Source organism: Podarcis pityusensis (genome assembly GCF_964106645.2).
Source record: "Podarcis pityusensis genome assembly, chromosome: 2".
In the NCBI taxonomy this organism is placed as follows: domain Eukaryota; kingdom Metazoa; phylum Chordata; class Lepidosauria; order Squamata; family Lacertidae; genus Podarcis; species Podarcis pityusensis.
The window spans coordinates 61,307,152-61,567,140 of record NC_138029.1 but is presented as its reverse complement, the minus strand read 5'-3'; the positions used below and the strand labels follow the sequence as shown (position 1 = coordinate 61,567,140).

General features: G+C 41.5%; 8 protein-coding genes and 2 long non-coding RNA genes across 52 annotated transcripts; 5 read left to right on the top strand and 5 right to left on the bottom strand.

Moving 5' to 3' along the window:
* The first annotated feature begins 4,074 nt into the window (after nt 1–4,074).
* On the top strand, nt 4,075–15,294 carry PHYKPL (5-phosphohydroxy-L-lysine phospho-lyase). Of its 7 annotated transcripts, none has more exons than XM_080991188.1 (14): nt 4,082–4,742; nt 7,177–7,295; nt 8,023–8,182; nt 8,372–8,446; nt 8,633–8,782; nt 9,079–9,166; nt 9,263–9,379; nt 9,702–9,784; nt 10,206–10,431; nt 10,994–11,148; nt 11,325–11,414; nt 14,084–14,214; nt 14,907–14,958; nt 15,170–15,294. In XM_080991188.1, the coding sequence occupies exons 1-13, from the start codon at nt 4,684–4,686 to the stop codon at nt 14,927–14,929; spliced, it is 1,476 nt and encodes a 491-aa protein (XP_080847314.1). In that variant the 5' UTR covers nt 4,082–4,683; the 3' UTR covers nt 14,930–14,958; nt 15,170–15,294. The 7 variants fall into 7 exon arrangements, with proteins under 7 accessions (XP_080847320.1, XP_080847314.1, XP_080847318.1 ...); XM_080991190.1 differs by lacking the exon at nt 4,082–4,742 and adding an exon at nt 4,845–4,944; XM_080991191.1 differs by lacking the exon at nt 4,082–4,742 and adding an exon at nt 4,955–5,089.
* A 2,521-nt stretch (nt 15,295–17,815) lies between these two features.
* On the bottom strand, nt 17,816–25,720 carry HNRNPAB (heterogeneous nuclear ribonucleoprotein A/B). Of its 2 annotated transcripts, XM_080991222.1 has the most exons (8): nt 25,540–25,720; nt 25,064–25,402; nt 22,979–23,147; nt 22,734–22,892; nt 21,684–21,815; nt 18,782–18,869; nt 18,536–18,688; nt 17,816–18,457 (listed from the first exon to the last, which is right to left on the bottom strand). In XM_080991222.1, the coding sequence occupies exons 2-8, from the start codon at nt 25,375–25,377 to the stop codon at nt 18,390–18,392; spliced, it is 1,083 nt and encodes a 360-aa protein (XP_080847348.1). In that variant the 5' UTR covers nt 25,378–25,402; nt 25,540–25,720; the 3' UTR covers nt 17,816–18,389. The 2 variants fall into 2 exon arrangements, with proteins under 2 accessions (XP_080847348.1, XP_080847349.1); XM_080991223.1 differs by lacking the exon at nt 18,536–18,688 and having other exon boundaries at nt 25,540–25,715.
* A 7,470-nt stretch (nt 25,721–33,190) lies between these two features.
* NME5 (NME/NM23 family member 5) lies at nt 33,191–43,714 on the top strand. Of its 2 annotated transcripts, none has more exons than XM_080991251.1 (6): nt 33,191–33,351; nt 34,340–34,501; nt 38,178–38,383; nt 39,684–39,784; nt 42,795–42,913; nt 43,444–43,714. In XM_080991251.1, the coding sequence occupies exons 2-6, from the start codon at nt 34,373–34,375 to the stop codon at nt 43,522–43,524; spliced, it is 636 nt and encodes a 211-aa protein (XP_080847377.1). In that variant the 5' UTR covers nt 33,191–33,351; nt 34,340–34,372; the 3' UTR covers nt 43,525–43,714. The 2 variants fall into 2 exon arrangements, with proteins under 2 accessions (XP_080847377.1, XP_080847378.1); XM_080991252.1 differs by lacking the exon at nt 33,191–33,351 and adding an exon at nt 33,359–33,636.
* Nucleotides 43,715–56,514: 12,800 nt separating this feature from the next.
* WNT8A (Wnt family member 8A) lies at nt 56,515–73,415 on the bottom strand. 2 transcript variants are annotated; one of them, XM_080996336.1, is made up of 6 exons: nt 73,378–73,415; nt 64,657–64,690; nt 64,300–64,438; nt 62,591–62,716; nt 62,117–62,259; nt 56,515–59,214 (listed from the first exon to the last, which is right to left on the bottom strand). In XM_080996336.1, exons 2-6 carry the CDS (start codon nt 64,669–64,671, stop codon nt 58,645–58,647), a joined length of 993 nt encoding a protein of 330 aa, XP_080852462.1. In that variant the 5' UTR covers nt 64,672–64,690; nt 73,378–73,415; the 3' UTR covers nt 56,515–58,644. The 2 variants fall into 2 exon arrangements, with proteins under 2 accessions (XP_080852462.1, XP_080852461.1); XM_080996335.1 differs by lacking the exon at nt 73,378–73,415 and adding an exon at nt 64,808–65,442.
* Nucleotides 73,416–76,084: 2,669 nt separating this feature from the next.
* On the bottom strand, nt 76,085–89,168 carry LOC308471975 (uncharacterized protein). The gene is made up of 3 exons (XM_080996369.1): nt 88,800–89,168; nt 78,291–78,398; nt 76,085–76,456 (listed from the first exon to the last, which is right to left on the bottom strand). The coding sequence occupies exons 1-3, from the start codon at nt 89,041–89,043 to the stop codon at nt 76,419–76,421; spliced, it is 390 nt and encodes a 129-aa protein (XP_080852495.1). The 5' UTR covers nt 89,044–89,168; the 3' UTR covers nt 76,085–76,418.
* Nucleotides 89,169–89,632: 464 nt separating this feature from the next.
* Nucleotides 89,633–146,295, top strand: FAM13B (family with sequence similarity 13 member B). 7 transcript variants are annotated; one of them, XM_080996272.1, is made up of 25 exons: nt 89,634–89,996; nt 91,762–91,849; nt 104,382–104,487; nt 105,137–105,326; nt 107,227–107,439; nt 108,768–108,942; nt 110,036–110,177; nt 111,508–111,671; nt 118,770–118,811; nt 120,574–120,720; nt 121,428–121,554; nt 124,190–124,254; nt 125,213–125,267; nt 125,605–125,752; nt 128,256–128,321; nt 129,677–129,884; nt 134,921–135,053; nt 135,421–135,502; nt 135,912–136,141; nt 136,880–136,963; nt 139,143–139,238; nt 139,978–140,061; nt 141,145–141,317; nt 142,088–142,189; nt 143,660–146,295. In XM_080996272.1, exons 3-25 carry the CDS (start codon nt 104,470–104,472, stop codon nt 143,775–143,777), a joined length of 2,862 nt encoding a protein of 953 aa, XP_080852398.1. In that variant the 5' UTR covers nt 89,634–89,996; nt 91,762–91,849; nt 104,382–104,469; the 3' UTR covers nt 143,778–146,295. The 7 variants fall into 7 exon arrangements, with proteins under 7 accessions (XP_080852400.1, XP_080852398.1, XP_080852397.1 ...); XM_080996275.1 differs by having other exon boundaries at nt 89,635–89,996; nt 104,382–104,548; XM_080996271.1 differs by lacking the exon at nt 91,762–91,849.
* On the bottom strand, nt 143,627–174,599 carry PKD2L2 (polycystin 2 like 2, transient receptor potential cation channel). Of its 4 annotated transcripts, none has more exons than XR_013983214.1 (16): nt 174,123–174,599; nt 173,036–173,137; nt 170,280–170,413; nt 167,061–167,317; nt 164,160–164,381; nt 162,970–163,198; nt 159,445–159,615; nt 158,213–158,394; nt 157,327–157,447; nt 154,494–154,595; nt 151,738–151,814; nt 150,494–150,548; nt 150,090–150,169; nt 148,867–148,987; nt 144,484–147,160; nt 143,627–143,856 (listed from the first exon to the last, which is right to left on the bottom strand). XR_013983214.1 is itself a non-coding variant. In XM_080996313.1 (15 exons), the coding sequence occupies exons 1-14, from the start codon at nt 174,172–174,174 to the stop codon at nt 148,885–148,887; spliced, it is 1,887 nt and encodes a 628-aa protein (XP_080852439.1). In that variant the 5' UTR covers nt 174,175–174,599; the 3' UTR covers nt 143,627–143,856; nt 148,867–148,884. The 4 variants fall into 4 exon arrangements, 2 of the variants coding, with proteins under 2 accessions (XP_080852439.1, XP_080852440.1); XR_013983215.1 differs by having other exon boundaries at nt 144,484–144,522; XM_080996313.1 differs by lacking the exon at nt 144,484–147,160.
* Nucleotides 174,600–180,361: 5,762 nt separating this feature from the next.
* Nucleotides 180,362–233,734, bottom strand: MYOT (myotilin). 24 transcript variants are annotated; one of them, XM_080996285.1, is made up of 19 exons: nt 232,880–232,998; nt 230,724–230,875; nt 222,398–222,501; nt 212,236–212,308; nt 211,990–212,125; nt 210,127–210,189; nt 209,237–209,378; nt 206,940–206,963; nt 205,803–205,922; nt 204,440–204,701; nt 194,534–194,698; nt 191,578–191,734; nt 189,439–189,540; nt 185,820–185,869; nt 184,906–185,038; nt 183,170–183,377; nt 182,187–182,352; nt 181,351–181,484; nt 180,362–180,965 (listed from the first exon to the last, which is right to left on the bottom strand). In XM_080996285.1, exons 4-19 carry the CDS (start codon nt 212,241–212,243, stop codon nt 180,790–180,792), a joined length of 2,046 nt encoding a protein of 681 aa, XP_080852411.1. In that variant the 5' UTR covers nt 212,244–212,308; nt 222,398–222,501; nt 230,724–230,875; nt 232,880–232,998; the 3' UTR covers nt 180,362–180,789. The 24 variants fall into 24 exon arrangements, with proteins under 24 accessions (XP_080852411.1, XP_080852407.1, XP_080852418.1 ...); XM_080996281.1 differs by lacking the exons at nt 222,398–222,501; nt 230,724–230,875; nt 232,880–232,998 and adding exons at nt 230,948–231,056; nt 233,675–233,734; XM_080996292.1 differs by lacking the exons at nt 222,398–222,501; nt 230,724–230,875; nt 232,880–232,998 and adding exons at nt 230,948–231,056; nt 233,675–233,734 and having other exon boundaries at nt 191,578–191,731.
* Nucleotides 215,455–228,912, top strand: LOC308471978. 2 transcript variants are annotated; one of them, XR_013983217.1, is made up of 3 exons: nt 215,455–217,970; nt 220,080–221,803; nt 228,632–228,912. It is a non-coding gene; the product is annotated as an uncharacterized lncRNA (long non-coding RNA). The 2 variants fall into 2 exon arrangements; XR_013983218.1 differs by lacking the exon at nt 228,632–228,912 and having other exon boundaries at nt 220,094–220,194; nt 220,952–222,068.
* LOC308471988 lies at nt 232,542–251,691 on the top strand. The gene is made up of 2 exons (XR_013983231.1): nt 232,542–232,707; nt 250,931–251,691. It is a non-coding gene; the product is annotated as an uncharacterized lncRNA (long non-coding RNA).
* The last annotated feature ends 8,298 nt before the right edge of the window (nt 251,692–259,989 follow it).

Here is a 259,989-nt window from a genome sequence, read left to right as displayed (position 1 = left end):
CCAAATCCCCTCACTGTTTTCAATTTTGGAAGTTCAGTTAGTAATTTACTGGCTTTGGCAGGGAGGGCAAAGTTTCTGTGAGTGAACACTCAAAAAAAGGCCACATGCATCCATGCCCTTCTGGATAACTGCTTATGAAATTTAATACTGGCTATACTATTCTTTCTTTCTTTCTTTCTTTCTTTCTTTTTTGAGAAAATAGACAAATTACTTCTTCATCGTTCTCTCTTATTAACAGCTGTCAGTGGCAGCACTGGAAAAACAAAATCCAGAAGAAATATTTAAAAGTACTTTTCATTTCTGAACTCTCTTTAAAAAAAACAACTCATTAGTGCCACAATAAAATATATTTATGCAAGAAGTGGGCACACACAAGTGGAGACAGATACATTGTTCGTTAGCACATTAAACCCATTTTTATTTGTGAGTCCTTGGCAAACTGTTCCGTGATAACATATTTGTAAAGAAAGAGCAACCTTCAGCAACAGTTATTTCTTCAGTTGCAGACAGCACCAAAGTGAGACTCTTTATAAAATGGGACTCTGCATCATCTATTGTTAGCAACTGCATATTTTTCTTTCCCTTCCTCCAAGAAGGTCTAAACGATTTGGAAATATCTATAATAAGTAATTTAAAAGAACACATAGCATTATCTCATTCAGTCCACATAACAACTTTATGAGGCATAGGTGCCAACTCTCCGAGGCCTTGGGTGCCTGAGCACTCACAAAATTCCCCATAAAGGGGCTGGGAACCCACAAATTCTGGTGCCAGGGCCACATGCACATTGCATGGCACCCATGGTCAAGGGGCTAAGTTGGCACTCCTGTTATGAGGTAAGTTAAAGGATTGTGAGTTGCCCAAGACCTGCTCCTAAGCTTCATAGTTCAAACCTAAGTCTATACCACATGGAATGCATGTCAGAGTGAATTCACTGAATATATTAGCTATGGGACTCCTGTATGGGATGCTTCAGAACTGCATATTTTGTCTACATATCATTTATTTTGGTGGTGGCAGCAGGTACTGGCCTGGTTCAAAAGTCATGCTATTCCCCTCCCTCTCTTCCCTTTGTCCTCCAGCACAGCTGCAAGGAAGAATCAGAAGCTTTGCTTCTGCATTAAATTTCTACACACCAGCACCAAGATACAGTAATTTGATCCATTTCTGTTCAGTTAAAGACATACTTCAGATCAGGAGTGGGGCACCTTTGGCTCTCCAGATGTTGCTGAACTACAGCTCCCACCATCCCTAGCCACTGGCAGTGCTTACTAGGGCTGATGGGAGTTGTAGTTCCACATCTGAAAAGCCAAAGATCCTGTAACTCCTGCTTTAGATACTCATTTAAAATGCTTATCGGCATCACCTTTTGTAGCATTGGGAATTGTGGGAAATAACAGCTTTAAAGCCCTGAAAGGAATTCGGTAATTCCTTTTTAATAGAAATGCTCTATTTACAGTGCCTAAGTACCAATTAAAATCACCAAATCACTACTAGCAATCAGAATAGTAGTGATTTGGGTTTTTTAATCAGCACAGTATTTTTAAAAATTGAAGATTATCAACATGGCTTCTTTATATAAGAGGACATTGATATGCTTTCAAAAGCACCAATCTGTGTAGTATGTGAAATAAAGACAATTTTGTTTTACGCTTTAAATTGCTCTTATTTTGAATGGAAATATAAAGAATAGCCAGCATTCAATATTTTAACTACATGTTTTCAGTTTTTGATAATTTTCTAATTTTTCAACTTGATACCTTTAAAAAGTGAAGGTTTGCACTATATGGTACTAAAACCCTTCCATAATTTGATTTCAAATGGCTAGTTTTCATTTTCTAGGTGGGTTTTATTTCCAAAGATATATACAGCAAAGTGATTGATCAGTATCAGGATACAATAACTGAACATTTATTCACTATTGCCTCCTAAGCAATGTGTTTTTGCATGCTGAATAAACTGCATTCACATATAGTGTTCATTTGGCAAAGCAGACAGTTGAATTGGAAAGCATTCCTAAGAGTCAGTAGTGGACCTTGATTTTATTGTTACATTTTAGGTGGGGTGTGAAGCGCACATTTCTGCCAAGTTGAAATTATAATTGAAATCAGTGTAATCAGTAGGCAGAATCTAATCAAAATTAAATGGTAGAGTTAAGCAGAATGGACAGGCTTAAATCTCTTCCACTTAAAGAGATGGAACTTGAAAGTATTTCACTTCTGCTACTTCTGTGTTTATCTCAATAGAATGTTGTGCCACAGAACTGAAAAACAACACTGTCAACGTTTTCAGCCTACTTCTAAATTGGCATTTTGAATATATATTGCTGCAACTATAAATATAGTTTGGCTCTCCCTCTTGTTTATTTCAATGTTTTGCTGTAAAAAAAATGTGCAGTAATAGTAGTTTAAACCCACTGGTGCCCAAGTTGCTCAAGTTTTAAGACAAATAACTGCTACTCATTGCACAGGCAGAAGCTGAACTACAGTGAACAATGTAATTCACTGCTCAATATACAGTAAGATTTTGCTAACTTGCTTGTATGCCTTGCAAAAACTAGGGCATGCTTCTACAGCCCCAGTCAGCAGTTTCCCTACAGGCCACTTAACAGTGGGGAAGGAAGCAACGGCTATCAAGTTTTCTTGTCACAGATGCCACTTTCTGCATACCCCTTTCACCTCTACATTGACAACTGCAATATCTGTCAGCGGCCTGGATTTGGCCCAGGTGCCTCCACTTGCTGCCCCCTGTTTTACAGTGTGCTGAGCACCTACAGTAACTCTGTATCAGAATGAGTCCTAGTAAATCAAGTGTCCTTGACTTCAAGTGAGAGCACAGGACAATCCCCCCAAAAAGCAGTTGGACTGCGTATCTTCTACTTTTTAAGTGAGATTCTAAGCAAAGATCAACATAATACAACTTGTGTTTTATATTCAGTAAAACTCTTATTCAGGAAGTATATCTAGAAGCTGTATGAATGTGCACATGAAGGGGTTGACAGACTCATAATTACCAAGGTAGTGTCCGGTATTACAAACTGCACATAGAAGTCTCCTTTTCATGCAAGTAATCTCATTCAGTAACGAATAAGTAAAAGGGCTTTGAGAATTATGCCTCTTTCATGAAGAATTTTGTGGAATGTATTTTACATGCTTTATCATGAAAAACTCTTCTGAGCTTCAATAAAATGTACGGTATAGCTTAAAGTTGGAAGGGAATATTTATGCGACATGTTTAGTTGTCATTGATTACAACTTTATGTAAAATTTCTAACACGTACAAGCCAGAACAACTGCTATATTTAGTTGTACTATGGGGGAACAACTATTTTTAAAATGAAGGCATTAATACAGTATTATGAATTATTGAATAAAAATATAGACTTGTACTGATCTGTTTTGTAAATTTTACAACAGGCACTGCACAGTTTGGCAGTGTTCCCATTGTTTTGTGCTTTGATTTGTAGTAAGACTTGATATTTGAACCATTTTAGAATAAACTGCTTCTTGTACAGATTGTTTTTACTATGTTGTGAATTATATACCTGCAACATTCCTAACCAGAGCTATAAAACAATCAAAAGCATTTGAATTCAAATTAGCTTCATTATTTTTTGAAATTAAAGTAAGTTGTTCCATTAATCAGACCAATAGTTTTAAAAACAGTTACTTAAAAATAGTCCCATTACAAAAACAAAAACAAACTGGAATTATTCCAATTCATTTTCTTACTAATAGTCTCACCTTACTCTTACTTTCAAATACATGTCTGGAATGCCCACTGTCATAATCCAAAACAGATTTACATTGGATTGTATAAAGAACACACACACACACATATATATATATATATATGAATGAACTGGAAAGCTTTGCACAGAAAATATATTTGACATGGTCAGATAAACATTTGATGAGCGGACAAACATTAATATTCTCTGAAACTTTCGGCTCAACATGTTAAGAGCCTTCCATGTTAACTCCAGCTCCAAAATGCCAGAAAATTAACTGGAGGATGAAGCGCTGCAAGGACAAGGGCACCTGCTTCTTGGACAATGCTGGCACGCCAATGCTGGTGAGAGGAAAGCATCGCCCATTGAATCGCGCCGGGTTGGGAACCCCACCTACTAAACTGCTTCATCGCGAGGCTCTTAAGCGGCTTCGGACGCTGCCCTCGCCAGAGCCGCAGACTCTACTCTTTGGGTTTCGCCACCTGCAGCCCAGCCGAGGAAGTTCCACCGCGCGCCCACCAGGGGGCAATGCAGAATCCCGGCTGCTCAGGCCAGACGCGGGAGCGGATTTCTCGCTTCCGTTCGTGCACGGAGCGGGCCGGTGAATTCTCGGTTATCATGGACCGCCCCCCCCAAGCTGCGCCTTTTAGATAACAGGCTGCATTGGCTTGGGGGGGTCGAGGGGGGAACGCAAAAAGCTAACATTTCACACAAGAGAATAAAAAACGGAAAGTGCCTCAGCTTCCTCTCTTTGCCGGGGCGGAGAAACCGCTGCCCAGCCCTATCCCCCCCCCCCACTGTCTCCTATAGGGAGCTCTCACTTCCGCCTCCCCTAGCAGGGGAAGAGCCTCACAAGGAACCCGGAAAGCCTTCCTCCAGGAAAACCAGCTTGCCCCTAAGTGACATCTTCATCCTATCTCTACGGTTCCTTTTCCCCACACTCCTGGGAAGCCATGGGCGCGGAGCCACGCAGCCGCCAGGAGACTCTGGCTTTGCGGAAGCAGCTCATCGGGTAGGTGGTGATACTGCTGCGAGGGGAGGGTGTCCTTCCAGAGACGAGAGGGTATTTCCTCCCCCCCCCCCCGCTTCCTTCCAGGTGTGGCCCTCTTGAGGTTGCCCACGTGACTCTGAGCCCGGCGTCGGTGCCTCAGGAAAACCGGTCCCATCCGAAACATTCAGCGTCCGGGACGTGTTCCGGCTCCTGGCGCGTTTGGGTCAGATACCTTTAACCTGCTTGCCTCGCTCGGTTAATAGCTGCTACGTGGCAGGCGCGCTAGAGAGACCCGCAATATGCCCCGCTCGCTCCAGTCGCAAATCCCGCTCCGCCCCTTCCCATGGCATAGGATCCGGCTGCCTCGTGTGGGTTAGCAGCGTGTATTTCTCATTCTCGCGGATTACCACAGAAAGGCACGCGGCCTAACAATACTGCAAAACGTTTAGGATATAGACTAAAATACAGTCGCTCTTCTCCCACAGCTTTGTAAGATGCTTGCTTCAGTATACTGAATGCTGTTTTGATTTCTAATGCGCAGCGGCACATAAATGTAATGTACATGTGTTCTGATCCAGCAAATGTTTGAATTTCTAATGTGAGGATATAAAGCTCTCCCCCCTGCCCCGGTCAGGCCTTTTTATTGGTCTTTCAGAACAAAGTCCTCACACCCAGCCCAGTACTTGGTATCTCCTGACTATCCGTTCCATGCCCTCAATTCAAATTTCTGGTTTATTACTAGATGCATATCCCGCCTTGCTTTCAAGGAGCTCCAGGCAGCATACGTGGTTCTCTTTCTCTCCCCCTCTCCCATTATCTTCACAATAACCCTGTGAGGTAGGCTAGGCACTTAAATAGAGAACCAAGGTCACCCAGTCAGCTTTATGGCCAAGTGGGGCTCTGAACCCTTTCTAGATGAGCCTGTCCAGGTGATGTTGGGGGCATAGTGTCAGCCTGTGGTTGTTGTTTTGCGAACAGATCATTTGAAGATCTGCCTACACACACATTAAACTGCCTAGGCCCTAAGATCAGTTTTGGAGGCCTAATGCTGTGATCTGCCACCAGGCATGTCCAAAATCCATTTCAGGGGCTTAATCCGGCCCAGTGGTCAATTTAATCTGGCCCCCGTGGCAGTATATGTCCTGGGGTAAAATCCTTTAAAAAGCTCAGCAACTTCAGTCCCCCCAAAAATGTCAACAACTTTGGGGTAAAATTGTAAAAAAAGCTCAGCAATTTCGGTCGGCCCTCACATGTTCACTTCATCAGATCTGGCCCTCTTTGAAAAAAGTTTGGGCACCCCTGCCACTAAGGTTGTTGGGTACCAGGGGACAGGACCTTTGGTGGCACCACACCTGTGGAATTACTTCCCATGAGTTTCCTTTTGTGGTGTTTAACTGGACTTTACAGACGTTATACTTCTGCCAAGCATTTATCTTACTGCTGACACCCCCATATTTGCTTTATAATCTGATGTTTGTGTTAATTTGTTTTGAGCATTTATAGTGTAAACCGCCTTATGAGGCTTTGCCCAAAAAGTTGGGGTGGAAATATTTTAAATAAATAAAATTACCTAAGAAAAGGTAAGAGAGAAGAAAAATTGTAAGGTTCAATTTGTTTTATGATACTTGATTATTACCTCTGGCTAAACTCTTTAGCACTAACTTGGCAGAGTAAGTCTGGTAGCTAGCACAGTGGATTCCCCTACCTTGGGGGCTTTTAAGCAGAGATTGGTTGGCCATCTGTTATGGATGTTTTAGTTGATTCCTGCATTGCAGGTTGGGCTAGATGACCCTCTGGGTACTTTACAACTCTACAATTCTACAATGCTATGGCTCTCCAGTAAAGAACCACACTGAAGAAACAACCTAATCCTTATCCTGGTTGCCAAATAAATACAAATAAAGGGATTGCCGTACTTCTAAAAGGTCTCTCTACAACTGACATATTGTAGACCTTTCAAAAGGAGAAACTTCTGGGAATGTGCTACAGAGGGCTAAGGAGGCTACTTTCAGCAGAGCATAGAAACTGAAACATGGTATGAGGGGTATGCAAAAGGTAAAATTTATTCTTTAAGTCAGCCTTTGCCAACCCGCTACCATTGGACTATCATGACTGTCAGCCAGCATGGCCATAAAGGCTGGGGCTCAAGGGAAATATGTCAAAATTTGTTCAGAATGTCAATGGCACCAAATTGGCAAAGGCTTCTCTAAGCAATAACCCCTTAGATTTTATTAGTGCGGAGGCTTTAAATTACTGCTCGTATTTCTTGAAATTTAATATGATAAAAGTTTAGACTAATTTTTTAGTATTGAATTAGTAACAAGAATGGAGGGAATTAACTAAAAAGTTTATTTTAAAACATTAGTTCATTGAACATGCTAAAAAAATGCAATAAATTTAGTGACGTGGGAGTATTTGCTTCTCATTTCAATTTTACTTTGTTTTTTTAATTCAGATCCTCCTGCAAGCTTTTTTTCCCAGAAGACCCTGTGAAGATTATCAGTGCAAAGGGCCAGTATATGTATGATGAAAATGGAAACAAGTACCTTGACTGTATCAACAACGTTGCTCAAGGCAAGCGTGAAACCACATTCTTGTTAATAAGCACTCACAGGCCTAAACTACATTTATGTGTACATTCTTGTAATGGTAACCTGCTGGCCCAATTTAAACTGGACAAAACTGATTCTGGCCAGTGAAACCTGGCTTGGAAAATCAGGGGCTCAAGTGTGTGCACTTAATCATTTCCCTGCAGTTAACCTGTTCCTTATCGCATACACAGACATCCAAATTTGCCCCATGTGACAAATGTTTGATCTCTTCACAAATAACTCCAGTGCATGCCCATTAAACCTCAGCCCTACAGCTCCATGGCCAGCAGTGCCAGATCAGGCACCTGGATAGGCTGGCATGACATGGTAGGAAGGCAACTATTACGCCTATCTGTACAGCCTTTGTACAGGCATTGTTTGGCTAGCCAGTAAGCCAAGTCACCTATACCCTGACCTGATACAAGACCTCCACTGCTAGAGGGAATATGCCTTTGAATACCAGTTTAGAATCACAAGTGTGGAGAGTAGATATGCTCTCGGGTCCTGCTTGCGAGCTTCCCCATAGACATCTTGATTAGCCACTGTGAGAACAGAATGCTAGACTAGATGGGCCTTTGGCTCTTATGTTTTAAATTTTGCATGATTTTTTAAGGACATATATAAAATAAAGGAGTCAGAGCCAACATTTGTCTTAATAGCATTTATGGACACTTGGCATTCTCTCATCTTGCATCTTCCTTATTTTTCAGTTGGACACTGCCATTCAGAAGTGATCAGAGCAGCACATCAACAAAATTTGGCACTAAATACAAACTCTCGGTATTTGCATGACAATTTGGTGGACTATGCACAAAGACTCTCTAATACATTGCCTAAGAAGCTGTGCACTTTCTATTTTTTGAATTCAGGGTAAGTTTGTGACACATTGCTTAATAGGACTTCTTCATGAGCACCATTTCAAGCTGCATTTCTTCTAAGGCTGCAGTCCTGTACACGCTCCCTTGGAAGTAAATATCAACTGCTTAGTAAGAATATGTAAGATGAAGCAATTAACTTTAAATTAGTCACACTAGAAATTGACTAACTTTTTCATTGTAGGTCAGAAGCCAATGATCTTGCTCTGAGATTGGCACGGCAGTATACAAAACATGAGGACATACTTGTGGTGGACCAGTAAGTATATATATATACTTTTAACAAAGTAAAATTATAAAGCAAACCTGGGAATTTTCATTTAACTTTTGAAGAGAAAGTTAAAATGCCCAATGTAGACATGTTTTTACTAGAAAGTTGGGAGTGTCTTAGGGTTTATTCTCTTGCATAATTTTTTTTACATTTGAATCCTGCCCTTCTTCCAAGGCGTCTCAGAGCAAGGTACGTGAGCTTCCCAGGCAACTTACCACCCAGGTACTTGTCAAGCCTAGACCTGCTTCTGTTTCTGAGCCAGAAGTACATCAGGTTCCTTAAGTCCATTTTCTGGGCCCCAGGTTGCATGTTGTCAACATCAAGGTACAGTACATACAACCTTGCAGGAAATTACACTGTGCTACCAATGGAATGGGCACTGTGCTTCTTGACTAAATCGTAATTTATACTGTCATTACAAGAGCTTGAAGAAACAGAAAATTTATCTTCCAGGCAGCTGCTTGCCTTCTCCAGAAAGGGGCAACAGAATGAATATGTGAAGTGCTTAAGCACAGCAGCTTCAGTTTGGCAGTCTAAATGCTGCAAAATCTCTGGTAGTCCCAGTGAATTAATGTAGACTTCACTGTGTGGTTCTACTGATTGTTTGTTTTTATTTAAAGTGCTTATCATGGACATCTGACATCCCTGATTGACATAAGTCCATATAAATTCAGAAATCTAGAAGGCCAAAAGGAATGGGTCCATGTGGTATGCAAAAGAGAGCGTACTTTGACCATTTTCCATTAATTTCTAATTCATCTAAGCTCTGATGATGTGAATAGCAATTACACTTTCTTTGGACAGGCTCCTCTTCCTGACACATACCGAGGATTATACAGAGAAGACAATAAGGATCCAGCCACGGCATATGCCAATGAAGTGAAAAAAATAATTGACCAAGCACAGCAAAAAGGAAGAAAGGTAAAATAAAGAGTTAAGTGGAATATAACCTTTCATCCGTCATATAATGTCAACCTGACTTTAATGTATTCTGAAAATTTTTCACATGTAATGTGTATATTTCATCTCAAGGAGTAACTGCGCTGAAAAGGTTTCAGATAATAATTTATCTTCTGCGTGTACATATGCCATTTGCTCAATAAACAGAGATTTGTGTGTGTGGAAGGCAGGCAGGCAGCCTGGTACTGTATGAAGACTTCTGAATTAGGAACACAAAATGCTGATACAGCTTGAAATGTGGCAGGCATACCGCTACAGACTTCACTTCATTTTATCTTTTCAGTTTGCTGCCTTTTTTGTGGAATCTTTACCAAGTGTTGCTGGACAAATCATTCCACCACCTGGTTATTTCCAAAAGGCAGCTGAGTGAGTATTGCTTTGTAACTTTCCTTATATATTTTCCCACTCCCAACTAAACTGCTTTGTTTGAGCTTCTGGCTAAGGACTTTTGGTGCTGTTGTGAACTCTGCCAAAGTTAAGCACTTTTAAATCCCATTGATTTCATTGGGAGAAATAGCCATGTGTCACACTGAAAACAACAAGGCTTAGAAGTGTGCAACTATCTTTAATGGAAATAATTATCTTACTTGCTGTTCAATTTTGTCAGCACTGAACAATTTTTTGTTCATTGTGCTTATTGCATTTTTAATTTTAAGGAAATTTAATATTTTGAAGCACACAATCAAATATTCCAACTTTTAAAATGAGAATCAGCTACTAAACTAATTATAAATTTATTGGGTTTTATACTCCTTTATACCTGTGTGTGATTTGGCTTTTTTAATAGGCACATACACAGCGCAGGAGGTGTATTCATTGCTGATGAGATTCAAGTTGGCTTTGGAAGGGTTGGCAAACATTTTTGGGCATTTCAACTTCAAGGAGAGGATTTTATTCCCGATATTATCACCATGGGAAAACCAATTGGCAATGGGCATCCTGTTTCTTGTGTAGCAACGACAAAGGAAATTGCAGAGGCGTTTTCAGCAACAGGAGTAGAGTATTTTAACACGGTAACTTCCCAAATCCGTATTGTGTGACTGCAAACTACCTGTGAAAGACATCTTTAATTAGACATTTTTGTTTAATGTAAAGATAAAGGTACCCTGACCGTTAGGTGCAGTCGCGGACTCTGGGGTTGCGCACTCATCTCGCTCTATAGGCCAAGGGAGCCAGCCTTTGTCCGCAGACAGCTTCCGAGTCATGTGGCCAGCATGACTAAGCTGCTTCTGGCGAACCAGAGCAGCGCATGGAAACGCCGTTTACCTTCCCGTGGTACCTGTTTATCTACTTGCACTTTGTGCTTTCGAACTGCTAGGTGGGCAGGAGCTGGGACTGAACAACGGGAGCTCATTATGTCGCGGGGATTGAACTGCCAACCTTCTGATCGGCAAGCCCTAGGCTCTGTGGTTTAGACCACAGCGCCACCAGCGTCCCAGTTTTGTTTAATGTACTTTCATATAAACGGTTGTAGTGTGCTGCTTTTAGAACTCCTTTCAATTCAGATTAGTCCACTACTAAATGTAGAAAGCTTATCTCTACTTTGTGATTTTCTTCCCCCGGCCCCGGGTTCAGTTTGGAGGAAATCCTGTGTCCTGTGCAATAGGTATAGCGGTCTTGGATGTGATTGAGAAGGAACAGCTTCAACTCCATGCCCTCCAGGTGGGAAGCTTCCTCATGGAACTACTCAATCAGCAAAAAGCAAAACATCCTCTAATTGGCGATGTCAGGTATCAATTTCTTTACAATCCAATCTTTATGTGCTATAACTAGTAACTATTTCATCCTCTTTATAAAGAGAAAGTACCTGCCTTACCGCCACTTGCCATTTTTTAAAATGGAGCATTACAAAATCTATGCATTGCAGCTTGTTGCCTTCTTACTGATACCCTTTTTCTTTTAAAAGGGGTGTTGGATTGTTCATTGGAGTAGATTTGGTGCAAGATCAAGAGAAAAGAACCCCTGCTACTGAAGAAGCAGCCATCATCGTAACAAGGTATATATGGCTTCCCCATCCCTGATCAACACTAATTCATTGTGTCCCCCTCACTTTTTCCAGATTTCTTGTATGTTCAGAGTTGGTCATGTGAATATTACAAGTGGAGATATGTGGAGCCTCTAAGCCATTCCTCCCTTTGCACTTACCTTCTATCCATCACAGGTATCTGTGGGTGTTTATTCCAAGAACCGGGGGCAGAGAATATACAGCAGGGGTAGGAAACCTGTGGTCCTCTGGATGTTGTTGGGATTCCCATCAACAAGAAATAAGAGTTGTAATTGGAGCATCACAGGTTCCCCACCCTAGCCTAAAGCGTGAGTGCAGAGGGAAGAAAAGGAAAGCACACCAACTCACTCTCTCATAAACTGCATCAAAGCTAAATGATTCTTGTGTCTTTTTCCTTCCCAGTTTGAATCACAGTCCTGTCAGCAGCACCTTCCAGTTATTCTGGGTAGCAAACATACCCCAGCATAAGTCCCAATTTGCCTGCAAGGACATTGGATGTGGAGCAGGTCTAGCTCATGCCACTGATACTAGCATGGTTGAAGACTTCAGGCCTGCTGGGATCAGCTGTGCAACAGTTTCCCATTGGGAACTTGGACCACAGCCAATCCATGCAGAAAGCAGCTTTGCCAGTCCTTAGGTTGGTACTTGGGAAGTGCTTTGTGCAGCAGTTCCCAAGTGCCTTTCAATCAAGCAACTGTCTGTCAGGTACTTGGGAAGCACTGTACAAGGGAGGGAGGTGGGACAATACAGCTGTCAATCAGCAGACTTTGTCCACCTGATTCAGAACACCCCCCCACCTTGGTGTACTTTTTGAGACATGTGATAACAGAAAGTGTTCTTGGAAAATGGCTTGGGATCCACATTTTATTATTTTAATGTAAACTGTGCTCATTTAACTGACATTTTTGTAACCTGCCTGGAACCATTTGGTAAAGGGTGGACTGTAAGCACAATACATGAGAGTAAGTATGGGGGTCAGCATACACTGAGGGCAATAGTAAGGGTCTGGCCAATCAACCATCTTTATAAGTTTATTAAACAGGCTTCCTCTTTCCTTCCTTGTCTACCTCTGCTAAGTTATTCACAGCGAGATTCTGTAGATTCTCTGCTGTGAGCTCATAACCTTTCTGGAGCAGACAGGCTCCGTGCTCATTGCAGGGAACTACTGTGATCAACCTGGTGCAGAGTTCATTAGACACAAATCAAAACTGTCAGGTGCCGCCCAATTGACTTATTGGGTTCTGACATACTGTGAGTAGGCCCATTGAAATTAATAGTAATGACCAGTGCTTTTTTCTAGAAAAAGTGGCAGTATTCACCAAAGTTGTTACAGCAAGTACCACCAGGAAAAAAAGCACTGGGTAGAGGTAATAAATTATTAGTAATGTTGTATGCAGCCCATAATAAAAAACTGCATCATAGTAATAAAAAAGCCTGCTGAGCAAGGCAAAGAAAAACAAGCTTTTGCAGCGGGAGACAGCCAAGTGGAGGCACTTCCTTCCCCCCCTCGCTTCATCCATCCATCTCTGCCGCTCCCTCAAATGCTGATCAGAAAAAGGGTGGGATGTTGTGACACATACAATTTATTTTTGCAAAGACAAGAGTCTGCTTCTCTCTGTCCGCCTGCCCCATCCCCTTGATGCTGATGTTTTCCAACAGGTGCCCAGCTGCGCATGGCGGTGGCTGATGCTCCTCCAATACCTGTAGGTCTGTGGCAGGACGTAGTTTCCTCGGCCAAGAATCATGTGCGCCAGGCCCCCTCCGCAGGTTCTCCCATAAGGATGTCCAGTGGAGCCCCCCCCCCCCCCAATTCTCTCCCAGAAAGGGCAGGTAGCCATAGGCAAGCTTAAAGCATCAGGGGACTGGCTAGTGGAGTGAAGAAGGTGCAGCAGCAACAATCACCAAAAGAAAAAATGTGCTTGCCAATATCCACCCTCCTGTGCAACAGTTGCCCTTGCAATGGCGGCAGCAGCATGATCACCCAGCAAAAACAGGCAAAAGTCTCTGCCGCCCCTTCACATTATGCTCCCTCTCTTCCCCACCCCACAAACTGAGCCTGGCCCATCCTGCCGGAGTAGCTCCCTCCCCCTCTCCCTCACAGCCGTGCCCAAGCTCCACCCAGTGTTGCAGCAGGGCACCCATGCGGGAAAATGCAAGGCCCCACAACAAGCAAGAAGGGAAGGGAGAGTGTGCAGTCATTTCCTAACCTTGCCCTGTGGCATGCTCAGCTTTGCCTCTCTGCCCTTGTCACCCAGGATTAGTTCCTCCTACCCAAATATCTGGCAAACACATCTATTCATAATTATATTTATTAATCTGTGTTTTTTCCTAGAAAAAATAGTGATGGTACTGTATACCAGTGTAACCCGCCAAAAAAAGCACTGGTAATGACTTACTTGGGTCTGCTCTGAGTAGTGTATTTGGATAAAACTCACAGTGTGCAAAAAGCCACTAGCTCTGGGGCCCAATTCTAGTCCACTTCATGGAGCAGGAAGAAAATCCCCTTTGCTGGTAGTGTTGATAAGCTCTTTGCAGCTACTGATAGCTTGCAGTGGTGCTTTTAGTAGAGACTGTATACTGTGGCAGTGACAGAATAGCTGACAAGAGATTTTACCAGTAGTTACTTCAATCAGCCATTTTTTCCTTTTTAAAAAATCTAGATTAAAGGAAGAATTCGTTATGTTGGCTACAGATGGTCCAGGCAGAAATGTGCTTAAGTTCAAGCCACCGCTCTGTTTCAATGCAGAAGATGCAAAACTGGTTGCGGACAAACTTGATAAAATATTAACAGGTAAGGAAGGAAAGTACGCTGAGAAACAAATCCTGCACCTACACAGAACAAGATTTACATTGCTGAATGATTTAAAGTGTGTTTTACGTGTTGATTGCCTGTTATTCTTTGCAACTCAAGCGGGAGCGGGGGGGGGGGGCTAGGCGCTGATTTTTAAAGCCCATGGAAGAAAATCAATTCTGTGCTATATGTATGTGCACTGAGGCCCCAACACCTTCCCCACTGTAATGACTTCTTTCAGTATGCCATTCATGACATGCAAGTCTTCTCATACAGCTACCTTTCTCAGAGAAGGGGATTGGGGATGAGCACATATTGAAACACTGCAGCCATGCCGCTTTTCCATGTGGAAACCCTTTGTTTTGGTTGCTATTTTGAGATGTAGCTACATTTAGTCTATATTCTGTTCTGCCCATTCCACCTGAATTCTGATGCAAAGAAGACAAAAGAACTGCCAACAGAAACACAATTGGACACTAAAAGCAAGGGCCACACTATTCTGAGTCTAGCTCAGGAGCAAACAGAGGAACAGCATACAGTGGGTGGGGGAAGATGATGTCAAAGAATCAACTTTAGCACCTTCAGGAATGAGAATAAAATTTGTATTGCTGGAAGAAGAACCAGTAATATTGGTCTTTGCCACAGGGAGATGTAGAATCATCATCTAATTAATACCGTTGAATATTCTACAGAGCTAGAGAAAAGAGAAGCTTAGAGAAAGTTCACTTCCACTACCTTCATATGGTAAGTATTCAGGTAATCTGATGATAAAAAAAGAGTCAAATACTCCATGAAGGAATCCAGTCAATTCATTAATCTAAATACACAATGAATGTACACAATTATATCCTAGCAATGTATAATCTACAATAAGCATGTTATTACAAAGTATTAAGGAAACTTTCACTGAGCTTTGAAATGAGAATATTTAATTCTTTCATTCCATCTCTTACAGGTTACAGACATGGTGCTGAATTCTACCATGTTTCTAATATATTTTACTTAAGCTACAATACCAAAAATACTACCTTTTCCCAACTACAATTATTAAATTTATTGTCTTTGTTGTAATACTGATAGTACACAAATTCAAAGCTCTACAGATGTTATTTGTTAATCCAACTCTTCATGCAGTGGAGTAAAAATCAATTGATTTATCCAGAAAACAAACTTCTTTATTGGTTACAGAACCTAAACCACAACTTACACTCATTTCTGTTTATATTATAAAATTAGCACCTTCCAGTCATTTGTGGGCATGTTTTCTTCCTTCCTAACAATAAAGCAAGCAATGGCTAAAGTTAGCAAAGCTTATACCTAAACATACCAACATTTTAATTATGCGGGAATCTTTTCTAAGTTTTGTAGGGATGCGCATTTCAGAGAAAAAATATTTTTTCCAAATGTTTTCAACAAGCAATTTTACATGGAAAGTGTTTACCTACCATCAAATCCATGTTATATTTTTCATTCAGGATCGAAGGGAGGTACTAAAGAACTATTAAACCAGATAGCAGATTTGGCTATGCTAATAAAAAATAACAGTTCATTCTTTAAAAAAAAAGTTTTACTTTTAGATGACATAGATTTAGGAACTACCCACCTACATTATTTAGAACTAATTTGCTGGTTAAAATTTTACTGTGTCCCTATCAGCAGTGACCTTATTTCATAGTATCTCTTCAGACTGCTGGCTCCTAGTGCTACAGGTATGGAAGGACAATTTTGAGCATGCTTCTTAGATTTTCTTTAGATGCAGTTACACAAATTTCCATCTTTAAAAATAATACGCTAAAAAGTGTTTTAAAATTCAACTTGCTATCGTTTAACCTGCACTAATACAATAAAATGGTGCTGACCAGAACCACAGCAGTAAACATGCCAAAGCACAGGTGCATGGCAACAAGTTCACATCCCGATGTGTCAAGACCATGTCCCCCTCTCTCAAAAAAGGCAAAAGCTACAATAAGCCACACATGGATCTGCACTACTTTTCCATTCTTTGCACATGAAAACATAGGAGAAAAAACCCACAGGATGCCAACAATTTGACATCATTTTGCCCCATAAGGACTCAGTGAATGGAAGAGTTTGGAACAATCCAGAATTGCATGATGCAGAGCAGAACTGCCCCCCACCACACTGGGGTTTTCCTCTTCCACTTAGCCTCCTGAGTAGTGCCTCATGATAGCTGAGACAACCTGCTTTTGGGTCAGTAGGGTTTGCTTATAGGAGCCTTTAGCTTTTGCATGGGACAATTTAGAAATGAATAGATTACATTTAGCGATAAAAAGGCTAAATCACAGTCTTTTCTTTCAGGCTCTGTTCACTGCAACCACTCATGCTTTGACAAGCAAACTATGGGGTCTATGAAAATGGTAAAAAAAACAAACCAAGTAACTAGAGCTATGCTACATTCAGCAGCCATGAACTTGTAATATTTAGGCCTAATTTGGGTCTCCTAAGAGCTGCACTTAGAAAATAAAATCAGCTTACAGATTGGTGCAGTTGTCACATGACCAACCACTTCCTTCTCATCTTTAATCATAGTTGGCAACATACTTTTAAACCATAGCTAATGCTAACCAAAATTTAAAGCCAATGTCAGAACCAAAGTTAACATTAAATATGCTCAATGGTGAAAGAGGAAGCATTTGTATTAAGAGGAAAACACAATCTCTCACAGCCTTCCCATTACCTTAATTATGATTCAGCAGCAGGCTACAGCAGCGCTATGTTGCTTTGCATTCAATACAGCATATTTTAAATACCATGAGAGTTGAGGCAGCTTAGCATGCTGTAAAATGTGAAAAGGTTATCCTTCTACAAAGTCCAGGTCATCCTAGTTGATCTAATTTTTGTTAAAATAATAAAAATTGAAGGCTGCTATAAGATAGAAAGTAGAAACAAAAGTAGTACTGAAAATCCAACTTTTTAGGCATCTTTAATATTATCTTAGCATTTTTAGCATTAAATGCTTAAATTCTAAACAATAGTTAATAAAGCACACAAGAGCACAAAGCCAGGCAGGTTGACAGTTTTAAGTGTGGTCTGTCATTTATCGACTAGAGCCTACTGGGTGGTTCAGACAGAATGCACATACTACATGAGATGCTGGAGGGCGGGGTTGTATATATAGTACTAAGCATGTTTCCCAATTTCTAAAAGCAGCTCAAGTGAGCTCAAATATACAACAAAATCAGACTTTGATGTGGCAAACGTGTCTAACATTTTCTTGCGTGTGTAAATACAGCCTTGAGCCTCACACTGGTTTAAATGTCTAATTTTACAAGTAGATTCCTATTCCCCTAATTCCTACTCAAGCCAATCAGATGCAGTTATCCAATAAGTCCATGCATTTGCCTGAAAGCATCTCAACACCTATTCTGATTACCATTTTTTTCTTAGCTTTGCAATACATACTACTTTGAATCCAAAACTGTTTAACCAAACTCACTGATCACTCATCAATTTTAGGGTTAGAACATGTTCCAAATCTGAACCCTGAAATTTATGCACCAGCCACCATAATTTCTACTGAAATTCTAGTAGGCATTTCCCCTGAGCTACAATAGGATAGCTGGAATAATGGCACAGGATACTAGATTATGCTTTTTTATTCAAAAGCTAAGATAGCATCAATATCCATGTCATGGTGAATCAGAACACATGTAAAATACCTTACAATACATTAGATTCCAAAAAGGTACCAAAAAGTACAGTAAAATTAACACTTCCGTTAGAGGAAATGTATGACACAAAACCAATACAAAATAAAAAGGTGGAAAGTGACACTGGTTCCCTAAAATGCATCTCATTCTGTACAACTGGAATAACGTAGTTCATAGTTAACTCCAAGAGGCAGTCCCTAGATGCAGAGCTGCAGCTTTAAGCAGACCATCAAAATCAGTTTCAATTTAACCTATCAATAAAATCATTAATCTTCAGCAAGGCTGAAATTTACACACCACACTGTCTAGACAACTATTATCTGTAAATATTAAACAAAGACATTTCCAGGGAGCTCTTCAGATACACATAACAGGCCATAGAAATGTATTGTAAAGTTAATTTTGGTACATAATTGTAATGTCCATCTACAGCATTGAGTACAAAACCTATGCAGTTGTTTTCTGCATTACAGCGTGCCACTGCATACCTGAATACCTTTTTGATCAATATGGCTTGTAGTTATTCTGATGACCACGTCTTGGAGCTTTCCCATAATTTGAACTGCCTTGACCTATAAACAAGAGATCAAATGCATTAAACTGCTATTAAGTTATGCTTACATATACCTAATACAGTTCTCTTTACTTACTGTAATCATAGCCCGGTCCATATCCAAAATACCCATATCCTGAATAATCATAGCCTCCATAGCCATCATAACCTTCCTGATAGCCGTATCCTTGACTCCCATAACCCTGGTTCCAGTAATTGCCATAACCTGGACTCCAATTTTGACTTTGAGCTATAGAAAGGAAAACCATCCACAAAATCCCATTTTAGTATAGAGGTTTGTTTTAGAATGTGTCCATACTAACGTACTGTGCATAATACGTACCTCTTCTTCCACCTCTTCCTCGGCCACCCCCAGATCCAAACTGTTGTTGCTGATACACTTCTTTCGGTTGTGCAACCTTTATCTCACACTGGGGGGGGAAAAATCAAGGTTTGTATTTCAAACACTTCCTTCCAACATTTATCTATGGTTGAAATAATGTATTTTTTAAAATTTGAATAGAATTCCCACATGTTATTAACATACATTAGGCTCAGAGTAGATTCAAGTTTTCATCTGAATCTCTAGCTACTGGATGGAAAGAGACAGGACAGCAGGACTTTTAAACACTTATCTTCAGTGTGCATCTTAAAAAGACTCAAATCACTAGAATTTATAATGATTAAAGTTGATGGCAGCCTCTCTATTTTAGTCCATTTATTCAATGCACAATTGCCCTCCAAATAACAATGCTATGCATGTCAACCTGCTGTCCTAGGATTCTAAGTCAACAGCATGCAATTTCCCTTTAAAAGTTTTCTATCAAATGCTTCCATTCAAACCAGTCCCCTCTGTGATCAGTTAGGCAACCTCCTTTGACTTGTTTGGTATGGCAAAGCACATCCTAAACAATGTAAGCTTCGCCTTACAAAGAATATGGTGGTAAGACTATGTATTTTAATCAATTTTTAAAATTAAGCCAAAAGTCTGTTTTTAACCAGTTGTCTTTGCACTTAAGGTAAGTAAAACTACAAAAAATAATAGAAGTAAAGATTACTGCCCCTTTGTCCCTGATTTCTTCCAAAAAGTCTTTCCAGAGTAATGGAAAGGGGTGTGTTTGCTACTCCTGAACAATGTGGGTACATAAAACTGGGCAGAGTGGAGATCCATTTACACAAAGTGTTGTTGCCTGAGTTGAGATTTCAAGAAGCTTTTCAGGAACAAGGGCAATTGCAAAACTATTTTGTTAACTTTCCTTGGTTCATTTATCTTAAAATCCAATACAGTGGTGCCTCGCAAGACGAAATTAATCCGTTCCGCGAGTCTCTTTGTCTTGCGGTTTTTTCGTCTTGTGAAGCACGGCTATTAGCGGCTTAGCGGCTATTAACGGCTTAGCGGCTTTAAGAAAAAGGAAACAAATTCGCAAGACGTTTCGTCTTGCGAAGCAAGCCCATAGGGAAATTCGTCTTGCGGAACAACTCAAAAAACGGAAAACTCTTTCGTCTAGCGAGTTTTTCGTCTTGCGAGGCATTCGTCTTGCGGGGCACCACTGTAGATGTTTTAAAAACATTGGTTTAATGTCTATAAAACTTGCAAAGGAAGTCCCAAACGCCATAAATTACACTGGTCTCTTAAAAGTGACCATTCTATCTTAAGGTTTGACATCTGTGGCTAAAAACTATTAATCATTTTTTTGGCTTCTACTAGACACAGGGACTAGCAAGATAGGTGCTAGATCAGGCATAGGCAAACTCGGCCCTCCAGATGTTTTGGGACTACAACTCTCCCCATCCCTGACCACTGGTCCTGTTAGCTAGGGATGATGGGAGTTGTAGTCCCAAAATATCTGGAGGGCTGAGTTTGCCTACTCCTGTGCTAGATATTGGAAATGCTATCCAGCATAACATAAATCAAAGAGCCCTGTGCTATTATATGCTCTGTCTTCCCTCCCTACAGGCTCAATTGAGTTACTTTCACACTGCATCCACACCAACAAACTATGGTTGTATGAACTCTGCAAATCAAGATAAAAAATTAATGATAGTCTAAAAGGGTCACACAACCTATAACAGCACTAAAAAAAAACAAAAAACAAACCACTATCTATATTTGTACCTACTCTTAACTACCAAAAGGAATTACTGTAAAAATATTTTTGGGGGGTGGGGAGCACCAAATATTGTCCTCACTCAGGGCACTTTATTACCAAAGTCATCCCCCCCCCCCCCCGGGTCTATATGGCAGTTTGAAATGCAACATCCAACTTGTTTCCATGGAAGCTGTTCCGGAAGGAAGGAAGGAAGGAAGGAAGGAAGGTGCTCCTTGAATTGTATAGGGATTTGCAATCGTGATTTGATGTTACATCTGATCCACCTTGCTAACAAAGATCATTTGTGGAAACCATATGGATATCCTTCCATTATTTTATGTCCTTCAACTACTCAAGCAATGTGTCATTTCCCCAATGGACACTACCAACTAAAATCAGTATTGCCATTTTATTTTCTGTAACCTAGAGAAGAATAATTAAGTAACTACCAGCTCGTTTGTGGAAACACTAGACTCTGAAAACTTTCAAATAAGCACTTGTAGTATTGCAGCCTTAAACTTTCAAGTGAGTGATCTTACGCTGGTTCCTTAAATGTGTACAAATTGCATGTAATTCTTTGGCTGTCTCTTAAGATGTAATTCTATTGTGCAGATGGCATGGGGGCTGCATGAGCAAAAGACTAAGCATTATTACGTTCCAAACCTATGGGCTCATTCAGTCCCTATGCATAGCTTCCATGCACAAAGACGCTCATAGAATAGAACAGACTTGTTTTCTTCATCCAGCTGTAACACAGGGTGTGTGCAGGGATCATCGCAGGCCTTTACACAAACTTGTGTGTGGGTGTGGGTGGGTGTGACACTTGTGTGAAAGGGAGGAGAAAAAGAAAAACAAACTTGTGTGTCTTATAATGAGCCTACATATACAAGTAGATTAGATCAACCACAATCAGGTTTCAGTTGTTATGGGACCTAGTTAATAGGCATGGTTGTTCAGGAAATATTAACATTGAAAGCTTATATACCCAGAGATAGTATTTTAGAACAAGGGTGTCTTCAGCTCTGAACAAACTATAAATGCTATGCAGCAGTAAATCTTTTCCAACTGTATTTTCACATAAACACAAATTAACCACTGTATGAACAACCCCTAAAAAAAATCTTATAGTTAGTTCATTAAAACATGAATACCCACCTTGCTACCACTGACATTGTGGAATTTTTTCTCCAAAATCTTTTTCACTGGATCTTCTTCTTTAAAGGTGATGAACACAAACCCCCTTCTTTTATTGGTCTTTGGATCCATTGGTAGTTCAATTGCCTCAATCTAATGAAACATAATTTCCATTCAAAGTTTCATAAATTTCACTGCATTACTGTACCTTATAACCCCATCCTGCAAGTCTCAGATTTCAGTGTACAATTGCCCAGTGTTAAAGTAAGTTGAATTCAATGGTTAAGTTCTAAGATTTTCTTGGAAGAAAGCAACAACTGGGTTTCATAAGCAAATGGTTAGTGCTTTATGAAACTATAATGGGGTGAGGCCTTTGGTCTACTGACTTGTCAAATTATTACCTCCAAGGCTCAATCCCTCAGACTGAACAGTGTTTATCAGGAAAAGTTTTAAGATCCTAAAAAGCAGTATCATTTAAGACTGTATCAGTCAGTGTCAGATCTAGCTACTACAGTATGCAGTGATACATGGTTTTATGTAGGACTATCAGGGCATTTCCAATTCCCATATTTTTCCCAACTATGGGTTGGTTGAAAGACTGACATATCAGGTGCATGAATGTGTACATATCATGTAGCAGTCAATATGACTCTAGAGCCCAAAGTATACCCTATATTTCCAATTACTGTATTTTTTGCTCTATAAGACTCACTTTTTCCCTCCTAAAAAGTAAGGGGAAATGTGTGTGCGTCTTACAGAGCGAATGCAGGCTGCGCAGCTATCCCAGAAGCCAGAACAGCAAGATGGATTGCTGCTTTCACTGCGCAGCAATCCCTCTTGCTGTTCTGGCTTCTGAGATTCAAAATATTTTTTTTCTTGTTTCCCTCCTCCAAAACTAAGAAACTTGTGGTCTGGTGCGTCTTATAGAGCGAAAAATACGGTATGTAATTCTGAATCTGAAATTCTCATGTGAGAATAGGATGCTGGACTAGGTAGGCCTTTGGTCTGTTTCAACATAATTCTTATTTTCTTAGTTCCTATTCTATTTAAACTCTTTCCCCGATTACACACCTCTCCAAACTCTCCAAAATATTCTCTGATTTTGTCTTCAGCTGCTTCTGGGTTAAGTCCACCAACAAATATTTTCTTCACAGGATCCTTTTTCATTGCCATTGCCTTTTTAGGATCAATCACTCGGCCATCCAATTTATGTTCTTTCTGTTCCAAAACCTACAAAGTAGTTTAATAAATCAGAATGAAACTGGCAGGATATACAAAAGTATTAAAATGTTAGGGTTTGAATCCTTTCAACTCACTTTGTCAACACTTGCTGCCTCTTTGAACAGAATGAATCCAAAACCTCTTGATCTGCCTGTGTTAGGATCCATCTTTATTGTGCAGTCAGTCACTTCACCAAATTTTGTAAAGTAGTCTTTCAAGTCTTTTTTGCTTGTATCCCAACTGAGACCACCAACAAACATTTTCCTGAAATAATGTTTAAATGTTAACTTTAATGCAGCAGCAAAATGGTATAGCCTAAGGTGCTTACAATTATGAAAGTCAGTGTCTTAACATGCAACATAAACAGGCAACTGATGTCATCAATTTCCTTTAAACTGTGACATTAAATCTCACTTCCCAAATATGCATTTAGATTTAACTACCAGAAAATAAGCACAAAGTGTTATATTAGAAGTTCAATTTCCTCCCAAATCAGTCTATTTCAGGTTTCAGCTGTCTGTAACAAAAACTAAATACAAGGTTAAAATACTATGCATGCTACACATTGATATTATAAGTGGAAAAAATATTGCAACTCATATTGTCATTTCTAGTCTCATCAAAACAGGTATAAATGAGTACCTGTTTTACTTTCTATGATTATTGCTCAATACTTTTAGTAACTTATGGACATGCTGCATACTCCTCTGACATTTCAAAAATCAAGCATGTAAAAGAAGCCTACCAAATTTGCGCATCATAACCTTTTTATGTTGATTTGAATGTCTTACGTTACTGATACAACAGAAATAAGACTTAGCAGTTTCATTAAGCCACATATTGGGAATCACTACTCACAACACATTTCTTAATCGTTCCTAAGATGCGTCTCATCATAGGAGCGTCGCTCAAACAAGTTAGTCCCAAATGGTTAATAAAATGAAAATAAATAAAAAGCATAGACTTACAAAGTTTAAAAAGTATCAACTGACTGTTTACAGTCAGTGTTTATCCTACAGTTCAGGTAAGAGGCCATGTGAAATTCTATTTAGCATTTGCTAAGCAGTCTGGAATATTGTTTACTTGTATCATAAAATTTGTGTTCTATTCCTAAAGGGAGAAAGAGTGTTACCTAGCAGCAGCAAAAAGTACTATGATGATGCTTTTTTAAAGCATAAATGTTTGTAAGCAACCTATTTTTATCAAATGCATTAAAAAAAACCAAGATTAATATAGAAACTGCTTAGTTGTTTGATCAAGTTTTGTTTATACATTCACTGCTCCTGTTTCACAAAAAATGTTGCCCATTTAAGTATGAAAGCTTAAAAAGCATCTCCATTGCTGCAAAGCCAATAAAACAGCATGGAGCCAAATGAAGGGGTTTTAGTTTGTCCAATTGCTTTTTAGGAGAGTCTCTCAACTGAAATCGCTAACGAAACATTAAAAAAATGGGGGTGGGGGGACGCGGGGCAGAACTGAAGGTCAAATGTGGTCCAAGAATTGAAGGCAAACTGCTCAGTTTCACTTCAAGGAGGTTACTTTTTAAGATATCAAACTTCCTATACAAGAACGCACCTATGGAAAGTGTCCCGCGCTTCACCCAACTACCGTCGACTTCCGTCAAGCGGCAAGAGGAAGCGAGTCAGTGTATTTGAGGAAAGCACGCAAGGAGGCGGGGGAGAAGGGGGCGGGGGATATGAGATATCTCTTCAAATTTTGTAGATCTGCAACCCTATTACGCGGTCCCTACACACCGCTAAGCGATCGCGCCAAAAAAAGCGCGCAAGGAAAAACTCGCCGCAGCTCCGAAAAGCAAAAAAAAATGCGCCCAGCCCCTCCCCCACCACCACATGGCGCCAACAAAAGGCAGCTCCAGAACAAAGGAGGAGGTCCCGCCGTCGCAGCCCAGGCCCGGCTTATTGTGTGCTTCAGCCCCAAAAGCGAAGTCGCGAGGGAAGCGAAGCGCCCCCCCGCCCCGCTATAGCGCAACAGCTACCCTTTGTCCAAAAAACCCCACATTCAAACAAAAGCCCGTACCAAGCAGGAAAAGGGCGCGCAGGGCTGAGGCGAAGCGGCAGGGCCTCGGGCCTGTCATCCCGAGCATATTTCTACGGCCCGGCCCGCCCGACGCCGCCAGAAAAATAAAGGTGATGATAAGATTAGGAAGCAGCTCGGCTCACCCCGCATCCTCCTCGTTCTTGCTGGCGTTGATCTGGTCGCCTTCGGCTCCGTTCTGGCTCCCAGCGGCCTCCGCCGAAGCCTCCGACTGCCCCGCCGCTGCCTCTTCCTCCGTCGCCGCCGCCGCCGCCTCCTCCTCCTCCTCTTCTTCTTCCTCGGCTACGGCCACCGCCGCCAGCTCCTCTTCCTCCTCCTCCTCCAGCTGCTGGTCCGGCTGCTGCTCCTCATCGCCGCCGCTGGCGGAACCCTCGGCCGCTGCTGCCGCAGCCTCGTGCCCATTTTGGGTGGCGCCGAACTGGTGCTCCACCTCGGCCATGGCTGATGCTGCCGCTGCCTCGAACCTGCGCGAGCGACAACAACGGAAGTCCCCCGCCCTCCCGTCAGTGGGGCCTAGCAAGGGGAAGGAAGGCGCCTCTCCGGGTGCCCAAGCCGCCTCTCAACCACCCGCCTTCCCCTCTCGGGGGCTCTCGGAACTCACGTTTAAAGAGCCGCTCCCCTCACGATCTCAGGCGACCCCGCGATCCGGTTCCACCAGCCTCTTGCTGCCGTAGTCGTCAGCCGCTGCTCCGCCCCTCCCGCGCAGTTCCTGACGGACGAGCAGACACGGCAGTTCGGCGCTACCCGAAGGGGGAAAAGCACGTTCCCGCGCCGCTTCCTTTTATAGACTCCTCGGGGCCGCGCGAGCACCCTCCAGCAAGCCTCCCGCTCATTGGCCGAGCGCAGCAGGCACCCGCATAGAAGGGCATTTCTCATACGTCGCGGGTAGGCCCATGCGCTCTCTTCACCTCCTACTCCTAGCTCTGCGGCCTGGCCTAGGCCTGCGGCTAACCTGCGGGAATGTCGAAATAGAAACCTAGAGGCCTCACAGTTAAAAAGGCAGAGAGCGCGAAGGCGTCCTCCCCCTTCCCCTTGAGACCACCAATTCCCGTGTGGGAGGAAGCACTATTAATCTCTCAACACAATCCCCGAATAAGCATAGCTGGTTGCTCTGAGGCACCGGCAGCAACCAGCCCCCACAGCCTCGAGCGGCGCCTCCCCACCGCACTTCCCCAGCAGGCCAAAAACCGCCCGCTTCGCCGCCCAGAGCGGAAGGCTGAGGGAATGGAGGCGCCGACTGCTCCCGCTCTCTCTTTCTCACCCCCGCCCCACGTAAGGGAGCAACGGGGATCGGAGCTGCTGCTGTCACTACGCTGTGCTCGCTCTCTGAATATGGCCCGGTGATTGGGGTGAGGCCCACTGCAGCGCCCAGAAACACGAGGTCACTGCTACATAACCCTCCAACATTTCCCCGATGAAAACAGGGACGCCGCACTCCATAATGATAATTTTACTACAGTATTTATACCCCACACATCTTACTGAGTTTGTACCAGCCACTCTGGGCAGCTTCCAACATATATAAAAACATAATAAAACATTAAACATAAAAAACCCCTTCCCTATACAGGATTGCCTTCAAACGGCTCGGGGGTCAGATAATGCCATACCCTCCAACATTTCTCCAATGAAAATAAGGGAAAGTGGGACATAGCGGGATCAAATCAGAAACCGGGACAGCTTCTCTGAATCAGGGATGTCCCTGGAAAATAAGGACACTTGGAGGGTCTGCTGCCAGGATGGGCCACTGCTGCTTCCTCCCCGCATGTGGCTGTGGGGATTGAGACTCCTGCCCTGAAAACGAGAGACGATGGGGGGCAAATGAGTGGAAGCAGCTGTCTGTGATTCTTGCAAGCCACTTGGCTGCCCAAGCAGCAGAGGTAGCTGCAACTTGGACTAGCTTTGTTTGGCCTTTCAGGTTTATATCCTGTGAAGGGATACTTCAAATAAATAGGGGTAGTGGTGTCCTGAAGTGCCTTCTTTTCCCTTTCCATGCTGACAGGGCCATTCCTTTTTACATACAGTATGTATAACTTGAGGGACGCGGGTGGCGCTGTGGGTTAAACCACAGAGCCTAGGACTTGCCAGAAGGTCGGCGGTTTGAATCCCCGCAACGGGGTGAGCTCCCATTGCTCAGACCCTGCTCCTGCCAACATAGCAGTTCGAAAGCACATCAAAGTGCAAGTAGATAAATAGGTACCGCTCTGGCGGGAAGATAAACGGTGTTTCCGTGCCCTGCTCTGGTTCGCCAGAAGCGGCCTACTCCTGCTGGCCACATGACCCGGAAGCTGTACGCCGGCTCCCTCGGCCAATAAAGCGAGATGAGCGCCGCAACACCAGAGTCGGCCACGACTGGACCTAATGGTCAGGGGTCCCTTTACCTTTATGTATAACTTGTACGCTACATTCTGTGCCACTAAGAGGACAGAATACTCCTAAAGGCACGCAGCCTTAGGTTAACACAAGCATTAATACATCCAAAGAATTGGGGAATCCAATCTCAGCACAGTTGCCTCTCTAAGGAGCAGAATAAAGCATATCTTTATTCTGGGAATTTCCTCTTTGCCAGCATTATCAGCTATGGCACTCTATTATCAAATAGTTTCTCTATGTTGGGGGATGGGGTGGCAAGACCTCCCAAATCCCTAGATTCAGTAAAAGGTGAGCAAACTGATAAATTATTTAATTTAGCAAGTTAACCTCCTCATGAGGCCAGGTTGGTGGTGGCTAGCCATGGGTGAACCATTGAAGAAACAATGGTGCTGATATCCAGTCAATAGCCCTTCAAGGGAAGATAACTGAATTTGTGAACCAGTTGCAGAGGGTGTGATGTCATCACAGGAAAAAGTGCCTTTTGCAGCAGGTTTTTGAAACTGAAGTTGCCAGAGTGACAGGTGGCAATAGGCTGCACCAGGAGACCAGGAACAGAGATGCTTGGCAAGGAACTGTATTGGCACCCCTTTCCCTGTCCCCTTGCACCCTTGGCATGGAGATGTTGACTGCCCAGAGCAGTGGAGGAACAGCCTAGGGAGTGCATGGTTGGGTAAGCAGACTTATGGCTACTCCGAACCAGAGTGGAATGGTGTGATTTTAGCGCTAACCTAGCCATTCCCTAGGTATGTCCCTGCCAGGGAGCATGGCTGGTTTCTGCCATGGACTCAAGCTTACTGAAGTTGAGGAAGCAACAAAAGACACTCTTGAGGTGTAATGTTCTGCACCCTTCCATTGAAGGATTCAGGTTGTAAATATGTGTAAATAAACCGTAATTCATAATACACTATAGCCTCGGTTGTGCCTTAATTTTCTAAAGTAAACACAAACCCTGGTTAAGTGCCAGGATCTCTGGAATCTTGTGTACCGCTTGGCTGAGACTGAGGTAGCCTGCAGCTATATATCTTGGCCCAGGATGTTGGTCTTCATCAGGCTTCGGTTTCATGCAATATTCGGCAAAATGGTTGATGAGTCTCTGTACAGCTTCCTTGGAGTGCGCTGTCAAGGCTGTGTCATCTGCAAACAACATCTCTTGGATAAGGACCTGCCACACTTTCATCTTGGCACAGAGACATGTCAGGTTGAGCAGACCCCCGTTGCTCCTTGACAGAAAGTACACCCCGTCTTCAGTCAAGCTGAAGGCATATGAGAGCACCAGGCAGAAGAATATGCCAAAGAGAGTTGAGGTGAGAACACAGCCCTGTTTCACACTGCTCTTTATAGGCAAGGCATCTGAGGATGAGCCATCATATTGGATGGTGCCACACATGTTCTCATTGAAGAAAACAATCATATTGTGAAGCTTAAGTGAGTGTTCTATCTTGTTGAGCAATGTGAAGTCCTTTTGACGTGAGTAGGTCAAATGTTACATATATAAAATGCTTGCACACATAACATGCTTATAGCCCATATAAAACATTTTGAAGAGCACTTGGGCTCCGCTTTGAAAATAAACAAATAATTATTATTCTGCCTCAGAAAAGCCATTCTTACCCCTGTTTTATTTTTCTCACACCTCATAGCTTGCCCCGCCCTGTCCTCCTTTCCTGCTCTTATTTCCTTCAGTCAGCCTAACATCTTTCTCATAACACATTGTCTCCACAAAGCCAGAAACTACGCAGGACTCCAGGTTCTATTGATTTAGCCCTAGGGGGGAGGGGGGTGTCTCTGCTGCAAACAGCATCTGCAGCCATCAACTCAGCAAGACATTCCTGTCTCCCACTTTTTCACAGGTAGGTGTCCTGCTGTGAGCAAATCTATATTTGCTGTAGAACTGGTAAGGAAGCAAAGAACAATGGACATGAAGAATGTGTGTATGCAAAGAATAGCACTTCAAAGAAATATTCCTGTAAGACTATTCTGGAATATGTGTAAGCACACAGGTACTTAGAATGTTAGTGCAAGGCAAGCTCATTCAGTTAAACTGCCTGTTAGCTTCAAGCCCTTTTTTCTAAAAACCTGTCAAATTATAACTGAGGTTAGCTGGCTAGGGAAGAGGCAACTGGTTCTTTAGTGATACCAATTTTGGGGAAAGGGACAAAATGTTTTCACCTGACTGCAGTGGCTTTACATTCTCTCCAAAAATCAATGTCTCCCTGTGACTTGTATGGCCAAAATTAAAATTGAGCTTCAGATTGTGACAAATACTTTGCCAGTAGTATGCAATATGTCAATACTTGTTTTTATGGAGAAAATCTGTGGCTGATGGGACAATAAATAACTTACTGGGAAATACGTTCCACTGAAATCAGTATCACTGCTGAGTAAACATAATTTGGAATAGTCTGTGAAACAATGGAATACATGGTATGCAGTTAACTGCTTATTAGATTAGTATAAATTAAGGCATCTGACAGATCAGTATGGAACATAGATGTCCCAACCACTTCCTGTTTCTTCTGGCTGCAAGGAGGAATTGTATAAATATCCTTGTGGGCCAAATGTTAGAGGATATGCCCTCTTGTAATGAGATGTACATTTAGATAATTTTCAATTGCTGGTAAGCAAGACTGCAATCCTATGCACATTTACTTGGAAGCAAGTTCAGTTGTATATTGAACTTGGGATTTACTTTTTGCAAAAGCAAAAAATTCTGAAGGCTACAATCCCTCATGCACAATTACTAGGGAGTAGCTCCCCTTGATCTTTATATAAGTTACTTTCAAGTAAGTATGTGTAAGTTTTGGGCTGAAACAGACGAATGACATGCTCAATATGCAGTCCTATGCCACTTACCTGGGAGTAAGCCCCATTGAACTCAGTTCTGAAGTTAGTGTGCCCAAGTGTGCAGCCTTTGGTTTGCTATTTAAACAAAAAATCAATCCATCTTTTTAGCCTCAGCACTCTTGAAATGGATCTCAAAGTAAAAAACAACAACAATCCAGTAATACCACAATGTTGTAGACAATAAACACACAGCACTTAGTTAAAATAATTGTCTCCCATAAGAGGCAGTAGTGACTATCACCTTATTTGGTTTTAAAAGAGATTTAGACAAAGGCTATCAGTGGCTACCAGCCATAATAACTATGCCCTACCTCCACCGTTAGAGACAGAGTTGTAGAATTGTGAATACCAGTTGCTAGAAACTGCAGAGAGAGAGATATTGTGCTCAGATCCTGCTTGTGGCTTCCCACAGACATGTTCAACACCTTGCTTGTTGGCCTGCAGGGACCCTCAGGGTTCTGTTCTGTCCCCATACTATTTAACATTCACATGAAAATGCTAATGACACCCAGCTCCTAAATCCAAGGAAGCTGTCTTGGTTCTAAACTGGTGTCTGACATCAGTAATGGAATGGATGAAGGTCAACAAACTGCAACTTAATCCAGATAAGACAGAAGTGCTATGGTCAGCTGGAAAGCAGAACAAGGAATCCAGCATGTGCTGGATGGTAGTAACACTCCACCTGAAGTCACAGGTTTATAGTTTGGGCATGCTCCTGGACTCAGGCCTGAGCATGGACAAAACATAGTAAACAGATAAAACATAATTCAGCTAGAACTATCAGCATCTGGTATTCACAACAGGATAACTTATACACAGCTATAAGACAGAGATGGGACTGCAGAACATCTTCATTTGCTCTACTGAAAGGCCAGCAACTTTAGGCTTCCCCTTTCCTTGAGCTCTTTACATTCCAGCTGGTCACTACAAGAACTCTACAAAAGCAACTGTCCATCTTGCTGACTTGTCTACTCTGATTGACAGCATCTCTCCAGGGTTTGGCGCAGGGGCTTTTTCTAGCCCCACCTGGAGATGCTGGGGATTGAATTGGGGACCTCCCTGCATGCAAGGGAGATGCTCTACAACTGAGCTGTGGTGTTGTATACAGCGGTCACTTATATGCAATGCCCAAAAAGAGGAAAGAATAACTAAAAGAGGAACATACATTTGCATTAAAATTGCATCTACAGTACTAATTTATAGTAACAGATGCAAATTTAGAAATGATTAATTTAACTATAAATACAGTACATCTCACCACTGTGAAGAAGGCTATGATTAGAGCTGTGTGCCAGGTGATCTGACAGCTCATTCAGCTGTCCAAGTGCTAACTGTTGAACTGTTAATTTCCCTTTTTATGGTTCATTACACTAGGCTTGGACCGAACGCCACCTCAAAAAAACAAGACACCTTCAAATAGAGGACTGCCCTCCATTTGAAGGACACATGGCCACCATAATTCTGTAACAAAAAAGTGCCTAAACTTGCTTCCCTGCTCCCAGTGTCTCCTCCCTTTTCCTTTTGCTGTCAGACTGCAAGCCTGAGAGCAGGGACTCTTATTACTAATATTATTACTAATATTATGAACAGGTAGTATTTGATGATGATATTTTAACTGCTTTATTTTCCCATTTTCCATGGATTATTTTTTTTATGTGCACCACTTAGAAATGCAAATAAATAATTAAGCCCCATATAAATGTATTGAATATTTTTTAAATGCAAACTGCTTTGGGGTCACTTGGTGATGAAAAGTGATATATAATTAATATGTTGTTCTGGCAGCCTTTTTTCAGCTGAAGAACAGGGTAAAAAAAAAACTTTAAACAGACAGAAAGAAAACAAAGCTTAGGCTGCATACACACTAGGGACAAGGATCTATGCCATGCTTCCTCAACCTCGGCCTGCCAGATGTTTTGAGACTACAATTCCCATCATCCCTGACCTGCTAGCTAGGGATCATGGGAGTTGTAGGCCAAAGGTTGAGGAAGACTGATCTATGCTCTCATTGTTTATAAAGTGCCATGTACATGGACTATTGTTGCTGCAGCTGTTAGGATCCTGAGGAACTGCCTTATACCGCATCAGACCATTGGGGCCATCTAGCTCAGTACTGTATTGTCTACGTTGAAAGGCAGCAGCTCTCCAGGGTCTGCAGGCAGGGATCTCTCCCAGCAGCCCTGCTTGGTTTGAACAGCAAGGACCTTTGCATACCGATGTTGCGGTTACCTATTTCATTATTATTTCACAAAAAGGACTTGCCGATCAGAAGGTCGGTGGTTTGAATCCCCGCGACGGGGTAAGCTCCCGTTGCTCGGTCCCTGCTCCTGCCAACCTAGCAGTTCGAAAGCACAGCAAAGTGCAAGTAGATAAATAGGTACCGCTCCAGTGGGAAGGTAAACGGTGTTTCTGTGCGCTGCTCTGGCTCACCAGAAGCGGCTTAGTCATGCTGGCCACATGACCCGGAAGCTGTACGCCGGCTCCCTCGGCCAATAAAGCAAGATGAGTGCAGCAATCCCAGAGTCGGTCACGACTGGACCTAATGGTCAGGGGTCCCTTTACCTTTGTATACCAACTGATTGTAGGGGGGGGGGAACTACCTGCAAGTGGTTTACCAAAAAATTATCACTACAACCATAATTTAAAACATGCAGAAAGCAATAGGTAAAGGTAAAGGGACCCCTGACCGTTAGGTCCAGTCGCCGACGACTCTGGGGCTCATCTCTCTTTATTGGCTGAGGGAGCAGCAGAATGGGATAAAACAAATTAAAACCCATACAAATTTTCTAAACATCTGTGCAAGCTTGTCTAAATAACGATGGCTTCAGAAAAGAACACATTGGAAAACCCTGGCAGGGAGTTTCAAAATGTCGGGGCCCCCACGCTAAACGATCGAGTTCTTACAAACGCGGCCGCACTAAGCAGATACTGATCCCACTCGCCCAGACCTTCCATCCGTTAAGGCCGGCCGGCCGCCCGTCGCTCCAACCACATTTGCCTGTCAAACGAGAACGACGCAAACTGGCCTTGTCGGCCGCCGTAGGTGCTGGCTTTAGCTTGGTTTTCTTCTGTTGCCCGGCAACCAAGCCTGGGGTTCCTTGGGCTAATCAGTCAGCGCGTAAAGGGGACTCCTCGCGGGTCGGAGTGACGTCTGCGTGGAGGAGGAGGAGGAGGGACTCTGGGACCTCATAACGGGGTGAGATCATCCAACTTGCTCATTTTGGCCCTCGGGGCAGGGTGACCAGAGGAGGGGCGGGTTGCTACCTCGTTCTCACAATAGACGGGTCCAGGCAGCTTGGAGGAGCAACGATGGGCGGGACGACCACTAGAGGAAGAGGGGACAAAGGAGAGAGAGAATAATCTTGCGCATCGTAACCGAGAAGTAGCCCCGCTCTGCCCCCAATATAGCGGGATTTATTCCCAAATGAGCATGCATAGGATTGGGTCTGGATTCACAATGGGCAGCTTGTTATGCACAGAGGCGAGTAAGATTGCATGTTAACTGCAGGTGACCCTTTTTGCAGCTCTGTAACTCGGCGAGGGGAGCCGGGTGATCTCTGGCTGTTAAGCAGCTGCTCACAAAACCATTAAAAGAGCGGCAGCATTGAGGCAGGAGCCCCAGACCTACTTCGCTGGGATTGAGCGGGGCTTGTTGTTGTTGTTGTTTAGTCGTTTAGTCGTGTCCGACTCTTCGTGACCCCATGGACCAGAGCACAGGCACTCCTGTCTTCCACTGCTTCCCGCAGTTTGGTCAAACTCATGCTGGTAGCTTCGAGAACACTATCCAACCATCTTGCCCTCTGTCGTCCCCTTCTCCTTGTGCCCTCCATCTTTCCCAACATCGGGGTCTTTTCCAGGGAGTCTTCTCTTCTCATGAGGTGGCCAAAGTATTGGAGCCTCAGCTTCAGGATCTGTCCTTCCAGTGAGCACTCTGGGCTGATTTCCTTCAGAATGGAGAGGTTTGATCTTCTTGCAGTCCATGGGACTCTCAAGAGTTTCCTCCAGCAGGGCTTACTTCCAAGTAAATGCACACGTAGGATCAGGTTGTGTGTTCAAACAGGTTGGCAGAGGAGAATGTAATTTTGGGAGTGCTGTAATTACCCTGAAGTGGCCAGATGAATATTAATTCACCCTCCTGATGAGAGAGTAAAATGTAGTGGCTGTAACATATGTTATCATTTCAGTGAGAGAAGAGGACTTGGATTTTAACTGCCAAGATGCAGGCATTAATGCCCGATCCTCAGATTTATGTTGAAAGAACCCTGGCAATCATTAAACCAGATATCATCAACAAAGAAGAAGAAATAGAAGATATAATTCTCAGATCTGGATTCACCATTGTTCAGGTAACCTGAAAAGAAAGACGTTTCATGTAGTCAAGTGTAAATCAAAGTGTATTTAAAATTAGCAAATCATATAATTACAAGGTCCTTGCCCTGATTTAAAATTATGCTTTTGATCTGCTAGTCATACCAAGCAGTCTCTATAATATCTATAATAAGCAAATATTTTTGTGTTCAAGTAGAACATTGTATACTTAGAATATGCTTTTGTTTATTTGTTTATTCATATTATGTATTAATATCTTGCCTTTTAGAATATAACTTTTGCAGGTGACTTATAAGCAACATCAGTGAAAATGTATTAATACAATAACAATGAAAATATCAAAAGTCAGGATCCTTCCTGTGTGGCAGTGAGTGGTAGGCAGTCCTGCCAGCTGAAGCCAGTACGGTGGTACCTTGGTTTAAGAACAGCTTAGTTTATGAACAACTTGGATTAAGAACGCTGCAAACCCAGAAGTTGGTGTTTTGGTTTGTGAACTTTGCCTTGGAAGCAGAACATGTTCTGCTTCCTGTTGAGTGTAAATTGAGTCCCCCACTGCTGTGAGAAAGCACGCCTTGGTTTAAGAACACTTTGGTTTAAGAACGGACTTCCGGAATGGATTAAGTCCTTAAACCAAGGTACCACGGTACCTGGTTTCTTCTAGGCAGTGACTTAAACAAATTGTTCAGATATAAAAAACAGGTTATTGGCATCAGTTCTTTTTTTTTTAACACTGGATTTTCTGTAAAAATGATGAAACCAAATTAAATGGGGGTGTGTGCAAGATATGGGCTAGGACTTTGATACCACAGACATTGTGCAGACGCAGCAAAAAACATGCATGCACCAGCAGTACCTATCCCACAATAAGCACCTGTCATGTCTAATTAACATTCTTCTGCCGCACAGTACTCAAACTCAAAATAGGTGAACACCAGTTCAGACTCATTATACACCATCATTCACACACCATCATAACAAATATTTTTGTTGTTCAAATGTGTTGGCAGATGTTTGCTGTTGGCAAAGACTGATAAAACTTAATGCTGCTTCCATAGGGAAGTACTGTATTGCAATAACAAACTAATGTTTGAAACTGGCCACTTGATGTCGCTATTGCACAGCTTAGTCTCTTTAAGAAAAAACATGCAGTTTCAGTTTTGCAAACAAGTAGTTAATCACTAAGGGACGCGGGTGGCGCTGTGGGTTAAGCCACAGAGCCTGGGACTTGCCAATCAGAAGGTCGGAGGTTCAAATCCCCGCAACGGGGTGAGCTCCCGTTGCTCGGTCCCTGCTCCTGCCAACCTAGCAGTTCAAAAGCATGTCAAAGTGCAAGTAGATAAATAGGTACCGCTCCGGCGGGAAGGTAAACGGTGTTTCCGTGCGCTGCTCTGGTTCGCCAGAAGCAGCTTAGTCATGCTGGCCACATGACCTGGAAGCTGTACGCCGGCTCCCTCGGCCAATAAAGCGAGATGAGCGCTGCAACCCCAGAGTCGGTCACGACTGGACCTAATGGTCAGGGGTCCCTTTACCTTTACCTTAGTTAATCATTGTTCTTCCCAAAATATTTCTTCTTGGTATATTTCATTTGTTATACTAGCACAAAATTTGAACAGTAATATGCTTTATTACAAAGAAAAGAAAACTTACCATGAGCCAAGAGAGCTGAGTTGAAATAATATGTTTGATTTGTAATAATGTGAATAATGTGAAATATACCAAATATAATGTGAATATTGAGAATGGATTACCTTTTCTGTAGAAAATCTGATGTTGGGAAAAGCTCCAACCACAACTGCTTACAGATCCTCCTATGATTTCAGATGAGACATAAGAAGCTGCCTTATTACAAGTTAGACCACTGGTCCACTTAGCTCAGAATTTTCAACACCGAGTGTTCTCCAGGGTTTCAGTCATGAGTGTCTTTTTTAACCCTACCTGGAGATGCCAAGGACTGAACCTTGCACTTTCACTGTGGAAAGCAGGTGCTCTACCTTTTAGAGGAAAAAGAAAGAGATCTGGGTATCATCATTCATCAACTTACTGGTGGCATCGGACTCCATATTTCCAAACAGGCTTACCAAATTGCCTCATGTTGGCCTGATTTATACCAGCACCATGTGGCTTAGCTGCTTAGAAGTGCAACTGCACAAAACTTGCTGCAGGATAGTTGTGTGAAGTAGGTCCACAAATGCTTGAAAAAGAGAATTTGTGGTGATGCGATAAAATAGGGAAATTGCCACAACCATGTAGGGAGCTGCTTCACAGAAATTCCTTTTCATGTGGAACAGCTTGTGTGGTTCAGGCCAAACATAGTAAACATGAAAGGGAACCATGCAGGGATATGGCAGGGGAGAGGTGGGAATAATCCAGTCCTGTTGCCAAGGTCACCAGCACCCCGTGATCAACATCAATAGTATTAAAGGCCCAAAACTGGATCATTGGTAATTCCTCCATCGAACTCCAGGTGGCGTCCATTGATCAAGATCTCAAGCACAGTCTTGTCTGCATTTTTCTTTCCTCCCTTCACTTTTGAGCCTAGGGCAGGTATAAGGCTGTACTGTAGAAGTATTGGGAAAGCAGGGCCGTTTGCTGCCAGGGGTAAGGACAAGAAAGCATCTGCTCCCCATTCCATGTACTGGCAACTGACTGGATTGGCAGCTGAATCTTACTTTCACAATTGTGAAAGGATAGCATCTTCCCCAGCACTTCAGGCTAGTTTAGAGGGCCATGCAACAAGTTGCATAGCATACACAACTCTGCCAGAGGGGAATGGCTTGGGGTGAGGGAGCTTAGGATGAACAGCCAGGAGGCCACTGCTTCCCCTTATGTTGCCTGAGGTGGTCTCCTTACTTGTAGGCCTGGCTCTGGAAAAGAGATTGCTGGAAAATAAAGACCAATGCTTGTCGCCATTCGTCTGTCTTGAGAGTGCTTCTCCAGGGCTGAAATCAAACTGCTGCGTTAGCAGCATCCAAGTGACCTTCCTGGGATGCCAGCCTGCGGAGCGTGTATGGAGGTCCTGGGCTGCCCAGACAAGACCCCCCTCTCAGCAATATGTTTGGTACCAGCTTGGCTGCAGGAATTGCTAGAAAAAGATATACAAGGCACCATCTCACCATCTTAGAGTCTCCACTCTGGATTTCTCCCAAAGATATAGCAAAAGGCAGCAGAGGTTTAGAATCAGAGTTTTCCTTTTCCTAGAAGGGCTACCTTACCAGGTAGACGAGCCTCATCTGCCCCTGACTTCCCTCTATAGCATGTGCAGAATCTGCCGCCTTTACTGTTGATCCCACCCGCTCAATCTGCCAAAGCCTGTCTTCACATGCAGGGGAAGTCCCTAAGTCACCAAGGGTTTTTTGACCCATCAGTTACTCTCACATGGTTTAGCCGGCCAATCAAAACCATTTTCCATGATGTGGCCGCAGTCGCATGCTGACAGTTTCTAGGAGCCACAGGTGAGAGCTGAGTGCAGGGTGGGGACCAAAGGTGGACAAACTACCCCAGAAGAAACATGATGTGTCCCCCATGAAAGGTACTACCCCTCCGCTAGCGCCCCATAAACCCAATACTTAAGTAATAAGATATGTTAATGCTAACTGTAGTGCTTTATTATCTTGGAATAATGGTTTTAAGGAGCTATTTCTCTTTCTCTCTCTCTCTCTCTCTCTCTCTCTCTCTCTCTCTCTCTTTTAACAGAAACGAAAGCTCCAACTAAGCCCAGAGCAGTGTAGCAACTTCTATGTTGAACAGTATGGAAAAATGTTCTTTCCTAACTTAACATCCTATATGAGTTCTGGACCTTTAGTTGCAATGGTTCTTGCTCGGCATAATGGTATCTCATATTGGAAGGACCTGCTTGGACCCTCAAATACCATAGTAGCCAGGGAAAATTTTCCTGACAGGTAAAGTACTACATTCATAGGACTTACAAACCACCTACCCCCAAATAGTCCAGCTGAAGTTAATAGATGTAATATTTTCAGTGTTATAACCGTTCTTTTACAAAATGAGTGTAGGGTTGTGACAGTGAAGTTTGAAATAATTCACAAGGCCAGCTTATCGCAAATTTATTTTTTAAGGTTTACAGGCAGAGCAAATCAAATTATGGGACTCCATCATGCAGTGTGACCACTGACAAACTGCCAGTGCAAACACCACTACCTCCTAACCCTGTTAGCTGCTGGGGCCATAGCCAGAGGAAAGCCCCAAAGCTCAGTAGATGCCACAAAGACGTGTCCATGGCATCCATGCAATTCCACCAGCAGCCGCCAATCTAAACACACCACCCAGCAAGCATGCCCGCCGCATCCAACACAACTGCCTCAATCAGCAACACATACACGTCTCACGTGTTTCAGGGTGACACCATAAACAAAGCACATAGCCACAACAGGATTCCAAGAGCACACTTCCTGCGGCCACCCACACACCACCATTTGTGTTTGTAGCTATGCATCTGACACATGAAGGGTTTATATATCCAAGGTTTATGTGCCACTGTGCATTGATTGGCCACGGTGCTCTGCTGCATCCAAGGGCACTCCCATCCTATTGTCAGCAAGGGTGGGGTCGGTTATTCCCAAATCAGGCCTGCCCATTGTTTCCACTTCTACCAGCCCTTTCATTGGCAAAGGATCCACCTAGTTTTGGCTTTGAGTGGGGCTTTGATGTGACCAAACATACCCCTCCCCCTGCTTGCATACCCTTTCAGGGGCATTCTGCCAGGCACTTTGGCAACAGATGTAACCTCTGCCCATTGGGATGTCTGTACCAGGCAAATGGTTTTCTACTGGCAGAGGGAGGGGGTATTCTACAGGCATAGCTCCCCTCCATAAAGAACGTTTGTTCTACCGTATCCCATCTGCCTCTCAACTTCCAGATCAAACATATTTAGCAAATTCAAGTGCAGGCATGTAAGGCCTAGATACAGTCAGCCCGACCGGTCTGTGCCACCTATACTTCTTCAATTTAGGATACATTTATAGGTTGATTGCTCTTGGAGAAAGGAGCAGAGTAATAATGGAGTGAAGTACGAGAGGCAACCTTTATGTTATATATGTGACTTACTATTTTTATGCACATTTTTTCAATTTAATAGACCAAGTTATTTTGTATATTAAAAAACCCCAATTAAACATGTTAATTAGAAGTTTATTATTATACCAGTGACTGAATATATTAACCCATCTCTATGGTTTGTAGCTTAAGAGCAATTTATGGGACAGATGATCTAAGGAATGGACTTCATGGCAGTACCAGCTTTTCCTCAGCTGAAAGAGAGATCCGGTTCATGTTTCCTGAAGGTACATAATTATTGTCATCTAGAATTAGCATTACGTAGAGGAAAACCATCTGTTCTCTCCCTCCCTCCACACCTGCCTCATTCAAATATAATCTACCTTTTAGCGCAGCTTGTTTCTCCCTCTGCACTGGTATGAGGGAAGAGTTGGGATGGCGGTTTCACTCAGCGGTACATTGCTGGTGAAACAGCCACCGATACAGCTTGTTTTCCCCTCAGGGCACTGGTGGCAGAGGGACTCAGAAGAGGCAGTGGTTTCACTCACAATATGCCAGTGAGTGAAGCCGCCATCGCATTCTGCCCCTCATACCAGTCCCAGGTGATGTATCAATACATTGCCCAGGCCTAGCCACCAGTCAGGAGTGATGGAACCTGGAGTCCCACAGGGCCACAAGTTCCCCATCACTTTGCAAAGCCATACTGCAAAATGATGTGCCTCACTGTGTATGTGTGTCTGCCTGGTTTTTTTGTAAGCAAGCAAAGGATTATATTTGACCTTTTGTGGAAGAAGTAGCCAACATGTTGCTGAACTACACCTCCCATCATTCTTGACCTTTCGTCATGCAGGCTGGGGTTGATGGGAGTTGAAGTCCAACAACATCTGGAAGCCCTATATTGGCTTTGTCAGCTTTACAGCTTCAGATGGAAGCATTTTTGTAATTTCTGAGCTTCTCAAATCTGGTACGGTTTGTGTATGTCAGACAATATTTATGATTCAAGCATTTTTAAAAGATGTCCCATAGAATAGAAGAAGTCTTTCATGTGGCTGGCGCTAGCAACTCCCCTGGAGATAAAATACGTTTTCTCTTATAAATTGGATAGATTATATGTTAATCCTTCCCTTTGATACAAGTTCCAAAGTTGATAACCCCAATCAGCTTTGTCCTGTATCAACAGTGTGCTGAAGATTCAGCCCCTATGGCTCCTTTCGCCTTAAGGTCTTTTAATAAGATAAACAAATCTAGGTTTTATCCATGTGCTGTGTTCATGCTACCTGAAGCTTTGCAGTTTTTGTTTAGATGAATGTTAACAACCAGATTTTCAGTTATTTTCACATTCAACAGGAAAACTATATTGAGGTTCTTGAAATGGCAGGATAGTGAGGAACTGCTCAGCCACCGCGCCTCTGTCTTGCCAGGATTCAAGCTCAGCTTATTTTTCCTCATCCATTTCACCACTGTAATCAGGCAATGGCCCAGGGCCTGCAAGGCCTCTCCTGATTGAGATATTATGGAGAAATAGAGTTAAATGTCATCATCATACTGATGACACCTTGCCCCCAAACTCCCAATGACCGCTCCCAACGGCTTCATGATAGCACTGGAGATAAGATAAACAGTAGAAAATGGAGCCCTCAAGGATTGGTATGGGGAACTGTGTTGTTATTTTATTCATAAACGAACTAGAGTTAGAGGTGAGCAGCAAGGTGCCAAGTTTGCTGATGATACCAAATTGTTTGGCATGGTTAAAACAGAAAGCCATCAAGAAGAGTTGCAAAAGGAATTCTGCATACTGAGTGAATGTGTGGTAAATGGCAAATGCAATTCAGCGTAAACAAGTGATGCATATAAGGGGGGGGGGGATTAATACCACATATAGCTCATGGGGTCTGAACTGGTGGTGACTGACCAGGAGTGAGACCTTGGGAGTCATAGTGGATAACTGAATTAAGATGTTGACCCAATGTGCATAGGAATATTAGAAAAGGACTGAAAATAAAACTGCCAGTATGATAAAGCCATCATACAAATCTGTGGTGTGATCACATCTGTACACTTCTAGTTGCCTTACCTCGAAAAGGATGCCATAGAACTGGAAAAGCTTCAGAAGGGGGCAGACAATTCAAGAGCCTGGAAAGCTTACAACATTTGAGGATTTAATGAGTTTAGAAAAAGGGTGGAACATGACAGAGGTGCATGGGATTATATGCGGTGTGGAGAAAGTAGACGGAGAGAAGTTTGTCCCACTCATAATACTAGAATTTGGGGTCCTCCAACAAAACAATGTTAAAAGATTCATGACAGATGAAATAAAGTCCTTCACACAGTGCATAGTTAAACTATGGAATTCTCCCACTAGATGAAGCAGTGGCCACGAACTTGGACAGCTCTCAAAAGATTAAACAAATTCACAGAGGTTAAAGCGATCAGTGTCTACTAACCAGGATGGCTATTGTCCTCCGCTGTTGAAAGCAGTATGCCTCCAGTTTCTGGGGGTCACAAGAGAAGAGAATACTCTCACACTCAGGTCCTGCTGTGAGCTCCCATGGACATCTGGCTTCCAGTTGTGAGACCAGGACGCTAGACTTTGGTCTGATCCAGCAGGGCTCTTAGGATGGGCTCTTCTAATTCAGACATTACACTCTATGAGTATGAGGTCTACTTCCAGCCTTGTCTGGGGGCAGGGGAACATAATCTGAACCATTTGAAAGAAAATACCAGGATCTCATATAGCCAGTGAGTACTAACTACACATTTATCATGTTAGAAACTGACCATCTGGAAATGCCTTTGTTCATTATCTAATGAATTAGAGGTGGCTTAGGATAGCTTTCCCCACCACTATCCCAAGGTCAGCTGTTATTATTTGTTTCTGTAGAATAATTTCATTATGTGATAAGACAATGAATTCAGTAAAGTTTCGTGCTGTATGACATTGGGAGCAACACACTGTATCTGTTCTCTGCATTGTTTGTGAGAAATAAAATAGCTTAGCTGCTAATAACTATAGAGAACAAGCCTAAATTGAAGGTAATAGATTATATAGTTTTATATCTGTGGGAGGAATTCAACATTGTGCTAAGTAGATTGCTCTGTCAGCACAAGCGTTTCTCCTTGCCTGGTGAAGTGATCTACCTCCTCGGGCTTTTCCAGAGCCACTTTGGGGAGCAGGGAAAGAAGGAAGAAGTCTTCTTGTGCTAGCAGAAGTGCTTGCCACAGGTTTCCACTAGCAGGGCTCTTTAGCTGAATCTCGTTCAATACGTTGGCAGTAAAATATGTAATTCCTTTTCCTAGTGATTATTGAACCAATCCCAGTTGGGCAAGCTGCTAAGGATTACCTGAGCCTTTATGTCACCCCCACCCTGCTGAAAGGACTTACAGAACTGTGCAAGAGGAAACCAGCAGATCCTTTTGTATGTATCACAGTGACTGTCACTGTCAAGCCTAGAACACAATCAATGGTCTTGGGTTGGTGCGGAGGGACCTAATTCCACCCCCACTGCCTATGAGGCATGCCTATGTGGTATCAAGAATGGGAATGCAAAAGAAAAATTGACAGCAGATAAGAGCACTACTTCTCTATCTGCATATTTAGTTTGGATCCATCAAGCCAGAATACCCATGATCAATTATTCTTTGCATATAAGGAGCAGTCTAGACTGCCTGCCTCCTTCCTCAACTCCTCAGACAAACAGGTTCATTAAAAAACAACAACAAAGCTGAGAATCATTGGAAGCAAAGTGTATTGGTTTTAAGAAGAGTTCCCCTTTTAAGAATCAGTTGAGGAAATGGGAATTATTTAGGGAAACTGGGTAAATTGGGTTCATTCTGAGTGAGAATCGATATGCAGAGATGCAGGACTTGAATACTTCCAATCAGCAAATATTTTGTTCATATGGAAATGAAATTGAAGATAACTTGTTTCTTCTTTTTTCTTCTATAGACATGGCTGGCTGATTGGCTAATTGAACATAATCCCAACACACCTAAATTGCGACATAACGTGATAATAGAGGAACCTTAAGGAGGAAAAGTCAATTGCAAGATGTTGAAACTCTTGAGAGTCTGTCAGTCAAAAACATAATTATTTAGATTTTGCCAACTACTGTCTTTTGCATTTCTTATTAATATTAACATGAAATAAATAGTTTGAAAATAGTATATAAATATATCTATATTTGGAACTTGAATAAAGAACCATTTGTAGCAAACAATGGATGTCAAATAATGTAAAAGTTGGGTTAAAGTAAATTATCCACAATTGCTTTTGGGTTTGTGATCAGCTGAGAGGTGACTTCTTTTCATTTATACTGCTGTTAACCAGTTGTTGTTTCAATTTGTACAGCTCTTTGCAGATGTTACACTTGACCGACAATTTGTGCAATAACATCTTGAGTCCCAGTGTTTATTCAAAGTCAAATATGTTTATTCAAAGAAATAACAGAGCAGAGCTACTGCCCACCCCCTGCCCAATTTGTTGCTTTCCTCAAGGCATATGGTTGGCCACTGTGGAAAACAGGAGACTGTCCTAGAAGGGCCCTTGATTGGACCCAGGAGAGCTCTTTCCACCCAAAGTAGTTCCTCTGTTTAATTTTAGTCTCTGATGACCTGCAAAAATCTAGAATTGTAAAACTTCGGGAATGACAACAATGGAAGATTCAATCAATTTTCTGTAACACAAAAAAAGAACTATTCTAAAGATTTGAGCACATAGCTGCTGTTTATACACTTGCTTTAAAACAAATTATGTATATATCACAATATATTCCAGCCTCCTACACTAACTGTGCAGTAGGCCTTGCACACAAACACTCTAATGACTATTTCCAACTGAAGTTTCTTATATATTTACACCAATCTAAAATATATGGGTTAAATCCAATTGTGCCCTTATTCTCCCAGATCCAGGAAGACACCTTTGCTAATGAAATGGGGAGGTTGATGATTTTTCTTCTCCTCCTCCCCAGTGAAGCCACCTGTGTCATCTTTATTGCTTTTTGGGACATCCCAATGTTTATTAATAGCCATAGATATAAGGAGGGCCCCTTACCTATTTAGAGCTTAGAGAGAGAGAGAGAGAGAGAGAGAGAATGAATGAATGAATGAACGAACCAGGAATCTGTAAAAATGGTCTTCCATCTCCCATTAGTAGAGACGTCTGCTGAATCAGCCATGTCTGTAGGTTTGGAACTCAAATAACATAATAAAAGCACCTAATTATAATGCACAAAGGAAACGACTCACAGTTTACATGAAATTTCCATCTCAGCCTAGGATAATAGGAGCACTAAGTCATGACCTTCACTGGAATCCAGTTCCTTTAAGTGATGCAACAAGAGAACATTCCTCGAGGTGTGACTTCTAATCACTATTTCATCATGATGGGAAAAGCTGCACCTGATTAAATTAAGGCTTCTATGCAACTCAGAAAGCCTAAGGGGTCATCTCAACATCTGGACCTGGGGACTGTGGCTGTTAATTTGATTGTGTTTATTTATTAAATCACCCACTCATTCTTTTATCTATGTCCCGTTCCCCAAGGAGCTCAAAGCACTGTACATTTTATTATCAACCTGTGTAAAGAAGCCAAACTCAAGAAATTAAATTCCTAGGCTATAGTTATCAATAACACTCTCCGGAAAAAAATTAAATCCATTGACTCATTTAATAGCACTTATCTCCTGAGTTCCCGTACAGTAGTCATTAATCTTGGCCACCCTTCTAGAGATTAGGATCCTAAATTGGCTAATCTTGACACACACCCCTTTAAGGATTAGAATTGCAGATTGGCCATTGCATTGTAATAAATTAATTGAGTAAAGTAGCTGACATGAAAGGGGCAGATTAAGGACACCAACTTTTCTGCTTTTCAAACCAAGGTTTGGAGAGTTGATGCTCTCTAGAGCCAAACTCAGAAGACTTTGGTTTTGTTGAACTTGCTGTTCCAGAGCAAGGAATAGAAACTGCTTTATTCTACTGATGGGTGGCAGACCTAGAGAAGTGGGGAGCATAAGCTCTAGGTAGAGATGCTTTTGGCTACAAAGAGGGCTGAAGTGTCTGCCTACTAGTCTGAACATTTAACACCTGGCATTGTGTCTATAGCATGAGAATATTTTAGAAAACCATACTGAATCATTTTTGCACTTTGATGTTGTTTATTTGCAAATGTCAGTTCAAATACATAGAACATGCAGACCCTCACATAATGTCCAGTAGCAGCTTCAAGACCAACTAAGTTTGTTCTGGGTATAAGCTGCAAGGGTACAGAGAAAAGGGGAAACCCAGAAATTGCTGTTCTGTTAACAAAAAGAGAAATCCTATTCCCTGAAACAGGATCATAGTACTACAAATCATGCCTGTATATGTGCATATGTAGAGTGGCTTCCTCCAGTGTTCTGAGCTCTCTGTTACTGCCTCTTGACCAGAAAAGTATCCAGCCCCCTGGAGTCCCAAACACATCAGAGACGTGATTGATAAGTATTGCGTCCTAGAGAATGGCTGCTGACCAAATTGCTGTGGTACTACCCCCTGCTAGCTCATGATAGAGTGACACTACCATCAACTCAGAGGGAAGTCCCTTGTTGCTCTTCTCAGCATTGTGGCAGCAGTTAATGGCAAGTGGGCGGGAAGAACAGCTTGCAGACAAATGGGGGAATGATACCTCTCATCATGAGAACATTAAAGGGTTGAAAATGTCTCCAGTTTTATGGCATGAATTTCCCCCTTGCAGAATGGCAGTGTAAAAAAGATCTCCCGGGGTAGTAATTTCATGAAGGGTTACTGCATTGGACACAGAAAAAAATAGGCTGTAATCTGGTCTTCACTTACCTGGAAGTAATCCCATTACATTCAGTGGGTCTTGCTTCTTAGTAGATTGCACTGTTAAGGATGTACTCCTGTAAACATGTGGCGTAAAACCCCAATGTACTCAGTGGAACTCTCAGTAAATATGTAGAACTTCATATGTAGTTCAGATTATGTCTTGTGTCACATAAATGTTTGGCTTGAGTAACTTCAGTTATAAACTCCTCAAATCAAAGATATTACCCAAACCATTTGAGTTTTGAGTAAGCACAGAAGCAATGAAAGAAAAGCAACATTCCTGCAAAGTGTCAATCACATCCCATTGAGGTCAGCATCAAAAATGCCATCAATCTGAATAGAAATAGGATGCATCTGCTATATAGTGAATTCAGTTGTTGACTATTAGAAAATGGTAGGAAAACTACTGGTGGATTCAAGTTACAAGAAACGAGATTCCAACTAAACATTAGGAAGAACTTTCTGGCAATAAGAGCTGCTTGACAGTGGAACAGACTCCCACGAAAGGTGATGGAATCTTCTTCCTTGGAGGTTTTTAAGCAGAGGTTGGATGGCCATCTGTCATGGATAATCTAGTTGAGATTGCAGGGGGTTGGAATAGATGACCCTCAGAATCCCTTCCAACTCTGCAAATCTATGATTCTATAGTGCATTCCTTTTTGTTTTATTTTAAATATATTTCTAGTGATGCATTTTGTGGGGAGAGAGAGTTTACTATGTTTAATATGTTTACTATTCTGTCCTTAACGGAAGGAGGGAGGAGCAATATAATTTGTATAAGTAAATGAACAGAAGCTAGAAGCTGCATTTATTTGGGCTAGTTGACATTGGTTTATGGATTGTAATAGTTTCTTCTTGCTGGGTGGCATTTGTGTTGGGAGTACAAATGACAGCAATATTTTGAATGCATCTCGTTTCTGTGCTGAGGGCTCTTTGCTCTCTATGTGAGAACATTCCAAGGAACCTTTAGCATATGTATGTGGATAAATCTCCTGCCTGCACCATAAAACATTTTACCATGTACCCAACATAAAACAGTCATTACAGGGAAATGGTAAAGCCACGGAGATTAACACATCCTCTCAATCACACCAGCTATTTTTATAATACCTAATTTAGCAAACGAACTGTGAAAAGCCATAGCCACAAACCGAGCTGCTAAAATGTGGAAGGCCTGTTTCTGCTCTTCACAGCACCTGCCTGAAAACTAGTTTTGCAATGTCTCTTTCACTATGGCCACGAATAAAACTAAGCGCAACTGTAGAACGATTTCTGCTGGCATTTTACTAATGCAGTACGGTGCACGCTTATACAGAAATAAGCTACGCTGTGTTCATTGGGGCATACCTTCAGGCAAGTATGCATAGGATTGGAGCCAGTTTATGTGCTTACGTGGACATAAGGCCAACTATAGTACCCCAAAATCCTTGCATGATGGAGAAAATGCCATCGGTTTCTACTGAAATGTAAATGAGTAAGGCCTGCATATACCAGGGCTATTCTTATATATACATCCTTATAAGAAGGAACATTTTGGCAGATAATTATTTCAAATTTATAGGCTTGCATTATGCAAAAATGTTGAGGGTCAGCTTATTCTGTTAAAAACCAATTCATTTTCTCTAAGGTGCCCTGATATCCTATGTTTTGTGTGGGAGTGTTTTATTTTTAAAATGCCATGTTCTAGAATTTCAGAATCCCCAAAGAATGTACATGGATGTTCCTTATTCTGAATTGGAATAAATCAAGACTAGGACGGGGCTTGGCTAGAATTCAAAATTTGCATAAGATTTTCGCTAATCAATTTGCCATCAAGCTATGGCTCTCACTTTTTTTTTTTTGTTATCAGATCAGATAATATTTTTGCTCTTCAGATAATATATTTGCTCTTTTTGTTTCTCAGCCAATTTTCTGTCCTCTTGTTGGATTAAGTGTCTTGTAAATATAAAATGTATTACATGTTTAGATAGCAAAGAAAAAAACACAGCATTTTATATTCTGTACGAAATAGAATAATAACTATATTCAGATTCTAATACTTGCCTATAACTGCCCTTTCCAAGCTCAGTGCCAATGGACAGTTGCATAACCAGGTCAAGTGCCCAGACCTTGGCACTTATCTTTGTGTCCCTGTTTACTTGAAAGTGAGGTCCACCAATTTCAGTTCAACTTACCAGTACTCTCCTGCAAGTATAAAATGCATCTAATCAAGTGGAATGTAAATGTGTTGCTCTTTAAGGTGCTACAGGACTTCTTGTTTTTTTGCTGTACTACTATGACTCTGAAAGTTGTTCCCATGTAAGGGTTGTTCCCATGGGATGCGGGTGGCACTGTGGGTTAAACCACAGAGCCTAGGGCTTGCCAATCAGAAGGTCGGCGGTTCAAATCCCCGCGACGGGGTGAGCTCCCATTGCTCGGTCCCTGCTCCTGCTAACTTAGCAGTGCGATAGCACGTCAAAGTGCAAGTAGATAAATAGGTACCACTCCAGCGGGAAGGTAAACGGCGTTTCCGTGCACTGCTCTGGTTCGCCAGAAGCGGCTTAGTCATGCTGGCCACATGACCCGGAAGCTGTACGCCAGCTCCCACGACCAATAAAGCGAGATGAGCGCAACAACCCCAGAGTCGGCCACGACTGGACCTAATGGTCAGGGCGTCCCTTTACCTTTAAGGGTTGTTACCATGTAAGAGTTGTATTGTTCCTGCTGCATGTCACTCTTGTCTTCTGGCGCAATAGATGCTGTTGGCCATTTGCCAGACTCATAAGACAACAGCCAGCCATTGCTCTCCTGCGGAGGAAAGGGAACCGTGGACAAAGCAATCTGATAAATGTCAGTGTGTCAGGTTGTTGTGAAAAAACACAGGAGCAAGGCCATGGAATCTTATTTTTTAATTTGTGTCTGGTAACCCTGCTAATTGGTTAGGTTATTGCAAGCTAATTCATTTCCTAACGAGTTATGCCAAACTAGGGTATCCCATGGTATATTTTCCTCTAGGGTTTTCTATGTAAATATGTGAAAATGGCCAACAGAGTTTTGACCATGCATGGCTTTGTGTTGCAAATAGTGAACAGGCACCTTACTGCTTGCCTTGAATAGTGCCATCATCTCAAATCTGAAGGAGTGCAAAGGGCTGAGGAAGCAATTTCTCATTTAATTTCCTATGGCACTATGCACATATAAAATGATAGCTCTTCATGGTCATACATTTAGAATCAGTCTGATAGTTTTCAAGTAATTTATGGTTGTTGTTGCTGCTGTTTATAAAGAAATTAATTTGAATGAAACATATTGCCCATCCTGAGAAGCCTGTTTCTGCACTGTGTGGGTATCAACCAAGCTCTGTTGAAAATAAAGTCTGCATAATGTGTTCCAAATAATGCTAACAGACTGCTAAGAAAACTGGACTCAGTAACAGCTTAGAACAGGCTTCCTTTGACCTCGGCCCTCCAGATGTTTTTTTGACCTACAACTCCCATGATCCCTAGCTAGCAGGACCAGTGGTCAGGGATGATGGGAATTGTAGTCTCAAAACATTTGGAGGGCTGAGGTTGAGGAAGCCTGGGTTAGAAGAACAATTACAAATACAGTGGTACCTCAGGTTAAGAACTTAATTTGTTCTGGAGGTCCGTTCTTAACCTGAAACTGTTCTTAACCTGAGGTAACACTTTAGCTAATGGGGCCTCCTGCTGCCGCTGCTCTCATCCTGTTCTCATCCTGAAGCAAAGTTCTTAACCTGAGGTACTATTTCTGGGTTAGCGGAGTCTGTAACCAGAGGTACCACTGTACTGGACTATTTGCTCACTGCAGAAGTAAACCATGGTTAACACATAAGCATGTGGTTGCTGGGTTTATAGAAGGGGCCACCACCATCAAAATTGCGCCCTCTCTGAACAGGGCTATTGTCTTAAAAAAAAAACAAGGAACAGAAATGCCTGGGCTTTCTGCACTCTTTAAGGCTGGCTAGGCCTAGTTCTCACTGAGGGGGTAAGCCTGTGTCCTGAATGTACTTCATGCAGAATAAAGCTTTAGATAGAAAACTAGCATGTGAGGCACTCATCTAACCTAGAGCCCTTCTTGATATTCCACTTTGCAAGGGGGGGTGATTTTCCTAATTTGAACGTGGGAGCTTCCCACAGGCAGTGAGTCTGAAGTGGTACAGCCCACCCAGATACAGACCGACTGCCTCAGTGAGAGCTATCCCTTAAAAGAGGATTCTATGGGAGCAAAGGGGAAATGAAAATTAGAGAGCGCTCAACATCAACAGGTGGAGTACTTTGTATTTTCTGAATCTATGCCAGCTCACGCAGTCTCTCTCTCTCTCTGGATTATTGCTCTATTTTAAAAACATTTTACCTCCTGATTTTAATCTTTGTCAGTTAAAGAACTTTTAACTGAGTTAAGATTAAAAAAGGATGTGTACAAAAAATGGAAAAGGGGGGAAACCACCAAAGAGGAATTCAAACAAATAGCCAGCACGTGTAGACACAAAGTCAGAAAAGCTAAAGCACAGAATGAACTCAGGCTTGCTAGAGAGGTTAAAAGCAGCAAAAAAGGCTTTTATGGGTATGTTCGTAGCAAAAGGAAGAACAAAGAAACAGTGGGGTCACTCAGAGGAGAAGATGGTGAAATGCAAACAGGGGACACAGAAAGGGCTGAACTCCTCAATGCCTTCTTTGCCTCAGTCTTCTCCGATAAAGAAAACAATGCCCGACCTGAAGAATTTGAAGCAAATGATTCAGCAAAGGAAACACAGCCCAGAATAACTAAGGAGATAGTACAAGAATACTTGGCTAGTTTAGATGTATTCAAGTCTCCAGGGCCAGATGAACTGCATCCAAGAATATTAAAAGAACTGGCAGATGTGATCTCAGAACCACTGGCAGTCATCTTTGAGAATTCCTGGAGAACAGGCGAAGTCCCGGCAGACTGGAGGAGGGCAAATGTTGTCCCTATTTTCAAAAAGGGGAAAAGAGAGGACCCAAATAATTACCGCCCAGTCAGTCTGACATCAATACCAGGGAAGATTCTGGAGCAGATCATTAAGCAAACAGTCTGTGAGCACCTAGAAAGGAATGCTGTGATCACCAATAGTCAGCATGGATTTCTGAAAAATAAGTCATGTCAGACTAACCTGATCTCGTTTTTTGACAGAGTTACAAGCCTGGTAGATGAAGGGAACGCAGTGGATGTAGCCTACCTTGATTTCAGCAAGGCATTTGACAAGGTGCCCCATGATATTCTTGTAAAGAAGCTGGTAAAATGCGGTCTTGACTATGCTACCACTCAGTGGATTTGTAACTGGCTGACTGACCGAACCCAAAGGGTGCTCATCAATGGTTCCTCTTCATCCTGGAGAAGAGTGACTAGTGGGGTGCCACAGGGTTCTGTCTTGGGCCCGGTCTTATTCAACATCTTTATCAACGACTTGGATGATGGACTCAAGGGCATCCTGATCAAATTTGCAGATGACACCAAACTGGGAGGGGTGGCTAACACCCCAGAGGACAGGATCACACTTCAAAACGACCTTGACAGATTAGAGAACTGGGCCAAAACAAACAAGATGAATTTTAACAGGGAGAAATGTAAAGTATTGCACTTGGGCAAAAAAAATGAGAGGCACAAATACAAGATGGGCGACACCTGGCTTGAGAGCAGTACATGTGAAAAGGATCTAGGAGTCTTGGTTGACCACAAACTGGACATGAGCCAACAGTGTGACGCGGCAGCTAAAAAAGCCAATGCAATTCTGGGCTGCATCAATAGGAGTATAGCATCTAGATCAAGGGAAGTAATAGTGCCACTGTATTCTGCTCTGGTCAGACCTCACCTGGAGTACTGTGTCCAGTTCTGGGCACCACAGTTCAAGAAGGACACTGACAAACTGGAACGTGTCCAGAGGAGGGCAACCAAAATGGTCAAAGGCCTGGAAACGATGCCTTATGAGGAACGGCTAAGGGAGCTGGGCATGTTTAGCCTGGAGAAGAGGAGGTTAAGGGGTGATATGATAGCCATGTTCAAATATATAAAAGGATGTCACATAGAGGAGGGAGAAAGGTTGTTTTCTGCTGCTCCAGAGAAGCGGACACGGAGCAATGGATCCAAACTACAAGAAAGAAGAATCCACCTAAACATTAGGAAGAACTTCCTGACAGTAAGAGCTGTTCGACAGTGGAATTTGCTGCCAAGCAGTGTGGTGGAGTCTCCTTCTTTGGAGGTCTTTAAGCAGAGGCTTGACAACCATATGTCAGGAGTGCTCTGATGGTGTTTCCTGCTTGGCAGGGGGTTGGACTCGATGGCCCTTGTGGTCTCTTCCAACTCTATGATTCTATGATTCTATGTCAGTGCTGCCAAAGTTGAGGGAAATTCCATAACCACCACCACCACCCTTATCTTTGGCAATCTCTCCCAGAAGGATGCTGTAAACTAGATTCCTCATTGTTAAGTGACCCTTTATTATTATTATTACTATTACAGGCCAGGAAGTCTTAAGATTTTTGTAGACCTCCTCTAGAATGATTTACACTATCTTTCTCTTTAAAGTTTCTGGCCTGTATTTGTAAGTTTAGGGAGTTCTGGATAACAGAGGCACAATTTAGTGCTTCCAACTGTCAGAGAAGGAATTATACAGTGATTTGTGATGGTTCTCTGGTGATATAATGAGATAAAGCTACAGTATCTCTCTTGGTCTCTTTCTTGCTCCTGATTAAGTACACTGAAAGGTAGCATACACCCCATCAGCTGATGGCTGCACATTTAAAAGATAGCAGGGGAGATTTACCTTGAATCTGATTTGTTCCTTCCAAACTTTGTCATGTTTGAAATCCGGATTCAAATATCGCTGGCCTGGAGTATTATGTCCATTGTAAATAGGCCCATATTCATTTGCCAGCAGTGCAAATTTCAAGTGCTTTATGTTGTTGAATTAAGCAGTAAAGAATCTTGAAAGAACCGTAGAAAAACTCCTGTATGTTAGCTGGTGATGCATAGAAGCAGAGCTTACTTGATGCAAGTTTGGTCCAAAGCCTAGACTGTCCAATAGCATGCAAGACATGTTCACCCATTTCCTCACATTACCCTGCCCCTCTGCCTTCAAGACACACCTATGAAAAGTAAGAAAGAACTAAGAACTAAGAAATTATATCTTACAACATGTGCTTGGGAGTAGGTTTTGAGGAGGGAGGGACCTGGAATTGACCTTCCTTGCTCTGATGGATGACTTTTATGAGGAGAAGGACAGGAGGACTGTGTCCCTCTTATTCTTACTTGATCTCTCAGCACCTTTTGAAATCCTTGACCAAGGTATCCTCCTGAACTTGCTCAAGCCACTGTTTTGTATTAGTTCCAGTCCAGTCCAGAGTCCATTTCAGAGAATAACATTGGGTGATTATAGTTCAGACCCCAGGCAGTTGTGCTGTGGGGAGCCAAGGGGTACTACTGTCCCCAGTGCTATTTATCATCTATATAGAATCATTAGGAGTGGTTATTGGGAGACTTGCGGCAACGTGTCTTCCTTTTGTTGATGATACCTAGCTCTGTTTATCTTTAACAAGTGATCTGGAAGGGGCAGTGCAAACCCTGGCCTGGTGCTTGGATTCATTGGTAGATTAGATTAGAACCAACAAACTGAATCTGAATCCTGACAGGACAGAAGCCTTCTGGGAGTGGGATGGTTCCCAAGCCCCATTAAGTGGTTAATTACCTGGATAGATCTCTCTCACTAAAAGTCCAGGTGCCCTCAGTGGCTAGGAGTGATTTGGCTTATATGACAGCTATGACCATTTCTTGGACTGGGATAGCCTGACCACTGCTATCCACACGCTGGTAACCTTCAGATTGGCTTACTGCAATCCATTCTATGTAGGGCTGTCTTTGAAGTTGACCCAGAAGCTAGAACTAATGCACCCAAATCCCATTCCTCCATCATCTGTTTTCACTGCATATTTTCAAATGCCTCTGAAAGGGACTCTTATATCGCTTTCTTTTAAGTTCAGCTATCTGGTCAACCCTCATCCACATCCTCATTTGAGTTTAATTCTGGGCATCATCAAACTTTTATTGGACTGCTTTGAAAATCCTGCACAGCTGATAATTACCCCCTAGCCACCATTTTGTGTTGTGCACCTGCCTCTGCTCATGCTGGAAAAGAGGCTATCAGAAATGGCAATTACAACCCTCTAACTTTGTAATGTTAAGGGAGGTTTTTCTTTGTTTTGTTTTGTTTTTTTGCAAGTTGAAAAGAGCCTCTCACTTTTGTTTTTAAGGCCTCCAGGAATTGATGTGACCCATGGCTTTTCCCAATTTAGTTGTGGTGTGACCGGCTAGTTAAGCTGCATATGAAAAGGTCACTTATTCTCCTCAAGAGAGGAGATGTCAGCTTGAGTGATGGAGAGCCTTTGCATTGGGAGCCATAATATTCACTTCATACAACTGCTAACCCCATGTGGAAATGCAGGAAATGAATGGTGTAAAAATAAATACATTCTTCTGTCTCTATTCTAAGATGGGTAAAAACAACAACGCAACAACCCATCATTAGTGTGTCATTGGCACCAAGGAACAAACCTAGAATGAATATAGCAGGATGCTTTGCTGACAGCAGAAATTAATCTTCTGGTGTTTCTTTAGTTAAATTGTGGATTGTTAATCAGGTGTACTTCTGTTTTCCCCAACCAATGGTCCATATAGATGGCTAGGGATATAAGAGAAGAGGCAGCTGCCACGGTACATTCAGCTTGCCTGCCCTTCTTAAGCAAATAGTGGCAATGGTCCCCTATGATCACTTGCAAATATCACAGATATCCTGAGGAAATATTCCTGCAATCACTTTCTCTGATATTAATATAAACCTTTAATTTGCTGTTTGCCCATCTCTGCTCACATGAGTAAGGTGAAAATTTAGGTTTAACCATTGGTTTAACCTTGAAGAGTAATGTAACCTAAACTATATTCTATGATAATTATCCATCCGTTGGTCTTTAAAATTACTTTGGGATAATAACCACCAGAGGAAACGCAGTTGCGTAACACACACATATTCCCAGTCAAACCCAGGAGAGAAGTTGTAATACTGGGGCTGTTCCTGTTCCCACAGTGGCCCTCCTGTCTCCACTTGAATAATGTGGTTACAGGCTCAGGTTGTATCCCTCTCACAATATAGTTCAATTATGACATGCAGCCATTTGGAAGTAAGCAGCATACTTTTTATCATACAGTCTCTGAAGCTTGAAGCATTAGCCATGTCAACATCTGTAACCCTTAGCGTGTACCAAGGGTGATGGTTGATGGAAATGACAACAGAATGCTGGACTCAAAATTGTCGAAAAGCATGTTCAGCTGTCAGAAAAGAAGAAGAGCCTGCTGGATCAGGCCAAAGGCCCATCTTGTCCAGCATCAGGCACCCATTAGTTATTATCCTTTGGAGCCATGTGGTCAGACCTACTTTAAAATATCTGGCATCCCAAGGGGGAAAGTAGGAATTGAGAACTAGCCAAGTTAGCTGTTCTTTGACACAGGTCATCTATCAAATATCTAACATGGCAAACGGCTAACTTTGTGGGGGGAAATAGCCTCTTGAGGCACCAAAATAATCAGCTGAATCCAGGAAGAGATCTGGAATACACATTTAATCAAGAAGCCAATTTGGCTGAAGCCAGTGTCTCCTCTTGCCCTCCCAGGCATGCATGTCTTCAGGTTGTTTATAGGAGCAAACAGCAGGGAGCCCACAGATACATTCACAACTGCCTCCAAGTTTTCACTTATACTCTCCAGTTCAAAGGGTTAATCTTGTTCCTTAGAATAAAGAATTTTGCAACAAGCCCTGATATTTACCACATCAAACACAATTGGAGCCGGCATTGTTTGAAGAACATTAGACAATAGACAAATTAAAGCACAAGGGAAATTTACTTTTACTGGGCCAATGTTTGCAATCTAGTATTCTGCCCAATTTATATCCTAAAGAAAAAGGGACTGTTGAGAGTCACTGTCTGGCTTAATTTTGTGGGCTGCTATCCAAGCCATAGCAACCTTCTTCACCCCCGCTGCTTCTTTTTAAGGTAGCATTATTGTGTGTGCATAGGTATATAGCTATCTCCACATGGTACACACAGAGACTTTAAAAGTAAGCTTTAAGCAGCTTTTTTTAAAAAATCAAAAAGAAAACATTAGGTTTATTTAAAAAAGGGTTTATTGCAAAATAATATGCAAAATAAGCCTCAGCTTCACTTGTCTTATAACAATCACTTCAAAACAGGACATGTTGATCAGCTACCAAAGAGCACCAAATTGATAGCTGCTGAATTTATTGTGATTTTAGGTGGCAAAGGACACCAAAGCACACCATTTCGTCTAGAAATAGAGATTTAAAAGTTCCTTGGTTATCCACTGCAATGACTTTGTGAAAAGTATACTTAAAATGCATAGAAGGTAAAGCATAATATTGTCCACAAAGCCACCCTTGTGGTGGTTGGGGAAAGTAGGTGTATTCTAACTGGGGGGGGGGGGGGTAATATGGCTTATTTTCAAGTGAGGTGGTAAAACTGGATCTTTGCCATACCACCTCAGACCCTGGGTAAGAGCTCCTCTGACTGAACACTTCTCCATACAGAAACACAGCTTGCATACAGAAAACTAGTATTTTGAACGAAGTCTGCATGTGAACCTTCTTCTATGAGACAGTTTTCTGTATGAAATTAATGTTTTTGGTATGAAGAGATATTCTGCCATGTGAGCCTCAGCACCACATGCAGTGTGAAGTGTTTAGCCCAGACATGTACTCCCCCCACCTCCAGCTCAGGGAGAACTAGGGACTCTAAATTCCTCACATCAAAAAGTGCATATGTTTCACATTCTAAAAATATATATATATTTACATTCGATGCACATGCAGCATTACAAAGAAGCTGCTTCTTTACACTTTCCTGTGAATTCCATTAGATACATTCAAGAATAAACATAGTGTATGTTGTAAGGATTCAGACAACCCATATTTCTCCATCAAGTGTTATTTTGGTGGAATTTGCATGCAACTGGGTTGCCTGAAGGGGTGAGATACATACATCGTATACATGCAATAACTTGCACACGCAAAAACCTACCTTGTTGAAAACACAATGGCCATTAAGTCCCTATTGCTTTAGATCCCACATAACTTAATTCCGTCATGATCTCGTCACATGGTGGGTGTGAAAATCACTGTGCAACAGTTCACACGTTCAGATTTCCATACACACAAGCAGCTGTGCTACTGCAACCACATGAGAAAATATTAATGGGAACCAAGCTGCACACACAAGAGAACCATCAGGCATTTCCATAATAATGGCAAATGATTTTCCCTGACTTTGTAAACCGGACCTGGGGAAATTTTTTCTACAAATTTAGCTTTGACAATATTGAAATCTGAACTTCATACCTTTGCATTTGGTACTTCTAAAAAGGAAGGCTTTTCAACCAGAAACAGACAATAAAGTGACTACAAGTGCACTTACAGCTAACTATGAAGCTTTAGAAGTAAACTGGAAAACCTTGGAAGTATGCAATCTAAGCTTAAGGAGCATACAGGTAACTTGCAACTTACGCTTATTTAACTTACGCGATCGCAGCTTTGTTTGGGGAGGGAGGGGGATAAATAAATAAATAAATAAATAAATGGAGAGCAGCAGAAACCCACTCTCCATTTATATATTCCCCTCACCCCACCTACGCAAAGCTGTGATCCCCAGCTTTCGGAAGGCAGCGTGAGGGCTCTCGGGCTTTAGCTCCCACTGGGCTTTGGGAAGTGGGGAAGGGCTCTAGGTCCCTGCCAGAGCCCTTGCGCCACTTTCCTCCTTGGGGGGCCTGGTTCTGGGGGTTCCTAGTTTTATTATTTTTTGCGTATGTCCGTGGATTCCTGGAAGGTATGGGATATGTGGCTATCTTATTCCAACAGCCTGTCCCCCTTACAGACCAGAGAAAAGTTAAAACACTCAAAAATCCCAGTTTCCAGCCAGGACCACAGATCCTTATAATATTGGGATGCCTTATAGGGCAGAATATTGCTCTAAATTGTGTGAGAGTAGGGAAATAGGTACCTGAAGCAGAGGTGGCGTGGAGTATATTATTGTGGGGGATGGGGAGCGGCACAAATACGTTAAATGAGTACCAGTTTTGTTCCAAATATTGGTCAAATTGAAGATGTGTCCAGAATAAAGGGGGGGAGAGACTTGGGTAAGCATGGTCCAAATCTATAAAGCTTTTCTGGATACTCCAAGTAAAAAAATACTGTATGCCTGAAATGTGATCATTTAACAGTTCGCTGGAAGGCTGTCATAGGTAGTAGTTAGACAGCTGCTGGTTTGCGTCCTTTGTTTCGCCTCCGAGTGTTATTGGAGGAAGAGCTGTCTTGTCTGGAGCAGTAATGTTTGGTGACTACTTCTTTGCACTGTTCACATTTCACGGTGCAACACCAGATGAACTTGCAGTTGCAGTTGGTGACTGTTTCTGTCTGCCTAGCCTCCGTTTTCAACCCACACTCTGAACAGAGCCTTTTACAGCTCCGCTTCTCCCACTGGGACAGGTTTGTACCGCCTTGCAGGCATTCTCGTCCTTCGGTGCCGCGGAGGCCCAAGGTCATGTTTTTGACGCAGTAGTCAGAAGAGTCCTCCAAGTAGACAAGTTCACCGGATAGCAGGGTGCTGAAGGTCTCGAGTGTGATTCCACGACTGTCTGCACTGTTTGCCGCTCTCATTCTCTTCTTGTCTGTCTCCAGCTTCTGAGCCTGGCGGTATTTGATCTTCAGGTAATTTCCTGTCTCTCGAAAATCTGAAAGCTGGAGCCAACAGGTTTGGATGCTGCAGCTCCCTGAGACCCCGTGACATTTGCAAACCTTCTTCATGGTTGCTTTTACAGCCTTGGGTGAGAGACAGGAGAACAATTAAGAACACCAAGTCTGGAATGAGCCTGAGAAATGTGCCCTCTGTGCCCACCCCCCAGTTCCACACTGATGTAAATTGCAAGGGGCAGAGAGAGGATGTGGGCCATAACATTCGGTGAGACACAGAGAAGAGAAGCACCAGGCAAGGCAGCTGTAATAGTGGCCATCTTCATTTGCCCTTAGTAGGAGAAGCCAACAGGTGCCCTTCGGATGTTGCTGGACTCTAGCTCCCATCATTCCTGACTGTGGCTGATGGGGAGTCAAAAAGCATCTGGAGGACACCTTATTGCAAGCAAAAGAGGACCCAGTGCAGGTTTTTCCCCCGGGGGTACTCAAGGGTAAAGGTAAAGGTAAAGGGACCCCTGACCATTAGGTCCAGTCATGACCGACTCTGGGGTTGCGGCGCTCATCTCGCTTTATTGGCCGAGGGAGCCGGCATACAGCTTCCGGGTCATGTGGCCAGCATGACTAAGCCACTTCTGGCAAACCAGAGCAGCGCACGGAAACGCCGTTTACCTTCCCGCAGGAGCAGTACCTATTTATCTACTTGCACTCTGACGTGCTTTTGAACTGCTAGGTTGGCAGGAGCAGGGACCAAGCAACGGGAGCTCACCCCGTGGCGGGGATTCGAACCACCAGCCTTCTGATTGGCAAGCCCTAGGCTCTGTGGTTTAACCCACAGCGCCACACGCAGTATCAAAACCTCTTTTTTGTTATTAAAAAGTGTAGCACTTACTTTAAGAACTTCATAGTGAGTACCAGTAGCTATTTTTCTAGAAAAAAAGCACTGCTCACATTTTAAAAAGTTGTGTAGGAGAGGGAATTTAGGCAGGTATAAAGTGCATGATAAACAGCAACTGTCTTCCTTCCCATCAGGGCTTAATTTACCCAGAATGCCCCTAGACCCCAATATAGTAGTAATTCTGGGGAAATTAAGTTAATAGCACCTGCAGCCTAAGCAAAATGTGCTTCCATTTATAGCCCTGGGTTTAGCACCATGCCATTAAAAGCTTTTTAATATTTATTTCTTAATAAAGGAAGCTGGTGACCGGTGATAACCATGTTGGGCTCACCATGATGCATGCCAACACCGGTCCTTGGTGATCGATATTTGGAATAATGCTGTCAGAAGCTTCACTACATCTTAAAAGTTATCAACTCTCATTCAGTATTTATTTTCCAGAAGCTAAATTTCCTAATTATGTGGAGTTGTTTTAGATGGAAGCAGCATGCCATCCAATCCAATGCATGTTTCTCAAAAATCATTCCTCTGTGTTCAGTGGGGCTTGCTCCCCAGTAGGCATAGAATTGCAGTTTGAATTTTCAGTCCAGAAGATACTCAAGACTGGCATGTTTCTATCAGGAATGTATAGGATGCTAGTCCTTTGCCTAAGAGGTTAATCTTCATTGCACCCAAAAATTTGCTTAACAGAACAAACTGTTTAAAGTCATGTTATATATAAACAGAGATTAAACCAGAAATTTGCTTCTTTCAAATTTCAGTTGCATCACACTAATCAAACAGAACTGATCACCTTTGTGTAAAAACATTCCCTTGTTTTGAAACAGAGTGAGGAGGAGTCATAATGAGACTTGTTCAAGCCACTAGGTTGAACCACGACCAGAGAGCCTAGAACAGAAAACTGATCCACCTAACAGAGAACAGGCAACAATTTTGCTCAGCTGATTACGGGTCTGGTAGCCATATGGATAGAAGCAAAGTGTATATTTTTGTTTTTTGTGTCTAGATGGGGTTGCTTGTCTCCTGAAGGAGCAGTTTCAGGGTGCTTCTGTATCCAGCTCTGTCACTGGAGGCTCAGGTAGCCTCTGTGGCTACAAGTGCCTTTTACCAACTGCAGCTGGTTCGACAGCTATGGCCATTCTTGGACCAGGAAAGCCTTGCCACAATAGTTCATGCATTGGTTACTTCAATGCACTCTACTGCATTACTGCAATGCACTCTATGTGGGGCTCCCCTCGTGCTTAATCTGGAATCTGCTGTTAGTGCAGAATGAGAGTACCCCTAAACATTTTTTTTTAGGAAAAAACCCCCACTGCTCTTGGTATATAAAACTCTTAACAACTTGGAACCAGTTTACCTATGAGATCACTTTACCATACCTATGCCATACCTCGACCGCTTCAGCCAAATTGGCACTATTACAGGCGCCACATAATACCCGTTCCACATTTGTAAGAACTTGACTGCTCGGTGTGGCAGCACCTACAGTGTGGAACTCCCTGCCTATTGAGACCTGTACTCTTTTCGGTGCTTGCTAAAAACATTCCTATTTAGACAAACCAATCGAGATGCTTAGAAAACGAGGTGATTTTAATCTGTTTTAGCATTTTAACTTTGGTATATTTTAAAGTAGGGTTGTACATTTTTCCTGATTTTACTCTCTCTAGTTTTTGTCAACTGCTCTAAGGGTGTGTGTGTTTTTTACAATCAAGCGGTCTATAAATTTTATGAAATAAATAAATACATTTTTACTGCTATTTTCTTGTTTTGTTGCAACCAAATACAAATGAATACAATTGTAAGGGGTTTTTTGTTTTGTTTTTAAAGTAACCCACTGAAGTGGTAGTTTCTCTATCCTGCTTAAAACAATTAGGTATGCCCCATCTCTATTTCAGAAAATAAGAAGCAGGTAAAATTAATCAGGAATTCACCCTGAGGGCCTGATAAGGTGACTCCGCCCGCATTCAATGTTGAGCAACCCTTATTTCCAGTCAGTCCATGAAATCAGTGAGTCAGTCAGCTTATTCAGAAAAGGACAGCCTGAAGGGGCGACTCTCAGGTCACTCTTCTCTTTGGCCATTTACACATTTTAAAAGAAGTATTTTTCAAATGAAGACTACATATTTTCTCACTTACCAGTCTCCCTGCCTCATTATTGTGCAAATTCATTGAAGCTCTGGTATCATGCGCTGTCTCCAAAGCATCCACAAATTTTTTGGCGATTCTTTCACCAAATTCTACATTGTCACTGCAGCCTCCCCAAACCCATCCTTTTCCACCTGGGGGGACAAAAATAACATAATTTGCAAACTGTTCTGGTATGAATCTTCCAACAGAAATGGGTTTGAGCACATGGAGGTATCACAGAAGAAACAGGGAAAGGGGTAGTAGCCAGGTTTGGACCGGAATGAAAGTAGGGGCTAAGAAATATAATTTAATTATAATTTAGTTTGAATTGTATCTTTCATGCTAGTGGGAAGCCAGACTTAGCAACCAAAAACAGCTGGCACAAAGCGTGGAGATGGAGATTCTGCCACCTAGAAGTGTGAAAAGCAAAGCAATACGTAATGAACTCATACCAGAATTATGCCCACCAAGATGAGGTCTCACCTGCATGTCCCTTTCTTGAGTTATCGCAGCCACAGTTTTCAAATTCTCCCATGCTGCAGTTCCTGGTAAGAGTGTACATTACGCCAGCTGAGCTAATGGCATGAACAAAAGACGTCTCCCTGGTAGCTGAAAGAAGGACCAGTCAGCATCAGGAGAAAAGAAAAGAAAAGGTCAAAATTGTCCCCTACATTTCTTCTTCTACTCTTTCCTGGTCTCTAGATCCCTTTTATAAATCCACTATAACATGAGCATTGATATATAATACTTGGAACTAAGCATTAGGTCAGGTTTTATTTTTCTGCACTAAACATGGTCTGTGTATCACTAACATCAGAGCATTATGGAATATATACAATCATTTAACACAGAAACAAAAAGTCTATGATCACAACTTTTATATCCCAGCTATTGGGCTGGTAAACTATCTTGCTTTAGAGTCATATCATACAAAGTTGGCATGCCTGTTTGGTGAAAGTACAGAGAAGGTACTGTTCTAAAAGCTCTTGGGAAATAAAGCTGCTGCTGCTAATATTTATTTATTTTGCAGGTTTATATACCGCTTTATAGTTAAAAGCTACAGAAGCAGTGTGCAATACGATAAAATACCAAAGATACAGACTCAAACTAAAAACAATAAAACTATTCTTAAACAAAAATGTAGCCACCTAAATATGAAGATACAGTACTAGGCACTTCAGCTGGTAATTATTTTCAGAAAGCTGGAGCTGAAACACCATATACTCTATTTCTTATAAAAACTAAGGGTACCTCTGGAGCATTTGGTACTCGCAGCAGTTCACTTATTTTTGTATTACTGTTGAAGCTTCAATCGTATACCTTCTTATCTTGGAGTACATCTCATTGAATTCAATGGGATGTACTTCTGAGTAGACTGGCACAGAATTGCACCCATCCATTTAATGTATTATTGAATTTATATCCCACCCACCCCCTAAAGAAGTCCAGGGCGGCAAACACATGGGCCTTAAAACAGTATTATAAAATGAAATAACAATAAATAATAAAATATCAGAAATTCTCTAAAAACACAGCAGTTTTTGTTTTGTTTGTTTAGCTCTTCTTATTCTGGAGATGGATTCCTTCCATTTGCATTTTGTAAGATAGTTTGACATTTTTTAAAAAACAAGATAAATAGGAAGAGAGATTGTAGCTTTAAAATAAATAGATATGTTCTTGGCTAAATCCAATGTTATTTTTTGAGGGGGAGAGGTCTCTCAGGGAAAAAGTACCCCCTGATCTGGAAGCACTTTCCCTGTTCTTCAGTGGTGATGGAAATGGGAGCCAGGTTGGTGGACTGTGAGGCAAGAGCTGAAGAAACTTTGCTTCCAATTTCCACTCAGCCACGAATCTCACTAGGTGACCTTTGGCCAGTTGCTCACTTTCAGCCTTACCTACCTCACAAGGTTGTTGTTGTTGTGAAAGGTAAAAGGAGTGCAAAAGAACTTTGTGCCCCAGCCTTAGCTCCTTAGAAGAAGGGTGGGACGAGATGCAATAAATGATAGCTTATTCATTAAAAAAAAAAAAACTCTGAATGTGTTCCAAAAGCATTTTCGTTTGTTCATTTCTTCACACATTCCAGGATCAAAGCCTGACATTGCCAAGAAGCCCACATTTCCTCATTAGAAGTTGCCCACCACAGAACCCAGACAGACCTGTCTGTAGGAAAGGACATGCGGAAATCCACTTACCACTTCTCAGCTTATTGTGAGTGGAGAGTTGCAGGGTACTCTCAGGACAATTCCAACGCTCCCAGGCAAACTGGTACTTACATTCTTCAATTCCACGTAGGGCACCAGCAGCCACACTGGACGAATATGTCAAATATGCCTTTAACAGACCAAAAAAGGGGTGACGTGAGGTGTTTATTTTTTCTCTCTCAACCCCCCCCCCCAACATCCTTGAAACAGCCAGTTTCTATCTAGTTCCCCTCCACTCTGCAACAGGAATTGTAGCTTTGTATCAGCAGATGTGGGTACTTCATTCAAGCAGACTAGGTTGAAAGCTATTTAAACTCACAATACTGAAAAGGGGTGGGTGGAAATTACCTGGGTTCCTGACATCAAAAAGTTGTTCACGGACCTGAAGGAGGGAAAGAGAGAAAAACAACAATAAAACAGCTCATTGAACAGAATTTTAAGGCCATCCTTTTTGAAGTGGGTGGCAACCACCAAGTAGCAGTGAGGCTTGAACTCCTACCATGCTGATATCCTGAAGATCTCTCCGTAAATTCTTATAACAGTAAGGATGGCAAAGGTGCCCCTCTTCATGGTGACTCTGTATTCCACTAGCAGATCCAAAAGCTTTCCCCCCCAGACAACATAGGCTTTTTCTAGATAGGAGCGGGGAGGAGGACACACAGCTAAGATCCTTTTCTTCTATGCCAAATGAGAGATAATCCAGAATAAAGAAAGTTACAGCAACCAAAATCCCAAGTTATTTATAAGCTGAGCTCCTGAAGGGCGTCTATTTGCTGCCCAATGATAAAAGAGCTTCTGATCCAATGGTTGAAAAGATAGCAAAGGAACCGCCTGATGGTGCACTTCAAAAGGCCGGGAGGCAGTTGCCATCTGAATCTCTGTAGTGATTCTGAAGAATGGCAAACTTGCCTAACAATAGAGAACTTTTAATTCAATTAAGGGGGCTTTTGACTTTAGCTGAAGTGCACTTGCTTTCTCTTTTAAAACAAACAAACACCTCCCCTTCCTTAGCCAAGGTCTCTCACCACCATCTCTTCTGCCATTCCCCCAAAATCAGGATCTATTATTTTATTTTTATTTTTTCTCTCTCTGGGGAGAAAATGGCTACAATGCTTGATGATTCCAATGAAGTCCCAATAGCCATTGCAGGAGCCATCCCACAGTTAATGTGCTGTGGATTTGGCCATAGACTTGAGGTTTCAGCTAGGATTAAAAAAAAAACAAAAACCCAAAAACAAGCAGCAGCAGATTCTAAGGCTTAGAACATTCAAAAGTATCAGTACCAGCTTTGGCCAGGCACTTTGGCAATCCTGCTTTTACCCAATTAGTTTCTCCTCAGCATGCAGTAGCTTAAGGCAACAGGTTCCTTCCAGAAAATAAAAGCTGGTGATTGTACTTTTTTGCACAAAAGCCCATCCGTTCTTTATAACTTGACTTTGGACAAGCAGAATAGAGACCCTGGCAATTTCAGGGAATCTTCCCTTGCATACAAACATCTAAAGCAGAAGTGACTAGGAATTGTCAATTGACTTTTCTATAGCATATGCAAAAGGAAAGTATTTATTAAGCTCATCATGCAATAGATTAGCTTTCCAGCTGCCACAGAACACTGCCTTCTGGGCCTATGGAAAGCTGTGAGTGGGAGCATCATTTGGCATTGGGGGGGGAATTCATTTTAGAGTGGAAGCCTATGCATGTTTGCTCAGAAGCAAGTGTTCCTTTGTTCAGTGGATCTAACTCCTGAAAGACTATTTAGTGAAAAGCTTAGCGACAATCTGCTTTTCTGAGTATTTTGCAGGATAAATCCTGTTTTTGGCTCCCTATGCCAGTATAACTATGATAAAGTTCACCTCTGTTCTTAAGTTTCCATCAGACATGATTTGTATGAGACGCAATGCCCATCCTATAGTTAGGGCAATATTCATTTGATTTCTAAAAACTATTAATATTTCACTCACCTGTTTATTTTCTTAATCACTCTGTGAGGCAGATGACTTTAATTCCCACTTTATGGATGAAAAAATGATACCGGTAATTATTTTTCCAAGATCACTAACTGAGCTAATGACAGCTGGGATATGAACCCAGGACTAGTACCACTTGGCTGAACTCCTAAAACAATTTACTCTGGAATAACATAACCAAACTCCATTAAATAACTCCAGAAAAAGTGGTTCAAGTATCTGCAATTAAACTTGTTCTCAAGGAATCTCTCTGCAAAAAAAAAAGTACAACTTTTGTGAAACAGAAGACACCACTTCTTATAATATGAAACCAGCCATGAAGTTCACTGGGTGACCTTGGGCCAGTCAGTATCTCTCAGTTTAACCTACCTCACAGGATTGTTGTGAGGTAAAATGGGAAGGAGGGGAACTATGTATACCACCTTGACCTTCTTGGAGGAAAGGTGGGATATAAATATGAAAACATACATATACACATACAAAGAGTGTAAAATTCCTTGCCTATGAAACGAGGCATCACTGAAACATTTCACCAGATGTTTTGGTAGCCAGTTCCATATTGCAGCATAAGCCACATGGCCAGGGCAGGCCCAGGGCTCCTTCCCTCTGAAAGACAATTTCCCCTTGACTCCAAGTTTATTAGCAAGCAATAGAAGGAACTTATCATCACCCAAGATCATGTGAAAGGGAAACCTGGAGCCAGTCTGGCAAAGCTGCAAACAAACATTTGCAACCAGAGGATTAAAACAGTGGGCTAGTGAGAATGTAATGAATGCAAAATACCTCTTAATGAGCCCAGAGCTTTCACAGAGTGAATGTATTCCTGCAGGGAAGACAAAACTCTGGCTGGAGTCACTCTCTTAATCATTAACATCCTGGGAAGATAGCTCTCCTTCCAGAGAGCCCGGGAAAGGGCCTGTTTATAATAAAGAGCTTGATGGGAACATGGCTGGCGAACCTGAAGAGGGTTTTCGCATAAAAGTCATTATTTAGCACCTTCCAAAAAAAAAAAAAAAAAATAGTTTTAAAAGTCTGAAATCCTTATCTATCTAATCTTTATGCTCTGTTTGTGTTCGTCCATTGCATTTTGCCAAAAACAATTACCTAATCACTAAGTACTTGAATAGTAAATTGTGTCAGAAATTCATAGCTGCAGGCGCATTCTGATAAGATATATCTTTATGAAGACTTAAGACTTCTAAATTAGGTGTCTAGGAAGTTTCTGTAGATAAATCCAGACCCATTGGATCATCTATCTTAGTACTCAGTCTCAGTCTACATCAAGGGTTGAGAACTTATGACCCTCAATATGTTGCTGGACTCCATTTCCCATCAGGCACATCCACCGAGGCCATTGTGGTACCCAGCATCAGAAGGGCCGCATGTTCAACTGAATATTCCTGCATTGCAGGGGGTTGGACTAGATGATCCTCGGGGTCCCTTCCAACTCTACAATTCTATGATTCTCCAGTGCTGTGTAAGAATCTGAACCCAGGAATTCAAGGAAGCTCAGCATGTTCGGGTCTCATCAGTACCTGGATGGTTGACCACCAGGAAACACCATGTATGCTGCCTAGATTTCCATTGCAGAAGAAAGGCGATATATAAACAGTAATAAACTGAGAAGACTAGCAATAATGCCGACATTCTTCATAGCCTGAAGCAAGGTAAGTTTTGCAGAGTGTCAGATTTCATTGGAAACCCATGAGTCCTGGTTGCATTTCATAGACTGTTCAACATCAGTCAGACACTTTCAGTGGAATGTAGCTGACTCCTCTGATAAAAATGTTAACTGTCTTTGGTAAATTAATCTAGTTGCAATCTGGGCTTTTCACAGCCCTGCGGTGATGAAGTGATTAGCAGCAATGGGAAGCCCTTGGAGGGAAAGGATAGTTTGTTTTTGGTAGTGAAGAGGGAGCCCACCTCTCATTCTCACAATGTTGTTGGACAATGCAATGAGTTGCTTTTCCTACCATGGAGGGAAATAGTGGAGGCTTCAACTGTTGAATTTCTTCCTGTGGTGCAGCACTGAAAAAGCAGAAGTTCTCTTCCAGGGAAAAGGTGGCAAGAGGATTATGAAATTGTCTTCTTAACAGGGCAAACCTAACCCTATATCTACTGAAGATCTACTGAAAAGCAGCCTACTGACTAGGACAGGGGTAGAGAACCCGAGGCCCTCCTGATGTAGCTGAACTACAGCTCCCATAATCCCTGACCATTGGCCATGCTGGATAGGGTTGATTGAAAGTGGAGTCCAACAACATCTGGAGGACCACAGGTTCCTCATCCTTTGACTAGGATGATAATGGTATTGTTCTAAGTCAAATGAAACCTCCACATTTGGCGGGCCACATGTTCCGCACTCCCACTTTAGAGTCCCCAACAATACAATAAAAATCAATAAAAGTCAATAAAAAGTGGTGAAAGTATAACAGCAGTCAGGAGTTGGGACATAATAAGTTTTACAAGGTAGTCCCCTGTACTGTATTGCCTAAATGCAAAAATATAACAGAGATCTTTCTCCTTACCTGCACCTTGGATTTGATGTTATAAAGAATTGTTATATGCAGCTATACTGTTTAGTTGTGTTCATGTTGTATTGTATATGCTATTTTGGAATATTAATTGTTTCCTATAATCAAACGATTTTAAAAACTATATAAAAAAAGAAAAAATGATGAAACTACATGCAGCCATGAGAAACCACATTCTATCAAGGTTTACTCATAAAATCAAAATAATTCCAATAGGAGCTACTCTCAGATAAGTGTGTCCAAGATGGCAGTCTCACTGTGTCAGGGATATACGGTTGGGATAGTTGGCAGAAACTGAATAGAATGATAGCTACAACTATTCCGCTATGGCGCAAATGTGTGAAAAGTGGAGAGGAACATTTGAAAATTATATATAGGGAGAGGGAACGCCTCCAAAAAATCCAACTTTTGCTCCCTTGCCCAGGCATCAGATCGTACACTGCAAAGCTCCACAATAACAACAACACCTGGGTAATTAGAAAGACTCTCCCCTTCCGTGAAGACATATAACAAGGCCTTTTTTTATTGTGTTCATCTGCATTGCTCTCCATGGGAGGCCAGAATACATCCCCTATGTGTGATGCCATATACTTTATTTGTACTGTATACAGAAACTCACAACTGGGTGGGGGAGGTTTCTTGGATGACTCATTTCCCTGCACTGTTTTGTTTTCAACTTAACCACTTGTAGTCACATATAATTGGAGATGGCTATCTGAAGACATTCAAGAGCAATGTGCTATCTTCCCATTTAAAGGCACTAAATATGTGTTCCCATATCTACTTACCTGAGAGGAGTCCCTGCTGAACTTCCTTGGTAGATATTATAGAATTGCACTGTAATCAACCCTACATTCAGTACTATCATTTTAACATTATCCATTGTTTGTTTTTTTGTGTTTATATATATATATATATATATATATATATATATATATATAGTTTGTTCACAAAATATAGTGGTGAGGTGTAATTAATTTTATTAATGATGTGTAATTATATGGACCCTGAAGACCACCAGCTTGAAACACATGTTGGAAACCTAATTTTACATAAATAGTGAGCATTATACCTGCTCTCCTCCCCGCCCCCCTTCCTGTAGACTTTTGCCACAGTGAACATTTCCTTCTCAATTAGTATGATGCTTCTTTGGACTGAGAGACTCCCGCTGGATGTTTATAGATGAAATTGCTTTGTTGAATAGGGCATTTAAACACAACTTGTTAGTAGACAATCTCATGAATGGAATCCCTCCACACCCAAGCCTCAGAGGATGCAAGACAGGGGCAAGGTGGTCCTCCAGATATTCTTAGATTCTATCACACTTGCCAGCATGACCAATTACTGGGGATAATAGGAACTGTAGTTCAATATTGAAGGAGGGCCACAGGCCCTCCACCCCGATCTAGAAGTAAGGTGTGCAAATATGTGGCATGAAATATTTCACCCATCTCCTATCAGAATATATATCTAGTTCAAAACATTATGTCAAAACAGAGTTCAAAACAATCATTGGAACTTTCAAATATCTTTCCAAAGGCTGGACTTCTGATCTGAGAAATTTGCATCCACTCCCAATGTATTTTCCTGTGATTAATTTATTGGCACCAGGACATCCAGATTCCAGGTGTTTACAGATGCTGTGGATTTAGAATGACTGCTGACTCCTATGTTACTGCTCTCTTGCAGTCCAAATAGCAGACCTGGTACTAGTAGGGTTGTTGCAGATGGCACAAACAGCAACTGCAGCTCAAGGCTATAATACCGGTTGAGGTACTTGAGATATCTTTATCTCTCCTATCCCAGTTTATAATACTACAGTGTTAAATCAATTGGAAGGGAAGTTACTTCTTAGATGCAGAGTTTGGGAGAGCTGGCAAGGCTAATAGGGCAGGTGGAAGTCTTACTGTCTCCTTTCTAACAAGTATCCTTCAAATCTCCCATACATCATATGCAAAAAATTGAAACTGAATGTGTCTTTCTCCACAATTATACCTGCTGTACAATGAAATGCCTTTAGTTCTGTGACCATGAGTAACACATGACTTATCTTTGTTTGTCCCAGCAGTCTTAGGTCCCCAAAGAAGCTTTCTATAGAAATGTTATCAGCAGGAATTTGCAGCTTTGGGCTGAACCTTTGGGGATGGACTGAAGCTTTATGATAAGACGTATCTAGTGTGCAAATTGAATTATGTTAAACATTCATCATAGTAGGGCGTCTGATAGGTGGCAGTCTATAGCCTAGGGTCAGATAGCCATCAACCTAGGTAATGTTAGCAGGACACTACTAACATTAAACCCAAGAATGTTATTGTTTTAGACAATGTGAAGGACACCCCCTTTATTACAAAAAAATAAAAAAAATCTGACCAACTGACTGGCAGATATCCCCTTTATGCTTTTCCAAAATGGACATCCTCTCTTTTCTCGAGAAGGTTGCAATAAGCAGATAAGTGGCCTAACTGATAAAATCTGGGCACATTCCTCTGCAATGCTGCTACCCCAGTGACTTCTGTGTGAAATTCCTTGTAAAAATCATATGCACCATATTTACCAAATTCCTTCAGCTGCAGTGATGGCTAACCAGAAGCCCAGCTGCTAATCAGCCCCATCACTCACTTCTTTTTTTAAAGATCCCCCTAAACCCCACCAATTTTGTTAGTGACAGACGCAAAAAAGTAGGCACAGTCCAACACCCTGATGATGTAAATTGCCCCCCTCCTCCCTCATCAATCAATCTGATGAGGGAGGAGAAGGCGATTTGTATTACAATTACCATAGTGGAGATGGACTCAGCCTAGAGATTTAAACCTCTCCTATGAAGGCAAGGGAACAAATTGCCCCTCCCATGTCATCAGATGGATTATTTGATAAGTAGGGAAGGGGCAGTACTGATCTGCACAGGTCATCTGAGGAAGAGTGGTTGTGTGCCTAAGACTGAAATTTATATTCTCCTAACTTGAGAACAGCCTTAATTTATAGATGATTTTCAGGAAAGGGTGCAGAAGGGTGTTGATAACCATCCTAGTGGTGTAGTAATAAAACTACTAGAGCATTTGCAAAAATCTTAAGCAGGTATGGTTTCAAATTGGATGGGGAACCATATGTTGAGCTTCCTGCATTGGAGCGGGTTGGACCATGTGCATAGGCAGGATTTTTGTTAGGGGGGCAGAACTGATGTGATTGGTCAGTTAGTTAAGTATTTCTATTGTTTTACTTGATCCGGGGAGGGGCAGCTGCCCCCCTGACTACACCCACGGGTTGGACCAGATGACCCTCAGGATCCTTCCAACGCTACAATTCTATGATTCTAATATTATCTCCTTGAAATTAATCAATAAGGTTTATAGTTTATTTTTTTTAAAAAAGCTTGACCTTTTAAAAAGTATTCCCCTCCCCAAAGGAGAAATTCAAAAGTGAAGTGTGACATTACTCTTACTTCCTGCCATCAACTTACCTTCATCTTGCCTCCCGGGCAGCGACGGTCGCGTCGGGGAGGGCCCTCCGCGGGCCGGCCGGAGACTGGCGTTCAGGCGGAGCGGCAGCCTCCTCTCCCTGCGTCCGTCCGGCGTTCCGGCGCCCTCGCTTAGCGACCCGATCCCGGCGCGGTGCCTGCTCCCAGGCGGCGCTGCCGCCGCATCCCGTCCCGTCCTTCCGCGGCCCCGCCGCGCTGACAGCGTCCCCTCGCCCGCCGCCGCCCGGCGTCGGGGTGGGGTCCAGGGGCCCTCCGAGCCGGAGACGATGGCGCGGCTGCCGTGCGCCCGCTGTCCCCTCAGCGTCCGCGTCCTCCCGGCGCCCGCTCGTCTCCGCGAGTGCATCCTTCTCTCACTCCCCCGGCTGCGTTGTTGTTGTCCCAGTTGTTGTCGTCCCAGCCTGTCGCGGGCCCCCTTGGACGGTCCCCGCCCGGGGAGCCGGGGCGGCTCCGCTCCCGCCCGCCCGCCCGCCCGCCCGCCCGCGGGGTCCCAGCCGAGGGGCCGGCCCCGGGACGCGGCGCGGCGACGCCGACCACCGAGACCCGTCGTCCCCCACGAGCGAGGGTCCAGGGCGGCTACCTGGTTGATCCTGCCAGTAGCATATGCTTGTCTCAAAGATTAAGCCATGCATGTCTAAGTACACACGGGCGTTACAGTGAAACTGCGAATGGCTCATTAAATCAGTTATGGTTCCTTTGGTCGCTCCCACCGTTCCTTGGATAACTGTGGTAATTCTAGAGCTAATACATGCCAACGAGCGCTGACCTCCGGGGATGCGTGCATTTATCAGACCAAAACCAACCCGGGCTTGCCCGGCCGCTTTGGTGACTCTAGATAACCTCGGGCCGATCGCACGCCCCCGTGGCGGCGACGACGCATTCAAATGTCTGCCCTATCAACTTTTGATGGTACTTTCTGTGCCTACCATGGTGACCACGGGTAACGGGGAATCAGGGTTCGATTCCGGAGAGGGAGCCTGAGAAACGGCTACCACATCCAAGGAAGGCAGCAGGCGCGCAAATTACCCACTCCCGACGCGGGGAGGTAGTGACGAAAAATAACAATTTAAAACAAAAACAAAAAAACAAAAAAACTTACCTTCATCTTTTATAATATGCAGAAAGCCCTGGTTAGAGAACCAAATGAAAAAAGCCGTCCCAGTTATTTTGTATGCCTTCGTGACATGACTCTGTTTGACCATCACTACATCTTGGAAGTGGAAGTAACCTATGAATCAGTATAATAACAGGTAGAATCCATTACGTACTCCCATTTCTTGTAGCAGAGCAGAGGTGGAACACGTTTTCCTTGCCTCCACATGATTGCATCCTGAATTTGCATCCCACCCCCGCTGTCCCTGCCTAGATGTGTGGAGGTCCTTCCATAGTCTAGTCAAGAGCTACCTGTTCTCCCAAGCTTTTGGAAGAATTCTCTAGCCTCTCTTTTGATTAACCCTGTTTTGCACTGCTTACACTGCATGATCTGATTTTAAACTGTTCTTGGTTTCAATTCATATTTTTCTTATTACTGGAAAGTGCTTTTGGGGACTCCTAGTGAAAAGCAGTCTAAAAGTCTTATACTTAAACTAAAATAAACAAATGTTTGAACCCACCCTCTTGGCACTGGAGTAAAACTAAACACGAAGCAGCACGATCCTGTGATTGTCTGTTCCGAAGCAAGTCCCCTTGTGTTTCATAACTCCTGTGTAAAAGTGCACGGGACTGCAGCAGTATAAGAACACACATATTCTAGAGTGGTTTTCCACTTTCACAGAGCACCACACTTAATTTTTGTGCATAGAAGCCTTTTTTGTGACAGCTTATGGGGTGGGGGGAGGGATGCTACTGTTGCTATGAGCTTGTGTGAGTATCGGAAGTTGGGTGGGCTTTTCAGCATGGCAGTAGCTTTATATTTAATAATGTTTGCTTTAAAAAGTGAACGTAATGACAATGGCACGCTCAATACTTCGCCAAAAATGTACAGTGGTACCTCGGGTTACATACGCTTCAGGTTACATATGCTTCAGGTTACAGACTCCGCTAACCCAGAAATAGTGCTTCAGGTTAAGAACTTTGCTTCAGGATGAGAACAGAAATTATGCTCCGTCGGTGCGGCGGCAGCAGGAGGTCCCATTAGATAAAGTGGTGCTTCAGGTTAAGAACAGTTTCAGGTTAAGTACGGACCTCCGGAACGAATTAAGTACTTAACCCGAGGTACCACTGTACTGCCTAAATCCAGTCCTAGGACTCAGCTATACAGCTGCAAATAAGTGTGTTTTAAGTGCAATATACAATGTGACACTAGTTAGCGATTGTGAGCCTTATGGAAAACTCAATTCATTTTTTAAAATACTGTTTAAAAAAAAATTCAGTTTTTATATGTTGTAGATTCCACCCTAGATGAAGTGTATCTTTGGAACATAGGAAGCTAAGTTAAACCACTTATTTATCTAGCTCAGTAGTGTCTATACAACTGGGCATTTATTTACTAAATTTCCATAAAGCCCTTCATCTAAGGATCACAGAGCGGTTTACAACATAAACACACACACACAAAAATCAGGTAGCAGCCTGATCCAAGGTGGCTTGAAATAGCAGCACTGCCACTATGCAAATATATGGTAAAAGGTTTAACTTAAAAAACTCTGCAAACTTGTGTTTAGGTTAAAAGTTGGTACTGTATCTGAAAAAGTTAAAGATACCCGGTCTACACTGCCTGGCAGTGGCTTCTCAAAGTTTTAAACTTGGATCTTTCCCAGCCATGCTTCTAGATGCCAGAGATTAATCCTGGGGCATTCTGCAAGCAAAGCAGTTGCTCTTGAGCTATGTGCAGATGAATCATTGCTGTTGCATTTTAAACAGAATGTGTAAGAACCCTGGAATTCCACATCCACATGGCACAAGTTAGGCCAAGGAATGTATGTGGCTTATTTTAACTGTTTTACAGATAATATTTGCTTTTTAAGTGGCTTGTGCTTTCTAGATTCTATGCATGCATGCTCTCTCTCTCTCTCTCTCTCTCTCCTTAGTAAAGAAAGGTCACAATCTGCCAGCTAGAAGTTCTTGGCCACCAGGCCTTATTCTCCACCCCGTAGAAGAATCCAATCTCCACTCCAGGTTTGGAAACAGTATATATTTTCTCTTCCATTCCTAAAACGTGGTTTGGAAAACACCTTGGACGATTATGATGATGGCTAACTACCCTCTTGTGGAGCAATTTAGTACTGCAAGCTCTACCCCTCCCTCATGTGGCTAAAGCTGTTAAAATGTTGGCACTGAATTCTGTAAGTTTTAATGATGTGTCCTGTGAAGAAATAGAGTACGTCCTTTTGTCTGTTCTCAATCTCTCACCGTTCAGTTTCATTGAATGGCCTTTGATACTAGGGTTTCTAAGTAGAGGTTTGTCAAAAAAGGTATCAGAAAATAAGTTTTTCATGTACCATGTAACAAAGAATAATAAAATATGAATTAAGCTTCTATTATTATTTATCGGAAGGCAAAGCCATCTGGTTCATATTTAAGTTGGAATCTGACCATGTGGGACATACCAAAGTTTCACTTTGGTAAAAAAAAGAAAAGGCAATGGATATCATAATGCAGTGACTATAGTTTCTGATAAATGATTATATAAACAAACCTTAATTCATTTTATCTTTTATGATCCATTCCCACAAGAGATATTTCCCTGTAAATGTGATATTTAACTGTGGCCCAATAGTTACATCTTATTTCTGAGAGCATTCACAGATAGGCTTTTCTGGATGTGGAACTCTTTTGTGCCAGCGTATTTCAATACTTAATAAGGATAACACATAAAAGTGGTTTATTGTGAGGTTCTACAGAGGATACTATATGAAAATAATATTTTCTATTGACAGACAGCGAAAGTGTACATCTTTGACAAATTGTCATATGTACATTGGACACAGGATTGCAGTCCCTTTGGGGAATTATAAAAATCAGATTTGATTGATTTCAGAGCATTTGCTTGAAAAAATCTCTGCTGCACCAATAAAGGGAAAAAAAGTGCTTTGAAAATGGAGAAGAAAAGCTGAGCCAAGTCAATAAATAGCAAAGTTAAAAAACTTAGAACTTAAAACCCCACAGCAGGATATATTGGCCATATCTTCTGGTCCAACTTCAGGGTGTGTTTTTGCTTTTCTTTTCTTGTTCAATGGCTGCCAAGAAAACAAGAGAAATCTCGTTTGCCAAAATTGGACACTTGTAAAGCACCTTGTGCTTTTTTTAAGCACTTATCAAAGAATAACCTCTTATTCATCACCAATTTGTCAAAACAAGTGTAATTAAAGCCCTTTCTGTCCGCAGACTGCTGTCATTAATAACTGTACAATCTCTACTGAATCAAATATTACTGGATGGGGGGTGGCTGGGAATCTCGGTGAGTTTTGCAGGAATAGAAGCCTATGCATTTAGAGAATGATGGTTGATGTTAGCCTATTTGAAATGTGGCGAGCCCTCCAGCTTGCTGTATTAACTGGGCTGCTGGCCTAGAGCCCCAAGTCCCTGCTCTGATGGTCTTACTTATAGGTGGGCAATGCAGTGAGGATTTATGTTATGCTGGGCTATGCTAGTGGTAGTTTCCAAGCATTGCAAAAATCTGGCGTGTCAGACCTCTTGTTATTTGCCTCTGTTATAAATAACCAGGGCCTAATATTCTCCATTGTGAAGTACATAAATATGCATCATATATAATGTCAAGTGTGTATGTCGGCCACAGCCAGGATGGCTAACCATCAGGGGTGATGGGAGCTGTAGTCCAACAATGTCTAGAAAGCACCATGTTGTCACAGGTTCCCCTACCCTGCTGTAAAGGGTAGATCCAGTGCAGGTCTGTCCTTAAGAATTATAGCAACTTCCCCCAAAATAGTATTGGGCACAAGGGTCTATGCCTGTATCCATTGATTCCCCCCCCCTAAAAAAAAAATGTTTAGGGGCACTCTCATTTTCCTACTCATATTGAAATACTGCCCCTCAATCAGCCAAAGTTAGATTCACAAAATGTTTAAGGGTATGCGTACCCCCAGAAAAAAAGCACTGGCTGTCTCACAAACTGAATGGCTAGAGAGACATTCTTACCAACAGATGAGCCAGCAATCTATATCAAATGCCTTTTTTAAAAAGCCTCATATACTAAGGAGAGATTAGATCAGCTTTCTCCTAAATGTCATGCAAGCAGCTCTGAAGGCCTGGGGTTTAATCCTTTTGCTGACTGCTGCTACAGAACAAAATTAAAACTCTGATTTTTACACTAGTGAAACAGGGATAATATATAACCTGATTAATTCTACATTTGTTAAATTCTCAAAGAGCAGCAACAACAACAACAAACAGTCTTGCACCACCTAAAAAACTGATTGCGGCATAAATGTCGGCAGGAGTTTACTTCATCAAGTACTATACAGTAGATGTAGATACAATCCGGAAGAGGGCAGCGCTAAGCAACCTTGGAGTGTAATTGTCTCATATAGTAATAAGATGTACTTTTTATTAAATGGTGTACTGTTTATTAAATACAAAAATAAAAGAGTTTTGTATCACTTGAAAAACTGGCAGATTTATTGTAGTGGAATACTGGTGTAAGTTTTATCGACACAAAGCTGTCAGGCTATATAATTTCACAGCATCCTTTGTGTGGGCATGCTGTAATTGTACAACATGTCTGCCTCTATGGTGATTTATTAAAGGAAACTTTAGATTTGAAATCTATATAATTATCATGCTTCTGGACATACCGGCAAAATAACTTGCACAAAGTCCATGTTATATTATCTCCTTTAGCAAACAGTGCACACAGTTTAAAAGCCACAATAACTAATTTAATTGGCCAATATAAATAATAGCTAAGTGCATGCAGATAGCAAATCCAAATTAATAATTACTTAAAAGTGTTATTCCTGAGGAACTAGGACTATTGGCTCTCTGAGTATTTATTTATTATGCACATTGAGCAAATTATTAATTGTACATCCAGGCTGAATTAGATTTACTTACTTTCCTTGGTGGGCAGTGGATTTTTTTCTCTGGTTTCAGTTTTTTTCAGTTTGGTTTTGTCAAATGTTTCGATTTCTGCAAAATCTGGTTTGTCAGACATGATGGATCCTGACAAAGAAAGGAGAAACACACCCTCAGCTTCGTTAGTGAAGTGCACATTACAAACCACACATAACACATTATTAAAAAAAATTCTGGATCAGTTTTTCTTTGTTAAATCCAGCATGCATCACAGGTTTTGCATCACAAGATGCCAGAAATTATTTATGCATTTAAGCACCAACAGAAAACAATAAATAAGGGCAGAAAGCTATTGTATTTCATCTTGGAGCAAACAAATAAAAAAAATGAAAATGAAAAAGCACAATGCTAATGCACAGCAATCAGATTTCTGACATCCTTAATTATTTTCTAGAATATCCTTTAGCAATCAACAACAATTTTACAAACCTATTCAAGGGATATCATTTGTAATGAGATCAGAACACCCCAGTTCCTTTCTAACAGAATACGACGACAAAGCAAACGTCTGAATTAGCTACTGTGAACAATTGTGCTCAACAATAGAATGACAGATGTGGATGGCTTTGTTCCCTCTCCACCCTCTTCACTGCTCACCGCACTTCATGCAGAATGATTTTGATTAAATAAACATTCTGCCATTAAACACTTCACCTATTTCAGCTTCCTTTGTGCTGGTTGCCGGTGGTTTTCTCTTACAGAAACAGAGGACACACACAACACACCCTGAGGGTGAGGGTGTTTCAGCCAGGGATTAATCCAGCCCAAAGATTACCAACACAATATGCTCTTTCATACTGACTGTGAAAAGTGATATGATTTTATTGCTGTTTTGGATTACGATGGCAGAAAAGATACTAAAGCCACATGCCATTACCTGCCCTGCTTCTCTCTCCTCAGCTGCTTTTTGACCGTCTGAGCCAGCATGGGCTTGGAAAGGTCATACTAAAATCCCTCCTCCTCCCCATCTCAGCCCAACTGAATTAATATTGATAAGCTTGCTGCTAGTGTAGCTCTGCAAACGACAACTGATTAATTCACAGAGCAGGCTGGGTATAGCCAGGAGTGGGGACAGGATTGGCGAGGGTGGGGGGTGGGATATCACCCTGCATAACAAAAAAGCATAAAGCTGTGTTTTATCTTCACTTTCGCCATGTATTGAACCTGCATCTTAATAACTAATTATATGGGGGTGGGGAGAATCAGGCATATCCATCTTGCTCATTAGTGCAAGAACTGGACAGTAAGAACTGTCCAACAAAGGGGCTATAGATATATAGATATACACTGGTACCTCGGGTTAAGTACTTAATTCGTTCTGGAGGTCCGTTCTTAACCTGAAACTGTTCTTAACCTGAAGACCACTTTCGCTAATGGGGGCCTCCTGGTGCCGCCGTGCCGCCGGAGCCCGATTTCTGTTCTCATCCTGAAGCAAAGTTCTTAACCTGAGGTACTATTTCTGGGTTAGCAGAGTCTGTAGCCTGAAGCGTATGTAACCTGAAGCGTATGTATGGGTATAAAGGGGGCAGACCCGCCCTAGCAGTTGAGGAGTACTGGAGAGCAGACACAGATTAGTAAATGGGGGAAGCCCTTCTTTACATAGGGTGACAACCAGGTAAGTCATACTCAGGGACGATGCACTCAGATCAATCGATCTGCTCTACATCTCAATCCACAATGTGGCAGTGGGCTAAAATGCAGTACCCCCCACCCCCCACAACTTGAAATTAGAGGCAGGGGCCTTTCAATTCTTCTTGAGGCTGGGGGTGGGTGCAGCGGTGGAGGAAACCGCTTGGGCGCCTGGGGTGGCGCACCCAGGGAAGGGGAAGCTGCCCATAGGGGTGGGGCGCACCGCAGGGCCTCCAGAGTCTGCATGCCTCCTCCCACTTAACCACCCTACAGCTGTGGGGGGGGAGGCAGCGGACGGACCTTTTGGGCAGCATGGAGCCTGCACACGCCCAAGCCACTGAGGTGTGGCTCGGGCACGCTGCAGGCCCCGCGGTGAGTGCCAACCGGCATTTTGTCACTCCCCTCAGTGGTGACACCGAGGGTGGACTGCACCCAACGCACCCCCTTCCTCCGCCCCTGGGTGGGAGGTCAAGATGGTCGGAATGTGATGAAATAAGCAAGAAAGAAGAACACTTACAGCTCGCTTTTATTACAACAACAACACCACCCACCTGGGGTGTGTCAATGATTGCAGGAGGGGGTTTTCATATTCCCTGACCCTAGAGCTGGATCCTTGTGCCACCGGCACTACCTGTTACAGTAGGCATCGGAGAGCTAGTGTAGCGTACTGGTTAGAGTCTTAGACTTTGGAGTCCTAGAGTCAAATCTTCACTCAGACAATGAAGCTTACTAGGCAATCCTGGACCAAAGGAAGAGTCTCAGACTAACCTTCCTTATAGAATTGTTGTGAGAATAAAATGCAAGGGGGGCATATCTACTACCTTGAGCCCACTGGAGAAAAAGTGAGGTACAAATGAAATAAATAGCCCACGTTGGGGTCCCGTTTCCTATGTACAGAAGATTCCTGCTCCCATATGGAGACCTTGTCTCCATTCCTGGAGCTGGTTCCTGCATACATTTCCTAAGCAAGTATTTAATGGACATTTGTTGTTGAGAGACCATGGAGTGTGCCTCTGGGGCTGAAGTCAAACTGCTGCTGGGTATGTTTAGCCTGGTAAGGAGGAGACTGAGAGGAGATATGATAGCAATCTTCAACCATCACAAGGGCTGTCACATGAAGAAAGCTTGTTTTCTCCTGCTCTGGAGGCTAGGACCTGAACCAATTGAGTCAAGTTAAAAGAAAGAAGATTCCAATTAAACACCAGGAAGAATTTTCTGACAGTAGTTGTTCTACAGTGGAACGCACTTTCTTGGGAGGTGGTGGGCTCTGCTTCACTGGAGGTTTTTAAGCAGAGTTTGGATGGCCATCTGCCATGGATGCTTTAGTTGAGATTCCTGCATTGCAGGGGGTTGGACAAGATGACCCTTGGGGGGTATCTTCCAACTCTACAATTCTATGAATGGACACTGTTCTCTTGGAACAATATGCTTTCTGTGCGATGTACCTTATGCATTTGTACGATCACACCTCAATGTACTCCCTGCTCACCTTTCAGTGCTGACCTTATAAAAGCTAGACCTGAACTAGGTGGATCTGAAAATGGGGAACTTGATTTAAATAAGTGGTTTAAACATGATTTCCCCCTGATTATTTAACTCAATGATGTAAGATGCTTTTATTTAAGATAGCCCGCCCTGGTCAAAGGGCAGCCACCAACACTTCCCCCTCTTGCTTTCTGTTTGTAATATGGAAATGAGGAAGCTGGCCTTAGTCAAAGGAGGGCTGGGTCACAGGAACCAAATTTTTTGTGACTAGCAATCATCCACAAACCCACTCTCCCTTTGGCCTTCTGCTATAGGTTGTAGGAGTACATACCGTAAGTAATAGGAACCTCTGAGGCACAATATTCGTTTTAAAGCTCTGCATTTTCAGATCCATGTATTTCCTTGCCTAGCTGTTACAACTACTAGGGAATAAGAGGGAACCATTAACATCACAGCATCTGCTAGCAAAAAGGTGTTACTGCAATGCATTGCCATGCTGTAGTGTTTCTATTATGTGTGGCGTGGAAGGACCAAGTATGGCAAGTTACTGCAGTAGGAAAGTTAATAGTTGCTTGTAACAATTTTACAAGTGAACAGTCTTGTACAGAAATCCAGTAAATCCTGGCTTGCCGTTGTTAGCATCTGAAAGGAACATATGACTGTATCTGCATTCTGATGGCCCACCTGTGAGACCAAATATGCTTGTTTTTGACTGCAGTTATTAGGTTTAAATTTAACCAGAGAAATGTATTTCAGTTACAGCATGAAAGACAAAGACTTGGTTCACATGTAATGCCATACTAGAGTTTGACATTTAACGTGGTCTCAGGCTCTCTCCTTCCTTCTCTTGTTCACTCCAGTTTTCTTCCTTTCACGACAAAGCACGATTTGCCAGCGCATCAGAAAATAAACTATCATTTGCACTTGCCCTCCAAATCAGACAGATGAAGCAGGTGGGTGAGTGAAGAGAGTGTTATTACAAAATGAGCCAGAAGGCCCAGCAATGCAGGTGTGTATCATTACTATAAAAAGCACAGATGCAAATAAAGTTAATTCAAAGGATTAAAAGGTGCAGACAAAATGGGTGTGACCCATTCCCAGTAAGTTATGAACTGGCAACAGCAAAATGAAAAGCAGAACAGTATAAACACCTAAAGACAGTTGCCTTATCTGTTCAGCTAGCTGCTCCCTCTCTTGAATGAGTCCAAGTCTGATAGTGTAAAAGATGTATTACAACTCTTCAGCTTCACACAGTCCCCCCCATTCTCAGGGCTGGATTAAGACTGTTAGAGGTCCTAAACACTGACAAGATTATGGTGCCCACTAGATGTAATTCAAAATAAAAGCAATTCTAAACCATAAAATCAAAATGTACTTGCATGTATGTCATGTGGGACACACGACAGGATGATTTCCTCACATTATTTCAATCTGTGTTAGCAGGATGCCCCCTTGCTTAGGTGGAAATAAAGAGACGACAGAAAAATGGTGGGAAATGTGTAGTGTAGTATAGGGAAGTCTGACAAAGTTCTGATTTTCCCCATGATTACTATATTGATGCCTCAGTGTTTTGTTTTGTTTTTGAATAACACATGTTAAATTCTTTCAAAAATTTCTTTTTTGCGGGGTGTGCATGTACTGACCCTGACACTTTGGTGAAACTGCTTTGTTGGCATACAAAACTTTTAAATTCGCTAAAGAATGGCTAGGAAGATTGAAATGGTATCTCATTGGTTCTGGATATTCCCATCATTTCTGTCTGATCTGTGTTCATTAATTTCCTTGCGTAGACAGTCTGGTTTGTCCTTAATAAAATGCAGAAGGCAGTCAGATATCCCATTAGAAAATGTACAGATGAATGAGCTTCCAATGTTGTTTGGTCCTGTGACAGTGTCATTTCAGTAGATATGGAGGCAAAGTCGTCACTGGGATTTGTAATCCACTTAAAATCCATACACAAATGAATTACTAAACCATTAATAATCACTTACATATAATGAACAGGAGGGAGATACATGGATTTTTCCTCTGTATGACATGAAGAGTTACCAATAAAGTTTGTTTCCTTGGTTCTATTAGGCTAAAACGCTGTGATGATGGAAACTGTAGGTTTTCTGTTGACACATTAGGGAAATACAAAAGCGTGTTGCAAAGTTATACAAGTTAATGTAGGTAGTATTTGAACTAAGTAGATATATTTCATCTTAAGGAGCAGCAATTAGAGCTGAGATTTGTTTGGATGCAATCAACATTTTTCCTTTTCCTAACACAGCCTAAACACTCACAGAGAGCTAAAATTTCCAGAAGCTTTGATAGTGTTTCTGTGAGCAAAATTGTACCCTGTGTGCAGGCCTATGAACACTATGTTGATTTCCACTCTTAGAGCCACATTACTTCTCATTTGCATGAGAAACTGGAAACTTCTCACTAGCATATACTGTATTTCCATGATTGGCTTCTCACAAGGTCCTGCTATCTTTTAAGCTGTTTGGTTCATGTGCTCAAATTAAGTTTTAACAAATGGGAACAAGCAGTTTCACATCCTCCTCTTCTTTTGAGGTCTGCATAGAAGGCACATGGTTTGGCCAGAGTCACACTGTAGTAGCTTGGGTAACTCAAGTCATGTAAATGCTTAAAAATACTTTATGTAATAAATCAATAGGCTTGATATAGCATTTTACAAATACTTGATATATTAATGTGTCTGTGGGTTTGATGCTGCACACTTTGATGCTACTGGTAAATGGATATTTTGCTTTAATAGGAGGAACTGAAGTGCCCCCAACCCCAATGCTTAGCAGACGGTAAGAAAAGTATTATTGAGTGTTAAGGCTTATTTTCTGCGGTGGCAGTTGACAACTAATGCTTATGCAAGTTTACAAAAACACTTTAAATGAGCTGACTTTGGATACAAGATTAGGGAGCAGGAAAACCTCTCTTTTTGGCCACAAGACCTGCAGTCAGATCTGACACTCTAGCATTGACTCTATAGTTCCTAAGAAACAAAGTAAAGTTTAATGAAGTGGTACGTAATTTTTCTGCTCCTCCTCTATTGTCTCCCAAGACAGACAGATGCCAACCAATTTTTCTGCTAGTTACACTGAGATATGAATCTAGTTTACATTGTCAGCTGGCATCTAGTACCTGCAGCCAACACATTGGGGATCTAGGCAAAAGGCTCCCTATCTAGATACCCGAAGTCGCTGCTGAGTTAAAATGAAGTATGTCCTTGAGCACCAGCTTTTATGATCACATGGTTAGGCTTTATACAATCAATATCAATCATGTGATTGTGCTGATAATCATGAGGAAATGCTTTGACTCAAACAAAGAGGAAAACTGTTTACAAATACAAGGGGAAGGTTTTGAAGGGCATCAAATGAAGAGACTGGTGAACAGGCAGCTAAGGAGAGGTCTCAGAAATAGGGCATACAGTATTTCAGCACTCAGCCAAGTGCCTCCTCACCCTCATAGCAGACTTTGCTACTTTATTTTCAGTAGTAAAAAGAAAAAAGAACAAAGGGGAAAAAACCACTACAGCCATTTTCCTAATCAGTATACCAGTCAGTAGTCCTACACAATATTGTGTACAGCTCTCCTTTTTAAGTTTCTTTGTTATTGTGATGTTTAAAAATATTTTAAATAAAAATAGTGAGAAGATCGGCAGTATGATAGATAATGGATGCAAAAGCAGGAAAAGACATATGGAACTACATAGATCAGGTAGAAGCCTTCTAATGGGGTTTTTAGCCGAACAGACACTCTGGTAGATCAAAGCACCTGAGCCAATAAGCTGATACAAGTGATTTTATAATCACAATTAGTGCTGCCTTGGAATAACAATCCCACTTGATAGGAGGGGAAAGCATTTTATATTCACAACTATTGTGTGTGGGGGTGTATTCCTGAGGACTGAAACCCTTAGAGGAAATGTATAACTTCAAAAAACAATAAAATTGGGACTAGTCCATCAAGAGTCTATATTAGCTCACATAGAAAACAAAAAGGTCTCTGTACCTCCTGGATACAAAATGAATTCCTGTCATGCCTGCATTTATTGTTAGCTTGCTTCGCAAGATTTCAGCATGGAGACAAGGAAAACAGAACAAGAAGAACATCTTCCAAGAAAGGATCTTATTCCTTCTGTGTCTTTTGTTCTCTTTTGTTGCCAGCAAAAATATCTCATCTTGAGAACAGAAACAGGTTCCCAGACAAGAAGACAATGAATCGTGGGCGTGTAGAAGGGGCAGCGTGTGGGTCATGTTGCTCCACGTTGCTGACCTTTGTCCTCCAGTTCCTGTTCTTGCCACTACCAATCTGGATTTGCTTGAGTTAAAACTGTAGACCCTTTGTCTTGAGGCGGAAGCTCTAGTGCAGATGGCTGCTTGTCTCTGGCAGTCATCCTTAAGTCAAATCAAAGTCCACTCCACCCTCAGCCCATCCAGTTTGGTAGAACTGAGGTGTGCCAGGGTTTTCTTTTTTCCCCTACAGTAAACAAAGGAAGGATGTGGTCAGCACCACTGTATTTTTCTTACTTTAGTAACCCCAATGGCTGAGAAACCCGTTTGCGATTTAAAGGAATCGAAGCAATCAGAAATTTAAAACAAAAGAAAACTAGGATGTGCTACATTCAAAGTAAAAGGGCACTACGGAACCTGTTTCAAACACCTAGTGAGAAATAGATGGCCTTTAACAGCAATGTACGGGTGGCGCTGTGGGTTAAACCACAGAGCCTAGGACTTGCCGATCAGAAGGTCGGCGGTTCAAATCCCCGTGATGGGATGAGCTCCCGTTGCTCGGTCCCTGTTCCTGTAGGTACCGCTCCGGCGAGAAGGTAAATGGCATTTCCGTACGCTGCTCTGGTTCGCTAGAAGCAGCTTAGTCATGCTGGCCACATGACCTGGAAGCTGTATGCTGGCTCCCTCGGCCAATAAAGCGAGATGAGCGCCGCAACCCCAGGGTTGGTCATGACTGGACCTAATGGTCAGGGGTCGCTTTACCTTTACCAACCTTGCATATCAAGGTTGCAGGTTATATGCCTTCGCTACTTGGCTCTTTCTAATATTTACCCAGCTCTTCAACAAAGAAAGAAAGCTCCCACAGCAAGAAAAACCACAACCAACAATACATTCATAGAACCAGAGAACTGTAGAGTTGGAAGGGACCCTGAGGGTCATCTTGTCCAACCCCCTGCATTGCAGGAATCTTTTGCCCAATGTGGGGCTTGAACCCATGACCCTGCCATTAAGTGTCTCATGCTCTACCAGATGAACTATCTCCTAACTTCTTCTACAGTTAGACTTCCTTTACCAAACTGTGCCATGTCAGAGAAGTCTCCTATATCTTATACAGATGGCAAAGTTGGACCACTTTGCACGTTAACATGTGTACTATGTGGCTGCAGCAAATGAACTGAGTTTACCTTACAGGGACATGTGTGCTGCATGTCACGTGTAGCCCTTTGTTGTTTGTTGGCATCCCATCTGCCTCAGGAGACAATGGAAGAGTAAGCCTTCAGGAGTAAAGTCAAACCATTGTAGAGTTACAGCACCTGCTGCAGCTGTAGAGACTAAGGCAGGAGAAACATGTTTTATTGCAGGTGTGGCTGATGAAAGTGTCCGGTTTTGCTGCTACAGGTGCATCATGCCGTTTCTTCTCTCTGGACTCCTCCTCCACCGGTCATTCCTCCTCTGATCACTGCTATGGATGAACAACCTGTCTGTCTCCAGGCATTGCAGACATATGCAAGGGATCCCCATATGGCGGGGTTAATGCTGCCAGCTTTCATGTCACAATTGCAGATGTTTGTGACCCTTACAGACCTGAATAACCCAGCAGAACTCTGACATTATCAGTGAACGTCTCAACAGTTATCATAATGTTACAAGACTTGTATGACCTGAGTGGAAGCAAGACAGGAGCTCTGGCTCTCATAAAAGGGGCCACCGATGACATGAGACAATCCTGTAGTTTTATGTTTTGTATCTTTCTTTTTTTCTTGGTATGTTAAATTGTAAACAGTATTGAATGCCTTGGCAGAAGGGACCTGTAGCAGATTCATAACGAAGCTTTGTTGGCTTCCTAGAAGTGTTTGATCATTGAAATGCTCTTAACAGTTGCCTATAGCAACAAGATAGCCCTTCCTATAAACACACACAAGAATCTGAAATCACAACATATGGTTCCGTGCAGACATGCAGTTTAGGAGCAATTACATAAAATTAATGAAACATTAACTTCCAACATGCCAAAACTGCTACTTGAAAGTAAACTCCATGGATGTCAATGGTATTTACTTTTAAGTGGTTTTAGGATAGTGGTGTAAATTAACCTGCCATTTTCTTCCTTCACCTTTCTTTCTCAGATCAACTACTGTTTTCCATCAGTGATGTGGGGTGGAAAATTTTCGGGTACTATAATTTTGCTTACACACACACTCACACCAATTTCTAAAAATTGTTTCATTAAATAAATTAGTAACATAATGAATGGATACCAAATCAATCAAATTTTGATTCATTAGTTTCCAGAAAACCTTAGTCACTGCTCTGTTTCCTCTCTAGGATTACTGGATCAAAATTTGAAAAATAAGGATAATGCTAAGCTTTCAAGAGTTAGAAACCTCAGCTAAGGTTACAGACTCAGGGTGATACGACCAAAGAAAAGCTTCAACTTACTGTTGCAAAGAAAACTCACAGATTAAAAAACAAAGACCATGGTGTGGTAAAATGCATTAGAGTTAGAATTCTTGGTTTTAATAATTTTATCAGATAACGGTTTGCTCGTCATCCCCCCAAACTTTTCTCCTTATAACAGCTGTTTTAAAGGCAAAACAGCCACCTTTTTTTAGAGATGTATGGGGACCTGGACTAAAGGAGGTGCAGATGGGATCTATACTTTATTACTCATAAGTTATTATGGGTAAGAAAGCATAGATCCCATCTACAGTGTGGTTTGCTAAGGTATGATTCCTGTGTGAACATGAGGAGGAGAGAGTGCTGGTGTCCTGACATAATGTGCACCTTTTTGCTCTCCTTGTAATTCCTGGGAGACCCAAAATCTTTTCCAGCTGAGAGAAGGTAAAGGAGTGTGCTAAAGACAATGATTGTACCTTGGCCAGCATAAGACTCCTGTCCACCTAAACTACTTCACAAGCAAATCTGTGACTTCTTGCCAGATAGAAAGATCCCATGGAGGCTCAGGAATAAATATGTCCTTCCAGTTTAACTCAGCAGATCTATGGGTTTTGCTCATTTCCACCTAAAAATCTGAGGGCTACCCACAGCCTGATACTTCTGGAAAATGTGACAGCACTACCCCTCACAGGGGTAGCCACTTGGTAGATGTTAGTTACTGTGGAATGTAATTCATCACCTGACAGCTCCTGGGTCTCCCTTTTGCTTTCCTCCAATTGTCTGTGAATAGCAACCACTCCACAGACTGCAGTAGAGTGAAACAAGGGCAGCCAGGCCACTCCATTGTCTCTGACAGCTGAGAGACCTTCTCTTCCTGAACTGTTTCCATCCCAGCAGGTTGCTTTTACAAGCTTTGTAACTTTAAAAATGGGTGTGCGCTTGTTTTCCTCTTCCCTCCTCATCCCTTTCCCCTCTTGTGCCATGTCTTTCAGACGGCAGAGCTGAAGACAGGGGCCATCTTGCTTTTTGAACTGATGTGTAAGCCACACTGGGAGCCATTTACCTGAAAACAGTAGAGCACAAACGGCTTTAAATACATGGATTTAGTTCATACTTGCAACCACAGTGGTCAGAAGCTGGATTTTATGATATCCCCTTTTTCCCTTCTTCTTCTTTTTTTGGGGGGGAGACCGATGTGTGGAATCTAATCCCTGTTGACAGCTGTGAATATCTAACCAGGGAAGTGCAGGCTTCTGCATTTAATTACTGCAGAGAATAAGGGCACGATCCAGTAAGACTTCTGTTAATTCAACAGGTGACACTTTCCTCCATCACCTCGCGGAAAGCTACAGTGGTTGGATTTCCGCCTGCCAGGCCGAAAGGAAACATTTGACAGCGGGTCGGGTGAGGGAAAGCCAACCACAGGGCTTATACACCCCTCTTTCACCTCCCTATCCGCGGCTTCCATCTACCTCCCTCTGCCTCTCCCTGCGAGCTCCTTTATGAGCGCCTCCCTCGTTATATTACGTCACTTCCTGCCGATGGGTTGCGGGGGGGGGGAGCAGTGGTAGGAAATAAGCGGAGGGGCGATGCCCGCGCGCCGCTCCCTGTCAATCAGGCGCGCGTCACTTCCTTTCCTGGTCTGCCGCTTTCTGCTCATTACAGTTGAAGAGTCCGTCAGTGGAGAAGCTTCAGCTACGGAGACTGAGGCTGCCTCTGCCGCGCGCCAGATCTTCTGTATTTGTGTGGCCTCGAGGGGCGGGGCCGGGACCGGGACGGCAGCTTCACGCTCGTCACCCTCGGCTGCCGCCGCCGCCGGAGAGCCAGGTCTGTGGAGCCGAGCCAGGCCCAGCCAAGCCGGGCCCTCGAACGGAAAGAGTCGGAGGAACCTGCTGCTGCTGAAACTGAGGGCCGAGGGGAGAGTCACCCGGCAACGGTGAGGGAGCCGCTATCGCGCATGCGCGTCAGGGCAGTGGCTGGCGGTGGTGAAGGGGGGGAGACGGGAAGGTTTTTGTTTTTATTTTTGGGGGGATGGGAACTGCATTTGTTGCTGGGGGTGGGGGAGGACTGCAGGCGAAGGAGGAGGTCTCGTTTGGATTGGAGGGGGTGGGATGGGGGGGGGGGAGACCTCTCGATGCTGGAAAAAGGCGATGGGTTTGGGAGGGTAAATCTGCAGGTAGGTTGTCTTGTGGGTCTGAACGTGACCGGCCTTGGCGAGGGCAGGAAATGGTTCGGGGTCAGAAGAGCAGGAGTTGGGGGTTATGCACCTCCTTTTTTGGATGGGGTGAGGCGATCGTCCTTGAGGGTTAGACTGTTGAGGAAGCGGGAGTTATGATTCTCCCGCAATGAAATCGTGATAACTTGGTCAAAGCGTAACTGCATGTACGGATGGCGGTGCATCTCTTTAAAAAAGGGCGATTGGCTATTTGGTTACAGTGGACTCGGGTAACGGTGTGTCTCTGCACACTCAATGGGTACAGAAAGCAATTTGGAGACGTCAGTAACGTGAATAAATTAGCCACCAGCTTTTGGAATGTGATGTTCCTAATCCTAAGCATCGTTTGAATGTGTTCCCCGAGATCTCCAACCCCAGAAATAAGACAGAGGCTACTTCCCTCCTGGAAGTAAAATGCTAGGATTCAAAGGATCAAAGCTTCCATTTCGTCAAGCCCCCATGTGCTGCTTATCAGGCTGTGTAGATGAAGCTGTGTGATTCAGATCAGGTGTCATAAACAGAGAGCAGGTGCAGCACAGAAAGGTTCACTAGAACAAAATAGCCCTGTGTGATTCAGTGGAAGAAATGTGCTACAAGTTGAAGGTGTCCCAGCCCCTGAGTCACTTGTCAATCTGACCTTCTGGAAAACTTCCCAATGCACAAATCCAAAGATAACTTAGTTAAGCTCTCATGGAACCTCAAACTTCACAAGGGCATATCTGGAATTTCCTAATGAGACCAATAAGGGTATATTAGTTTTTCCACCTTTACTTACCTTTTTATCTGCAAAGAACTATTGGGTATGTTCTAGAGTGCATTGACAGGTTGAATGAAAGGATAGTGAGACTCAGCAGGCTGGCTAGCACAGTGCTTAAACTTTATCCCCTAGGATGCATCCCGATGCAGAATTATTTCTTTGGCAGACAAATTGTTGTTACCTTAGGTTGGGAAGCTTAAAAGTACTTTAATCCCTTCTGTGGGCAAAATATGTCCATCTGATATATCGGGTGTAAATATTCCACCTGTTTGTGCTTTTCTCTACCACCAAGGAAAGCATATTTGGAGTTTTCAGTTTATCCTTCATACCCAGTTAAAATAGACTGCAAATGTGTAAAGTTTGGATACCCATAGCAAGCTTGGTTCAGAGAGATGGATGGTGGTCAGTAGTGGGAACGGGTGCAATGCAATGCCTTGATAGGCCCTTGGTCCACCTTTGAGTAGAGAAGTGCTAGGCAACTTGGCTGAAGCAGTTGCCACCACCTTCATTTCCACAAAATGCATCTGAACCCTGATGTAGTGTACTTTAGGGATAGGGTGGTTGTATTCAAGTTTTTTAGATGGGACACATTTTAAATTTAAATTGTTCTAACCCAGCCTGGGACCTGCTGCCAGATGGGTAATACATTTAATAAAGCTAACAATAATTAAACCCAAACACGCATGTGGGAACCCATTTCTTAATTTATTTAACCGTATATTTGTATAGTGCTGCTCCTGCTGCTGCTGCTGTGACTCACCTTAGAGAAGCTATGACCTGGTAGTGGGTCCTGACCCACCAGTTGAAGATCAGTAAGGTAGGGCATTTGGGGGTAGTGTAGAAGATGGTGGTGGCAGCAGCTTCAGACACCTCACCCAACTTTTATCAGTTCTAGACCTAAAAATAGATTAAGAAAAAAAAGGCTGCTGACATCAACTGTGGTAGATTCTCTGGAACACCTGCATTTGGTCTGACTTTGTCATGTAGTTACATCAAGCATGTTCCCAGATGCATATTTAAAGATGTATGAGTGAATGAATCTGCACTTGAAGTGTTTCCTACATGAACCACCAGCATAAAACTATAAACCTGCAGCAGTTGTGTCTGCTATAATTATGTACCCAAAATTCTACCCAGAGTGCTTAGATGCACAGGAAATTGATTCTGAGATTGACATTTTTATTTTTTGCATTTATACCCCACCTTTCCTGCAGGGAGCTCAAGGTGTCTTACAAGGTTCTCCTCATTTAAGCTAAACTCTAACCACCACATCACAGTATTTTATTAATAGTTAATGAGAAAATACTTGTTTCTGGGTGGGGTGAATAATAATTTTTGTTTATAAAAAGGGGTGTTTCAATATTGTCTCATTAAAAATAATCTAGGATTGAATCCAGTAACTTTCTCTCTCTCTCCTTTACCCACATGCTTCTGTACCCCGACCCACAAATATGCTCTAGTGAGATGGGGGAGCTCCCAGGGTGGGCTTACAGGTGGTGGTGGGGCACATGGGAGAGTTCAGTTGCATGAACAAAATTTATTCCCTTTGTGCAGTGACTTTGTTGATTATAGCCCCTTATTTAAAAATGAAATCAGAATTTAATACAAGCATACTTCTTTCAAGTAATATAGAAGCTACTGGGAACAATAACAGCATGAAATTGTAATTTGAGGTGCAAGAAAGGCAGTAAAGGCCAAAAGATTTAATATTTTCTCTACATTACCCATGGCTTGCTGTTACATGGATGCTTGTGTTAATGGCCTCTAATTTGAAGCATGTGCTTCAGACTGGGCATGTCTTCAGCAAAACATTATTGAAAAGCAGAAAAGTTTCCATCTTGTTTATTTCATATGCACTTTGATTTAAACCTGCATAATGGTGAGAATTCATCTCAGTACCGTATTTTTCAAAACCCTGAATAAATTCAACAGTAATGATAAACCTTAATAAGCTAGTAAGCTTTATCACACATAGTGCAATACAGTATTATTTGATACATATATGTTTGATATCCAGTTATCTATGGTAAAGGTAAAGAACCCCTGGATGCTTAAGTCCAGTCACAGGCAATTATGGAGTGTGGCGCTCATTTCGCTTCAGACTGACTTTGTCCACAGTCAGCTTTCCAGGTCACATGGCCAGCATGAAAAGAACCGCTTCTGGCACAATGGAACACCGTGACGGAAGTCGGAGTGCATAGGAAACACTATTTACCTTCCAGCCGCAGCAGTATTTATCTACTTGCACTGGTGTGCTTTCAAACTGCTAGGTTGGCAGAAGCTGGAACAGAGCAACAGGAGCTCACCCTGTTATGCGGATTTGAATTGCTGACCTTCCGATCGGCAAGCCCAAAAGGCTCAGTGATTTAGACCACAGCACCAACCACATTGTCTATATTTAATATTGAAATATACTTTGAAGTCCTGTGGTATCTAAAGTACAGTCATACCTCGGGTTACAGATGCTTCGGGTTGCGTACCACGCCGAACCCGGAAGTACTGGAACGGGTTACTTCTGGGTTTTGGCGCATGTGCAGAAGCGTCAAATCGCAACCCACGTGTGCACAGACGTGCCACTGTGGGTTGCAAACGCTGTGGGTTGCGAACATGCTTCCCGCACGGATCACGTTCTCAACCCGAGCGTCCACTGTAATATATTTTATGACCATCATACACTGGTAGAACAATGATGACCCTCTGCATCACTTCCAATTTACAATTCTGATTCTATAATGATGGCCTAAAGACCTAATAATTCTATGAAATATAAATGTTAGACTTTCATAATATTATTTTACACATTAGTGACATTCCAGTGTACTTAATGTGCTGTTTTCTCAAACGATCTTAAACCAGAGATGATGCAAGTCTGGTTAGGAATTTCAGCTTTGTAATAACGTCTATTTTCCCTTTGAATTACCGGTACTTAATTTTTTGCTTGTTCTAGTAGTTCATTGCAGTTGTGCTAGGCTGCCCAGGTGGAAGAGTAGAAAAGCCCTCTTGTACCTTGAATAGTTGTGTGGAAGAGGGAATTTCAACCGGCATTGTTTGCATATGAGCTACACTGACTGAACTTTCCTCTTCTACACAACTGTTCAACGTGCAGTCCTCTTTTCCACCGGGTTATCCACACTATTCTTCAACTGTCCATCAATATTGGCTCTTTATTTTCTTTCTTTTAAACCAACAAATGAAATCCAAGACATTCATCTGCTTCCTTTTCTGATCTTAAGTAATGTAGCATGAATGTATTCTTTGTCATCTTCACTTTTAGAAGGGATCGTTTTCAGTTATGATCTCCTCTAGTCTGGTTTTTGTGACATTGTTGCATTTGGGTTGCTTGAAATTTCATTTGGCCTCTCATTTCTTTGGAGATTCTACCATTATTAATTTTTTACATGCATGTTGGTTTTCTAACGGCTTGGTCCTGTTCCTCTTTCTTCCTAACTTTCTTTCTGTTTTTGGTTAGTCCACTCTTTCATTTGAGTTCCCAAGACTGCAAATCCTTATCATATAGTGATAAGTACTAGTAATTAAGAGGAGGAAATGTCTGTCTGTATATCCTGCAGAATTCCTATTTTGTCTATATGTTCATTGATAAGAAATCACAGTGGATATGTATTACATAGCACACTACTGAAGTGATATGATGGTAATACATATGATGTGACTTTAAAGCTTCGTATTTATTGCTACAGCTCTGCAGTAATTTGATGAAGTGATTCTGAGGTATTATGACACACATCTGAATACTTTCACCATCACCCTTTGGGTAGAGAATAAGAGAAATGCACAGTGCATAATGAGAAAATGCAGCCGATTTGGGGGTTGCTTTTCCCTGCCACTCTTGTACAGTGAAGTCTGTAATGATCTTGAAGCTGGATAGGAAGCTTCCACAAGTTGCCTTGTGGAAACAGAAGGGAAGCAGCAATCATGGGCATCTGGTGCAAGAAGAGATATATTTATGAGTGGTGGAGCCTAATAATAATTTAACTTGTAACTCCACTAGAGGTTGGGTCTGACAAATAACCTTAGCTACTGTCATTCACGAACAATTCTACATAGGGAATATAGGAAGCAGCCTTATACTTAGACCATTGCTCCATCTAGCCTCAGTATGGTTGGTGTACACTAGGGGTAGTCAACCTTTTTGTACCTACCACCCACTAATGCATCTTTCTTGATGGTAAAATTTCTTTACCGCCCACCAGTGCTTGATGGAAGGGGGATTCAACTTGTCCTGTAGAACCCCCAACCGCCCACCTAGAATCCTGAAATGCCCACTAGTGGGCGGTAGGGACCAGGTTGACAACCCCTGGTGTACACTGTAACTGGCTCTCTAGGGTTCTCTTCCACTTCTATAGGGAAGCGTACCTTCTAAGTTACAAGGTAGAAAATTGTGGTAGAAAATCTTGTTGTATTTTTATGGGAAGTACGAAAAACTAAAGCTTTTAACAATTTTTTCTCATTCAGTTTTTTTTACATGTATACCAGGACTCTGAACAGTTTCTCTCCTTTCCAGCTGAATTTCTGTGCTCCCTAGAAATAAGTTCTACTTTGTAGGATTCAACTAAGTTGCTGTGCGTGGGGAACTAGGTTTGCTCTCACAGTAAGACCTCAGCCCCCACCCCGTGCGTGTCCCCTGCATTCCCTAAATCTGCTTTGGAGGATTGGAGGAACCCCTAGAACAGGTTTAGGGGCTGTTCCGGGTGGGGGAGGTCTCACTGTGAGTGAATCTAGTTCCATACTCATGTATGCCTCTTTGTGATATATTTGGTCTCATTCTGGGTACTAGTTCAGTGAACCCTGGGCAAAACAGAATCATAGTTCCCAACTGTAGTACATGTTGTTGAGCTATTTGTAATAAAGTTGATAAACTTTGGGATTATCCCTATTCTTTGATATGTTGTTAAATAAGCTTGTTTGAAAGCAAAATTAACTCATTTATTGCTTGCTTGTTCATTAGCTAGTGCATAAGTCTTTGGTCTTGTCAGAAATCAAGATCCCAAAATGTACATTCTGTGAAATAAAACCATCTGGAATACTTCAATGTTAAAATGTTCAGCAATTAATTACGAATTTAAGTAGAACCTTACAAACTCGTTTGCCCAATTTAGGTTACGCTGTGCTCCTATTTATTTATTTATTTATTTATATGTTGTATTTCACTGAAAAGCCCTTATTTTTTTCCATCAAGCACTCCTTACTTATTTTGCAAAATACGGTTCTGTTAATGCTGCTTTTTGGTGTAATGTAAATTTGAGTGGGAAATTAGGCTTTTAATAGATTTCTTTTTTAACAGTTTACTCGACTTTAGCAGTTTCTTCAGTAATCTGTTGATTACTCCTTTCAATGAATGTGTGTGACTTGAATTCTGAACAAGTGCTTTTACATTTTTCTGGAAGTGCAACAGGCTTACAAAGAATGACAAAGCATTGCAACCTTACGTTTCTGTTACAAAGTGCTTCTACAGAAGTGATGCAGGCATAGGCTGATGCTGCAAGGTTCCATATATGGGCCATGTTGCCTGTAGGGGGAGCTCTTTAATATAAGAAATATCTTGGCTATTATTTTGAAAACATGATTAAACATTGAGGAATTACTAATGTATGTATATTTAGAAATAAGGCTTTGGAAGGAATGAGAGTTGAAATACTTTGGTTATGATCTTATAATCTATTCCTTTTGACATACTCTTTAGCCTTTCAAATATAAATACTACACAGTCCACATTTTTAAAACTGTATTGGACTCTGGATAATTAATAAAATGACGATATAAGTAAGGCAGATTAAATATTGAAGCTGTAGATTATTGTTTCTAGGTTTTCACTGTCTTTTCCCAGTTTTGTATAGTATCTTCCTTATGCAGGTAGATCTTCCAAATGTAAGTAGGAAACATGTTTGCTGGCTACAATGATTATCAGTTTGCTTAATTGCTGGCTTCTTTGAATCTTGTACTAGCATTTTCATTGACATGTATCTGAACTGACTTCCAGTAGTTTGGCTGCTCTTAAATGCACTTGCTAAAGAGCACATCTCATTGAACACAGTGTGATCTCTTCCAAGTAAACTTGCACAGAAGAGTGCTGTAAATTTTCCTACTTAGAATAAGTATACAGATTTTTTGAATACACCCGCCCCCCCCCCACTCCGAATCATGATGGAATATGCATTCATGACATGTGATGGCAAAGTTTTATGTGATGAATTGTGATTATGGAGCTAATGAGAATGAGCGACTTGAATTAACTTAAAATTTGCTTTTTTTGTAGTGGCGGAACAATGAAAGATCCCTCTAAAAACTAGCACTCTTTAATAATTGTTAAATGTTAAACTGTTCTGTTTTCAGGATATAATGTTGCATAAGTTTACTGATTTTATTTTGAAACATTATGCACGCTTTATTAAATTCGTGACTCCTGCAACTGTGTTTGTGCATACAATTAACTGTCACACAGAATTACCAATCGCCTATTAGCTGTTATGATTGAGGTACAATGTAGTTACTGGGCCTTTTTTTGTTAATACGATAATGTTAGGTTTTGTTTCTAGATGGAATTATTTGCTCTTAATTTGCCCCTAATGACCCAAATATCGTGTTTGGGGAAAGATAAATTTTAAAAGTAGATTAATGATTCTTATAAGTTGCGTCAGAAGGTTTGTATCCTGAAAGGTAGAATATAAATAACTGAAATAACTTTTGTTTGTCCATGATTCCATTCAAGCTATGATGGGCTGTATCCAAAGCTGTAGTTCAACTTGTGTAATAAACTTAAGTTTGTGCAATGTAACTTTCTCTTCCTAGCCTGTGCCCACCAGCTCCCTTTGTGTGCTCTCAATATAGACTCCAAAGGATTGGGCGCTCTGCAGTGCAGATTTTGGTGGCATATGGGGAAAGCCGAGGAAATGGAAGTTCTGTTGTGTGAGTGGAAGTCTGCTTGTACTACGTTGAATGGATTACAAAAAATATGGATTTCTGTTTTTCCTACTATGTACTTGCAGGAGCCCTAAATTCCATGTTTGTTTTGGTGACTGTGTGCCAGAACTTTCCTGCAACAGTGATCAGGAGCAGAGCAATATTTTTCATGCAGTGGGAAAAAGAATATCCACATTACTTAGTTGGTAGATAGCTCAATATATTCCTTGTGAAGGCTCCGTGGTTATGCCATGTCCCTTTTCCTATGCATGTTTTGAAGCCCAAGCCATCCCAATTAAGGAAGGAGGGAGGGAACCCTGAAAAGGAACATAGAAAGCTTCCTTATACCAGGTCAGCACATATAGTTCAATATTGACTACACCAGGGGTTGGGAAGCCACTCTCCACTTGGCCTGCCAGGCAATTTTGGTCAAGCTATGCCCACTTGACCTACACATGGCAATTTAAGTAGGACCTTACAAATTCCTGTGCCTTACAATTTGTGACACTGTGCTACTAATTATTGCCCACTTGCCCTGCACCTGACTTCATATATAACACCAGGTATAGGACAGATAAAATTAGTTGATTGTCAGGGCTTCTAAGCAAAGTGCAGGACTCTCTGCAAGCACTTATGATAAGGTGATTGTTGTGGTTTGGGGAAAGCCGTGTACGACTGTCAATCAGCTAAGATCAACTGTAACTGCCAAGAGCGTTGGAGGAAGCACTTTGAATCCAAACCACTTTCTCTGCAGAGGGGGAAATGTTCTGTTTATATGAGCATTCTGCCCTCTGCAGAAGCATCAAATGAGCTCTTTGTATCCACCAGTTAACTGATCAGAAGTTACAGCAAGCTTCTCTAAAGGTGCATTCCCAGTCCCAGTCAGATGATTGGCACTGAAAGCATGTCTTCAAAGAAAGTTGCTTTAATTGCTGATCAGCTGATTAATTATAATGGCCTCTTTTGAACTTTGACAGGTGTCAATCACTAGCCATAATTATGACATCATGTAATTGGTGGTTGTTCTTGCTCACCTGTCAAGGTTGGACCATGGGGGTATGTGTGGCAAAATTAAGGATCTGATCTGCTTTTAAAACCCAGTTTTGGTTTTGGTGTAAACTCATGGTTTACACTGTAAGTCACTGTAAGTGGCTTTCCAGCGCTTCAGACAGGGGTCTTCTCCTGCCCTACCTGAAGATGCTGAGGCTTGAATTTTCTGCACACAAAGCAGATGCTCTACCACTAGACTATGGCATTTCCCTCGTTGTGTCTTGACATGTTCACTTAATGGCCAGCTACCCACCAGACCAAAATGTTAGTTTGGTAAATAGTAGAAGGTTTGAGGTAGGTGACAGAAGTAGGGTTAGAGGAGGAATAGCATAGCTGATTAATGTGTGATTGTCAGCTTTTGGGTGAACTGATTTTCCAATACTTTGTTTTGCCCCTCTGAACTATTGATTCTAGCAGATGGTACTTTGTTAAGCTGCGCTCACAACATACACACTCATTCTACTTGAAGGTCTGATACCTGTGACAGGAAGCATTTTCTACATGTGTGTACCCCCCAACTGTTTTGAAGATTTCAGTGTAGCTATTTGGTTTGAGATAATTCAGCTAGTGCCACTTGAAAATGAGCCAGTTGCTATTTGCATAGCCCAGCCCTTTTACTCCTAAGAGGCCACATGAAGAACAGTCTGTTGCACTATTCAAAAATCTTACAAAAGTTTTAGCATCTCTAAAACTGCATGTATACCCCTCTGAGGGCCAATAACATGTCTGATAAAAATACTGATGAAATTGTTAGTTTATAGAGATCCTTTGTCCTGCATTATACCAAATCTGATTGTTAACAGTTTTGAATTATATATTGAATCTGATTGGTGGATCTAACCTCAGCTTGCAGTAGATGGGGGGGGGGGCGGTGTCCATGGAGAGGAGTTCAGTGACTGGAAATGAGGTGGGAATGAGAGAAACAATTTTTGCAGATTTCTCCAGATGCAGTACCCCTGAAAATCTCCTCTGGTGAGTTAGAAGTCCCTTTGGAACAGCATGGCACGTGGTCTGCAAGTGAGAGGGAGATTAGGTGAAAATTGCCTTTTGCCTGTAAGAACATCCAGTTTGTGGAGCAGAAACCTCTGATCGATCTGCCTTGCTTTTGCAAATGGGAGAATCCTTGTGTTTGCAGAACCACAGGTCTGGATCCAACACATCATATGGTCTGTATTATATTTTTTACTATACAGAATTATTTAGAGCATAGTTATAGAACTACCGTAAATTTCGCTCCATAACACGCAGTTTTTTCCTCCTAGAAAGTAAGGGGAAATGTCTGTGCATGTTATGGAGCGAATGCCTACAGATGGCGGGGGAATCTGCTGCAGTCGTGAGCAGTCCGTGGCTCGCTTTGAAACAGCAAAGCGGGTGTAAGCGGCTCCTGTCAGCTAGCGGAGCCGGGGAGGAGGGAGAGAAGCAGAGCGGGAGTTGGCTGCTTTAAAACAACCCCTGCTCTCTGTCCCTGCCTGCAGTTTTTTGCTGTCCGATTTTGGATTAGCCACTGTAGGGGCTGTGTGTGTGTTTGTGTGCTTGAGCTATCGTTCTCATCCTGCTGCTTCCCCTTCACTCTCCCTGCGCCCCTGTGACTTTAGAATTGACACGCTGTGTGTGTGTCTGTGTGGGCTCCTTCTCCTTCTCTTGCTTCCCGTTCACTCCCCCAGCGCCCCTGCAACTTCCAGCGCCCTGTGCCTTTAGGGCCAGTTCTCTCTCTGTGTGTGTGTGTGTGTGTGTGTGTGTGTGTGTTTTGACCTCACTGCGCTTGTTGGGGGAGAGTGTTGGTCGTAATTTTTCTTGATTTGTCTCAGAGTGGTTACTATCGTGGTTTCCTTGCTGGGGAGGAGGGAGAGAAGCAGAGCCTGCTTGTTTTAAAGGAGCAAAGCCGGAGAGGAGCCTCTCCTGCATTATTAGCAGCATCCTTCTCCACACACCCCCCACGCGTGCTCCTTGTCCCTTGAGTGCTTTTCCCTCCCTCCCCACTTAAAACGTGGTTACAAAGCACGGATCCACATGGATCCTCAGGATTTTTGCACTGGGTCACCCCAAACTCACCGTCAGATCACATGTCTGTGGCCACAGCATGAACCACAAAAAACATACATCCACTGTTTTGTTTAGAATATTTTTTTCTTGTTTTCCTCCTCTAAAAACTATGTGCGTGTTATGGTCAGGTGCGTGTTATAGAGCGAAAAATACAGTATGTGAAAATGTTCTTTGAGGGATGGGGTTTGAGTTGGAATTCATATCACAGCAATAGTAATTTTTTTATACTCCTGTTTGATTTACCAAAATGCTGATGGAGATTAATTCCCCCGATAATGGGGGTAATTTATGGTACAGTCCTATACATGACTACTCAGAAGTGAGTCTCATTGAGTTCAGTATGGTATAGGATTGCAGTCTATTTACCTTGTTCTATATAAGTCAGTGGGACACGGGTGGCGTTGTGGGTTAAATCACAGAGCCTAGGACTTGCTGATCAGAAGGTCGGTGGTTCGAATCCCCGTGACGGGGTGAGCTCCCGTTGCTCGGTCCCTGCTCCTGCCAGCCTAGCAATTCGAAAGCATGTCAAAGTGCAAGTAGATAAATAGATACCGCTCCGGTGGGAAGGTAAACGGCGTTTCCATGCGCTGCTCTGGTTTGGCAGAAGCGGCTTAGTCATGCTGGCCACATGACCTGGAAGCTGTAAGCCGGCTCCCTCGGCCAATAAAACAAGATGAGCGCTGCAACCCGAGAGTCAGTCACGACTGGACCTAATGGTCAGGGGTCCTTTTACCCTTTACCGTTATATAAGTCAGTAGGGATAATTAACAAATATTAGAACAAGTTAAGTGAGTTCCATCATGGACAGCTGGAGCAGGTGGGAACTGCCTCCTCACAAGTACTAGAGATCTTGCTGTCTGTATCAGAGAACATGTTCTCCATTCCACAACTGTTTCCAAGATTACAGCTAATTTATTTTTTCCCTTACGTAACTTTAGCAGGAACCATTGTGGTATAATGGGCACAGTTTTGCTCTTTGATATGTTTTCAACCCTGAGTGGCCTTGGGCAAATCATTATCTCTTAAGTAACCTCAGTCCACCTCAGGGTGGGTAGTCATTGCCCTGATCTCCTAGCAGGTCCTTCCGTTACAAGAGGGATATATAGTTCCACTTTGGATTAATTTTTGGCTTATACTAGACTCAAAGAAGAAACTCAGTAAGTGGCTTTTTAAAAAGGATTTTGTATATATGATAACTGTACATTGTTTAATGTAAGACATATAAAAGTCTAGTAATTCTAGGAACCTTGATAATCTAAGAAGTGGTTTCATGCTTGTAAATGTTACTATCAGATTAAAGATAGTTGTTAGTAACAAACATTGTACTTAAAACTTTGTAACTACATTATCTGTAGGCTATTAAGTAGGTCTCATGACCAGTGTCATTTAATTGTAAATCCCCATGAAAAAGGTGACGTTAAAATAGCTTTCCATTTGACTCATTTCTAGTCAGATCATAGGAATATTGGTCTGTCCTGCTCAGTGTTGCTTACACTAACTGGCAAAGGTTCACCATGGTTTAAAACGGGACATTCCCAGCCTTAACTGGAAATGCCAGGGATTGATCTTGGCACCTTCTACATGCAATGAAGATGCTCTTTCACTGAACTATGGCCCTTCCCCATTTGTCTTGATGACGCACAGCTCAGCTACATTGAAATTGTATTTCTGCAGCACTCTCTACATAGGGCTGCTTTTGAAGAATCTCTCTAAGCCTCAGGTGGTCCTAAATACTCCAGCTAGGTTGCTTATGGGAATACATATGTGTGAGTATATGGTGTCTGCTTTAGAATATTTTGAAGCACAATTTGAGGTTCTGGTTATTATCTGTGAAGCCCTAAATGGCATGGTGTTTATGGATGTATGTATATTGATGTCTGTGGTTTTTGTGTGGCCCAGTTGTGGAGTGAACTTGCATGGGAGGTTTGTGTGGCTTCTTCTTTTGACTTTGCACCATCTTGCCAATACTGTTTTATTTGAGCAAGATTAATATTAACAGGTTTTTATGCTGACTCCAATTTTTAAAAATAATTAAAAAAATATTCATGGATGCATTTCTGATTTTATCTTGTGGTGTAATTTGACTTGTTTTTTCTGAAAATCTTAGCTGCTTTTAATGTAGATTAAGTTGGAGTTTAAAATAACATAAGGGTTTAACATGTAGGGTTTTAAATAATTATAGCATTTAAAATGTATATTTTGTTTTACAATAGTTGCATACTTCCTATAGTTGAAATTTAAACAAAATTTAAGACATCATTTTTAACCATCTTCATGAGGACAGTTTCCATATCTTAGATGGGTTATTTATGGATTTGATATCCCAATTTGTTAACTAAATGTATTAAGAACAAACTACAGTTGCATGAACTTGAAATACTAGAACTGGAGTTAGTTCTAAAACAGACTTTCAGTTTCCTCCTTGCATGCTCAAAGGACAGGAGAGTATGTGAGCCTCAGACTTGTGCAAGCTGGTCCATCGCTAAACCATGGTTTAGTACTGCATTTGAAACAGGTCATTGTCTGCATGAGTACAAGAACTTATGCATTTGTTACAATGCCACAGCAGCAGCATGTCTACATTATTTACCTTGGAGTGAAATTGGGGTGGACTGAATGGAAATTTTGTGAGAATTGTGCTTGCAGATCAGTCTGTCTGGAGGTTTGATCAGACTATTAAATCACCTAATTTCTGATAGTCAAACACATAATATGATCTAGTATTCACATTTTTAAAACTTTGTTCCAAGGCATTTAAAAATAAAATATTGAAGCAACCTGTATGCTCTCTAGGAGGGTGTCTTGGGGCCATTGGATGCAGCTGAATTGTTACTCTGTCAGCGGTGAGGAAGGCCAGTTGTGTGATCCCTGTTTGGTGGAAAGCACTTGTGCTCTGTCAGGGGTGGGGAGACTGGACTTGTCAGACACAGACTGTGAATCCACAGAACCTCAGCCTCCCTTGTTCCTCTGATACACCCTAAAAATACCCGAATCCTGAAGGTGGTATAGTTAAGTCTTTCAATTGTTTATGTATGAAATTGTTATAATTGTTTTTGTTGGTATTTTTATTTTTAAATTGCTTCAAATTATATCTCAGGAGGTGATTCATGATGGAATGAAATAATTAAATTTGTGGTCAATGGGAGGGGAGAAAGAAATTACGGAATGAGACACCTGCTCTCCACCTTTTGCCCTTGTTGCATTGAGCGACGCAGGCCATGGGAAATGGTGGTAGCTCTGCCATAGACTCTTCTTCTCCCCCTGCCCCAGCCTCTATACATTGCTCTTTAAATAATCACAAAATTTAGAGTACTTAAATGCTTCTTTTTGTTTTCCAGATTAACAGCTGAGGTACTGATCGAGTTCTGCTCTTCTTCAATGAGGAACTACAGGCTGATCTTCTGCCATAACCTCAAGCAGCCATAAATGACAAAAGAATGCTTGGTCAGTAAGGGTAGCTGGCGTAGAAAATATTTTGTAAACGTAGGTGTGTAAGTGCTCTGAGGTAGGTTTTCTCAACTTTCTTTTTCTTTTAAGAAATTATTAGAACCATAGTTTAAAGTTTGGTTTATTTTGGCCAAGCCAAATTTTCCGCAATCTCTTCAGCTGCTCTTGTTTAGGAGTAATATGCATTTCTAATGCCTGGTGTAAACTAGTCTGGTAGTAACCAATGGATACAGTATAGTACAATTGGCACATAATTAAGTTGACAAAAAGTTGATCCATTGAAGTGACACTTTTTTTAATAAAAAAAATGTCAGTTTCTATTGTATTTCAGCATTTTGGGGCTTTTAGCAGGCTCACTACATGTGATTAAATCTGCTTATTATTTGCAATAATTCTAGCAGCTATTGTTGCCAGTTTTATATATCTTTGTTTTGCACGAACTAAAATCATTGTGTGGTTATTCTGTTTCAGTTTTATCACATTCTGGGCTTAGAGTAAATCTTTTTTTTTTAAGGAAGATAGTTTGTGTGGGATTCATAGCTGGGGTTCTAGTTTCTGATTAAAGTTTATTCATTAACTGATGTATTTTTATGTGTGAATCGGTATTTAATGTTGGAGTTCAATGCAAGGCAACTGTATTTTACAGAAAGACAGCTTTGATATTGGGCTGCATAAAGATATGAGGAAGAGCTCCTCCCCTTCTTTGAGTAACTGCAACTCTGTTCTCACTAACAAAATATTTGGAATTCCACTCGATGAACTCCAGCAGGAAGGACAGCCAGGCAGTGAAGTTCCATTCATAGTCCGCCATGTTGTGGACTATATTGAGGAACATGGTATGTATCATCATGCTGTGCCTTAACTACAGACTTAAAGTCTGGAACTATCAATATTTTTCATTTGTAAACTTGCTTTGAGTTTATGAACTTAGATTTCCATCATTATACTTTATGAAAGTGAACGGTATCATACCCTGTCCTGCAGCCCTGTTTGATCCATTTAAAAACACATTTTCACTGACATCAAAGTGCATCTTGAGGTGGTGGCTGGTGCCATCTCTTTTTATCAGTTTTTGTTTGGAGGGACTCTAGAAACCTATGAAGCTTCCTCATATTGGATTGGTCCATCTAGCCCAGGGGATCCCAATTGGTGTTTCTCAGACCCCAGGGAGTCCAGGTAACCGACCCAAAAGTAGGGGGGGGGCATTGCTTGGCTTTTGAAAAACAGGGAGTCTGCAGTACTTAGCTAATTTGGAATTGCTGATCTAGCCCAATATTGCCTGCACTGACAGGTAGTGGTTGTCCAGGGTTTCAGATAGGGAAGATTTCCTAGCCCTTCCTAGAGCTGCCAGGGATTGAACCAAGTATCTTTTGTATGTGAAGCATGTACTGCACCACTGAGCTACAGCCCTTCCCCCCATTCATAGGTCACACAAGAAATGAGGTAATAATAAAGCACTGCAAATATAATTATAGACGCTAATCTAGTTTTCCCAAGTGGTATCTGAAAACTGGCCAATCCATAGGAAGCTGCTCACATCTGTAAATAAGACTTGAAGTACAGTCAGCAGAGTGAAGACAGACATTGGTCTTCCCGCTTTGTTTCTCTAAACCATCCTGTTACATATTTCCTGTCAGTTCTATGCAGATGCTTATCTACCTGGGAGAGATGACCCACTTGACTAATTATCTGTCATTCCCTCCAAAGGGAGGGATAGAGTCTTTAACAGCTGAGCTGCTCTTGCAGCTTGTGTCCCTCCTACCATCAGGGTCTAGACTGGGTCCCCCATACTACCAGGAAGCAGACCATCCCCCTTACTTGTGAGTAGACCAGAATGACTATGTTGTAGTGAATACGCTGGGATTAGCCAGTTTTAGAGCCAAAGTGCTCTGATTTATTTTGTATTCTGCTTTGACGTTCTTCCTGCCTTTTATTTCTAATAATGTTTGCCACCTTCATGATTCTAGAATCCCTATGTGTCTAAACACTTGGAATTTATGCTACTGAAAGTTTATGCTTTCATGGAATTTATGTTACTGAAAGTTTAGGATCAGAGTCCTAAGAGACAAGCATGTTTCTCCATCTGTGGGAGAGACTTTGGGAGAATGAGCTGCCTTTACACTCTGAGGGAACTGCCTGTGAAATACAAGGTGCATTGGTTTCAGAGTTCCTGGGCCTTAGGAAGATGAGGGTGTCTGACGAGGAAATGAGCAAGCTGCTTTGATCTCCAGAGTAAGATAACACAGCTCAAAGTTAGCTCTGCTTGCCCCATCAGGTTGTGAACAGGTCAGATCAAGGAGTGCAGGGTGCACTGACTCAGAGCCTCTGTAAAAGTAATTGCTTTGGCACAGCCCAGATCCCCCCCATCTGGGCTGCAAGAATGAATGGGTGAGTGGTGATATCAACAACCAGATAGTAAGACCCAAGTGGCAGCACCACAGTTGTGCAGCTGTTGAGCTAGGAAAGGGCTTGAAAGGCTCTCCTGAGCATTCCCCTTTCTCTGCACCGTATGTGGAACTTCATGATATTATGGAAGTGATTAATCAATTAATATGGGGGTTATAGCTATATCAGATATCATACATCAATAGTGTACTTGACTGGGGAACATTACAGTAAGTTTTATTTTTAAAAACATTTTCTGTCTTTCACACAGGATCACACTTAATGCTGTAAGATATGCACCTTTTGAAATAAGCAGTTGTACTGAATTTTGTATTTTTATTCTAACTTAAGGAGGTCTAGAGCAAGAAGGACTTTTTCAAGTCAATGGAAATGCAGAAACAGTGGAGTGGCTTCGGCAAAGATACGACAATGGAGAAGATGTGGATCTGGTTAAAGAAGCGGATGTACCTTCAGCTATTAGTCTTCTTAGATTTTTTCTTCAAGCACTTCCAGAACCAGTTATTCCTAGCACTCTACATATGCATTTGATACAACTTTCTCAAGGTATTGGAATTCTTTTATTAAGGATTGAATAGCTTCAAGAAATAATCATATCAAAACTTTAGGGTGGCTGTGGGTTTCTTCTGTATGAAACCCCACATTTATATGAAGATAATTGGGAAATTTGATCTGGTTTGGATGAACTTAGAAGCTACATGTGGTCAGGGAGCAGAACCAGATTACCAGCATGCATTGTGCAAACAGAATATTTGCTATAGCATGACGTATAATCCGTCATCCATAACTCTGAGTCATGTAGTTGATTTATGGGTTTTATGTAGGTTAACAGCCATGTAGTTTGGTTCTGTGTGTGTTGATTTTAAATTCACTCAGTACACAAAAATGTCATGGCAGGTCTGGAGGCAAGATGGAGAGGTTCAGCGAGTATGATTGGTACATCGCTCTCTCCCTTGGTGCATAGCTTCTGTGTTCATTCAAACTGGGTCTTTGACATTTACAAAAATCCACCAAATTTATTAGATAAAATTAAAGAAAGGTTTAAGACGTTAAGAAAAAGACTGGATATCCAGGTTTGTCATTCTAGATTCTATTTTGCCCAGGACATAGAGTGGTTATTGGAACACTCCATCAGAACTACAGTTCAGCAAACGCAGTTCATTCATAATGCTAATCTAAACTGTGACTTACCACAAATGCACACATGAACTATCTGGGCTCCCAGAGAGAAGTTTGTGACTGCTTTGCTGCTCCTCTGGTCCTGCTGTTATGATCTAAGCCATGGTTTGTCTTAGTGTTATCCCTGAACCCATGTTTGTGGTTTATTCTCCCCCTGCCCCGATAAATCACAAGCAGTAAGCCATAGAGCAAACCTTGACTACAGTTTGCGGCTTATCTGGATTGAGCTTGGTGTTGGATGTAGTGTTAAGACAAACCATGGCTTGGCATACAGCATGAGCTGGACTTGAGAAGCAGAAAATCCTCATTGATCTGTTCAAGAACCTGCTCATTTGCACTATGCCATAGGTTTGTCTTACTGTGAACTGTGTCAAAGAATAATGCTGGAATTTCACAAGGAATAGGTGGCTAGCAGTGCAGGAATGCCTAGGGGCTTACTGAAATATCAAATCGATTGGGAAAGGAAAAGGTACAAAACGAGGGGAAATGTTCTCTTAATATGAAACTTGTAAGTGCTGAATACTGCTCAAGTTTTGAACCTTTTAAAAAAACAAAAATCTGAGCATTTCCAAGGAATCAAGTGGAACTTTTTATCACATTGGTTACACATTTGTACTACTGAAGTTAAATCTGTCTTGTTAAATGTTGAAAGTCATACTAGCATTTATTAACAATACTTCTGTCACATTTTACAGATTTTAATGAAGATGAATTTGGAAGAAAGTTGAGGTTTCTCTTGCAGCAGCTTCCGCCTCTTAATTACAGTTTGTTAAAGTTTCTGTGTAGATTTTTAGCTAATGTAGCAACACATCATGAAGAGATTTGGTCTGCAAGTTCTCTAGCTGCAGTTTTTGGTCCTGATATCTTTCAGTAAGTTAGATAATGTGAACATGTTGGCTACTTTGAATGTGACTTTGCAGTAAACATGCATTTTTGTTCTAACTTTAGCTGCTATCACTCTTCCATGAATGCAGTATTTTTTTTTATTCCTTGCTGCTGTAGCAACATAAAATACCATTGAAAATGATTAAACCAAAGTTGAATGTTTCCAATATCTTCTTGAATTCTAATCTTTAAAATAAAAAAAGTTTAACAACTGTTTGCTTGATCTTTAGTTCATTTAATATTTATAGTATTAATCCTGCCTGCATGTGTTGTGAAGTGGATAATTATATAAAGCTATAAGAAGCTGTTTTTTCTTCTGTACGATCAAATCAAATTAAATTCCCAAAAACTTAATTTTATTTGTGGTTGCTGTCCCAAGATTATGATGTTTGCTTCCACTTATTGGACCTACCACCATTTGTGCTTCTATTCGTAGTTCCTCATGTTGCATTGGATGCTCAACATATTTACTCAGTATGTCACAGCAACTGTGATGCCACCTTCTGGTGAGCTTGACATGTGGCCAGCCTTCCAACTTTGAAGCTGAAGAGTTGGGCAGGTATTATTTAAGCAGTGCCAGCTCCAAAGTTGGGAGGAAGGTAGGGATTGTGCAGCAGCTGTGTGTCAAAGGTATTAAAGGCTTTGTCAAATAGGAGCTGTTAAACCTTCAGACAGTGTTGCCCAAAAGCTTCCCTGCCCAGCATTTTCCTTGAGGAGGGCTAACATGGTGGTGGATGTGGGTGTCTTTAGGCAGCAACGCCCAATAGTGCAGACTCCGCCTGGCCTTTCCTATGGGTTGGGCTTATTTTTGTTTTTATTTTTATTGTGTGTTTTGTGTTTTTATATTGTGTCTTTATCTTGTGAACCACCCTGAGACCTGCGGGTAGAGGGCAGTATACGAAATTAATTAAATAATTAAGTGGCCAGCAATGAAGGATGTACAGTTTCAGTATGTGCACAGACAGTTCCTTTATGTCCTTGAGGATCTCCACCCCAAAGTCCCTTGTAGGAACATATTAATAACCTTTGAGGAATTAGTTTCAGAAATCATATATTTAGTTTTGGCCTTTCTTGTCAGCATTTACACAGATGTGGAGGATCTGAAGGAGCAAGAACTTGTTAGCAGAATAATGGCGGGACTGTTAGAGAATTATGATGAACTCTTTGAAAATGAAGAGGAAGATTTTTCATCTAATGATTTAAGTTCAGTAACCGAGCAGGTAAGAATTGTGTACAGCTTCAATTTAATAAAAGACTTTGCTATTAAAAAAGCCTAGAGAAACTTCATAATAGATTATAGGTAAGAGTCTGCTTACAGTGGTTTTGTTTACCAGTCAGCAGTTTATATGAGGTTGCAGCCAAAACCTTCCCCTCCCCCAGATCCTCTGACATTTGTAGAGAACTTGGAAGAAATTGTTGGTTGGCTGCTGCTTGGTAAAGAGTCCTATTTCTAATCTTCTCCAGACTGTGACACAAATTAAAGTTCTGGGGAGGGGATATGTGTTCTGCTAGGTATTGTATTCACTAGAGTCACTTGACCCTGTGAAGCAAATTTTTGGTGCCCTTCAGATATTGTTGGACTCCCAACTCCCATCAGCTCCAGCTAGCATAGCTGATGGTTAGGTATGCCTAAGGCAGTAGTACAAAATCTGGAGGGCACCATGTTGACTACCTCTGTTGTGTATCGTTAAGGAATTGTAATCATGTTTATTATGGCTTAGACTTGAGAAAACAAAGTTATTTCTTTGGGAAAGTTGAAATATTAGTGCAGTGATCTAGATTCTAAAGACGGGGTATTCAGAGCTAAAACTACGCTTGTGCTTTGATGTTAGGGCCTCTTTTAAGAACTTCTACAGCATGTTCATCAATGTAAACTCCACCTATCTGCAGTTTTTTCTTGCCCTTTATTCTTGCCCATGCACCCTGGAGAATGGAGTTGAATGGAAAATGTAGTTGAATGGAGTTATTTGGTGGTTCAATTTAACTAAGGACTAGAGTTATTTTGTAATAAATGAGGAATTGAATTTGTCTCCCACAGTGATGTGGCAACAACTAAATCTTGGGTGAGTTTTTATATAGGATTGCTTTAGCCAGCCAAGCAAAGCACTGCTTGATTGTCTGTACAAGTGTAGTTTTGGCTCTGAAACCACTTTTCATTAAATCACTGGCATTGCCAGTTAAAAATGGGGTAGGTAGAAAGACTACTGCCTGAGAACATGGCTATCCAATGGGTTACATGTCCCAGTGGCCTTAATCCCATAATGGGGAGTTAGTGCTTTTTCTCTAGCTGTACAATATCTTAGCTGACTGAAACTACCTCATATCTGGGCTTTGACAGTAGGTGATATGGCTATAGTGGAAAATGTTTGTTTAGAAAATATATCTAGTGGCTGGCTTTGTTTTCTATGTTGGTGCTGAGATCTGAATCACAAAATGCCTGCTAAAAAAGCTTAAGCAACTTTATTTTTAGAGCACACTTCTCACACTTTTGGAATTTAATAATCTGTCTTTCTAAGAAATCATGGTCTCACTTGGTTTGTGTTTTTGAAGATAAATGATCTGTTGGATGAAGAAGATATAAAGCTTGAACAGTCTGAAGAGCTGCCAGAAGAAGAAGAAGAAAACATGGAGGACCCAGAATACAGGCAGGAGATGGAGCCCCAAGAAATGATGGAGAGCATCTTGGAGTCATGTAGTGTTTCAGCATCAACAAGGTATGAAGGTTCCTAGTATGGACACCACCCCTAGATTATGTGCTGCTTCCTGACTACTTTAATATAGCTGCTTATGTTTCACGTTTTGTTGTGCTTTTGATTCAATCAGTACCGAAGAATTCAGCAGGCCCAGTTCATTTAGCCATTCTATATTATATTGATTTAAGTTAGGAGTAGACATATGCCTAGACCTCCCTCCTGTCTGTATTATGTTCTATATATTTTTTAAACTATTTGAGCGCAAATGGACATTATATATTCTGGAAGAAAAAGAATATTATAATGAACATGGATTTTACTGGCTGAGTGAACACAAGTGCAAGATGTAGAAACTCCATCTGAATGAAAATAGAATTTTGTGAAGTTTCAATTTGCATGTAGTGGGGCTTCATGGTAAAAAAGAAGTTTTTTGTTCTATTTTAAGGAAATAAAATATTAAAAATAATGCATAAATTTAAGATGAGGTTAAAATAATACCAAACCTACTGGATTTCATCATATGATTGCTATGTAGTATCCCACACGACTAATCCTCTCTAGCTTTATACCATTTCCATAATACTTGCTCTTTTTCCACATCTTCCTCCTGTATTGTTACAACCCATATTCCTGTTTCATATCTAGTCCTTGCTGCTTTTCCAGTATTGGAGCCATTGTATGAGCCTTGTGTCCTTAGAAAATCAAGCAGTTGCTGCAGTGGCAAGTGTGTATTGAGTGTCTAGCCTGCTAAACGGGGCGGGGGGGGGCTGCTTCCTCCAGAGAGTAACTATGTCACAAACCTTTTTCAGAAAATTTTCTGAACACAAATGACTAAAGAAAAATTAAAACGGACAAATTCAGGTTTAAAAATCACTTCAAACTGTTTCTCAATAGAGGCTTGTGGGCCAAGTTTGGCTTGCACATATATTTAAGCCAGGAAAGCTATGGTAACAGCAGGAGTGTTGTCCTGAACCAAGTCAGAGAATCTGAGCAAGAAGAGGGAGCATACAAACCTGGGACCTAGTCCTGATGCCAGTTGTAGTCTGGTCATTACTTTTTGAAGCGCATTGCTGTAGCAGTTTTTTTAGTAATGATGTGAGTAAGGTATGATAAAAACCTGCAAAACTGCATAACTATCCACTTTCTATAATAATTATGCTGTGATTGATTTCAGAATAAGCATTCCATTGTGAAGTTGAAGGTGGAGGCTTTTTGTGGTCTTTATTTTGACATTTGTATTGCTGCTTTTGGCTGTGGCTAATGGTCTCCCTTTCTCTGAAAGCTTAGTTTTCCAGCCTGAATAATTTTGTGTAATGTAAAAATTATGACTGAGTTACATAATCACTTTTTCGTTGATACTGTTAAATACTTTAACAAATGGAGAGTCTGAATTCCCGTGTTCCGGAAGAATTCTGTATACCTTAATATTATATAAATTCCGCATGGACAACATTTCCTGTACCTAAATAATTCTGAATAGGTGCTCATCCTCCTCTAAAACAGCTGGAGTATTTGTTCTGATAAACATGTTTCATAGCCCACTGCTGCTTACTTTTAAGAACTTTTCTCCTGTTAACTACTTCAGCTAGCTCTCTTGCAATTTGAGCATATTGTTAGTTCTCCCATTATTCTTTGTAGCTATATCATCAAGGACTCTTTAATAAACATGGTGGAGAAAAGCTGAAATTAGAATAACTCCACTCAGTGTTTTTCTTTTTTCTTTTTATCTATTGGTTCATATATATATCCCATATCATATTATTTCCTCTGAATATTCTCCGGTTTCTTTTCAATGTGTCGATCATACTGAGGAAGTGGGTGCTAATCTGTCAAAAGTACTTACGATCCACCATCTTGCACCAAGAAGTAATAGAATGAAAAGCATACTAGAGCTAAAATGTTGATTGGGCAGCTTATTGTCAGTAGTGACCTCATGTTGCAGTCTATTTCTATGTAGACTGCAGGGCTTAGTGCAGCACTCCAATAGTGCCATTTTACAGGCAGCTATTGAGATCAAGCAAGCAGAATGGATAGTCAACAGAGATTGCCATACTGTATAGTTTTTCAAATGAAGTGTTTTTACATGAAATGCTCATTTGGAATAGCAAAAATAATCAGAATGGCTTACAAAGTTCTACTGCACAGGTAAATCAACTTAAAATGATAGTTTGATAAGACTGACTTAACTTTTTAGAAGCTAAACACAAATATTTTTGAAGGCATACACTGCACTATAAAACAATTTGCATGCAATAATAAGCTATATAAAGTAAGCTTGTGAATATTTTCCCAATTGCTTATTTTTGTTACTAAAAATGACAGTGCTTAAGAAAATCCAAAGTGCTTTGCCCTTAAAATGTTTATGCTGGTATCTTGCTGCGTCATTCTTCATCAGCAGTCAACCGAAATTATGCTGCTGTTTGAAATACAAATGTTTGGAGGGGCACTGATAGGATACATAATACATTTATGTGCTGCGTAGCATCTTATCAAATCCTGCTAAACTGATTAGAGGGACTTTGAACTAGTAATAGGATTCCTTAGTCTTTGAAATAGTGCTGTTTCAATACACTTGTTTTTCTGAGAATCTTCACTGCATTGCATAAGTAGAGGTGCTGGGGGTGAGAGAGAAGAAAATGTAATAGGAAGAGGAAAATTGTAGAATATTTTGGTTCTGGTGTTGATTAGTCTAGCAGCATGCCTATTGTGATTTGATGTTTCAGAACCCAAATTTGAATTCCTACAAATAAGGATTGTTCTTCATTATAATTCCCTTTTTGTTTTCTCTGTGCTTCTTGGAATTTTTGGCTTAAACGATAGTTGTACTATATATAGCATTTGAAATATGCTATATAGTAATCTACTTAATAAATGGCATACTGTTTAATGTTGGCTGGAGCATATTTTTAATTGTTTTTCATTTATAACTTCTTACTTTTAATTTCCCTCACATTTTGCCATCAGGAATTACTGTCCTGTAGCTCATCAGTTACTAATACCATTGGTGGTAACTAAGCATACAGTGTAATCAGCTGAGAGAAAAAATGGCATTAAACTAAAGCATTTTGTGGTTAAGGGTTTGTTCATATTAAATGTACAAAAAATGAAATGTTATATTAGCTACTCTAAATGTACCAGTTCTGAAATAAACAGCTGGTTAGCAAAAGCAGAATAGGTTAGCTTAGTAACAAGATAAGTAGCATAGAGTAGTATTGTGATGTGAAACAAAAACACTGAGTTTTGGCTTTAGTCACAATAACAATAACTTGTAAAACTCCAGGAAATAGAATGCAAATAATTTACTTTAAAAATAGTTTATTTTTAAAGCAAATATCAAGCTCAGGATCAACTATTTTCTCCCTCCTCTTGACCCACCCCCACTCCAAATATGGAGAAATTGTAAGTATCTTACCATGTGTAAGAAGTACTTTATACATAACACACTGATATGTTATAAATTGGGAAGAAGGAGCAGTCACTGATATTTCCAGCCACTTTGTTGGGAATAGAGTAGAAAATGATCCATATTATTTGTTCCAATATAAATACTGCAAAGAGCTGATTAGGTAGTTGCTGTTAAGTTACTGACTTGATAATGCTTTCATATAGTAATCCCTGGGTGAGCCCCATTGTGCACTGTCATATGCTTAGGGCTGACCACAGCTTTCCCCAAAAGAACTGTATACTTTCCTGCTAAGACTTTAAGCCTCCCTTTGCCACCCATCTCAAACACTTGAAGGTAATCACCAATTCTTTTTGTCCTATCAGCTTTCTAAAGACTCCAGTTTGGAGAGATAGGAAGAGAACATTCAGAATTGCTGCCTTTTACAAGCCCTTGTGAAAATCTGGTTTCTAGTGGCTTAGAGAGAGCAGTACACTGAGGTTTCAGCCTTCTCCCCTTTTATTAAAAGTTTAAATATTTATGTAACTTTCACCTTTTCTGGTTGAAAACAACAAATGTTGTGAAAGTGTGGGTTTTAGTGCATAATATAGTTAAAGGGACCCCTGATTGTTAAGTCCAGTTGCGGACGACTCTGGGGTTGTGGCGCTCATCTCGCTTTACAGGCCGAGGGAGCTGGCGTTTGTCCACAGACAGTTTCCGGGTCATGTGGCCAGCATGACAAAGCCGCTTCTGGCGAACCAGAGCAGCGCACGGAAATGCTGTTTACCTTCCCACCGGAGCGGTACCTATTTATCTACTTGCACTTTGATGTGCTTTCGAACTGCTAGGTTGGCAGAAGCAGGGACCGAACAACGGAAGCTCACCCCGTCGCGGGGATTCGAACTGCCGACCTTCCGATCGGCAAGCCCTAGGCTCAGTGGTTTAACCCACAGCGCCACCCACATCCATCTAGTGCATAATATACATACTTTTAATTTCCCTGTCTAATAAATTTTTATTACAAAAGTGAAGGACTTTTGCCTTCTTAACTATTCTGGCATGTGCCAGCATTTCACATTTGGGTTTTCAAGTTCAGTGAAGCTTTCTGCCCACAAAGTTTGGAAAAGCTATATATGTGTACTCTCCCCCCCCCCCCCCTTATATATCCTGTATTCAAGATTCATGATAAAACCAGATTTTTTACATTCTGGATCCATCCTTTATAGATAATGTCCCAAAGAGTTGCATTTTTAAGAGTATTAATATCTTTGTTAACAGCATATTTTCCACCTTCCTTTTCATTTCAGTTATAATGCTGCTTAAGTTGCAGCTATTCCACAAACTAAGGCAGCAGTTTTTTGTATACCCACATGAAAGTAAGCTCTATTAAATTCAGTGGGACTGACTTCTGCATAAGAAAACATTCATAGGATTTATAGTTAGGAGGTGCAGGGAGAGATGGAACCTAAGCTCTAAACATTTATGCATTACTCTCCTGAATTTTACTAATTATCTCATTTATTAAAGACACAACAGCTAAGACATGGTCTTCAAGTCCTCTGGTAACATACCCCCTCCACCAATTGTCGAGGGTTCTATCCAGCAAAATTGTCCCATGTCCAAGCTCCCTCTGGACTTAAATCGTAAATATGGCAAAATGCCATTTTTTTAGATTCTGCCTCCTGTCACTGCTAGGTAGCACAACCTAACAAGTGTGACCTGCGACAAAATATTGCACCATAGAGTGTCCTTCACCCATGCCATGCCCCCCACTTCCGACAGCAATCAATTACCATTCCATTCTCACTAGATTTTCATTCTTGTTGGGCTGTTTTTGATACCCCCCTCTTTAGTTCTTTTTTAAAGATCTTTTATTTTTCTGCACGTCTTTGGGGTTGCCCTGAGCCTACCTCCCTCTCATGTGGATGATAACTGTGGTGGTTACATAAGAACGCACCCTCAGAAAACGAATTCATTCTTTGTATAGTGAATGAAGACAGTAAGTGTGGATAGCACACCAACTCTTCTTTATTATTAAAAAAAATTAATTTTAAAGAGAGGTTATACAAAATTCTGCAAAATAGTGTTATCAAACAAGATCTGATGACAATATGCGTAGACCACATACAATTACAGATCACCGTCAAACAAAAGCAGCCTTAAAATAAAACCAAAGTAAAACCGCAGGTAGGTGAATGTGTCGAAGGTAGTGACTTGAACTATTTATTATAGCATGGACACAATGGTTAAACATGAGACAGGGTTACAAAACATGGACCCTATTATGTCAAGGGAATTAAAGCGACTCGGCACTGGAATGCTTTATCAGCTGCACAGTATTTGTTTGTAATCCGGGGGTGGGGTCCTTGGTCACTGAACCTTCTGACAAGTAGCAGCTCATCTCCTTTGAGAGACATCAGATGATGCCTTATTGCAGGCATCCCCGAACTTGGCCCTCCAGCTGTTTTGGGACTACAACTCCCATCACCCCTAGCTAACAGGATCAGTGGTCAGGGATGATGGGAGTTGTAGTCCCAAAACAGCTGGAGGGCCAGGTTTGGGGATGCCTGCCTTATTGCAATCGTAACTATGGAGATAATTTTGAGGACTAGAAGTACAATTTGTGGTTACATCAATGAAAACTTTCTCCCCCTAGAAATACTGGCACATGGCCAGCCAGTATTAAGATAGTTGTGTGACCAATGATCTGAATGTGACCTGGCTAGAATTGCTAATACCTAAGCGACCTAGCTGGGATTGCTGCCATATGGACAGTCTTAATGACTTTGATCCAGTATCCTGCTACCATTTAATTGGTTGCATCAATTCACCTCACCATATATTAGGCCACATTTTTAGAACCCCTGTATTAGGGGATTGAGTTGCATGGTTGTTGTGGAACTCCCAAGTCATCAAAGGCTGAGACTGCCACTATATCTCCTCCCCACCCCCCAATGTAGGCATGAGGTATAAAAGATTGTGGTGGTGGTGGTGATGTTGTTGACGTTGTATATTTCTACCATGCACTAAATGGATTGGGCCCTTCATGCCATTTTATATTCACATCACAATCTAAGATTTTGCCAAGAAAACGATTACCGAGTCCCGTCAGGGGAAAAGGCATGGTATAAATATCCCAGAAATAATTATGTTCTGATTCCTATCTTAGTCTGGGAGGTCTGCTTTATATCAGTCTACTTAAAAATGAAGAACAAAACTCTACATTCTTAATTAAGCCTCTTAATTTTTACGAGAAAACCCCTGAAAGACCATCAAATCATAGGTCAGCTCTCTGTCTATAGATTTGTTCTGTGAGGTTTTGATAGCACTGTTGTCAACCTATGTTAAACCCATGAAGATCCATGAGGATCTGTATCTTCAGTAAATGTTTTTGTGGTGCTGGCAAGCTCTGGACTTGTAGACCCCGTGTAAAATCAGACAAATTCAAGAGGGATGCATTTTAATTCTGACCTTTACCCAAACCTTATGGACAAGCAAAGTGTGCACTTTCTTTCTGGCTGGGAGAGGGAGGCAGACAAGCAGCCAGAGGGGGTGGTGACCTTAGCGCACTCCAAATGTGACCATGGGCCCAAAAAGGTTGGTGACACCTGATTTATATTTTTTAAAGATAGAATATGTACAATTCTGAAAAATGCCATTAGGTTTAATCCAGAACCCCTGTTTGATGTTGAAATGTTACGTGGCAAAGGGAGACCATTATTTCTCTTTCATTTCAGTGCTCATCTCTCTCCCTTAAGCATCTTGCCAGCCTCTGCAGAGTAAGTATAAATTCCCCAAAGGAATCGAAAATACTCTTAATTGGACTGTGTTCTGTTATGGAAGCGTTGCACTGTTTGTGCATTAGTTTATTCAGTATAAAGAGACACCTATAGCTAAGAATTGAATGGCTACTTAAAGTCCGTATATTAAATCCCCCCTCCATATTTCTTGATACGCCAGATAACCCTACTTATTCACTACCTTTTCTAACAGTCCATAACCTTTGAGTTATTTCCCCCTCCATTCCTCCTTTTTTCTTACTCTATTGCACCTTTTTCTTTTAAGCCTCTATATGCCACAGTACTTCATGTGCTTATTTCTCAGCCTAGGTTTCCAGCTTCAGCTGTGCCATCCTGCGTCTGCTCCTTACTTCTCTTCTGTGCACTCTTGCCTCTGTTTTCTCTTATTTTGCCAGTGTTGACTCTCTCTGTACCATTTCGAAATATTTCTTCCTACCTAATTGACCATTCAGTTCCACGCTAACTGCACTGTTATGTTGCTGATACCTTTACTCTGAGCCCTCAAGAGATTTCATGACATAACAACACCTGAGCCCAACGACCAAGGTGGTTTGTGGCAACAGGTGTATTTTGAGTGAACTTGAGTCCATGTTGCTAATTTTACAAGTAGCATTATTGGGTCAGATGTAGCTGACAGTTTTAGAATAAAAAACATATAAGTAGGCAGATGTCCATATTAAAATTGACATCCACCTCTCATCATGGCCTAGGACCCTCGTACCTACGGGACCGCCTCTCCCGGGATGCCCCACGGAGAGCCTCAAGGTCCATAAATAGCAACACCCTAGTGGTCCCGGGCCCTAAGGAAGTTAGATTAGCTTCAACCAAAGCCAGGGCCTTTTCAACACTGGCTCCAACCTGGTGGAATGCTCTGCCTCATGAGAGCAGGGCCCTGCAGGATCTGATTTCTTTCCGCAGGGCCTGTAAGACAGAGTTGTTCCGCCTGGCCTTTGGCTTGGAGCCAATTTGATTTCCTCCCCCTCTTTCTTTTTCCTTTTTTCTTTCTCCTCCTGTGATGAGGCTGCATTTTAATATTTTATTGTTTCAGTATTTTAATGTTGTATTTTAATCTTGTTTTTAAGTTGTATTCATTCAGCTTGTTTTTATTATTGCTTGTTAGCCGCCCTGAGCCCTGCCTTGGCTGGGGAGGGGTAATAATAATAATAATAATAATAATAATAATAATAATAATAATCTGCGTTAGGAAACCTAACCAGTGTTAATCAAGAACGTCCTGAAACAATAGAACCTTAAGCTGGAGTCTATGCATTATAGAAAGCCCAGCCGGCCAGAAAGCTAGAAACCAACCTATTGGATACGAGACTTAGTTTATGTGAGTTATACTACCTTCTTAATGTATAGTAGAGTAGGTTTTCATATGACTTAAAATACCCAAATGACACCACAATGTGGTGGTAAATATCCTCTTGACAATCTAATGAATAATCTGTTGAGAATATATTTTGGATGTACTATTTGATAGCTGTGTTTGTTAATTGCCCAAGCTCTTTAGATGAGTAGTCTTGCAAAAAGTTAATACAATACAGTTTTAAGTAAATCGATTATAGTGAATTGAAAGATGTGACTGTGTGCGTGCTCACACGCACATGAGTGCTGAGCACTCCGGTTTTCAAGTCTGCTTTTTTTGTGCTCTGCCTGCCTGGTACAGAATTGGGAAATGAGAATATACTATGTGGATAAATTAGATTGCTACTAAAACATAACTTCTTTTTTTTAAAAGCATCTTGGAAAGAACAATTAGAGCAGCTGTGGAACAACATCTCTTTGATCTGCAGAGCAGCATAGATCAAGATCTCAAGAATTTACACCACCACCAAATGGTGTGCCAAGAAGCAAATATTAAGGGGGATGAAGGATCTAACAACCAGTAAGCTGACATTTTACTACTGGATTATATTTTACTGTTATATGTTACTATTTTTTTTTATAGCAACATCATGTTATATAAACTGGCGGTAAGTGAGTAAATAAAAATACAACTGTTACGTAGCAGAGCAGTATTTTGGCCTTTTGTGTAACTAAGCTCTGTGTTATAAGTATTGCCACTGCTGATCCGAACAACTTAGTAGTTGAATATCCTTGATTACTGTGTGAAGGCAGCCCTGGAAGCTTATTCCATTGTCTGCTGTCTGTGCGTGTACTTGACAGGAGCAATACAGGTTTCCCCCAAGAGCAATACCTGTAACCGGTGCTTTTTTGTGGGGGGGATGCAGGGGTACGCATACCCCTAAATAGTTTGTGAATGTTCGTACTTTTGTCCATTTACTGTATTTATTTTTCTCAATTTGAACTATTAAATGGTGATTTTCTTGAGTCAAAATGAGAGTAGCCCTAAACATTTTTAAAGAAAAAAATCACTACCTGTAACTAATAGTAAATTAAGAATTGTGCCAGAGGAGACAATTTAGATATATCAATGATCCTTTAAATAACCCCTTTTTTCTGAAAGCAGTTTGACTTGTGAACGTCTTCTAACCTAATTGTACCCCAGGATTTTCCCAGCATTATTATTTTTTAACTTCTAATAATTGCAGCATTTTTAAAAAAGTGTATATATATTTGTTTTGATATTAGGGATGATACTGAAAAGAATATTACTAAAGATGGTGAGAATCTTGGTGACTGCTCTGAAGCTGTGGATTGCACTAATTTAGACAATGAAGTTATGCAGCCTGTGTCTGAGGAAAAGGAAAATTATCAGGTAATGTAGCACAGAAGTATGCTTTGTGCATCTTATATCACAATATTCTGTGGAATTTGCTTCTTAGTAAATGTGCATAGAACTATACTGCACATGTTTTTTAGCAACATTGGAAAAAGTAGGTGTCCTGAACCTATATTTTGTTCAACTCCATCCCAATAAACTATTTTATTTGTTTTTGTTTGTAACTTGCAGTTTTGATATCCCATCTACTAACCAGAGTTCTTGCGGCAGCAGTACAGTAGAAGCACTCGATTTTATTTCCCTAGTTTCTCCAGTTTATTTCTTGGAAATTTTACTTAAAGCTTCATGCTTTGCTAAGTTCAAGGGGTTTTTTTTCCAGGGTTTTCAGAAGTAAACACGGGTTGTAAGGAAGTCTAAGATTTATGGCAATTTATTCATAAGAGTTAATGGCAAAACAAGCAAGCAGATAACACCCCCATTCATCTGCTTAGAGCTCCAAAGATACAGCAGCGGAGAGACCACAAGCTAGTCGATGGGTCATGAAGGCTTTCAGGTTTGCGCCAAAGCTCACTACTTGGGTCAAACTTCAGGGTTTTTATCCTATCTGTCCTAAGTCACGTGGCATGAGGTGCGATTGTTTAACTATCCAGACCTAGCACCATGGGTCTTATGGTCTGGGTATGTGCCATCAGACAAACCAACAGCTAAGCAATGAAATTAACTCTGAGGTCCTTTTGATGTACCACAGCTGTATTATCTCTAATCAAGGGATGCCCCCCACATTAGCACTTCAGTCTGGGAAAGAAGACAAGTCAGCATGATTCAGCAATAACGTCACCTGCTACCAGCCTAGAGGCTAAGAGAAATAGAGAGTGCCTGTTCTCTGGTAGCCTCTATGATGACATGAAGGACTAATTGTGCCAGGCCAACCATGTCTCCTCAAAATACCATGGATCTTCTGGTGTATTTCCACTACACTTCATGAACTTCAAAAAATGGAAGCTTGGCATGAAACAAGCTTCTCAGCTCCTTTCATTTGCTCATTTGCAGTGTATATTCACAAATATTTTTCACCTTTTCACTTGTTGCAGAAAATGGTGGAAACTGAGGCAAGTGAAAAGCAAATAGGATTTGGAAGCTTTGTTCTGTAGTGTTGTTTCGCTGTGGTTGGCAAAATGATTGCACTCTTGTACCAAATAGTTGCAAATGTACTGTATTTTGAAATAATTGAAAGTTAATTTTCCACATCAAGGTTATACAATATTTGGACAACCATAATTATTGTGACAGGAACAAATGTAGCCTTCCCTTGGGATCTCACAACCCCACTCCCTCTCTTTCAACATGACCATGAAGAGGGGAAGCTTTGGCTTCTGTTTTTTATTTAACCACAGCTTGTTGTGTCATCCAAATTCAACAAATTTGTAAAGTATAAGTATGGTTTGTTTGAAACAATAAAGCCCAAATAGTGCTCTGCGTAACAGAATGTTTCTCTCCAGATTCTTTAAGCTCTGTCTCGACCCCCCATATATTATTAAATTGAGCTCATCATATTGCACAGTTAGCACCTTCACAAGGAATACTCACAAACTGAATCAATGTACGATCTCGGCACTGGGCATAAGTTCCACATAGATAGTCCAGAACCCACAAAAATAGTGGGAAACAAATTATATCGAGTTGTTTTTGTGTCATCAATGTATATGAAACCTCACAAAGGAGAAGATAGGTTCTTGCCAAAAGGGATTTGAAGTTTAGATACTGACACAAGGGACATAGCAGAGGAAAAGGAGAGAAATAAAATTAAGAGTCAAAAGAGGAAGATCATTTAGATGTAAACAGCCTGAAGCCTGCTCAGTCCCTTTGGAGGGATTTGAGGGGTGCAGTTGGGAGGCTGCATTAGCAATCTGGACAGCTGCTTGGCGCTGAATTTGGTAGGATGTATGAATTCCTTAATCACTTTTCAAAATGTCAACAGGGACTGAAGAAGCTGTGATAAGTTTAGTTTAGGCTACTGGCAGTTCTAGCTACACCTCTGAAAAAGAAATAGTTCATGACTCTCAGCAGTTTCCAATTTGTTATATGTAGTTGGGATTAGGATTAGGGAGCTCAAAATGCATTATAGCAGAAATAAGTGTTGTCAGTAAAATTCACATCTATAAATCTGATATTGTTACTAAAAAGTAAAAGTATGTGTTCCTCTGTTGTTGCTTTACATAGTATGAGTGCTTGCTGCCAGCAGCAAGCATCTCATTTTATCCTTGTCGCTGCTTTATTTAGTAACAAGGATTAATTGTACCTTTTAGTGTGTCCAACTGATGAGTCATTTTACATAAGCTGAGGACAAGTCCTCATCATGTTTGTCATTATTGTTTTGTTCAGATCTCTGAGCCTCAAATCTGCAATTAATATGTGTCAGTAGCCCCTTATGAAAAAATCTGTTTTCTAGATATACGAAGAGGGCTAAAAATGAACAGCCTATTTGTGTTATATTAATGTTTTCTAATAAATTGTGGTTTGGCCACATTTGTACAAAGTTAAGGAACTGAATGTATATTTGGGTCGACCACACATAAAACCTTAAGTCTGGTTTATTTTTATTTTTTTAAAATAAGATGTGGATGTTTCAGTCTGAAGTATCATGCTGAAGTCTGTGTTTTTTCCTAAATAGGAAGCAGGCATATTATTGCAGCCATGTGATGGAACAGAAGACGCGAAAGAGTCTGTTGGAGATAAGTATGTATTTTAGTATAAATGAGAGTATTGGGGGGGGGTGTGACAGTTTGCATTTCTAATAATCAGCTTTGTGAACGCTGAATAATTTTTGTTCAGATAATTTTTTTTTTTTAAATTGAGTCATCATCCAGAAGTGATTTGACTGGCATGAGTACTTCTATTTGTTGTCAGAACAATGGAGAAAAATTGGCACTTATTTTATCCAAGTTTAGACTTTAAAGTCATTTGCTTTTAAAAACAGTGTTGATACTACCAGCACCCTTATTTTCTATTTTATGTGGACTGCTTAGGTGTCCAGGTTTTTGTGATTATTAATTGTTTTATTAGAGTAGGGAAATGGGAAAGCCAGTCAAGTTAATAATAATTTAATTTAAGCCTATTATCTGGCCTAGCAACCTTTCGCCTTTCTGTTAACTCAGTTCTTGTACTTGCAGTTATTAATGTATCAGAAGGTCTTGTGTCTCCTCTAGCCAATTTCCTGCTATACATTCTGGCTCAATTCAGATAAATCATGGTTAAGGAAGTTTAACTATGGTTTCGCATGATGTCTGAATTGACAAACCATGGTTTGCAATCAGTTGACAAACTAGAACTGAAACCCATTTTTAGTGGGTTTCCAAACCATGGTTTTTGCTAATTATGATTTCGCATGACCTCTGAATTGACGAACAATAGCTGTGGCTACTGCTATTGATCCACCTTCCAAGGCTACTACATCTAGAGATTAGCGTGTTGGGCAGATGAAAAATGAAAGCAGACAAGTATCTCTAAATGATCGTTTGCTTGATTGTTTGGAAGCTTAAACTGTTCATTGGGGTTCTGAATCATGATTGGCACAAACCATGGTTTAGTGTGATGTCTGAATTGAGCCTATATGTGTGGTATAAAAGAATAAATTGTCTTCACAGATGCTTTGAAGTAATAATCTGCTCAAACAATAATAAGACTCTGTTTATAGGCAAGATTGTACATCATTTGATGATGGCGACAAAATGACGTCACACGTGATTCTGGTAAGAAATTGCTTCTTTATTTTTCCTTGTAAAGCTAGGCCTTAATGTTAAACATGCTTGCTTACTTAAATGTGCACTCTCCCTAAGAGTCTCGTGTTTCATTTGTGCCAGAGTGGTTGTTTATGGGGGGGAGGGAGAGAGTGTTTGCTTATGTGTGTGGAGTTCATTGGCATAATGTTTAGTTATATTCACATTCATAGATCTTCTAGACAGAAAAACACTGTGAAATTAATTCAGAGGGTTTTTTATTTTTGGCTTGTTTGTTTTTTTGCTGGAGACTGAAAACTTGTTAACTCCACTGTAGAGTGATTAGAATAACTGTGATGTTTATTTACAGGGTTTTATTAGCAAAGTTTGTGATCCAAGTGTCAAAAATGAGTTGGAAGAACTGAAAAACAGAAATAACAATGCTCCCGAAGCAACATTGTGTGTCCCTGTACCACATCTTGATTTGAAGAATGTGAATGGTGGTGACAGATGGGAAGGTAATTCTGAATCCTTTGATACTTTTGAAGAACGGAGTAATTCTGAAACTTTTCAGAAGCTTGCATTTGTTTTCCATAAACTTTTGGATGATTTCATAGCATTTTAAGAAATGAACTAGTAGCTGTTTGGAATAAGTGTGAAGAGAAAATAGATGGCAAGAATGATAGTTACGTTGAGGCTGCCACTCAGTTTATCCTAAATATAACCGAAAGCAAAGCAACCTAATGCTTATTCAAGCCCTTAAAAAGTATTCATATGCTTTTAACATTCCTGTACAACATGTGTGTGCTTCCAGTGAGTCACCTTTTTAGAGTATCTGTCTTGTAGAGAACTCCGTATATAGCTGGCATGGCAAGTATACTGTAACCCTCTGGCGAATCCACTACTAAATCTTTAAGCTACAAGGTAGGCGGGGATCATCCTAGAAATTATGCAGTGAATCCTTCATGCCTCTTCAGGTCAAGGATTGGGACAAAGACTGAAGGTTGTCTGTGCCAAGCTCACAGGGTCAAATCAGCAATCACCCCACCACCTTCCCACCATCATTTATTGCCATGGAGCCTAAGAACATAAGAAAAGTCCTGCTGGATCAGACCAGAAGCCCTTCTAGTTCAGCATCTTGTAATCACAGTAGCCATCCAGGTGCCTATGTGCAGCCCACAAGCAGGACCTGAGCGCAACCCTGAGCTCTCCTGAACACAGCAGCAGAAATGGGAGCAGTTTCCCAGATCACTGTGCATATGAGATTCCTAGAACACCTGAGCCCAAGCAGCAACCAGAGCAGCCATACTCCTTGCCCTCCTATACTGTGGGAAATGAGTGGAAGCTTCCTTGAATGCTGTGCTCCTGAGGTGCCTTGGCCAAGCAGTATTCACACCTCTCTTCTTTCCTTTCCTACAAGAAAGGAGGATGTAGGCCATATAATGGCCAAACCAACAGGGACTTCGTAGCCACAGTTTTTAACTTTGGCACAAAGTGCAGCTCTAAATGATATACAATGGCATGTAGTGTTAGTGCTTACTTATGAAGCAAGTACTGCCCTGTTGTATAACAAATTTGAATACTCGTAATTCAACTAACCTCAATATTAATATCAATTTGAGGTATAGATATTGTTTTGTGTATAATTTAAAAATCAACCTGGTGTTCTTGTGTAGTATCAGGCATTTTGGGCTATTCTTTTTACACTAATGAGTAAATAAAAATTGTTGGGAGTTTCTTATAGAACGGGAAAGGTGAATACCTGGACACCAGGAACACAGACATGAAACTTTCAGTCTTCGGTTATTTTTTTGTATTATAAAAAGTATGAATGCTATTGCATCAGATGTAACACCAAGCCATAATTTGGCACTATGAGAATGACCCTGGAAGGAGTATGACTTTTGCACTCCCTCATCTACCTTCTCCAAATACATTTAGAGTAATTAAGGACTTCATTGTTTTCAGCAAACCATATGGAAAACTGTGATTTGCACTTGTCCAATAAATTAGCGTTTGATCCTAATTTGCAGAACAAACACAAATGGTTGTTTGCTAGTCTGGATGTAAGGGGAAACTTTATGCTGAAAGCCAGGAATATTGGAGGAAGGCACACATACCAAACCATGTAGCTGAGCCGGTGTGTGGATGTGTACCGATATTAATCCCAACATAGAATTACTTCCTACATAGGTGATAGCTTCCATCCCCATTTTTTTCCTGAATCTAAGCATAAGAAGTATACTTTGTGCCCAAATATCTGCTTTAAAAGCAACAACAGTCTTTTGTTATGGTAGGAATGTCAGCTTCTCAGGTTGCTTTTAGAAGAAAACACGTGGCAAGTAGGATTTCTTATTATGTTTGCTGCTGTACTCTGTACCTCCTTTGTGCTCTTGGAAGGTCTTGCATGGTCCTTTGGACCCTGGACTAAATCTGGTCATTCTCTGTTCTCTCGAAATCAATTAGAATTCTAGTATGCTAAACTTTTTATGTTAGACTAGTTGGATTTCCTGTGTAAGCCTGTGGGATCCTGGTCTACTTCATTGGTTTGCAGAGTGAGGTCTGCTTAGTATGTTGTGATTAAAAAATCTGCTTCAACTAGTATTAACATTTATCATTCTAATTAAACAAATGCATGTCTTGAGTGCACAAATAATTTAATTATTTCCCTGCATTTTGAATTGCCATTACTGTCTTTAAAAATATGAGCAAAAACTGTCTTGTGTGGAAATCCTCTTCCTTTAAAAACGTGTTTTGCTAAAACATGGGAAAGCATGTGGCTTTTTGTTTGTCACCTCTGATCCAACCCTTCTGGAAAGGCTTTTAATTAATAAAGGGCCTAATCTTGAGTGGTGCTGGGCACCTTCAACTGTCCCACATCATTGGGAATGGAGCGCTCACACCTGGCCCACTCAGTTGGAAGACTTTCCTTGTGCTGTACTTCCTACATGTTATGTATGGTTTGTTCTAACTGTGCGATGTGTTCACTTCAGTATTTTTTGCCATTTTTTCATTTATTAGCACCATGCCCTATCACTTTTCCCCTCATTGATTTCAAAACAATGCATCTGCAGACAGAAGGGGAGGGTAAGTATGGCTCGCCATACATTCAGTTATCTACATTTTTTCATGGTTATGGTTGCTTTCAAATTACCCCTTTACCTGCTGCCTTCTGAAGAGCCATAACTTGCTTACAGAGGCACATGCCTTGCATGCATCAGGTTCCAGGTTCAGTTAAAGCATTCCAACCAGCAGGGCTGGGAAATACCTCTGCTTGAGACCTTGGAGAGCTGCTACCAGTCAGAGTGGTTATTAATCTGCTAGCTGGACAACCAATGGTCTGACTCTGCATAGGGCAGCTTAATATGCTCACAACATGAGGACATGCTTGGTTTGTGTTTTTTAAACCCGGCATCTTTTATTTCAAGACGGTGATTCCTTAAAGGCATTTTTGTACTCGGTGGGAAGCAGGTACAAGTGGGTCAATCAGCATTTTGTTGTGTTACCATTCCATATTCTTTAAACTTAGCATTCAAGTAGAAGAATTGCACTGGAAATTATGGTGACTATACTTATCCTGATAGCAGCTAAGCAGACAGCTAAAAAGCCCTTAAGAGAGATGTAGATACAATTTTTTTAAGGGACATTAGCAAGGATTTTATTTCCTGGGATCCCTTACTTAATCTTTCAGTTCCTTTAAAACAGAAATTGTTTTATGAAACATATCAACAAATCATTTCCCCCCTCAAATTTGGAATTTTATTCTGTTCTTTTTTTCATGTTTGAAAACAATTTATGCTCCTTCAGCATCGCTCTAAGACTAGTGAACTAATCCTATATATCTACACATGAAGGAAGTCAGAACTTTTTATATACTGAAGCGTAGTTGATTTTGTTTTGTTTTCTAACAGTACAGGCCTATACATGTCTACTTAGAGGTAAGCCCTGTTGAGTTTAATGGGACTTTCTCTTAGTCAAGCATATATAGGATTGCAACCTAAGAGTTGTAAAAGATTGTATTCATTATCTTTATGTAGATGGATCCATGCACTTAATGTTGCACTTGAACTATTTCAGTGTGCCTTTTATTGCTTTTACAGAAAATATCTGCTGCCAGTGGATTAAACATCCCACTGGCTTTGTTGTGTTATCTAAAATGCACACTGTATATAATTTGTTGTGCAGAATTGTACAACTTTTTAAAGTAATGCATGCTGACTATTTAGAAAAATGCGTAAGTTGTATACACTCATGAATATTGTTGTATATGTATTTTGGGTGTATTGGGCTATTTCTTTTTTGTTTGCTTTATGACATGTAGCTTTCCAGTGCATTTCACTATTCATTTTGTGTATAAGCATACTATTTAATGCACACTTGGTTTTCTTGTGACCCTATAATACCTAAGTGCCATTTGCTTTTTATTTCATTGTCTTTTGTAGAGCCGTTTCCTGCTTTTAAATCTTGGCAGGAAGAGAGTGAATCTGGAGAAGCTCAGCTTTCTCCACAAGCTGGAAGAATGAATCATCCTCTGGAAGAAGACAGTCATCCCATATTGTCACATCGGAGTTTGGATTTTGGACAAAGCCAGCGTTTTCTGCATGATCCAGAAAAAGCAGATTCTTCATCTAAAGCACTTTCTTTTGTTAGGTAGGTAGTTAATGCTCACAACTAAGTTACACAAGATCAAATTCTGATGTTTGGAGTCAGTTCTCTTTAGAAAAGAGGTGTTTTGGTGTAAAAGCTGAGATAGAATTGTAGCGTTAGAAGGGACCCAAAGTGTCATCTAGTCCATCTTCCGGCATTGCAGACTTGGGAGACTTCTGTACCTAGTACAGTGGTGCCTCGCAAGACAAAATTAATTTGTTCCGCGAGTTTTGTCGTCTTGCGATTTTTTTCGTCTTGCGAAGCACGGTGTCGGGAAAGTTTTGGAAAAGCTTCAAAAATCACCAAAGTCTTTAAAAACCTCAAAAAAGGCTACCACATCGCGTTCTATGAGTTGCTCCTCGAAGTCAAGTCGCAACTGTATTAACGGTGTTAAGAAAAAGGAAACAAACTTGCAAGACGTTTCTGTCTTGCGAAGCAAGCCCATAGGGAAAATCGTCTTGCGAAGCAGCTCAAAAAACAAAAAACCCTTTCATCTAGCGAGTTTTTTGTCTTGCGAGGCATTCGTCTTGCGAGGTACCACTGTATGTAGAAATCTCAAACCTGATTTTAATTTGGATCCATTGAATATGCTCATTGCTCATTGAAATCTAGTCAGGACTAATTTAAGCCCTACTGGATCCAGTGGGTCTAGTCAAAGTTGTAACTACAAGGAAAGGTTAGAGCATTTTGGTCTTTTTCATTGAGAAGTAAGGTGGGACACAATAGAGGTGTATAAGATAACATGGGGTGGTCTTCACCTAATCTGTCATTGCAAAGCCTGTACAAGGGATTTTGCTTGTGCAGTGGAGTTCCCCCCCTCCCACCTCTGGAATTGGCCTGGGGGGTGTCAGAACTCCTAGAACAGCACATTGAGGAAAGGAGAGGGCTGATCGATCGTTCCATCGGGCAGGCAACAGTTTGCCACAGAGCAACATTGAATTCCACCCAAAGTGTAAAGAAAGTGGATATCAAGATGTTTTTCATCTTCTCTCATAACACTAGTACGCAGGTCCATCCTGTACCTCGTTATACGGTGCATAAACTATGAATTTTGCTGCCAACTTGGAAGGCTTTAAAAGGGATTAGACAAATTTATAGTTAATAAGGCTATCAGTGGCTACTAACTATGATGGCTTTATTCCCCCCAGTGAAGGCGTCATGCCTCTTGAGTACTTGCAGCTGAGAATCGCACGTGGGGAGAGTGCTGCTGCAGGCAGGTTCTCCTTTTCAGCTTCCCATAGGCATTTGGTTGGCCCCTGTGAGAACTGGATGCTGGACTTGATGGGCTTTGGCCTGATCCAGCAGAGCTGGTCTTCTGTTCATAAATAAGTCTGGATCCAATCCATTTATGCTTAAACTACATGGTCATTGTTGTGATGCTATCTAGTCTGACTTTTAGTGTGTATGGATTTCCCACCTGTTTCCAGCTAACGTAAAGCAGATTTTGCACTGTGGTTGTAGAGAGAGGCATTCTAGAGTACACACTGAACCCACCCATAATAGGCAAAATGTTATATCATTTTAATGATAGAGACTTGCCTTGCCCTGAGTTCTGATTCATGTTAGTTATTGAGCATTGTTATACAATAATACTTTTCTGGTTATGAAAATTATACATAAACCAACCATTGTCACGACAAAGTTTTTTCAATTTTTTCTGAAGTGGAAGAACAATGAGTGGAAAGCATACTCAGTCAAGGCTTTAAGCCTCATGTGGGCTTGAACCATCTTCTTGCCACAAGCTTTCTTCGTTTTACAATGCTACAACTGACTTCAGTGCTCCTAAACATGTTTATAGCTGCAAAAAGTGTTAAGGGTTGTGTCTAGCACTGCTGTTGCATGAATGGAACAAACTCACACATTGGGATTTGCCCTTTTCCTCCCCACTGTCATCTTCAAAACCATCTCCAGACAGGGGGACCCCCTGAGGCAATTTTTGGTGGTGAACTGGGGTAGCGGAGAGAAATTTAGATACAGTCCATAGTGTTGAACTTACAGAGCAGTGGTTGTTTCCTAACATGTCAGCTTTTTTTCCCTTTTCTTTTCCAGTGTTAGCTAAATTGTTTGTCATTCTCAAGATCTCATTTCCCTGTGTACTTGTATATTTCACTACCATTCTTCACTGCTTCTTAAGCACATTTGTTGGAGCCAGGCAGACCATAGACCTATAGCACCTACATCTGTAGAGCCTTCATCTTGGTGTTTACAGCAATAAGGTCCCTTGACTTTAATTAAAATGGAAATTGGTTGGTTTTGCCTCATAGCAGTAGAGGTCTGGGAAAATCTATGGAGAAATGGTGATGTCCATTTGTTTTTCTTTTTTAAATGCATAGTTGTTACTCATTTTGCTAAGCAGGTGCTAGGGAATTCAGGCTTCGGAGATCTTGCATGATGATACACTTGTTCTATATCTTTTTCTCTGCTGCCTTTTACTTTTGACCCCATGCCAATATGTCTTCTGAGACTATGTTTAACAATGTGCACTTTGCATAAGCATGGACCACCTGACATCTGTCTCCCATTTTCTACCCAACTTTTGACTCAAACCTTGTCAGGTCCCCCCCCCTCCCCAGTATTAACAAAATACTTGGAGCTTATGTCGCATATGGTACCATGGTGCATGGAGCGATATTTGAGTTGTTCAGTAAGAAATAACTTCTTAATCAGCCTGGATCACAGCATGTCATCAGTTGTCCAAATTTGTGACTACTTTTCCAAAACATCAATTTAAAATAGTACTACTTTCACTTCCCTGGACTTAACTGCCCCTGGCTGCAGAAAATCTTGTTTCTTCCTGTGTTGTAGGCACCAGATGAGTCTTTGGTACATTTAGAGTTGTTACCATCTTGATCCTGAGATCATCACAAATCATGGTATGATTAGCAGTGACATTTTTCTTCAAGTGCCTATTCATTAGATTCATAGGTATCCTATTGCTGGTTATTTGAGGATTATTTAATTTCTGTACTGCTTAATATATTTAAAATATCTCTAAGCGGTTTACAGACAACTGAAGCAACAACAGGCAACTTAAATTGTTACAAAAATAGTTACATATAAAAACATTACATTAACACAGTTACTAATGTATATAAATCAGTATCAGTTCATTTTCCTTCTGACGCACCCTCCCTCTCATCCTCTGGGTTTTCACCCAGGGTCCAAACAAACGCTCAGCTCAACCACAAAAGTTTCACAGCGAGAAGAGTTCCTAGAAACAGCAGTCGTGGCTGTAGTCTCTCACTCTAGTCTTGCTTTTTATGAGTAATCCCAAGGTGGGTGGTACTTCAGCAGGCTGCCTCCAGCTGTGTCCCATTCAGCTGCACTCTCCACACCCAGTTCTAGGTACAACAGGTTGGTTGAGTTTCCCAGGGGGTCCGAAGGATCGGCAGAGGGGCACCTCTACTCGCAGCTCTTTCTTTACTCTCTTGTTTCAACCTGTGGCTTATTCATTTTGTTTCATTGTGGCTTTTCTGGCAGCCATAATACCATCTTTGAAGCTAATGATCTGTTCTGATGTTCCATTTCTGCAGGTGCATTGGGACAAAATTGTCTTAAGATAGTCTTAAGCCTTGGCTTCTCCTTCCTCCTAAAACTGAACTTTGTAACATTCATAATGCTTCGGCATACCTCATAATGAGTAAATATATACCAGGTGGGCAGACTTGTGCAACAAAGAATTAGTAGCTAAGGTGCATTAGAGAATTTTTTCTTAAGTCTGGAAGGGGAAAGGCTGTACCGAAGGTACAAAACAAACACATGTTTTAGGGAGAAAAACTTCAATTTTCAGGTTACCAGTGACAAAAATTTGTATATTTATATGCATATCTTCATGGTTCTGAGATGAATGGTACTTATTTTCATCAGTGTTGACTTTCTTTCTTTTTTGCTCTCTTCCTGTTTTTATGAGCTTCCAATGTTTTCACTTTTCAAGTGCACCATTTGAATTTGAGACTGTAAAGGGAGATTAACTTTTTCCGGCAGAATATTGATCAGACTGTTACTCAGAGAGTAAAATAGTCTAAAAGAAGGCAAAATAGGAAGAGTGAATTGTTGACAACACTGAGGTGAAATTTGTGCTACTCGAGGGGTTCCAACCCCTCCTGAGTCAATTTGGGAGAGTGTGTGGAGAAGGGGGGGGGAGCCCCATTGCTCTAGTGGAAGTCGTTGTGCAGGTTTCTGCTGCGGGATGCATTAGTTGAATCCAGCCCTTAGTGTTTGCTTTTAGCTAGCATAAGCTCCAAATCTTAGTGTCTTTTTGTCGTCTGGCTGTAGAGAGAACATCTAATACACCCTTTAAAATGGGGTAGCTGTTGCAGGTCACATCACTACAAGGAGGGAAGAAATAGAATACATTAAGAAAAAGGCATAGAAAAGCTATAAAACTTTGTCGGGAATATCCTGCCAGTTTGATTTCCAGTTCTTCATCTGATGCTTTGAAACTAAGAATCCTAAAATCATGCATAGAATTCAGCACTTGTAGGAGTGGTTGGCTCTGAATCTGAATTGTTAGCTTTTATTCAACTGAGCTAAGTAACAATGCTATTGTGAAAATAATAGTTGAAATGAGCTTTTAAGATCATGTTCCATTAATCCCTGCATTATAAACAATTTGATAATGGTGTCAGAGAGAATACATCATTTTCTGTTACTGCTTTTACCAGATACCTTTTAAGTTGTGGTGTGAAAGAGCTGTACTTTTCCCATAGAGGAGGGTTTGCAACGGTTTAATAGTATTTTAGATGTTATGGTTTACAGCTTTTGGAAGATATCAATCATCTTGTGGCAAGAGGAAGGGGTGGCCCTTATGAGTGACTCAAGCACTTGACTGACAGCTTTTTCACCTGCCATGTTCTCATCTGAGCAAAATGCAGCTTTAGTGAGGATTAGTGACAATGTTGTGTGAGAGAAGTTAACAGGTGAGACTATTTTTGTTCTGGCCTTTGTGATAGAAATATAAATGTACACCTGCTCACTGTTTTCCAGTGTTGTGCACAATATGTGTATTCGGTATCTAAAACCTTGCCCTTTAAATGCAGAACTCGAAGAGCATCATTTAATAGTTCTAAGGATGACAGAAGGGAAGACAAGACTCCTTATCAGCTAGTCAAAAAGCTGCAGAAAAAAATAAGGCAGTTTGAGGAGCAGTTTGAAAAAGACAAAAATTTCAAGGTAAGCTGCTGTTACACATTGGTAGCTAGCTAGCATTCCCAAAATTAAGTTTTGTTTTTCACATGGCTCTATGTATTCCTGTATTGTAGTCAGTGAAAAGGTCTCAGTTGTATCCTAAAAAATCTATTGGGGGTTGGGCAGAACTAGATGGCTTGATCCAGCATGGTAATTCTTAGGTTCTTAATTCTCTGACCCAAAGAAGTTGCATGCTCGGGTGTATGAAAAACACAAGCCCAGATTTTGCTGCTGTTACTTACTTTGTCCAGCAAGGGGCATGGAGAACTCTTCCAATGAAGAAGTCAACCCTGTTAAATTCAGTGTGTGTGTGATTTCTGAGAATCCTAATGCTATACATATCTATTTTCAGCCGTCGTATTCTGATATTGCAGCAAATCCAAAGGTTTTAAAGTGGATGACAGAGCTTACCAAATTGAAAAAGCAAATAAAAGGTAAGAATTTTGTGTTTCATCTTCTTGGGCTTTCACACCTTTCATTGGACCTTACTGGAGAGAAGGGTGACTCATTTTTCACTCATTATACAGTGGTACCTCAGGTTACATACGCTTCAGGTTACAAACGCTTCAGGTTACACACTCCGCTAACCCAGAAATAGTGCTTCAGGTTAAGAACTTTGCTTCAGGATAAGAACAGAAATCGGGCTCCAGCGGCGCGGCAGCAGTAGGAGGCCCGATTAGCTAAAGTGGTGCTTCAGGTTAAGAACAATTTCAGGTTAAGAATGGACCTCCGGAACGAATTAAGTACTTAACCCGAGGTACCACTGTATATGAATGAATAAGTTTCTTGTTTCTGTGTTGTCTCAAGTAATTGACTTTGGGTTTGGTATTTTCTTGAATACAGATGCAAAGCACAAAAGCTCAGATGGAGAATTCATACCTCAGACACGGCCACGAAGTAACACTCTTCCAAAAAGCTTCGGCTCGTCTTTGGATCATGAAGATGAAGAAAATGAAGATGATCACCGGGTTGCACAGAAAGAAAGGAAGCCTACCAAGGAGGCCACAGTGGAACTCATTTTTAAAAGGCTGAAGGAAAAACGAATTGAAAGCTGCCTTCCAGAAGATATAAAGGTATATATGCCTATTTTGTACTTGTATTGTTGCACTTGAAGAGATGAAAATAGTACAGTTCAGCTTATTTTACAGCACTTGCAAATTTCCTAAGGCAGTCGACTTGCAACTTATGCACATTTAAGTTGTGCGATCATAGCTTAGCATGCTTGTCCAAAAAGGGGGGGCAGGGAGGATGACGGCAATCCCACCCACCATAGCACTCACTCTGGAAGAGTATTCAGAGGTGCATGGAGAGGTTATAGTGGCCTTGGGAGAGCACATACGGCTTTTGGAGAGATTACGGAGGTGGTCAGAGTCTTCAGTGGCCTTGGGAGAGTTTTTTAAAGGGTTGTTTTGACTATTAATGATTTTGGCTTTGCATGCCAAACCCAAGGCCACATAACCCTCACACAAGATGAGAGTCAACTGTATAACATGCAGCACTGAACTAGATTACAGTAATCATTCACTGTATTTTAATTTTATAAGCAGACACTTGCACAAACTATTGCAAAGTCTCAAATGCACATATGGCGTAAGAGTTGTCATTTGGTATTAGGGTACATTTTCCTGACAGTAGGAGAAGCCTCATGCAGCAAGGTACCATTATCTGAGTTTTGAACTCTTTGGAGCTTTTGGGCCGTATATGTATAAAATATATTCAGTATAGCTGTCTTATCTTTTATAAGTTTAGCTTCAGAAGGAAGCTTACACTAAAGAGCAGATTTAGAGTAAGACACTTGTCTCTCGTTACAGAAAATGACGAAGGATGATCTGGTAGAAGAAAAAACGTCTCTCCAAAAAAGTCTCTTGTACTATGAAAGTCAGCATGGACGACCGGTAATATTCATTATTTCATTCCCTGCAATTATTTAATGCAGTTAATGTGGTTATGAAATATCACTGAACACCTGCCTCAAATAATTCTCATATTTTATGATTACCAAATGATTCTTAAAATAGCATATAGATTGAATGTGTGCCATGTAGAGGCTCAAAGAATGAGCTGCAAAATAAGATTCAAAGGGCAGCTCTTTAAACACTGTTAACACTGAGGAGGGAAGAAATATTTTGAGCTGGTGTTCCATTGTATTTTTGTTTTCAGTTCACTGCTTTGGTATTTTTTCTGCTGTGTATAAATAAATAACAGATAAATAACCCTTCTTCTGGCGCTTTAGGGAGGTTAGTCAGGCCTCTGTACATTCCTGTATAAAACATTGCAAAGTACACACTTTCTACAGAATTCGCATTCAGTAGCAAGATGCAAAATTACCAGTATTGGAAAGCTTTATTTTTCTGTGATTACTTATTGTCCACACCTAAACTGTGAACTTGCACAGTTTTAGTATTCTCCAGCTATTTGAAGCGTCACCAGATAATGCTCATGTTTACTTGTTATGATAAACTATGGGGGAAGCACTATGAGGACGAAACTCCATTAGCCTTAGTGAAGTGTTGGGTTCCCATGTGACTGGGAGGAAAGCTTTTGCTGAGTTAAATTTTGCTGCCGAATAACCACTGCTTAGCAGTGTATGAACCACAAACCCCGATTTAAACAATAATCTGTTAATCAAGCCAGCTCTATAACCAACCCATGGATCAAAGTTGGCTTGTTTAGCAACTCATAATTGGCCACATTTGTTCATAATGATAAGCTAGACTTCCTGGCTTATCGTGGTTTGTGTGTATGAGCACTGTGCTTATGGACCTCACAGCTCCAAATTAAAATCACAGATTTAAAAACTGACTAGGCCAGGGAGTGGTCTGAACTTGTTTTATGTGTGAACACAGTCATTGTTTTAAAACAGGATCATATCTAATGACAGGCCAAAATGGTTTAAAGTAAAACAAAAGTTGGCAGAAGCCCTACTCCCACCATGTGGGAAGAGGAAAGTGTCGCAAGCCCTGTACTTTGCTCAGGCTGCTGGAAACATGTCCACATAGTGCTAAATCATGGCTTAGCATTGCATATCAACTGGACCACTTCAGGACTTTATCAACGACTTGGATGATGGACTCAAGGGCATCCTGATCAAATTTGCAGATGACACCAAACTGGGAGGGGTGGCTAACACCCCAGAGGACAGGATCACACTTCAAAACGACCTTGACAGATTAGAGAACTGGGCAAAAACAAACAAGATGAATTTTAACAGGGAGAAATGTAAAGTATTGCACTTGGGCAAAAAAAATGAGAGGTACAAATACAAGGTGGGTGACACCTGGCTCGAGAGCAGTACATGTGAAAAGGATCTAGGAGTCTTGGTTGACCACAAACTTGACATGAGCCAACAGTGTGACGCGGCAGCTAAAAAAGCCAATGCAATTCTGGGCTGCATCAATAGGAGTATAGCATCTAGATCAAGGGAGGTAATAGTGCCACTGTATTCTGCTCTGGTCAGACCTCACCTGGAGTACTGTGTCCAGTTCTGGGCACCACAGTTCAAGAAGGACACTGACAAACTGGAACGTGTCCAGAGGAGGGCAACCAAAATGGTCAAAGGCCTGGAAACGATGCCTTATGAGGAACGGCTAAGGGAGCTGGGCATGTTTAGCCTGGAGAAGAGGAGGTTAAGGGGTGATATGATAGCCATGTTCAAATATATAAAAGGATGTCACATAGAGGAGGGAGAAAGGTTGTTTTCTGCTGCTCCAGAGAAGCGGACACAGAGCAATGAATCCAAACTACAAGAAAGAAGATTCCACCTAAACATTAGGAAGAACTTCCTGACAGTAAGAGCTGTTTGACAGTGGAATTTGCTGCCAAGGAGTGTGGTGGAGTCTCCTTCTTTGGAGGTCTTTAAGCAGAGGCTTGACAACCATATGTCAGGAGTGCTCTGATGGCGTTTCCTGCTTGGCAGGGGGTTGGACTCGATGGCCCTTGTGGTCTCTTCCAACTCTGATTCTATGATTCTAGGACAACTAGTGAGCAAGGAGACTCTGACATCGTGATCCTCTTAGTGGTGAAGATACCCTGTTTTGTTTTGAGTGTTGATAACCCATTTCTGCTTTCACTCAGGTCTCCAAAGAAGAAAGGCATATTGTTAAACCTCTCTATGACAGATACAGGCTTGTGAAACAAATGTTAACTCGAGCGAGCATTACTCCCATCCTTGTAAGTAGTAATCAGTGTTTCATACATTTCCCAACTGATTGGTGTGTACTTGCCTCAACAATGAGTGTTCATCTTGCTAGATGTCTCCCTTCTGGATTAGCCCTTATGCTTAAAACAGGTGTTCCCAAGCTAGGTAGTGAAACACTAGATAGTGAATTTTTAAAATCCTTAATCTTGTTTTCATATGGTCTCCTAGTTTTGGATTTGCAAATTATTAATGCCGTTACATTTTTTAGAGCTTTTCATTTTTAAATGTTTTGAATATGTATTCAGTTTATTTTTAAAAATGTTTTTATTACTTTGGTGGTTACTACCCATGGCTACTTTGGAAGGGTAGGATAACAATAATAATCGGGTAATGAAACTAGTTCCAACTCTCAGCAGTTCTTAAGATGTTATTTAGTTTCTCAGCTGTAGCAAATGTTAAATGTGTCTATTTGTCTACATTCATCAATATTTGTTATACTGACCTTTGTCTGAAATTACTACCATTTTTTAACATGGTGGTCTTTCTCTAGACACACTGTAAAGCTTCCTGTGCAGTAGCTGAGAATTGGGCATTGGTCTGCCCTTTATGCTGGGAACAAATGCCTGAAGATAAATGTTGACTAGGGTTGAATGTGCTGTTTAGCCAACATAGCGCAAAATATAAAATGATGCTGTACTCAACCAAAATGTAAGTTGAACAAAATAATAGATTTCCTGTATATTGCGTAACATATTGTGACGTATATTTTAGGGCTCACCATCAACCAAAAGACGAGGTCAGATGTTACAACCTATCATTGAAGGAGAAACAGCCCACTTCTTTGAAGAAATCAAGGTATTTTATCTATCCAAAGACAACAGAGGTCCCACAAGGGCCTATAGTGTACATTTGAGTTTAACTGAAGCATTTCACATTAATACACACATCTCTACACCTCAAATTGTAACAAAAATGTAAGCTTGAATGTGTGTGCAGAATGAATGTGTCTTTTACTGGGTTTATGACTCAGGTAGTTGAAATACCGTATTTTTCGCTCTATAACACGCACCCGACCATAACATGCACGTAGTTTTTAGAGGAGTAAAACAAGAAAAAAAATATTCTAAACGAAACAGTGGATGTATGATTTTTGTGGTTCATGCTGTGGCCACAGACATGTGATCTGACAGTGAGTTTGGAGTAGCCCAATGCAAAAATCCTGAGGATCCATGCTCTGTAACCACGTTTTAAGTGGGGAGGGAAGGAAAAGCACTCAAGGGACAAGGAGCACGCGTGGGGTGGGTGGAGAAGGATGCTGCTAATAATGAAGAAGAGGGGTATAAGGGGAGAAGGAGCACGCCTGGGGTGGGTGGAGAAGGATGCCGCTAATAATGAAGAAGGGGTATAAGGGGAGAAGGCTCCTCTCCTCTTCCACTTTGCTCCTTTAAAGCAAGCAGGCTCTGCTTTTCTTCCTCCTCCCCGCTCATCCCCGGCTTAGCGAGCTGAAAAACTTTGCTGCTATGTAGCGAGCTGAGTGGGGAGGAGAGAGGGACAGAGAGCCTGCTTGCTTTAAAGGAACCAACCGGACAGGAGCCGCTTACACTCATGTAAGCGGCTCCTCTCCTCTCCCGCTTTGCTCCTTTAAAGAAGCAGGCTCTCTGTCCCTCTCTCCTCCCCACTCAGCGGCTCTTGCGGCTCTTCTCCCGGGTCTTCTCCCGCTTTGCTGTTTCAAAGCGAGCCATGGAGGAGGGGAGGAAGGGGAACCATGGATCCTCTGCTCACGACTGCAGCATATCCCCCCCCTGCCACCCGTAGGCATTCCCTCCATAACACGCACAGACATTTCCCCTTACTTTCTAGGAGGAAAAAAGTGAGTGTTATGGTGCAAAAAATACGGTACTTCATGCATGTTTGAACAACAATTTTATTATTTTTCAGGAAGAGGAGGAAGATGGTGATGTGTCATCAGAGTTCACTGATCTCTTAAAAACTAACACCCAAACGCAGTCTATTACTACTAGTCCAGTTGAAAACTCAGAATCTGATGTTGAAGAAAGTCAAGAGAAATTGACTCGAGAGCTTCGTCTGTCAAGTACACGTGCAGCTTCCATGTACGTAAATGCAACCATGTGAGCACCACACAACAAATGTAGCTTTGTAATCAAAACAGCTGATAGTTATTTTTTTAAAACACTTGTGGATCATGATGGGGTGTGAGGTGGAACAGTGAAGGGTTTTCATTTGCAATGTCCTCCTGTAACAGGTCAGGCAAATCATTTTACAGTGGTACCTCGGGTTACATACGCTTCAGGTTACAGATTCCGCTAACCCAGAAATAGTGCTTCAGGTTAAGAACTTTGCTTCAGGATGAGAACAGAAATCATGCTCTGGCAGCGCGGCAGCAGCTGGAGGCCCCATTAGCTAAAGTGGTGCTTCAGGTTAAGAACACTTTCAGGTTAAGTATGGCCCTCCAGAACGAATTAAGTACTTAACCCGAGGTACCACTGTACTTACTTAGCTGTTTCCTCTAAGTCAGAGGATCCTATGGGCCAGATTTGGCCCAGCTCTGATCCCAGTTTGACCTGAGAGGCTGTTCTCCCAAAACCACATCAGGTGTGGGGCAAGCAGAGGAGCAGCTGGATCAGCTGTGTGACCAAGTTCCCCATGGGAAATATCATCACACAGCCAATCCATTCCCTATGGTGAACTTGATTGCATAGCTGATGACTGCAGAAAGCAGCTATGCTATACTCAGTGCTGCAGCCGGCTGTCAGGCACCTGGAAAATGTTGCGCAAGGGGCATTGATATTATTGTTTTGTTGATGGGTGGAATACCCATGATGGTTTTGATTACCCTATGCATTTTTTAATAATTTTATAGGCCTGAATTACTGGAGCAACTTTGGAAAGCCAGAGCTGAAAAAAAGAAATTGCGCAAAACTCTACGGGAATTTGAAGAAGGGTTTTATCAGCAGAATGGAAGGTTAGTTGAATATACAATGATTGTAGGCCCAGAAGTTTACTCATAATGAAGATGAGACAAATATGCAATTGTGTTTGTCGATGAAGGCATTAGTTATGCTAGTAATGTACAGTGTTGAAAATGACAACCTAACACTGACTCAGTTCACATGACTCTTACTAAGCCAGGATACACTTGCTTTATGCAATTGCATGCAGCCCCCTTGCCTTCTCTCTTTGTACAAGTGGGAAAACAAGGAATCAACATTAACTATAGCTTTACACTAGGTGCAAAGTAGGAACTCTGGTTTAAGACTTTCAAACAAACCAGGATTCATAAACCAACTTTAAACCATAGATTTATACCCTAGCTTGTTTGGAAGCCATAGCTTCTAGGTTTGGAAACACATAGCTTCTAGGTTTACTTGCAACAGTGGGTCCCTTGATTGGATTTTGCAAATGTGGCCTCCAATGTTCATCTATTTTAGTAGGATCATCAGCCACACTATTTGGTTTCAATGAATATTTGTATAAATATAGCCAATTAAAATAAATTATAAAGTTTAGTACATGTTTCCCATTGGATTCTAGCCATTTTACCTCAGTTCAGCAAGAAATAGGTTCTGTGAAAGAAGCTGGAGGGGGGCTTCAGATTCATTACACATAATGCTTGCCAATCAAACAAGTCATTACATTCCATAAAGATACTGAGAAATATAGCATAATAGAACTTCAGTATTACTGTCAACTGCATCTCTCAACTTTGCTATGATGACAATGCAGCCTTGTTAAACGTTATGTACTGGATTCAACTAAATACCTATACTAGTAGGAGACAGCACAATATATTTTTCTCCTCCCCCCCCCCCCCCGCCAATCTCTGGGGAGATTGAAAGAAGCCCCAGAACAGCATGCAAACACAGGAGACAGTTCGATTAGGCAAGCAGAAATGTTTGTGCTTACAATGCAATTTCATTAGCACTAGTTTGAATTCCACCCTGTGACATTTTTGCACTGATTTGGGTGGAATGTGAACATGTGGGCTTGGCTATTCTTACTCATTTAAATGGGTTTTTAACCTTTTTTAAAAAAACAACCCACAAAGTTAACTTTTTATAGACAATTTGTAAAACCTTATGAGAACAGATAAAATGAAGTACTCACTGTTATGATGTATTTCCTTTTCTTGTTACTACTTTAAATTGTTATCACATGCTATTATTTGATAGAAATGTAACCTCCATGTTCAGAAGCAATATATCTCTGATTACTAGGTTCCTTCCATGAATTGATGTTTGTACTTACTTCAGAAAATACAAGCTTTTGCCTAAAAATGCTTAGAATGAAGCACAGGGTCAAGGATGACAGATGCACCACCTCCAGTTCACCAGTATAACATGAAACACCTCTAGCCTGCATGCATCCCCAATCTATTTCAAACCAGCAAAATTGGTCAGAATTGTTAAATGTTGCATTGGCTTTATTTTTCCAGAAATGTTCAGAAAGAAGATCGTGCTCCCATGCTTGATGAGTACAGAGAGTACAAGAAAGTTAAAGCCAAACTGCGGCTTCTTGAAGTCCTTATCAGCAAACAAGATTCTTCAAAATAAATTAAGTTTCTTCATAATAGTGAAAGGTTGTTTTCTTATGATGTCCATAGTACTGTTAGGTGTTCACTTTTGTCTTGCGCTGTTGAAAGAATGCAGTTTTTTGTACATTTTATGGTGCCACATTTGAAAGGCAAGTAGGTCCTATCTAGAAAGCTAACAAAAAACTTTTAAAAATTACGACTGCTCTGTCCAACTTTAGAAAACATTTTCCTTGTTTCTTTTAATTAAAAATGCAACTTCCTCCCAAAAGACTATAGAACTAGAACCATTCAGAAACTTTGGACCTTCTAACTTCGTTTCATCTGCATTTGTTAGTGTTGTACTGAACTCCCTCTGTTGCCTTTTTATGCTGGGGAACAATGGCAGCAAATTTAAGAACACAACTGTGTTTTTCAACACCAAACTGAACTGAAATGCCTTTCAGAGGACCGCTGCGGAATAACTCTGTTTGATTTCAAATGACATTTTTCATACGATAGAATGGTTTATGGTCTGTAGATATTTGCAACTTAAAGCTCCTTGGTCTTCAGTTTCAGATTACAATGGACAAACCAGAAAGTGACCTTGCTTGTTGTATTTTTAAAACTTGGAAAAACCTGAACATTTATATCACATATTGCCTACAAGACTTGCATTACTGTTAATTTATCAATTTATCAGCTGATGGTGATTTAGTGTGTGATCTCAAATGGATATTGCATCTTACCTTTGTATGGGAGAGTGTCTGTGCTCAGCTCTGTTGTATCTGAAATAAGCATATCTTACCAAGGGCTAAAATAAAATCATTAGTGTGATGGATTAGACACACAGTTTGAGAAAAGCCTCTCTGCTATGTCACTGTTGTAAAAATGGAAGGAAAAGTGATTTGTTTGTGGCAATAAGCAGATATCATATGGTTATTGCATGATGAAGCTTCAGAATTGAAACATTTTTGTGATGTTTATTTTGCCTAGTATAGATGACAGTAGCCTTTAATGGTTCTTCTCAATCCCTTCCCCGCCCCACTTAAATCTGCAGTCTGAAAGGCTCTATCCAAGCCTACTGTGGACATACAGTCTGCACATAGAGAGATTATCAAAGGTCAGAGACACCGTTTTACCACCTGTCTTTATGGCATGTGTGCAGACACTGTACCTCGGGCCCTTAAAAATGGTTTGATGAATTGAGTGCCAGGGTGTGCACACTGAACGGGGAGGAACAGGGCAGTGTCGTGGGATTTCTTTGCATGTGGGTGCTGCATCTGTGGCACAACTGGACTGAGCCCTAAATGTTGAAATTGGCACATTTTTGATATCTTTTGTACTGTGGCCATGTTTTCGTATGTGCCTATTTGCTGCATGTGTTATGAACAGCTAATGTCAACACAGATATTGATTCTCATTGCTTTTTGAAAGACCAAAAAATGAATGTCTGTGAAATAAGTGGCTAGCATGTAATTCATCAGGTCAGTGTGTTAACATGGAATAGATAGAAAGTAGATTTTCAATACTCCATACTTGCCTGTTTGCTATGTCTCTCTATTTTTACTGTGATTATAGGCATGTAATTTTGGAACCCAAGAGCACTGAAATGAGATTATATTCAAATGCTTTGCCTTTTTATACAACTAGAAGGGGTTTTTTTAGTAGTGAATTACAAGTTTGGAAATTAATCTGGAGATCATCTGTGGCTTTTATTCAGCTCCATTGTGCAATGTACACTTCACTTTGTTTTCTATCAATCTGCAGACACAGGTGCACCCAAACATTGAAACTTATGTGTACTGTACAGTGTTGTACATGAATGTTTTATATACCACATGCAAAATGTCAATATGCACTATTTAAATGTTTTAAATAATATATTCCTCCTTTATAATGCTTAAATCTATATGATTCCAATATTTTTATAAAGTGAGTGATCAGACTGGTTCCACTTCAGAATTAACAGCTGCTTTTGTGTGTTATGCAGTGTTTGGCTGTTTGTTCAGTATCGTAGCTAGCATGGCATCAGTTATGCTAAGAGTGTGTGTTGTGCCATCTTATTGAGCAATAAATGGTAGTGTTAGGCATTTTGTGATATAACATAGTTTTACTTTGGTATAAGTAAAAACTATATGTGGATATATAGATATATAAATATATATATAAATAAACCAGATATAAATGATTGCTATGTCTGGCATTTCATTGTATAGATTTTTATAATAAAAGGATCTTTTATTGTCATACTCCATTGTGTGTTTGTGGTGTGTATGTGTGTGTGTGTGTGTGGAACATGTGTTGTTTCTCCTAATTGACTCTAGGGCGTTTAAACAAGGTTTTAACAATTGTTTGTTTTAATCCTGTGTGCTGTTGCCTATAATTCTACTGTTTGGCTTTAACATGTAGTCCTGGCTTAGAGTCTCAGAACTGGTGGTAGTTGCAGTTTCACCAGAAACAAGCATGTACTTGTGTTTTTTATCTTGTTACATTGTAAGCTGCTTTAAAGGCCTTCAGGTTGAAAGGTGACCCATAAATAAATAAATATATTCATTGTGCACACTCTTCTAATTTTTACAGTGCTGCCGACTGGAAGCAGTTTATTATATTATACTTCTAGAACGTTCAGCAAGGTTATTCTTGTGTTCTACAGACCTGATTTTTTCCACATCTGAATTTGTTAACCTAATTTCTTTGTGGATGTATAGAGCGTTCCAAGGTCCACCCCGTTTTGGCAAGCTGTGCTGTTTTTCTTCTCTGTCTCAAGGGTATGGGGCAGTATCTGGGGGTACTCCTGCCAGCAGGTCATTCCTTCCCACCTGATTTTTTGGTCTGGTTTTTCCCATTGACCTTCATATTAGACTGTCGCTTAAATAGTTATTGTTATTACTATCATGCACCTTTTGCTATACGTTCTAATACTTGACAGAGATCCATTCTCTGCTATTCAAGAAAACGACATGAAGTTCAGTTTTGTGTTTCTGAGCTGCAAGGCAAGCCACACATCCTTCTTGGAGCCCTCTGTTGATCCACAAAGAAATATCGCTTGCAGTAAAAACAACTGATCCATCTAAAATGATGGTGCAGTTGCAAGAGCTTTGGGAAACATGGGATTAAAAAAAATCCCTCAAGAACTAAAAACAAGATGCTGATTGGGTGTAGAATTTAGCAGTACCTGTTCAAGGGACGGTCTCAGCCATGTATGTATATTAGGGTTCCTTTTATTGTTAACCATGGTTTTCAGCTGCTCACACTTTTAAAAATGGGATCTGGCTGTTGCCAGAAGAAAGTCCTTTTCCATGAACAAATGTAAGCTTGGGAGATGGTTGTTGGAAGTAAGTTTCTGATGCAATATGGCCTTGATGCTAATGCACTAAAAAAAACCCCTCTACTTTCCCCCTCCACAGCTCTGAGCATCCTCATCTATAGGAGCAGAATTAACTGCAAGGAGTAAATGCTTGTAATTTCCTTAATTCATACAAGTCACAGGAAGTAAGTGGTATTGACAAAGACTTTTTTTAGTGCAAAGTGCACTGTTTCATACTTAACACTTCCCTGCTACCGTTACAAGTACCTGAGAGCATCCTCTTTGCACTACCAGCAAGGGCACAGAGAAGGGTATTCTCAGTGACTGTATTATGGCTGTGTGCCTTCTTTCCCTGGGGATAAAATTTCAAGCCTGAATGTTATCCGGAGGCATTATTTTTCAGGATATTCTAAATGATGAAAACTGAATAAATAGGATATTCTAAATGATGAAAACTGTCTTACATTATTTATCCACTTTTAAATTACTTGAGCTTTCAGAACAATGTAGCAAATGCAAAACAAAATAAATATCACCATTATCTTTGGCAGCTGACTTCTCCAGTCTTAACCCTAGTCCAGAAAACACTAGCTGGGAGTGTAAATCAGATCACTTCACCATTGGGGACACACACATACACACAAAGTACTCCGATACTTTCAGTGGGAAGCAGACACAAACCTGGAGCTGCACTGACATGGGGGTGATGAACTGTGCAATGAATGTGTCCTATTGAAAGTAACATTTTTATTTGAAGGTACATTCAGATGTGTATCTATGGCAAGCTTAACCTTTTTTGTGCTGAAGGCCAGCCACCATGGTCAACCCTCTTTGGGGCAACATATAAACATGGGTGTGGTGGGAACAGCAATTCTAAATACTGCCTTCCAAAATACTTTCCCATTAGCAATTCTACACTTTTTAAAATTGTTTAATTCTTACATCCAGAAATAAAATCAATTAAATGATGAATTTGGGGAGTGGGATCTTGGGGATTCTAAGGTATGTCCATGGTTTCTGATAAGTATGTGGCAATTGCCTTTTCTGGATTGGGATATATAATATATCATTTTTTTCAAACTGGCTTTGGAATATAGAATACAATAGATACAAAACTAAACAACTTTATTTAGTATCTTATAACATTTGACAGCCTGCTCCCAGCAGTTCCAAATTGAGATTTATTCTTTGCCCCTCCAATGCTGCTCTAAAGAATGAAGGAAAACGCTTTTGCCTTATCTTTTAAAACATTTATATTCTTATGTGTTTTCCCACAGCTGCAACCTGATTGCCTGGGTTTAAGTACAGTGCCCCCAAACAGCCACATAATAAAACAGTAGGTGGAGGTGTTCAGTGCATATGTTCATGGCTATGTAACATGCCTACAGTTCTCACTTCCTGTTAAGCTACTGTTGACAAAATAAGTTATGCCAAAAGCAGCTCTTCTGCCTTACATTTAGTAGGAGGAGGCAAGCAATCATAGCTCCTGGGCAACCCCATCTTTAGACTTTGGTTGGTTGGTTGGTTGGTTGGTTGGTTGGTTGGAACTTTCCTTTTTTTTAACTTTATGAAGTAGCTTTTTCTCAGAATCTATGTGGTGTTCACCCAAGCAACTGGCAGGGCACCTGAATGGAGGGGGTAATTCATAAGCTGGGGAAGGATTCCTTTCAACATCTACATTCTAGAGTCTAGAACGTTTTCCCAGTGCTGCAGCTATACAAATACTGAGACAAGTTGGGCAACCTTGCTTCTGAAAGGCATAAGAAGTTGCATCTAAGGTTTCAGTCAGACTGGGTCCCAATTGTAAAATCTGCTCTCTTACCTTTCCCTACTGTAGCTTTCATGGTGAGACTGTGGTTTTAGGAGCAGCGTTCATAAGCATGTCAAGCTTATAGGTCACTTCTTTCAGTTGTTTCTCCATTTCTGCTGTATATCTGGAAAGTCTAGAACAAGGAAAAAATCAAAATCCAACAAAACGTACAAACAGAAAACTCATCTGCGGGGCTTTAGAATCATTTTTAGCCTGCCACGCCTCCTCATTTGGCTCAACTAGCCATTTTTGGGAAGCCACACCCACCTGCTCTATACCTGAGATCCTACATGATGTTAGGTGGAGGGTGGGGCTTCAAAATAACAATTGGGAGCTTAATGTGGGCTCTTGGTGGTTCCTTTGCTGGAGCAAGGTGCTCTCCAATCCACCCATGAGCTGATGGGCAGTAGGAGTGTGCCTTGCGGGGGAATAGGTTTCTGTCCAATGGAAGCCACTTCTCCTTCCCAGTGCTACTCTTTGACACCGTCCCTACAGCCCATTTCCACTTCCCAAATCAGAAGCTGAAAGGAGTAACATGGGATGGCCTGAAAAGGGCTGTTTGGGTGCACTTGTTCCTTCCTGGGAACAAAGTATGTGCAGCTAAAGAAAGCAGCTACTTTTGGAAGTAGCTACCTTTGGGAAAGATCAACTTCCCATGGACCTCTGAAAGGAGAAGCACTGTTTGAAGCAGCTGCCCCCCTTCTCTTTTAAATGGGGTGATGGTGGCTATGTGAAACAGTGCTTTTGAGAAGCGTTGAGGCAGCCCTGCTTGGGCAGGGATCAGCTGCATTATGGAGTTCCAACTGGGTAGTTCAGATGATCCCATCAGGAGCATGCTTTTTAAAATGAATAAATAAGTTGTTTGGGGTGGAAAACTGTCCAAATGAGGATCACACTGTCTCTTCATACATTAGTTTTCAACTGGTGTATCATGACCCCATTACTGGATTACTATCTGATGTAGGAACATCAGAAGATTCTGCTGGCTAAGGCCAATGGCCTATCCAGCTCAGCATCCTGTTCTCACAGTGGCCAAGCAATTGCCTGTGGGAAACCCACAAGCAGGATTCGAGCACAAGAGCACTCTCCCCTCCTGAACTCAGCTGGGTCACAAAAGCAGCATTTCCCAGGGGGGGGGGGGCTTAACAAGTGGGTCTCCAATACATTTGGCCTGAACATGAATCCCAGTCTGAAAGGGTTGAAGACAACAGTGACTATGACACTAAGCAGCATACCTTTGAAATTCAGTGTAAGAAACTGCATTCTGAAGTCCTGCGGATGAGCTACCATAAGATTTCCGTTTCCTGGAAACATCCTGTAGAGACACAATATTGTTTACACAAAGAAAAACAGCCATCATTAAGTCACTTTCCCATGTTCACGTGCTGCATTGCTCACATGCTCAAGTCGCATTATACAAAGTGCAGAAGTATAAAAGAAGAAAGGACTAGGCATTTTCTGTCCTTAAAACACATTCCTATTACTGATCCATACAAACACACACTACCTGAAGAAAAGAATGTGTGCAGGGTCAGATGAATGCTAGATTCTACCAGAGAACAGCCAAAAAGAGAGGGAACGTGCCTGTAGTCTTGTGTGCAGAATTCAGCATCAAGTTTTTAGAGCAGAAGAATCTTACCTTGTCCAAACTACCAACTCTGGAGAGGCTCTTATTCACATCTGTCCTGGAGCTTCTAATTGTCATGCAATAAAACACAGTACACAATTACAGTCCATATTATGGCCACTTCCTGATACAGCAAGGGTGGGGAACCACTTTGGTCCAGTAGGCTGGATCAAGCAGTGGCCAACACACTATAGGCCAATCATCCAATATCTTATGATGTTGGGTGATCGGATCACTGTAAAAGGCAGCAGTGCTCGCATACAGCATTAAATGCAAGTCCCACAGGAAAGGAGCAATTAGGAACACACACCTTAGTGTGCTCTCCCGACAGTCCCTTGGCATTCATGGCTTTATCAGTCCCACACCTCACGTCATATGACTTCAGGGGAGTAAGAGGTGGGCAACACCAGCTCAAAACAGCCTTTGTGGGCCAGAGGTTCCTCGCTGCTGTGAAACAGCTTTGAGTGAAACTGATGTCAGCAAACTACAAAATGGAACCTGGTGTAAAATGTAGATCTTTTTTTGTGTGAAAAGAATTAAGTCCCCACTTCTTCCCAAAAAGCCTGAATGCAGGTAATCAGTCAATTAATGCTAAAGGATGACTGAACAAAGCTCCATAAATTTAGGGTCCTAAAAAGTTATCCCCACTGCTCACCCACATTTCCTCCCACATCACAATTATATCTAGTTAAAGAAGATGCATGACATGATTATTATTGCCATTCAGCATTTCCCTGCCCCTCGCATACAGCAGCCAAGCAAGTGGTAAGATGTGGTAGAAAGCAAACACTACTTTCAATAACACATATTCAACCAAGAGATAAGAACAGACATAGGATGGCAATGGCTATACATTTCAGGAAACATCTAGATTGATTGACATTAAATTTACATGTGACAGGACTGGGAGTAGATTCCCCACCCCCTTATTTCAAAACTTTAACATGCAGTCTAGCAGCACCGTAATCAGTTTTGCCATTTGACTGCAACAGAACATGGATTCTACCATATGCTGCAACAGTAACGGAATTCTCTTGTGAGCCTTCTTTCTATCTAAATAGTATATGGGATATATACTGTATTTACTCGAATGTAATGCACACCTTTTTTGGCCTAATTACGTCATGAAAATTAGGGTGCACATTAGATTTGATAGTGTATTAGATTTGATTGCAAGCTTGAAAAACACAGCTGACGTAGCAAATACTTTTTTGGTTTCAAGGTTTTGAAAACTGAGGTGCGCATGTGATTTCTACCTGCTTACTCCATACAAGTCTTCTGTCTGTGATGTCTGCCTCTTCAGTTTGAGTTTGACTAGAGCTTTATTGTAACTCTAAGTATAATATAAAGAAAGCACTGTTAGGTGGATATCCCAAAACCATAGTTTGGCAATATATTCATTATATCTCACTGAGATGTCACAAAATAGTGAATAAGCTTCTGAGTTGTCAGAAACTTTTTCAAATGGAAGTTAAACAAAACTGAGTGGGGAAAGAGTGAAAGCTGAAAATGATGCTGGAGCCTCAAAGTTTGTAGTATGTATGAGTCTTAAGAGGGAATGCTGATGTGTTAGGCAGATGGGCAGAGGAAACCAATGAGAAGGGGCAACATAGACCCATCAAATCCTGAGTCCCAACCGTTTTGTGCTGGTGAGGGTAGAAACGATGGGACTGGTTGGAGGGCTGACATATTTCCCCAAACCCATCCTGGGCACATAGCAGGGGAACAGAAAGGATTTGGGTTCAGAGGATGCAAAGATTTCCTGGATCCACAGATATATACCTTCCCACTGTTGGAGGAGGAATAGTTGAAGTCCTGCTCTGCCCAGATACAGTCAAAGCTATAAAATTCTATAGCCACTGGGATGCCATTCCAGGGACAGAGAATTGTACCCTTAAATTGGATGCAACTCTGGTGAATGCAAAACAATTTCAGTATGCACCATCTTTGGCTACTGTGCCAAACAAGCAAGCTGCCTCTTCTCGTCTATTTTTGAACTATGAAAGGTAACACTTACTCAGATCTGTCTCCAGCACAACTTAGAACACACAAATCTCTTGTGAGGAAGAAAACAGAAGCGAAAAAAAGTGGTACTCTTTATAAGTGATTCTGGAGATTAATTTTAAGCGGCATACTGGGTAAAAACACACACAACTGAAAAACCTTGGAAACCATTCTTGGTGATGGATGGTGCTGTGAAGGACCCTGAATGAGAGGTAGGGAAGGGAAGATCTGCCAGGGTGAGAAAATAGGAGAAAAAATGAAAGCTCCCTGGTGAGAGCTGGGAAAGTCTACCTCTTTCTATGTGAGGGCTAAGAGCTACCTTTGAGAGAGGACTCTGCATTTTCTTTTATCTTTCTTTTAATGTTATTGTTTTTATTTAATTAGTTTCTTTTCTTTTATTGTATTATGGAAAAACTTTAATAAAATTGTATGGGGGGGGGTGGAATAAAAAGTTGGCAACCATTCTTGTAATTGTCCTCACAGATTTTAGTTGTTGTATGTATTTATTAAAAACCATTGTCTCAATACATTCAGTACTAAATAGAGGCTGGGCTGTGAAAAACAGCTTTAATAAACTTGGGTGGGAGTTCTATGTACTGGAAATATCCATGGTATCTTTTATAAATGAGCCTCCTTCATATTTTCCCCATGATCATATCTGAGCAATAAGCAATCCTTGGCTTTTAAAAATGAGGGAATGCTTTTATTTCAAGATGTTAGAAATTATGACACCTGTCACTTGAACATCCTATCACAGGATGTGTATTTCTGCACTCTGTTTTCATCCTCTAGATGCTCGGTTGCTTAAAATAAAGCAGCCTTTCTTCAAAATCCCAAGAATAAGGATAAGAAAAAAAGTCAACGGAAGCTAAATTAGGTAGTATGTTACACTGGTGAATTTGGGATTAATCAGGCTTTGAACAAGGTGTCTACACAAGCATGAGGCAGAAAGTGTTTGTAGTTTCTGAATATGCAGTGACTGCAAATATACACCTGGCAAATGAATAATAAATAACAGCGACTTGGGGGGCTGATAAAAACCCCTGCTCCTAAATAAGCCAATCTCACATGAGATTCTCAATTAAACTAGATTTACATATTCATCAGCCACACCAAACACATGTTTCTCCCTATCACCAGGCTCTGCACAACCAAATGGGGCATTGCTAGTAACCTGCTTAAAAATATCATATGCTCAAAAAGAAGACATGGGTAATATAAAGTGATGCAAGGAGTTTTCACAAGTCACAAAAGGTGTACCACATAATCCCAATGTAGGGATGGTTGAGCCCCTAAATACGAAGATAAGGTTGGAATCATGTGGTGACTTTCTTATTTTTCCCAGCCTCACAAATGCAGCCAACCAGAAATGACTCCTTGATTTAGGAGATGCAACCCAAACAATGAGGTGACAAAACCCCATTCATTGTCTATGGAACCACAGACCCATTGAAGCCAAGTGAATTGCATCTCAATTAATTGGAACTATAGGAAGTAGTACCAGGTTGATCCTTTAAAGGACTTTATGAATAAAGCAAGTAGTCAGTAACTACTCATTATAGATTCTATTATCTATTATCTATTATTAAAATAGTCACGTGATTAAGCTGACATATGAACAAGCTTTTGATTACACACACAACCACTTAGCTCTTCCCTTTGTGTGAACAGAAAATAAGCCAGGAAATTTTCCATTAACTATAATTTCCCATTTTGTCCTCATGATAGCTTTGGAACAAGCCAGGATATTAAACCACTCCAAACCATTATATGAGTCTTAATATACTCATTTGTCCTGAAACCATTAACCATTAATTTCCCAGTCAGGATGAGATGGAAAGATTTCCTGTCTTGTTTACTTGCTCTAACAAAGGGAGCAGGAAAGTGGCTGCAGGTACGAAATGAAACTTCTTCACATCTCATCTTATTAAGCCAAGATATGATTAACAAGCAGCCATTATTTTGTTGCTGACAATGGTAATATGAAGAAACACCTATAGGTGCTTACCTGTCTAATGAGATCACTGATCTCAAATTCTCTGCTTGGGATGACTGAAAAATCAGCTTTCACTTCAGAGTATGTGTCATTAATGATTGCCAAGAACATGTTCTGTGCAAAAGAGAAAGAATTTTGAGTCACAAAATCAGAGGCTGAACTTACAGACAGGGGTCTCAATGGTTATTTAATCTGATCCATTATAGTCAAAAGCAATGATGCCAGATTAGTCAATACAACAGAGCAGCGATTAGAGTCAACAATATCTGCAGGGTGCAGTGAATAAGAAAAATTAGTGCATTCATAATAGAAGACAACTCACCAACCTTGCAAGATACTGGCTAATAGTAGTTTTTATTAATTTTACAACTCCTTCCAATGTCCCAATATTAATATGTTGACTACACCCACTATTTTTTTCTCAGTTTGTCGTAGGGCATCACATCAATTGCTGGTTAGCGCCCTTGATGAGGATTTTACTTCCAAATTTTGTGTCATGTTTAGTACCTTAATAATGAGGTACAAATCAAACTTGATTGCAATTTTCCTCATGATATTTGGATGTATCTTGGACTACAAGATACATTGTCCATGCCACTTGAAATGAGGGGCAGGGATGTTTTACTGGTGAGAAGATTCCATTCTGTATTCTACTGTGCTTAAAGGTAAAGGTAAAGGTACCCCTGACCGTTAGGTCCAGTCACGAACGACTCTGGGGTTGCGGCGCTCATCTCGCTTTACAGGCTGAGGGATCCGGTGTTTGTCTGCAGACAGCTTCCGGGTCATGTGGCCAGCATGGAGAACCAGAGCAGCGCATGGAAACGCTGTTTACCTTCCTGCTGGAGCGGTACCTATTTATCTACTTGCACTTTGATGTGCTTTCCAATTGCTAGGTGGGCAGGAGCTGGGACCGAACAACGGGAGCTCACCCTGTTGCGGGGATTCGAACTGCCGACCTTCTGATCGGCAAGCCCTGGGCTCTGTGGTTTAGACCACAGCGCCACCCGTGTCCCCTATTCTACTGTATTTAACCATCTCCAATTAAATAAGTATGTCACACGGCTGCTCATCATGATGACAGACTAAGTGCTTGAACCTGCCCCTCAGCATAGGCTGTGAATTGGCTTACAAGTAAAGTTGTGTGCTATCTGTGTGCAAAAAGACCCCCAGGTATGCACAGGAATAGGAAAGTGGGTAGGTCAGATTTCAAAAGATAATGGGGAAATGATGCAGCACTGATGTAAGCAAAGGCTTACAACGGAAATTCAACTGGGCTTACTTCATAAGACTGCAGACTTAACAAAAGCACCCCATGTTTACAAACCTCTATTTGGGAAAAATAAGGTTGGGATAACTGAATGATTTAGTTTTCTCATCTTCCAACATCCCAGTGGCAAATATGAAAATGTGCACCTACATTTTATAACCATGCCTACTTTTACATAAGCAACTTGGCTCTGTTATTCAGTATTGAAGGTTCATCACAGTAAATTGGCAGGGCAACATAATCAAAACAAAGTATAAAAAAAGAAAACTCATGCCCCACCTCGAGTTCTCTAACTTTACCCTCTAAACCTGAGGGAATAGACAAATAAGAATGGTAAGCCTTTCTAAAATTAGCTCCTTGCTCCACAACATTTGCAGTCTACCATCTCTCCATCTCCCTCTTGTTGCATCCCTGCTTCCTTGCCACATCTCCTTTTTCCCTGACTCATTAACAAACCATTACTAAGCTTAGCACTGCAAGGACTGCTGAAGTAAGTGTCAACCCTGAATGCTTAAACAGCAGAATAATTTAAAGTCATGCCTCAGTGCTTTACAAATGTATCTCTCAAAAGCAATTCCAGCAGAAGGTAGACCATATTGCACTTCTGTAAGTGAGTGGTCTCAGGCCAATTCTATAGGATATAAACTATCTGACTTTTAGAAGGCATAGGAAGGCAGCCCTGTATAGGGAAGCTTTCAATGTCTGATGTTTTACTGTGTCTAATGTTTTAATTTGTTGGAAGCTGCCCAGAGTGGCTGGGGCAACCTGGTCAGATGGGAAGCATATCAATAATAATAATAATAATAATAATAATAATAATAATAATAATAATAGTTGTTGTTGTTGTTACATACTTCTAGGGGCCAAAGGGAGCTGAACACCACCTGGAGGACCACACAATTCCCAACCCTGCTGTACACAGTTACCTGGAAGTGGGTCTCACTGAACTCAGTGGGACTTACTTCCAAATAAGACATGCATAGGATTATACTGTTGCTGTTTTCGTTGTTGGCTTTCTGGTGCTCATGGTTTCCATTAAAATATGACAACTTTGGTGAAATATATATAACAATAGTCTTTCAGCTTAATAAGCAAAGATACAAACACGACTTTTGCTTGCACACCAAGCTTTCACTCTTCCCTTTGTACAAGCCATGATTAACTGGAAAGTCTCTAATTAACCATAATTGCCAGTTTTATCTAAGCCATGAAACTATGGTTACCAGCTTGAGAACAAACCACAGTATTAAAACAACTTCAAATTGTGGCTTGGAATATGGTTAATTGAAGCTTTCCTGGTTTATTTGTTTGCACTGCAAATTGAAAAGAACAGTACTTGACTGTGCTAACAAAAGGGACATTGATATCTCAGCATATTAAGCCAATATATGATCATTTAAACACTGTCCCATAAAACTATGAACATGTGTACTACGTTTTATTACTCTGACACCAGCCCAAATACAGAGATTTAATTACTTACTTACTTACTTACTTACTTTATTTATTTATTTATTTATTTATTTATATATGTATTTGTATTTGTATTTAATTTGAATCCTCTAAAATACTACTTACCAGCAGTACGAAGAACACAAAGAACACAAATGTGATGAAGTAAATTGGCCCAAGGATTCGATTTGCATGCTCTATTTCGGCAAAGTTAAAATCTCCAAGCACGATGCGAAATTGGGTAAAACTTGAGAGGGAGAAAAAGTATCAGTATACAATATTCTTCTACAATTTATTTTGAGGTTAAATCTTATGGTACAGCTTATACTCAATTTAAAAATATCAACCACTGGCTTCCATAGATTATATGTTCTGAGCTTTCAAACCTATTTCTATAGTGACTAGCTGATTTTATTATTATTAAGATTTTTACCTTGCACCTCAGCATAGCTCCCAAAGCGTGTACAGTGGCAAAACAATTTAGGCATAAAAGCTTAGCACAGCCTTGCTCAAACTGATGCCCTCAAACTTGCTCAAACTGATGCCCATCATCAAACTGATGATGGGATGAGAGCTCCCATCATCCCTGGCCATTGGCCATGCAGGCTGGGGTCAAAGTATCTAGTCCAAAACATCTGGAGGGCACCAAGTTGAGAAAGGCTGGCTTAGGTAACAATCCACTTCGTGTGCTGCATGCCGAAATGTTCATTCACAGTCACCATGTCTCCCTGTACCTGGATGAGAACTGAAGAGGGAGGGGTTTGGTGATATACTGTTGTTTCATATGCGAGCTCCTTTAAAATGGTTGTGAGTAAATGGGTCACTCTGCCCACCCAGTCAAGATCTGCTGTGCCACCACTGCCCATTCCAGCTGTATACTTTTACCAGGCAGCTCAGGTATCCCACAACATGCCATTATAAAACACCTCAGGCACTCTTAGCATTTCACTTAAGAAAACGCTGCTCTAACTAACCACAGAACTATATGAAGACAATCTGGAAGACTCCATACATGCAATTCTGAAAAGTGGAAAATTCGTCCACTTGAGACCCGAAGACCAGATAACCCAACTGCGCGTATGCAAAGAAGATGATAAAGAACATGATGGCAAATCCGATGATATCTTTAGCGCAGCGGGATAGAGTGGAAGACAGCTGGGTCATGGTCTTGTTAAAGCTTATGTATTTAAATATCTGGAAGAAAATAGAACAGGATACATTGTGGTGGGACAAAGACCAAGCCAACAGAAGGGGCTCAAAGTTACCTGCTTAAATTTGGCAGGAAATCAATACTAAATTGGATTAATATTCAGGTGGGCCTGAAATAAAATAACTAGAGAAATGGAGTTATTTATAAAAGACATATTATTTTGAATTTTTATAAAAAATTATATCCCATTCTTCTAGCGCTTATAGATCATTTCCAGTGCTCACACAGTTCCCTTTTCCAGAGGAAGGATTTCTGCTGGAGATTCTATGTAACTCTTTATATAAATTAAAATAATCAGTATTGGAGGTACTGAACAGTGGACCTTTAAGCCCAATTTCAAACATTACATTGGTCCCTAGTGTGAGATCCCATGCTACTCTGGTAACCTAACTAAAACTGTAAAACAAGAGCGAGTGATGGGGACTTTCTCTTACGGCACTTCCAGTTTAAGTTCAAAAGGGAAAATAAATGTGGGAAATGCACAAGCTCTTTATTTAACTGGAACATGACATTCTCTCCATGGAAATTCCCTTCTGAACATTACACTAGAACAGGGTGTTCTAATCTTTTTGGGCCAACGGACATATTTGGAATTTGGAGTAACTGCTAGAGCAAGTGTGACTGAATGACCAGCCTTGACCAAGATTAGTGGAAAGTTAACCCATTTTTTTAAAGCAATGCAAGTCATTTCATGGTCACATTAGCAGCCCATAATACTACACAACAGCTTTCCCCACTCCTATACCTTAAGTAGGCTGCAATTTTAGAAGGAAGGTGATAAAGAACATAACAGTGGATGTTACTAAAGTGGCATTTTTTAGGGTCTCCCTGACAAATAATGTACTATAGTCCCCTAAGGGATAAGCCTTGGCAGAGATTATGAATGTGGAGGAAAGAGGAAAAGATCTATAAACACCTATGCAAACATTCTTCAGATAGCTCTTTAAAATCTCTAAGAGAAAATTTGAAAATTTTCTGTGAGAAGTATGAAAATAAAACATTGTCAATATATTTAGTAATGTGAGCAGCAGTACCTTTATCCATGCAAAAAATACATTCACTGAAATCATATTATTGTAACGGGTCTGCCAAAATGAAAGGAAATTAAAGTCTGGATAAGCTTCTGAATTGGAGAGCAGACTTTCCATCAATCTGGACACTTCAATAGTTCGGTAAACATTGAAGAAAATAGCAAAAACAGACAACTGGAGGGAAAAAAGCAAACGTCTGTGAGGTTACAATTTCTATTTTTCTGATATTTTCTTCATATCTTAATGAAGTTGATTGATAAAGGGCTACGAGAGGTAAACCATATCTGCCTATAAGCCAAATATGCATTAAAATCTGCACAGAATTTTTGCTTAATGGTTGCCATCAATTTGATTTTAATTAATTTTTATAATGGAATGTTTTTAGAATGTTGCATTATTTGATTGTTGTTAGCCGCCCTGAGCCCGGCTTCGGCTGGGGAGGGCAGGATATAAATAAAATTTATTATTATTATTATTATTAAAATGTATGTAGGGAGTAAATAAATAAATAATCATTTATACTCCACCCATCTGGCTGGGCCTCTCCAGCCACTCTGGGCGGCTTGCAACAAAGGAGTAAAAATACATTAAAACATCAATCATTAAAAACTTTCCTAAACAGGGCTGTCTTCTAAATGTCAGATAGTTGTTAATTTCTTTGAAATCTGATGGGAGGGCGTTTCACAGGGTGGGCGCCACTACCGAGAAGGCCCTCTGGGTATCTCAGTATCTATATGAGGAGAATTTTATTTTATTTTATTTTATTTTATTTTATTTTATTTTATTATTTTATTTTATTTTTTATTTTATGAAACACCATAACCCAGGGGTCTGCAACCTTTAAGACAAAAAGAGCCACTTGGACCCGTTTCCGAAGAAAAAAAAAGTGGGAGCCGCAAAACTCGTCATTATAAAAATAACTTTTTTGTCACTTTTTTTTAATATTTCTTTGTTTGACCCCTCAGAATTACTCCTCCTCATAGAAATAAATGTTAAATTAACAAGTTACCTTTTTGTGTGTGTGTGTTCTTCACTCCCCTTCAAAACAGTGACCAGCGTACATGCCCCCTTTCAATGCAGTGACCAGCGTACATGCCCCTTACAATGTAGCGGGCGGGCGGGAAGGTGACGTCGGGATGGTGCGTGACTAAAGCACGCACCGCTCCCATGCGACGTCACAGCCAGTACAGCGCCCGCCACAGCACAATGCGCCTCCTCCCCTCGCTAGTATCCACTCCAGAGCCGCGGCAAAGGTGTAAAAGAGCCACATGCGGCTCTGGAGCCACGGGTTGCAGACCCCTGCCATAACCCATGCTCTTCTTCACCATGAGGGTAACATTAATATTCTTCTTCAGGCAAGGAATACACACATCTTAAATCATTTTATAGTTGTCACCTGAAATAGAATGTTTTAGGGTACATAAAGAACTCATTTAAGTTTTATTGCTAGCTTAGCATGGTTTCCCCTAAAAGGATTCTGTGTGAGGTGAGTTTCCCTCAGATTTCAGTATGAGTCCCAGAATTTCATTTATTTGCATACAAAATGAGGATTAAGAATTGCTGTTGTAATTATTACAGTTTGCAAGCAAATGTATTTACATGTTAGTGTAGCAACCTCAGAGACTGAAAACAGCCCTTCTCCCTGTGCTGACAGGATGATGACATAATGATTTGCCTTTATCCAGATACTGCTGAAAAAGTCTCCACCTTCTGAACTAGATTTTCACATCCCTTCTCTGTCTCTCTTTCTATCTCTGTATCTGTCTCTTTCTTAAAGCTCTGCTGTCACCTGGAATGCTCCCAAATACTGGCAGGCCATTAAAATGATAAAGTGCAAGCCTTTTCGATGGAAAAAAGATAGGGACTCTGTTTCTTTAGCTACTGTTATAGAGCTGCCATTCTTTATCAATCTGATGTTGCCTTTTTGTGGACCACAAAATTCCTGCCATGATACAACAGGCTTTTTGCGGATGGGAAGTTTGCACCCATCTCCCCATATGAACCAACCCAGACACTGCAATCATCATCTGAGACATTTCTTCCATGAGAGGCCAAAAGGGCTCCTTCTCTGTGGTGGCTCTCCCCTTGTGGAATGCTCTCCCCAGGAAGGCTTGCCTGGCCCCTTCATTAGGTATCTTTAGGTGCAAGGAAAAAACATTTCTCTTCTCCTAGCCTTTAGCTAATTATACAATCTATGGCCTTTTAAACTGTGTGGAGGGGTACTATATTTGTTTGTTACTATGGTATGTATTTTTGCATTTTTATATTGTAATATGCCCTGTAATCTTCAGATGAAGGGTGGTATAGAAATTTAATAAATAAAAAATATTTGGATGGGTGGGGATCAGGGAACTCTCTTTTCCCTGTACCCCGATTACTAGGGAGTAGTAGACAGCAGAAAACAAGAAATAATCCAATCCTTGCTTAAGGCCCAAAAGAGGTATCAGACAAGCTTGTTCCTAATTTAGGTATCAATTTTCCTCCCAAAAGGAAGGTGATATCTATCCTATAATTTCTGCTTTTTCATCCTAAATGGGTGAGAGCAGACTGCAAGGAGACAATTGAAAGTTTTCCCTTCAATTTTCAATTAGCTGCAGTTCAGCATTATGCCTGAACTATGGTTGAACTTAGCTATGGTTTTTGAAAGGAGCTACCTTAATCAACAAAAGTTTGAAGTTAGTTTCTTTCAGTAAACCAGTGCTTTTTTTCTATAAATATTGTTTAGGGGTACTCTAAATTTTCCTACTAATACTGAAATACTGCCCCTCGATGAGGCAAAACTTAGATTCACAAAACGTTTAAGGGTATGTGTACCCCAGCGTACCCCCAGAAAAAAGCACTGCATTAAATCATAGGTAAATTTCACTTTTTGACATAACACTAAACCTTAGCTAGTCAATAATGGAACCAAAATCTGGAGGAAAAGGGAACACATGAGCCCTGAGGCTCTTGGCTCATTCTTCTAATGAAAAGCCAAAGTTTAACATTATATCTGACTGATCTAGTGGCACCCAAGGAAACCAAGACTGAGCAGGGATTGCAATCAATGCCTCTGGATTCAACATAAATACAGGACCACTCTGAATATAATCAATTTAATGTAGCCAGGTTCTTATTGTGGAATTGTGGAAAAATAAAACACTAATAACTTTTTCAAGCACTTTAAGGAAAGCAGGGAATCAAAATTATTCTGATTACCGGTATGCTTACTGTTAATCATATACAAGCTAAGTTGTGGACGGCCAGACAACACTGAATTCACACATTGATCGTGAGCCTTGCATTTTGACTGCTTTGGCCTGGTTTTCAGAAAAGAATTGCCATGTATAAAACACAGTTAACTGCCATGTTTCTCCAGGGCAGAAACATACTAAATTTGAAGCTGTGAATGTTCCTTACCCAAGGAACATCTACCCCTCTTCCCAGTATTCCCAGCTCTCTCTATAGTGGCAATATGGAAGGCATTCTGTCCCTACAACGCAATATGGTTTCTGTCATAATTCCTTTTTTGTAATTTCTGAGACTTACCAGGAGCAATAACACATCCAGCCAGTTCCAGGCATCTCTAAAATAGTCCTTTTTCTGTTTCTTTAATTTTAAAACTTCTTGGATGGTGAAAGTGAAGATGAAAAGACAAAAAATGACTTCACAAGAGGCCAGGAAATAATCGTAATAGCTGACATATCTGAGCAGCTTTACAGAGTGGAACTGCCAGGAGGGGATTGCACCACCTGTTGCAGGAAATTCCACAATGAGCCTGTGAAATGAAAGTAAAGGAGGATGCTATCCGGTAACACATAAGACTGATTCCAAACTACAAAGCTCACCTGGGGTAATTTCAAAGGCCCCTGCACTATTATTACCTCTCGATCAGTTGTAGCTAACCTCTGGCTTGGGGGGCTGATGTAGTCCCTTAAGCAAGTTTTTCTGGCCCCCAAGACCCCACAGATTTTGGTAGTGGTGGCAAAGGAATAAAAAATATAAACAGGCATGCACTGCAGTGGGCCAAGAGATTTAAACCCCTCGGCCCAGGCCAGTGCCCTGTTGAAGATGCATATCACACCCTTCCACTTCATTTGATGAGCAGGGAAGGTGCAATAACTCCATTCCTCAGTAGATCAGCAAGGGCTCTGTACCTATGTGAGCGTGCACACATGCATTCTGTGCTTGTGTGAGTATAGGATGTACATACCCATTTTTGGTCACAATCATCACTAGCATGCACCTAGAGAACTGTCTAAGGATGTAAGTAGCTATTGAACCAAGAAAAGCTAGCCACTTCTGCTCTAGATATAATGAAGGTTTTGTTTCTTGACAAGTTTTGAACATGTTTTGTTTTGTGGATCCAAAAAAAAGCTGCTGCTCTATAGCATTCAGTCAAGATTTCAAACTCTGGCATTAGTGGAACTTTTAGGAAATGAAATGAGATACAGTCCATGCAGTGGCGGCACCCTAGATTTAATGCCTGAAAAGGCAAAGCAAAAGTCAAGGGCTAGAAGAGTTTGTATGCTAAACCAGCAGCAACTGGAAGGAGTGGAAAGAAGGATTTGATTTGCGCAGTAGATGTACAATTTTAAGTAGCCTGCACAGGGTGAGATTCGTCCATTCAGCAACAGAGTAGAGCATGCCATTATTACCGTACTTTAGCAACAGGACTGGTAATGTGACTACTTTATGTTGAAAACTGAATTTTAAAAACAGCAAACAGAAGAGCTCACCTGACCACACAGAAGAGGTTTACATTGGCATTATACATTGAAAAGTCAATGAAGATAACCCTTGTTCCTCTGGTGATCCAGTTATGCTTCTTGAGGAAAGCAAGTTTTGCTGCACTTTCTGCCTTTGACTTGGGCAAGGTGAACATAAATCCTCCACTACTGTATAGCCCAATAAGGCCCCAATGCCATGGGGAGAGTGATTTAGAAGTGGAATAATGCCACCTGTAGGAAAGAAGGGAATTGAGGCACTTCAGTTTACAGAAAGCATTCCCCCCCATTTACTCCCCAAGGATTTATTCAATCACTCTTAGCTTTCCAGTGCCTTTTTAACAGAAATAGTTAATTGAACACTGCACACCTGCTATTCACAGTGGAAACAAAAATCTCATTCGTACCAGTTTTCTCCCACCCCCATCTAGATCATCTAGATCAGGGCAAGGGGAGTGAAGGGTTAAAGTTCCCCTTCTCACCAGGCTCCCAATCCAGATGGTCCCACCCCCTAACCCATCCTGCTATTTACTTTTAAAAATTCAATCACATGAATGCAAAATTCCATGGATGACATCTTGTCTACTTTGGTATATAGTACTACTTTTTTTGTGGGCTGTGTATATAGTACAAAGCACATTCTCAAAAAAATCTGGACACTGTAGTTTGTTAAGAGTTGCTAAAAATTCTAACTCTGTGAGGGGTAAGCTGCAGAATTCCTTGAAGTAAACAATGTGCTTGAATGTGGTTTAAAGGTAAAAGCACAACTCCAGTTGTACATACAGACAGTGCACCAAGATGGTATGGTCAAGAAGCATGGAAGGGCTGCGTTGGAAAATGGAAGCTGTGTAGAGGCTTGCCATTTCCCATAACAGCCTGTTGGGCTAACTGCACATATGCCTATGAATGTGTGGCAGGGGATGCAGAGCAATAATATTGTGTTAAATCCTATAGTCATCCCACAGTGCACAGGAACTATACCGTGTTGTTAAATAAATGAATACCTCACCTATCAATTTATATGCCCGAAATGAGTGGCAACCTAAGACAATACCAAAACAATTTTACAAATAATATTAACAAAGGTTCTTTAGCAAACATTTTAAAAACATAAAACAAATATCTATTATCTGGGGTAATTTAAAATAAATCTTCAGAAACTGGGGTGGCATTCAACTAAGTTTTACTCAAAGTAGACCCACTGAAATTAATGAACATTACTAAGTTAGGTCCATTAATTTCAATGCATCTACTCTGGGTAAAACTAAACTATGTTTACCAGTACTGGAATAAACCAGTCTATGAAACCATGGTTCAAAGTTTGTTTCAAATCTTAAGTTTGTTTCAGCCCTGGTAACCATACTTTCCTGACTTTGATGTAACTGAAAATCATGATTAATAAATCCAGGGAGTCTTCAATCCTGGTACACTGAGAAGCAAGGGACTCACACAGACCTAATTTTCTTGTGAGTGCAACTCGCAGATTAGTTTCCATACATTCCCCTTTTTTCAGTCTTAATATGCAATTATTCTGTTGGTTGCTATCCACACTAATAGGTGGAAGTTGATGGAATGTATCTGTAATTTTGTTTTCTCCTTCCTCTCAGTCACTCCTCCCTCACCGTCTACAGCTCGTTTCCATTCTAGACATGCATGCAGTTATTTCTGTATCTGTGCACACGCATACCTTCCTCTTAAAAAACCAAAACAAAACCGCAGGAAGAACATACAAAGAACCATAACTAGTATGTTTCACCATGGGCAAAATGGTGGGTTATAGGTGGGGGGAATGAAACTAGCACACACACCAAAAAATCAATCTGATGTGGCTGTATTCAGGTGTCATGCATTCTCTTGCTTTCTTTTTCCTTTATTATCATCTTAGCCTGGAAGCTTTAATACTAATATGGTACCACTGAAACAATTATATTTAAGGGATCTAGGCAGGAACCATGAAATTCTAGGTCACTGAGGTTAATGTTTGTTCCTGGACAACTTGTAGAAAGATTAACACAACATTGTCCTTTTTTAAAAGCAAGTTGGGCCCAGGTTGGTCTCATCAATTTGCAATAGCTATGGCCATTCTTTGCGCTGGTTGGCAGGGTTTCCATAAGAGCCACACACACCCATTAGCGGCCATGGGGCCCCATGATCCTCCCACTCTAGCTTCTTACTCATGTGGCGAACAGCTGGTTAAAAGATTTAGCAGAACTCCTCATGAGCCAAATTTTATTTTTAATATAGAGGTCTCTGATATATGAACTGTGAACATGCCTTCTGCATGCAGCAATTGGTGGAAACAGTCACAGTCACATCATTGTGGCCACCAGAAGCAAAAAGGCTAGATTGTACTTGAATGAGAAGCAAACAGAAGTAGGGGACCGCATATGACAAACTACCTGCCAAAAATATGTGCTAATGCGTTCCATACCAGCAGTGACTGTAGGTGCATACTGGCTCCTTTTTACTTGAGAGTTTCCACCGTAAGGGGAAATTCAGATGAAGGGAAGGGGGGAACATGGACTGGCATTTTTATTATGATGTTGTGTGAACCATGCAAAAACAATGAGCAACACCAGTTCCACAATAAATTCCAATCTAGAAGTACTGAAGGAGGGAAGGGGCAGCACAGGCACAAGGCTCGTGCAACTATTGTCTAAACTAAGGCAGCGTTTGATTCACCCTTATATGGGACAAGCTGATGTAGGTGCAAATCAGCAGGGTGCCACTACTTGAGCCCCTTGGCACATTTTGTTTCATTTATTTACAGTACAAATGCATTAATAACAAAATTTCTCAGTGCTCCCTAAGGAAGCCAAATCCCACTATTAAACTTATTTTGCTAAAGTATGTGTACAGTATGTTCAGATACAGTCAGAAGGAGCAAGGAAAATAAAATGTCACGATACTTACTCAGAGGCATTCTTAAAGCCAAATGATTGTCTATCCTCATGTAAATACTGATATTTACCATAACATTCTTTCATAAATGCCCGGAAAGAGGGATAGATAGAACATGTGTTGTTACGGACTTTTAGTTGTCGAATTCGAGGTACTCCTAACAGTAAATTCTCATAGTAGATAAGTGTGGTGTTTCTTTCATTGGGTGTGGAATCGTTGTTGTACGAAGTGCCCCAATCAAGGCCATCCAGAAGTGGTCCTTCTATAAACTACATTGCATGAAATAAGCAGAAAATAAACTTTTACCAGAAGAAATTCATCATCTGAAACTCGTTTACTTGGAATCAAGTATTATTTGAAAACCCGTTGTTACACCTGGGAATCTAGGAGGCACAATGGCCTTATAAAATGTTTGTTTATCTATTTTGTTTGTTTTTTACATCTTATTTGTACTACTATAAAAAACAACCAATTGATTTCACTTGGCAGATTAAGAGGGTTAGGAGCACTTCACCTATCCTGGTCAATCACAGTTAATAGTTTACTGTGAATGTGCCAATCTGAGCTGCTTTGGTCCTCCTTGCTAGAACACTGAAGAAATAAACCAAGATCCTCAGCTTACTATTATGTATGAAACCAGGTGTCAAGGTTTGTTTTGTTCAACCAAACTGTTAGGCAAAATGAGGCAATCATCACAGAAAGCACCTGCTGCCCCAACCATTTCTCCTGAGCCTTCTGGTTATTCTTCCCTGTTGGAAATCAAGAGCCGAGTGTTCCACACAGCTTCTGTACATGTAAAGGGCTTGGGGAGGGGAGTCTTTGTCCTTTGCAAAATGCCTTGGACAGCCCTTTACATAAGCAAATAACAAATCTTGCCTACAGATCATGGTTTGTTGGAAGTGAAACAACTCATGATTCTACGTAATGCGCAAACAAGGCCATAGGTCCTTCAATATTAATTCTTTATAATGGCACACTGAATTCCACTAAAAACACTGGTGATGGTCTAAAATACTATAAATGCAGACACCTCTTGATGTCTTCTGTTAAAGGATGTGCCTCATGCACACAGAACACATCAATAATGTTCTGTTTGTGCATAAAGGGACCCCTGACCATTAGGTCTAGTTGTGACCGACTCTGGGGTGCGGTGCTCATCTCACTATATTGGCCGAGGGAGCCGGCATGCAGCTTTTGGGTCATGTGGCCAGCATGACTAAGCCGCTTCTGGCGAACCAGAGCAGTGCACGGAAACGCAGTTCACCTTCCCACTGGAGCGGTACCTATTTATCTACTTGCACTTTGACGTGCTTTTGAACTGCTAGGTTGGCAGGAGCAGGAACCGAGCAATGGGAGCTCACCCTGTCATGGGGATTCGAACCGCCGACCTTCTGATCGGCAAGTCCTAGGCTCTGTGGTTTAACCCACAGCGCCACCCGCGTTCCCTTCTGTTCATGCATAGATTTATGTAAAACCAGAGGCCCTGCATTTGCACAGCAGCTGTTGGGTTGTGTTCAGCATCTTTTTGTTATCTACAGTAAACTCTAAACTATAACAAACTGTGAAACAATAACATATTACTGATTACTTAAATTGCATCTTTCTTCACTGAAATTAATGACACCAGATTCATCTCAGCACCAGACATAAGCATTACAGACCTCAGGTGAAGGCTGTTGTAAAGCACTTTATCACGTGACATCAGCTTCAGCTGGTGCCTCAGCTGTGCCCTTATCCCGACAGGGACAGCTTAACTACAGTTGTCTATGCTGTGGTAACCTCTAGGTTAGGTAAGTTCATAAGGATGGAGCAGCACATTATATGTAGAGCTGCCTCTGAAGACGGTTCAAAAACTTCAGCGGCCAGGCTGCTTATTGGGGCAAAACAGTTTGAGCATATTACAGCAATCCTGGTCTGACTGAACTGATTACCAATTAGTTACCGGGCCTAATTTAAAGTGCTGGTTTAGACCTATAAAACCTTAAATGGCTCAGGTCCGCAATAACTCAAGGACCACCTCTCTCCATATGAACCTACCAAGACCCTGAAATCATTTCGTCTTAGGCCCTTCTTTGTGTGCCTCCTCCACAAGACGTCTGGAGGGTGACAACATGATAATGGACCTTTTCCACAGTGGCTCTCCATTTGTGGAATACTCTCCCCAATGAGGTTTGGCTGGCGCCTTCATTATACACCTTTACATGCCAGGAAAAAGAGTTCCTCTTTAACCAGGCCTTTGGCTAATTTACATCTAATGCCCTTTAAATGTGTTGTGGAAGGGGGGATTATTGGGTTGTCTTTATTATTATTATTATTATTATTATTTATTTTTTATTGTAATTTTATGTTGTAAACTGCCTTAAAGGTACAGGGCAGCATATAAATTTAATAAATAATGATAATAATAAATGAGCATGTGGCAGCTATCCAAAAAGCAGGTGTAAGGTTTGAACACCTCTTCCCATGTAGTCACCCCATTTGCATACAACATATCACAAGGTTTTATATTACAGTGATACTTCTGGTTACGAATGCTTCAGGTTACGAGCTCCGCTAACCCGGAAGTAGCTGCTCCTGGTTGTGAACTTTGCCCCAGGATGTGAACGGAAATCACGCATCTTTAGCACATGTGCACAGCAGGAGGCCCCATTAGCGAAAGCACGCCTCAGGATAAGAACGGTTTCAGCTTAAGAGCGCACTTCCGGAACGAATTAAGTTCATAACCAGAGGTACCACTGTACAGGGCTGTTGTAAGGATTACTAACATAGTATACATTTGTATACACTAAGTGCTTGGAACACTTAGGAAAAGTACTACATAAATATAAAGTAATCCAAAACTGATTATCACTGCGCCAAGGTAAAATATGGTGTTAATCCCAGATAGCAACAAATTGTGATGACAGCAAGATAAAAAGTAGAGTAAGTAAGTCATTTAAGTTCTACTACCTGGCAGGACTTAATGCCAAAAAAATTAAAAAGTCAAGTCCCCAACTTTACCACTACATATCTCTTGATGTATTTTCCCCAAACTCTTTCCCAGGCAGGTTTCTGAGGGTACCCAAACCTACCCTTAACTTTTTAGTGTGAAACAGTCTAGTGGTGATAGGACAGTAGCAGATTACAGAAACCATGTGTCTACACTAACATAGTTCTGTGCCAAAAATCAGGTTTATTATTATTATTATTCACAAGTTATGTTTTTCTCATTTAAAAAACAACAATCTTTACCTGCCAAAAGTCAGCAATGCTGCTCATAGACTTGAAGTCTGTACGATCTGTATCTGACAGAGGGGTTTCTAGAAAGAGATCTGCCATAACTTTGTTCAGATAATACATATCTGTGCTCACCATTCCAAATGTCACTAAAAAGAAAGAAATCAGGATAAAATCCTAAGCAACAAAGAGAAATGGGAAGACACTCAAATTAGCAAACATCAAACACCTAATGTTTATTAGCAGGACCCCAAAACAAAAATACTGGAGTCTTAGTAATAGTAATAGTAATAGAAAGATCAAATAGGCAGTTATCACCTTAGTTACTGTATTTTTCTGTGTATAAGATGCCCCCATGTATAACACTATTTTGGGGGACTAAATTTAAAGAAAATGGGGGGAGTGGCCCAAACTTGTTGAGCATTTTTAAGGGGGAATTACACGCAGTTGCTGGGGGTTGGCAAAGTGGGTAGCTACTCCCCCCACGCCACTGTGGCGGAAACGCTCCCTAGAGCACAGACCTGCCAACCAGCTGGCTGCGCAGTTCCCCCAGCTGCTGTGGAACGCTCCCTAGAGCGCGCGCCTCCGCAGCAGCATGGGGGAGAGTTGTGTGTCCACCAACCAGATGGCTGGCAGGTGCACAGCTTCCCTTCCACGCTGCTGCAGGAAACGCTCTCCTCCCACAGCGGCATGAAGGCGAGTTGCACCCACCCCCAACCAGCTGGCTGGCAGTGCGCAGCTCCCCCCCCCCCCCATGCCACTATCCGTGTATAGGCCGACCTCAGTTTTTTTATATAATTTTTGAGTTAAAAAAACCTCATCTAATACACGGAAAAATACAGTATATGGAAAATATGCAGCTCTTGCAATGCAGTGTTCTACAGAGAATCATGAATTGTAGAGTTGAAAGGGACCCCGAGGGTCATCTAGTCCAACCCCCTACAATGCAGGAATCTCAACTAGATCATACATGATAGATGGTTATCCTAGCTCTGCTTAAAAAACTCCAGGGAAGGAGAGTCCACCGCCTTCCAAGGGAGTCTGTTCCACAGTTGAACAGCTCTTACTATCAGGAAGTTATTCCTGGTGTTTAGTTGGAATCTCCTCTTGTAACTTCAATCCCTTGGTTCGGGTCCTAGTCTCTGGAGCAGGAGAAAACAAGCTTGCTCCATCCTCCATGTGACACCCTTTAGATACTTGAAGATAGATATCTCCTCTAAGTCTCCTCTTTACCAGGCTAAACATACCCAATTCCCTTAACTGTTCCTCACAAGACTTAGTTTCCAGACCCTTGATCATCTTGGTGACCCTCCTCTGCATATACTCCAGCTTGTCAATATCCATCTTAGACTGTGGTGCCCAGAACTGGACACAGTACAGTGGTACCTCTAGTTATGAACTTAACTTGTTCTGGAGGTCCGTTCTTAACCTGAAACTGGTCTTAACTAGAGGCATCCTTTCACTAATGGGGCCTCTTGCTGCTGCTGCGCCGCCGGCACATGATTTCCATTCTCATCCTGGGGCAAAGTTCTCAACTCAAGGAAACTCTTCCTTGGAATTTGTTAGCGGAATTTGTAACCTGAAGCGTTTGTAACCTGAGGCGTTTGTAACTCGAGGTACCACTGTACTCCAGGTATGGTCTGACAAAGGCAGAATAGAGCAGGACTATTTTTTTCCTTGATAGGGACACTATACTTCTGCTGATGCAGCCTAGAATAGCACTAGTGATGTTCTGTTGCTGTATCACACTATCGACTCATGTTAAGCTTCTGGTCTACTAGATCTCTATACAGTGGTACCTCCGGTTAAGAACTTAATTCGTTCTGGAGGTCTGTTCTTAACCTGAAACAGTTCTTAACCTGAAGCACCACTTTAGCTAATAGGGCTTCCTGCTGCGCCGCCACCGTGCGATTTCTGTTCTCATCCTGAGGTAAAGTTCTTCACCCGAGGTAATATTTCTGGGTTAGCGGAGTCTGTAACCTGAAGCATATGTAATCTGAAGCGTCTGTAACCCGAGGTACCACTGTATCCTTTTCACATGTACTACTGAGAAGCCAGGTGTCCCCCATCTTCTATTTGTGCAGCTGGCTATTCCTGCCTAAGTGTACAGGTGGAACCTTACATTTGTCTCTAGTGAGCTTCATTTTGTTAGTTTTGGCCCTGTTCTCCAATCTTTTAAGCTCATATTGAATCCTGGTTCTGTCCTCAGCAGGATTGGCTACCCCTCCCAGTTTGGTATCATCTGCAAATTTGATTAGCATCCCCTCAACAGGAGGGTTATTTTGCATGTTTATGAGTTAGGCTATGGGCAACCATCCAGGGGTCAAATGTCAGTGTTAGGTTGGACCAAAAACAAATAGGGGCAGAGCAACAGATGTGATGTTGTACAATAGGCTAAATTCCAGCTACACAATAGAGGTTTCTACACCACCACCACTCACATCCACAGCTCCATCATCGTCCTAGGCAAACAAGAGGCATTATCACACTTAAAAGACACAGTTCAAGAACAGTTCAAGTAGGTTGTGAAACTCATCCAGTGAGGACTATAGTCTGGACAGAGTTCCCAGGGCTGGGTAGAGAAGCTTTGAGGAGCCCCTTCAGCTCCCGGGCCTAAGGTTCCCCACCCCACCCTACATTTATACCATTTTCAAGTTGCATAGGCTTGCAAACCAAGTAATTCATTATTTGCACCTCATGAAATGTTTTCGGGGGGGGAGGGGGAGAGCAGCATTTGCATGTCAACAATCCCCTTTTCCCCATGGACTTACATATACATAGATCTGTAAGGAAAATTATGTAAATCAGTAGCTCTTGAAAGGTAGTTCTCATTTCAAGTTCTCTGCTATGAGTCAGTCGAGGTTTAATACTCCCTATAAAATATGAAGTTTTCAGAAAGAACACAAAGAAAATGTCAAAAACTAATTAAAAGTTTGGGTATGAATGATCAAACCTAACTAAACAAAAGCACGCTTCTACGTTGCAAGAAAACTAAATATTCAATTATCTGTAGACTGTGGTAAAAGACAGATGTAAACTTAAATGTGTCAACTAGCTTCTGATAGCGCTGAATTCAAGTAAGGCTATCTATGTGCCATACATTTAAAATACACCCCCCACCCCCGAATCCTAGAAACTGTAGTTTACCTTGCGCAGAGCTGCAGTGCCTAGCACCCTTAACAAACTACAGTTCCCAGAATTATTTGAGGGGAATCATGTACTTTAAAATGCATGGCAAGCCTAGCTGCACTTTCCCAGGAGAAAGCCTCACTGAGTTAAACAGGAGCGCCTGCAATGCCCTGCTTCTGAATTGCCAGTAGCATCTGCCTGGCTATTCCTGCTAGGAACCAAATGCCATTTGGTGTAATCCAACTAGTCTCTACGTACTTGTTTCCTTAAATTCCTCATACAAAATGTATGAATTTGATTGTGTGGGGATGGAGGATATGCGGACACCTTGTCAAGTCACGTTGCCAGCAATGGGACTGGGGGGAAATAGTTTGGGGTGGGGGGTTGGCGTCGTCGAAGTGGTATCTACGTTTGAACAGCAGCGGCATATCTGGTTTATTTTTCTTTTTACTCCGGGTCCTCAGGCCTAGCTTGGGAGGCGTCTCCTCCTCCCTCTTCCAAGCCTTCCATCATAAGAAGAATAAGTACTGTATTATCATTCGGCAGGGAATAGGAAGTAGTGGGAATGGCACTGTCGCCCTGAAGCTAAAGACTGGGCGGGCTGTGGCCCTGACTAGAGGCAATGTAGGGAGACACCAGCAGCCAAGGCGCTGAGCCAGCGACCAGAGGCCTAGTTCGGCCCTCTCCCCGACAGTTGCGCTTTCCGCCCCAGCAGCCATTACTACTCACCGAAACTGCTTCGCCGCTCTAGGACGGACGAGTCCTGGGTGGACACAGCCATGGCGACTCTAGGGAGGGAGAAGAGGAGCCGCTTCCCTGCGCGGGGCGCTTGCCTCGCCCTCGCCCCCGCCCCGCGCCGGGTTCGAAGTAACGAACGGGCCGCCGCCGGCTGCCCTGGCGGGGTAGAGGCTGCTTCGCCCCACGGGACGCGCCTTCGGTTTACCCCGCCAAGGTGCCCCGTCGGGCAGGCCGGCTCCCACAACAAGTTCCGCCCCACAAAGATGGATTACAGCTGGGGACGCATACATACTAATGCTACCCCCTTAACCCATCACTCCCGTGGGGAAATAAGCCTGCCACCCTGTATGGTTTACCTGAGAGTAAGAGTAAGCCCATGGAAAAATATGACGCATATTTCTGAGCGGGATTGCTCTGTGACTGGATTGCTCCCCCCTCCCCATTTAATCCACACTACAACCCTGTGAGGTAGGTTAGTGACTGGCTCAAGGTCACCCAGTGAGCTTCATGCCCAAGTGGGGATTTCAACACTGGTTTTTCCCAGGTCCGCATTGGCTCTCAAATATAACATTCGGTATAAACTTCATTTTGCAGTTAGGATAGCTCGCCAAGTGCACAGGTGGCGGAGGCTCCTTCTACCTTTTTGCATATCAGGTGCTCGGAAGTCAGCCTCATGTTGCTGAATGGGACTCCTTCGAGGAAGAAGGCATAAATTAAGGTTACAGCCTTGGGAATTGTGTGGATTTACAAAGTGGAGCTGGTCACATCTAAAACCAGCAGCTCCACCTGCCAAAATCCCCTCTTCTCCATATAAAATTACAGAAGCCCAAGCCTGCTTTAATAATACTGTATAAAAAGAGGTCTGCTGGATCTTCTTATGGGTTGAAAACCCTGTCATTGTCCAGCATCCTGTTCTCATAGTGGCCAACAATATCTCTGTGAGAAGGTCACAAAGTAAGACATGAACGCAACAACACATTCCACACTTGTGATTCCCAGCAACTATTATTTGAAGGCATACTATGTTTAATCAGCCTGTCTGGAAAGTTCTGAATTTGGAAGAGCTTCATTCTGCCAGTAATATTGGGAGGTTAATTGATGTGGATGTTTCAAATCATGCCATTGAACTCTAAAATATTATAGTATTATCTTTATAAAGTATAATAATATGCATCATCTGCTTTCTTGCTGATTCCTGTCTTCTCTCTGTAATTTTGGGTTTTTAAATATTCAGAAACCACTTCTTATTGAAGACAGAAATAACTTTAATAGACCAAGTTCATAAGTAAGATCAGGTGGGAAAGGATTAGGCGTTTGAAAATATCTCCAGATGGAATGTCCCAAGCATCCCTGTGAACAGTCATAAATCAGAAATAAATATCTGAGTCACAGCATCCTACTACAATTGCCGTTTTCCATCAGGGCTTTGCATACCCATGAAGTCTGAAACTAGTTTCCAACCTCATGTCAGATATTTCTTCATGCACCTGGATTCCTGAGTTTAGTTGGCCCGATCTGCAATGACAGATTTTTAAAATGTGGAAATCTGCCCTATAGAAACCCAAAGCATATTTCTCTTGCCTATATGAATTTGTGTGGAACAAAGTCACTGGACAGCATATCCATTTTGTCACTCCACTTTTTCCAGCACATTGCTTCTGTGCTTCAAAGATGCTCTAGTTAGACACACAAACACAATGACTGAGGCACCCTGATACTAAACAGGCGCACACAGAACCTGCATGAACTTTTTCACTATTTTTGAATTGTCATACATTATTTATTGGATGTATAATCCCACTTTACACTTTTAAAACTAAAAACACACAGTATAATGTAAATTGTTAGATGGTTGGGCTTTTAATGTGTAACACCGATCTTTATTTTCGCTAGTTTTAATGTATAGCTTTTTATGCTTTTCACCAGGCTTATTTTGCTTTAAGCATTGGTTGCAAAAGAATTTTAGAATTGTACTTTGTGTTTTCATGGATTATATAGTGTTATGATTATGTTGTATGCCATGCAATATACAATATATGATAAATTATTATCTATATTCTATATTGAGTCTTCCTGTGCTCATGCTTATGCAGCCAAAACCACACCCAACACACGGAATACTGAGAAATACGGCAGGTACAGACTAACCCCGAGGTATAAATACCGGTAAGTACAAAATAATTGGCAGAAAAAATCTGTGTGGATTCCTTACCTCCACCCCACCAGGAACAAACCAACTCATCCCATTAATTCAGTGGCATGGAATGTTGAGAGACTCTTGATGGGAACAGAGAAATACTGTATATAAAAACTGCAGAAAGAAGCATCTCATTTCCTGCATGTCACTTCTTGGTTCACACAAGATGGTTTTCATTGCCTCCAGGCCCAGAAGAGACCTGTCTGTGGACATCAATGGAGCAACTAAAGAATTCAGTGCAGCTGCTGTGTCTTCCACCCCTACAGAAAAAGGAGTAAGGAGACCAAAATGGAGCAAAAAGCAGGTCGGACAGAAACAATACAAATTAAAAGCTTTTGCAGATGACCTGGTTTTGACCTTGCAGAAGCCAGAGCCTAGTACGAAAAGAGTATTACAACTGATTAATGACTTTGGTCGGGTGGCTGGATTTAAATTAAATAAACAGAAAACTAAGGTTTTGGGAAAAAATTTGACTGATACAGAGTCAGAACGGTTTCAGAATGAGACGGAACTTAATGTGGTTAAAAAAGTAAAATACCTAGGGGTAAACATAACAGCAAAAAATCTAAGTCTATTTAAGGACAACTATGAAAAATGCTGGACAGAAATTAAGAGAGACTTAGATAGTTGGTCAAAATTGAAACTTTCTTTGTTAGGCCGAATTGCTGCTATCAAGATGAATGTATTGCCAAGGATGCTGTTTTTATTTCAAACACTTCAGGTTTTGGACAAAACGGAGTGCTTTCAGAAGTGGCAGAGAGATATTTCTAAGTTTGTCTGGCAGGGCAAAAAGCCCAGAATTAAGTTTAAGATATTAACTGATGCAAAACAAAGAGGGGGCTTTGCCCTGCCAGACTTAAAGTTGTATTATGAAGCCGCAGCGTTCTGCTGGCTAAAAGACTGGCTACTTCTTGAAGACACTGATGTGTTAGATTTGGAAGGGTTTAACAATGCTTTTGGATGGCATGCATATTTATGGTATGACAAGGTTAAAGCAAATAAGGCCTTTAAGAACCATATTGTCAGAAAATCACTGTTTAATGTCTGGACAAAATATAAAGACTTGCTGGAAAATAAAACCCCAAGGTGGCTTTCACCTTTGGAAGTTAAGGCCCGAAAAAGACCCAATATGGAGGCTAAATGGCCAAAATATTGGGAAATACTAGAAAAAGATGGAGACAACTGGAAATTGCAGAGTTTGGAGAAAATGAAGGATAAAGTGCGAGACTGGTTACATTATGCTCAGATTAAAGAAGTTTTTAAAAATGACAAGAAACTAGGGTTCCAGGTGGAGAAATCGAAACTAGAAACAGAATTGTTAGAACCAAAGACCAAGGTACTTTCAAGGATGTATAACTTGCTGTTAAAATGGAATACACAAGATGAAACGGTTAAATCGGCTATGATAAGGTGGGCACAGGACATTGGGTATAATATCATGTTTGAGGACTGGGAAAGGTTGTGGAGTACTGGATTGAAATTTACTGCATGTAACGCTTTGAAAGAAAATGTAATGAAAATGATTTATAGATGGTATATGACCCCAGTCAAACTTGCAAAAATTTACCACCTGACTGACAATAAGTGTTGGAAATGTAAAGAGTGTGAGGGAACGTTCTTCCACCTCTGGTGGACTTGCCCTAAAGTGAAGGCGTTCTGGGAAATGATTTATAATGAACTGAAAAAGGTATTTAAATATACCTTCACTAAGAAACCAGAGGCCTTCCTTTTGGGTATTGTCGGCCAAGGGGTGGTAAAGAAGGACCAGACATTTTTTATGTATGCAACAACAGCAGCAAGGATACTTCTCGCAAAGCACTGGAAAACTCAAGATCTACCCACACTGGAAGAATGGCAGATGCAACTGATAGACTACATGGAACTGGCTGAGATGACCGGCAGAATTCGTGACCTGGGAGAAGAGAGGACTGAGGAGGATTGGAAGAAATTTAAGAATTATTTACAAAAATATTGTAACTTGAGTGAATGCTAAATAGGATGCTAGAGCAAAATAACTGAGCACCACTAAATTTAGATGATTTTAAGAAAATAAGTAAGATTGTGAAAATATAACTCTTTTTGAGAACTAGAAGATTATGAAACATAGAAGGGATATAAGAATGTAAATAAGATAATAAATTGCTGACAAAATGTTATAACGATGAAAGTGGGAGCGGGAGATGTGAGGAAGTCCAAAGAAAATGTGAAATTATGTTAAGATATATGTTACATTGTTTATTATGTTCATTTCTATTGTAAAACCCAATAAATTTCTTTAAAAAAAAAAAAATGGAGCAAAAAGAACCCCAACACTGCCTATGGGTATGCTCCATGGGCAGATTGCTGACCAATGGAGGGAGGGCAGAGATGGAATGGAGCTGCAAGAACCATGTTGCTAGGGCCCAATTATGAAATGGTTGCCTTTGAGAAAAGTCCTAAAAGTCTCAGCCTGTGTATCTCACAAAAAAATTCCTATTATTCATGTTAATGGTTAAATATTAGAGATATTCCACTCCAAGGAACCTATGACTCAGCACACGGAAGGGGGATTTAAGAGCAGCTCAGCCTAGGGAGTACCCAGAATGATGCTACTTCAAGTGTTTCTTACAAACCACGTCACACAATCCATAAAATAAAAAAGGTTCTGAAAGCTCATGGTATTTGTAGCATTAGGAGTTTGTGGGTACCAAATTCCCCCAAATTCCTGGGTCCAGTATGTTAAAATATAAGCCAGAACAAAAGGAAGCTGATGAGCCATTAGGAATGCCAAAGAGAGGATGCTCTGTGCCAAATGGCAAATGGGAGTTAGTTAGAAGACAAAGCCAGAGTCTGAAGTAGAGTCTTTAGAGTTGGCTTGGACGTGAGCTGGAGGGAAAAGGTTGCAGTCTGGTAAAGGTAGCAAGCTGGAGAGAGGATAAGTGCAGGATGTTTGATGTCTGTTTGAATCCAAATCTGCACCTATGGGAGAAGCAAGACCCTCTTCGAGTGCTGTGAACCCCTCCATCATAGGCTCAGGTTGTTTTTGTGTAAATAAACCATATGTCATAAAGAGACCACAGTCTCTGCTGGGCCTCATTTCCAAAAGGATGAGCATCTGGAACCCCACAGCTTGGAGACTGAAGGTGTCATGCAACAGTACATTCAAGGTCTTGCAAGTTATTAATTATTATAGCCTGAATGCAAGGGTTTTAAATCACCTACACTTTGCTATCACAATCTGCAGGAAGCTGACTTTACTTCAGTCTGTCAAAACTCATTAATTACAGTGAATCCAGCACTTTAGTTAACTATTTTAGCATTTTTAAGGGAAGCTAGTGGGGTTCTCAAAAAGCACCCTGGGGGAGTTGAAAACTCTTCCATCGTCTACTTTCCTTATGTCTGAGGTTCTGTTATCCAGTGGACTAATTCTTAAAATCCATGAGCACCCAGAGAGGAGACCATGGCAACTTTGCTCTTCCCCAGGGAGAATATGAGCCCAGGTTTGGACATGCTAAGCCAAACCATGACTTAGCCCAGCATGGCACTGCAGCAAAACCAGGCCAGTGAAACCAGCCAACACACCCCAAAATGTAGCATCAAAATATTGGTTCATAAGAGCAAATGGAATGTGCAATGCTGAATTTTTTAATGTTTTTAATATATTATTATATTATTATTTTATCTTAAATATTACTTTATCTTAAATATTATTTTATTTTTATGTTCTTTCTATTTTATTTTAAATTGCACTGTTTCACATTTTGATATTTGCCAGCCTGGGTGCTTTTGGAAATGCAGAATACAAATTAAATAAATATTCAACATACTGTACTGTTTATGGCCTGACGGTAGTTGTGCAGTTCCTTCAGATTTATTTTTATACTCTCTTCTTTGTCTGGCTTTAACCCAAATACTAATGACAATTTTCTTTAGTCAAGTACTGTTTATGACAATTTTGTTGAGAATTTCTGTAATAGAGAATTACCCAAAGCTCACATAATAATAAAACAACAACAACTCACAAAACTTATAAGGATAAAGCACATGACAAGTCTTATATTTAAAATTTTATTTGCATCAGACATAAAACTTTCATTAAAAGCACTCAAGTTATGTTTAATAGCCAGGCAGCAGAAAATTATAATACTATGGGGCATGGTATTAACAAAGCAGTACAAATAAAAATATTGTGACTGAATCTAGATGCATTCAAACCATCTACACTTTCATGATCATCCACTGGCCTTGTTTCTTGGCCTTTAAAATTAAAAATACAAACATTTGGATCTCCTTCTTGCTACAGTCACACACATTTATAAAAATCAGACTTAGTATAATCACAACAGCAGAACTAAGAGCAGGAGTTAAATAATAAATAAAAATATATTAGGTATGTTTGCTTATCAGCTCAATAACCCCTTAATTGCATGTGCTGTTCAGAAACGTCTGTTGCAGGAGTGAAAGTTTCTTCCCTGTTGCCAGTTAAAGTTCATCGCTCTCATAGAGTCCAGACTGTGCTGCCATACGCTGAAACTCTCCTTCATCCGGGAAGAAAGCTTGTTTCACATCTAGACCTTTACCATTGAGTGCCAAGTATTTGCTAAAAGTTGGTCGAACCTTCAGTGGTTTAGGGTTTGGAACTGGCTTGTATGTGTGAGCTGAAATAGATTTTAGAAAGCAAAGAGAAATAATTCAGATTACTTTGTTTAAAAAGTGGGAGAGAGAAAAGTGGGATACAGACCAATCAAGTAAGTCGCCCCATTTCAGCTTGCTACACCGAAAGGGATGATCATCTGTGCTACATGCAAGACACATAAAGGGAGTTTAGGCAATCATGCCAATTAGACATGTTCATATACTCGGTGCATCAATACCTTCCATCTTTCACATCTTCAGTCCAACTGTATGCAAAGTTAGGCCTAACTAAAACATGCTCATTTCAATTGGCCTGGGTTCACCTAACTGTGCAGGCCTATTGGGGGGGGGGGGAGTGTAGCATCAACATTCACATATGTAAAAGAAGAAAAATGAAGAAGTACTTACTAGCCACGTCCAATCTGGCATGGCATGTTGCCACTCCTGCCTCGTTGACAGCAGATACTGTGTACCAACCAGCATCTTTCTTATTTACATTGTGGATCAGCAAGCAAACCTTCCCAGAGGTATCATGAAACATACTAGGAAAAGAGAAAAATGACAAAAAAAAATGAAGATTACAGTCCCCTCTCCTACCTTAAGGCTAATATACTTCATGAAAATCATTCTTGTTAAGCATTGCCAGGTATTTCTAAGACACAGACCTGTATTCAACTGCATATATAAATTTGCTGATATTTATGTTTTGCCTTTCTTCCATCATGGAACTCAAAGCAGCATGAATGTGTTTTCCAAGTGGTCATCCACCCAGATCCTGGGCAGGCCTACTTAGCTTCAGACCATACCCAGGGGGCGCTATAGAGACTGTCCAGCAGTGCCCTTGAGCTGAATGTAGTATCAGGCCATGTAAGCAAGTCCTCATCTTGCAGATCCCCTCCCACTTTTCAAGTCCTAACAGTTTCTAATATTTTGCAAATTCCCATTATGCAGTCACTTTGGAGGGCCCCTTCTCCACATTCAACATCTAGTCCACATCTAGCTCAAGATTGCTTAAAGCAAAAATGCTCTCCCACACTGCAGACTATAATACAGTCTTCTGAACAACACTTTTTTTTGTAGAAGAGTGATGAAGCTGAAAATCACAGCAATTCCCTTTTTCCCAATGCTTGGAGCCAAAAACACCACATATCAGTTTATAAACCATTAAACTAGACCCACCAACAGTATTTGATTCAACTTGACTCCTGAACAGCTGAGAGGCCCATCATGATACAGATACCCACCTGATTCTGTCTGTATTGAATTGTACCATTTCATTATTTCTCTTCCAGTATATTTGTGGTGGGGGGATAGCAGACACTTGGCATTCAAGTCTGGCCGAATCCCCCTCATAAACTCTTGTGCTTTGAGGTTTAAAGATGAATGTTGGGGCTTTCCGATGTTCTCGAGCTAGATAGAAGTTTGGATTAAAAAAAAAAAAAGACAAAAGATGACATCTTACAGCCATGACAGACTAAAAGTGAAGGCAAATAAAAACAAAGCCATTTTTAATATCCCAAATGTATTTATAATCCAGCATATTTCAATCTATCAGGTCCTTCATCTGGTCATTTCAAAAATACAGAAACTAACAGAAAAGTAGAAAGAAAGTGGATACAACAGAATTAAGGACTTAGGAGTCTGCATTTTGAAATCCCTTGCTGAAGGACTTGACATTTAATATAACAGTTTCTTCTACCCCTTTGCTTCCAGCTTTCCCTCCTCAATTGCTTGGGGTTTCCCTCTTTTGCTGCAAATGAAAGATATATCCTGGACAGTGCAATCTTTGACACACATGCTTGCATCAGTGGTTCCATTCTGAACTCACTTCGTATCCAGAAGCCCTGCTTATGAACCTAGTCTTCCTATTTATTTCAGTATCGATGGCTGTGCATCCATGCCGGCTATACACTTCATTTGGTGCTGTACCCAAAAGAGTAGGAGCAGAAGAACAGCTCTCAAACTCATATATTGAGACTAAGTAGTGGATTCCCACTTTCAGTGGAATTAGAAACCCCATCACTGTAGATAACATTTAGAAATTTCATTTTTAGAAAGTCATGCACACAAGGTATGACTTTATGTCACAATAATTTAAAATTCTGAAAATTTCTTTAGATACAGCCCTTATCAAAGAGCACATAAAGAAAGGATATTTGTAACAGAATGCACCAGCTGAAGTAAAGAAACAAAAAATTGTTTCCAAATAGACAAAGCTCTCTCATACCAATGACATCTAGCTTTACTGTAAAGGAAGCTTCTCCAGCACGGTTGAAAGCCACACACTCCCATGTTCCAGCATCATAGACCCTGACGACTTCAAAAATGAATGAGTGGAAGCCTTTCTCAGATACGATCATTTTATGGAAGTCATCTGGGTGAACTAATCTTCCATTTAGGTACCATGCCACATCTGGAGTTGGGAGGCCGCTGACCTACAAGGGGAAAGACAACAGATACCAAGGGGGTAGTGTCAGATAAAGGTATTGTGGTACTATAATTCATGCCAAATGGCATGTCTGCATGGGAACATCAATGTGTGTTCATTTGATACTCTATATATGCAGAATCACTGCACACATTGTGACTGATTTGTGTAGTACGTGTTATTCTGGGTTGCAGTTTTGTAACATACCCAGTCGTACCTTGGTTGTCAAAGGCCCTAGAAATTGGACGTTTCGGCTCCCGAACACCACAAACCCAGAAGTGACTGTTCCGGTTTGCAAACGTTCTTTTGGAACCTGAACGTCCGATGGGGCTTCTGCAGCTTCTGATCGGTTGCAGGAGCTTCCTGCAGCCAATCAGAAGCCGCACTTTGGTTTTCAAACGTTTTGGAAGTTGAACGGACTTCCGGAACGGATTCCGTTTTACTTCCAAGGTACGACTGTAAAGCAGAAACAGAGCTACGTTCATACCACATGGTCTACAAAAGAGTCTAGTATTGTCATATATAAATGTCATAGTTTAACAAAATAACACAAACAAGACGAGGAGTGATTTCTATTCAAAAAATGGGTCTGTGCTATAAAAATACATACAACACATAGTGGTGTGACATTGACTGTGTGAAAGAAATTGTATGACACAAAACTAGGTCACAAGGGATAACTGGGGCAATGCTCAGTGGCCTGCAAAACTTCAGACTTTTCTGCCCATTATCAGATTTTGTCAACATGCAAGCACAAAAAAGGCAGTGCAGGGGGGAGGTCACAAGAACACTAGCAAAATTGTGCCGAGACTCTCATTTCTGTGAAGATTACTAGGCACAGCACAAACCAAACTACAGTATGCACTCGGTTTGCAGAAAATACACTGCTCCACATTTTTGCAGTGTTAATATGTTTCTTTAAAAATGCCTTGCCTTGTGGCAGTGGCTGATCAGGCAGCCCAGGAAGGTTTCCAATCATACCCTAAATTCCTCTTACTGGAATTTCATAATTGACTTTCAGAATATGTTAGTAGAAGATGCAGTGGGGGCCGGCAACTTAGATGGCTTTTACAGAGAGATTTGGTGAATTCATGGAGGATGTAGGTTTAATCCTGTTTCCATGATCAGAGGCAATATACCTCCAAAGCTTCAGAGGTTTGGGGAAAACAAAAACAGAAGGATACTACCTCTGTGCCCCACTTGTGAGCTTCTAGGAACCATGGGACTGACCATAGCTGGAAACAGAACACTGAACAAAATGGACCATGGTCTGGTCCAACAAGGCAATTCTTAAATCCAGTGGGTTTTTTTCCTTCTAAAAAAACATTTAGGGGTACTCTCATTTTGACTCAAGAAAATCACCTTTTTATAGTTCAAATCGGGAAAAATAAATACAGTAAATGGACAAAAGTACAAGGATTCATTAAATGTTTAGGGGTATGCATACCCCTGCGCCCCCCCCCCCGAAAAAAAGCACTGCTTAAATCTATTAGGAGGCACAGCTGTGTTGAAAGTGGCTTGAAATCATACATTACCTTGAAATCAATCCTGCAAAATCTTCCTTCTTCAACTGTTATGTCTTCAGGCACTTGTACAAAACGTGGTTGAAAAAATTTCTCCTGGATTGACCCTTGCTCATTCCTCTCCCCTCTTGAAGATGGCCTGCTCCTAAAAGGGCACATCAACAAGGCAATAAAGTATTCCTATAATAATCTTTCTCCCCCTACACACCCACAGTAAGTATGTGTTAATAGTTCCATTACACGATAGCCTGGTGAGGATAGTTTCCAAAGAGGCAAAATTATATTTCTAGTTTTGCAGTTTCATTATGGCAATAAACTATCTAGGACTGTTGAAGAGAATAACTCATGCATATTTCATAGGATGACTCCCATCTTTGGCCTCATGGTATTTAATGTGGTATCTTGTGCCTTACACAGTTTCCCCTTACAGGAAGACTGAACTACATTGTTTATAATACATGTTTTCCCGAACTTAGAATCAATTATATGCGCTGAAGTGTATGATTTAAAAACTCTGTCCCCATTGGGCATTCAACTTCATATGATTATGAGCAGGCTTCCCACTTCAGACCTTCCACATGTGGCAAGCAGCTGGACCAGATGATGTGGATGCCTGACTTGCTTTCATACCTTTAAGGGACTCCAAACGACTCTCTTGGCCAAGGCTCTCAAACCATGGGGAAAGGTAGCCAATGTGGTGCTCTTCAGATGTTGCTCAACTACAGCTCCCATCATCCCTTTTTATTGGCCATGCTAGCTGGGTCTGATGGGAGCTGTAGTCCAAGAACATCCAAAGGGCACTATGCTGGCTACTCTTGCTCTAGGGCCACTATCGGTAACAGTTCACACAACCAGTGTATGCAGTTTGGATCAGATCTCATGTCATTAGCATACACCTTGCAGGTTAATGTGCACATAATATGTACCTTGCTTGTGCTGAAGGAACGTGCAGTCGTGTGCTTTCCAAGTTCTGATGCTGCAAAAATCAGAAGAGGTAATGATCACTGCTTTAATCATGAACACATATGATGGACTCTCAATTGAACATCCTACAGCTTAAATCTTTCTGGAGAAACAAACTGCTCATTTAAAACCACAAGCACTTTCTAATGCAGACTATAAAAGAAACTGATCCCCTAAAGTCATCATAATCAGCAGTCACAAATGTGAGCCAGAGTCATGCGCAAGAGGAATGACACAATTCTTTCCATTGGTCCAAACTATTTTGGCAAACATGTCACCTTTGTTGTGGGGTGGGGTGGGGGGACTATTATCCCACTGGAGTATCTGAAATGAGAGCTAGGGACACAGTGTCCTTCAGCTGACCAGGAATAGAGTCAAGTATTGGCAAGAGCACACTGTTGTGCACACTCATAAAAGGGTACCAATGGCAATCAGCACATCTTAAGCTGGAAAATATTTTCCCTGTTAGGTCACAGCACTAGAACCAAATCACACGGGCTTTATGAGAGCAACTGGGATTTTATTTTATTTTTCCCTCACTAACACAACTCATCTTAGCATTTTAAAGAACAGATGTAATTGAATTCAATACAAGGTATAATTCAGGCACAGTGGTATTCCTGCCATTTTAGCAATGAGGACAGTTAATTATAGGAAGTGCAGCACTAACAGTTCTAGGTATTTGTATATCCAACACAGTACGATATTAACACTCTGTCAAGTTCTTCACATCTGATAGTTGCATTTTGGAACACTGGTTTAGCAGTCAAGAGAACCTTTACACCAGAGTAAGCTCATGAACTATCTAACATGGGTATTTTTATTTTGCTACGCCAATGAGCTATCGGCTAGCATTTTTAGAAGATAATATCTGACAATATTTTACATTGTGAAGAAGTAGGACTTTTAGCTATTTCGTACTGATGTTTATAAAATGGTCCTTTTCACTTTAAACTCTCTTGTGCATAGGAAAGTCAAAAGCTCACAGGCAGGTTAAAAGTAAATGGGGATGTTTTACTCAGAGAATTTTGTACAATGGGATACTGTAGGTTAAAGGTTCCCCTAGTAACCTAGCAATTAAAGAAGAAATAGACACTTAACTAAAACTCTCCTCCTTGTGTTTAAAAGTTTTTCTTTGAGATAACTTTTATATAAGTTATGTTCAAAATAGGGTACCTGTCATAAACGTAATGACTTGGCATTGCAAATTTGTCTTCAGAGTCCAGTGTTAAGAGACTTTATAGAAGTTTTTGAGAGATATAAGTATTTTCAAACAATTATAACTGAGGTTCAATAACACTATGACTAGTGTGGTGGTAACAGAGACTCTCCTACAGCCTTTCAACACCATTAAACTCCAAGAAGGGGGGTAATCAGTCAGAAAGTTGGGAAGACAGAGAGATAAAAACCTGAAGAGTTGAACAGCTGCAAGGAGATAGAAGAGGGCTGAAAAGACTTTTAAGGGAGTTGGAATAATCAAAAGTGTTAGGGAGCAGGTGGATACTGCAGCAGAAAGGAGTGGAAGAAAAAAATCAAAAAGTGACCCTGAAATGGAAATTGGAGATGCAAATTGATAAGTATTGTCTTGGTAAGGAAAACATCTAATATAGATATAGCTGGATGCATTTCTCTATTTTATCTTATCTTAGCTACTTAAATGTAAAATTTGGTTACCTCCCCCCAACCCCTTCCCATTGTTTTAAACTGTTACCCTACCAAAACCTTAAGTAAAAGCCTTGTCTCTCACTCCTCTCCCCATTTAATTGCCATACCACTCTGTCCAGTACTGGGAGTAAGCTGGGCCAGTTAAAATCCTAATCAGCCATCAATAAATCATAAATCCAGTAGCTGAAGAGGCCACTGACAGCAGCAGCTAGGACAAAGCATACTCGAAAATAAATTCTCCACCTGGGATTTAACCATGGCCACAGATATAGTTCCCCCAATCATTTCCCCCCATTTTTTCTACTTTTTCTATACATCAATGGAGCAAATACTGGTAATGTGGGGCCAAGATCAGCCTTTGTCTCAGGCCCCATCTGCATCACACCACTTTACATGGTCATGGCTTCCTCCAAAGAACCCTGGGAAGTGTAATTTTTTAAGGGTCCTGAGCTATTAAAGGAGACCTCTATTTCTCCTCACAGAGCTTCAATTCTCCAAGTTCCCTGAGAAGAGGCACTGATTGTTAAATTAATTTGAAGATTGCTCAGTGAGGGGAATAGGGGTCACCCAGCAACGCTCAACACTCTTAACAAACCACTCTTCCCAGGATTCTTTTGGGAACGACAAAATTATTTAAAGTGGCACAATACTGCTTTAAATTGGTAGTGTATATGGGCCCTCAGTCAGATCCCAGTGTTCCAACAGCAGAGGGGAAGCGCATTTCCTGGCTCAATTGTTCCACTGAAAAAGAGAAGCATCTGCACTTAGGATGCTCAGTGATACAGTGCAGCCCATTCTGCTCACCATCATCCTTCTGCATGCTGTGTTCTGCATCACTCCTACAACTTCCTTGGCTCTGTGTGCTCTCTTCCCATCACTCCACTTCTTCCTGTGTCCTGTTGGCTACGGAAAGCCACTGTGGCCACATCTGAGCAGCAATACACTATGAGCATCTGCCACAGTGAACTGGATCAAAATTTTGCTGTACTATTGGGATTTATTTTATAATTATATTTGAGTCACAATAATTCGGTGTGGGAGAGAAATCACCTCAAGGTGAAAGACAAAGAGGTCTGACAGCTTTGTTGGATCTTTCAGGTGACCATTTAGCATTTTCTATGCAGCAAGGAATCACTATCCGGTGCAAATTCTAGAAGCAAGGTAGATGTACTAGCCATTATACAAGCCAACTATACGTGTCAGCTGAAGTAATCATCTCATGGTGCGGGTCATGACAGCATGGGAACCCACAGATTCCAAAGTATTCCAATACTTGATTTACTCAGGGGATCTCTTCACTGCAGTCAGGAGAACCAAGGGACACATTAACAAGAATAAAACTAGCTCTGGATCCCATTCCACATGCATGTCTCTCAGGGCTTAGGCCAAGGGAGGACTTATTACAAAACAGGTATGTAGGTGGCGCTGTGGTCTAAACCACTGAGCCTCTTGGGCTTGCTGAAGTAATCATCTCATGGTGCGGGTCATGACAGAATGGGAACCCACAGATGGCTATAAGTACTCCTCCTTTCCTACATTTAACCTGCATATGTCTTTATTATTATGAATATGTATTTATTATGCATATTGCAGTGACCCATGACAGGCCATTTGTGAAGTGGTCTTATCCTTATGTTACCATGGTAACATGGAAAACTATGGAGGGAGGACACAAGTGTTACCTAATCCATGTCTTGTCTTGGGCAGCGTAATGTATCTTTATTCCTCAAATGAAGAATCCTAATATCCATCCCTTGAATGTTGTTCAGAAAAAAATTCTGCTAGGTCGTATGGATGACAGCAGGAACAAATATTACTATTATCAGTTACCAACCCCCAGTCTTATTTTATTTTTGGAAATCCCAATTTATGTTCTGGACTGTGAATATATATATATATTTAAAAAAAAAACCTTACTTGTGCATCCTGTATGTTTTCTTCACTCTGTGGTTCAAACACAGATGCAGCATTTTCTGGTCCAAGTAACCTGCGAGCCATTCTCTCCTCGTAGCTTAAACGCTAAACACAGAGCAAAAGAAAAGGTTAGTTAGAAAAGGCTGTTTAATGCTGTTTGAACTTCTAATTCCTATTCAGCATAACAGAGCTAACTACATGAAGAGATAACTGAAAGACAAGCCCATGAACTCCTTAAAGTATTCCAGTACTTGATTTACTCAGGGGATCTCTTCACTGCAGTCAGGAGAACCAAGGAAGGGACACATTAACAAGAATAAAACTAGCTCTGGATTCCATTCCACATGCATGTCTCTCAGGGCTTGGGCCAAGGGAGGACTTATTGCAAAACAGGTATGTGGGTGGCGCTGTGGTCTAAACCACTGAGCCTCTTGGGCTTGTTGATTGGAAGGTTGGCAGTTCAAATCCCTGCGACGGAGTGAGCTCCCATTGCTCTGTCCCAGCTCCTGCCAACCTAGCAGTTTGAAAGCAGACCAGTGCAAGTAGCTAAATAGGTACCACTCAACGGGAAGGTAAATGGCGTTTCCGTGCACTCTGGCTTCCGTCACGGTGTCCCGTTGCGCCAGAAGCAGTTTAGTCATGTTGGCCACATGACCTGGAAAGCTATCTATGGACAAATGCCGGCTCCCTCAGCCTGAAGTGAGATGAGCGCTGCACCCCAATCGACTCTGACTGGACTTTACCTTTATTACTAAACATACAGCTGATCCAGGCAGATATCCACACACACACTGCTTGAGAGTACTGTACTTGCAAATTACTAATGGTTGTTACACAATTCAAGCTACCTGATGAATGAATAAACTATAAAATACTTGATCTGGGAAGTTAAATAGAAGCTTTAACTCATTTGAGATAGATTCAGCTTGGGCCAATACATAAAGCAAGAGCAATAATAAGTTAGTGTACTACAAGTGTTCTGTGCAAGCTCAATGGGTGCACAGGTTCAGATCTCAAATCCATTACCTTTTGGGACAAGATGCACGAAGTGCAACACCACTTCTTTTAAATAGGTGTAAGCAGGTAAAACCATGGGGTTACTGTGGCAAGTAACAGCCTTGTGTGGAGTTCCTTCTCCTCCTCTTTCAATGTCTAATTCAATGTACCCAGTGTCAATCCAGTTCAATCTACTCAAAATCATAATGTGCTTGCTACCCTCACCTTCTCCTAGATGACTGCTATAGAAAAACATTAATGACATATACAGGGTAAGCTGATGTTGACATCAGGGGAAAACTCAACACAGAAGTGACATTTTCAGCGGGACCCTTGTAGTTAATTGCCTGCTACAACATAGTCTGACATACTCTGATGGTTGAGATCCTGGTGGTTGAACTAATCTCTCACACATCCTTACCATAGGATTTTAGCTTTGACTTTGATCATGTTATGGCTTTGGCATCAACTGTAAATTACAGGATTACATCCATGAATGGCACTTGATCAGAAATTAAGCACTGTTGACTCAAGGGCCAATTTATCTCTAAGAAGCCACTCTGTTGCCAGAGCTCAATAGCTCTGGAGGACAGCACTTCAGTGAAATCATTCCCAATTCTGAAATGATTGCCTTTAGTATTAAAAGTACTCCTAAATTAATCTAGAGAATGTCTTTCTCAACTGACACAGTTTGAATGGCAGTTTCAACATACATTACAGGTGTTATAGGTGTCACATAATATCGATTCTGCATTTGTAAGAAATCAATCTTTTAGTGTGGCATCACATACACTTGGAACTCCCTGCCTACTGACATCAGGCAGGTGCCTTCAACATGCTCTTTTAGAACTTGCTAAAATCATATTTATTAGACAAGCCTTCCCAGATGTGTAGTATACTTGTGTATGTTTGTTGTAATCTGTTTTTAGTTTATTGCTGATTTTTTAATGTTTTTAATATATAAAATTCATGAAATAAATATTTGTTTTAGTAAAACATGAGCCATACTGGCTTGGACTGATAGGAGTTAACATTGGCTATGCCTGGCTTAAGATGCACAAACTGCACGGTAACTAAGCTCAGAGCCATCCAGCTCAGTCACTTAACTTGCAAGCTCCCCTCTGCCAGATAATATACATCTCTTACTTGGTTCCCGTTATGGAGAAGGCTGTCTTTACATCGCAGTTTCCTTTCCAAGTCTTGAATGAGGGCGTCTTTCGTTCCTTGTATCTCTCTGTCAGATGTCTTCTGCACTGGTTTGGTGCTGCTGGTTTGCTTCTTGTACATAGGCTTCGAATAACTGCTAATTTAAGGGGAAAGGTGAAATTGGTAGCTATTTAGAGCTGGATACAAGACATACTTCTGAAGGCAGCTCCATTAGAAGTTTGTCTTGCTACTCAGTTGTTGTGCCAGAAGGCAACATCAACACCATATGTAGACACACTGGTAGCCATAGTCACATGTTACTCATGCACAGGATATTACTGCAACTACTTTCAAGTGGGGCTGTGCTTCTAGCCACACTTCTGATGTGGTGTCTCCTTCCTCAAACAACCACATGCTGCTCATGGTTGTCTGAGATGAAAGCCAAACACACATGTTCCTGCTCACGTGTAGCAGGTATGTGTGATCCAAGCAAGTGGCACTTTAGACCCAGTTCTAAAGTAATCACAGTAACATGCTACATGAAAGTAAGATGTGAATAAGGCTTATGCAGTTTACTGGGTGGCAATGGCACCTGCCACATATTTGACCCCATATTATAATTAATGTTTGGAAGAAGGCACAAGCTATTGGTCCGCCCCTTATTTTCTGGGCATTCTCCAAGCTACTTAATACTAATAGGTACATATACTGAATGTTGCCTCAATAGGTACATACATTGAGTACAGTGGTACCTTGGGTTACAAATGCTTCGGGTTACAAACACTTCAGGTTATGAACTCCACTAACCCGGAAGTAGTACCTCGGGCACCGGCAGCGCAGCAGCAGTGGGAGGCCCCATTAGCTAAATTAGTACCTCAGGTTAAGAACAGACCTCCGGAACAAATTAAGTTCGTAACCCGAGGTACCACTGTACTGCCAGTAGCTTACTTGTGTCATTTCATTTTCTGCAACCTAGGACTATTTTTTATAGAAAAGAGAGCTAAGTCATGTGCCAACAAGACATCCGGTATGGCCAAAATTGAACTTTTGATTTATTTTTAAGACTGAGACATAAGGAATCTGTCTCTGAACAGATAATTGCAAGAGTATCTTTTTATTTTATGAAGGAAGACTCAGGATTAGCTCTCAATCTGTGAGCCCTGAATTTTTTGGCATTTTTAGTTCAGAGCTTCTTGGCAATTCACTCCTAATAATTTCACAGCAGGATTCACCAACACCAGGAATCCTGATTCTACTATATTTGCATGCTACTTCCCCAACAGTCCACCACTGGGTCTTCTGTCTGTTGTCTCACACTGAACTCCTGAACACATTTACTTGCAATTCCGTCATACTGATTGCAATAGAACTTGATTCTAGGTATCCATACTTAGGGTTGCAGTCCTAGTCTTGGAGGATTATCCACCTCTGAGAACTTAAATAATGGCAAAATGTTTAGCAATTTTACAATGAAAAGCATTAAAGGAATGCAAAGTATTTTATACGTATCATGTATTATGCTGGCTAATGCAGGAATGCGTAACCCTTACAGACAAATTCTTGCCTTTGTAGCACCTGCATTTCAGCCCTATTATGATTAGGAAACACTCCTGCCATTGGCGCTCCTTTGTGCCCTTCAGATATTATGCAGAATATGAATGCCACAGCTTTTCACAGCACAGCAAGAAAGGGTTGTTTGGAGAGACAAGGAAGGTGGAACATTGCGTTCTGTCTGGGCACTACCAAGAGTTGTCCTTTATTCTGGGAACAAAACACTTATCCTAATTGGTATGAAGCTCGTTTTTCAAGAAAGCTGACTGTCAATAAAACATTTCAAAGAATTTAAGGGGACCGGGGGAGAGTTTTCATTCTTCAATTTCCCACAATATATTTTCTCCGTTATATATTTGTCTGCTCTAAATATACATTATCAAAACCATAATATACTGGAGAGCAGGAAATATCTCCACTGAGGGATAGATTGTATGCAGGGAATAATTCCACTTGTTTTGTGTAATTTGCTTGGCTTAATAATTCCTACTCTATGAGGAATTATCGCTAGGGCGGAAATTCAAGACATCCTCAGTGGGGAGTAAAAAAAAAGGTAAAGGTAAATGACCCCTAACAGTTAAGTCCAGTCGCAAACAACTCTGGGGTTGCGGCGCTCATCTCACTTTACTGGCCGAGGGAGCCGGCGTACAGCTTCCGGGTCATGTGGCCAGCATGACTAAGCTGCTTCTGGTGAAACCAAAACACAGTGAAAGACTAACTTTGGTTATGATTTAACAGTACAGTCCTAAGCATGTTTTACCCAGAAGTAACTCTTGAGTTCAACTGGACTTGGGTCTGCTTAGGATTGTAGCAAATTTGCTTGTTGGGGGTTGCCCTACTAAAGTCAATCAACACATAAATCAGTCAAGCAGTCCCCCCACCTATTTTCACAAAAAGACAGAGCCACAATTCATGTTTAAAACCTGGAAAAATGTAAGGGATACGTATCTGGCTTAAGATAATTTATCCTGTCTTTAAAAAGGATCCCTTAACAGACATGGCTTTTGTCATACGCCAACCAGGAGGCCAGGGTGGGGAGACTGAGGTGAAGAGCACAGATATAATCATGCATTTGGGGCCTGGTTTAAGTATCCAACTAAAAAACAGAATGGGACATTCTGCAACTACTTTTATTTTTCAACCATGTTCTGCCTTCTCTTATACTAAGCTTTGGGAAGTCTCATGTCTCATACCTCATACCTCCCATCCCTTGGCATTTAGAAAAGCAAAAGCAGACTTTGCAAAATGAAGGGCACTTCTCAAGGTTGCCATTCCTGGTTTCCCCTCCTGTCTCCAGAGTCAACACTTGAAGCTGAGTACAGTACATGGGAGCACAGGATGAAACAGGCCAAGGGTTTTCAAGAGCCATACATACACATACTTCAAAGGGAAAGAACATACTTACTTTGACTCCACTGAGGAAGGACCTTGGCTATTATAATCAAAGTGGGAGGGCAACACGGAGCAAAGGAATGCCGCAGGGGACTGGTTATGCATGGATGAAATCCTCTGCCCAGATGAGGAGCTAGCAGGAGACTGTGCAGATGCAGGTGTTACGGGAAATGAAGCACTATATGAAGGTGAGGAGAGTGAGATTGGCGAGCTCAGCGATGAAGAGGAAGAAAACTTCTTCTCATTAGGATTACAAGGCTGGATTAGAATGGAAGACTGTTTGGTTTGCCTGCTTGGAAGCGTAGTAGAGGTTTCTGGTCCTGGAGGCTGTGGTTTCCCTTGATATGTATTTTGAGACTGGATAAAATGTTTTGGACGCTCATAGTTAAACATGCTTGGTTGATACATAGAGGACACGGATGGGAGGTTACTGACACTCATGGTGAAGATTTCACAATTGTCCTGTGTTTTAGAAGGTGAAAAAAGGGCTTTGGGTTGGTGGCTGGAAAGAATAAGCTGATAAATTTTGTGGCCTTTCTCGGCTAGGTTCCTGGGTGGAACAGAATCCCTGCCTCAGCAGAGTGTGGCTGTCTTGATGATGGCAATTCCTTTAGGAAAACAATACAAATAAAAAATAAATGGCATGCCACAATGACTAGCAAAAGGTCATGTAGACTTATCAGACTGGAAGGTTCCAATGGTTGCCCAACCCTGACAAAACATAACGTCTTGTACCTAAAGTATCCTGGAGGTATATCTGTCTAACCTCTTTCCCCCCTGCTAACTCTTTATTAAAAGTTTTCCACTTTACATGCTTCTGAAAGTTCAGCTCTCCAAAATACAATAGTGAATACACTTGCTTTAGTATACAGTATTACTACATATTAATTTACATGTTGATTACAACCTCTCACCCACTGAAAGCAATGGAACTCAATGAGTTACTTTTGTTGGATTACCCCTATAGCTACCACTAAAAGATACTAGCCCATTAAATAAATGATCACAGTGCTCAGCATACAATGTAGCGGTCAACTACTGGAGACCCCAAAAACAAAGCAAAACTTTGGTTCCATAAATGACCTATAATTACAGAACGTTAACACTAATTTTCCATGGAGGCTTCACAACTTGTGTGAAAGGTATGTACAATGAACAAGCACCAATATTGCCTTCATTAAAAGGGATGCTTCTAGCTGCTGTGTGTCAGAAGAAAGCATAAGCAGGTCAGAAAAAAATTAATTTTTTCAAAGCCGAGAACACTAAAAGTATATGAGCTGCTCTAATGCATCTCACATAAATTGACTTGAATTCATTAAAAAAAGGTTACAGAATATACTAGTATATTAGGGTTAACAAAACATGGCTCCTCACTAACATACTGTTAGCCTTCTCAACAACCAAGATTTCTTTATGCTGTAATTTTACAACTATAGATACAAGTTCTAACCAGAAAATGTTTGTTGATGTCCCACTGAAATTAATTGGGTGAGTGAGCTTGCCTTTTTCGGGCTTGTGCTAAACCTACAGAAATTTATATACACAACTAAATAAATTTAGCCACCCAGAGTGGCTGGGAAAACCCAGCCGGATGGGCAGGGTATACATTATAAATTATTATTATTATTATTATTATTATTATTATTATTAAAGCCAAGTAGTCATTCCAAGTAGTTCCTTGGAAGCTAGTGGGTCATCTGGGAAATTAAAAGTTTAGACCTCACTTTCAGATTTAGAGTCCAGTTTCATCAACAATTTATAGAGAACTACCAAAATCAGTGAGCAGCAAATATGCAGAAACAACTTTAATTATGTAAGGTTTATAGATTAGAATTACCTAATTAACCACAACTTTTTGCAACCCACAAAAGATAAACCTTATACAGGAGATTATGTTCACAATTCATTTTCTGTCTGAACTAGCAGTCATAGCCACCCTCAGGCACATGCTCATATGGATGTTACAAGAAGCAAGCATTTACAGATTTAGTTAGCAACAATTTCTATTAACGTGACTCTTCATATGCAAACTGTAAGCGATAGATAAAGAGGAAGTTTTATTTTTTTTAAACTGAGCAAAAATTCAGAAAGTTGCTTATGGGGAATACTTAAATCAATACAACCAACAATTAATGTGTTACTGGGAAAATCCACCTGTACAGCAAACCCCATAGGTGCTTCCAGACAGGGATTTGTATTGAGTTGTTGGCAAATTTTTAGACAACTTAATTAGATATACAGTATAGATATATTTTAAACCCAGACAGGGTAAATCCTGATGAGATTGGGGGAAGAATACAGGCTGCCATTCTTATACCAACAATGTTGTGTGGAAACCGCAAAAAAAAAAATGCATACATCAAGAGCACCCATCCCACAAGCACCTGTCTGCAAGCTCCCCAAATCTCATGCATGCCACTGTGTTTTTTTTTAGTGAAAAGACCTCTAGGAGGAGGGTTGAATAGTAGGGGGGAGAGCTACTTAACCCTTTCTCCATCAGCTATTTTTCCAAATCAAAAACTACCAGCATAGCAGCTGCTTCCCCCTGTGGAGTCCCAGATCAGCTGTTTTGCTATATATATTTGTGTGTGTGTAAATACAGTACATTGTCTTCTTTTCACAGGAGAACCTAAAGAAGGTTCCATGAGGTCATACATTCCCCAGTGAGATCAAATTATTAAGGGGAGTGGGGTGCGCTGTATAAAGCCTTTTCCTTTCGATATTTAAAAGAAGATGCAACCCTAAGTAAATAATTATGAAAAAGAAAGCAACAAGTCTCCTACTTCTTCCTCTTTGCACATTTCAGGAATGCAAGACAAAATCACCTTCAAGTCGGCATGGCGAAGAAGGCTGAACACTTTAATACTACACTACCACCCTAAAACACCTACCCTTCCTCCCCACCCCTGCTATAAAGCTTGCAAGGTGTCCCCCAGACCCCAAACAAACCGAGCCGGTGAGATCCTAATATAATTGACTTTGCCATTTACACATATCCTACTGAGCACAAATACAAAACGTTCCCTTTCCAACTCATCTTAAAAGAGAAGGTTCCACTGCACCTCGCATCCATTACTAACAGCGAGTTCCTAAACGAGTTTTTACTCAAAACTCTCGCTGGGCTCTGTGGGTCTTAACTCTTTACAAGCATGCTAAGCACTCGGGAGCCTCTAAAGCGGCGCACTTACTGCTCCAGAGGTTTAAAAGCAAGGCGGGAGGGGAGGAACAAAAGAGTCTTACCTGTTGTCAAAAGATGGTATCACCTGAGGTGTTTTTAACCAGTGCTGGTGGGGGAAGCCAGCCATTCACTAACACAGACTACAATCATAGTAGCTCTCTGCTTAGTATTAATAAGGCCAGTGACTTTTATCTGCTGCCAAATAATGACATCCGATGTGCCCGCTTGTCCACCTACCCAGGCTAAGGTGTCAGAATAAAAGTCCCCCGCCCTATCACGGTCATCTCTCGTTAGGTAGGACACAGGCTGCCGAGAGATTCTGTTAGGCAAGCCGATATATCGTGCATATTTATTCTTCTAAACCCCAAGGGATTCAATCAGGCTTACTCCCGAGTAGGCGTGCAAAAGACCGCTTGCCACTTTAAACCCGTTGCACAAGTCTCTTGGTCGGGGGCGCCTGTCACGGACGTAGCCAAGATTTATTGGGGGTGGGGAGGCCTTGCGTTTTTTTGGGGGGGGGCAGAACCAAATTATCTGCGACGCAATTGGTCAGTTAGTTTAGTTAGTAATTTTTATTTATTTACTTGATGTGGGGCAGCTGCCCCCGTCCCCGCCCATGGCGCCTGCGCGGGCAACGATACTGGGAGGGGAGAAAGAAAAGCATGGGAAAATGTCCTACTGGGAGCAAGCCTAACTTTTAACATGTCCGTGTATAGCACGTGGATTTGGGGGAGGACAGAATAAAATAAAGTAAATTTGGTGAGAAAGGCTCCCTTAAAACAGAAAGAAAAAAGAACACATTTGCAAGAGAAGTGCTCCCAACTGCTAACACAACTTTTCATTCATCGATTGAGGCTGCAGTACCGGCCATCTCACTGAAGGCCCCCCTCCCGCCGGGAAAAAGACGCCCACCGGGACTACAATTCAAAGCAAATTGCAGCTCACAGCCTACCGAGCCCGGAATAGCCTCGAACTAATCCCACCGCCCCAAGGGCATCCTCGGGAGCGTTACCATTCCTGCGCACCCGGATGCTCCGCGGTTGCCAACTGCGCCTAAATTTTGCACATGATCCTCTGACTCCAACTTCAGCGGGCCTCTTCCAAGAGAACAGCGGTGCTGAACCGGGTGAACTTTCCGAACCAAAGCCCGGCTTTGGAGGAAAAGCTAAAATTATGATCTAACTGGGCATTTCGTTTGCAAAGCGGGTTGGCTCAGGCAGCTAAGAGAAGGGACGACCTGAAGCTGCTCCACCTCTCTGTGGAAGGATAGGCGCGAAGGTGCAGAAGTGAAGAAGAGTTTAACGAGGTAGAATAAACTAGTGCGCTGGATTAGCCCTTCTCGCAAATTGAGCAGCCCCTTCGAAATAAAACACACCCCCATTCCAGCCGTCGAGGGGACTTTGATTCTGAAGCGGAGACAAGGGGAGATTGTGTCGCACCCGATCAGATTTCCAACCTAGCCCTGCTGGCGCTCCTTTTGTTCAAGCACCCCTCTGACCTTCCTCCCTGGCAGGGAGTCTCGGCAGACGGTTCCAACCGACGAGGTGTCTGGATGCTTAGCTTATGGTGGAGAGACGTGAAAGAAAGCCTCGCTTTCCCACCCAATTCACACAACCACTTTGTTTAGGCGCCGAAAAAACGAAAGCGGCCAGAGGCTTGTGATTTTTTTCTTCTCCTCTGGGCATCTAGTCTCGGATTTCCCTCACAATACACAGGCGGCGATGCTTCTTCCCTTCCTCCTTGGAAAAGTTCCAGCCTAGATTTCAGCGAAGAGATTTGCACGGAAATCTTGAACTCCTTTAAAGGGGTTCGACTGCAGCATTATAATCCATACTTACACAGAATGCCCCTGGTTAAAGGCCAACCTATTTTTTAGTGGCATGTGCACTGAGGTCTCCAGATATGGCTAAATATATAGAGAGAGCTCAGAAGTATTTTTCATAAACAGTGCTTAGAAGGCATTCCAAGTCTTGCATTGTTTATTAATTTAATAAAACGTTTATAGTCCACCTTTTGGGAGGGGGATGACCAAAGCAGCTTGCAAACAACTTGATTTAAAATCCATACAACTGGTAAAAACAAAATAAATGCCAGCAAAAAGCCGTAGAAGCCATTGTGATGGTTCAGCCTAGTTGAAATAACCCCAAAGGCTTTTCTGAATCATCAAGTTTGATCATTGGCATTGAGGTGGGTGTGCAGACCTCTTTAGGAAGAGCATCCCACTAATACGATGCTGGAGTGACAAAAGTCCAGCTGTGCAACCACAAATCATAAGAAACAAAGCTTGTATGAAAACTGGCAGCCTTTACAATATACCGGTAGTGCCTGGCTTCTGAGAAACCCGTTGGCCCTCCAGTTGTCATTGGACTCCCCATCAGTACCATGCAGCATGGCCAGTGGTAAAGATTGGTGGGAGTTGGGAGTCCAGTGCCATCAGAGGACCACAGGTTCCCCAGCCTTGTTTTAGGGTGCACTAAACTGGGTTTAGGCACATGGGTGGTGCTGTGGTCTAAACCACAGAGCCTAGGGCTTGCCAATCAGGAAGTCAGTGGTTTGAATCACTGTGACGGGGGGGTGAGGTCCTGTTGCTCGGTCCTTGCTCCTGCCAACCTAGCAGTTCGAAAGCACGTCAAAGTGCAAGTAGAGAAATAATAATAATAATAATTTATTTATTATTATTTATACCCCGCCCATCTGGCTGGGTTTCCCCAGCCACTCTGGGTGGCTTCCAACAAAACACTAAAATACAATAACCTATTAAAAGCTTCCCTAAACAGGTTCCCTAAATAGGTACTGCTCCGTTGGGAAGGTAAACAACGTTTCTGTGTGCTGCTCTCGTTCCCCAGAAGCGGCTTAGTCATACTGATCACATGACCCGGAAGCTGTACGCCAGCTCCTTCGGCCAGTAAAGCGAGATGAGCGCCACAACCCCAGAGTCGTCCACAACTGGACGTAATGGTCAGGGGTCCCTTTACCTTTAAACTAGGTCCAAATGCAACCCGGTCACAAATATCACTTTCCATGCATTATCCAATACGTTCTCCACTGTAGTAAAGCATGTTCACTTCCTGTCCAAAAGTTCTATCTTGGGCTGCATACCTAAGCATGCTTTCATGAAAGTAAAGCCAACTGAAAATTGCTGGGCTTTGCTTCTGAATAAACATGTTAGGTTTAAGCCATTTAATCTGCAGTTTCACATTGCATGCTTTGAGCTGCTTGCTTTGAGCTACAGAAGAATAACAACTTCTGTGCTACAACTGGAGGAGGTGAGAAGTTCCATCCAGGAACAAACAGGAATGAGAAATTGTCTGTAACTGAGGTCAGCCAAAAAGCTAAGGTTTATTCCCCCAATTTCCACTACAAATAACAGTTCCAATGTTACACCCTAAATTCACTGAATTTGCAGTTCAAAAGAGTATGTTAATGCAGTATTGCCTTGATCTATATTGATAGCGAAGGAAAAAGTTTAAATGCGTAAACCAAAAGTACCTACTTCCTTTTTGGATTGTTTATCTTTTACAGAGAAAACTACCGTATTAAGGTTCTGATTAGAAATGTAAAATTAAGCTCACATACCAGTACTTTGGACACTCATTCTATCAAGCAAGCATTAATTGGGTACCGATTAGCATAAAATTCCACCTAAAGAAAATAGTGATTATGAAAAGGAAACTGGCTACGTAACTGAAACCAAGCCTTTTCAGTCAAAAGTCAGAATTAGCAGGCATAGAAGGAAACTGTAGTATAACCATCAGCTTCATAAAGCCTGTATGCTCTAATGTGTAAATAAAGATTAATACAGAAATCAAGACTCCAGTATCTACCTCTTCTAAAAACAACCCTGTAAAAAGTCATCCTGAACTTGCCATCACAATGTTGAAACTAGAAAATAAAGCCTGGCCCAAAACATCTTTATGCCAGAGACAGAAAACAACCACTGCTACTATGATCATATGACGGCCACCTCATGAGAGATCTGGTTGTACTTTCAGGTGTCATAAGGAATTAGGACATTCTACAACTCTGGATTTCTGAAATTCTAAAGAGTCTCATAGTTCCTTAAAGGCTTATTACAACATTAGCTATGACACACAATAAATCTTTTTTAAGGAGCCAGAAGACCCTACACATGTCTACTCAGAAGTCAGTCATATTAAGTTCAATGGGACTTTCTCCCAGGTAAGTATATAGGACTGGAGACTTATTCAGTTATTTCCCTTGTAATTTTCCTTATTCAATCATTTCCCTTGCAATTAGGCTTGTGAAGAATTCCAATAACATCCCATGTATGGATTAATGCATAATGTATTTTGCCAGTCCAAAGCACACAAATTTACAGGCTTAAATATTTCACAACGTTATACTAGACCTAGATATACCTTCTTCTTTATGATCTGGACAATTTATTACTGGCTGCCTACCAACCTTACTTGTGAATCATGGACCACTTATAAACGCCATCTCCAACTCCTCGAAAGATTCCATCAACAGTGCCTCCAAAAAAAAATTACACATCACTTGGGAAGACAAACAAACTAATATCAGTGTACTGGAAGAAGCAAAGATCACCAGTGTTGAAGCAATGATTCTTCAACATCAGCTTCGTTGGACTGGTCATGTGCGGATGCCTGATTACAGTCTTCCAAAGCAACTACTCTATTCCGAACTGAAAAATGGAAAGCGTAATGCTGGTGGTCAACAAAAGAGGTTTAAAGACTGTCTCAAGCCAAATCTAAAAAAATGTATACTACATTTTATACTAAACACCAACAATTGGGAAACAGTGGCCTGAGAGCGCTCCAATTGGAGAACAGCCTTTACCAAAGGTGTCATGGGCTTTGAAGACATTTGAACTCAGGATGCAAGGGAGAAACGTGCTAAGAGGAAGGCATGCTTGGCAAATCTACACCGTGATCAACTCCTGCCCGGAACCAATGTCCCCACTGTGGAAGGACGTGTGGATCCAGAATTGGCCTCCACAGTCACTTACGGACTCATTGTTAAAACCGTGTTTATGGAAGACAATCTTACTCAGCTGCTACGAGTGATCGCCAGAGAAGAGAAGAAGAAGGTGAAGGTGGAATTCAAGGAGATGGTGTATACCCACAAAGTTCTAAACATCTTAGGATCTAAACAACTGAATAATGCCTCTCCCTGCATCAGCCTGCCCATTATTTTAGTTCTGGAGTGGAGGCCCTTCTCATTGTTCTACCAATCAGCTGAAGTGCATTATGTGGGGACATGGGATAGGGCATTATTTGTGGTGGCACCCTAGCAAGAGAATATCCTCTTCCTAGAGTCATGACTGGCATTGGGATTTTGGTGTCAGGTGAAAACTCATGTTTGCCAGGGGGTTTGGGAGATTATCAGGAAATATGTTGTTATTGCAAATGAAGAGCATGAATTGTGGTTCTTTGGGCAAGTGAAGAGCCCAGGTTGTGGTTCCATATTTTATACTGCTTTTATAAGTTTCATTGAATTAAGTCTTATCATAGTGCTGTCTTCCTGTTTTATTATATTGTAAGCCACCCTGAGATGATACGATGTTAGATAGAAAAACCAAATTGGTTTTAAGAACCAAATCAAAATTTGGTGTCACCAAAATTAAAAGAAACAGTTTTTTTAAAAAATTTCTAATTTATAGGTAGCCATGCTATTGAAATTAATTTTATAGAGGTGTAAATCATTCCACTAGGAACTCTTGGCTCATTTGTAGTGGTGCATTCAGAACAGGTAATTGTTTTTAAAATGTTGATTACCAAATTTAAAGATAGGATATTCCACTCAACTGAACAACTCATTGCTTTTTATCACAGAAAACAGACATTCTTGAGGCAAAGATATTATCTCAATGAAGTGTTAGTTCTCAAGTGAACTTGACATGGGTTCAGGTATTTATTTTAGTTTTATGCATAGACAATAATTTTCTGTGGTTTTTCTTTTTATTTCTTTCTTTTTGCTACAGTGCTGATCTTTTAACCTCAGAGAGCAAAAATTAGTTTTAATTTAAGTCATATTTTGGAAAATCTGTGGCCAGATGAAAATGTTTGCAGCTGTGCTTACCATTATTGTGCTGTACCCTACCACTGAATTAAAGGGTCTGTATTCAACAATGGGACGTGGGTGGCGCTGTGGGTTAAACCACAGAGCCTAGGACTTGCCGATCAGAAGGTTGGCGGTTCGAATCCCCGCAACAGGGTGAGCTCCCGTTGCTCGGTCCCTGCTCCTGCCAACCTAGCAGTTCGAAAGCATGTCAAAGTGCAAGTAGATAAATAGTTACCGTTCCGGCGGGAAGGTAAACAGCGTTTCCGTGCGCTGCTCTGGTTCGCCAGAAGCGGCTTAGTCATGCTGGCCACATGACCCGAAAGCTGTACGCCGGCTCCCTTGGCCAATAAAGCGAGATGAGCGCTGCAACCCCAGAGTCGGCCACAACTGGACCTAATGGTCAGGGATCCCTTTACCCTTTACTTTATTCAACAACCTGCCTGACTTTTGTGGCTAACTCATCCAAATTAAAATGTCTATGAGCATATAAAGCTAGCTGACTCTGCAATTGCATGGCTAGACTAGAAGGCCAATTTGTTTGCAGGCAAACCAGAAACTGTGCTTCCAAAATCCATTCATATCCTATAGATCTAGGGTAATTTTTTGGAGGGGGAGGGTATTGTTTGCAGTGATTTATAGTGGAAGCAGTTCCTACAGTTGAGTAGAAGAGTTATTGGAATCTTTGCTTTGACTTACCTATGATATGAGTTATCTGAAGTTTCTTCATAAATGTCACTAAAATCCTTGCTCTCGTCACCATAGTTTCGCCACCAGGAACCTGCAGGTTCCTCTGGACTTGATGAGCCAGAAGACTTTTGTAGTGTAACACTGGAAGGTTTGTTGTCTACATCACTTCCCATTCCTACACATTGGCTGTTTGGTGTAGAGAGGACGTTCATTGTGGCTGGTGTAGCTGACAGTGAGGGAGCCACTTCAAATCCTTCAATCTCCTCTGTTCCTGAAATGCACAATTTAGATATAAAACCAAAAGCACTGACTCACACCATTGTATTATTGTCTAGTTTGGGGTGGGAAAGTGATTTCTAAAGAGCCCTATTGTAACTCTCTCTCTAATCTCTTTACTCATCAGGGAAATTCCACTGTATCTTCTTGATGGAAAGGATTTGCATATTCTGAGTGAAACTAAAACAACTAAAACTATTTATAAACTGACAGTTCTTATCTGAAAAGAGAGAAACTAAGGATGGGAATCCTTGTGGAATCCATTACAGAATCCAGAACCAATAATAAGAGCAGGCTTTTAAAGAAATAAAAAAAGAGAGAACGTCATGGACTGTAAAGAAACACAAAAGCATCTTGTACTGTCTCTGAATTGCACCAAACAAATCTCCATTGATATGCCTTGATTTAGATTTAGATTTAGTTAATTAAATCAAAGTATACATATTATTCTTTGGAAAGCTCAGAACAACTTGCATGGAAGTCCAAGGCTATCAGTACTGAGCAATGCAAGGCTTGCTTAGCTTTTATAATGTTAACTGCTTAACACGCCCTCCGTTAATTATCTAGGCCAGGGGTCAGCAAACTTTTTCAGCACAGGGCCGGTCCACTGTCCCTCAGACTTTGTGGGGGGCCAGACTATATTTTGAAGAAGAAGAAGAAAAAGAACAAATTCCTATACCCCACATATAACCTAGTGAAGCATTTTAAATAAAAGCACACATTTTACTCATGTAAAAACATGCTGATTCCCAGACCATCCGTGGGCCGGATTTAGAAGGCAATTGGGCTGGATCCGGCCCCCAGGCTTTAGTTTGCCTACCCATGCTCTAGGCACTCAGTTTTCAGAAAGTATTTTTAGACCAGGCAAGTTGTGTCTCTAAAGCTTCACTAGATATATTTAAAAACAATCATTTTTAGCTTTCAGATTGTGTATATATAGTCTGATCATTTTGCTCTGCTGCACAGCTGGCAACAAGCTATTCCAGGCTTAAGTAACGCTGTTTTGGACAAGTGGGAAATAGAAGTCATCCTTCCAGAGAAGAAACAGCATCCTACCCTCCCACCAAAACTGAGAGGGCGAAGAATCTGCAATTACCTTGGGAAACAAAAAGGTATGCACTGGAGGCTACTGCACCAAACTCATTTTCAGCAATGCATTTAAATATTCCAGAATCTTCAGGAAATGCTTCTGTAATCACTAAGGTGCAAACTTCCTCTGGAAGGAGGAAATACCTGAATGAGACACTTAAAAATGAATTTTTAAACATAGCTATATTACAATTTCTCCCATACTACCAGTGGGAATTGACCTAATTTTCCATAGAACTGAGATTTTATTGCTGGAAATAAAGTACTTCTCAGGTAAAAAGGCAGTACTATCGAAGTTCATGGTTTATTCTGGCAATTAAGGCATGGTTATTCTTACAAATTTGAAGCAGTTTCTGTTGTCACTTTGTTCACTATATTCCCAAGGCAGTTCGCAAAAAACAATTCACGATTTTAAACAAATTCAGTTATGACAAAATAAAATGAATAGGCAAGGTCTAATCAAATAGCAATTGCAGAGCCTTTAAAACAGGAAGAATACATGTGTTCAATCTAAATGTAAGCCTCTGCAAACGTTAACCCCATTCAAGCTTTGAGAACTGAACTCAGAAGGCCACTATACAAATGCAGGCTGGTGAATGTAGAACGTGGTTTGCCTTAATGAAAACGGCTGTAAAGGAATGACACAAATTATTAGATTCTGTGTACAAATACCACTGCAATTCAAGGTATACTTACATGGGAGTAAACTAATTCAAGTAATTAAATTAAGTAATTAATTTAATGTTGATGGGTAATTAAATGGGACAGACTTCAAAGCATTGAGCTAGACACCAACACACCTCTTTACTAGTACAGCTAGGCTACAGGCATATAAGAAGTTGAGTATTATGTGCACTTTGTTGCTTGCTGTTGTGTCACTTTTACACAGAAGGCTGCAGAATTTCTTACTGATGATACAGCATACAGCTTGCTGAGCAATATCTCTCAGATGCAGCAAGAAATATCTGCACACCAAAGCAGATTCTGTGCATGTTGTAACTGATGCAGGGACACTTCTGTATTGCTGCGCTCAGCTAAGCCTCATTGTACTGACTGGATGCACATTCTCATCTGGGGTCACTAGTTGTTGGATTTGCCTGGTTTTCAGGAACTAGTTCCCGCCTAGTCCTTTAGAATTACTTACCAGGGGTCAGGGATGAACAAGCCTCTGAAACACACACAAAGAGAGACAGACAGAGAGAGTGAACATCAGTATGGACAATGGCTTAATTGTTATGCTCAGGACAAAGTTCCTAGCAGTAAGAGCTGTTCAACAAGCTGAATACACAGGTTTCTAATGACTCTAGTAAATACTGTTGCAAGATACATAACCTAATAAATATACTATACCGATAGTCCCACTGATGAAAAACGCATCTGTCACTGGAGCCTCTTGAAGATGTATGTGGAATGTCATTTAATATGAGGGACATACGAGATGAGGCTTGATTCTGGTACTGATGCAGTTCGAAATGCCATGCAGGCTTAGCATTTCATAATAGCCTTCTTATCAGTTTATAATCTGTGCTACTTGTCATCCAATACAACCCATTTGTTCTCATTTTAATGACTGTCCCACTTCCTTTCCCCAGGGTTGCACAGTCCCACCTGTTTTTACCTCCAGCAGGTGGGCTGGAGGAGGGATGCATTGTTGGAAAAGAGCTGAAACGGAGAGAGCGTGCTTGAAGTCTGGGAAAAGCACAGAGTAGAGGTTAGATTGCTGCTCTTATTCAGTACTGATCTCCAGTGCCTCAGCATATAGTGCATATCAAATATTTTCCTGTACTGTTTGGGACAAAGCCACTTAAGCAAACACTTAAACAATAGTCAATACTATTACGTTTTGACCTTAGGTTTCAATCAAATTATGCCAAGAGCGCAATCTGTACTGCATTTCAATCAATGGAAAGACTAGTTTAGTGAAGCCTACTGAAAATGAAGATCTGAAAGACACAAGCTGTGAACCTTAAGATACAACTAAGCACTTATTTCCCTGCCAGCATTACTAGACCTGTTGGCCTTCCATGAGGCTGTAGAGGAAAATTAGTTTTCTGTCAACCCTAGGCTAGCATTAGGCCCCAAAACAACAGGAATACACAATAGTTTAATTGTTGCTTTACGTATGTATCTGTGGTAGAAGGAGACATTTGCATATAATTTTGCTTGAGCACATTAATTCATTTGCAGCACAAAAATGTAGTTTCTCTCAGTCTGGAATTAAACATGCTTGTCCTTCACATGCTTTTAATCTAGATTAAGGTTACCAGACGTCCCCGTTTCCCAGGGACAGTCCTCATACAAATCAGTCCACATACAAAATCTATTGATGTTGAAAAGTTTCCCCGGATTCATTGAAAACAATCTGGTAACCTTAATCTAGATTGATTTCAGATCTTGTTGTCCAAAGAGGGTACATGATATGTGTTTGAAAACCTTCCCCTTGAAGCGGTGATTGCAATCTTGCTATACGCTACCTACAATGTTGGGCACCTGTGGACACACACACCTACTGCCAAGACTCAAGACCACCTGTATGTATTTTGATCTTGTTCTAAATGGACACACTATGAGGTAATGCAGAATAAATCTGCAGTGAGTTTTTATTTTCAGAAATAAACTGGTTTCTCAAGAAGTGCTTTTCAAGGGCAAAAAAATCTAGATTGTGTGTGGACTATGTAGAAAAAAAACAAATAGTCTCCACTGATTCTAGAATAAAATGTCACATGTACACAGCCTAAGTCCATGGGCCACACTTTTGAAAGATACATTACCAAAAGGCCAATATAAAAGCTTTTTAGGGGCTAACTAGATATTATGCAGACATCTGGCTGCTGCCAATCCACATGTCTCTTCCCAACATCATCTAAACTCTCCTTAGCAAAAGAAAACACATGAAAAGGCATTGGCTCAGCACGCCTCTTTCCCTGTTCCCATTCATTGGCTGGTACTTGCAGAGAATGGGGAAATGCTGAACAGGACAGTCATGTATTTCTTTTACTAGATGTTACCATGGACACCAACAGGAGAGATGCAGTTCAGCAGCAGTCACACAACCCCATAAACACCTGGTTATAATGCAGTCATACGTATATTAATCCAATAGCGTATTTTCCTTGAAACATCAATGAGATCTGAGTAAACGTGTAGTATCAGACTACATGTTTCATGGTAGAAGCTTGCAATATTTAACTGCATTTTGCTCAGCAAGTAGATATTTAATTGTTAGGTTTGCCGTGCTATTCAACTATTGGCTGCTTAAGTTTCATTGACTTCAACAGGATTTGCCGAACACTGTGCACAAACCTGAGACATTTTTGCAGATTACAGCTTGTTTAGATTTGTTAAATTCCATGGATAGAAACAATCTTTTTTCTTTTATAAATTGAAATTGGAAATTTGGGTAGTAGATACAGAAGTTTTCTTAAAAATCAGGAAACATACTTTTTCTCAATATTCGGAAGTCTGCAGAATCGATTATTTGATTGTTCTCTCTGTACCAGTGAACCTGAAGAGTGGGTGATGCCCGTATTCGACATTCAAACACCACTAGCTGGCCGTTGGTAGTGCTAATGTTTTGAAGACCCTGAAGGAGTTAAAAAGTACTGTAAATATGCATGACATAAGACTTCCCCACACTTACTCTGCTTAGAGAGAAACTGGGGATCAACTGTTTGGAATTGGATTTTTATTTTCTTGTACACTGCTTATAAAAGGTAAAGGGACCCCTGACCATTAGGTCCAGTCGTGACAGACTCTGGGGTTGCGGTGCTCATCTCACTTTATTGGCTGAGGGAGCCGGCGTACAGCTTCCGGGTCATGTGGCCAGCATGTGGAGAACCAGAGCAGTGCACGGAAACGCCTACTTGCACTTTGACGTGCTTTCGAACTGCTAGGTTGGCAGGAGCAGGGACCGAGCAGCGGGAGCTCACCCCGTGGCGGTACACTGCTTATAGATTTTTGTAATTCAATGGTATAGAGATTGTCAAAATAAAGAAGAAATGAACAGTATTATTTAAAAGAATTTGTATACCACTTAATTGTAAATAAAACCTCTAGCAGTTGCAGATTTTCACTTTTTGAAATATGGAGAATATTTCAAAGATATATCACTGAACAAGAGGGGGCATCTGGAGATAGATTCCAAGGGGAAACAGATTAACACAAAAGCCCTGCAAAGGATGTCTAGCCCAGCATTCCATTTCCTATACTGTAGAGCAATCAAACCCTGGGACAGAGATTTAGCAACCAGCCTCCTGTGAGCAAAAATGCCTTCCACTCCTGCCACAGCACCTTTGGCTTCAAGCTGCCGCTGTCTAGATTATGCTACTTACCTTTATAAATACAGGGGCAGCTTCATATGTGGATCCAGTCTGGTTTTTTGATGGGTTTTGCATCTGTATGTTAAAAAACAAGAGAGATATTGCTGTCACTGTATTTAATATCTAGAGAAGCTGCATATCGTTCACTACTGACAAAAGGAAAAAATAACTTCTAAGAACTTTATCTGGAGTTTGTACACTAGGTTATCTATAGTACAGTTCTCTTCTGATAATCCTAATTTATGCTCTCCATACCAAAAAATAAAAAATATAAAAAATCTCTTATTAGAAAAAAGCAAAAAGGAAGTTGTATGGAAGAAAATGAATGAGTTATGGTTTTAAGGCAGTGATGCCTTGGCCCTCCAGCTGTTTTGGGACTACAACTCCTATCATCCCTAGCTAACAGAACCAGTGGTCAGGGATGATGAGAATTGTAGTCCCAAAACAGCTGGAGGGCCAAGTTTGGCCATCACTGTTTTAAGGCATCTCCACTTGAAGTTTTAGATGTGTGTCCTAGATATGCCAATGTAATGCTATTAATTCCAACAAGTCACGTAGCTCATCTGCTTGTCCTATCATAAGAGGTCAGCAGCCTGGAATTCTCACAGGGTCATGGTAATGGGGAGTTGTGGCAGCACACAACCCTGCATGGCATGGGGTTCTTCTCATCACTTATTGAAATCAACTAACTTGCACTGTGAGCTGCTGAACAGGAATTGTTATTTATGTGGTAACCATCATATTATGACTGTTAACATGTAAACTAGACCTAGTCCTTGGTACTTAAGTGTCCACAGATTCTAGATATGCTTCCTTGACTTGGTACCCTCCAGATGTTTTGGACTACAACTACCATCAGCCCCAGCCAGTAAAACATCTGATGGACACCAGCTGGGGAAATCTGCCTTTTCCTTTTGGAAAGTCTTTCAGTTGCAATATAGAAATTTGGGGTTCTGGAATAAGCAGGAACTCTTGCCTTTGACAGATGAAGAGCCAAGTCATCAGAATATTTTACATTTTTTTCAACTGATTTCTTCCTGTCGACTATTGAAATAAGGAAGGAAACATTGGCAAATTATGCTGATTGCTGTAGATTTGGATGTATGGATGTGCCTGTGTCAATAAATATATTTTGTTTAGCATTTTGCTAAATGAGTTTATTCAATGGTCATTAATGGCTAGAAGAACCTTCAGTTGCTTTTGATGGCTGGTGGATACTAACTTGTGAACAACACAGACATGGATGGGAGTTGGAAAGCACAAGCTTCAAACTGTAGGCATGCTATGTTTGTTTTTGGGAGACTCCATGCTCCTTTCAAGATTTGTGGTACAGTACCTGCGTGCTTGTCTGCATTCACAACTTGTACATTTGTAAAGAGATATTTATGTCTCTAAAACTTCTTTACAAGGAAGCCAATTCCATAGGGGCTGCCTGAAACAGTCTACTAGTCAATATAGTGTACAAAAAATTCTACCACTGATAATATATTTGCTTTTTTACTTTAGCAGAATCTTATAAAAAGAAACCTATGTAATCTCTCCCCACACTTTCCCCCAACAACTTGAAAGGCATTTAAATCCCTGGATGTTTTGAATTCTCCATCTCTATACTAAGTAGCTGCTTTGATCCAACTGTCCTTTCTTAAATGTCTTTGGAAGAATATGACAAATGGCTAAGCTCCAGGGTAGCCACATGACTGCTTCTAATCCTCTCATTGATAGATGCCAAAAAAACCCCCAACCCCAGCCAGACATGTTTTAAATGGGGGGGGGGAGGGGGGAGAAATAAACCAATGCAGACAAACTGGAATTTCAATACAGGATTCAACGTTTTGCCAAAATTAATGCAAAGGGAACAGGAAGTGTTTAACCTACTCTTTGAGGGTCAGTGGATAATGGCTGAATTAAAGTGGAATAACTGCGACATGCTTTGCTGCTGCTGCTGCTGCTAAACTCTCCACTGGCTGGTGATCCAATGGTCAGTGACAGGCTGGAAGTTTTCCGCTCGGTCCTAAGTGTATTGAGGGCAGGGGAGAAACAATAATAAGCACAGCTTACTGGGAGACGGACATAAGTTTTTATTGGGTGATTATGCATACAATGGAGAACCTCTTCACTTACTGTGACATTCCTCTGGCCCAGCCAGTATGCTGACACTCACAGAGAAGAGCTTGGTCAGGATTTCCTTGTAAACCTAGAGGAAACAACATCAATCAGGCTTGTATGTTAAACATAATTCACTTTATCTTCCCTCGCCCTGAGGGGAACCAATGAGCAAGTTTAATAGATTGGGATGGTGAAAACTGAATGTCAGGCAGACAGCATGCCATGGAAAGGATGGCACTATTACAATTCTAGCAGTATCACCACTGGATGAAAACATAAGTGAAAATACAATGCTGCAGCCCCTTCAACTTTTTGAAAGGTCCTCTAGAGATATGTTATTTTTAAGCATATGTTATTCTTATAAGCGCAGGCAACCTCCAAGAATTCTGGACCAAGACAGATATCTAGACTTAACCATGGCTAGTAATATTTGTGCAGCTGGCAGGAGACATTTAGCCCCCATCCCTGCCAGAGTGTCTTGCAGGGACAGGAAAAGCTGCCCCTGATTGTACTGCAAATCCTGCAGCAAACATGCATTGTAGGAAGAGCCCTAAATTTAGGCTTGGCAGCTCTCGATCCAGTTCTCTGCCTGTGGTCACATCCACACCAAACATTTAAAGCGCTCTTATACCACTTGAAACAGTCATAGCTTCCCCCAAAGAATCCCAATAACTAAAGTTTGTTAAGGGCACTGGGGACTGCACCTCTGTAAGGAGCTTCGAAGCAATTGTTTTAAATGTGTGAGTTTTTTAATTTGATTTTAAATTGTACTGTTTTAACATGCTGCTGTTTGCTGCTGTGGGCTCCTTTGGGAAGAAGGGTGGGATACAAATATAATATATAAATAAAGCAATAAGCAACTCTCAGCACCCTTAAACTACAGTTCCCAAGAGTCTTTGTGGGGAAGCCACAACTGTTAAGTGTGCTTTAAATGTTTTGGTGTAGAAGTGACCTCACTTTCTCCTGCTCCGTGTAGTTGTTAGCTCTTTAAATAGATAAGTTCAATGTGGCACAGTATTGCCGGGAGTTTGCACTACTCCCTGATTGCAGTGATGCCACTCTTGGCCATGTAAAGATTTGTCATTACAGATATCACTCTGTGTGTGTGTGTGTGTGTGTATGTATGTGTAGGTATTATTATTATTATTATTATTATTATTCCCAACCCACCTGCCTGGGTTGCCCCGGGACCTGGTAGACCAAAGCTTGAATACTCCACTCAGCCCTGAAGCTCACTGGGTGACACTGGGCCAGTCACTACCTCTCAGTCTAACCTACCTCACAGGGTTGTTGTGGAGAGTAAATGAGGAGGGACAGAACTGTGTACACCACCTTGAGCTCTTTAGAAGAAAGGTGGGATATAAAAATAACAAACAAATAAATAGAAATTATAATTATTATAGTAATCAATTCTTTATAAAAATAATAATACCTAAACTACTAGGTATGGAACAGAAATGAAATGAACAGTCTCAGTATCTTTAAGAAAGTACAGCAAATAATTATGAAAGTAGAAACTGCCCTAGTTGAGCAAAACTAAAGAAAGCAAGACGTTAAAACTAAAAACTGGAGATTAACAATAACAGTAGGAAGATAACTAAAGTAATCAAGAAAGAAATGCAAGAGAGAAAAGATGGGTTTAATAATAATAATAAAGAAACATGCTACATAGGAAGGCATGTCAGGATTACATTATTACCATGTAATATGGGATATTACATGATAATGTTTAAACGGAAATGTTTATAGCTCAATTTTCAAAGTCTGCTTTGGGGCTACTTTTTCCTTAAGATGTTTTTAGTCATTTCTTTGAACTTCTCAAATAACATTTACTGCTTCAGGAAGTGGATTTTACCTCCTGGAAATAAGGGTCCTTAGCACTGCAGCCTGAATAAAAGAAAATGGTGATGAAGATCTTAAAATGACAATAACCTTAGAAATTGCAAGACCCATTGAAACCAGAAATGAAGAGCTGGATCTTGACTTTATTTTAGAATGCTACAACATTCCAAAGACATGCTTTCTTCTTTCACTCTTTTGCTGCGTGCAAATTCCAGTAAAATGCTCCACAGTGAAATCCTTGGATAGAGGGCAGTTTATGAATAATTTAATAAAATATCAAAATTGGGTGTTGTTTCCAGTGTTGGTCCTATTTAGAACAGAGCCAGTGAAATAGATAGACAGGTCTAACTTAGGTACATTAATTTCATTGGGTCTGCTCTGAGTAGGACTTACAGTGGTACCTCGGTTTAAGAACAGCCCTGTTTACGAATTATTCAGTTTAAGAACTCCGCAAAACAGGAAGAAGTGTCCCGGTTTGTGAACTTTACCTTGGTCTAAGAACGGAATCCGAATGGTGGAAGGGCACCGGCGGCGGGAGGCCTCATTAGGGAAAGTGCACCTCGGTTTAAGAACGGTTTCGGTTTAAGGACTTCCGGAACATATTAAGTTCGTAAACCAAGGTACCACTATACTTGGATACATCACTTGGTGTAAAAGCTCATCAGGCTCTCTACAATTCAGATGTATTCTAGTTTAAGAAGATTCTGAGCTGTGGGAACACTCTCAGATAACCCAAATGAGAGATCCCAATGAACCAATTTCCTTGCCACCCTAAAGAACTCAATTCCACAGACACTTTAGCACACTTGTAATATAACTAACCTTGTACTGGGCATTTCAGTCTCCATTGGGTACTCTACACTTATGGGAACAAAGTTATAACAGGGTGTAGCTTACCAGCAAACTTTGGTGGTTAATTTTAACAATCAGATTTGTCAAAAATGTGACAATGCAAGGTTGAATCACCCTGCTACCAATTGACCCAAGAAGCTAAGATCACATTTGAATAATTTCACATTACTCAAGAACAGCTTCATCAGTGTAACAGTACGACATATTCATAATAACTGGTAAGGAGAAACAAAACTGGTGCTTCACTCCACATATCTGTACATCAAGAGTTTCTAATTTGCTTTGGCAAAAACCTCTGCATTGTCCTGACTGTGTCCTTGGAAGAAGAAATAGCATAGACTGTACCTAAGGGAGTCATTTTAGCAACCTCAGTGTTCCACGTAAATGGCAACCTTTACTTGGTGTAACTTTAGATCTTAGTGAAGATGACGGAATTAGACTCAGCCAGATGAAGAGAGGAGGACCTTTGCAACCCAACACCAAGATTATAATAAGGTACATACCAATCATGCTGTTGACACAAACAATAATGACGACTACCTGAATAGCTGAGATGTTTGCACAATTATGCTGTCTCCAGGACAGGGACAGATGTAATACAGGGAGGGTTAGGAAAATATTATGAAGACTTCATGAAGCACTTTGCCAGAGATATGAAAAGTAGACAGACTATTAAATCTGTTGTAGCAACTAACATTTCTTCTGGTAGATTTTGAAATAAACTCATTTGGGTGAAGGGTGGGGGTGGGAAAAGGAATATCTGAAACCCCCGGTAAAGAGGTAAGACAGGATTCATTCTAATGCATGGGTGTGTCTTGTGCTGTTAAATAAACATGGTCCATCTGTAAAGTCTTCCACTAACTATGGATATGATGAATTATGCAAACCACATTCAAAAATTTCATTGAATTGCTATTTTAACAGGATTGCCTGCATGCTGAACATCTATGGTGTACAGTGCTTTAAAATTCTATTTGGGTTCTTACATTTTGTTTTATGCACATTACCTTTACATCCCTTTCCAGGTTTGAATGGACACAGGAGTTGAATGAATAAGGATGCTTTTGGAGAAGCAATATGATAGAAGTGCTGCTTGTGGTTCAATTTTAGATGCCTCAAGGCTGAGTTAGGGAATTACAAGTAGTTCAACAGTAACATGGCTATTCCTTAATTCACCCAAAGAGACAAGTCACTTTTCTAAAATCTCCTTGTTTATTTACCAACAATGAGAGAATCTACAAGGCATTTTGATTTTTAATTAAAACACTTCATATATTACTTGGAAAGATTAGTGACACACATTTAGAAACAAAGCGACATTTTAAAGGATCCACTTTTCAAAAGATCCATGGGCTATTTAGTAACAAAAATGTTACTATCTCATGAATTTGATGTATCATGAGTGTAAAACTGAGAAGGAACAAATGCATTCATTAACAGACGGGTGGTTCACCTAAAACCAATAAAATAAAATGGGAGTTTTGCTATAGACTTTTACACAACATGAACTTAGTCCTTTGATAGTATGTCTTTCACTTTGTATGTTTGTTTAAATCGCAAAATTCAAGGCAGTTGCCTCCAGTGCATTGAGAAAACACAAAATTGAAGTCTGGCTGATGTTGCCATGTTATTTTTCATATTTTATGTAATGGTGGTATATTAGTTCCGGTCACTGATGATGCAGAATAAATATGAACTAAAAGCTGCATTTTTAAACTGAATTATCTATTTTAATTATGCATTTTTCTGTCATTTTATTTGTGGTTGACCTTATTATACTGAGTTTGGATTCCAACAAGGCTGCTAAGGTAAGAGAGTTTTATCTTTCCCCAATCAAATGTAGCCCTGAAGAAGTTCTGAATCAGCAGTAGAGGTCAGCTAAGAGACATCACAATATCCTATGGCAATCGATTCTGTAAGAGGATTTTCTTACAGAATTTGCTCATCTGGTATTTTTTTTACAGATGAACAGGAATATATAGAGCAAGGAAGTAAAAGCTTAATGTGATCATCTGAGCCAACATGATAGGTGACAAGAAGGAAGAGAATTAACATTCTCAAATGAATTTCTAAAACGTGCTAAATGCTAGTCACAAGAGACTCCTGTATATAGCATAGAGATGTAGAAAGTCCAGTAAGCATTCAATGCATGAGGTTTGTAGGTCCCAACTTTTACAAAGCCTTTTATAAATATATTTGGTAGCATTTAAGAACAGATCCAGCTTTTTAAAAAGGCTCCTCAATATTTTGCCTTTGAAGAAGAGATAGCATACAATAGAGATGCCAGCTAAAAACATGTCATTACTTGTACTGCTAATCCCATGCGAAGGCTCGTGATATTTGAGAACTAAGCACTGGCAATTTTGATAGATCAGTTGGTAGAGCATGAGATTTTTAACCTCAGGGTCATGGGTTTGAGCCCCACGTTGGGCAAAAGATTCCTGCATTGCAGGGGTTGGACTAGATGACCCTAGTGGTCCCTTCCAACACTATGTTTCTAGGTAGGAAAACTACACAACATAGAGTGTTATAAGGCTAATCTGTCACTAGAAACCACATTCCTGCAGAATGTTTGTTCCCATTCAGAGGAAATTAACCGCTGTTGGAAGACATCCAGTGACAAGGGGGCGGGGCAGGAAAATAACCATATACCAAAATGGAATTAATACAGAAACAATCGTATGTAACGCAGGGAGGATAGTTCCCCTCTCCGCCCTCAGATCTTAGTTGTTTAGTAAGGAATTATGTTTCCTAAGAAGCTATTCTTGCAGAGCCTCCTAGTGGCAAAGATTTACCTTTTGGCAGATCTGTTAAAGCCATTCAACAATAGCAAAAATCCAAGGGAATTTTTTCATGGTGGCCCCTTACTGTTTCCTGGATCATCATCATTTGCCTACTGGTGGTGTCAGACATGATGTTGCTAGTCATATTTCCACCAATACTAGCACCTGTGAAGACCTTTATGTGAAAAGCGCCTGTAGCTGCTTTCTCTTCTCCAGATTCTTGAACTGTATTGTGATGCATCCAGAGGCCCAATAAGAAGTTGGAGCTCAGAGGTAGGTACATGACTGTACTAACTCAAAACTAACTTGGTTGGGCTCTCCACATTTTTTTTAAAAAAGGGGATGCAAGATAAAATCTCTCTTGGATTTGAGATTTTTAAAAGTGGAGAGGACTAAGGGAACAAAATGGAGAATAGATGGCCTTACTTGGCACCCGGGAGAAAGGCAAGTAGACTTTCAGTATGTTTTCAGTTCAGCTAGTTGTACGCTAACAAAACAATCCAGATTAGGAAAACAGGGACAAATTTGTAAGGTATCTTCCTCATCACTGCATATTCTCAGCTAGATCTCACATACCTGGAATTAAGGACTGGAGATATCTGGCCCTAGAGGGTGTGATAGATACTTATCTGTGCCTTTCCCCTGCATGGATTCTATGGTTCTCAGGACTTCTTTTTCTTCCTTCTTTTAGTCAATTAACCATTAATGCAAGGCAATAATAGACTCTTGGATCCATGGGGCTTTTTTTGTTTGTTCTGAGACTATGGAGTTCTTAATTTGATCTCTACTCCCCCAGCTATTTTTATTTGCTCATCTGTCAGCAACCCCTTTGAAAGTAAGTGCTCCATGCTTGTTCCCTGAGCAGCTTCTCTAAAAATTAATGAAAGTCGGTGGGTTCCCCAAGGATGCAAGAAAATCCCTGGAACATGTTCTTTTGTGGGTAACTATGTAGGGGATATATGCCCACATTAAGTTATGACAGGGAGAAGAGAATGCCAAGAAATTCGTGCTAACAGGGCAGAGGGGTATTTAAAAGTCAACATCCAGTCAGAACAGCTCAGTTGCAAGCCAAATAGAGGATGATAGAAAAATTATCTTAGCATTTATTTAGTACAATTTGACTTGTGCTTTTTAAAGATGTCTGCATCCTTGAAGCTAAAATAAAGATATTTGGTTAGGAACAGTCCATTCTCTGTGTGCAATTTCTTTTCGAAAGCCACTGATTCCTTAATTGTGCTGGCTTTTTGTTTTTAATACCTGCATTTTGTTCTTTCTTACTGCCATAAAGTATTTCCAAGTTCTGTGCTCTTTATAAACATTTCAGAAATTCCACACAAACTGGCCATATTCAAAATGTCATCAGAAACAGGCTTTGCTTGGTCTCTCAGAGAATCTTCTTCTCCTTCTTCTTCTTCTTCTTCTTCTTCTTCTTCTTCTTCTTCTTCTTCTTTTTTTTTTTTTTGTGTCTCTCAGAGAATCTTTTAAGTGTTGAGGAAACTTTCACAGGGCTAAGCAACTGCTCAGAAGTACTTTGAAATCTGAAATAAATAGTTTTGGGGAAAACCCTTATTTGCTACTTTAAGAACCCATCGCCAAGTGCTAGGTCTAAATTCACCTTAGAAGTGTGTGTGGGGGGGGGGGAGAATCCCACTCCCTATTCAAACAGCACACCCTGAGTGCGCCCATCCATATAAAGGCCAACATGTAACTCAAGGAGACATTGCTAAGATTGTGGACATTGGTTATGAGCATGATTCAGTACTTTTGCTATCCTGGGATGAGGTAGTCTTTTGCTGTCCCACAAGCAGCCCTGAATTACTATTTGACACCAACATTGTGGCTCCTGCTGTTCTACAATTCTATAGTCTGAAATGACACAACACTGTGTGAATGCAGTTAATGTGCATGCTTTTAAAAAGTCTGATTAGCAGCTGGCCTGAGGCAGGAGGTGGGAGGAGAGAGAACAGAAATGGGACTGGGTGAGGAGGGAGAGTTCAACCATTCTCCTTCCATGGTCCTGATGACAGCTATTTGCATCAGAAGGCAAGCTTCCATGGGCACCAAATCATATATACTAATAGCAAAACTCATTCTCCAAGCATCAGACCTGGTATAACCATGCTCAAGAGGGAGGTATCAGCAGGCCTAAGGGAAACAAAGTTTTTGCAGAAGTACTTAAAAACCCAAGGGGGTGGGGGTGCGAATCCCAGAACAGCCCAAAGAAAACTGTATGCATTAAGAGGCCATAATGAATGTCTGCTGGGCAGTGGTGTTGGGGAAATGCAGTACAGTACTCTGGAAAAGCATGTGGCTTGCTGACATCTTGAACAGGAGAGCTGTTCAATGAAACGTTTTAGTGCAGGTTCCACCTGAATGTTCTAGTTTCTGTTCTACAGATCCGGCAGCTGCTACTCCTAGCACTTGTGGATAACCCTGTCAAGTAACAAACTTAGTCAATTTGTGCAAGAGGAAATATAATATTCTCAGCAGGACACAGGTACATTCTTGGGGGTGTCGCTCAGTGGTGGAAGACATGATTTGCATGCAAGAATTCCCAGGTTTGGCCCCTGCCTTCACCAGGAAGGACTGGGATAAACTCCCTGTCTGAAACGCTGGAGAGCTGCTGCTAGTCAGTGTGGGCATACAGAGCTAGATGGGCCAATGGTCTAATTTGGAATACCGGCATCTTCCTATGATCCAACCTGAGCCACAAATCAAAACATTTTTGTTCCAACAACAAAATTGTTTTTGGTGAGGGACTGAAGGTCTAGTAATCTTATCACCTGACCTAGTAGCTGCTGCTCTGAGCCATTTATTCTCCAGTACAAAAGCCTTATTGCAACCCACTGGTAGGCTCTACCTCCCTACTTGGTAATCACCAATCCCTGTCATATACAATTTGGTAAACCAATTCATACAATGGCTGTACAAATCAAACTTCAGCCCTTATATTGCAAAAGCTTCAGCTACATTTCCCCCCCACCGTTAGATTAGCTCACCAAGAGCAAGGATTTACAAGAGTTACAACACAAGCCATGTAGGGCTTTCTAATGGAATGTCAGCTTTAACTGCACCCAGAAGCAGGTAGGAAGCCAGAGTCTCTTCTTTTTGCAGAAATTGAGTAATATGGATATGGTCCTAACAGCAAACACTTGCTAAACTGGAGCAAGCCGCACCTGCTGTGGCTTCTAAGAAGTCTTCAAGAGTGGCACTGCACACAACACATTGCAGTAATACTATCCACCTTTTCACAGATCTGTGAAAATGGGTGAATGTGAAGCAAACACTTGTAATCATTCTACAAAGTGCAACAGGGAGCACTTTCGGCCACTGATGCATACAGAGATATGTTTTTCAGCATCTTGTAACAGACTATTTTTTAAGGTTGTAATCGCAGAGTCCTTTGTTAATACAGTGCTCCTATTGCAGATTGTATGAGAGCACAGGTCATTGTTTCCTACCTTAGCTGACTGGCTTGGAAGGGCTAGCACACTTTTGAACAGGAAATTGTCTACAAATAATGTTTTGCTGTGCACTTGGTGAAATTCACTGCCATAATGTGCTCTCATGACAAATGGTTTATCTCACTTCTCATTAAATAAGTCCAAAACCTAATTTCTCAGACACTTAGACAACTTATTCAACTGTCCTCAAATGGAAAACATTGCAACTTGAGAAAACAAGGATTTATCACAGGTCAACTTAAAGCCACTAAAATGGAAGAATAATGCCAAACCCATGCACTTTAAAGCAGAGACAATCTAATAATTCAAAGAGAATATAAAATACACCAAACACTGCAAATTTAGAGGATGCAGTGCTGAATTTAGATGTATTCTTCACAAGCACATATTTCAAAAAAAGCTAATAAAATCGGAATTGATCAATCATCCCATGTGGCCCAAAGAATGAAGGATAGGCACCAGTAAGAACCATAATAAATAGATTGGAGTATATAATGGACAGTGTGCTGCAGCATATGGAGGGCTACATTGAACCAATGTTTACCCTGTGGATGCAAGCTTTCTGTGGGCATCATTACTCAGCTAAGAGGTTGAAATATTCAGAATCAAAGATAAACAAATGGCTGCCCAATTAAAATGAAGGTGAGTGTGATCTATGTATTTGTTCTTCATACTGATTCCTGAAAGTAAGAGTCCAGAACCGATATGGCATTTGCAAGAGAACAACAATGAACCATGACTATCCTGTTGTTGTATAGGTTGGGCTTGTACATCAGCTGCTGTCTTCCTCCCACTATCTTCCCCCAAAACAACAACAACAACAACACACCTCTGAATTTTTATACACTGTCTTTCTGGCCACTAAATCCACAGTAAAATATACTATCTTTTATAAAAGCAAATTGCATGTTTACACTTTGCCTTTTGCAGAGTGCTGCTTCTTTGCAAGTTCTTTCCTAGAGGAGTGCAACAGTGCCTCAAAATATACCACAAACATAATCAGGTGTTTTGATAGCAAGTGGATGCGGATTTTTTGGATTAACGGAATAGCAGAGGTCTGTGTTCCTGCCAGACAATCTATCCATTAGCGCTAGGAAGCCCAGGCCATGGATCCGGCCTGTCTGAGGGATGTATAGCAGAATCCACTCTTGGAAACTTGATCTGATTAACTTCTAATTTTAACTATGTGTGTAGCATTTAATATAGAAGCAGCTGATGGTGCATAAATCTACTGGCCTGTCAAGCAGCTGAAGTGCAGGGCTAAAGCAGAGGTCTTTCTTCCAGCTGAAAGCAAAAGCCTGGAAGCTGTGCTTTGGTTTTTTAACGTGCTGCCATTGCACCTGAAAAACAAACAAAGAGCAACGCAACCTCCTTATTACAAAACACAAAAGGTGTATAACACCCCAAAGCACTGTCAGGGCTTAGCATTGTAATCACAAAGTTGTGATCAGATTTTTATTTTTTTTGCCCGATGGTTAAATGACATGCTGTTTTTACATACCTGTTTGTGTTTGTATAAGCAGTAAAAACAAATACAAAAAAATTCTGGTCATACAATCTTCCAGAAAAGACTACTGTTCAAACCTGAGTGTCCCTGCTGAGACTCATCAATCTCCTTGGAAAATGTTGCATGCAAATCGCACCGCAAAAGTTTTCAAAGGGTGGCCTTCCATGAGCGGAGGCTAAGCCGTTGGTAGACCCTTGAGCTACTGGGTGTCACACTAATCACTTAGGGATAAATTGAGGAAGTGATCTCAGGGTATGCTCAGATTTCTGTCTTTTTGTCAGCTGACTCAAGATTACTAGGTAGAACAGCAGGGCCTGAACTGTCACTGCCAGAAAGTGATTGTTGAGCTAATTCATATACTAACCTCTGGGTAACAAGGTTTGTAAACAAATTGCATGACATCAGCATATGCATGTGTAACACCAGTAGCTAAGGAAATTTCAAGGCAGTCTCTATTTTAAGAGGAACAGAAATGACTTAAATGTAGATAAGTATGTCACACCATTCTGCATTTATTTGCTTCCTCCAGGAAATAGAGAAAGCATATCGAGTCATTTAATTGAGCCTGAATTCCTGCTTTAAAAAAACCTGTTTATCTGAACATGAAATTGAACATTGTTTTCACAGCACTACTGTGCACAACTACCAGTGACACCTCAATACATTAGCATTTAATATTAAACATATCTAATTCTTGGACAAGAATGTGTCTAGGAACCTATAATACAACAAGAAGACAGTTAAAGCTAAGTTTAGAACTGACTAGCACACAAAGCAAAAGTTGGAAACAGTTCAGAGAGCTTTACAGTGTTATCCTTAACTCAGAAGTTAAGTCCCTCCTTGGCTAAGTGTCTAGGATTGCAGCCTTAATTTGTGTTATTCTTCCAGAGCACTAGCCCACCCAAGTAGAAAGCCTGGGAGTCAACACAAAATTTAAAGGTCAGTTCCATCCATTGCTTTTTTTCTAGAAAAATAGGTGCTGGTACCCACCATGAAATTGTTCAAGGAACTGCCACACTTTTTAACAACAGTAAAAAGAGGTGCCAGTACTGTGTACACTTGAGTACCCCCCTTAAAAAAATAGCACTGGTTACATCAGCAATTTAAATACTGGTGTTAATATGGTTCCCTCAACTGAAGACCATGGCAGAAGAAGAAAGAATTCAACCTCTGGATGAGGCCTTTCCAGTGTCACGAGGCTTTTTGCAACCTGGAATACCTCTGCTGTCTGAAAATAAAGTTGTCTTTGTCACTGCCAATCACCAGTCACCCTAAGCAGAACTTCCCAAGAGCCTAACTCACCCAAAGACTCAGTTCATGAGACAGCTTCCAAAAAACCCCACATAACCCAACTACACACACATTTGTACAGTAAACGTACACATGCAGGAAGCCTCACCCTGCTTCCTTTCCATGCCAGCTGACACGGTTTAACCAACCTATGTGGGTGATGTGTCCATACACTACCAAAAATAGGGTGCTTCCCAAACCATGCAGAAATGTTTTTTTTCACAACAGCCAGGCCACAGTGACAACTTATTCATTAGGTCTAAATCTTCAGAAATGGAGTCCTATTACAAAGTCCTGTTACAGACTGAAGGACCCCGATGATGCCATTGTGCACGACCTCAAATGCATTCTGAGGAAATGAGATATGACTGTCGTTAAGCGGCAGCTGCTGATGACAAAAGTACTGGGAGGTGTGTGCAGTCACTTCATAGACTGCTAGATATGTACCTGCATTCAAAACATGCCTCAGTCAAAGTCTTGGGCTCAGAGGCTTTGGAAAAGCCATTGTTCCTCTGCCTTTGTTTTCTGACATATGTTCCATTACAGCAGCCTCTTCCTTAATAATGGAATTGTTGCAAGACAGCCATCAATCATAATCAAAAAGTCACACTTCTAACGAAGTGAGGTTGACTCATATACCAGCTGACTAGGAAGCAAGTCCCAGTAACTCAATGGAGCTTACTCTCATGGTCATTATGTATAGGATGACTCTGTAAGACTCACCATGTTCTCATTGTAAAACCAACAAAGTTATAATTATAGCTCTTTATAAGCATAAATACCTAAAAGAAATCATAGCGGTAGTAAATATAATGTGTATATATACGTGTACACACACACACACACATTATATTTGCTATTGCTATACTTTATATATGATAAAATATATAAACAAATATATAACTATAAACTTTCTTGAAGCTGTATAACTAGAAACACATTGCAAAGCCACTTTTTTAAAGCAAATAAAATAGCAACCAGTTTGCACACTGAAGCATTTAAACTTACCAAAAAAAATTCATTTCTTCAATGCTTCTCAAAAAAAACCAACCCTCTAGGGCAGCTGGATAACTCCAAGATACACACATAAATATATACACTCAGGCTCAGCGCAGCTGTAAGCTAAAGGCTCATCAAAGAATTAAAGTGAAAGCAAACCTACCAGATTAACCCTTACAATGCTGGAATTAAACTACAAATAAAAAAATATTCATCAGCAATCAGTATTAACAAGTAAGAATGTATGTAGGTATGTATGTATAAATAAGATTTATAACCCACACTTCACCATGAGGTCGATCCCAGGGTTGATTACAATAAACAGAAAAAATACAGTTTTAGAACAAATAAAAATCACTGCAATTAAAAAACCCCATAAACCATTCCAAAATGGGACAGAGAGATATCACACTTATGTGATCTGCACGAGAGCAGAAGAATCAACATTTTCACTTGAACTAATCAGAGCAACAAATTGCAGTCTTAGTATCTTCTGTGCTTCTTTCCACAGCAATAAATGGCCCCTGAGTGTGCATTGAGCCTTTCAACTTCCACCAAAATAATAATAATAATAATAATAATAATAATAATAATAATAATCAGCTGATTTATATTGTAGATCGGGGTGGCTAACATTTCTCGGCTTGAGAGCCGCATTGATGGTCAGCCACCCCTCCAATGGCTGCATGCCAGCAGTGAGTGTGGCCAATGCATGTACATATGCATAGACATAAATGCACACTCCATTTGCAGACCATATACACCTACGCTCACCATACATGCACATTCACCACATAAATAGTGCACGCGCACACAACAGACTTTCAGGCACAAAGCACTCTCTCCCTCTCTTTCACTGCTCTCTCTCACACACTCATACATACACTTTCTCACACAAATGCCCATGCTATTGCAGGCACATAAAACAAAACACACCATTGGCATTTCCACAGCCTCCCAACCAATCCAGCTCTGGTAGTTGATGGAAATAATGCCTTTTGCTTTACACAGGTAATTATGTGCAAAATAAAAGGCAGCCCTTCTCCCCACCCTAACTTTCCAGCGCCAGATTTAGGTATAGCTGTCAACTTTCAGATTTGAAAAAAGGGATCAGCAGCTTCGAAAATAAGGGATCAGCAGCCTCACCTGTCCTGGGGACAGTCTATGGGATATCTAACAATCCGAGATAGCAGCGGGAAGCAGCGGGAAACGGCACTGGAATAAGGGAATTTCCCACAAAAAAAGGGAAGGTTGACAGCTATAGATTTAGGGTGGTACAAATGGCTCCCCCCCCCCCAGGGCACTGAGCCAAGGGAGTGCAAAATACAGTGGTACCTCTGGTTACGAACTTAATTCGTTCTGGAGGTCCGTTCTTAACCTGAAACCGTTCTTAACCTGAGGTACCACTTTAGCTAATGGGGCCTCCCGCTGCCGCCACACGATTTCTGTTCTCATCCTGAGGTAAAGTTCTTAACCTGAGGTACTACTTCCGGGTTAGTGGAGTCTGTAACCCGAGGTGTTTGTAACCTGAGGTACCACTGTAGTACAATTGAGTGCATGTGCAGAATGGAAGGTGAGAGGGAGACGGCTCTTTAACAAATAGTTCCAAAAGGATTTGCTGTGAAAATAATAAATGGGCGGGAGGGGGCCCCAAATTTCATCCTCACTCTGGGCACCGTACTACCAAAGTCCACCCCTGCCGATACTTGACTGAGGTTGGGTGTAGACATTGCTTTTTAAAGAGCTTTATGTCCCATTTTAACATGGTGGTAATGTTCAGCTAGTGCTCAGATCAAAGATGTGTGCAGAGCAAAGCTTAGGTCCCAAGCACAGAACAGCTAAAAGCTCCCAGAATTCTTTATCCCTGGTATTGACCTGCAGGACAGGAATGGTAAACATGTAACCCTCAATATATTGCTGGACTCCAATTCCAACCAGCCCCAACCAGCATGGCCAGTGGTCAGGAATCATGGGAGCTGTAGTCCAACAACATCTGGAGGGCCACAGGTTCTTCACGCCTGCTGTAGAGTATAATAATAATAATAATAATAATAATAATAATAATTAGAATTGAAGGGTTGGAAGGCACCACAAGGGTCATTTAGCTCAATGGTAAAGACAGTTAACACATGTGTGGACAGGTAACGGAGTACCTTACCTGCATTTGTTTTTGTTAAACAGTTCATATTTCTATCCAGAGTTGGGATGCAATAAAAGTAAAAATAACTTGCTCTGAAAAAAGATGTGCAATATAATATCCCTGGGATAGCTCAGTCAGTAGAGCATGAGACTCTTAATCTCAGGATCATGGGTTCGAGCCTCATGTTGGGCAAAAAGATCCTGCATTGAGGGGTTGGACTAGATGACCCTCGTGGTCCCTTCCAATGCTACAATTCGATGATGATGATGATGATGATGAGGGTGATGGTTTTTATTATTTATGCTACGTAATGCCAAAATAGGCTTCTAGTATAAAAAAAACCTGTTACATTTTCGATAGATTCAGTAAAAAGTAAAAGTTACTGACACTACTTTCAGTGGTGTTAAGTAGAGTGCATAGAACCTCCTCTGAACATTACTGATGTTGTGGGTTTTACACACCCACACATACTCCTCTCACTAAGGAATTCAGCATCACTCCTTGTCATCTTTGTCTAGAAAGACTGACGCAAAGGAATAAAGAAAAGTAGCGTAGATTGATACCCTTTTCCTTCTGCCCTTAGCAACTGCAGTCCAGCCCCTTTTAGACATAGAATTAATATATTCCAAGACAGATGGCATGGCTTCCATCCAGGCCCAAGTCACAGCATCTCTCTTTTTAAAAAGAAAGCATTTCCCCCACCATATCCCTTGCCAGCATTCTGAGAACAGTGTGAAAACTTCCCAGAGACTTTTCAAGCTTATAGCCACTCTCTCATCCTGCCAGATTCCTGTGACACACATAATCTTTAATCCATATGTGGATACACTGTCCCTGTGCTTCCCCCCCCAAAAAAAATGTTTAGGGACACATTCATTTTCCTACTCATAATTGAAATACTGTCCCTCAATGAGGCCAAACTTAGATTCACAAAATGTTTAGGGGTATGCGTCCCCCTGCGTCCCCCCAGAAAAAAAGTACTGCACTGTCCCTACCAAACTGTACCCTCTCACTTTCATGACTGGTTGTTTTCCTGTCTTGCATTCAGTGGGCTACCCTAATCTACGACACCCCGTCACTCCACTCATCTGCCCTATTCAAACACCACCAGTTTATGACTTCCTAAATTACCACGGCGGGCTAAATTACATGCTTCCCAGCCGGTGTGCAAATCATCAGTAACTTTACACCAACATTTGTCACTACTGGGTATGACCCGCATATGTCAAGTGTGAGCTGCAGCTGCTTGTTTGGGGGTGCCGTTGCCTCTTGAATAATTTCTTATGCCTGAAGAGCTTAGAAGAATGTGTGCTTCCCTTCGAAGACCCATCCTCTTTCCTGGGCAGTAATTGAAGTCAACAGGATTCACTCAGATCCTGTGGCAGGGTAGTCTGATACAAGGAATTTCAACTATTATTCACCTCTTGGCATCATAATTACACAGTGAACTTTTGACATGGGCTTGAATGCAAGGATGGCAAGGGGGTGGCGGGGGGGGGACACAACTATTCAAACAATTTCAAACTTTTCACAGGGTAAGAAAAAGAAGCAAAGCAGCTGGCCTAGAGTCTGGATACTTGAGGTTCTACCCCATCCCCTCCTCTTCTTGATTGCCTTGGCTTCTCTTCACGAGAAGATTACCTATCAACAACATCTTTTGGAAATATAACCCATTTAAAGAATGTTAACCAACTGCAAGGGGTTGATAAATATTAAATGTTAAAATATTAAAAATGTAAAATGTATAAAAATGTATATCTTCCTTCTGGAGGGTCTCTGTGTGTATTGCCACTGGGCAGGGGGATTGCATGGATACGTGTGTAAATACCTGCACAATGAACTCATCTACCGGCTTCAATTGAAGTCGGAAGGTCATGGGTCTTCACTAAGAGTCTGCCGCAGCCCTGCTCAGCTTCTCTATGGGCACAGCAATCCTCTACTCACATTCCTTTGGGTCTGGAGTTACGCTGTCACTACACTTGTGGATGGTCACCGTATCCACTGTGTGCTCAGCCCAGGTGGGAAAATGAAAAACAGAAAATACAGAAAATGTTATGTCCCCAGCATCCCTGGAGACACTGTTGCAGCCCACCAATCAGTGGTTGGACCAGCAATGAAGCCCACATGCCACATGGACATGGAAGCAGCCAATCCATGAAGACTGAGGTGGAGTCCCATGTGGCTCTAATATGCAAGAAATGCACAGAAGCAAGTAAAGGCAGTGGCCAATGCTAAAGCTCCATTCTAATAATGCACAAACACATCTGATCATGGAATCATTGGTTCAGATCCACACTAGGACATTTCCCCTCCTATTATCATCATATATTTTTTACTGAAATGGGTTGCCTACTGGTACGGTTGGAGGGACACAATTTAATACCTGCATGCTCCCGGGATCACTGGCCCAAAGTCCCCCAATGAGAGGACTTCCAGTGCTGCCAACAGCAGATCCCACGATAGCGGATGCCAGCCGTGCAGTTAATTAAGGATAATCTGGGAGTAATTATCCTTACAACTTTCACTTACGGATCGTTCGATAACTACCTCTTGTTCCGATGGAAAGCGGAGGCTACAGAGTGCATAGCACTGTACATATTGGAAACTCCCCAATGCGGTCGCCATGAGCGGAGGTACTTCTGTTTCTTTTAAGAAGGATCTGAATTTGGACTTAAGAAACAGACATGTTCTGGATGCAGGAGAAAGATAACCTGCTAAATGAATCAGCCACTGAGTGCCAAGGTTTTGATCTGGAGAGGACTCTCATCGTAATTGGAATGCTACATAAGGGAAAAGGAGCCTTTTTCTCTTTTCACATTATATTTACATTATATTTGCTGTGCTATGAGTTGGCAAGTCTTCACTGAATGAATTACAATTATATATGGGATTCATATATGGGATATACAATTATATATGGGATTCAACAAGAACTTATAAGTTTCTTTATGGAATGCTTTAAAGAATAAAAAGGTAAAGGACCCCTGACAGAAGTCCAATCACGAACAACTCTGGGGTTGCGGCGCTCATCTCGCTTTACTGGCCGAGGGAGCTGACGTTTGTCCGCAGACAGTTTTTCCAGCATTTGACATCCACCCCACAGCGTATGGGGTTGATAAACTGGTGCTGGTATGCTATATTTCTCATGTTGCTTCTTCAGGAAATCCTCCCAGCTCACTGAATGATCCAACAGCCATGCTTTCTATCAGCCTCTCAAATAATTTGCTGCTTTATATACATTCCCAGGTGATGCTAAAGTTCAAGGATTCTCATCTATCTAATGTATTTCCTGTTGTCATTTAAACTAATGTCACTCCAAGATGTGTATGAGTGCTTACTGCTAATCTGAGGAGTCTTGGGACATGTTTGGATACTTGCCAGTCCACAGAAATGCTGCCTGGTTATTCAGCTATAATATCCATCAACATGGTGCACTTAAATGTTTTCCTTCAGTTCTCAGTCCCATAACCATCTTTGCAAAATACACTGGAAAATAGCAACACTTTCTTTCCAATATTTACAACATGAGAAATATCCTTCCTCTGCTTGCTTCCATGCTCTCAATCCATTTCTATTCACACTAGTGAGAATTAGTTTTCGGGCAGATTTGCTTTGACAAATTTTACCTCTCATGCTTTGGTGTTTCCAGTTTGATGCATAATGTTTACTGGTCCTTGAGGCTGCTTCTGGACATCCAAGGCTTGGCCCTGAGACTGTGAAACAAACCTGTCCCCTTACCTTCCAGGTTCCAGAAGAGGTAAGAGAGGGACAGAGTAAGCTGTGGACCAAGACTAACAGCTAGGGATGGGGGAACAATTTGATTCAATCAGCATTTAAAGGTAAAATTTACCTTTCCAAAGCACTAGGTGAACCAAAACACAGTCATCCTTTGAAACCTGAAATTCAATGAATTTTACAGTGCAGTTCTCCAGCCAAATAATGCATACAAAATGCATGTCCTGGGGTAGGATGTGCATAAAAATATATTTATTAGTGAAAATAACATACACAATGCATAATAATAGAGGGGGGAATTGTTCTGTTTAGGTTGAAGTGTAACATGTATCTCAGTAAACATGTACCACACCAAAATGCTGGTGAATTTTCATGAGGACTTAAAAAACATAAATCACAAACTGATTTGGAAATGTAGAGAACTGAACTTAAGACTGAAAGAAATTATGGCAACCCTATTGTTTACTGATCCAAGCCAGTAAGCCTAAATCTGCTGAACAGGTTGTATGACATTTCTGACCTGTCCAGGCACCTTTTGATACCTGAACACAATGACCTTGGGCATGATCTTGCCAGATGTATGCATGCTCATGTTATATACATTTTTAAATTTATCCATTGGAACCAATGAGCCCACATTGCTTTCTCATGACTGTCTCTGATTACTTATGTGAAGACCATATGTGAAGTTTTTAAAAAGAAAATCGTAGAATTGCCCCCACTTGTGGTGTCTCCTGTCACTTTGTGTGAAAATCATTACTGGGTGGGGGGGCGGGAATACCTTGTCATTATTTGCACCTGGTTTGGATTATTCCACAGGACTTCCCTTTAGATCTCCGGTTGTTGTATATTGTAACATGCTCCCATTTACTTAGTGCACTGAAATCCCTTGCATTTTTAATCCTTAGTGACATGATGAAAGCTGCTGGATGCATAAAGATTTTGGAAATCTCCCTGTATTCTTTCCAAACAAGTTCACTGATGGAATCCTTAAATTTTAGGAGCCTCAATCAAGATGGGTGGAAGGCCACTGGAAAGGCTAAAGGTTTGTGCACTGGCCTCCTGCTTCCAAATTTGCTCTACCTGCTGCTCTGCTGATTGTATGGAGTCATTAATTACCATACAGCTAACTAGCAAGATCTGTATTTTATTCCCCTCACTGAAACAAATGGAAGTTTATTGAAATACAAATGTTGGGAATTAATGCAACTGAAGATAGCATTCACTGATATACCTCAGCATTGAGCCTGTTTCCCCCTCTATGATTCGTATCTTAATTCAATCAAATATATGCCCCTATTAAATGCCCCATCAATGAGCATGAATTTCAAGGCTTAATTCACAGAATGAAAAGTTACACCACCCAAAGTCAAAAGGACTAACCACCCTAGCTTGAAACAATGGGCAAAATCCAGCACTCCAGAGTGTGTCTTTATTAACAACTGATATTTTCCCCAGCCATTGGCAGCTTTCTGCTTATCATCCAGGGATGTCCCTGATTTAGAGGAGCCATCCCGGTTTCTGATTTGATCCTGGAATGTCCCACTTTTCTTTAGGATGTCCCTATTTTCATTGGAGAAATGTTGGAGCATATGGAGTTACCTGGCCCCTGAGCCATCGGAAGGCAATTCTGTATAGGGAAGGTGTGTGTGTGTGTGTGTGTGTGTGTGTTAAATAAAATAAAAGGTTGTCCATCTTCTTACCCACTCTCCACACACACTGGCTCCTCAGTAGGCCTAGTTTATTTAAGTACATAAGAAGAGCCTGCAGGCCAACCAGATGCCTGTGAGAAACTGGCAACCAGGACCTTCTCAAGAGCCCTCTCCCGTCCCATGGTTTCCAGCGACTGGAAGCATGCTGCCTCCAACAGTGAAGGTAGGAGATAGCCATCATGGCCCGTAGCCCCTGATAGGACTACCCTGCATGAATTTGTCTAATCCTCTGCTTTGTTTCTACCTCTCTTTCTGTCACTATCCCTCTGACCTTAAGTGTTGTTTCCTTATGGTTCTTCCTTCTCCTGCAGTGCAATTTCACTCCCCTCACGTACCTTTGCTCTGCTGAGGCCCTCAGGTAGCTGCCTCCACCTCTGCTGCCTCCATCCGCCCTCAGCAAGAGAGGTTTGCATCCCAGTCACATAAACATGACAGGAGTTTCCCATGCACTTTCACTGGGGCAGAAAAGTAAACAGGATATTCCCAGTGTGCACTTTGTTGTTGTTGTTTTGTAATGGCCTCATGAACATGGGGGTTCCTCCCAGACACCTCAGGTTCCTCAGCGTGTACTTCAGCTCTATTTTATGCCTCTGTTAGCCCTGTGTCAATTTTACCTCTATTTTTGAGGCAAAATTGAGAAACTGAGGAAGAAATGTAAAAGCTTGATGAAAGCATGGAAGTCTTCATCAGATTACATTTACTTCACAGGCTCCAAACAGCTTCTGACTCAATCGAGATCAAATAAATTTAGCTTCTTGACAGGCAGAGTTTCCGTTTTTAGGCCTTGCAAAACCGCTCCTGAATGTGTGGGATCCAATCCAACAGCTGCGCTCTCTCTCTCTCTCTCTCTCTCTCTCTCTCTCTCTCTCTCTCTGCTTATGTCTGTGAAAACACATTTGTGTTCCCTCAATCAAATGTTTCAAGGTTTCTTAGTAGAAATAATCTACTCTGTTTTTAAACCCACTGTTTATGAATGCTCACCCCATTAATAAAATATGACTGCAGACAAATGCACAACTATTTGAGAATAAATTCTGTCAAACTCATTGATGCTTCTGAGTAAGCATGTATAGGCTTGGGATGTACATCAATTTGCTGTGGTGATTATGAAAAATGTCTGTTATCATTACCTGGAGAGAAGCGTGAGAAAGCATAGAGCTTCTATACTTCTTCATCAGTTGTGGGGACTCTGGTGCCCTCCAAGGCTTTTTTTCCCCCAACCGAAACTCAGTTCTGGCACCTCTCAGGTGGGCGCCATTGCCATTATAAGAGAACCAGGGAGGCATTCATGGCAACTTCTGGTCCCTCTTTTTCTAGAATAGCACTGGTGCCCTCCCAGTGTGATTGGAGTCCAATATTCATCAGCCCCAGCTGCCAAGGCCCAATTGTCAAGGGTGATGAAAGCCATAGTCCAACAACCTCTGGAAGGCCACAGGTTCCCTCTGTCTTACAGATTAGTCTTGTATAATATTGTTGCATGCCACCCCAATCTCCAAACTGTGTGAGATTCCAGGAGTTTCAGGCACTTACTCAGGGTTTGGTTTCCTTGGAATGAGGGACAGCGAAGATTGTAGTGTCTTTGTGATATATGGTTCATTTACACATATATACAACCCGAGCCTATGATGGATGGGCTCACAGCATTAACACCCCAGAAAGTGCACAGGCATTTTCACTGTAGTTTATTATGAAACACATTAATTGGTGGATCTCTTATTACAACAAAGTACTATACTAATCTGGACATTTTTTTTCTTAGGTTTAAGCAGCAGGTGGCAGCAAACTTCCACCCATGAATTCAATCAACATGGTTCAACTCTACTTCAATCTACTTCAATCTGATTCTACTTCATCCCTATACCTTTATTACATGTTTATTATTCCCTAAACTTCCACACTGCCAGGGGGTGGGGGCCTTTAGAGACCTTGAAGTTTCCCTTGGCCAGCAGGCCTCAGAGTTTATGTTTCAACATACTGTATTGACCCAGGCACCAAAAAAATAATATCTATCCTTTGAAAATAGAAGAGAGGTAGTCAGCTACTGTCAAAGAGGTTCTGCAACTTCCAGTGCATATCAGAGAAAAGTATGATTTCTGTTAACTTTCATGGCAGTTCTATGCATGACCATGCAGAAGGAAGCCCTGTTGAGTTCAGTGGGGCTTACTCCCATGTAAATGTGACTAGGATGGCAGCCTTAATTATATCATTTTTTTAAATAACAATTTATTAAATTTTCCAAAAGTAACAACAAAAACACCATCAACAAATTTTAAAACCATAATTTTGGTTGACTTCCCTCCCCTCCCCTTCTTGGTTTCAATGCTTAATATTCATTCACGCACGTACTGAAACCTTATACTCTTCATATTTCAATTTTAAACTTATTTCATCTTATTACAAGTGAGTTTTGAAAGTCATAATAATGTAGAAATCTATACACAAAGCTTTAAAGCTATGCATTCAACATTTATCCCTTTTTAAAAAATTCAAATTCCTCTTTCTTTCTTTCTTTTTTGGGTTTCAAGTTAACTAGTTTGTCCTGTGTAATTCAATAGCTTATTTTGCCAGTCTTCTTTATCTTCTTTGGCAGAGGCTTCTTCCATCTGTAGGGGCTGGCTGGTCTTGGCCTGGCGTCCATACTTGAGTACAGGAACAAAGTCTTATGTTCAATAAGTCCAACAAAACCTGTACATCTCAATATTATAACTTCAATTTTTTTAACAACAGTCATTTTCCACAGTCCTTTCCAATCTTTGTATACCGGTATCTTCTCCCAGGCCTTTTTAATGATTTTCAATTGCCACCACATACAATAACCTTTTATTGCCCTCCTTTCCTGCTTCTTCTTTTTCACAATCAAGGCCTCCCAAATCAGCCTTAATGATATAACAGAATTGCCAACTTGTCACAGCTATTAAATCTCCATCTACCAAGTTGGTAGGCTTGGTTTTCCTGCAGACATTATTCCTCCTTGTGTTGCTTTCTTCTTTTCAGTATTTAGATTTCCCTTTATTCCCTTTTCTCGTTATTTTCCTGGTGATGCTGATAATGAATATAATATCATATAATATAGTATGATATCGTAGAATTGTGGAGTTGGAAGGGACCCCAAGTCATAACGTCCAACCCCCTGCAATATGATAATAAACAAATCTGTAGGGCCATCAGAGCTGTGTACAAGATAAAAAAAAAAGCTCAAGCTCTGAAAATAATAAAATCAATTCAGCAAACTCTAAAAACAATAAACTCTAAACAGTAAACTCTAAAAAAATCTTCAGACATAAAATTGATATTCCAGGAAAGCCTTGTTAAACAAAAATTTATTCAGTAGGTGCCTAAACATCATGCTACGTGGCTGTCTGATTTTGGCTGGTAATTGATTCCAGAGAGCTGCAGCTAAAGCACTAAAATCACTAGTACAGGCTAAGTGCATCACAGGAGCATATGGTACTCTCAGCAGCTCCCCACCTGAGGGCTGCTGTTGCCCAGCAGGGATATATTGGTCCCTTGGATATCCTGGTCCCAAGCTGTGTGGGGCTTTAAATACTAAATACAAAACCTTGAGCTGCAGGCAGTGGGATACTGGCAAACAGTGCGGCTCCCTCAGCAGAGGAGTTATATGGTGTCATTGGGGTGCCCCAGTCAACAATTTAGCTGCAGCTTCTAGGGTAAGCCCAACGGAAACCCCACATAGAGCGTGTTGCAGTAATAAATTATTGAGGTTACCAGTGCCAAAATTACCGTGGCCAACTATTTTGGTCCAAGAATGACTGCAGTTGTTTTACCAGCTGATGCTAGTAAAAGGCACTCCTAGCCACCGAGGCCACCTGTGCATCAGATGACAAAGACAGACCCAGGAGCAGCCCCAGACTATATACCTGTTCCTTCAAAGAGAGTGCAAACCCATCTGGAGCAGGTAACTGACTTACCTCCCGGACATAGAGATTAAGCATTACTGTATGCATTCACTGGCCATATAACCCATCTGCCATTATTTGCCAAAGGCCCATCCTGTGAATGCATCAAATCTGTTCTTGCTCCCATGCTGCAATATCTGTCCATGTGCAAAATTGCTTGCAGTAGTTGAATTGTTTTACTTTGCTCCAAGCAATTCCTAGAACATGAAGGCACCCCAAATACGAATGTTCCTACTGCACAAACACAAACAATTCTGCCACTAAGGGTGAACACAGAAAATGTATCTTGAGATCACAGAGATGACTCTGGGTGGAATTCAATGTACCACTAAGTGGGATATATGTCCAGGGAACAAGGTCTGCTTGTGCAATTAGATTTCCCCTCCTCCTTCCCCTGCATGCCCCCTAAATCTGTTCTGGGATTTCCCCCAATTCTCCAGAGCAGATTTAGGCAGCACAGAGGGCAGAGAGGGAGGAAAGTCCTGTTGCATGAGTGGAATCAATCTGTGCAAGCCGCAGCTGAATTCTGCCCTCTGATGCCTATTGGTTTGTACATCAGCAAGTTTTAACTGTTGTATTCTTTAAGCTATCTCATGGGACAGAATTGAGCTGAGCAGTTATCCAAGATTAAAGCAACCCTTGGTGTATAACTTTGTGTGGCTTGCTCTGGCTTTGGAGATGCTAAGCAGAAGATGCTAAGCTATGCAGAGGCCACCCAAGGAACATCTGACCATTAATAGAGCACAGAAAAGTTTTTCTGCCTCTTGTAATTTGCTTGGGGTTCCTGTTGTTTCCTCCCACCCCCACCCACTGACAGAAAAAAACAGGGAAAACTAATGTACATGCGCTTGGCTTTTTTTCTTTGCTATTCTTTTTTAAAAAATCTTTTTTGGCAGGCCACTTTTTTCAAGGGTAGAACTCTCACCAGGAGGTTCCACAAATGAATCCTTCTTTTTCATGGAGTAATGTTGTTTAGATTACCTGACTCCAGGAGTGCTCAAACAATTTGTGCACATAGTCAGTTAGCAGCAGCAAAGTTGGTGTCCTGCTTTCCTTCATGCCTTACCATTCCCCCCCCCCATGAGAATTACAGTGAGTAGGGTTGCCAGCTTCTTCTTTAATAGGCCCTGTTTCTATGTGTTTAACGGCACTCGGGCATAAAGTGAATCCAAACCCCTGAGGATTCACTGAGGGGGTTGCTCCTTGGGCCCCTCATTGATAAATCGGGAGGGGAGAGTGTCCCCATCCACCTTCTCCCTGCTGTTTCCCAGCCATGGTTAGGGTTTGCTCTGCCTGATTAGGATCTTGAGTGTTTGTTTTCTCAGATATAAGGCCAACTGAGTTTCCCAATGGCTTTTTTAAGCCATGGAGTCACAAACTGAATGGTCACAAAGCCCAGATCCCAGGCACCATGCCCTACACCTAAAACAACCCTGGCAGAACCTTGGATGGCCCAAGAGGTTTTGTTGTCTGAAGTGAAGGACAAGATGGTGCCACCACTAGTCCAAGATACAGACACCGACTGGACTGGAAGTAGAATCTCACTTCAGTGTTCATGATGTGAGAGTTCACAGGGTGCAGAGCAGGGGAATGGCTGTGGCTGCTCTCTCCTCCACAACTACCTCCTGAGACAGCTGCCTCACTCTGCCTAATGATAGGACTCCGTAGCCTGTCTAAATAGCAGTCCTATTTCACTGAAGAAGTGCACTTATTCTCTATTCACAGCTTTTATATACTGCTTGATTATAATAAGAAAAAACCTCAAAACAGTTTACAAAAAGAATCAGACAATAAAAATCGTAAGGAAAAAAACAAAACAAAAAACCAGTTAAAAGCAAATGTTCTCTTATTCCCTCTTTGCAATGCTTCTGCCCCTGTGCCTATGCCACAAAGAAGCATTGCTACACCTACTTACCTGTGAGTACACCCCACTGAACAAAATGGTCCTTGCTTCTCAGTAGACATAGAATTATGCCAGTGCCTTTCAGAATGTATTTATCTTTATAGCAGACATGGTGAGCCTTTGGCTTTCTAGATGTTGTTGGGTTCCAACTCCCATCAGCTTGTAGGACCAGTGCTCAGGGATGACAGAAGTTGTAGTCCAACATACTGTATGAAGTGCCACAAGCTCCTCATCCATGAAATAAAATGCAAGGGAACCGTTTCCCCCCTCCAAGATTGAGTAACAAAGGTGACTTTGACAATTGGGTCCCTCCACATAATTTACTTTACTAATAAGCTGGAAGTTGGTTTGGATTGGACTGGGACCATAGTATGGGACGAGGATGGGTTTAATCCTTGCTCTCCTACACCCCTGATCCAAATTATTTTCAATCAACCACAGTTAAACATTACATCTGAACCCTAAACTGTGGTTCATTGCCTTTATAAACTAAGATCTGGCAATGCTTTGTTTCCAGGTTTGGACATAATGCTAAACTGGTTAGTTAAAATAGAAGTGAAAGCTTCTGATCTTGTGGCCATGCTAGAGGAGGGGAGGGGCAGCACACAAGCCTAAGGTTCCTCTAGATAATTTCTGTAATGGTAGAATCATAGAATCATGGAATTTCTGGATGGAATTGCTCTAGATAATTTCTGGAATGGTAGAATCATAGAATCATGGAGTTGGAAGGGAACCAAGGGTCATCTAGTCCAACCCCCTGCAATGCAGGAATCTTACCTAAAGCGTCCATGGCAAATGGCCATCATTATCAGATGTCTTCAGGTGAAGACATCTGAAGGCAGCCCTGTTTAGGGAAGTTTTTAATGTTTGATATTTTTTCATGCTTTCACTATTCTGCTGGAAGCTGCCCAGAGTGGCTGGGGAAACCCAGCCAGATGAGAGGGGTATAAATACAGTGGTACCTCGGTTCAAGAACACTCCGCAAAACTGGAAATAGTGTCTTGGTTTGAGAACTTTACCTTGGTCTAAGAAATGGAATCAGAACGGTGGAAGGGCACTGGCAGCGGGAGGCCTCATTAGGGAAAGTGCACCTCGTTTTAAGAATGGTTTTAGTTTAAGAATGGACTTCCGGAACGGATTAAGTTTGTAAACCAAGGTACCACTGTAATAAAATGATGATGATGATGATGATGCTGATGATGTCTGAATGCAGCCAATGATTAACAGCATATATGAGTAAACCATGGTGAATTTAAGAGCAAGATTTTGGTTTCATTCTTTTACCATGATTTTATAACCAAGTATATAATTTGCTTAGTATAATTCTACATTAAAACCATTTTATAGCATTTTTTTTAGAGTTTTGCACGTTAAAAAAGAAACACTTCTGGCTACATAATATCATTGCTAACTTTGTTTTCATATGTAATCATGAATTTGTTATATCTTGGTTTTAAAGTAATTGGATAAAACATGGCTTAACAAGATTTAATGTGGTTATACAGGGTGGCAGCTGCTTGAGCTTAAATGAAATTAGATTAAGGATAGACAATAATAACATTCCATGGTTCTGGGATTTTCTGTTGAGGAACTACATGCAACAAACCTAAGGGACAGGAATAGAACCTTGAAGACTAAATTTGAAATAATAATTATAAATAAAAAATCAGTAGAAGCGATCTTCTAAAAAATATTCTGTATTTTAATAGAAGCTCATCTGGAAAATAAGTTTAATCAACAATGGGAGAAAATCATCAGCAGGACAATAACAGTGGATACATAGACTCATATTCTTTTTTATGAGTCTGCAGGCATTCCTTTATTAATCTTAAGGGGAAAGAGTTTCAAGTCACATATTGCTAGCTCCAGTTCCAGGAAACAAAAGCAAGTTCCAGCAAGGCAAGGGTCAGAACGAAAAAGAGGATAAGCGCAGTAAGCAAGGTCAGGCAAATCCCAAAGCCCAAAAGGCAAACAAGCAAATTTGGCAACACCTTTGATAGAACTCAGCTACACTTTAAAAACAACAACAATAGACTCCCCTCCCCTCGCCAACTCTGGCACCGAATAAAACCTTACCTCAACCTTTAAATCCTTGTAGCTGAGATGTTCCGCAATTTATCTTCTCTTCACCACTAGCACGCGCCTGTACTTTACTCCAGTTAAAGTCCAATTAGCAGGATATCCTCTACTTCCAGGAATGGATTGGGTGTGTGTGTTGCGACAGTCAGAGTGCTCCATGCACCCAGTGCCTTTGCTTGCCCTTGCATTCTATAGGGAAGTGAGTGCCAGACCACAGGGCACTCTGCAGGTGAGAGCCCGTTTCTCTCCCACCCAGAGAGGAATTCAAAGAATGAGTTTCCCCCATCATTCTTTGCTTATCTCTGTCTGTCTCTCCCTGCAGTGTCAAGGGAGACCTCCATTCCTGGTGCAGGCGGAAACTGGAAGCCACATATAAGGCACTTTTAATCAGCTTTTCATTGTTTTGGAGGTTCCTGCGATTTTGTCTGTTATACTGTTGGGGAGCCTTCCCCTTTGTTAACTGTTATTTTACCCCACAGTAGGTGTTGAGGTTACAATAACTCAAACCTGACTTTATTTAATTCAATATTATATATACAGTTTAGAACTGTCTAAAGATGTTCCTCTGGATCCAGATCATAGAAGCTGGCATTGTCAAGGATGTCACAAGTACAGAAAAAGACCATGGTTGTATGCATAAGATTTCTTCTCTCATCCTACTAATGGATGGCTAGTGCTTTAAACAGGACATCTTGGGCAGTATGCTAATGATTTTTTTGGGTGGAGGGAAGAGGGAAAAGGATGTGTTCGGACCCAGTCAAGAACTAGCTGACCTGCTAGGAAAAAGTATTGAGGACATTTATTGTTTTAGCCTTCCAAATCTCATTAAATAAAGAGATCATGTATATTAGTAATGAGGAAGAGAATTGTGTTGACATAAGGCTGAAATTTATCTCTCAACACAGTTAATTGCTTCTTTGAAATGTTAACTGGAGGGGTTTTATGGAGGATCCCTGCAGCATGAGCCTATAACTTGTGTACATTTACCACTACACCTCCACACACACTGCATCAGCAAAATGTTGGACATTTTTCATCCTAAGACTGCTGCTGGTATTTTCCATTCTCATTGCCAAGCGAATAAATGCTTAAGAGGGGGCGCTCACAAGATGCAGAGCCAAGGTTCATTAACACACGTTAACTGAAATGCTTGCAAAGATGGAAAACTGTAAATAATCCCCTAATGGAGCATTTAGAATTCACTTTATCAACTTTCCCAAACGGAACATACCACCGGATTACTAGTGCTCCAGTTTGAGAAGCAGCTTGTTATTGTTAAGAGCTGGGTGGGTTTGAAACACGACAACTTCTGCTTAATATCTCTGCATTCTCACAGTGTAGAAGCTACAGAATGAGCAAGTCTGGCACTCAAATGCAAGGATGTGGAACTTTGATCTCTTCAAATAGAAAGAGGTATGTCTACGCATCATGGCAAGATTTGCAGAGCTCATTTTTTTACCTAAAGGGGAAAAGTTCTGGTTGGATTCCAGTTCAGATCTTAGACACACAACAAAGAATCACTGTATTTTTCTGTGTATAACATGCATCCATGTATAAGACGACCTCTATTTTTTTGGACCACAACAAAAAAATTGGGAGGGGGGGATTACCAAGAGTTGTTGAGCTTCTTTGATGGGGGTCACCAACGCAAATCATTCTACAATGCAAATCACACACATTGCTGCAGCCAACTATCATTAGAACGCTCTACACAAAAAGCCCACCTGCACACTCGACACAACCACAGCCGATTGCACGCATGCCTAGCCGCTGCCATAAATAGCCTGCCCAATTGCCACAGCCACAGCCAATCGTCAGCAGGCCTTGCCACAGCAACCAATCATGCGTCCAATCGCCACTGACAGTCTCCTACTGGCTGCTGCCACCAATCGCCCATCCCTCCTCTGCTGTCTGTGTATAAGATGACCCGCAATTTTTGCCTATTATTTCTATAGGAAAATTATCATCTTATACTTGGAAAAATATGCTAAGCGCGCGTGCACACACACCCACCCACACACCCACACACCAGTATAATGAATTGGAAAAAAAAATGTTTAAAATAACTTTTGTAAAAACAAACAAACAAACCCAGAAGCCTTTTATTAGGAATTGTAGGTACCGACATTCCAAAGAAACAGAAAATACTTTTCATGTATGTGACAACAGCAATGTGGATGCTACTAGCCCAGAGATGGAAAGAAGACAAAGCCCCTACCAGAGAGGAATGGCAAACCAAGCTGTTGGACTATACCGAAATGACAAAACTGACCGGAAGGCTCAGGAACCAAGAAGACCAAAACTTCAACGAAGAACAGGAGGAGAGAACTGCCTTCTACTGAGCTCATTCACAGGGCCATCTTAAACATATGCAACGCCGGGGTGCAAAGATCCACCTGGCACCCCTAGGTTGCCCAGAGTTGTTGACCTTTTTTTAGGGGGAGACCCCACCAAAGATGTTGGCTTTTTAAAAGGAAATAGTTGTTTACCTTTAGAACCTTTAGAACGGTTGTGGGACACAAGGACTCACAGCGCCAACCAAAAGGGGTGCCAGCGCCCCACGCACAGGGTCGTACGAAGGGGGGGTGCGGGTTCCATGCTGGGGGGGACAAAATGTCGGGCAGCATGCACAGTCGCCGCGCTGTCCACCCGCTGCCTCCCCCCTGCATGGCGGTTAACTGTTTCGGATGCATGTTGCATTCCTCCTTCTTGACATGGAATGCTCTCTATTGGAGTCTCCAGGTCCATAAGAAGGGAGAGCAGGGACCTTGAAGTTCCCAACAGCTGTTAATCAAGCAAGCAAGCACACAGGTCACCTTTGTCACAGGTGTGTCACGCCTATGTCCTGGCCAGGCCTGCACCCAATCTTGTTTCTGTACACTCTTCTTTGTTCTCAGTAACCAAAAACATATTATCAACATATACAAGGAAAAAAGTTGTTCTCCTTCATTTGCAAGGCATCGTACAAAACAAAGTGACATTAATAAAGAAAAGTTCCAGGGTGGCAACAGAACTATCCAGCAATATCAGGTTATAGGAAAACTGGTTAATTGATTGGTTAATTGATTTGGTTAACTGATTTGGCAACTTCCATGCACATGACGTCTGATGCTAATTCCCCCCCAAAGAGTTAAATGAGATTCAGGTGAGGGCCATATGCCTTGTCAATCCCAGCAGGTATATAACAGGAAGACCCGGCCTGCCCAGGCTGATGGCGGGTTTGATGCGCCCCTCTGTGACATTTTTCTGCCAGAAGTCCTACCTAAGTTACTATTTGCCTCCAAAGATGCCATTTGCTTTTCTTTATCAACAGAAAACGGTGCTTATCATGTTATTAAGTTATCATCTATTTATGACTTTACTTCCTATTTGTAATAAAAAGATAATAATATCAGCCTCTTTACATTACAGAGATAATGGGAGGAATTCAACATTGCGTTCTTCTACCTGTTGCATCAACACATGCATTTCAGCTTGCCAAACAGAATGATTTCCTCTCCCTGTGCACTGTTCTGGAGGTTCTCCTGAACCCTCTGAGCCAATTTGAGGGGACATGGGGCACGTGTGTGTGTGTGGAGTCCTTTTGGTGAAGCAGAAGTAATAAAATCATAGAATTGTAGAGTTGGAAGAAACCATGAGGATCATCTAATCCAATCTTCTGCAGCGCAGGAATCTTTTGCCAGAGACTCTGAGATTAAGAATCTCATGCTGTATTGACAGAGCTTTCCCAGCTCTATATCATTGTGCAGGACCTCCACTGATGGGACTCATTAGGTGAATCCTGTCCAATGTATGCCACGGGTAGTTAATGTGGTGCCCCCCAGAAGTTGTTAACTCCCATTATCCCTGATCATTGGTCATGCTAGCTAGAGCTGATGTGAGTTGCTGTCCACGACATTTGGAGGACACCACCTTGGTTATTCCTGATGTAGATGACACATACTTGCTTAGTTAGGAAAAGTGCTGTATAGACACTAACAGCGTACACAATCGAGTGTGGGTAGTTTGACCAGAGTGCCGCTGAAATAAGCTTTCAATACATGGCAAAGCTTCCATATTAGCAATAAATGATACCTAACAACGATGGACATGCCAATTTGGCATCAAGGAGCCCACCTCACACAGAATCACATGGGCTGTCAGTAACAGCCGGCAGTGACTCTCTCAGAGCAGTCCTCCATGAACCAATGGTTTGGAGGTTTGCACATAGCTTTGGCTACAGCAGCAGCAGCAGCTAAGCTGTGCCTCTCCAGATGCTGCTGGGCTGAAACTCGCAGCATTTCTGACTGTTGGATTGCAAGCTGGGGCTGGTGGGAGCTGGTGTCTGACAACACCTGGAGGGCCACAGGTTACCTTCACTGGGCTTCACTGGGGTACACACTTGTATTTCAGTTTTTGTGAGGGGAATGACCACATTGTGACCAGATTGGTAGCTCAGTGTGAAAGAACAAGGCAGTAGGAAACAGGAGGCATAGGCTTGTGTTGTTGGCTCAGCGTTAGTCTTGCCCTTCTTACCTCTGCTTCAGGTGGGATGTCTAGCTTTATTATTATTTTTTAAGTACCACATGAATAGTCATGCACTTACTTGTTCAATCATCACTGTATCACTTCAAAAAGGCTCTTTAAAAACCTTTGAATTTCTCAGCAACAGCGTTGAGATCTATCTTGTTAGCACTATTCACAGCTGGTAGAACTGTGGTAACCTTGTGGAACTGTTTTTTGTTTGTTCTTTGTTTGTTTACCAGAGACTGATTCTTGAGATGAATAGATATATTTGGGTTGAATCTGTTTGAAACATGTGCAGTCTGTTTTACTTCCTCTGTATGTAATGGTCCATATGTAGGTATGAGTTCTGCAAGGACAGCTGGCCTGAAAATACACTGACAGATGGCCTTTTAAATAACTTTCACATTCCAAAGGCAAAGTGCATAACCCAATTTAACTAGTGATCAGAATAATAAGAGGAGGAGGAGGATGCAAGACACTGTGATAGCCTTGGTTGAACAACAATGTACATCCAAGTCTGAAACTGGCGGAGCTGAACCCTGCCCCACCAATGTTCCCTCTCCCAAATAGCCTTTGAAAGCTGCTCTTTTTTGTCACAGAGCTCCTCTGGGAGAAAACAGATTTAAAAGTCAGGTTTTGCAGGGGATGGGGGTAAGTAGGTAAAAGAAGGGTTTGGCTGCTTTCTACAAATCTGACAGTGACCCTATCCTAACATGGGGCTGCCAAAATATCATATAATTTGGTGCTACATTTTATTCTGGTGGAAGTGAAATGTTTGATTGACTATTACTTTTCAGTTAGTTCAGCTATGTTACAGGGAAATGGCATCTTGTACAATTGTCTCATTCTAATCAAAGAGCTGTTGCATTCCCCCTGCCCTGAAAAACCAGTATAACAGCAAATGTCTTTCTTGCAAGAAGCTTCTATCTAGTGTGTGTGTGTGTATTTAAACCTCCTTTTTCAAAGTACCCTGAGCACAATTTGTACAATTTCATCTCAGAGGGAAAATAACGTTTTTCTTCCTTTTACTATTGCTACTAAAAAGGAACAAAATGACCCTGTTGCTAAACAGTAGATAAGATATGAGCCTATGGAATTGTGGAACGTGCAAATAATGGGAGTTACTTTGCGAATGACATTCTTTGTCACAGACACTAAATCTGGATTCCCTGGTTACTCCATAAAATGCCTCTGAACAAAGCCAACCAGCTTTTGAGAAAATAGACATTCAGTTTGGAGATTGCATGAGAGATCTGAAAAATTGAGTAGGCATGCTGGTTCTTCTGTTTAAAGAGGAAAGTTTCCAGCATATCTCTGCTACCTGGTGTTTTAATTGCCTGCGTGTATCAACCATCTGGTATTAAGAATGACTTTCTAACGTGAATAATTAAGCAAATATCATCTGAATGCCGAATAGCCCGTACACCCACATTGCAATCAATGGTTGTATCAAAGTCCACACTGTCTAGCTGCCTTGACCAAGGCAAGTCAATTGATTATATGGCCTGCTGTTCACATGGAAGCAATGTAGTTAACATGATGGACCGCAAGAAACTGTGCAGCCTAGAAAGTGCATTCTGCTGTGAGAAATGCAACACAATCCCGTACATGTTTACTCTCTGAAGTAATTCCCACCCAGATAACTGGATTTACAGCAAATGTGCAAGGTCCTGTAGCTGGCCCTTACAGCTGAAACACATCAGAGTAATTATGAGGTCAATTTTTATTTGGCTAAGACTATGTTTTGAATATGCAGTGGGTTGTCTTAAATGGAAGAACATGTGATTTCTAAAACTTTCCAGCACAGCCAAAGTTATACCTAACTCAGCTCCAAAGGAATAGATATCCAGTCAGCTGTATAATTTGAAGTATCGGCATGTTTCAGTATTTCTGACACCTACAGTCTAGATCAACCAGTACTCAGATTATAGTGGAACAAGTAGGGGGCCCTTAGTGAAATGCAGAAAAACCATCCCTTTGTTTACCTCAGTTTTAACCAAATCATGGTGCTTAGTCCTTCCAGAATATTCTTTAAAAACAACAACCCATCATTCAAAGAAATCTGTTGCCGTTCAGCATATGTGAATTTAGTCAATGTTACAATTCCCTGGATATTTTAAAACCTTTCTGAAACTTGAGGTGCTGTCTTCCCTGCCCCAAGCTTTAGCAGCAGAGACTAAATTTAATAATGCTGTACTCCCAAGACTTCCTGTCTTTTAAATAATTTCATGGTAATATTTTGCAGCTTTATGGCAACGACTATCTAATTATTTCTGCAATAAAATTACAGGCTGTGCTCCAGTAAATCTAGATTATTGAACATAAAAAAGGCAGTGCCCAAATAGATGCTTAAAATCTGCCTGGCGTACATTGCATTTCTAGCAGTTAAAGTTCTGCTGTTGGGTACATCCAACTTTGTATGGAGTTGTTAAATACCATTGGTACAGGATTTTCTAAAGTTTTATCACTAAACTATCTATCACCCTGTGATGACTTAGTGATAGAACTTACAGTTTGACTACATAAGTCTCAAGTTCACTTTCTAGCTAAAGGATATCAGAGTGGCTTGGGCAGCCCAGTCAGATGGACAGGGTAACAATAAAAACTATTATTATTATTATAGAAGGTGGAGAAACAGTTCAGTCCAAGATTGTGGAGAGTTGCTGCCTTTGGAGTTAGCTGGGACACTTGACCAGTCTTCCCCAACCTGATGCCGTCCACATGTTTTTGAATGCAACTCCTGTCTGCCTAAGCTAGCACAAATGTGCTGTCAGAGGATGATGGGAGTTTTAGGCCAGGGCAGCAGGTTGGGTGCTAGGCAGCTGGTATAGTGTAATTTTGTGTGCTCATGGGAAATATTTAAGGACATAGCCAGAAAGAGACAGATGAATTATGTATGAATTAGGTATCTGAAGAAGTGTGCATTCACATGAAAGCTTATACCAAGAACAAACTTATTTGGTCTCTAAGGTGCTACTGGACATTTATATATATATATATTTATATATTTTGACTGTGTCAGACCAACATGGCTACCTACCTAAATCTATGAATTAATGGTTTGATAATAAGGGTTTGAAAATGTTTCACAGAAAACATAAAGCTGCAACACCAAGCAGAAAGCTGTAGGTTTGCTTGGGAACAACTGAAGACGTGTTTCAAAGGTTTGTCTTTCAGAAAAAAAGTGTAGCTTGGAACAAAGACACAATTTCATTAATAACCTCTTTTAAAGGAGAGAGGGGTGGAGGAAAAGTAATAAGAAGATTAAAAACAGACACACCAAGGGATTGCAGGTCTGTGGACGTGACACTGAATTTACTCAGTGGAGAGGTGCTGATGTTCATATCTGCTCAGCAGATCAAATCTCTGGTCTGAAAGCACACCCCACTAATTCCAGATATGTAGCAGGGCAGACTGGGGTTTCTGTGTAGCATTTTGTATAGACTTGGCTGCATTTCCTTTCTAACTGTTCCTCCATTACAGTACTATGATGGTACGTTCAGATTTGGGCACTTCCTGGTTTTTGAAGGGAAGGGGCTCACACAAGGTGGTATCAGTGAGCCTACCTCCTTCTTCCCACAGTCACTGTTGCCCATCCACTTGCCCTCTGTTTCTGGATGCAATCTGCAGAACCTTCCAGAGGGAGCGTGCAACAGGACTGGTGTTGGCTGTTCAGTCTCCTGACGCTTATCATTGCAGAAGGGCCAGGTGAACAGGCAGTGCCACAAGGAGGCTGGGAGGCTATGGGGCTCAGCAGTGGGCGTGGGCCTCAGCAGGTGGCTCAGCATGCCAGTCCTGCTTGCATCCTGCCCCTCCTCAAAGATGCCAAGGAGGTACATGAAGTAATTATCTCACTTTATCCTTTCAACAGCACCTCTATAGGATAGGATAGGATAGGATAGGATAGGATAGGATAGGATAGGATAGGATAGGATACTGTCCCCACCACAAGCAGTTTGTATCTGGGATACTTACCCACTCCACCCTTCCCTTCCCTTCACTCCACCGCACACCACATCACCTCAGAGTGCTTCTCCATATTCTGTAGCCTTCAGAACATTGTGTATAAGATAAGCTGAATGTCGTTTTGTATTTCATTATTTGTTTTACAGTTTTCTGTTCATTCATGCTAAAATGGGGGCAGAGGGAAGCAAATGGAGACCTTATGACAATGGGACTTGTTGCTAGGTCTGTGGTTCTTCACATCCCATTGATTTCAGTGGGATTTAAGCAATCTGCTTTGCTGCCCTCCCACTCTGCCTGCACGGCCACAATGTGTCCTACTTAACCTCCTGGGAGAAAAGAAATAACTTGTAAATATAACTGAAGGCTTTTCTTTTCTTTTTCTTTTTCTTTTTGGAATACGTAGTAGGAGTGCAACAGGGAAGCTAGGAGCTGTAATGAAAGAAGCTGCTCCAGGGGCTCAAATGTTCAAGCTTTATTAAGAAGCAATCTGTCCACTGCTGCAGTTCTTCTTTTCTTCTTCTTCTTCTTTTTTAAAGCAGCCTTTTCTTCAAAAATAATAATGTGAGTTCCTGGGCTCCCAAAGGAAAATAATATTTGATTCAGAACAGCCTTTATTATGAAATACCGAGGGAAAGCATTCCATTGACCAGTCACAGCTGTTTACATAAGAGCTCTGTTATTTCACTGTATGGTACATTAAAATGTATAATTCATACATGCTCATTTTTTATACTGCTTGAAAACGCTTTGTTTGTTTGTTTTAGCACCAAAGTTGGAGCCTCAAAGTCCAAACATTTGTATGGTCAGCATACGACTTTCACATTTATTAGTTTGTGAATTTTGCCTTTTCTATACCTTGTATTTCCGTTTGAGTTGTCGTTGTTCTTTTTGTAAAATCATCTTGGAAATATAACTGAAGGCCAATATAAAAATAACAACTCTTTATTATTATAATACTTAGAATAATCAAACAAATGATTCTTCTGTTAAATTTGCTTTGCATCTTGCTAGGTAGGTATAATGTTACCTGCAGGCACCAGTCCATTAAGCCTCAACATTATCACAGGACCTCATTTGCCCCAGATTCTCCCACCATCAATATGTGCAATGGTAGTCTTCTGGAATCCTTTGGTGCGTAATGCTCTAAATTAAGTTAAGCACTTGCAGGATATCTGGGATTTCTGAGCAGTTCAACAGTCAAACAGACTCCCTCAGAAGGTTGTGGACTCTTCTTCATTGCAGGTTTTTAAGCAGAGGTTGCATGGCCATCTGTCATGGGTGCTTTAGCTGAGATTCCTGCATTGTAGGGGGTTGGACTAGATGACCCTCGGGTCCCTTCCAACTCTACAACTCTATGATTCTGTGATTTGTTCAGGATATCAGCTCCTATTTCACAGCCTGATTGAATTATCATTACAGTATTTGAAATACAAAATTGTGTAAGGTTTATGGGACTGAATATGTATATACATATGTTCAGTATATGAGGATGTCTAGATACTCAGGCCAGGTTCAAAATAATAACGCACTGAGTTCTTGCAGCCTGAGGGGGGTTAGGTTATGTTCCTGGGAGAGCAGATCACTCTCACCCTGTATAATACATGTTTTGCAACATAGCACCCTATCTCCTGTTTAAATAAAAAGTACAGAAAATCCCACTGGGTACGGTAAGTGGCACTATGTGCAAAGCCATTAGGCTGTATTAAAGATACAGTACTCTTCTGACTAGATAAATTTAATAAAGTCTGAGAAGTGGACCTACAAATGTTTGTTGGAACAAATGTTAGTTTTTATGGTGTCTCAAGTAGTCCCGTTGTCACTTTTGCTACTACAGACTATCATCCCCACCTTGCCCACCCCCTCCTGGTATTCAAGACATTAAACCACTTCCTTCTTGCTTCACCCACCATCCCTAATTACATAAATGGCTGGTTTATATATCAGTTGCATAATCCATAATCCCTCATTTAATAATTTTTTGTCTTTATTTTTGAGTCATTCTGTTATGTTCACAGCTGGATTCCCTGTGAGGGAACTGAACCAAAAGATAAGGAGAAACCAGCACTCATAGATGGTGCTGTCAATATACTATGCAATGACTGACACATCGCAGTGAAAGTCAGGCATGTTGAGGCAGACTTCTGAGGAAAAATTGGATTTGTAGCTGTAAAGCCTACTGAGAGAAAAAAATTAGTAGGCACAAGTTGTGTCAGCCTAAGTTTGGAATGGTACAGGAAAAGGAAACTGAGGTCACTCAACTGTGTGATATTCTGAATGTCTGATAACCCAAGGACAAACTATTGTGTCAAATCTTATTAAAAAATATTTTGGAGCATCAGATTAAATTTTCAAGAATACAGAACTGTTGTGTGTGTGCCTCTTACCTTTCAAGAAATTGAATTAGCAGCTGCAGTATGAATGCCTTATATGTCCCCACAACCCAAAAATCAAATTAACTGCTGCTGTCCAAAAAGCACAATACTAGTTCAGGAGGCTAAATAAATGCTCAGTTGAAAAAAAAATCTGATTTTCAGGTTATAAAAGCACAAAGATTGCTTTGTTGACCCTTAATTTCTCACTCTCATTTCTGTGGTAAACCAAAGTTTATATCCCTTTTAAAAGTATCCCTTGAGTACCAGTATTGTACTTAGAACACATAAAGGGACATGGGTGGCGCTGTGGTCTAAACCACTGAGTCTCTTGGGTGTATGTGTATCTGTTACAAAACCTGTGCGCTAGTATTTAAAATGGCACAAGATTCTTTGCAGTTTGTGGCTGTTATGTACTGAGTTGAATAGGATCCAAACTGTAGCAGTCTGATTGGTCCTAGAACAATAGGATCCAAAAGGCAGCAGTCTGATTGGTCCTAGAACAATAGGATTCAGAATGCAGCAGTCTGATTGGTCCTAGAACAATGCAGCAGTATGATTGGTTGGCAGGAACCACCCAATCCTGCTCCAGATAGAAGTGAATCCACAACCTGATTGGCTTACAGTAGAATTCCAGAATTAGCCAATCATGTGCAGCCCATTGTGTAAATAATGTATATAAAGCAGATACTGTGAGGGGACATTTATTCATTCCTCCTCACCACTATGAGCTGAATAAAGAGCATGAAATCACTTTGCGACTCTGAGTATATTTCACTGGCGACGAGGATGGGATCCCGCTGAGCTGACTGCCACACACAGCACCGCAGCACCGCCAACTGCCGCACCGCTGCCTCGCACCGTGTATCCAGGCTTCAGCTCCGGGGCACAAGGAACTCAGAATGGCAGCCAACAGCAGCTTCTCGCCATTCAACCCAGCATCTGGAGACTGGGAAGCGTACGCCTCCCGTTTCACCTTCCTCCTAGAAGCCAAAGGGGTCACCGACGAAGAAGACGCCAAGAAGAGGGCGATATTCTTCAGCGTCTGCGGAGAGGAGACGTTTGAAATCGCCCGGGCTCTCCTTGCGCCTGAAGACGTCGCTACTGTTCCATACAAAACAATAATGGAACAGCTGAAGGGGCACTTTTCGCCGCAGCCCTCAGTGGTGGCTCGTCGAAATGCCTTCTACGCAAAGCGGCAAGCCCCTGGGGAAACCATAACTGGGTTTGTGACCTCTCTCCGCCAAGCCGCCCGGTTCTGCAACTTCTCAGAGCTGGAGAACATGCTTCGTGACCGCCTCGTCGGTGGCCTGAAGGATGAGAAGCTGCAACGGCGCCTCTACGCTAAGAAGGACCTAACGTTCCAGGTCGCTCTGGAGGAGGCCCTGGCAACAGAAGCTGCCGAGAGGTCGACCCAAGAGGCACGGCCGAGCCTGCCATCCCAACCGAGGGTCCACCATGAAGACCTCACCGACGACTCAGGATCCGACAGGGAGGAGGTGCACCGAGTACAGCAGCGCACTCAAGCAGCGCACAGACCACAGCTGCCTCGACGAGAAGGAGGGAACTGCGCAAGCTGCGGGGAGAGTCACGAGAGGAGGACCTGCCGTTTCCGCAACGCAGAGTGCAGGCAGTGCAGAAAATCGGGACACATCGCCCGGGTGTGTCGGGCTCGGCCCACCCGACACCAGGCATCAGATGACCAATCCAAGAGCCCCAGGTCCCGGGGCCCAACGCACCAAGGCAACTCGACGGAGCTCACGGACTTCCAGGTATACCAGTTGCCCCACCCCAACGTAGAGAAAATTTATGTAGAGGTACAGATAGAGGGGGCCCCATGCCGCATGGAGCTTGACACGGGTTCAACTCTATCCATAATCTCGGCAAGGACCTTAAGGAAACTGTGTCCCACTGGGGGTCCCAAACTCAGGCCGGCCCCATTCACCCTCCGGGACTTCCAGAAACGTAAGGTCCCCACAATGGGGGTGGGGACCTTCAGGGTGCAATACCGAGGGCGGACGCGGCAACTGGACTTGCTTGTGGTCAAGGGCCCCTACATTAGCTTACTGGGATTGGCATGGTTTGGACCACTGGGGCTAGCTGTCACCGGGGTGAACCACACTAGCTTACAAGTGGACGTGGACGCCATATGCAAGGAATTTCCAGGGGTTTTCGATGGGAAATTGGGACAGTATACGGGCCCCCCCATTGCGCTACAGCTTGACCCCGCAGTACGACCGGTCAGGCTCAAGGCCCGCCGGGTCCCGTTCGCCTTGAAACCCCGTATAGACGAGGAATTGGACCGACTCGTAGAGCAAGGAGTGCTGGAGCCGGTGCCTAATGCTCCCTGGGAAACCCCAATCGTCACACCCGTCAAGCCTAATGGTTCGGTCCGCATCTGCGCAGACTACAAATGTACCATAAACAAGGCCCTCACGGCCCACGCATACCCAGTGCCAGTGGTCAGCCATGTCCTTGCCACCCTGGCTGGGTCGAAAATTTTTGGCAAGCTGGACTTGGCCCAAGCATATCAACAGCTGCCAGTAGATGAGGCCACAGCAGAGGCACAGACGATTGTGACGCACAGAGGAGCGTTCAGGGTAAAGCGGCTGCAATTCGGTGTCAGCGTGGCACCAGGCATATTCCAGAATATAATGGACTCTCTCCTTAAAGGGATTCCTGGCGTCACCCCCTTCTTCGATGATGTGTTGATTGCCGGCCCCACACCAGAGGAGTTTGAGGACCGCCTCCGCACCGTTCTGCACCGTTTCCAGACGGCGGGTCTCAAGGTGAAGCGGGAAAAATGTCTACTAGGAGTGCCTCAGGTGGACTTTCTGGGATTTATGGTGGACGCAGAAGGGGTCCACCCGACTGGGGACAAGGTACGGGCCATTTGTGATGCCCCAGCGCCCAAGAGCAAGACTGAACTTCAGGCCTTCTTGGGACTATTGAACTTTTACCATTCCTTCCTTCCCCACAAGGCGGCGGTAGCGGAGCCCCTACACAGACTCCTGGACAAGCGGGCCCCTTGGGTGTGGGGCCAGCGCCAGGAGGCCGCATTCCAGACAGTCAAGGACTTGCTTGTCTCAAACTCGGTCTTGGCACACTTCGACGAGAGGCTGCCGGTGGTGCTAGCATGCGACGCCTCACCCTATGGCATTGGAGCTGTCCTGGGGCACCAACTCCCGGATGGAAGAGAGGTACCGGTGGCGTACTTTTCCCAGACACTCAACACAACCGAGCGGAACTACTCGCAAATCGACAAGGAGGGTCTGGCAATCGTAAAGGGAGTAAAAAAATTCCATGATTTCTTGTACGGGCGGCCCTTCACCGTGGTGACTGACCACAAGCCGTTGCTTGGCTTGTTTGCCCCCAAAAAGCAGACCCCCCAAGTGCTGTCTCCTCGCGTCCTCAGGTGGTCAATTTTCCTTGCCAGCTACCAGTATGCACTGATTCACCGACCTGGGAAGGCGATGGGCCATGCGGACGCCCTCAGCAGGCTACCACTACCGGAAACAGGCCCTGACCCAGCACCTGCACAAGAGGTTATGAGCCTGGAGCTGCTTCCCGACCGCCCCATTCAGGCACAAGAAGTTGCACACCATTCCAAGAAAGATAGGGTCATCTCCCGGGTCCTGGACTGGGTGTGGAGGGGATGGCCCAGCAGCAGCCCCGGGCCAGAATTCGCCGGCTACACAACCCGCAAACATGAACTGTCGGCCCACAAGGGGTGCCTGTTATGGGGAAGCAGAGTCGTTGTTCCCCAGCCCCTCTGCAAAAGGGTCCTCACAGCCCTACACGAGACACATCCAGGGGTAGTAAGAATGAAGGCCCTTGCCAGGAGTTATGTGTGGTGGCCGGGGATCGATGGAGAGATAGAGGCCTGGGTCAAACACTGCCAGGCCTGCCAAGAATCCCGCCCAGATCCCCCAAGGGCCCCAGTCCAGTCCTGGGAGTCCGCCCGAGCACCATGGTCACGCCTGCATGTGGATTTCGCTGGCCCCTTTCAGGGGAAAACATTCTTCATAGTGGTGGACTCCTACACCAAATGGCTGGAAGTCGCACTGGTACCGTCCACTTCCACGTCCGCAGCCATCCGGGTACTACGCAGGCTGTTTGCAACCCACGGGCTCCCTGACACTCTCGTCTCAGACAACGGGACTGCATTTACGTCAGGAGAATTCCAAACCTTCACAGCGCAGAACGCCATCCGCCACATCCGTTCGGCGCCGTTCCACCCTGCCACCAATGGCCAAGCAGAACGCATGGTGCGGACCACCAAGGACACCCTTCGCCGCATGACGCAAGGGGACTGGGAGTACCGCCTTGCCACATTCCTTCTAGCACAGCACAGCACCCCCAGCTCAACGACTGGCCGGAGCCCCGCTGAACTACTAATGGGTCGGCGCCTGGCAATCAGATTGGACCGCCTTCACCCCGATAGAGCTCAGGATGAGGTAGTGGTGGGGGAAGGCAGGAACCCCCGGACCTTCGAGGCCCAGGACCCAGTGTACGCAAAGAATTTTGGGGCAGGCCCAGCATGGGTACCCGCCACAATCACCAGGGTCACTGGCCCCGTGTCGTACGAGGTGCTAACGGATGGGGGGCAATGCTGGCGCCGCCACTGCGACCAGATACGGCGACGATTCCCGGGAGAAAACCAGGAGGAGGACAGGTCAGAGGAGTCCCAAGGGAACAGCGGGGCAGTGAGGCCCATAGAGCAGGAGGGGCCAGCAGGAGAGGCAGAATCAGTAAATACAGAGAGGACCCGTGAGGCCGAAAGGACACCGGAACCAGAACCACGACTGAGCGAGCCGGTTGCACCAGACCAAACAGCCGCATCACAGCCAGCATCCTTGGAACACGAGCCAGAACCCGGAGCCCGGACCAGGGAACACCCCAGGCCACAACGCACACGTAGGCCGCCGGCATACCTTGAGGACTATGAATGCGACCTCCCGGGCAGGACTGGAACTTAGAGGGGAGGGGTGTTATGTACTGAGTTGAATAGGATCCAAACTGTAGCAGTCTGATTGGTCCTAGAACAATAGGATCCAAAAGGCAGCAGTCTGATTGGTCCTAGAACAATAGGATTCAGAATGCAGCAGTCTGATTGGTCCTAGAACAATGCAGCAGTATGATTGGTTGGCAGGAACCACCCAATCCTGCTCCAGATAGAAGTGAATCCACAACCTGATTGGCTTACAGTAGAATTCCAGAATTAGCCAATCATGTGCAGCCCATTGTGTAAATAATGTATATAAAGCAGATACTGTGAGGGGACATTTATTCATTCCTCCTCACCACTATGAGCTGAATAAAGAGCATGAAATCACTTTGCGACTCTGAGTATATTTCAGTGGCAAAAAGCTGGCACAAGTACCTTCTGAAAATGTTGGGAAATGGAGTCTTGCAGTCCTGGGTGCCAAATTTAGGTAGTTTGGTAGTATGCTTAAAATTGAGGAAGGATGCCTAGCATTCCCAGAAATCCTACCTGCAGGGCTGGCTAGATGTTTAGAATTGAGTGGTTTTGGCACATGGATGAGGCACTAGCACTAATCTGGCATTATACTTATGAGTATGTAGAACACATGAGTGTGGACCCAAAGCAGAACCCCAGAAAAACACCATTCTACATCCTGGTGGGATGGGAGTGTCTCTACAAATACAAGAGGTTCTGTCTGCACTGCAGATGGCTTCCCTTCAATTATGAATGGCAGGGGAGATAAGTAGCCCCAGATGTAGAATACTTATCCTCACTGCCTCCACTCATGTGTTCTACTTACATGTGAGTGTGAGGCCTGAGTAGGGTGTTATTGTTATAGAGTGGGATTCACCCAATGAGTCTCATCAGTGGAAACCCTGAGCAAAGATTTCTGCATGCTGAACAGGGCTTTCCCCCCTCACCCCTGTCTGCCCTCCATGCTCCCCAAAATTGGCTTAGGTGTGTGTGGGAGAACTCTCAGAACAGTGCATGGGGGAAGGAGAGAGGGGGTTGTTGAGTCTAGCAAACTGAAATGCATGTTGAATTCCTCCTCCATTATTATTATTGTTGTTGTTGTTATTACCTACCTCTCTTTTAAATCAGAACCAGTGAAGGCGGTGAATGCCCTCTGTGAGTGCCTGGAGGCAATTGGAGGATGGATGGCGGCTAACAGATTGAGGTTGAATCCTGACAAGACAGAAGTACTGTTTTGGGGGGGACAGGGGGCAGGTGTGGGGGACTCCCTGGTCCTAAATGGGGCAACTGGGTCCCTGAAGGACCAGGTGTGCAGCCTGGGAGTAATTTTGGACTCACAGCTGTCCATGGAGGCGCAGGTTAATTCTGTGTCCAGGGCGGCTGTCTACCAGCCCCATCTGGTACGCAGTCTGAGACCCTACCTGCCCGCGGACTGTCTCGCCAGAATGGTGCATGCTCTAGTTATCTCCTGCTTGGACTACTGCAATGCGCTCTACGTGGGGCTACCTTTGAGGGTGACCCAGAAACTGCAATTTATCCAGAATGCGGCAGCTAGACTGGTGACTGGGAGTGGCCACTGGGACCACATAACACCAGTCCTGAGAGATCTGCATTGGCTCCCAATACGTTTCCGAGCACAATTCAAAGTGTTGGTGCTGACCTTTAAAGCCCTAAATGGCCTTGGTCCTGTATACCTGAAGGAGCGTCTCCACCCTCATTGTTCAGCCCGGACACAGATCCAGCGCTGAGGGCCTTCTGGTGGTTCCCTCATTGCGAGAAGTGAGGTTACAGGGAACCAGACAGCCTCTTCAGTAGTGGTGCCCGCCCTGTGGAACGCCCTTCCATCAGATGTCAAGGAAATAAGCAGCTATCCTATTTTTAAAAGACATCTGAAGGCAGCCCTGTTTAGGGAAGTTTTTAATATTTAATGCTGTATTGTTTTTAACACTCGATTGGGAGCTGCCCAGAGTGGCTGGGGAAACTCAGCCAGATGGGCGGGGTAGAAATAATAAATTACTACTACTACTACTACCACCACCACTACTACTACTACTACTATTATATCATCCCGCCATTCCATCCAAAGGAAGCCACAGCAACAAACAAGAGACCAATGAAAACAATACATTTTTAAAAAATACAAAACATCCGCACAACTAATAATTCCAAAGTTTCCAGAAACAATGTGTATCAACCACCAAAGTAAGATCACCACAATCTTGTTGTGACCATCTTTTACAACTTGCTTACTAGGAAGTGTTATTCCCACTGTTGAGCCAGTGCCTGTTTTACCAGATAAGAGCTACATGACATCCTGTGTTTAATTCCTAAAAGGTCCATTATTTGGGTTCAAGGTACTATAGAAATTATCTGACCCAGGAAATGCCAGTGGAAGTTTCCCTCCTGCAAGTCATAGCAGATTGGGGGAAAATTTAAATGGAACTGGGAAGGTGAGATGAAAAGTTAACCTCTCCTCTCTATGTGCTGTGGTCCCAATCCCAATCACTGTTGTATAGAAGAGAAAAAGTGGGCATGCTAAGTGCATACATGTAATGCCATGTCTAATTTGGCCCTCAGACTCCTACTGCCTACATTTCTAATCCTGCTTGGAAGCAAGTGTCCTCCCGAGTTCAGCTGGACTTGCATACAGGGAACTGCTGATGGGATTGCTGCCTAACAGAATGAACATATGTTTGTATGCTCAGAATGAAGGCAGTTTAACTGAGTTCAATGGCTCTTACTCTCTAGTTAGTGTTTAGGATTGTAGCCTTAATGTTTGAAGACATTTCTGCCCCCTCTCTGGTGTACACAGCCATGTGAAAATACAACTTGAAAGGCAGGGGGTGAGGGGGCAACCTCACTGCATTTCAGGGTGTTAATGCCTCGGTGCCTTCACTGCACTCTTTTTAGAGCCTGCTAAAAACATTATTGTTTAGACAAACCTACCCAGAGGCTTAGGGATGCGGGTGGCGCTGTGGTCTAAACCACAGAGCCTAGTGCTTGCCGATCGGAAGGTCGGTGGTTCGGATCCCTGCGATGGGGTGAGCTCCCGTTGTTCGGTCCCAGCTCCTGCCCACCTAGGAGTTCGAAAGCACGTCAAAGTGCAAGTAGATAAATAGGTACTGCTCCGGCGGGAAGGTAAACGGTGTTCCGTGCGCTTGCTCTGGTTTGCCAGAAGTGGCTTAGTCATGCTGGCCACATGAACCAGAAGCTGTACGCCGGCTCCCTTGGCCAATAAAGCGAGATGAGCGCCGCAACCCCAGAGTCGTTCGCGACTGGACCTAAGATCAGGGGTCCCTTTACTTTTACCCATAGGCTTAGAAAGTTGAGATAATTGTAATCTGTTTTGGTGTTTTAACTTCTGTATGTTTCAAAGTAGGGTTGTAAATTCTTCTTGATTTTATTGTTTTATCTTCTTGTAAACCTCCTTGAGGTTTTTTAAAATCAAGCAGTGTATAAATTTTATGAAATAAATAAATGGATGAATAATAGCAGAAGGCATTGAGAAAGACAATGTGGGAGTGGCACAAGCTTGGTTGTTAAGAAGGCACTCTCGGTTTAACTCCCATTGCTTCCAGAGGACCTGGTTATTGAGCACCCATCTGGATTTGTTCATAGGGAGTTTAAATGACATTGCAACAGGCAAATGTTACCCCACATTTTCCAGTGCATTTCCCCATACGTTTCTTAAGATGAAGACAGTCCCGTTTTGCAGAGAAGTGGATTTGTTATGCAACAGCACCAT

Coding starts and splice junctions, on each gene's coding strand:
- PHYKPL (XM_080991188.1), top strand. CDS start 4,684: ATGGGCGCGGAGCCACGCAGCCGCCAGGAGACTCTGGCTTTGCGGAAG. Junction 9,380..9,701: donor CACAGCAAAAAGGAAGAAAG/GTAAAATAAAGA, acceptor TTATCTTTTCAG/TTTGCTGCCTTTTTTGTGGA. Junction 14,215..14,906: donor ACTTGATAAAATATTAACAG/GTAAGGAAGGAA, acceptor AATATTCTACAG/AGCTAGAGAAAAGAGAAGCT.
- HNRNPAB (XM_080991222.1), bottom strand. CDS start 25,377: ATGGCCGAGGTGGAGCACCAGTTCGGCGCCACCCAAAATGGGCACGAG. Junction 18,870..21,683: donor ACAATGTCAGTGGTAGCAAG/GTGGGTATTCAT, acceptor TTCCCCCCCCAG/TGTGAGATAAAGGTTGCACA. Junction 18,689..18,781: donor AGGAAGAGGTGGAAGAAGAG/GTACGTATTATG, acceptor TCCTTTCTATAG/CTCAAAGTCAAAATTGGAGT.
- NME5 (XM_080991251.1), top strand. CDS start 34,373: ATGCAGGCATTAATGCCCGATCCTCAGATTTATGTTGAAAGAACCCTG. Junction 39,785..42,794: donor CCGGTTCATGTTTCCTGAAG/GTACATAATTAT, acceptor TCCTTTTCCTAG/TGATTATTGAACCAATCCCA. Junction 42,914..43,443: donor GGAAACCAGCAGATCCTTTT/GTATGTATCACA, acceptor TTTCTTCTATAG/ACATGGCTGGCTGATTGGCT.
- WNT8A (XM_080996335.1), bottom strand. CDS start 64,878: ATGAAGAGGGGCACCTTTGCCATCCTTACTGTTATAAGAATTTACGGA. Junction 62,717..64,299: donor TCACAATAAGCTGAGAAGTG/GTAAGTGGATTT, acceptor TCCTTCTTTCAG/CTACCAGGGAGACGTCTTTT. Junction 59,215..62,116: donor ATAATGAGGCAGGGAGACTG/GTAAGTGAGAAA, acceptor CTCTCACCCAAG/GCTGTAAAAGCAACCATGAA.
- LOC308471975 (XM_080996369.1), bottom strand. CDS start 89,043: ATGGCACAAGAGGGGAAAGGGATGAGGAGGGAAGAGGAAAACAAGCGC. Junction 78,399..88,799: donor GGAGACCCAGGAGCTGTCAG/GTGATGAATTAC, acceptor TTTCTTTGTCAG/GATCCATCATGTCTGACAAA. Junction 76,457..78,290: donor TCCACTGCCCACCAAGGAAA/GTAAGTAAATCT, acceptor TTTTCTTGGCAG/CCATTGAACAAGAAAAGAAA.
- FAM13B (XM_080996271.1), top strand. Junction 125,268..125,604: donor TGACGTCACACGTGATTCTG/GTAAGAAATTGC, acceptor GTTTATTTACAG/GGTTTTATTAGCAAAGTTTG. Junction 139,239..139,977: donor CGAGCATTACTCCCATCCTT/GTAAGTAGTAAT, acceptor CGTATATTTTAG/GGCTCACCATCAACCAAAAG.
- PKD2L2 (XM_080996313.1), bottom strand. CDS start 174,174: ATGGCTGTGTCCACCCAGGACTCGTCCGTCCTAGAGCGGCGAAGCAGT. Junction 173,138..174,122: donor AGAGCGGCGAAGCAGTTTCG/GTGAGTAGTAAT, acceptor CATATTTTATAG/GGAGTATTAAACCTCGACTG. Junction 150,170..150,493: donor GAGTTGGTAGTTTGGACAAG/GTAAGATTCTTC, acceptor GTGTCTCTACAG/GATGTTTCCAGGAAACGGAA.
- MYOT (XM_080996298.1), bottom strand. CDS start 232,990: ATGGGAAACTCCTGTCATGTTTATGTGACTGGGATGCAAACCTCTCTT. Junction 185,870..189,438: donor AAAACATACAGGATGCACAA/GTAAGGTTTTTT, acceptor TGATTTTTGCAG/CATCAGAACTTGGAAAGCAC. Junction 180,966..181,350: donor TGCCAGATTGGACGTGGCTA/GTAAGTACTTCT, acceptor AATCTATTTCAG/CTCACACATACAAGCCAGTT.